General features: G+C 39.6%; 1 protein-coding gene across 2 annotated transcripts; it reads left to right on the top strand.

Annotated features, from left to right (window-relative positions):
- The first annotated feature begins 57,313 nt into the window (after positions 1-57,313).
- Positions 57,314-200,943, top strand: LOC149256831 (protein AE7-like). Of its 2 annotated transcripts, XM_089460897.1 has the most exons (7): positions 57,314-57,522; positions 57,890-57,968; positions 58,750-58,877; positions 178,088-178,191; positions 178,321-178,420; positions 200,073-200,118; positions 200,539-200,943. In XM_089460897.1, the coding sequence occupies exons 3-7, from the start codon at positions 58,752-58,754 to the stop codon at positions 200,637-200,639; spliced, it is 477 nt and encodes a 158-aa protein (XP_089317023.1). In that variant the 5' UTR covers positions 57,314-57,522; positions 57,890-57,968; positions 58,750-58,751; the 3' UTR covers positions 200,640-200,943. The 2 variants fall into 2 exon arrangements, with proteins under 2 accessions (XP_089317023.1, XP_089317022.1); XM_089460896.1 differs by lacking the exon at positions 57,890-57,968 and having other exon boundaries at positions 57,317-57,522.
- The last annotated feature ends 87,415 nt before the right edge of the window (positions 200,944-288,358 follow it).

The following is a 288,358-nucleotide window of genomic DNA, read 5'->3' as shown; positions in this document are numbered from 1 at the left end:
TAGTAGACATCCTTTATTAGCCATTATATTAGCTTCCTTGTTCAAAGTTCGTAGGACATGGTAGAATGAGAAGGAAGTGAAATTTTGTATCATCTTTCTTATTCTTTCAAGGGTCCTATTAAGAACTAAGCTATTGAGTTGGTAACTAGTCTTAAGGATTTTAATTAGGATTTCGGAATCCCTGAAGATTTGAAAGTTTTCCCCTCTATTCCTCTAAGCAAGCTGACACGCTTTTAGCAGTTTGAGAATCTCGGCCTGGTTGTTAGTGCTCTGTCCTAGGCCCCAACTGAAGCTGTCCTTTTTGTGCCAGTCTTAGGAGTAGATTGTTCCTCTTGCCCCTGATATCCTCGGGTTTCCTTTGGAGGCTCCGTCAAAGAATATCGAGACTTTTCCCTGATTTTTCCACAAGTTTTTAAAGTCCTCCTTAGAGATCCGAAGCTGCCACTCTGGATTGTGTCTACGCAGGGAGAGGTTCTTTTTTATGCTGACCCGTCTTACGGATTCACCTAGCCAGCTGAGCTCTTTAGGGAGTAGAGAATTGTTAGGCTTGTGAGGTCTATTTTCAAAAGTTTCTAGCAACAGAGCTTTGGTCTTGGTAGTCACTATATTAGTGGCTTGAAGTCTATTGTTGAAGATGCCTTCATTCCTTGCCAACTAGATTCCCCAGCAGATGTATTTTGGGATTGCATTCCAGATTTTAGCTGATGTTGATTTGCTTTTCAGAGTGTGAGGATAGTTTTTTTTCCCTGAGGCGAAGAGACTAACTACTAAAATCTTCTCATGGATTTGGGCGTTGAGCCCCATCATTTCTTGTAACCAGACTTCTTGAGAGAAGGGACAATCTATGAACAGGTGTTTGATTGTTTCCTGAGCCTTGTAGTAGAGAGGGCATCTATGGGGACCAGTGATTCCTCGTTTCTCTAAATTATCTCAAGTGAGGGTCCTTTTGTGCATGAAAATCCAACAAAAGAAATTGATTTTTGGGAGGCCAAATGGATCCCAAACATGCTGTCAGAGCTTTGTAGTGTGGATTTGATGTTTTTGTTCTTGAAGAGCTACAAAGCCCAACCATGTTGAGTAAGCTCCGGTCTTCCCCCAGCCCCACTTGTCCCTCGAATAGAGATGCACAGGATCTAGATCAAAGATCTTAGTAAGAAAGAGATGGAGTTGGGGGAGCATCTAGTCAGGGGGGCGATGGAGAGCCCAATTATTCTAGTTCCCTGCAGAATCCCAAGTGTATATGTCAGCAAGTTTGTGGATACCTTTTTGGATGAGCTAGTTATGCAAATCTGCAATTTCTGGTGCAAGATTTAAGGGTTGGAGGCCTATAATCTTGTCTTCCCACAGTCCAATTTTTTTCCCATTTCCTGGTATTCTGTAGAGTTGGTCTTTAAAGAACTCCCAACCTTGGTTGCACAACTTCCACAGTGTGGTTCCTTTATGGGAAGCTCCTTCTTCCATATTCTTTATTGAGAGTCTGTGCATATATTTTTTAATTAGAACTTGACTTACAGGATGTCTTTGATTTGAGAAGATTTTCTAGAGAATCTTACCTCCCAAAGCCAAATTGGCCAACCCGGGATCTCTTACATGTAGTCCACCTTCAGATATTGGCCTTTTCACTATGTCCCAACTTACAAGATGAAATTTTTTTGGTTCCCCTTTCCTCCTTTCCATAGAAAATTTTGAATCAACTTTGCTAGCTATTCGGTGATCATTTTTGGAGCTAAAAGGAACGAAGCTTGGTAGATAGGAAGGGATGAGAGAACTGACTTAACCAAAGTGAGCTTCCCGGCTGTTATCACTCAGGTTGTTCCCTTTGACTCCTAAGGGAATACGACTGAGGTAACCACAAACCAATCTTTGGATTGCAGGTCCTAGCCTACCTACAATCATAGAGGGCTCTCTCTTTATGATTTATCTTTGTTTAGGGGTGATTTTAGGCTAGTTATGATGTGCAAGGATTTTTTTTAAATTTGGTGGGATGGTTGATGTTTTCAGACAGAGTTGGTATGCAAAGGATGAGAAATTCAGACCATTGGGCATGGAGTCAATGAATGTGAACTGATAGGTGTGTTTTCTTTGGTAGAAGAGAGGAATACATAGCAGGATAGCTACACATGGCACAATGTTAAATGTTGGAATTAAGATGAAATGGAGGTCAGGGGATGAGAGGCGATTAAGGATCTCTCATCCAGCCAAAGAGGGAAAGTGGATGAAGGCTAAAGAGGAGCAATGAAGGATTCCTAGACAGCATTCAAAAATGAGAGAAATAGCTTAAACATGATCAATTAAGTATGCATATTCATCACTAATTCAGAGGAAAACATATAAAACCACAGAAATTGAGCACAGAGCATATAGAAAGAGTTCTGAGCTATTCTTTCTTTCTGCAGCTTAGATTGTGATATATAGATGATACAGACACATATAAACTGAAAAACAGAGGTAGGAAAGACTTATTGAACCATGAGGAAGCACGAGAATTCCATATTAAGCTCTTCAGCCATTAAAACCACAACCAGCCAGTTCAGAAGCAAATATTCCAGCAATCTTTGATTATAGAAACTCTCAGGCTTACAGCGCAAGTCTAGAATCAGGAAAACTACCAACCAACCAACCCTTAATACATTGCTCAGGGTGGTATATATAAGCAAAATATCTACAAAACAGATCTGAGGGAAGATCTGAGGAAATAACTGTGTTTAACCTAATTTCTACTGAAATAAATGTGACAAATATCTATCTAATACTGCGCTGGAGGCAGCAGCATCAAAAATGAGGCCTTGAGGTGTCCTTTGAGCTCTGCGTTGGCCATTTTGTCATAACTGTGCTTTGGAACCTGAAGCGCTGCTCTCATGTGGCTTTAATGCATTAAACTGATCTGGTGAGCCTTAATGGCTTTAAACTCCATCACTGATACTCTTTGACTTTGCTGGGGGCTCTTTATTGCTCATCTGCTTTGATATTAAAGTCTTCCACTGATACACTTTTCGCTGAATCGGGGCCTTTTCTCCACTTCTGATACACTTTGCCGCTACAAAATCGCCCTTGCTTGCCACTTTATGGCGATATTTGACTGTTGTTGTGCTTTCCGTGGCCTTTAGAACTGTATCGGCGCTTGGCACATCAAAACATTATCAAAATTAAAGATGGTGCGCGCGCGGGCGCTGAACAAAAATCATGAAGAAATAGCCTTTCTGCCTTTATAAGGCAAAAGACCATATTATACGTGAAATTCATGAAAAATAGAGGCGGGAGCGATACTGTAGCTCAAAATAGATTTGGGCTGTTGGATCACGCGAAGGCAGATCCAATGGCTGCGACGAAGTCGCAATATCGCTATCGGCGGGGCAGAGGGTTTTATATGTATGTGGATTGCGATGGAGAAATCGCTGATATCGCAATGGCGATCGGAAATCGGGGGAGGCTTAACCATATATGTGATGGGCAAGCGAAATGGGAATGGAGCGACATGATCTGGACCGTTGGATGAACGGGGGTGATCCGACGGTTGGCACGCAATCGGCGATATCGCATCGGTGGGGCGGAGGGTTTATATATATGCGATAACGAAATGGGAGCGATGCGATAAGATATGGGTCGTTGGATCAGCGGGGGTGATCTGATGGTTGGCGCACAATCGGCGATCGGTAATCGGATGCGATAGCGATATCGCATCGGAGGAAGGGAGTCGAGGCATGAATGGGGGAATACATATATTGCGACTGACGACTATGAAATCGTATCGGCGAAATGATATCGGGGAGCATATAAAAAAGGGGCCACTGCTGACTGCTTCCTCCAACAACGATATCATGTCGGGAGGGAGGGATTTAATCGGAGGAATGATTTATGAAGGGAAAAAGGGCTAATGTGATCGGAGGGGTTTTCAATGCATCGGAGATGGGTTTTATGAAATCGGAGGGGGGTTTATGTGCATTGGAAAGGTTTGTTAATCAATCGGAAGGGGTCCGATTGCATAGAAGAGGGTTTTTATTCTTTGGAAGGGGTCCAAAGCATCAGAAGATGGTTTAAAGAGGAAAATGAGGGTTCTTACTAAGTTTCAAGTAAACTTAGTAATTCCCAAGCAATATTTATGGTTATATTTCAACCAAAGGGAGGGGATATGTATATAAGGGGGATATTTAACATATTTTTAATAGGGGAAGGGGAAATAAGAAGGGATTTATATAATAGAGTTAGGAATTAATATGGATTTTGTGAAGAAAACGCTAAGTATAGAAATCTTAGGCTACAAACGGGAAATATGACTTATAGAAGAAATATGAGCACCTTTAAGCAAAGCAGATCTTTACTTAGGCAAATGTTATGGAATATGATGAATTTTAAAGATATTAAGCATATCTTAACATCTTTAGGGGAAGTTAGTGAATGATTTGGGAAAAGGAAGAAGGGGAAGTTAGTCATGCCTCGCTTGAGCTGCTCCAAGGGAAAATTGCCTTGCACTTGTGATCAGAAGTAGATTAACACTTTGAAACACAAAAATGGATCACAATTCATCATTCTGCCGCCTCAAAACTACCTACCCAGCCTACTTACCTAACATTTTTTCTTCTTTTTGGATGGGTGCACTTGGACTAGCAAGCCCATATTTTCATCTTTTCTTTTGGCTATCCTCCTATCTAAATCTACCCTTATTACTTCCAGGGGCTCAGATTAAGCTGTTGAGCACCCTAGCTTCTCTACCTATCTAACAATCTGCCAAGATTAAACAGTTTGGACAGATATTCATTCTCTATTTCTAAAACAAGAAATTTAAACCTAGGGAAGCCAAGATTAAGTTGTTTGGCCTTCCCTTAACTGTGAAATCCTTCAAAAATGGAACTTTTGCAGCATGGAAAAGATGAACATTTTTGGCACTTCCACTGTCAATCATGAAATATGAAACCTATTGGAATAGGAGGCTAACAGTGGCTCCACTTGGGGATGGCTTTTCCTTGTGAAAAGTCAAGAACAGCAGGTCAGATGGCCTTATATTCAATTTTTTGTTGTACTCTGAAAATTTCCCTTTGCTGGTTGCTTTATTTATATATATGACAGCAGACTTGAAGAGCTTAGGGCCTTCACTTCGGGCTTCAACTGCAGCAAGCTTGCTATCCAAACAGAAAACTGAAATCCTACCTACTTACTCTAATCAGCACTTTCTTTGCTGGTTAGGTGAAATGAAACAGCCAATGCAGCCACTTAAGCATTATAAACATCAATGACCTTTGCTGCTTGTGTTTGTTGGTGCTTGAAATGGAGATCTTGCAATCAGATATAGCTTTGTTAACTTTTGAGAAGAAAAGGGAATTGCTGATCTCCTTTGCTGAATCTAGAAATTGTACAAAAGGGTCCTGCAAAATATATACATAATTCTTGGGCTGATTTAAACAACTGTACAAATGCTTTGGATAGCTATCATGCTTTGGAATCAGGAAATTACCAACATCCTGATATTGAGCCTTGCAGCCTGTTAATGGAGAAGAATTGTGATTTCTTTCATTACTCAACCTGTCAGTTGATAGATTATACAGAACCTGGAATGATCCATGCAATTTATTACATACAGGCTGAGATGGAACCTGGCAGATTAGCTCATGTTGCTCCTCCTTTTCTTTAGATAACTCAGAAGATTCAAAACAAAGCAGCAGGGAATCATCTGGGGCTTCTTGGTGATATGTTGCTGCTTTCAAGTCTTCTTCTGAAATCTAACATTTAGTGGCATTTTGGGGCTGCAAAACTAGAGGTAATGCATTATGAGCAAGGATTTGACTCTCCTCTAGATGGTCAATATCAAAACTTGTTGACATTTGATTACAAACTGCATGATAATTCTCCCTAATAAACTGAAAAGATTCGAAACAAAAGGGCAAAGTTCCTTTGCTGAAAACAAAATTCTCTGCATTTTCCTCCTCCTCTTCATAGCTGAAATGAGCAAGCTGATCACTGGGTTCAGGCTGCTGAACCTGAACTCTGCCTTCTCCCAAAATAGCTTCTGACTCCTCTGCAAGGTTAATATGGATTTGAGGAGCATATTCATCATCATATAGACCATATTTTGGTAGACAACTGAAAGAAGAAAAGCTACTATATTCATGCAGTAGATTAGGAGACTGCTCCTCTACATATGGCTCTATGAATATGTCATCTGATTTGGAAAAAAATTGTTCGTGAATATCAATTTTTTGCTTCTACAAAACAGATGTGTCCTGGCGCTCTAAACATTCAACTTTCAGTGTGATCTTTTGTATCATTTCCTCTGATTCTTTTAACAAATAAAGAAGTTTTTCTTCTTGCTCTGCCTTGCGCTGTTCATCTCTAATCTTCAGATTTGCCTCCACGTCCACAGCCATGTCTTGCATCTGTTTCATAGTGGACGGGCTTCTTTCTCTCAAACGATATTCAATTTCTGCATCAAAAGCTCTTGGATAATGCAATAGAGCTAAATCAGGGGGAGGTCTTATATTCAAAGGCATAGAATGATAAATTTGATTGAATCTGTCGGAAAATTGCTGAACTGTTTCATCTGGAAGCCTTCTTAACTGATTATATTCTTGTATGAGCATGAGGAAATTGACTTTGATCATCCATCTATCAAGGAAGAGTTTGAGAAACTGCTCAAGATTAGAGATGCTAGCCTCAGGCAAGGTCTTGAACCAAGTCCTAACTTCACTTTGCAAAGAAAGGGCGAAAAGCCTAATACTAACATCCTCATCTTCTACTTCAAATATGTTAAGATAGTCTTCAAAAGCTTGGATATTCTTTTGGGCAGTAACATCATTCTTTCCATCAAATCTAGGGAGATACTCAGGATGATCTTTAGGCAAAGGATTGAGCGTGGGAGGCAAAATGAGAGGCTTATATCTATCAGGAACTTTACGAGGCACGGGAATATGTACAGGGATTGGAAGATTGGGCTCGATTTTTGGTTCCTCCTTGACTGTATGATGATCTTTAACAGCATTAGAAGACTGCTGCTCTAATGTGCAAGGAGGCTTTTCATCAACATTTTTCAAAGGAAAATTATAAAAATTATCTCTACAATACAATATACATAGCAAAATATTATGGATGAGAAAGAACATAATCTCTTGGATTATAGTCCAGGTCAAAAGCTTGATCTGCTCATACAGTTCTTTCGGGTTCATTTCTCCAGTGGAGTCTTTATTATGAAAATGATGTGGAGTCGCCAGGTGGATGATTTAACCTTTGGTGTGTCTGATCTCTGTCCACCGTCATAGATCAGATCTAAACGTGAAATAATTCTGAAGAAAAGGTTCACTTTCTCCAGAAAACAAAAATTTTGAGATTTTTTTGATTTTTTTGATTTTTTTTTTGGGGGATTTTTTCAAAACAGATTAAGGATTTTATTCAAGAGGCAAACTGATCAAATACTTGGATTTGCAGTGATAGAAAAAATGATTCAGGTCCCCAGTGGAGTCACCAATGATGTTATCACTCAGGTTGTTCCCTTTGACTCCTAAGGGAATACGGCCGACCTAACCACAAACCAATCTTTGGATTGTAGGTCCTAGCCTACCTGCAATCAGAGAGGGCTCTCTCTTTATGATTTATCTTTGTTTAGGGGTGATTTTAGGCTAGTTATGATGTGCAAGGATTTGTTTTAAATTTGGTGGGATGGTTGATGTTTTCAGACAGAGTTGGCATGCAAAGGATGAGAAATTCAGACCATTGGGCATGGAGTCAATGAATGTGAACTGATAGGTGTGTTTTCTTTGGTAGAAGAGAGGAATACAGAGCAGGATAGCTACACATGGCACAATGTTAAATGCTGGAATTAAGATGAAATGGAGATCGGGGGATGAGAGGCAATTAAGGATCTCTCATCCAGCCAAAGAGGGAAAGTGGATGAAGACTAAATAGGAGCAATGAAGGATTCCTAGACAGCATTCAAAAATGAGAGAAATAGCTTAAACATGATCAATTTAGTATGCATATTCATCACTAATTCAGAGGAAAACATATAAAACCACAGAAATTGAGCACAAAGCATATAGAAAGAGTTCTGAGCTATTCTTTCTTTTGCAGCTTAGATTGTGATATATAGATGATACAGACACATATAAACTGAAAAACAGAGGTAGGAAAGACTTATTGAAACATGAGGAAGCACGAGAATTCCATATTAAGCTCTTCAGCCATTAAAACCACAACCAGCCAGTTCAGAAGAAAATATTCCAGCAATCTTAGATTATAGAAACTCTCAGGCTTACAACGCAAGTCTAGAATCAGGAAAACTACCAACCAACCAACCCTTAATACATTGCTCAGGGTGGTATATATAAGCAAAATATCTACAAAACAGATATGAGGGAAGATCTGAGGAAATAATTGTGTTTAACCTTATTTCTACTGAAATAAATGCGACAAATATCTATCTAATGCTGCGCTGGAGGCAGCAGCATCAAAAATGAGGCCTTGAGGTGTCCTTTGAGCTCTGCGCTGGCCATTTTGTCATAATTGTGCTTTGGAAACGGAAGCGTTGCTCTCATGTGGCTTTAATGCATTAAACTGATCTGGTGAGCCTTAATGGCTTTAAACTCCATCACTGATACTCTTTGACTTTGTTGGGGGCTCTTTATTGCTCATCTGCTTTGATATTAAAGTCTTCCACTGATACACTTTTTGCTGAATCGGGGCCTTTTCTCCACTGCTGATACACTTTGCCACTACAAAATTGCCCTTGCCTGCCACTTTATGGCGAGATTTGACTGATGTTGTGCTTTTCGTGGCCTTTAGAACTGTATCGGTGCTTGGCCGATCAAAACATTATCAAAATTGAAGATTTACTACAACATAAAGGAGGATTGCATACTGAAGACCGTGTTGAGGTCGTGCTCGTTGTCCGGAGCAAATCTGGGCTGAAACGATCAAAAATGGCCGAGGAATGGCCATATTTCCCTTTGACGATGGAGCGCGTGCGGGCGCCGAACAAAAATCATGAAGATATAGCCTTTCTGCCTTTATAAGGCAAAAGACCATATTATACGTGAAATTCATGAAAAACAGAGGCGGGAGCGATACTGTAGCTCAAAATAGATCTGGGTCGTTGGATCGTGCGAAGGCAGATCCAACGGCTGCGACGAAGTCACAATATCGCTATCGGCGGGGCAGAGGGCTTTATATGTATGTGGATTGCGATGGAGCGATCGCCGATATCGCATCGGCGATCGGCAATCGGGGGAGGCTTAACCATATATGCGATGCGCGAGTGAAATGGGAATGGAGCGACATGATCTAGACCGTTGGATGAGCGGGGGTGATCCGACGGTTGGCGTGTAATCGGCGATATCGGCGGGGCGGAGGGTTTATATATATGCGATAGCGAAATGGGAGCGATGCGATAAGATATGGGCCGTTGGATCAGTGGGGGTGATCCGACGATTGGCGCGCAATCGGCGATCGGAAATCGGATGCGATAGCGATATTGCATTGGAGGAAGGGAGTGGAGGCATGAATGGGGGCATACATATATTGCGACTGCCGACTGCGAAATCGCATCGGCGAAATGATATCGGGGAGCATATATAAAAGGGGCCACTGCTGACTGCTTCCTCTGACAGCGATCTCGCGTCGGAGGGGGAGGGATTTAATCGAAGGAATGATTTATGAAGGGAAAAAGGGCTAATGTGATCGGAGGGGTTTTCAATGCATTGGAGATGGGTTTTATGAAATCGGAGGGGGGTTTATGTGCATTGGAAAGGTTTGTTAATGCATCGGAGATGGGTTTTATGAAATCAGAGGGGGGTTTATGTGCATTGGAAAGGTTTGTTAATCAATCGGAAGGGGTCTGATTGCATGGAAGAGGGTTTTTATGCTTTGGAAGGGGTCCAAAGCATCGGAAGATGGTTTAAAGAGGAAAATGAGGGTTCTTACTAAGTTTCAAGTAAACTTAGTAATTCCCAAGCAATATTTATGGTTATATTTCAACCAAAGGGAGGGGATATGTATATAAGGGGGATATTTAACATATTTTTAATAGGGGAAGGGAAATAAGAAGGGATTTATATAATAGCGTTAGGAATTAATATGGATTTTGTGAAGAAAACGCTAAGTATAGAAATCTTAGGCTACAAAGGGGAAATAGGACTTATAGAAGAAATATGAGCACCTTTAAGCAAAGCAGATCTTTACTTAGGCAAATGTTATGGAATATGATGAATTTTAAAGATATTAAGCAGATATTAACATCTTTAGGGGAAGTTAGTGAATGATTTGGGAAAAGGAAGAAGGGGAAGTTAGTCATGCCTCGCTTGAGCTGCTCCAAGGGAAAATTGCCTTGCACTTGTGATATGAAGTAGATTAACACTTTGAAACACAAAAATGGATCACAATTCATCATTCTGCCACCTCAAAACCACCTACCCAGCCTACTTACCTAACATTTTTTCTTCTTTTTGGATGGGCGCACTTGGACTAGCAAACCCAGATTTTCATCTTTTCTTTCGGCTATCCTCCTATCTAAATCTACCCTTATTACTTCCAGGGGCTCAGATTAAGTTGTTGAGCACCCTAGCTTCTCTACCTATCTAACAATCTGCCAAGATTAAACAGTTTGGACAGATATTCATTCTCTATGTCTAAAACAAGAAATTTAAACCTAGGGAAGCCAAGATTAAGTTGTTTGGCCTTCCCTTAACTGTGAAATCCTTCAAAAATGGAACTTTTACAGCACGGAAAAGATGAAATTTTTTGGCACTTCCATTGTCAATCATGAATTATGAAACCTATTGGAATAAGAGGCTAACACCGGCTGTTGTAAGCCACTGTCCGCCCCATGCAGTCATTTTTGCCTTGATTTTGCTAATAATTTCCATCCAATGAGGGGCCTTGTTGGTTCCCAAAGTTATAGGCAGGCCAAGATACTTGAATTTTTCCCAAGAGACATAGCCGTGAAGCCAAGGGCTTGGGCAATCCTGAGAATAGTTTGCTGGTCTACCACCCAGCCATACACTGCACTTTTCCTCTTTTGGCCCTAACTCCGGAGTCTTTGTAGAAGCTTTGGATTACTCCATTGAAGGCCCTTGCTATTTTAATGGAGGTCCTCCCATAAGGATAGAGTCATCGGTGAACATGGCATGATTGATTGGGATTGTTCTGGTTATCACCCTGATGCCAGGAAGTGTCCCCTTCAGCTTCTCAACTGAGAGATTTTGGCTTAGAGAGTCTGTCATCAAAATATACAGGAAGGGGGACATAGGGTAGCCTTGCTTGATTCTCCTCGAAGCTTTGAAGTATTTTGCTGGCCTGCCATTTACTAGAGGGGCTATCCAAGGTTCTCCAATGCATGCTTTAATCAATTTTACAAATTCAGAACTGAAACCAAATGCAAAAAGAACTTGGAGGAGGAAAGAGTGCCTTACTCTATCAAAGGCATTCACCATGTCCAGTTTGATGAGCATACCTTACTCTTTGCATTGATGGCTGGAATGGATGATTTCCTGCACCAGTATCACATTGTCCAGGATATGCCTGCCTTTGACAAACCCTCCCTTGTTGGATGAGATGAGTTTTCTAGCAGAGGCTTTATTCTATTTGCAAGTAACTTGGTGAGAATTTTGTAGGATGCATTACATAGAGAAATTGCCCTGGATCGGTCGAACGCCACCAGGTTTGCTTCTTTGGGAATTAGAGCTAGGAAAGTGGAGTTTGTGCTTCCTCCCACTTTGGTTTTTGGGAGGAAGTCTTTGATCATTCGGTACAAATCAACCTTGATGATGTCCCGACAAATTCTATAAAAGTGTATGGAGAACCCATCGGGTCCTGGAGCTTCATCTGGTTCCATCTTCCATATGACATTGCTAATTTCGTCCTCAGTGAAGGGCTTTAGAAGTGTTGCGTTATCCTCCTTGTTGACCATCCTTGGAACGTGCTTGAGCAAGTCATGAGCTTCCTCATCATCCTCCACACCTTCTTCTTTGAACAATTGTCGAAAATGAGAGGTTTCCGCCTATTTTATCAGAGTTGTGCCTTTGAGAACAACCCCATCTGGCGAGGTGATTTCAACAATGTGATTTCTAGAAAGACAGGTTCGAATTTGCTTGTGGAAGAAGGCTGAATTTTTGTCTCCAAACGCAAGCCAGAGATTGCGTGACTTGAGCCTCAAGGATTCTTCCTCCTCTCTAAATGACCAGAGCGTGTTGATTTGGAGTTCTTACTCGCTATGAATTTTTGAGCTAGTAATGTCTTGCATCTCCAAGCCCATTTGCAGATCCAGCAGCTACTTTGTGCTCTGTTTTCATTGGGTAGTGGGAGAGTCTGTGGGATTTTTTATCCATTGTTTCAAGGCTGATTTGGTGGCTTTTATATTTTTCTCCCAAACATAGTTGGGCGATCCAAGAACATGGGTGGACTAGGCCTTCTTGACTGTATCCATAAACCCTTCCCTGTTTACCCAGAGAGGACTGAACCGGAAGGATATTGGCCCCAAGTTTTCTTCTTCTTCCAACAGAAGGAGGATGGGTTTATGGTATGAAGTCCACTTTGGCAGAATTTTTGTGGAAACTATCTTCTTGTCAGAGAGGAAGGTACTCTGAAGAAGGAATCTGTCCAACCTAGCTGAAATATGCTCCACCCCTACTCTGTTATTTGTCCATGTGCAAATCCCTTTTTTTGGCTTGAAATCCAATAAATCCCATTGTTGAATCAGGTCTTCTACTAAGGGAAGAAAGCGGTCCCTGCTACTAGTTCCTCCTCTTTTTTCCTTTGGATCGAGGATTAGATTGAGGTCTCACACAATAATTATATTCTTGAGGGAGTAGGCTTCCAGGAAATTGGTCAGAGTTTTCCAACATTTTTCCTTTTCTGCATAAAGGACAGATACACAGTGATTAAAGAGAGCAAAGCTAATATTACTTGGGAGGTGTTGGATTTCGGTGTAAATCTAGTGTTGCATCTGAAAGGAGCTCTCAAGATGAAACTTGTCAACCTCCCATAGAGTGGCTATCCCGCTGCATGTACCTCTAACACTTACCACTTTTCCAGCTTTTGTTTTCCATTTTGCTTTGCTGAGTTCTAGAAGGGTTGTGCCTCATATTTTAGTTGCTTGGAGCATGAGGATCTTGGGGAGTTCTGGTTTCAATAGGTTCTTAACTGCTTCAACTTTTGAGGGATTACCCAATCCTCTACAATTCTAAGAGAATAATCGCATTATTTATTGGCGGACGGTGGGGCAACACCTCCCTTGGGAAGCCTGGTTCTAGTATTTCTGCCAATATGCATCTCAATAGTGGGCTAACTTCCTTGCATTTTTTGTTTCTCTGCCTCTTCTTCTCTGGCCTCTCTGTGAGATTTCCTCCTCACTGTTTTCAAGGTCCTGTCAGTTGTCTCATCTTTCGAGGATCCTGAAATCACTGGGATCTTCTCCCTTGTCATATCTGCATAGGTTGGGGGGCTAGAGACACCTTTTGGAGTTTCGATTTGGAAAGGGACTGTTTCCTCTTGCCTTTTGTTTTCTTCCATGATGTTGGCCTGTTATTTAGCCTCTTTATCTGCTGGATCTTGGAGTTTTTATGGTGTGATGAGTATTTCATAAGGATTTGTGGGTATGTCAGTGATCCAGGTGGATGTTGGTGGCCACCCACCTATCCTACTTGGACCCCCACAACTGTCTCTTTCAGTTTTTCAGTTTCCTTAATTGTAGCATAATTTACTATTTTTAGTAGTTTTTCGGGTCATGAACTTCCAGAGCCGTTTTGAGGCCCTAAACAACGATTTTTGGGAAATTTGGTAGCAAAATGGATCCATGGACTGATGTTGCTCTTCCCAAAGTTATAGTTCTCAGATAGATCTTTCTAACGAGCTATTGTACGCATCAAATGGAGATCGAGTGCCAAAATTACGACCCCGGGAAGTTGATGTACCAATTTACTCAAAACGGGGCCCACATTTTGGCGTTTCATCTTCTAGGGTTAGGCTTTTGGATGTTTAGGGTTTTCCATCGTTTCTCAACAATAAATATGCCTTCGAGCCTCATTGTAACATATTTTAGAGGGATGTAGCCGCCACATCTCTTCTCAGAGATAAGCTACCATCGCCCTACCTGGTTTATCTCCTATTTTGTTTGTAAGCATATTTCAGTATTTTACATTAATGAAATGAAGTATTATTTCCACTCTGTCTCTGTGTTTATGGTTATCTCTGTACTTTGTTGCATTCCTGTTTAAATCTGGATCAGTAGTATCAGAGTAGTCTGCTTTTTCTCTTTTTTCTTTGCATGTCCCCAATGAGGTCAGGATATAAGGAGTTAGGGCTTGAACTGGTCGAACCTTTGCAAGACCAGCCTCGCAAATCCTGATGGCCTTCCATGGCAGATGAAAAGAAAGACGAGGGGGCAGGAGATATTATCAAAATCTTGCTCGAAGGGGCCCTCGAGTGACAAAGGAACGCGATGATGGACTATTTTGCCCAGATCCTTCAGCGGCTACCTAGAAGCGACGCATCGGCTTCCAACATCTACTCTGGAAATGCCACACCATTTAAGGCACAAGTTACTTTTGAAATACCCATATTCAAGGGTCAAATAGACGCAGATGCCATAGATAAATGGCTAAATCTACTAGAGGGTTATTTTTCTGTTCATGATTTTTCTAGGCGGGAAAAGATTATTTTCGCTTTTCTCAAAGCAGCCCTCCATGTCAAGGACCGGTGGGAAACCTACTGCGAGCAGAAGGATGAAAGTACAGGCTCAGTATTTTCAGTCGCGCCACTTGGAATTCATTTCAGGATGCTATTAAGGAGCAGTATCACCCTGTCAAAATCTACGAGAATAAATACATAAAGTGGACCACACTGCGACAAGGAAGGGACCAAGATGTGTCAGAGTTCACAAACATTTTTCATACCCTTCGCACACAATTGGGTATCAAGGATTCTGAGCTACATTTGGTACTCAAATACCACGGCTGATTACACAGATACATCCAGAGAGAGATGGAGTTCGTGAACATCTCCTTGCTCAGAACGACGTACCGATACACTGTCAAAATCAAACAGAAGTTTAAACAAAAGAAGCGAGACTTTGGATCTGCAAATTCAAAGACCAAAGGACAAAGCCAAGGTGGGGTGACCCAAGACACCCCATCGAAGCCGTAAGAAAAGAACAACACCACGAAGTCGAAGAAGGACACATGAAAGTGGTGTGAGTTCCACAAGAGCCCCACTCACAACACAAGTGAGTGTCGGACGAAGCAGTCGCTGGTGGCTGAGTTGAAGGCTTCAAAATCAAATGAATGTTCTGACCCCGAGTCAGAACTTGACAAGGGGAATGGCAAAGGGAAGCAGATCATTGATGCAGATCCCAGCGTCACTGTTGCCACTACCAAGATCCAAAAGAAATAGCCCGAAGACCCAGAGGATGGGGAGCGCCTTTTCCACTCACAAATGTGGGTGAAGAGTTCACCGCTGCAATTCATTGTTGACAGTGGGAGCCAAAAGAACCTCATTTCAGCAAAGGTCGTGAAGCGGTTGGGCCTACCGACTACACCACACCCATAGTCGTACAATATTAGGTGGCTTCACTAAGGACGAGATCTCTGAGTTCTCCAGCAGTGCCGCTTATCCTACAGCATCAAACCCTTCACAAACGAGGTATTGTGTGATGTTACACTCTGGATGTTTGTGATGTATTATTAGGCCAGCCATACTTATGGAGGCAACATGCTATGTATGAGTCAAGGCCTCATGCTATCATTATTTCTTTGTGTAATTTATTATACAGGATACCAGAGGTAGCCCCACCTACTGCCACCTCTTTGATCACTGCTAAGAAAGGTAGCAAGCTCATCTCACAGACTAGGAAATTTATTTTATGTCTAGTTCGCTCGCAAAGTAAGGAGAAGATCATTGCCACATCCATGACCCCTGCGAAGGGTTCCTCCACACAGCAGCAGCAGCAAAGGGATTCGGTCATGACAGAACACATGAACAACTTCTCCTCTCCCACAGGGGTACCACATAAGTTTCAAGTGGGCAACAAAGTTTGGTTGCATCGACAGAAAGAACGCCTTACTAGAACCCATCAGAAGCTCAGACCATTCCGACATGGTCCTTACAGCATTTCCAAGGTTGTGGGAAACAATGCTTTGGAGCACAACATTCCTCCATTCCTTCACTTGCACCGAGTGTTCAATGTGGATCATCGTCGACCACGCTTCCCACAATTATTGGACACATCAGAGATTGCAGAACAGCTCACCAGGGACCAAGTTCAGCAGATGGAGGAACTCAACATAATGGGGACCATTTCTTCCTAAGGGGGGAGGAATGATCCAGGTGGATGTTGGTGGCCACCCACCTATCCCACGTGGACCCCCACAACTGTCTCTTTCAGTTTTTCAGTTTCCTTAATTATAGCACAATTTACTATTTTTAGTAGTTTTTCGGGTCCTGAACTTCTAGAGCCGTTTTGAGGCCCTAAATAAATATTTTTGGGAAATTTAGGAGAAACATGGGTCCATGGACTGATGATGCTCTTCCCAAAGTTATAGTACTCATATAGATCTTTCTAACGAGCTATTGTACGCATCAAATGGAGATCAGGTGCCAAAGTTACGACCCCGGGAAGTTGATGTACCAATTTACCCAAAATGAGGCCCACAGTGTGGCATTTCATCTTCTATGGTTAGGTTTTTGGATGTTTAGGGTTTTCCATTGTTTCTCAACAATAAATAGGCCTTCGAGCCTCATTGTAACATAGTACAGAGGCATGTAGCTGCCATATCTCTTCTCAGATAGAAGCTACCATCGCCCTAGCTGGTTTATCTCCTATTTTGTTTGTAAGCATATTTCAGTATTTTACATTAATGAAATGAGGTATTGTTTTCGTTGCATCTCTGTGTTTATGGTTATCTCTGTAATTCGTTGCATTCCTGTTTAAATCTGGATCAGTCGTCTCTTGGTGGGACTGAGCTTCCCTTTGCTTGGGCTTCGGGAGGAGCACCCCTCCCTATGAATAAGGCTTTCCCTTTGTTCTTGTTGCTTTGTTTAGTAGTTCCTGGTTTCTGAACCTAAGTCCATTGATCTCCTTTCTCATTCTCGGCTCCATCCTCTGATTTCTGTTACACGAAATATTGTCACCATGACTTTCTGTAATCAGTGTGAGTCTATCACCACTCATATTGTCCTCCTATGCAAGTCTTAAACCTCAGCTCTTCATGTCAAAGCCTTAAAAATGAGAGAAAGTCCTTGAAAATCTCTAAAACTCTGGTTCCACACTTTCTCTTAGCATTACCTGCGGTCCCGCACCCCTTGGTCATGTTCTCTGCAGACTTTCCCGCTCTGTCTCTAAAGGAAAGGGTGCGGACCCCTGTAAAAGTAAAAAAGGCGCAAGTTTATTATTAAAAACTCACTTTGGATTAATTATGGATGCTTCTAGAAGGAATCTCGAGGTGGCAAGTTCGCTCCTAGGTGGTTCATGCATCCCATAACTAAAGGAGCAAACCCCTTGATGAGAGGAGCTTATCCCTTCGAAGGTGGACCTAGTAACTTCCTTCCTCTGCACTATAAATTGAGGCATTGGGCTGGTTGCTAGGGAGGTTGAAAGTTGAATATCTTTTAGGGTAAATGTTGTTGGAATTTAGACTTCCTATTTGAGCTTGAGAGGAGAGATTACACACCTTTTGGCTTCTTTGGGAAGAGAGTGAAACTTGTCAAAATAGAGGAGATTCTTGCTAGACCCTGGGAGGAGCTTGTACAACATCAAGGCACCAAGGTTGTAAAGTTCTTCTTTGTTTAAATTTAATACAATCATATTCATTTTTCTCAATAAATTCTCTTCTATGATTTATTTCATGAATTCCTTTATCATCATGATAAATATGGTTTATTATATTGGCTATGCAAGTATTATTTGATGTGTGTCTGTTTACGTTTGCAGGTTCTTTAAAAGGGAGCTCATTTGGACAAACGGAGCTTGGCTTCCACAAACTAGCACTGGATTGAGATAGGGTCTAAAACATCTATTGGCCTTTATTTATAAATCGCAATATTTAGAGAAAGATAGAATTTGTTTGGTTTGCTTGTCGCTAGATATCCATAGATACTAGGGAGATCGGTCTTGTCCGCAAGAACGATTTATCTGGCCGAAAAAATGGCGACTCCACTAGGGACTTGAATTTTGGTTTTTGCCTTTTCTTTTACTTTGACTGGAGAAACTTTTTCTTTGTTTCTAGTTTTTGCTTTATGTGTGTGGGATTGGGTAGTTTCTTTAGATCTTGAATTGTTTTTGTTTTTCACGCTTTTGGAAGAGGACCGCACTTTCTAGTTGTAACACAGTGCAAACATCCCCGCGTTGTTGCTTTACTACACAGAGCGGTACCGCACCTAGTTATATTGGGAGCCTGCGGACCCTGTCAAAATTTTGAAAAACTTAAAATCTTTTCATTTAGTTAAGCTTAGGATTTGTTTATGTGTTTTATCCTCTGCCCGGATCTGCACGTGTCTTGTCAGAAACTTTTCGTAGGTTAATTCCATTGGCATTTAGGTTTTAGGTGAATTTCTAGAAGTTTTGTGTGCCTGGCTTGATTTTCATTTGGTCTTTGTAGTAACTCAGAGCTTAGAAGCCTTAGAAACCTCAGATTACCCTGGTTTTTGCTAGTCTTCTTATGAGTCTGACTGACTTGTAAAATCTGCCTTTGGTGAGGAATACATCTCATTTTCTCTTTGCGAAACTTCGAAAGAACTTGTTTTGAAAGTTTTGGATTTCATTTTTAAAAAAGAAAACATAAGCTGGTTGTTTTTTGATTAATTTATTATTCTGGACAAATTAGTCCTTAGTTTGCTCATAACTAAGTAAAACATCATCGAAAAGAAATTTTGTAAGCTTTTACTTCAATTAGATTTCTAGAATTTATAGATCTCAAGATTAGATTTTTAATAGTTTTGAGTGTGTTTTAGAGATTAAAAAAATATCTCTTTTGAAAAGGTTTGTTTTTGTAGTTTTTGAGTTGGAAAAAGAAAGGGATATTTTTTCGTGAGCATAATTAGTAGTCTCGTTTTTTGAGTTTATTGAAAAAGACAAAAAAGTTTTTCTTTTCATTTGTTTGTTAAGGAAAGATTTGTTTTTCAAGCAATTGCATTCTCAACTCTTTCTTTAGCTAGAAATTCATTGAAGAAAAAGGATTGTTTATCATCTTAGGTGCATTTTTAGTGTTTTGGATTCGAGTCTTCACACCATAAAGTTTCATCTCCACACCTTTTGACTTAAGAAAAATCCAATAAAAATAACACTTAAAGTAAAATTTATCTAGCAATATTTTTATTTCTAGGGCTCTTTATCATCAACATAGCTTAGGCTAGTATCATGGAGTAGGGAGTAATTAACTCTCCAAGATAGTAAAAACAAACAAGTAGTTGTATCTTGCGGTAGGAGATAAATTCCAATTGTTACATCTATGCTCTGGGAAGCTCCTCTTATAGGAGTCAAGCACGAGGTCATATCAGAACCAGTGGGGTAATCAATCCTTCCTCATTGGGAACGATAGTAGATATACATGTATTATTAACGATAAACCTCGGATTAACCATTGTCGAGGAGCATGGGTTCACTTGTTGGTAAACCTTGGATTATGTCAAGGAGCCTTCAAGGGGATTGAGCTTTGCTACTCTGCCCTTATGTGTGTATCGGATCACAGACTGTTCCCTCAGGTATATTTGTTTCTATTGGTAACCATAGTGACCATAATCTATAGGATTCTTTCCTAAGGTAACGGTGGAGGGAAGAACCCACTATACCTGGAGCAGACATCGACTAGACTCACTTGGATTTTCTGGGGGGTTCTCTTCACTCAAGACGGTTTAGTGGAGAAACTTATGCTAGTCTATTCATTAAGCAGGTTGTCGTGGTAACTATTCCAACCGCCATTTCTGTATTGAATTCTGCGACGTTGGATTTCATCACCAACTAGTGTTTTCGGTACGAAAAGTTACTTTTGTGTGGTTTGACCTCCTAGATTCTTTAGGCGTGTGCTTCAAATTGTTTGGTTCTTTAGAGACTTTAGGTGGTTTTCATTGAGATTTTTCTTTGTTTGTGTGTGAAGTAATTAAAATATTTAATCGTGGCTGAATTACCGAGACAATCCCGTAGACTTCGGGACCAACCTCCTGAGTTTTCACCAAGCCAGCTTGAAGGGCTATGAGCTCTTGTAATTCCTAGTGACAGTAGAGTTGGGTCACCAGAAGAAGGAGAATCTTCTTTGGTTGTACATCCTGATTATCAAGTTCAAGCACCAGAGTATATTATTGAACCTGTTTCATTTTCCGAAGTTACTGGTAGTTTTTCTTCTACTAGTGAATTAGCCGAGGAACCTGAAATTTCTGAACCTGAAACTGAACCTGCTGCTACTCCATCATCAGGATTTGCCTCTCCAACTTCCAGTGGTCCTGGTTCACCCAGGGTAGGAAGAATCATTACCCAAAATCTTCCTTCTGGACTTATTTCTATTGAAGAACTTGTCACTCCGGAAGAAGGTATATCTATCCCTGAAAATTAACCAACTATAGAACTTAGGGAGCGTGAATCGATCTTTTACAGTCCACCTAGGAGGGACGCCTGGTATCTTTCATTGACCAATTTTTTGGAAAACCCGGGATTAAGTTTTTCACCACCTTGCGTTCCTTTTCATCCAACACCTAGAAGTTATTATCCTCCTTTGAATATGTCAAGACAGTGATCCATGTTTTCTTAATCTCCAGAAACATTTTTATATGGCGGTCCTTCTGTTCCTTCTGGGTATCAGTCACTTACTGGTACTTTTTCAGGAGCATCTCCTCAACCTATAGAACAAGGGTTATTAACTGCTAATAACGGAACTAAGCCGTTGAATGTAGAAGATATTCTCATGATGTCAGATACCATTCCAAATCCGTAGCCTCAAGGTAGTCTGTTACCACCTAGGGGGCAACCTCAAGTTCCTCAATTATTGCCTGGGGGGCAACCTCAAGGTACCCAGTTACCGCCTGGGGGGCAACCTCAAGGACAGTACATTCCTCAAGGTCAACCCCAGACTCAGTACGTACCTCAAGGTCAACCCCAGTATCAATATGTGCCTTAAGGTCAACCCCAGTATCAGTACATGCCTCAAGGTTATCAATCTCAAGGTCAGTACCCAACCCAAGGTTTCAAACCACCTTCAGGTCAATCATTTGTCCAAGGAGCTGGAAATGTACCTTTGAATTATCAACCCTACCCTCAACCCGGTAATGGTCCTCAATATGCTCAACCTTCTATGGGTTCATACCCTAGAATGAACATAGTGTGGGATCCATCTTAATCTCAACATATCTTGCAACCGAATGTGCAATTTTCATCTCAATCTGGACAACCCTTAGTTTCTGGTTCAACCCAGCAACCTATCCAACCTACTATTCGAACTTCTGCACCTGGTGTAGTTTCTCAGCCTAGGCCTAGTTCGCCTCGAACTCCGCCTCAAACGACTGCTACAACATCTGTTCAATCTACCCCACCTACTTCTGGAGTATCGGCAGCTCCATTTTCTACTATTCCTGCATCAACTCCTCAAGCATATTTACCTCATTCTAGACCCACAATTCAGACTTCATTTCAGATGCCTGTAGGACAACCTGGTCCAAGTACGGTTGTCACAAGTCAACCTCAATTTACTTATCAACCGTACCAGGGACAGTACCAATTCGGTCCTGCTGTGCAGAACCCAGTCTATCAGTATCAACCGTACCTTGGATATACTTATCAGCAACCTCAACAACCCCAGTATGGTCCGGTTAATCCTGGTTTTCCGGGAGGATATAATATCCCAAATGCAATTCCAATTCCTAGTTATCCTGGATATCCTCCTCTTGGGGCTGGTCTCATGACCCAGGGTTTTCGAGACCCTAATCGTCAATTGTCGTTCATTGCAACTTTGGACTTGCCAGATTTGTCGTGCCTTACGAATGATCTGATTAATTATCTTCCATTTTGGGCGCCAATGCCGAATAAGTTGCCCAGTGATATCCCAAAATTTGAAGGTAAATCAGGAGAGGGTCTGTCAAACCATGTGATGACTTATCACCTCTGGTGTGCATCTAACTCCATTTCAGATGATTCAATTCATTTAAATCTTTTTCAACGCACTTTGATTGGTCTTGCGGCCAAGTGGTACATTGAGTTACCGCGAGCCACTTTTTATAACTTTATTCAGCTAGCCACTTCGTTCTTAACTCATTTTCAGTTGCTTGTCAGATATGACAATGGCACGGAATTATTAGCTTCATTAAAACAGTCAACGTCCGCTTATATTTCAAATCACATTCATGAATGGAGACGTCGACGGATGTAGCTAAGGCAGGAGTAGTTACTGAAGAGCAAGTAATTGCTCAAGCTTAGTACCTTGACCTCGTTTATACGCAGTCAGGTACTTTACATGAGAAAATCCCTGACCTTCCTAAACAAAATCAAATAAATGCATCTCCTTCAGGGTCTCATGCCACTGACGGTATGATTGGTTTAGTTAACACCAAAAGTAAGAAGAAATCTTCCAAGAATTCTTCTCCTATCATAACTTTACCAGATTCCCCGACAAGAGACTCTTCCGCGGAAATTTCTGCCGATATTCATGTCGTAGAGTCATCTATGGCCAAATCAAAATCCGACGGTAAGAAGAAGGGGAAGAAGAAAAATAAATCAGATAAAAATTTGAAAGAGAAACCAAAAAAAACGGAATCTACTGATGAGAAACGTAAACCTCATTATCCTTGTCTCATTTGTGACGAAGAGCATTTTACAAGAGACTGCCCTCATCGCGCTGAGGTTGCAAAAAATCATCAAAGGTTCTCAAACGCCCGCTGTCTTGAAGGATCCTTTTCCTAGTCAAGACAGTAAGCTGATACGTTCTTCCTCAAATGCCTCAGAAGAACCCATAATGATGATGTCCCATGTTAGGATTGTGACACGATCACAAGATTATGGAAGTAAAAGTCATGTTGGTGGTAAGGAAGCAGAAATTTTCTAATTCGAACCGATCAACTTCACCTCCTGGTTCCGATCCACTACAGATCGAGAAACCTAACCCAGACTTAGTAATCAAACCACCCGCCAAGGGTATACTTCGAAAGTCAGCTTTCAATCCACATGTGAGAGTTGCTCAGAACTATAACATTGTTGAAGATTTAGCCATTTCACCTTCAGCAATGTCGGCTTTGGAGGTGCTGCAATCATGTCCAGCACAACGTAAATTGCTATTGTCGGCTAAAGAAGCTGTTGATATTCAGGACTCGAACCTTATAATCTTCGATTTAGAAAATAGTACACCTCGATTACCTCATCAAATGGCTTTCCAGATTCCAGTGTTAGTCAAAAACAGACCTTGCTATAGGATTGTGATTGATGAGGGAGCTTCAACGTGTATTATGTCGATCCAGTGTTGGAGATCGCTTGGTTCTCCTACACTTAATCAATCCCCGACGATTCTAAAGGCTTTTGATGGTTGTGGGTTCCATCCTTTTGGCATTCTACAGGATTTACCTATAGGGGTTGAAGGCAAAACTGTTAATCTAGATGTGGAAGTGGTTGATGCCCCTCTAGATTACAACCTTCTCTTGGGTCGCAGTTGGTCATACGCTATGACTGTTGTTGTTTAATCGGTATTTCAGCTTATAAAGTTTCCTCATAATGGAAAGATCGTAACTATAGACTAGCTAACTTACTTTTCATCCGACCCAGCCTCTTCTGAAAGTATCCAGCATGTTGGCAAAACAACTATCCCTTATAAGGATGTTGGAGTAGGATTAGTTAAAGATTCTGGTTTACTAGGAACTTTTTCCTTTCCTCCTCCTAACATATCGCCTTCTACTACAACCATTCATATGATTTCATCAGAAACTATTGTTTATAATGATATTTGGATCGTATCTTCCGAATCTGAGATGGATTCATTTGGTGATGCTATGCCTTTGAGTCCCTATGAAATTGCGGATCAGGCCGTACAATCATTTTCTGACCCTTCTTCAACCGAAATTGACCTAATGAATGTGGTCCATGAAGAATCAATTTCAACATCATACTCAGATTCAACAACATTTTCCGAACTTGTTCATACTGAAGAGAAAATTCGTGAAATTTTGTCAGTTGATGATTTACCATGGGAATATCTTCGTTCTTACCTGAGATTGATCATTTTGAAAGTGATTTTTCATCTATTTTTACAACTGATTATGTCAAGGAATCACGGAATCCATTGCAAAATATTGATTCTGAGTTAAATTTGGGAAATATTTCTCGAACTGTTCCTATTGACATTTCAGTTAAACCTGGAATTGTTGAAAACGTTCATATAGGTGCCTCTTGTACGGAAGATGAATTTCAAACATATAAGGCCCTATTTCAAGAATTTCGCGACATGTTTGCCTGGTCATATGAGGAAATGCCAGGAATTGATCTAGCAATTGTTGTTCATGAAATCAAAACTTACCCGGATGCTAAACCCGTCCGGCAACGTTTGCATCAGATTCACCCGTGAAAAGCTATTGCAATTAAATCAGAAGTTGAAAAATTACTTAAAGCGGGTTTCATTTATCCAATTCCTTTAATGGATTGGGTATAGAATATTGTTCCTGTTAACAAAAAGCAAGGAACGATAAGAATATGTATCGATTATAGGGATATTAATCGAGCCTGTCCAAAAGACAATTATATGACTCCCTATATCGATCAAATCATTGATGATTGTGCCGGCAATGAAATATTTTCCTTTATGGATGGTTTTTCCAGTTACAACCAAATCAACATTCTACCCGTTGATCAACCAAAAACGGCTTTCATTTGTCCATGGGGGACTGTTACACAGTAATTTGTCACCATTTGTCACCATCCCTGTTACCCCTCACCCACACACTGGAGGACTCATTCCAGGACCTGTGAGAAGTGACATGACCTGAAACCACTTGCATCATATTCCTCTAAGTATGAGCTTCATTTGCCCTGAAGACATCTCCTGCAAAATCTCCATGAAAACAGCTCTTTTTGCATTAGCGCGGGTCCACAGTTCACTGCCCGCGCCAATGAGGGAAATCCTCTAAAAAGGGCGCGCCATTGGCGCTCTGTCCCAGAGTCGCACTCGCGCCAACCGAATTGAGTAAAGTTTTTAACCAACAAACTCCCGAAGGTTCTCTTCAACCCATTCACCAACTGAATCTATGTTGAGCTAGGATGGTTTGGCTTCGAATCTCCATAGAAGGGAAAGTGGTTTGCCACCTTTCATGGAAGTTTCCAAGTGATAAAGCCAATCCCATGAATAATGTGGTTGATCTTATCTTTTTCTTCTCTATCTATAAAAGCTTGCCTCTATGCCTTGAGCAAGCTAGTTACTAGTTACAATAGTTCCAGTTCTAGTATAGTGATAGAGAGTTTGAAGCTGCAAGAGCCTTCTTTGCACCCATAAAGCCAAATCTAAGTAAGGAAATTCTTGTCACCCAAAGAGAGAGAGGCTTGTTCCTCATCCCAACAAGCTTTGCAAGACTTGTGTAGCTGACTACCCAGCCAAAGGAGGATTTGGCGTCAGAACAATGGTTGTATTCTTCTTTGTTATTTATTATAATAGATGACTATCATTATGGTTCCACTCTCATTGTCCTATGTTTGATGTTGAGTTATATCTTTTCTGACTGATATATAATTGCATCTACTAGATTTCATGCTTGTTTTCGTGTTGTTCTTTGCATGTGCAGGTGTCCAATCACGGAGATCGTGGGGATCGTGACTGGCCAAGGCAAAGGAACGAGAGCGACATCTCTTCTACGAACACTAGCGTTGGAATCCAAGTAGGTTCTCACCATCTACTTTTTATTTGCAATTAGGAACTTGCGTGATAGCATTGTGTGATTGTTGCTAGACCCGATTCGGGCTAGTAGGGATCGTATCTGTCCGCAGAGAGGATTTACCTCCACAACAGGGACGTTTGCTTATTGCAAATTACCTTTTCGACTAAGAATGTCGGAGCAACTTTTCAAAGAGCTATGTCTTACGCGTTTCATGACATCAAGCACATTGTGCAACCTTATCTCGATGATTTACCCGCTCATTCATTACATAGAGCCGATCATCTCTCATTTACGAGCAATCTTTATGAGATGTAGGCATTATCGAATTAGGTTGAATCCACACAAATGTGTTTTCTGTATAGAAACAAGTCGTTTACTGGGATTTGTTGTTTCGAAAGCCGGAATTCGTGTCGATCCCTCGAAGGTTGAAGCTATTATCAAATTGCCTCCTCCTTCGACTCTTCGCCAACTCCAAAGTTTACAAGTCAAAGCAAACTTGTTACATCGATTCATTCCTAACTACACCGAGATAACAAAGGGTTTTACCAGGTTGTTGAAACAGAATACTCCATTCTTTTGGGATGAGATAGCTGACAAATATTTTGATGCACTTAAACATGCATTGACCCATGCACCGTTATTGCATCCTCCCAACTACAACCAAGACTACTTCTTGTATCTCGTTGCATCTCATTCCACCATCGGGATGGTGTTAGTTCAGGAAGATGAATTCGGTAGTGAACATGTGATTTATTACCTTAGTCGCACTTTGAATCCAACTGAGTTAAAATATTCGCATGTGGAGAAATTGGCTTTGGCAGCTGTTCAAGCTGTCCAACGATTTCGTCATTACATTTTACTACGCAAAACTACTGTCATTTTCGATTGCAACCCTATGATCTATATTTTGACCAAACAATTGCTAGGGGGCAAGTATTCCAAATGGATTGTTATCCTGCAGGAATTATACTTGGAGTTTGAAAAATCCAAGTCAAATAAATCTTTAGTTTTTGCGGAGTTGATGTGTGACTTCCCGCGTGTTGATACTGAAACTGTGGTGGAAGAGCCCATTGTGGACGAATCCTTGTTTCTTATCAGCACTCTTGATCCATGGAATGGAGATATCATAGTTTATCTCCAAACCCAATCCTTTCGGCCTGAAATTTCAAGATCTCAATGTCGGAAAATACGATTCCAATCCCAACAATACAAAATTATTGGAGATACACTTTATCATCGTGGGGCGGACTCTGTTTTCTGACGTTGTTTAATTCATGAGGAAGCTGAAAGGGTTCTAAATGACTGTCACTCTAGAGCATGTGTCGGTCATATGTCTGGGTTTGCCACAGCCCAAAAGATGTTGTGCGCTGGTTATTTCTGGCCGTCTTTGTTTAAATATTGTATTGACGCGGTCCGAAAATGCCACAACTGCCAATTTTTTTATTGAAAGATGCACGCTCCACCTGCTCCTCTCCACCCTATAATTGTCATCGGTCCTTTTGCGAAATGGGGTATCGATTTTATTACATGTAACCCTCACTCGGCTGGGGGGCATGCGTATATCATCCTTGCGGTAGATTATTTTACCAAGTGGGCCTAGGTGATGCCTACATTTTCGGCAGACGGAAAAACTGCTGCGATTTTCGTTTTCAATCATATAATTGCTAGGTTCGGTGTTCCACAAGCGATTATCACTGATCATGGGCGTCATTTTCGAAACATCATGATGACTGAACTAACAGATCAACTTGGCCTGCATCACGATAGTTCTACTCCATATTACCCACAGGCTAATGGTCTGGTTGAAGCCATCAACAAAGTTCTAGTCATTATGATCCGACGAATCATTGGGATTCATAGGTCGAATTGGCATAACATGTTATTTTCAGTGCTTTGGGCGTATTGAACCTCAGTAAAAACATCAACTGGTTTCACTCATTTCCAACTAGTTTACGGTTTGGAAGTTGTGTTACCCATTGAATGCAAAATCCCGTCATTGCAAATAGCCATAGAGTTACTCCCATCCACTTCCAAAGAGGAGAAACGTTTGTTGTACTCGGCTCAGCAAGATGAGAATCGATGTGATGCTGCACTAGCAATCGAAACTCATGCCAAACGTATTAAAGCTTAGTACAATCGAAATGTTACACCTCGTAATTTTTCGGAAGGAGACCTAGTCTTACTATATGATCAAGCAAACGATAAGCTAGGCGCTGGTAAATTCGTACCTATGTGGCATGGTCCTTATGTTGTTAAGCAGAAGTTGGCAAAAGGGGCCTATGAATTGGTAGATTTTTATGGTGTCTCTTTAGGTAAGCCCAGAAATGGTCTTTATCTGAAGAAATATTATGCTTAAATCTAGGTGTGGAGATTTTAGTTAGATTAGTTTTCTTTCTATATGGTGTGTTTTAGATTAGAAAAGTGTGCTTAGTTTAGAGAGTGTTTTTGTCATTATTCCTGCTTATCTTGATTTTACTCTTGATATTGCAGATGTCGATGTCTCTCCGAACATACATTGGTTTCGCTGATGGTGCTTGTCGTAATACACAGAATATTTCTTCCGCAGCTTGGGTTATGTATTCACCCTCTGATGAGTTGGTATCTATGCATGGGGTAAGCCTCGGTCAAACAACGAACAACATTGCAAAGTATAGTGCAGTGATTGAGTTATTATCTGAATCCATCTCATTTGGGATTCGGAGTTTGATTGTGAGGTTAGATTCTGAACTCGTTGTATTGCAGCTTAATAGAGTTTATGCCATTAGAAATCCGGTGTTATTAAGATTATTTTTGAGTTTTCATCTCTTGGAATGTGAGTTTGACTATATTGAGTATGAGCATATTCCGAGATATTTAAATACATTAGCAGATGCAATTGCTTCTCGAATGTTAAGTAGACATTTGCAATAATCAAACAATAAATTTAAAAACATTTCATAACATGTTTTACAAGATAGCCAGTAATAGTGATATAGCATAACATAGAAGTGTGTTAAATATACATCGTCTTAGATCATAAGTTGAAAAACACCTTATGATCGACAAAAATGATAGTACAAAAAGCAAAAATGTCATATGATTCTACAACAGGCGATCATCCTATCACTGGTGATGATCACGATAAGAAACCACTGTACGGGCCACCCTACAAAGGAACCACCTGAAAGGTCCTGGGACCCCAATCACATAGTGTTGTAGCCTAAGAGGAATGTCATCTATGCTGGTCTTTGGAATGTCTGTTGTCAAACGCTCTAGATGGTTTTCCAATTCGGCCAGGGTCTCTGTAGATTCGTCCCGTGGGGCTGGTGCTATTGCAGCTAGCTGTTTCCTCTCATAAGGCCGGAGAGTGGCTGGTCGTCGTGGACCTACATCAGCATTTGAAACTTTTTACTATCAATTTTGGGATGATTTAAACAAATAAATAAATAAAAATTAGAAAAATGTTGAAAATGATTTTACCTGAGTCATCCCATTGCTCTCCTGGTGGAAGAGCCATGTCTGGGTCACCACGATAATCCATCCCAGCATAAGGAAAATCCTGAATCGCAAAAACTTGGTTCTCCAACCAACGAAAATACTCAGGAGGAAATCGAACAACCTCTGAACCCTCCTCGGGATGACGGGCTATAACTGCAACCCAACGCATCAGCTTGGGCTCTCGGGGAAGTCCAACTTCAACGGAAAGATGCTGTGGGACCAACATTGGGACCCTCTCTAGACCAAAGCTCACAACTAAGAAACCATATCCAAAGTTTTTTAGTTGTTCGTTCTTTGCTCTAGTTATTTGGCCTTTACATTAGCCAACATAGCTTCGCACCAGTTGAAGACGGTGCCTCGAAAACAGTCTATTGCCATCCGCATTTGGGATCCAGTGGCTATATGTAGTGTTGCGCTTCCGCAGAGTTTGGTGACAATAAATGCAATCACTTTGAGTTCAGGACAGGAGATGGTTTGATATCAATCCCTTTTTCCTTGGTTTGGTTGTTACAAAACTCTAGCCAGAGGCTATTGACAGAGTGGCCACCTGGCCTAGTCCCGAATAGAGTCAATTGTTCACCTCTCTTGGGCAAACCAGTCAAAAGGTAAATGTCCTCTGGCTCCATTTCGAGCTGGTGGCCACCAATAATGAAGCACTGGTCCTGTATATTCCACCTGTCCACCAGCCACTGCAAAAAGTCCACCTGGGCCCTCATGCTAGGTATGGCCCAGAATTTAAATAAACCGCATGCCTTCAATGCATCTATCAAAGGTTGATGATTGATTGCGGTGAGATCTACATCTTCGTGCTCCCGTTCCCGCCAACTAAGCATGGTGTATACCATACATTGAAAGAAAAGGCGGATTAGAACATTTTAAATCAAAGTTTTTTTGGGTGAAATTTGAAGAATTTGGAATTTGAAACCCTATGCCGCGGGGACCGCACTCTCTAGTTAGAGACAATGCGTAGGTCTGCACTCTGCCAAAACAGCGGGTGCGGGCCCTTGACTTTTTCCTATGTTGGAAAAGGTCGGGGTCCGCAGGTTTTGCATGCTGCGCTGGCGGACCCCCGCGAGCGGACTTTTAAACAAAAATTCTTCCTAAAAATCAAAATAAAACCCTAAAAACAAAATTCAAATGGTTGAAATGCAAGAGTAAAGTGATGTGGATTACCTGGAGGCAACGGTTTTCGATTCCAACGGACGGATTTTCCGCAATCTTCATGGGAAGTTTCTTACCGAAAGCTCTCTTTTCTCACTCTGAAGTCGAACGGTAAAAATGAATTTACAAAACCCCTTTTTATAAGCTTTTTTGAATAAATGAATTTTTGATTTGTTTATTTTTCACTTTAAAGAGGTAACTTTTGAAGCATTTTTATTTATTTTTAAACAGGTATGAGTAATGTTTGAGTTTTTGTGCAGAATATCGGATTTTTCAGGAAAAATTGATCATTTTCGACAAAAAACATTAGAGTCATCTTTTAAGCTATTTTCTGACTCCTAAAATATGAAAAGATTGTCGGATTTTTGTCGTTTCAAATTCGATATTGGTTATAAAATGACGTGTCGTTGATCACTTTTTTACTTTTTTAGATCAGAGACACTAATTATGAAAAGTACTCCTTGATCGTAATGGTCAAGCGGTTCTCTCAAGTATTACTTTATACTTTTTCGGGCTTGGGAGACACAAATTTACGAAAAAGGACAACCATGGAGTTTTCCTAAGTTTTTTCTTCCGACTCCCTAAAATCAAAAACGTCAAGTTTCTCCTATACTGCACTCGTTAAAATTTAACAGTAAAGGACATGTTCAATTACAAATAGGAACGAACCACTCCTTCTTAGGGTTCGAATTTAAACTAAGTTGGACTCATCCGAAGGATGAGCTTATAATCAAGCAAATGTTATCCTCCTCAAGCTTGACAAAAATAAAGAGGTACTTGCTAGAAATGGTGGGGGAAAAGAGAGAAAAATGAACCTGTTTGTCATACTTTGTGTCTCAGAAAAACATTTAACCACTCTTGAACACGACACTTTTTGTTCACCAGGGTTGGGAAATCCTTTGCCTAACAGTTAATCATACCATATTGAAAGTCTTCAGCCGGTTTCTGGGTATTAGCTTTGGGTCAATTGCCACCAAACCATCTGCACTGTCGTTATGTGTTCAAGAGGTCAGTGCAAATAAACCATTCATCTGCAAAATATCTGTCATCCATCTTGACCATCCCTAAGTCAGTCCTTGCAACTATGTTTCTTCAAGCTTGATCTATGGTTTCGTGTTGTGGACTTGCCTACAACGGATCGCTTTCTATTGACTTCAGCTCATTATCTAGAAAGATGATCTAGAAATTGTCAGTACCTTGGAATCTACATGCCTCAATGGCAGGTTTCTTGCCTTCGACGACAGGTTGCATCATTGACCTTCGATCAAAGGATTCCATGACATGTTCGACATCAACACATCTATTCACATTTCATGGATTGTACTGAGTACTTTGAGAGCCATTGACATTACTGGTGGTTTCTCTCACACTTGTTAACAGTTTACATCATTGACTCGTAATCAAATGGTTTCTACCATGTTCAACTTCGACACATTCATTCACATGGATAGAATCGTACTATTTTGGGAAGTAGAAATCAAGACCCTGGATCTAGTTTCTACCATCCAGGCTGTGAGGAATTTTGTATTAATTATGCAGTGGACTATTCATAAATAGATAGCTGCAACCATATTGTTTCTACATGTGTCTATACTTGTGATGTATTACAAGATCATTCCTATATCAAACCAGTTTAGTTAGTTTTCTAGTCAGCTTTGATCTGAGTATGGGAATGCCTACCTCAGCAATGATATGATCTCATATATTTATTTTGTATTGAATGTTTTTACAAGTTCCAACCGGGCTCTCCACAAGATGATCCTCGAAATGATAAAGTACTTCACTCTTCTTAGATGACAAATATTATCTATTACAGACTTCGCACTTTAGGGGGCAATCTGTTACACGAAATATTGTCACCATGACTTTCTGTAATCATTGTGAGTCTATCACCACTCATATTGTCCTCCTATGCAAGTCTTAAACCTCAGCTCTTCATGTCAAAGCCTTAAAAATGAGAGAAAGTCCTTGAAAATCTCTAAAACTCTGGTTCTGTACTTTCTCTTAGCATTACCTGCAGTCCCGCACCCCTTGGTCATGTTCTCTGCGGACCTGCCAGCTCTGTCTCTAAAGGAAAGGGTGCGAACCCCTGTAAAAGTAAAAAAGGCGCAAGTTTATTATTAAAAACTCACTTTGGATTAATTCTGGACGCTTCTAGAAGGAACCTTGAGGTGGCAAGTTTGATCCTAGGTGGTTCATGCATCCCATAACTAAAGGAGCTAACCCCTTGATGAGAGGAGCTTATCCCTTTGAAGGAGGACTCTATCCCTTCAAAGGTGGACCTAGTAACTTCCTTCCTCTGCACTATAAATTGAGGCATTGGGCTGGTTGCTAGGGAGGTTGAAAGCTGAATATTTTTTAGGGTAAATGTTGTTGGAATTTAGACTTCCTATTTGACCTTGAGAGGAGAGATTACATACCTTTTGGCTTCTTTGGGAAGAGAGTGAAACTTGTCAAAGTAGAGGAGATTCTTGCTAGACCCTGGGAGGAGCTTGTACAACATCAAAGAACCAAGGTTGTAAAGTTCTTCTTTGTTTAAATTTAATACAATCAGATTCATTTTTCTCAATAAATTGTCTTCTATGATTTATTTCATGAATTCCTTGATCATCATGATAAATATGGTTTATTATATTGGCTATGCAGGTATTATTTGATGTGTGTCTGTTTGTATTTGCAGGTTCTTTAAAAGGGAGCTCATTTGGATGAACGGAGCTTGGCTTCCACAAACTAGCATTGGACTGAGGTAGGGTCTAAAAGATCTATTGGCATTTATTTATAAATCGCAATATTTAGAGAAATATAGAATTTGTTTGGTTTTCTTGTCGCTAGATATCCATAGGTAATCCACATCACTTTACTCTTGCATTTCAACCGTTTGAATTTTGTTTTTAGGGTTTTATTTTGATTTTTAGGAAGAATTTTTGTTTAAAAGTCCGCTCGTGGGGGTCCGTAGGTGCAACATGCGAAACTTGCAGACCCGACCTTTTCCAACACAGGAAAAAGTCAAGGGCCCACACCCGCTGTTTAGGCAGAGTGCGGACCTACGCACTGTATCTAACTAGAGAGTGCGGTCCCGCAACATAGGGTTTCAAATTCCAAATTCTTCAAATTTCACGCAAAAACTTTGATTTAAAATGTTCTAATCCATCTTTTCTTTCAATGTAGGGTATACACCATGCTTAGTTGGCGGGAACGGGAGCACGAAGATGTAGATCTTGTCGCAATCAATCATCAACCTTCAATAGATGCATTGAAGGCATGCAAGTTTTTGGATGTTTAGGGTTTTCCATTGTTTCTCAACAATAAATAGGCCTTCGAGCCTCATTGTAACATAGTTCAGAGGCATGTAGCTGCCACATCTCTTCTCAGATAGAAGCTACCATCACCTTAGCTGGTTTATCTCCTATTCTATTTGTAAGCATATTTCAGTATTTTACATTAATGAAATGAGGTATTATTTTCGCTGCATCTCTGTGTTTATGGTTATCTTTGTAATTTGTTGCATTCCTGTTTAAATCTGGATCAGTCGTCTCTTGGTGGGATTGGGCTTCCCTTTGCTTGGGCTTCGGGAGGGGCACCCCTCCCCATGAACAAGGCTTTCCCTTTGTTCTTGTTGCTCTGCTCAGTAGTTCCTGGTTTCTGAACCTGAGTCCATTGATCTCCTTTCTCATTCTCGGCTCCATCCTCTGATTTCTTTTTACAGTGCCTGGCAAAGTGCCCATAGTCATGGCAATGCCGACATTTAATGTCACAACCCAAAATAAACATGTAATTAATCAACTAATTAACATCAAGTTCAAACTATGAGTAGCACTTACCTATGGTTGAAGTCTGCTTATCGTAACAAGGTTTTTGGGGACGTCTCTCCACCCAACCATAGGCTCAATTGTGCAAGGACTTGCTACAACTGGCCACCCCCAAGCCCTTAATCAACGTACTATTGCCAGTGACTCCTCCGTCTTAGAACACTATTCTCCCAAGAGAATGAATGATAGAGTCTTGGAATGATGGAATCCCTCCCATCTTCCTCACCATCTAATAAATAGAGCAAACATTGGAAGGGGAACCACATGCACACACTCCATGTGTCAACATGCAACTTTCTGGTTTCTTGTTTTATTCTTTTGTTTTTACTTTTTGATAGTTTTACTGATTTTTATTATTTTTCTTCTTTTATTTCTTTTGTTTTTACTTTTTGATAGTTTTACTAATTTTTACTATTTTTCTTGTTTTATTTCTTTTATTTATATATAATTAGAGCGTGTAGTTAATTTATTGTTTCATTATTATTTATTTATTATTTTAGTTTTTTTTTTAATATTTATTATTTATTATTAAGGGACATTACATACTCTCCCACTTTAAGGAACTTCGTCCCGAAGTTAAGTTGTCGTTGTTGTTGTTTGTTTGTTTTTTTTTTTTTTTTTAAGGGACATTACATTTTTTTATTACTATTTATTATTAAGGGACATTACATTTATTTTATTATGTATTACTTCATGTAACAATCCCGACACCCTCTGCTGAACTAGTATTACCAGTAGGCATTGAAATTTTCACAACACCCGGGAAATCCCAAGGAATCTCTGTCCTTTTTCCCACTTTCGAAATCAGGCATAAGCCTCCTCGGTCTGTATCCTAGTCCATGGCTGGCCCAAAGGCTCGAGCCTAACTCATACCTCATCTGCCCCAAGGCAGACATCCGGTACAGTGCTCAATGTCACCAACATATCGCAAGGTTGGCCCACTCCCTCCACAACTCGCTAAGCCGCACAACCCCAGGAATCGAAGTCCTTACACCCCCACCAAACTTCGGCATCTCAATACAATACTAGGCACCAAGCTTAGAACATCAGGCACTTGGCCTCCTCAAGATGGTCCAATAGCACTTCGAGAGCTATCCATCAAGAGCTACACAAGACAAAGGAACCACTAGCATATGTAGTGTTGATTGAGTTTGTCCCCAACCCATATGGTGTTACATATTCTCTCTCGTGCGTATGGGCTTGCACGAGATCATCAACTAAACCAGCCCTCACAGCCCATTGTGGAGTCTTGTCAATCATCACACCTCAACATGCAACAATGCATTAGCTATACCGTCATAGTATCATAGAAAATAATCCACATGCCAAGTCTTGCATGTCATTATGAGAACATTCATCATTGTGAACTGCGTGCTCATGCATGTCATAAATTTGTATGCAACTATTACATGCTTCACCCCATGAAATATCATCATAGATTATAACATCAAAGATATATCATGACTTCACATAATAAATGAACCACATGTCAATAACCTCATATCATAGCATCATAATTCCTATGCGATGTATGCATATCATATCTATCATGAGTATTCAACATTAAATACTTATCATCACGTAGTAAATGAAATGTCAATATACCTTGACATAACGTCATAATAGCTATGCATATCATAAAGATACATCATCACTATAAGAACCACATGTACATCATTATCCTCCTACCACCATATCATGAAACATCGTCAATATGAGAAACATCTCAATACTTATCAAATATAGAATAACACTCTATAAGAATTCTTATCATGATTAATTAGAAAAATCAATTTCATTTACTTGTACAAACATTGAATACCAGATATGCAATAAGATTTTTCAACGTATCCCTAGGATCTAGGTTATCTTACCTATCTTATTAGTGTCATGTTTTCATCAAGGTGCCCATTAGTTTTTCAATAATCATTTCCACTTCTTTCAACTAGGAATTTGACCATTTACACCATAGGTATAATCATCCAAGTACATCGTTAAATTTCACATGAGCCTCATCATCTTGAGTCTTAATCTCTCGTCATATATTCTTCCGTCCTTAAGGAAATTCTAGTTATACAATCATTATTTAAATCATCTATCAAAATTAAAATCCCTTGGTTTTACATCCATTTACCCTTTGGCTTACCGATTCCAAAATCGCTATATGCAATTGCATATAAACACTAGGTCATCATGATTTAATTTTATATCGTGCTTAATTTACTTGCATGAGGGTTTGTTGATCCATGTTGACCTACATCACTTAACAATTATCATTTTCATCCACAAATATTTTCGTATCCCGTCAAATTCCTATCTCAATACCACTTGATTACTTTATCGTAAATTCACCCTTCACCAAGTTGGAGAAAGATTCTTTCTCATTAAATAGTATCATTATTTTAGATTTTCAAATAGTTGGAAACACTACTACGATCATTGTCCATGAAAAAATTAAATGTGTGGTGTTATGTGGAAACAATCTCTTTTAACGCTATGGGAACAAAACTTCTTCACATTTTTAAACTATGTAGATCATCACTATGACCATTACCAATCATGTTTCTCGGTCCACTCATCAATACCTTTAAAAAAACTTTCTTCTTGATAGAACATCCCTTCATTTCCTCCTACCAGATATTCATAGATATATATTTTTATTTTTCTCCTAATCTTAATTTCCTAATATTCCATGTCTACTAGCTTCAAAAATGGAAACTTCTTCACTTCATTCTATTTTATTGACTTTAATTTCTCACCTCCAGTGATTGTGGTTTCTTTTCCTCCTCTCTTAAAAGCATAGCACTAATATACTTTGGAAATATTGTTACTATTTCTCAACTTGGGTAATACCTGATAAATAAATTCATTAAGATGGTTACCAAATGTAATCCGCTTATCATTTCCTGTTTTAAGACATCAACATAATAAAATTGCTTGATCATACATCTTGTTATCCATAATTCATGTATATAGTTAGTCACCTATGGAAAACCTTACAATGTGGCTCTCCCATTAGAGGGAAAAAATATTATAGATGTTGTCATGCCCATAACTTATCTCCTCCAATTGATCAATTTTTCTTTGTTATTACGTCTTCTAGGTTCCTTCCTTCAGAATGACCTTCATTATTACCATGATTATTCAACTTCATTAGTTGCTTGCCAATATTTTCTTCTTTATGTGCACCATCCTTAGATAGACCTTATAGTGATACATTTAAAGTACCAAGTTATGATTATACCAAATTCTTCCATTATGTTCTAAAATAGGTTGCCTCTTCTTATTGATTTCCTACCCTTCTTGTGACACTTCCTCTCAACCACCTTAAGCATCTGATCCAAGTTGGCCATAATCACATGAGCTATCATTAGTTATCATCTTTAGAAAATTTGCAAGTTTCTCCTTTCCATTTCTCGTTAGACAACTTTATCCACTATATGCAATTAACCTTGAATCACGAAACCTCATGTGACATTATACTCAACATCGTAACAGTTAATTAAACTAAACTGAAATCCTAGTGTATGATTTAGATGTATCATAAAGTTTAAACAATACAACATGATTTAGATGCTTCATAAAAAGTATTTGTCTTAGCTAAGTAAGCACTCCTAATTATTTCACCACATCTTAATCATCAAGGATTTGTTGTCATCGTTAGAAGGTCCTATTCAGAGAGTTGTGTTCTTGCAATAATAGACCAGAGAAATGCCAAGAAAACAGCTATCGCTAAAGGACAATGAGAACAACAATCCAACCCAAATAATTATTGAATAATATGATCAACATTCAAGGAATGTTATCTCTGTGTTTTTAGATTAGATTGAAACCATAAAATAATGAACAGATGCAAGTGAACAACAATCATCTAAAGGTAATAAGATATCGGTGTTTATACCATTGTGAATTGAAACAGATTTCACTATTTTAGAGCACCTCAAATGGTGACGATATTACAAATGTCAACATCAATTATCCAAATACTTCAAGAACTATGTAAGCTATGTTGTAAAATGAACCGTTGGAGAGTAGTTAAAAAAATACATCAGTATTAAAGATTTGTTCTTCCACAGAACATGCCAGTATCAATAGTGCTCAAAAATTTTAGGGAAAATGCAATCTAATGTGGATCGAATCATGTCAGTTGATGTATTGTTCAATCACAAGAAATGAATGTTTAGGATGTGAAATTCAGTGGTTTATATGTTTAACATCATAGCATGGTATCACATGATTGCCAAGGCAAAATTCATGTGAAAATACGCTGATAGAAAGGTGTCATCACTATACGGAGGAAGTACTAATTAAAAATTGCAGAAGAAGAAATTTGTCTCAACATAAAATCAAAATTCGAAGGAATAAAGCTTAAGAATATTAGTGGCATTATTGTTTTAAGAAGGTACTTGAATTCTGAAAGAAAAATTATTCACCATGACCTTTGACCTTTATGACCAATATTAAGTCCATGACCTTTATATGCTAGATAAATTGAAATTATGTGTTGTAGAGTGAAATATTTTGAGTATTTGTTTAAGCAATCATAACTTATGTTAGAAGAAAGATGTTATAAAAATTTAAATGGACTGCCTTTAACAAATTAAATCGTTAAACAAATTTATTGAATGTACTATGACCATTAAATGATTACTCTAATGGCTTTAAGAAATCAAACAACCAAGGAGATATTCCAACAAAAACACACCATAAACAAGAAGAGACACCGCCACCTGACCCAAAACCGGATCGAATGGCTGGGAAGGTTATCCCTCCCTAAAACATAAAATAAAATCATTTTATTAATAAGATGGCCCGCCTACAAATGCACCCGCGAAGGCAACACCATATCAACCCTTAACAAAGCTTTAATAGCTACCGCGTTTTACATTCATTAATTACAACATAAAGATTGAAACAATACCAGGAAACTCTGAAAAAACCTATTCGCTGCAATACATTTAGCTATAATGATTTTAGCGCTTTGAATTCTTGCCGAGAGAAGGAGCTTCTTTTGGTGCTTGGGCTTGAACAGATATGCACTTCATTTGAGGTAACCTTGTGGATCATTTTTTTCTACAAATGGCTGTAACCTGGATGCTACACAAAGAGATTACAGAAACCTAAATTCCAAATCTTTTTCCACCAAAGAGTCGTATTGACTTCTTGTTAATTTGGAATTTATTAATAATATAAGCAATGAAAGAGTGTGATCTGCAAAAGCTAACGAATTGTCAGCAGATCATTTTACCATTAAGTTGTTAAAAGAGTCTGATTTGCAATAAAATAATCATAATGACAGAGTAAAGAGATCAACATGCATTTAAATTCTAGATTTTTTGTGAAAGGTGGACAAAATTTAGCACATGCAAATAAGTCCCTGGATCAAATTCGGTGAAAAACTTTTGAAATTTTTTTTTTTGTTAAAAGAAGGAAAATTGACAAAAGGGTAGGGATGATCATTAATTTGGAAAAGAGATTCATGAATTCCACGGAAAGTCCAGTGTATACAAGTCGATTTTCCACGAAAATCTCTCAAATTGGGATTTTCAAAACATATCGCAATAGATGAAAGGCAATGGCTCAGATTCTTTAAATTTAAAAAAGAATTAGAAGCGGTGATCTCATACTTTTTGGCTGCAATTTTGTATGTTATTTTATTAGAATTGAGTAGAAATAATCCATCCATATCACATCCAACAATCCCTAAATGAATCCAAGCATAACCAAGAATATAGAACCTAGTTCCACACCTACCGAATGAATGTTACATCTTTCTATCGAAGTCAATCGAAGATCTCCTCTGCTTCAATGAAGGTATCTATCTCTATGCGATAAAAGTGGTGATTTCCATGCGAGTAATTACCATGCTTTTCTATAAGAATAATTACCAAAGATGATGAAGTTCCAATCTATAGAGTCGTGTGCATATATTCAGTTCCGCTCCAGCAACCATCTTTGTTGTTTCCATTAAATTAATATTTACTATATCATAAGTCAATTATTTCCCTCAAGATTTTAAAATAGCGCACCCTGTTCCCTTAGTAAATCATGTTGATCGAATCAGTCCCTAACAAAAAAAAAATTGTTCAAGATCTGATAGCTTTGAACATCGTCATGAATTGTCACTATGAAATTGGTAGAATTAATTGTGCATACAAAGTGTTTGAAGAAATGGAACCGCATGGATATGTTCCAAATGTGGTAACCTTCACTATCCTTATCAAGGGGCTTTGCAGGAAAGGCAAAATGACGGACGCTGTCAAACTTTTCCACATGCCTTTGACGTTGACCTTATGAGGCTATATGTTATGTTTCAAATAGGCATCAATGGATGGAGTTACCAACTTAAGTACGCTAAAAAAAAAAAGAGAACAATTTTACATAGAATATGATTTAATTTCCTTCGGCACAATTTGGGTTATAATCCATAGCTGATAGAAACCAAATTATAAAATTTAACCGAAACTGTGATTCTGAGTTAAAGAGTACCCACTTCATTAGATGTTGAGGCTACGAGTATTGAGGTAAAAACAAGAAAAAAAAAACAAATGATTTTTTTGTTTCCTCTCTATTATTGTGTTATATAATTGGATTCTAGTTGAGACATCATTCAGATGAAATTATGCATGCTAAATAAATTTAGCAAAACGCTATGACTAGAACATTATTCCTGATATGAAATATATTATAGTAAGAAGAAGAAAAAATTAAAATATTTTCTTTTACCTCAAAGAGAATTACAGGAAAAAATACATTATTCCTATGAGAGTGTTAAAAATTAGAATACACTACAACTACAACCAGTGAACGAAACTAGGTAGTTAAAATCAATGGTATACCAAATATTACAAGCAAACTAGTTGTTTAAACTACGTATTTATTAAATCAATCAGATAGAAGAGATTACTCGACAACTACAGGTATGGAGTATAGAATAAACAGAGAGGGCCTGAGTTGAAATCAATACAATCCTGACATACAAGCAAAATACCAAGCATAGTAGCTATTTTTCCATACGTGTGTGACAAATTCGGAGCGAAAGTTAATAAAATTAGCTCATAGACCCCAAAACATTACCACACAATGAAGAAATATGGTTCCTATTATGAAAAAAACCCTAAATACCATCTCAGGATTACAAATTTTATGCTTAAATCAAGCTAAGGGTTCCATCCCTACCGCGGCTCCTATTGTCCCAACCATTAAACTAACTTATATTTCCCTGCACTGGCATTTAATTAAAAACATTCCAGATGCATCTTACTGCTCTCTAAATCCTATGGATACAATTCCGGCAAATGAAAACAAAGATCTGCTCATAGGAATGACTTTAAAAATGAACACCATCAAAATATAACTATCCAAAAAAAAAAAATTAAATTAAAAAATTTTTAAAAATAAAAAAAATAAAAATTTACGTGTATAGCAAGGGTTTGCAAAAAAAAACATGCGGCCTCCTGGAAGTAACGATCTTGTAACTTTCAAAACAAGAATTACAAATCCCAACAAAAAAAATAATTTTTTTTTTGAAGATGCCCATAGGCCCTAAGGGTTGAGCCTAAGCTCTGATACCATATGTAACAACCCAAAATAAACATATAATTAATCAACTAATTAACATCAAGTTCAAACTATGAGTAGCACTTACCTGTGGTTGAAGTCTGCTTACCACAATAAGGTTTTTGGGGACAACTCTCCACCCAACCGTAGGCTCAATTGCGCAAGGACTTGCTACAACTGGCCACCCCCGAGCCCTCAATCAACGTACTACTGCCAGTGACTCCTCTGTCTTAGAACACTATTCTCCCAAGAGAATAAATGATAGAGTCTTGGAATGATGGAATGCCTCCCATCTTCCTCACCATCTAATAAATAGAGCAAACATTGGAAGGGGAACCACATGCACACACTCCATGTGTCAACATGCAACTTTTTGCATTCTTGTTTTATTTCTTTTGTTTTTACTTTTTGATAGTTTTACTGATTTTTACTATTTTTCTTGTTTTATTTCTTTTATTTATATTTATTTAGAGCATGTAATTAATTTATTGTTTTTATTATTTTATTTATTGTTTTTTATATTTATTATTTATTATTAAGGGACATTACATTTAAATGGGAGTTGCTTGTAGTCTAGCACTTGTATGTGTGTCCAGTCAGCCACCGTGAGTTTAATAGCTTCAGGGAGACCTTCCTCCAAGTCTACTTCTACGCAAATTCTTGCACAGGAGTACTAATCTCTTCTTTCTACTCGATCGATGTATTTACCAAGTTTATTGCCTATGGTTTCTAAGGATTTAGGGTTCCAACAATGCAAAGGTAAATGGGGCAAGCGCACCCAGACTGGGACAACTGAGGGCACATCCTATGTCGGATCAAAGTCTAGAGTCCATTGATTCAGATACAAACCTTGAGGCCCCAAGAAATACGGGCTGTTTCTGAATATGAGGTTCCTATCTTCTGTTGCTTCAAATATGAATAAAAAGAAGCCTTTGCCGACAAAATGACTTTTTATTCCTTCCTTGACCAAAGATCGACAATTCCTTTGCACCTAGGCATCTACAACTTTAGGCGAGGGCCATAGACCTGTGAACTATCCAATAAGCCCTCGTTTTGCTAGGTTTAATGCCACTTTGCAGGGTTCTTTAGTCGGTAGAGCAACTGTGGGGATGGATTCCATTCTTTTGACAAACTTCTGTTGGTTTTCAGTTGCTGGCTGTTTATTGCATGCCGCTACAAGATCCCATAATGAAACTAGCTCAGGTGGAAGGGGAGGATCCAGTTCGCGACCCCCTCCTGGGGCCATGGCTGAGCTGCACATAGTCTTACGGTTGGCTGTGGCTCCTCGTGCATGCCCCGGGCTCCCTCCTATCGACCTCGGAAGCAGCACAAGGCTCCCGCTGTTAGGTTCCTCGCGTGCAGAGCACTCAAAGGACAACTGAACCCAAAGGACAAATTCAATGAATATTTGAGGTTAAGAACACTTCACCGCTCACTGTTGAAAATTATTCTGGGATCTGAGAATAATTTTCAGCGTAAATCACATCATGATTCATTTGTCGACACGTTTTGAACCAACCAGTGTGGTTCATCGTCAGGACAAGTGGAAGAACCAAATCATGGCTGCAGTATAAACAGAGAGAGTGGGTTATCTAATGGTTATATTTGACCAGGAAATGACTATATTAGACAGGGTAACCGTACAGGACCAAGAGATATGCAAAAGGGACAAATAATAAGTCAATAAGTAATTAGTTAGTTTTAATTCAACTAGGAAATAGGGAATGGAACAGGAAATGGATTTTTTTTTTTAATTTAAATCTTAAATGAATCTTATTATTTGTCCCTTTCCATATCTCTTGGTCCTATATGGTTACCTTGTCTAATATAGTCGTTTCCTGGTCAAATATAACCATTCCTGATCAAATATAATCATTAGATAACCTGCTCTCTCTATTTATATTGCAGCCATGATTTGGTTCTTCAACTTGTCGTGACGATGAACCACACTGGTTGGTTCAAAACGCGTCGAAAAATGAATCATGATGTGATTTACGCTGAAAAGTATTCTAAAAAATATGTAAAATATTATAAATTTTTTGATATTCTAAGATTTATTTTATTTTATTTTTAATATTTAAATGAAAAATAACTAAAACTCCTTATTATCAATTCCAATAATCAATTAAAAAATACTTATTATGTGGCAGGCATGTATTAGCATTCAATTTTGCATTTGTCTTTGACCAAAAATTTGTGTCGCTTATTCATAATTTAACATTGGGAATCCAATTTTTGTTATTTTTTTATTATTTAAATTTTTTATATGCAAGGTGATTAGTTGAGGTCTTATTATGGACCGTTAGTAACTTCTATTTCTATTAGTTACTAAATTTTTTGTTTTTAATTTTATTTCATTTTTATTTAACTTTTTTATTTTGATTTTTTTACTTTTTTTTTCTATTATTTCCAAAATTCATAAATATTATTTTTCTTAAGAAATTTAATGACAAAAATTTATATATATATATATATATATATATATATAAAACACACACGCACACATCTATATTAAAAATAAACATATATATATTAAAATGTGTATATGTTAAATAATATTATTTAATCATATTTTTTTAATTTTTGGGTTTTTTGTTATTTTATTATTATTATTTATTAGAAAGGTGATTGGTTGAGGTCTTATTATGAGTTGTTTAGTAACTTTTATTTCTATTAGTTATTAAAGTATATGGAAACAGTAGGCCCAAAGGAAAAGTCATTGATGATTCTGCCTTCGATAGACCCACATCCACACTTCTCCCCTCGCCATCTGATCTCTATGTGAAAGAATTGTTAAGTGCAAAAAAGAGGTTGAAGGTTTTAGAAGCTAAAGAGCAAGAAATAGATCATACAATTCATGTAATAACAATTGAGAACAAGGCTTTAGCAGAAAGCAATAAAATTTTGAAGGAGCAAGTGGCATTGCTACAGGAAGCTCTCTTGATAGGGAAGACAAAATGGCAACACATGAAGGCGGATGTGCAAAACATGAAGAAATTTGTAGTGGAGAGTACAAAGGTGGTGAATGCGAAACCATCCCAGGATAAAGGGAAAGTGGTTGCCCAAATAGACAACCATGAAGAGACAACAAGAGAAGAAAGGAAATGAAGTTCCACAAAAGTTTCCAAAACTTGGGCTCAAGTTATTAGCAATTCTACTAATAGGGAAGGAGAAGCAAACATTCGGGTTGGCAACATGCAAGATAGAGAAAGCAAGGAAAGGCAAGATAGAGCAGCAAACATAATTATTAAAGGGGTGAAAGACTATGGGAAAAATGAATCTACTCTTGACCTTGCAAGGGACTTCTTGAAAGACAAGCTGTTATGGCAAGGAAAAATATGCTAAGCATGGAGGGTAGGATTGTTTAACAGTGAGAGAGCAAGGCCCATAAAAGTCATCATGCATAGCTTGGGTGATAAATATATCATTCTAAGCAAGAAGAATCTCTTGAGGAGTTCTCGCTTTTTTCTAGAAGAATAAGACAACAAGAGGAAAGGGGGGAGGAAATGTCAAAATTTAGGGCAACAAGAGATGAGGGCAAGAGAGCATAGATTTATAAGGGTAATATGTGATAGTGCGATTGGACCTCCTTCCAAAACAGGGCAGCAAGATGATAATAAAGAAGAGGCAACAAACTCTTTAGCAGGAAATTAGGAAGCAAGGTCAGTATGGGCAAGCAAGGACAAAGACTCAACTGTGAGTCTTGCATGTCAAAATAAATAGCAATCAAGTCATACCCATGTTTCCTTAAGATTACTTTGTTGGAAATGTAGAGCTTACTCATGGAGACAAGGAGTTGTGTTAGGGCCTATTGCGAAATATAGAGACATAATTTGCCTCATAGAAACACATAAGCATGAAGGGTGCAAAACACCTTTGTTTGAAGGGTACTGGAAGATGGGAGTGCGGAACAAGGAAGTAGGGAATGGCAAAGGATACAAGAGTATCATGGTATTAATAAGAGAAAAAGAAGGTTGTTTCATTCAACTAGAAAAATAAGACTCAAATAAACAATTTGTTTGGTTTAAAATGGAAATCACATCAGAATTGCAGCATGTTATTTTGTGCCGCAAGTTTCAAAAATCTACAAAAGTAGATGTCTTGACTACAAAGATCCCTTTGTAGCCTTAAAGGCAAATATTGCAACATATTCTCAGCTAGGTGAAGTCATTATAGTGGGTGATTTCAATGTTATTTCTACAAGTGGGCAAGCTAGCATTCTTTGTTGTAAAGAAGACTGTGACCCTATTTGGCTTACAAAAGAGAGTAATCATCAGTGGGAAAGAATTTAAGAGGACAAGGGATGCAATCTCTTTGGTGAACACTTGCTTATTGTGTGTGGGGCTTTAGATTTAGTCATTTGTAATGGTTTGACTAGATGGGAAAACTCTCGTAATTTCACTTGCAATACTTACATTGGAACAAGTGTAGTAGACTATGCAATTTGCTCACATATTTTGTGTGAGAATTTGGATGAAGTTTTGATTGGATATCAACTCTGGGACTTAAAATCAGATCATAAACCAATTTATTCAAGTTTATCTTGGACTGTAAAGAAGCAATTAGGGTCAAAAACTCAGTGTGTTCAACAAAATCTCCCAAAGGGCAAAATTCTTTTGACTATAAAAATTGTAATACCCTCAAAATAGTGTTAGAGAGACTCTTCAAGAAGGATAAAATCCCATTTCACGAGCTTCATAGTCACGAATTAACACATTTAATTCAAAGCGCACTTGTAGAGTGCAAAAGAGCAAAAATTAAGAAGTCTAAAACAAATTGCTTTCCAATTAATGCTTGGTTTGACGAGGAATGCAAAAAGGCAAGGAGAATGTGGAAAGAGTCAAACAAGGATAACATAAAGCTCAAAGATTACAAGCAGATATTAAGAAAGAAAAAGGTTGATTTCATGGTTTCGAGGAGAGAAGAACTAATCTTCCTTGGGAAAAATAACCCCAAATTATTTTGGAAGGAGCTCCAATCGAGAAAGGTGCAAACTGAAAACAATATTACAACTTCTAAATGGTTTGACTATGCAAGACAACTTTATGAGCACGATCCCAAGGTTGGCCCTCCTACCTTGGTCAACATTGATACACACCCTTCATGGTGCAAGAGATATATATGTCTATCATGTAGTTGGGTGTTGGAAAAACAAAAGACTTAGTTGAACTCCAAGCAGAGTATCTAAAGTGGGACTTAAAAATTCTTGCACCTCACGTTACAAAAATTTTCAACAACATCATACAACCCCACAGATTGGAAAACTAGTATGGCAGTACCTCTTTCAAGAGTGGTGATGTCAATAATTCCTCCTATTATAGGACCATAATGATAAACCCCTTGTTTGCAAGGTTATTTGGAAGCATGTTAGAAAACAAAATCAACAAATAGGCATAAGAAAGAGATAAATGTGCTAAAGGGCGAGCATGTTTTAGACCTAACATTCCATAGTTGATCATGGTATAACTTTAAGGCACATCATTGAAAAAATTTGGGAGAAAAAGGAAGAAGTCTTTTGTTGCTTTGTTGATTTCAGAAAAGTCTTTGACACGGTTGATAGGGATAAGCTTTGGCACAAAATGGAGGAACTTGGGGTTTCGAGACATTTGAGAGTAGTTGTGCATAGGTTGGATGAAGGGTCAAAATTAGAACTTCAGCAGGCATTTCTGAGAGTTTTAGAAGTGATATTGGGGTCAAACAAGGTTGCCCATTGTCTCATACCCTCTTTGGTTTATTTATTGATAGGATTGAAGAGTGGCTAAATTCACAAGGGGGTGGAAATATCCATTCGGGCAAGTTTGTTATAAGCATTATTTTGTACATAGATGACCTTATTCTGATTGCTAAATCTACTCTTGGTTTGCAAGAGCACTTATTTTCCCTAGAGCATTTTTGTAGAAGAGTGGGGCTGCAAGTCACTATTAGAAAAACAAAAGTAGTGGTTTTCTCTAACAAAAGGAAACATAACGAGCATAAGTTCTACTTTGAAGGCAACATTTTGGAAGAAGCTGCGGATTACAAATACCTCATAATTGACTTCAACATAAATCTAAGCTGGGATGGATGTAGAAAGAAAATAAATTTGGAGGGTTGGAAAGCATTTTATGCTTTTCAAAACAGGTGTAGAGAGGTAGAGTTATGGGACTGGAAAACCACTCTAACTCTTTTTGGGCTTTTAGTGATTCCAGTGATTCTCTACGGTTGTGAATTGTGGGCCAGTAGTACATTCGACATGTAGTGGAAACAAATTGAGAAAATTCAGAAGCATTTGATTACAAACAAATTCAAAATTAAAAGTGCAGTTCCTTATGCTATCTTGTTAAGTGAAATAAGGGCTGCTCCTATTGAAGCAATTGCTATGGTGTAGGTCATAAGGTATTTAAAAAAAATTGAGCAAATGGAAGAGGGAAGATGGCCTAAGGTTGTATTTAATGACATATTGTGCAAAAGAAAGAAGACTTGGATGCGACAAAATAACAAATGGTTTAGTAAATGAGGTATTTTCTTGAGCATGTGTCCCACAAACAGTAAAGAGTTAAAATATTTTGTTATGGATAAGTTCCACAAACGTACTTGGGAGAAGGAGATAGGGAGTAAGAAAAAATATTATATTGAAGAGTTTAATCCCACTAATTGTCAACAAAAAGCGTACATAGTGTTATCGGGAAATCTAGTGTCCACTCGGAGCTGCTAGTCCCACTAAGACTGGTAGTTATCTTAGAAACAAACAAACTAAACCTTAGTCTTGCGCTTGATTCCTTGCTTGGTTCCTCTCCCTTCTGACAGATCCTTGCCGCTTTTCTTTCGTCTACCCAGCTTCAAAGAGCACCTATGGGATCAAAGCAGCATAATACTATCGAAGAATAGAGATCTACAATCATAAATAATATAGGACCAGATATATATTGACCACACAAATGCATATATCATCAAACATACAAGAATGTGGAGGAAAACTTGAATAGCTTTATTAATATCAAGAATAATAAAGAGGATTACAACCAATTGTTATGACCCAACGTCATCCTCTCAGCATGAAAGCCCTTCTTCACCTCATGAAAAGCTTAGATCACCCAACACTATGATATTCCACTAAGAAACCAACAACACTTCCTTACAAGATACAAAATTCCAGCCTCTGGATCTCTGGGATGAGGGATCCATATATAGATGATTGCAGGGGGGTGAGGCAGCTTCTAGGATTTTAACTAGTGTCCTCTCTCCGATAGTTCTTGATTCCACTTGGAGATTGATGGTCTCTTACTCATCCCTAGGCAAATTCAGAGAGGCAAGTGTCACAGGAGAAGTTTCTGGAAGATTCCATGATGATCCACCTTGCAAACTGTCTCTACCATTTGTCTACTCTCGCCCATCACACCCTGCAGAAGGGCTTTCCAGTATGCATCGCACCTTTTACACTGAGCAGGTGGGTTGCATCACACCCTCTGCACTGGGTAGTCTGTATGGTCCTGCTTTGACCAGTTATGAGCAGTTTCCTATGGAGAACTTCTGGGAGATGATGTAATCAGCTGACATTGTTCCTTTAGGGTGTGAAGCAACACTTTTAGGGACTTAGGAGCCCTTGGTTTATGGACATGTATGATTGGGGTTGCAGTGCCCAAAAATGTCTATAACAATTGCCCCCTAAAGCATGAGGTCGTTAATCTTTTGACGTCGAGTGAAATGCTTTATCATGAGGATCCGAAATTTTTTCGACCTGGAAGGCGACCTGTAATAAGATACAATGCAATACATTATCTTCATAATATTTTTCATGATCTAGTTGAGGCGGGCATTCCCATGCTCAGCTTTATAAATTCATTTTTATGTACATAAGACAGACAACCGTCTGTGTGGTAGACTGATGATTCTGATAGAAACATCATCCTTTGATTCGGATGATCATCTGTGTAGCAATAATGTACATTTGATGTCTTTATTTTCCTGAATATATCGCAGCCGGGATGGATGGAACTACATCCGGGGTCTTCAAACTCGTCCAATCTTCACTCGGAGTACAAGTCGATCCATGTGAAAGATGTTCTGGAGTTGAACATGGAAAGACATCGCCTGATTACCAGCCAATGATGCAAGTTGTTAACAAGTGCAAGAGGAATCATCGATAATGATGATGACCATCAAGGTACTACAGTACAATTTGCGTGGTGTGAAAAGGGACTTGGCGTCGAACACCATGCAAAATCTTTCGGTCGAAGGCCATTGATGTAAACATGTCGCCGGAAGTGAGAAACTCGCCATTGAGGCATGCAAGCTTCAAAGTAATGAAAGGGTTGTTCCTAAGTCGACTTCTTGGATAATGAGCTGATGTCGACAAGAAGCGACCCGTCGTAGGAGGGCCTTAATGAATCCCACATCTATGACATGGAACAGAGTAAATGATTTCGGAGATGAAAACGATCTGATGATATAGGGTTCAGGGTGGCGGTCATGAAAGAATGAAGCGTGAATGTATTGTAGCGGATGAGACACATGTGAATTCTCTGAGCGACTTCTCTTGAATATACCGGCGACACTGACATGGATTGGTAGCGTTAACCCCAAATATGGATGGTGCGATGGACCAATGGTGATATGACCGGTGAACGGAATAACCCAACCCGACACAGACGTGGAGTGAAAGTGTCATGTTCAAGAGCGATTTTCTACCAATAAAGTTTCTTCAAGTTTTCTTCCCAATTTTTCCCCAGTCATTGCTGACCAATACCTCTTTATTTTTATCAAGCTCGAGGAGGATAACATATGCTTGTTCTATAATTTGCCCTTCGGGCAAACCTGTCACTATGTTTTAACGAGCCTAGCGATAGTGAAACTCGTTCTTGTCTGTATGGACAAGTTTGTCGCTATTCGGTTTTAACGAGTTTAACGACAAAGATAACCCGGTCCTTTTCAATTTTAGAGAGTCTGAAAGGGGTGTAAAGGAGACTCCAATAATCCTTTTTCGTCATATAATCCCTTAAGTCCGAAAAAGTATAAAATAATACGAAAGGGATGAATTTTCGGTAACTTTAACGAGCCGAACAAAACAAGCGCTCGATCTTTTTGTGTAGTAATCCCTCAGGTCCAAAAAGATTAAAATCTAGAGGAGGGATAACACTTCCAGTCGCTTTAACGAGCTGGAGAGACCAATTGCTCGGCAATCTTTTCATATTTTACGAGTCAGGTGAAAAGAGCTTAAAGGAGACTCGTCTTTTGAGGAACGAGTGATAATTTCAGGTAGCAGCTAATTCTAGGTAAGGTTTGGAATTTTCCAATCACGGCAATGTCACAAGGATGGCTAACAGGATCACTCTTCGCAGCTGTTCCTCAAAAGGGGTAAACAATCAAATGGAGGTGAATGATCGGCTAAAACAGAGTGGAGGTGATGGTAAGAACATGACTAGAGCTCAAAAGCTGATGATAATGCATTCACAATGGCTATTTACCGAGGATTGGTTCATTTTTTAATGAGCTTAAACTCTGGGGGAACATTTTCTCATTTCCAAGGTTTAATTTTTAACGAGCTTGAACTTCGCATAAAAACTACTCGTGCCAGTCGTATAATAAGGATGTCTCATCGATAGGTTCAATTTTTAAGGAGCTTGCACCATTCGAAACTTTGCTCCGGATCCTTTCATTATGCAAGCTAGGAACGACCAATCCTACAAGTTTAAAGGGTTGAGAAACTACAAACTAAGAAAATAAATGGTTGCTCTTTACTTTTAGGCAAAAAGGTTTGCATGCCCCTAGGTATAGTGAAGTAAAGTTCCCAGGTTACCATTTAGAAGTTCTCGCATTTGCAAGATAGTTTCCATCCGCACAGCAGACAAAAACACTTCCTCGGCTTAGTCCATCTGGACAAAGGCTCCAATCATCTAACCTTGACGAAAGGATACTCACAGAAGCCCCTTCATCTATGATGGTACCGACCATGATCATTTTGTGTGCTTGTACAATGATTCAGAATGGTGCATTAGCTGGTACACGGGGTCTGCCTAGTAGATTCCAATCAAAGGAAACGACTAGGTTGCTTGGAGGTGGGACCGAATAGACGGCCGGATATGACTCTAATGAACTTCCTTCCTGCGGTAAAGGAACGGGTAGATTGCCCCCATGTTCATCGGAGTCTGTGTTTACGAAAAGAATTTGAACGGTGTCGTTCTCATTCTCTTCGGTGATTGTGTCATCTGAAGATGGACCTTCCGAAGACAAGACCGAGTCGACTGCCGCCTCAACCTTTTGACTTTCGTCTGGTATGGATTCAACGGGTTTATCTTCAATGGCAGATGCTTCGACCGACCACAATGGCGTGTCGGTCGAATTTTCAACTAGTGACTGACTCACCAAGAGTTTCTTATATCTAGGAGGAAGCCGTAGCGGTGAATCCGGACGGTTATCCAAAACTCTTTTAGCTTCGTCTAGGAAGGGACAACGGTGGACGACGTGATCTCCTTCACACAGTTTACAAGGAAATTTACATTTCCTTTTTTGTCCAAATGCTTCGCTTTCACTAGTTGATGGTGTACTTTCAACATGATCTTCAAAGGTTGATGACACCGGATTGTGCAAACGAGGAGACCAGTCCCTTAAGATCCGAGGGATGAAAGGACAATCTCGATGATAGTGGTCTCCTTTGCAAATGACACATGGAGATTTAGGCTTGGACGGTGCAGTGTGCGGATTTTCACTAGACAATGCCCGATTACCCCTTTTCGCCTTTCGCTCCTTCTTCTTCTTCTCTTTCTTCTCCTTCCCCTTCTTCTCCTTCTTAGTTACTTGATTTTTGGCTTTACCAACTTTATCAAGCGAAGAGGAAGGAGGAGAGGGAGAATCAGACGAAGTAGAAGGTTGGGGGGTAACTTTAGTATCATCCAGTTGCTGACTTGATTATTCAGGAATCACAGTGTTCTGAACGACGGAGGTCGAGAAGAGCCATATTGGCAGGCCAATCGTCAATCCTGGAAGTGACAATGTGGCCATATGAGGTGCACCAACATCTCCCCAAGAGGAGAAAGGACTAGGATTTCCTCCAAGGGGAAATCCTTGGTTGGTGGACTCCATTTTTCTCAACCTAAGACCAATGCAGGAATGGTGATATTATTCCGATTAAAATAAATTTCAGACACTTTGACAAAACTTGTTTTTTCAATTTTTAAGAGTTGAGAAAAAACAAAATATGACTCTAGTCGCCTTCAATTTTTAATGAGCCTGAAGTGACAAGTGCTCAGATGGACCTTTTCTTTTAAGGAGTCTGAAAAGGAACGAAAGAGACTACTCTGGAAATCTAGACAGAGGGATTACCAAACCAATCGCAAAACTGCAGAATACGTTTTATGGTACGACAGTCAATCTTCCCGAATGTTGTGTTCAGTGCATTGTGATCAATAGGGCGGCAGACACGGCTTCCTATGGATAAAGGATAGAGCCTATTGTGGTCTCCCAATATATACTCGACGGTACGTGGGAGCACAAATCCATACTGGCACTTGTCGTCTCAAAGAGGAGGAATCACCCAACCAACAATGAAAGCGACAGTTACCAGGCTTTACGACGCCGGAATACGTCTCTAGCCTAGACTTATAAATGTTGTGCGTTAGGTTCCAAAGAGTTTTTATGTTCATTAAATTTATTTTATAGTTGATCTTTCTTAAGAAATTTGCCTTTCAGGTTCACCGCGCGATGTAGATATACAATTCCTAAAATACAATCTAAGATGATAAACAATCGTTTAATCTTCTTTTTGCAATGAAAATCCTAGCTACTAAAGAAAGAGAGATGATATTCTTTCAACATAGAGTAGAGAGCACACACTAGATGCACTGTCCTAAATCAAACCAACAAGCAGTCTAAATGCAAATGCACATGCATGTATTTGTTTTCAGCTTTCTTAATGTGTGAATGACAAGAAGAATGCTAAGTACAAATCTGAATTATCTTTTCAAAGTGACAGTACTAACAAATTTCTCTTCAAAAACGAAAGGAAGACAATGACGACACTTTGCTAGTATTTTGAATCGAAAACTACTTTCGACACTTGAAAAACTACTAATTCAAATCAAATACAAGAGTAACTATATAATCGACCGTCAAGAAAAATAGAATTCTTTTCTTTGACTGAAAAACGACACTTTCAAATCAAAAGATGACAGTTTGATTATGCTACTTTTTTGTAAAAGAGAACTATAAATGGCGCACAATACATAAAAACATTCACAATTCTTTGTACTATGGAGGCAGAATCATGCAAAAGAAGGGAATTTCTATAGCGGTATACTGATCACAGATAACAAAACTCCCGAATAAAGCTGAAGGGAGTGAACACAGAAACCAAAATCTGAGAGCAGAAGAGGTCTTGTCTGACTAGTGCACCTGCAACACAGGGAAAGTGCAATGCAGCACACCTACTGCACACGAGAGGTGCGATGCATCCAGATTCCCAAGAGGAGAAAGTGCGATGGTCCAGGGACGAGACTTCAACTTGGTTCTGGGTCACAATTTGTAGCTTAGTTCAGGGATTTAGGCCGAGCTAATGGTAGTCAGTAAATAGAAATCACAGGGGATGATCTAATGAGGTTACTAGAGCCACCACTAGGGCAATTAGAAGGTTTGTAAATCGATTGTTCAATTTGTAAACAAAACCCGGAGATAGACTGAAGCAACATTGATCTACTTTGCACTTGCATAGCAAATGCAGTGCGAAGGCTAGCTGGCTTGACTTCAGGCTCCGTCTGTAAGTTTATAAAACAAACAAATATAAACAAGCAAACAATCTATTCACTCCCCAGCAGAGTCGCCATTTTGTTATCGGGAAATCTAGTATCCACTCGGAGCTGCTAGTCCCACTAAGACTGGTAGCTATCTTAGAAACAAACAAACTAAAACTACTTTCGCTTTCCTTTATGAGAAGTAGATAAGAGGGGAACAAAGGACACCAACCTCAGTCTTGCGCTTGATTCCTTGCTTGGTTCCTCTCCCTTCTGACAGATCCTTGCCGCTTTTCTTTCATCTACCCAGCTTCAAAGAGCACCAGTGGGATCAAAGCAACACAATACTATTGAAGAACAAAGATCTACAATCATAAACAATCTAGGACCAGATATATATTGACCACACAAATGCATATATAATCAAACATACAAGAATGTGGAGGAAAACTTGAATAACTTTATTAATATCAAGAATAGCAAAGAGGACTACAACCAATTGTTCTGACCCAGCGTCATCCTCTCAACATGAAAGCCCTTCTTCACCTCATGAAAAGCTTAGATCACCCAACACTATGATATTCCACCAAGAAACCAACAACACTTCCTTACAAGATACAAAATTCCAGCCTCTGGATCTCTGGGATGAGGGATCCATATATAGATGATTGCAGGGGGGTGAGTCAGCTTTTGAGATTTTGACTAGTGTCCTCTCTATGATAGTTCTTGATTCCACTTGGAGATTGATGATCTCTTACTCATCCCTGGGCGAATTTAGAGAGGCAAGTGTCACAGGAGAAGTTTCTGGAAGATTCGATGACGATCCACCTTGCAAACTGTCTCTGCCATTTGTCTACTCTCGCCCATCGCACCCTACAGAAGGGCTTTCCAATATGCATCGCACCTTTTACACTGAGCAAGTGGGATGCATCACACCCTCTGCACTGGGCAGTCTGTATGGTCCTGCTTTGACCAGTTCTGAGCAGTTTCCTGTGGAGAACTTCTGGGAGATGATGTAATCAGCTGACCTTGTTCCTTTAGGGTGTGAAGCAACACTTTTAGGGACTTAGGAGCCCTTGGTTTATGGACATGTATGATTGGGGTTGCAGTGCCCAAAAATGTCTATAACACATAGGGTCCAATATTTCTTGAAGAGCCAAAATTCTTATTGCTCAATTAAGGACTATTTCTCATAAACTCTGTTGTGAAACATGGCGCTGGAAAATGCCAAAAGAAGTGTGAGAGGAAAGAGTATGTATTTTTTGCTCTTCTGGAAAAGTGTAAACAAAAAATCATTTCATTTTAGAACGCGAGACCTTCAAAGACAATAAGGAAAGTTATGCATATATTTTGGCAGCTAGCTATTGGGATAATATATTCAGTGAAGGGTTTGTCAAGAAGCTCAGAGCATTTATTGTGAAACTTCACAAGAAAAGAGCTGAATAGCAAAGCCAAATAGAGAAGCAATCTATCCCATAGGCTATCTCTAGCCTCGTGGATGTTAAAATAACTTCTTCTTCTTCTTAATTTGATTTTTTTTACCTTTTTTTATTATTTTCATTTTCATAAATTATAGTTTTATTTATATATTTATTATTTATTTATTTATTTTTATTTTTCCATATTTTCAATTTAAGATGACTTATTATTATAAAAAATATAATATAATATATATATATATATATATATAAAACAATATTAGTTAATTATATTTCTTATTTTTTGTGATGACATTCAACTATATAATAATTGTTTTATTTTTGTGATTAAAATTTTTATTTTTATATTTTTTAGTTTAATTAAATTATAGTTATTTTATTTTTGTGATTAATTTTTTTTATTTTTTATTTTTTATTTTTAATTTAATTAAACTATATTTAAATTAAATTATTAACTACTATATAACCTATTAACTACTATATAACCTTTGTTTAAATCTACCTTTAACTTAAATTTACTACTCTACATATAATAATAATTTAAGATAAATCTTTATATCGCAAAAAAAAATCTACACCTGGATAAATCTAATGTCTATGAGAAAAGTTTTTCGGTGTAAATCAGTGTTTTTTAAGACTAATAAGGGATGTAAAATATAACTAATTGTAGTTTAATCCATACTTACGGATATTCCATAAATCTTTTAAATTTATTGGCTACACAAAGCGTTAATAATAAGATTATGATGATGATGATGATGGTTAACGTCCGCTGAGACCAAAATAATAACACTATAATAATAATAATATAATATTAAATATTATTTAGTGGAATATAAATATTAACTCAAACTTGGAATATAAATATTAACTCAAACTTGGTTAACTTTTCACTTAAATAACTTATGATAAGTAATGAAATATTAATTTAATATTATTACATAATTAGAAATTGAATAGTCCAAATCTAGCCGTTTTTGGTCATTCTTAGCCGTTTTGTTTTTTGTTTTTTGTTTTTTGTTTTTTGTTTTTCTTTTTGAATATAACCGTTTTTAGTCAATCTTAGCCGTTGGAGGATGTGCTTTCCCTATTTAAATATGCAACCATGATCTGGTTCTTCAACTTGTCCTAATGATCCACATTAATTGGTTCGAAAAGCATCAACAAATACTCTATCATATGATTTACGCCAAAAACCTTTTCTCATGAACTTATTATAAATCACATAACCCTAAATTCAACCAATCTAATGTCCTTACAAATAAAATAAATCTAAATATATATTTCAATATTATTAAATTTCTTTTTAATTCTTCTAAATCATTGAGAATGTCACGAACGTAATTTACCTGGTCAGCAATTTATGCGGTGAAGTATTCAATTTTCCTCCATCAGCCTACTTTGTAGGCGGTGAGCGGTGAAGTGTTCTTAACCTCAAGTATTCATTGAATTTGTCCTCTGGTTTCATTTATTCTTTAACAGCGCTCTGTGTTTTTCATCATTTTGCTTTAAATAAAAGCAAATTCGTGTGAATAAATAAACGACGTTAGTAGCTGAATATAAGAAGAAACATCGGTACGAATTCTCACTCTAATTTCTTCTCAGCACCTTATTTGTATTTGTTGTTGGATTGTATTTGTAATCATGCGGGTGCTAAAATTCTCCGGTGTTGAAGTTAGAATTCCATTTATGTGAACTGCCTTGAAATTTCTGCCATATGTTTTTCATCTATCATTGCCAGTATTGAGTTTCATTGCTGTAGAATTTTGAGCTTACGGAAAGTGGGGTTTTGAGATTCTATTTCACTCAACATGTAAGATGAAAGAATATTTTTTCTCTTGATGCCCGCGTGATGCGGATTGAAATTCTTATTGTGTTTCTTGGATTTTGTGTTCACAAAACTGCAGTAATGGGTGATTTCATCTTCCTTATTTTGCATTAGGTCAATGTTCATGTGCCCTTTCTCCATCCTTAGAGCGTGGAATTCCCTAAATTTCGATGCTGATGGCATTGCTGCGTTGGTATAAAGTTACTTGTCCCACTCCAAAGTTCAAACTTGCTTTACAGTATCTCAAATGCAGTTTGCTAGAACTAGCACAGAATGCATCTAAAACCGGGTCTCATATGTAATTTGAGGTTGCCTATTTTACTATGGTGGTATTTTGTGAATTCGATCTATGCATTCCTGAGTTTTGCAAACTCAATGTGCATATCAAACCTTGGTTCCGTGGTTTAAAAAGGTCTGTTTAAATACTTCTTATTAGACATTGGAATTATAGATATGCAACCTCGAGCTTCGCAATATCAAGGTTCAGTGCATATCAACCCTTGCTTTTAAATGGCTTTGTGCTAGTGCCCATATTCTATGCATTTTGTGCATCATTACACAAAGTGTTTGATGGATCCCCACCCCCAACCAGACCGTAGAGCAGCTTGCTTCTCTCAGTGCAGTGATTTATAATTCTGTTCGCACCTAGGATTAGGTGGTTCTCTTGTTTTGATTGGGCTAAACCTTGCAAATAGTTCTCGACATTTTATGGAAAGGGCACATGCATTATTCTTTCAGGAAAAATATTGTTTTGTCGTTTTCGTCAAGCATACATGTTTAGTAAACCAAAAATATGCTCGTATGTTTTTTAACTGAAACTACAAAGAAGGTTATGCCTACTTGCGTCTTTCGTGGGTTGTCACATTTTTTTTTGGGATCCCTCTGCATCGTTTGATAAATTGATATATGTTTAAAAGGCCTAGGAGTACCGGAACATTTGAACAATATACACTGACTGCCATTGGCAATAGCAGCAATGGTTGCAGGTCTGATTAATGCTAATCCAGTAGTCTATGAGAGGAAAGAGCGACCTTCAAGGAACGATGTAACCGACAGAGATGAATCGACTGTTGAGCCTATAGATGAACAAGAAGTTTTTGATATCCTTTTGACACGTGTATCACATTTTTTTCTTTACAATGCATTGAAAGAGTATATATTAGTGCTCAGAAATGGCCAGAAGTGCACAATGCAACAGATAAACAACCATCATGAACATCTGAGAGTTCTGGATTTATTTTATAACATGGTAAGGGCAGATGGAACTGAAGAGGGTTTTAAGAATCATGATGAATATTAACCTGCTGCTGTTAAACTTTGTTATCTGACTTTCGTTTGGTTGTTTTGTTCACATCTTTTATTAGTTTGACTGATTATTGTTCATTCTTATCAATGCTATCAGATCACTCATTTATGTTACAATTTTGCATGGTTTCTCTTGACATGTGTTGTTATTCTGACTAATTTCTTCTGATTTTTTACTTACACACTTTTGCATTCACTTGCAGTTCTAGTGCTTTTTCATCTTTCATATTAATTTATTTGATTGTTTCTAATTAAGGTGAATATTGGAAATTTAAATATTTTCTCTTTTCTAAATGAGAGAAATGAATTAAGGAGTTAGAGGAAATCCCAAGACTTTTAATATATCAATGCGCATTCAACTGTTCTCTCTAAGCCATCCACATTTGTCAAATTTAAGAGAATTTATATAGTATTTTAAAAACAGACCACTAAATCGGATTCTTGGCTGCAATTATATCTGTAACTCCCTTCCCCTCCTTTTCATTGTTATCTTATCAAAAATGTATTATCTAACATGTATTACTCATCAAATGTTACAGTTACTGTAATATTATTTTGTTGTTTTGCTTTTGGTGATGCAAAAAATGCTGGACAGTTATTCTGAAGTTCATACATCTAAACCTTTAAGAGATGAGAGTTACTAATGAGTCACGACATATAATATAAATTACAAGTCATTCAATTTGGGACTGGTTTCTCTCAATTCAACAGATGTCCCAAATAAATTTCTTTATTATCTCTGATCTCTAGGCCTTGTTGAGTGACTTTTTATAATTTTTGAAGGCTATACTTGTAATTAGTTTGTTGTAAGATGCACCTGGGCACCTTCTTCCTTCCAAGCAGGATTTGAACATGGTGATTAGAGATATTTACAAACAATACATCCCGGTCATTTGAATTGCCCCCTGCTGAGGGCCTCAGCCCTAAGATGGCTTTCTTTTTCTAGCTCTTCATGTATTTGAGAGACAATCTTATTGTCAGACCTGCATGTACTTAGAGAAATTGGACTCATAGCCTAATGATCCCTTTTGGCCAGTTCAGAGTTTTTTCTCATCAATTTTGGATTGAGATATAACATCACATTCCACAATTCGAGACAATTTGTTGGTTGTGACCACTGCAAGAGATTGAGTTGTGGGAGCACTTCATCTTCCATGTAATTTGAATTACCCGTCGCTGAGGGCCTTGGCCCTAAGATGGGTTTCTTTTTTGAGCTCTTCATGTAGTTGAGGGACAATCTTATTGTTGACCCGCATGTACTTGAAGACATTGGATGCGAAACTAACAATCCCTTTTAGCTAGTTCATAGTTTTTTCTCATCAATTTTGGATTGAGATATAACATCACATTCCACAATTCGAGCCAATTTGTTGGTTGTGACTCTTGCAAGAGATTGAGTTGCGGGAGCACCTCATCTTCATATATCTCAATTATTATGATATTAAATGAAGGCTCCACTCCATATAATGAGATTTGGGGGATTCCCTCACTAACCTCTTCTCCTGTCTAGACCAGATATGCCTAGTTCTTTTTATGAGGGAGTTGTCAGGACACTGAAATGATCCTTAATGTTCAAGATGATTGACAAAATAGATAATATCAAAATGCCCCTTTACTTCATTAAATTGTAGGAATTTACAGGGTAAGTTCTTTAGACGGAACACCAAAGGACACTGCTCACAAATAGATCACAAATCAATACACCAGTATTATTGACGTCGTTAAAACCCTTAAAGAGGGAAACAATCCACGGCCTGAGCCAATGCAGCTACTTTAGGCAATTTATTATTAAAAGAATGAAAATTTACATAAGCTTCTCTCATGAACGGTTACCCTACAAATGACCCTCGATGCTCTTTAAATAGAGATCATGGACCAATCGGGTGTTAAGCCACAGATCAAGTGTCGGTAATATCGAGGAGAGAATGAACTGTCGGATCACTACATATTGTGACCGTCGGATTGTAAGTTACAAAATTATATAGTAAAGAAACACACTTTACCTAATTCTACACTAGACCAAGTTATACTTAACTATTTCCCATGTGTTGGAATATCCTAACATCCCCCCTTAAGAACAACTTGGGATAGGATTGAAGGATGTACAAATATGACACAATAGGAGAAGGAAGGAGGCATTAGGAGCTTATCCCCCCTTAGGAGCCTATCCCCCCTTTGTGACAACTTCTTGAACTCCAACCATAAATCGAAGTTTAGTAAACTTCACCTTTGTGACACCCTTTGTAAAGATGTCTGCAACTTGATCACCTGTTGAACAATATTGCACTTCAAGAATATGGTCGTGAATGAGCTTTCTGATGAAGTGCATGTGCAGTTCAATGTGTTTGCTGTGTTGATGTTGGACTGGATCTTTGCATAGTTGAATGGCACTTTCATTATCACACCAAAGTGTAGTCAGATGTTGCTGCTGGAAGCCAAACTCTGACAGGATCTGACGAAGTCACATGGCTTCCTTACTAGCTTCTTCAACACCACAATACTCTGCTTCTGCTGAAGAAAAAGAAATGGCACTTTGTTTTTTGCAAGCCCATGTAATAGGTCTTGAACCAAGAGTGAACACATAACCTGCAGTAGACTTCTGATCATCAGGGTCACCAGCCCAATCAGAATCAGTGAAACCAACCAATAGAGGAGATGCTTTTGCACTGTAATGAATCCCAAACTGAACTGTACCTCAAACATAACGAAGTATTCTTTTAGCTGCTTTCCAATGACTTTCATGTGGCTTTTGCATAAACCAAGCAAAAAGGCCAACATCAAAGGAAAGGTCAGGACGAGTATGGGTCAGATACAAAAGTTTTCCTACAAGTTGATGGTATAAAGTAGCATCAACTTCAGGGGAAGTACAAGTGACTAAAAGTTTGGCTCCAGACTGAAAGGGAGAAGGGGCTGGCTTATAGTCTTCCATGTGAACATGGCATAGAAGATCACAGGCATACTTGGACTGGGAAAGGGAAATACCTTCCTTGGATTGCAAGACTTGAAGACCAAGAAAATAATGCAAGTGTCCTAAGTCGTCATTTCAAACTTCTTTTTAAGGCTGGACTTCACATGGTTTATAAGGTTGGGATCACTACTAGTAAGGATAAGATCATCAACATAAAGAACAAGAATGATAAGAGACTTGCCCACTTTCTTGGTGTAGACAGTATTGTGAGAATGACACCTAGAAAAGCCAGTTTCTAAAAGAAAGCTATCCATTTTGGCATACCAAGCCCGAGGAACTTGCTTGAGACCATAAAGGGATTTCATAAGTCGACATACAAGGTTGGAGTTTGTTTGTATAAAGCCAGTAGGTTGTTCCATGTAGATTTCTTCATGCAAGTCCCCATGCAAGAAGGCAGATTTAACATCCATTTGATGGACTTCCCATTTGAAAGAGGTAGCAAGGGAAAGAACAAGGCGGATAGAGTTCATTTTGGCAACAGGGGAGAAGGTTTCAGTATAGTCAATGCCTTCAACTTGTGAAAAACCCTTAGCAACAAAATGAGTTTTATGTTTATCAACTATTCCATCTGGTCCATACTTGGTTCTGTAAACCCATTTGCATCTAACAAGTTTTCGTCCCTTTGGTAGAGGAACAAGATCCCATTTATCATTTGCCAATAATGAACGATATTCTTCATTCATAGTTGCGTCCCAATCTGGATGGCCTGAAGCTTCTGCAAAGGCGTCAGGATCATAATTCGCTGAAGCTTGAGCTAGTAAAGAAGAGGCTCTATCGAATTGAGAACGTGTACGTTGCTGATCTATAGGATCACCAGCAAGAGCGCCTGCTGCATCCTGAGTAGCACAGACCCATTTTGGAAGCTGAGGAGCTGAAGAAGGATCATGAGAAGGCGGGGGAGGATTGTCATCCTCGCTTTCATCATCTGAAGAAGAAATATTTTCAAAAGTAGAAGAGATAGAGAGAGGTGGCACATCTGCCGAACTAGGCTCGTAGGCCGATATATTTTCAGCAAACTTTACATCTCTTCTAATGATAACATTTTTGGACTTAAGTGTAATAAGTCTATATCCTTTGACATCTTCAGAATATCCAACAAAAATACATTTTTCACTCTTAGGTTCTAAAGCTTTATGTTTCTCATCTGGAATATGGGCCCATGCTTCACTTCCAAAAACACGAAAGTGACTTACATCTGGTTTAATTGAGCTCCATGCTTCTTCTGGAGTGATATTCTTTAAAACCTTAGTAGGAGTGCGATTTATTATGTAATTTGCATAGTTAATTACTTCTGCCCAAAAATTAAGACTAAGTCCTTTAGATTGAAGCATACAATTAGCCATTCCCTTTAAGGTGCGATCCTTCCTTTTAGCTACACCATTTTGTTGTGGAGTATATGGAACAGTATGTTGCATTTGAATTCCATTCTCAGTGCAAAAGTTGATGAATTTGTTGTTAACATATTCTCTGCCATTATCAGATCTTAGCTTAAGAATTTGATGTCCAGATTGTTTTTGAACAAAGGCCTTAAAGGCCAAGAACATGTTAAATACTTCACTATTGAGTTTTAAGAAGTATACCCAAGTGCGTTTGGAGAAATCATCAATGAAAGTTAAGAAATACTTGTAGCCAGAGAATGAAACAACTGGAAGTGGACCACATAAATCACTATGCACAAGCTGTGAAGGGGCTGAGACGTGCTAAGAGGCACATTTTTCAAAACTATCCCGATGATGTTTTCCAAGTACACGTCCGGAACAAACACCATCTCTGCAAGATACCATTGGAAGACCTGTCACCATATTTTCTTTACATAGATTCTGAAGGGAGCGGTAGTTTAAGTGACCAAATCGCTCATGCCAAAGTTTGCTGACTTCATCATTATGAGCAACAAATACCGAGGGAAGATTTGATGACCCAAAGTTGTTAAACTTTTGCAACCTTGTAGAATCATCAACAATGCCAGTAGCTAAAATCTTTCTAGGATCTCTTAGGTCCTTAATTAAAACATCGTGAGGTGAAAATTCAACGATTTTACCTTCCCCTGAATGAGTTATCTGATATACAGATAGAAGGTTGCAGGATAAGGTTGGAACACATAATACATCATTAAATTGACCATTGTCTAAATGAATAGTTCCAGTCTCTACAACACTAAGAGATCTATCATCACCAACATATATATTTTTGGTGTTACAATCATTTAAAGAAGAAAACATGGCTTTGTTTTTGGCCATGTGATAAGAAGCTCCAGAATCAATGAGCCACTCATGAGAATTAGAAGAAGAAGATACATTTAGTGCATATCCAGACTGAGATGTTTGACAACCACATGCAGAAAGTGCTATTCCTGAAGATGAAGTTGAAGTTGAAGAGTGCTCCAAATGGATGTTATGCTTCTTCATTGCTGCTTCCAAGGCTTCCATCTTCTTAAAGCATTTGGATTCTAAGTGGCCATCTCGATTATAAAAGTGGCAATGTTTATCAGTCTTCTTCCCTTTGTTTTTATTTGCCTTATCATTTTGTTGAAATGATTTTTCATTTTGAGGCTGAAATTGCTTACGACCCTTGTTTGGTTTAGGACCATTCTTTTTAGGATACGACTTCTTAGGATTCTTTGAATTTGGTTGCTGCTGGGTGGCTGAGGCTTTCTTAGTAGAGTTTCCAAGATTACGAAGACCAAGGTGTAAGAGTTTTCTTGTTCTCTTATTAAAGAATCACAAAAGGAATCAAAGGAAGAGGACTTGTAGTCTTGTCCTTGAGAAATGAAGGCTTCTCTTGTAGAATGGAAGGTGGAAACAAACACAGAGTAGGCTGGTCCCAACTTAGTAAGAATGGAATAGATAAGGTTACCATCTTCTTTCTTAACCTTAACACCTTCCAAGAGAAGTCTAAGGGTCTTGAACTTGGACAGAAAATCTTCAATGGAAGAAAAATCATTGGGGTCAAATGTAAGCAACTCATTTTCGAGTTGATGGGCTCTAAATTCATTTTTAATTCCAAAAACTTTAGCGATCTGTTTCATTGCTTCATTAGGAGTATCAAGTTCTGTGATATGGAATCTAAGGTCTGGAGAAATAGACATCCCTATCAACCCACGTGCTTGATCTTGCCTATTTTCCCATTTGGCTGCCTTATCTTCATCTTTCGGTTTGGTTTCTTGGCCTGAGGCTATTCTGTAAAGACCTTTACTTCTAAGTAAATTTACAATGTAGGACCACCATTGGAAGTAGTTGGTGCTGTCAAGAATAACTTGGCATGGACTTTCCATTTTAATAGAAACTGAAGCTATAGATGCTGAAAGTAAGTGTTCCAATGGAAAAATCTCTAAAAAATAGGCTGATTAAAAAAAAAAATGGCTTTGAAAACGACTTCGAGATGAAGAAGTTATGGCTTTTTGAATAAAAGTTGTTGAAGGTGCTGAAGAAGTGCGGGAATGTGCGGAAATGAATGCTAATGTTATATTTAAAAAAAATCTGCCCCCTTTCCAAACTTAATCTAATTAGCTCAACAAAAAGAAAGACTTGAACTCAAGACCTCTATTCTCATAAAGTAGCTTTGAACCAAGTGAGCTAGATTAAGAGGTTAGTAATTTTTGGAAAAGAGGAAGGTTTTTTTTTTGTTAGCCACTGAAGTTTTGGGGTGCGTGCTTACTTGAGAAAGCTCTTTTTTGCCTACAAAATAAAAAACAAAAAACCCAACACGACCATACAAAAAAACAAACCTTACGGCTTGAGGTTAGCTTTAGCCGGAAACTAAATATTTTCCTCAATGTTTTTGATTTTCCGATATCACATTAAGGCGCGGTGGAAAAGAGCATACGCATGAGAAAAATCCTTCCTTTTTGTTTCTGATTTGCCCAGATCGCACAGAGTCGCGGGGTAAAGAGCATACGCAGAAATGAAGGTGTACATCCGGTAATAAAAAGACAAAGAGCTCAATAAACCGAAATCAACAGAGAGAAAATAACTAAAAACTGCAAATAAACACTGTATACCTCCAGATCTTAAAAATGACGTAGCTAGGGCTATCGGAAACCTTTTCGCGTGAAACAAAAGGGTTCCTCACTGGAACAAATGCTCTTTACACAATAGAGCAGTCCTCTCGGCTCAAAAGCAGTCAGAAACAGTAGATCTAGGAAACGACAATCAGATGCAGTTCTACTGGCTTCAGATTTGGATCACCAATGGATGCAGCCCTCAACTTTGCTCTGATACCATGTAGGAATTTACAGGGTAAGTTCCTCACAAATAGATCACAGATCAATACACCAGTATTGTTGACGTGGTTAAAACCCTCAAAGAGGGAAACAGTCCACGACCTGAGCCAATGCGGCCACTTCAGGCAATTTATTAATAAAAGAATGAAAATTTACATAAGCTTCTCTCATGAACGATTACCCTACAAATGACCTTCCATGCTTTTTAAATAGAGATCATGGACCAATCGGGTGTTAAGCCACAGATCAAGTGTCGGTAATACCGAGGAGAGAATGAACCGTTGGATCACTACATATCGTGACCGTCGGATTGTAAGTTACAAAAGTACATAGTAAAGAAACACACTTTACCTAACTCTACACTAGACCAAGTTATACTTAACTATTTCCTATGTGTCGGAATATCCTAACATAAATCATAAAACCCTCAAGGTAGGGCTACATGATACGATAATCCTTTTTATGGAATGATAAACTCTTGTTCACCAGTCTCTTCAATGAGGCAACTTCCCAATCAGCCAATGCTCATATAAAATCACAATAATTGACACCCATAAAGACTCCACATTATTTATAGTTATAACAAATTGTAACCTATCTTGATCATTAAGGAGGATCACGTTCACGCCCTTTAGTGAATGGACCATGTTACATTTATTGCATGATAACTACCTAGTGGGTGTTATTAATGATAACTAACATAGTGAACCTAGTCCATATAACATTAAATGGCCACCATACCTATGCTATTATTAACTCTAATGGGCCCTTTGCCTTCGATTAGATGACTAGGGAGGATGCCATTATACAAAAATCTTAGATCTTATGGGGACCTCCTCAGATGGAAGTTGTCAGGTTAATCACTATTTCCTTTCCTTCTATATTGTTTGTTGGTGGTAACTAGCAGGTAGAGACCTAGGAAACTTTTGACACTAGATTAAAGAGATCTGAGACCTCCTCTTTATCTTCAATGAATGGACTTGTACCATGAGGCTTTTGAGAAGTTCCACTCTCGGTCTTAGAACAAGTCTCATCTTAACTCTCAACATAGGCTAAGTTACTTGCTCCGCCTTGCCCCCCTTCATTTCATGAGACTTGTCTGGCATCACTAGTTTCTTTTGGTGTTCTTGAGTGGTAGGAATCTGGAAAGTCTCGGTGGATTGTTCTTGCGTCCCTCCCAAGGTTTCACAATTTGGCCCTTTTAGTGGTGTACTATTTTCCAATGACATCATCAGACGGTATATTGGATTTTTTGCCGTGGTTGATGGCACAAGAAGGACATCTTCATCTTCTTCTTTTGTGGATCTTCTTCATCTTGATGGCATAATCCTTTATGCATAATATACACATTTTTGCTGTGGTTGTAGACGTTTCCTCTTCTTCCTCTCATTTTTCTTATGATGCTGGGATTTTGACAAATATTCTTCTCTGAAACAACAGTTAAACTTAAAACAGTCATTATATGCTTCATTTGACAGAACTGATTTTTCAATGGTACAATGATTCAACAGAGAAATGTTATCATGCAAAGGTTCCAATTCTTCAATTAATGCAGTAAGAATAATAAAGCAATTCAGCAAGTCCACGGCAATATAGACACGTACACAGATATGCAATAGTGGACAGCGTAGGTTTAAATAAAGCAGTAATGCCCAGAGCCGAATTCAATTGATTTCCCCAACTGTAGAAATTATGCATTTTTGTTTGAATTATTCCAGAACTGCTTCAAATCTGTGATCAACCCTAGCATGAATCTTCACAACCAGATTCAGAACAGCTTTGACCTTTTGTTTGGTTACAGGAATCAACCTCAGTGGCTTCAGATCATGAAAGGAACCTCAGGGTCCTTTGCATTACTTGCAGGAGGGTTACAGGACCCTCAGTCTTCCCATGAATGAGGTCACAGGATGCCTAGACTGATCTCAGAGGATCTCGGCCTGCTTTAAGTAATTTGGACTGTTCCAGCGAACACAAAATGAAAAAACCCTCGACCTGTAGCAATGGAATAGGAGTTTGGGCTGGACTGAGCTTCGATTGGCCTCAGTAAGCTTGCTTGCCTCAGGAATAAGACCTCTGCTTGCCCAGATCAAGCTCTTGCTCTTGATTATCCACTTTGATTGGCTCAGAGATAGACCCCACTTGCTTCAGGTACAAACCTGCGTTGTTTGTTGGCCTTAACAGACTTCGTTTCCAGCCACAGAATCAACTTTTTCTTGATCTCAGGGCTTCCATTCACCTCAGGAACGATACTTCTGTTGTCACAGGGTAGTGCGTAGGGCTTCAATCTATGATTCCACTGTTGTTTAGACTCGTTGACCTTAAGAAGGAATCTGACCTTCATGCTTTAGATACTGCTTGGCAGAATTCATTTGACTTCAGACCATAATTTCTTTTTCCAATAATCCTGTGCCAAAACAGAGATTAAAAAATAGGAAAAGAAAAGAGAATAAATTTATCAACTAGGGTGAATCTTTCACCACTGAAATTGATAGGGAAAAGGGGTCTTAAAACACTCAAAGCCTCAGGCTCAAGAAAAACAGAGATAAAATGATCCAATCCAATGATGATCCAAATGAATTCTACCCTCTTGTATTTATAGATTTCCTTGAGGGGATTCTCTCCTTAGTTAATTGAGTAATACGACACTCTAAAAGCTGTTGGACCATCCACTACAAGGAGATTGTTATCCGCCCAGCTCAAGTCCTAGCCCATGCTATGTTGGAGATAGAGAAGGCCAAGATTGAGGCCCATAGGTGGGAAAAGATTGCAACAGAATAGGTAGTAGGGGAGGTGGCTAGTCTACGGAGTCAACTTCACCAACTTAGATAAGAGATGATGGTCCTTAGGATTCAAGAGGCCACCAAAAGGGAACACTTAGAGAAAGAAAACAAACAACTTAAATAGCCGTAAGAGCGAGAATAGCAGCTAGAGATAGTTAAATTTCAGATATGGAAGCTTCTTTAGGAGTCATGGCACACTTGTTTTTGGAATTTGCCAGCTGCAAACAACTAGCAAGAACATATGCATTTTTTCTAAAATAGCAATGATGTAGATTTTGGATTTCTCATTTGGTACAGTAGGGAAAGTTTCATGTCCAAACTCCTAGATATTTCATTAAGGTTTGTCAGAATTGAGGTATGGAAGAAAAAGCAGGTTATGTGAATTCTACTTTCACAACCTTGTATTGTCACAACCAGCATCATGGGTTCATAACACCTATGTAGGGGATGTACAACTCATGGCCTTGACCTCCTGGCTAAGGCATGAAGAAATGAGAGCAGATGAAGTGAAGAGAGAATTGGAGGAAGAATCAACTACTCCTCTATGGATCAGGGCAAGTGACCCTAACCTTGAAACCATCAGTGTAGCCCATAACATCTTGATAGAAGACCATCAGGTGGCACTTATCTGGAAGTAAAGGCAAGAGGAGGCCGTCCTACACTTTGAGGATATGCAAAGACCATTGGGTGATGGAACCACATAGGCCTGCCAAAGAAGATGGCAAGCCTTACCTTATGGTCTGCAAATTAGAGAGTTTCATTCACTTGCTAGACTACATAATGCTCTCTCTAGAACACTTCTTTACAAGAGGCTGCTGCAAAGGTTGGGAACTGTTACCCACCAATAAGTGGGTAACCCATAGGAGAAGAGTTTTCTCCTCCTTGGACAGTTGGTCGGCCAACAACCCTATATGATCAACACACAACATGATGATGAGGTCCTCCACTTCTTGCTCTAGTCAGATTTATCTCCCATTCGAAAACCCTTGTTAAAGTAAGGTGGTTCATCCATCAACATATATTTTAACCATTTCTGTAATCATGTGCTTTCACTTAATGTTATGGGCATAGTAATATGGATAAAGGGGAAAATTGGATAAGTGACTGATCATGATTGTATTCTCGTTCCCTTCACCTGGGAGGTCTTTGACTCTAGTTTAGTGGGACCTCCTTTAAGGCCTTAGGGTTTTAGGAAGGGCATTACTGGGGAAGCATTGATGGAAGTAATGTGTCCGAGATAATCCATACTTACCACTTTCCATCATTCCCCTTATTCATCTCCATTCTTCGGGCTGTTGGTCATTGGTCATTGGGATTGGCAACCTTCATCCTCATCCTTGAGTTTGGGCTTAGAAACTTAGCCTCAGAGGTTGATGCAGCGAAAAGAAACGTTAAAGCATGGAAAGCCACAATAAAAGAAAAATGTAAATGCAAAAGATGGTTGGGACTTTTATTTAGTGTGTGGGCAAGAGCCTAGCATGAAATCTATCCCCCTCTTTAGCCATCATCTGGTTCCTCAAGCATATAATGCTTCATCTAAAGAAAGGCACTCTTGTATGTCCCAATCTCAATGAACAAGGAATTGCTTCATCTTAAAGGGGTAATGAAAAATATCAAAAGCAAGTTTGGGGTCCTAAGCAATGCACCCAATGAATGAAAAATCATAAAAGTTGAAAGGGGTAGTAGAGGGGTGGAAAAAGTAGGTTGAGGAAAGGGGTAACTCATGCTACCACGATTGCTTCCTCCTTACATCTATGCACTAGGAATGTTGGACACCCATCAACTAATGACATGGTTGTGGCATCTACCCTGAAGTCTTTCCCACTCCACAACCATCATTATCATACACACCTATGGATTGATGGGCCAATCTAGGGCATGCCACTCCCCTGGGGGGTTGGGAATGTTGAAATATGTAACTAGGGTTGGTCTTCATAATGGCATATGTAATCATGATTTTATGTATTTGATGTAAAGAAGAAAAATAAATTTATTATTGTCATTCTTGATGCATGGGTGCCATGCCCAAGGTTATTTTATTTAGGTCAAGCACCCATTGAGTGCTTATAGCGCTTGTCATTAAGTCAACAAGTCAGTTGAGTCATTGTCATGTATGGAAGACCCTTTTGGGCATGTTGTATATTGTAAAGAAAATTTATATAAAGTCAAAAATGTCAAATAGACCCTCCAGGACCTTGTTAACATGCAAAGATCAAGTCGGCTTTCGTGAGAGGATAAGTTGGCCTCCAAGTAGCAATTCAACCTAGAAGAGAAGCCTATATATTAGAGACTTTGACCTCACTTGAAGAGCACTCACTCACTCACACGAGATTCAATCAAGCGAGAATAAGAGATCAAAAAGGTGCGAAAAAGTGGAGTACTAGAAGAGAAAGAAGAAAGCGAAATTTTGAAACTGTTTTTGGGCCATTTCCTCCACATGTGCGAGAAAACTAGGGCACCTATTGCAACAACTAAGATTGAATTGCAGAAGTTAAGTTAAGGCATCAATTGGCATACTTTGCACGCCGAGTTTCCAAGAAGAAGGGATAAATTCAAGTGAAGGATAAAAGAGGAAGAAATCACTATCTTTTCCGCATGTGCAAGAGCTAGCGTTTTTGTAGAAGACATTGTTGGAGGTCGAAGAATCTGTTTGGGATACGAAGTTGCAAAAGAAACTGTTGGGGTCGAAGTTGCTGGAAGGAAATCTCATCAAGGAGGAAGGATTGACTTGGTCTTGGAGGGGTCTTTGACAAGGGCCTTAGGTCTTGGGATTCATCATTTGAAGTTCTATAACAAGAGAAGAGTTCTTGTGGGTTTTCCTCTGAAGAGGAGAGGTTTTAGCCCTTTCTGACAACCTACAGTTTGTGTCTCCTTGTCTCATTGATCTTCATTGTTTGGTTGCTGTTTGATGATAGAAAACACTCATAATAAATAAGTGAAAGAAGAAGCAAATCAAGTTAAAATAAAAATGTATCACAAGTTGGCATTATGACACAGGTGTGGCGCTATGACACAGGTGTTGTCCTTGATGGCAACTCACTCAATTGACAGATCATAGTTCAGGCTCTCAGAATGAAAGAAAAAGAAATATACACAGGTTCCTCTTAACCAAGTTGCGCATACACGCGGGTTAGATGATCAAAAGGCGCGTATACTTATGCACGCACTTTCATACAAGGAAAAGTGCGTACATGTGGGAAAACTTATTTTTGGTCCATGGTATTTAGTCCTTGATATTTGGACCTATGGTATCTCATCTGAAGCGTTGAACCCAGGTATTGGGTCCATGGTATTGATTCTCTATGGTTTTGGATCATCGTATTAAGTAAGGCCGAAGACTATAAAAGGGGAAGGAGATCATTAGGCAAAGGAATTCACTCAAGTATTGAATATCTATGAAGAGCAAGATCTAGAATACTGGTGATTGGGTTGTCGTGCATAGCTGGATCTGAATCAAGGAGGAACCTGAGTGCTAGAAGATGGATAAGTTCTATTGACGGGTCAAGATCTCAAGGCTTGAAGAGAAGTATCTTTGTGTGATTTTGATTTGTTATATTTGGCGCATGACTTGATCTATAAGTTTGATAATCTGGGTATAACTGATGTTTGAATAATTGAAAAGCGTAAATTATCATTTATAGATCTGTACGCAGGTTCGGCATAGTAGAGGCGCGTATACATGCTGGTTTGGTAAATTGCGTATACGCTGGTTTGCCTTAATACAGAAGCGTATGCACGCAGGTTTCACATATTGAAGTAGCGTATGTCTCATGAAATATGTTTTAGCTACTTCTGTTTATTGCTGCAGTATTCTGGGTTCAGGATTGGTTCTGGTTAGTGTTACTGTATTCTGGTTACAACTTTCTGAGAAGTGATTGGTTGATTTAGTATTGGTTTATAAGAAGAAGATTGGTTGATGCAGATATACTTGATGTTTAATTGATGTTATTCATGGATCCAGTCTGAAAATTTATGAAACGTGGTCCCTGGAAGAAAAGAGAAGGTTGTAGCCTTCTGTAGGTTAGCACCTACGTACTAGTACCTCAACTAGTACAAAAGCTAAAGGGGTTGTAGCTCCCTTCCAGGAGAAGCTGGAGAACGAGAGAAGGTTGTAGCTTTCTGCAGGTGGCAGCCTGCGTACTGGTATAAGACTGCACCAGTACAAAGACATTGTAAAAGGAAGTTTCTAATTAAAAGAAGATAAAGACGAATTGTAGCAGGTGGTTTTCATCCACATTGGGTTTCCACCTTATATCTTGTGTTCCTATGTGTGACTGCTTGTTCTGTTTTACTATTCCTGGTTACTATTTATATGGTTTGATGCACAGATTAATGATCAACATGTGAAGAATAATTTAAATTACAAGTCTGTAGGTTATACGCTAGTTTCCTTAACTATAGTTGTGTACATATGCGGGTTTTACTAACTTAAGTAGCGTATACAAATCTGATTGTGAAATGAAAAATAATTGACCTTAAAATATTGATTCGCCCCCCCCTCAGTATTATTTCCAACGATTGGTATCAAAGCAGGTCCTTCAGAAGAAGCTTGATCGCTTGAAGGAAGATCTATCATCATGAGCAACTACGAAAAGGAGGCATCTATCAGGCCGCCAATCTTTGATGGAAGCAACTTCGTCCATTGGAAGGTAAGAATCACATCCTATCTTCAATCTCTTGGTACAGAAGTTTGGGATATCGTGGAAACAAGGTACACATTTCCATCAGCAACTCCTATAGATACGGCTGGTAAGAAGCAATATGAAACAAATGCAAAGGTTGTCAATACTCTATTAGGGAGTTTATCTCAATCAGAATTCGTCAAGGTTATGCAGCTCAAAACCGCAAAAGAAATATGGGACAAGATCGTTCTGAGCTATGAAGGAGATGATCAGGTAAAATGTGCAAAACTACAAACTCTTAGAATTCAATATGAAAATCTCAGAATGCACAATGATGAAAGTGTGGCTAACTATTTCTTACGTATAGATGAGATTGTTAATCGTATGAAAAACTTGGGTGAAGAGATAAAAGAAGTTACTTTGGTTGAAAAGGTTCTAAGATCTTTGTCTTCTAAGTTTGAATCAAAAGTTTCTGCCATAGAAGAAAAGCAGAATCTACAGAGCATTACCATGTCATAGCTGCACGAAATCCTAATTGTTTCGAAATGAGAAAAGGGGGATCATCAGACATGAGAGAATTTGCATTCAAAGCCTCAGGAAAAGGAGAATACAATGAGTTAGGACATATGTCAGAAGGAGAGGAAGAATCAAACTTTGTCAAGAACCTTCAACGGGGTTCTGGAAGATTCGGAGGTAAGCTACCTTTTAAATGCTTTGCTTGTGGAAGAGTCGGTCACTATGCAGCCAAGTGTCCTCATAAAGATAAGCTTGACAAAGGTAAGGAACCAGTTAGATGGAACATAAAACAAAATGCAAGTAAGAAGAGCTATTATACACATGAAGACAGTGATGGATTTTCAAATAGTGATGGAGATGAACAATGTAATGATTATAGACTTTTGATGGCTTTTGAAGATGATGATTTCTTGGATGCTATAGATGAAGAAGGTCTTCATGAAGAAATTTCTAAACTTAAAAATTGTTTAGAAGAAAAGAATATGATTATAGATACTCTGACATTCCAACTTGCTGAAAGGGAAACACACATTGAAAAGTTAGAATTTGAAATTGTGGGACTTAGAAAAGATATTGAGAAAACAAAAGCTCTTAATCTTAGATTTGCTAAAGGATCTAAAACTTTAGATGAGATTATCAAAATGCAACGTTCTCCTCTAATCAAGACAAGGCTTGGATATACTGAAGAAGCATCTCAAGCACAGAAGCCATCCACTTCCAAAAGTTATCTTGATGCAGCAAGGAGAAGTGAATAGGTTGACAATCGACATCAAAGGCATAATGCAGATCACCAGGTAAATCAAGGACAATTTACTTCAAGAATGAACATAGATCACTTAGTAAATCAAGGGCAATCTACTTCAAGGATGAACAGAAGCTAAAACCAACCGCAGGTAAATCATTCTCAATTTTCCTATGGATGTCAATGGAAACCACAATCATTTGGTTGGTAGGTTTGATAATCGTAGGAATTTCTTCAATGGCCAATGTTTCTCTTGTCATAACTTTGGACACAAAGCGGCTCAATGTGTTGCCTACAAGACCATCATGACTAGAGAAGCACAAAAACAAAAGAGTATGACTGGGATCATGAAAAGGACCTACAAAACTTTTATGCTCTTGAAAATGAAATAGAATGTTCTATTCGTAACAACTTCGGTCATGAAGATTCTAAATGCAGGAGTAGGTTTCAGCAAAAAACTCAGAAGGAGCAAGCTTCATTGAGTCCCAAAACATGGAGAAAGAAAGAACCACAACCAGAAAGATGTGGTATAGCCTTATATGCGGAAGGGCAGGAAAATCAGTGGTACATCGACAGTGGATGCTCGAAACATATGACAGGTGATAAAGAAAAACTTCAGTCATATAGTGCCTTAGAAAAGGAAAAGAAGGTCTCATTTGGAAATGACACCCCTGCACTCATAAAAGATAAAGGTTCTGTTCTTTTGAAAGAAAAGGTCAAAGTTGGAAATGTTATGTATGTTGATGGCTTAAAGCACAATCTATTGAGTGTCAGTCAAATGTGTGGTCAAGGAAATGAGGTAATATTTTGGTCAAGTGGATGTATTGTTCGTGAGCTTGATACAGGAGAAATAGTGATCAAAGCCATAAGAACTCCAAATAACTTATACATACTCAAGGGAGGACAACAACAATGCTATCTAAGCAGGAATGATGAACACTGGCTATGGCACAGAAGATTGGGGCATCTAAGCTTCTCTCAGATAAGGAAAGCATGCAAATATCAGGCGGTTCGTGATCTCCCTGACATCAAAATTCCAGACAATACAATATGCAAATCATGTCAGTTTGATAAGCAAACCAGAACTAATTTTCTTGAGAAGGAAGGATCAGCTAGTAGGCCACTTGAACTTGTCCATACTGATTTATGTGGTCCATTAAGGAAAAAGTCACCTCGTGGAGAGGAATACTTTATATTGTTCATTGACGACTTTTCCAAGATGTGTTGGATAGGACTTCTAAAGCATAAAGATGAAGCCTTCGAAAAGTTCAAAGCCTTGGTTGAAAATGAATCAGATAGCAGAATCAAATGCCTCAGGTTTGATCGAGGAGGGGAATTTACCTCGGATGAATTTTTCGATTTTTGTGAAGAACATGGAATAAGAAGAGAATTCTCTACTGCAAGGACTCCTCAGCAAAATGGAGTAGTGGAAAGGATGAACAAAACGGTTCAACAAATGGGTCATGCTATGCTTGATGAGTCTGGAACTCCCGCAACCTTCTGGGGTGAAGCTGCATTTGCTGCTGTTACATTCTCAACAAAACAAACGTCCGGGTGAACAACACTCAAACTCCTCATGAATTGTGGTATGGTAAGACTCCTACGGTTAAATACTTCAAAATCTTTGGAAGCAAATGTTACATCAAAAGGACTGATGAAAACCTTGGCAAGTTTGAACCTAGAGCAGATGAAGGCATTCTTCTTGGTTACTCTTCCCGAAGTAAAGGATATAAGTGTTACAATAAAAGACTTGGAAAAATTGTTGAAAGTATTGATGTAGTGGTTGATGAAGCAGGAAACAATCCAAGACAGGTAAAATCCGAAGATTTCGAAGATGATGAGGACTATCCTTCAACATCAAATCAGACTAATGATGAAGAAGAAACCTATGAGGCACCAGAAGAACAGATAAGGGTAGAAGAAAAGACTCCATCCAGGTATGTCTAGAAGAATCATCCAGAGACTCAAATTTTGGGGCAGAAAGAGGCAGGTGTACAAACAAGAAGAACTATTTCAGAAGCTTCAAGCTATCTAGCATTGCCCTCCTCCACTGAACTGCGAAATGTAAGTGAAGCATGCAAAGATGAATGCTGGGTCAAGGCCATGAAGGAAGAAATTGAGCAGATTGAAAAGAATAACACTTGGGAGTTGGTTCCTAGACCAAATGATAAAAATGTCATAGGAACCAAATGGATATTCAAAAGCAAACTAAACGAAAATGGAGACTTGTTTGTAAAGGGTATGCTCAACAAGAAGGTATAGACTTTGAGGAAACTTTTGCACCGGTTGCTAGACTTGAAGCCCTAAGAATGTTCCTTGCTCTTTTTAGCTTTCAGAAGTTCAAAGTATTTCAAATGGATGTGAAATCTGCCTTTTTGAATGGAGACTTAGAAGAAGTCGTCTATATTGAGCAACCAGATGGATTCATCCTTGGAAATGATCCAAAACTTGTATGCGGACTTAAGAAGACACTCTATGGTCTTAAACAGCCTCCAAGGTCTTGGTATTATTGTCTGGACAAATACCTCCATCAATAAGGTTTTTCAAAAGGATCAGCAGATAACAATCTATATATAAAAAATGATAATGATAAATTGCTAATACTTGTTGTGTATGTTGATGATATCATCTTTGGTAGCAATGAAGAAGCCATGAGTCAAAACTTTGCTTTGGTGATGCAGAAAGAATTTGAAATGTTCTTGCTTGGTGAGCTAACATATTTTCTTGGTTTACAAGTCCAACAAAACAAAGACGGTATCTTTTTGTCACAAACCAAGTACCTCAAGCAGATCTTGAAGAAATATGGCATGGAAGACTCGAAACCAGTATGTACCCCTATGGTAACAGGATGTAGCCTCAGCGCAAATGATGATTCAGCAACAGTACATCAACCAACCTATAGATCCAAGATTGGTAGTCTGCTCTATCTGACAGGTACTTGACCAGACATCATGCATGCAGTGGGAATAGTTGGAAGATTCCAGGCAAATCCAAAAGAAGCACACCTTCAGGCGGTTAAAAGGATTTTCAAATATCTTCAAGGAACACAAAACTACGGCTTATGGTATCCTAGAGATACAGATATCACACTTCATGCATATACAGATGCAGATTGGGCAGGAAGTGTGGATGACAGAAAAAGCACTAGTGGTGGTGCATTCTTTATGGGTTCCAGATTAGTATCTTGGTTCAGCAAGAAACAAAGTTCAGTTGCATTATCTACAATTGAAACAGAATATGTGGCTGCTGCATCTTGCTGCACACAACTCCTTTGGATGATGCAAACATTGCAAGACTTTCAAATCACTTGTACTCCACCTATCTCCATTTTATGTGATAATACAAGTGCAATTAGTATTTCAAAGAATCCTATCATGCATTCAAAGACCAAGCACATACCTATGAAATATCATTTTCTCCGGGAACAAGTGCTTGAACAAAAGGTCAAATTGGAGTATGTTCCTTCCAAGGAACAAGTCGCTGATATACTCACCAAACCACTGCCCAGAGAGACATTTGAATACCTCAGACAAAAGATGGGAGTAGTTGATGCATCATCTTGCTGTTGAAACTTATCTGTTTTAGAGAAAAGTGGTTGTACGCGAGTTTCATGAGGCGCATTCGCGTACGTACACCGGTTTCTGTGGATACAATCACGTATATGTTGGTTTGAAGACAAACAGTGGGCCAGGCTCAAGATGAAAAGAGTCTGATATGGGTCTGACAGAGACCATCTGGCACAGGTTCAGGGGGAGCATATATACTTCTAATAATGCATTGTTGGCATTATCATAGAAGATCTTGGTTCAAGTTCACAGTTGTTTTTGGTTTCAGGTGGAACAAGTGCAGAGGGAGAACATGGTTGTTGGTCTGAATGATGATTGACAGATGCTGCTGATGATAGTTGTTGATGACTATCATAGTCTTGTTGTAGATATTTCGTCTCTATGTCATATATTTCTTTCCTTATCAAGGTCATGTAACGGCCTACTTTGGTTTTCCCACTATGCCCGAGATGGATGATGTAATTTTTTTGTTTTATCATGTGTAAACTTTTGGTGTATCCTCACTTGGTTGGGTGGATGAATCAATATTGGTATATCCCCACTTGGTTGGGATATACCAATATATCCCAACCAAGTGATAGGAAGGTCATTTATGATGTATAAAGTCATGTTTCTTCTTGTAAAACATCTTCTTGCAGACCTTGCCTACAGTCAGGGGGAGCATGGACAACACAACAAAGCAGAGATTTCAGCATGTACTCAAGGGAAGCATAACCCTTTGCACTTTATGACAAAGGGGGAGAATGACTTTGAGTGACTTGGGGTTGCCATCAAATCCAAAGGGAGAGATTGTTGGCATTATGACACAGGTTTGGCGCTATGACACAGGTGTTGTCCTTGATGGCAACTCACTCAATTGACCTAGGATACTGGATTCGTCCAAAAGTCCTGTCGAATCGCGAATTCAGCGAATCCGACACGATTCTCTGCGGATTCGTGTCCAAACTACATGACACGTCGTGTCCCTTTATGACATGTCGTGTCCTATAACGTGTCCCGAATTTGCACTGCGTGTCGCGATTTTTGGGACGTGTTATGTTTCTGGGATTCGTTTCCAGGACTCGTTTCCAGTTGCTAGGTTAAAGGGGCGTGTTTGCTCGTTGACAGGCTCATTTTGCAAGTCATTTGGCAACTCATTGTGCTGTTGCAGCGAGGAGCGGACTCTCAGCAAGGAGAATCGACCACCAAACGTCCACAGTCCACCAGGTCTGAGGTAAGTAGTCCACCAGATAACGCAGTTTATAAATTATAACACAAGTGGACCGTGGTTATGGTGGATCATTGGATCAACGATCAAACTGGCAACGCATTGTAATCATTTTTATTGCTCTGAAATCAGACTTGAATGCTAATGTAACATTATTTTGGGGCCCTTGAATTGGTTAGAAAGACATCTCAGTAGTCTTACAGTTTATAACTTTATCGTTTTCCTGAGCATCAATCGTTTTTGGAGTTCTGAATACATTAGTTGTCTTTGAATATGCCACCGTTGCATAATTATTCCAGGCTACTTGAGCTTGAATGTACTTCGGATCTCTTAAAATATCGTACCAGTTATAGGCAACTGCCATCAACCATAATAATATTGATATTCAATGTTCATATAAGTTTATAAGTTTATAACAGTGCCATGCTTGTTTGGAGTGAGAAACAAGCTATATGCATAGCAATAGACATGTTATTTGTAGGTATTATGTGCCATAATTGTCAAAAATGTGTCCCGTTGAATTTCAGCCAGACGTAATGAACTTAAATGTCCATGTTATTCTCATAAAAAGCAGTTCCTATGCAGTGGAATTGCCCATATAAGTTCTTTAGACAACATTCTAACTAATTATAACCCTACCCTCAGCAATGTATTAGCCTTTGACCATTTAAGCACAGAAATTCAGTGAAGAAAGTATTCCGCTGCTGAAAAAGCCAAAGGCAGATAGACAAAGTTATAAGTTATTAGTGTTACCTTAAATTTATGCAGATAGACAAAGTTATAAGCATTCTTGTGGTACTGTGTATAAATTTAATATTTATAATACATTGAAATTTGAAATAAATACAAGAAGAGCACCTACAGCAGTGTGTTTATAAACTGTTTGATGAAATGTGCCACTGAAAACTCAGTTGCACATCATCTATGCAATAAATTGGTAATGGTAACAAATTACAATTCAAATTAGTGTTGATTCTTGTTCATTTTTTTTGCATTTTTAAATTTTTACAGCAGTTTGTTCATTTTTTTTACAGGTTGAGGTAACAGTGTTCATGGCTCAATCAAAGGCAGCAGTTAGGGGGCAAAGGAAGGGCAAGAATGTCATGGGTAGAGATGCCCTTCCTCCCCCAATATCATCAGAGTCTGCTGCAAGTAATGTTGAGGGAAGAGGACTTAAAGACAATGATAAATATCCATTGTGGAAATATGTCACAAGAGAGGATGGGCCAAACAACAAGGGAAAGGGAGGAGGCAATGTGCAATGGAAATGCAACTTTTGTAACATTTCTTTCAAAAGCACATATTACCGTGTGAAATCACATTTGTTGGCTATACCTGGTTGTGGGATTGGATCTTGTAGAGCTATTACTTCACAAAAGAGAAAAGAATTGGAAAAGGAGGCCAATGTTGGTATGGAACATGTGGCACTGGCTTCGAATGAAGACCCCCTTCCATTTTTGAGGAAAGCCACCACCAAATTTCCATTTGAGAGTTCTACTTCTACTAGGGGACAAGCATTAAAAAGAAGATCACTTGGTCCAATGGACAAGATTTTCCAAAAAGAGAGACGGGAAGAGCTTGATCTCACCATTGCCTTCTTCTTCTATCAAAACTTCATATCATTTAATGTTGCACGTTCACCTTTATTTGTTGAGATGTGCCGAGCTCTAACTCAAGGGGCTCCAGCAGGGTATGTGCCTCCTGGGTCAGAGAAGCTGAGAACCACATTGTTGGCGAAGGCAAAAAAAGAGGTGCAAAAAATGCTTGAGCCTATTATGGCATCATGGCCAACATTTGGGGTTAGCATTGTTTCTGATGGATGGACAGATCCAGCACGACACCCAATCATCAACTTCATGGTGTCTTCCTTGAATGGTCTAGTTTTCCTGAAAGCAGTGGATACACTTGGCGAATACAAGGATGCACAATTTATGGGTGAGTTATTTATTAAAGTTGTTGAAGATGTAGGTGTTGAATCTTGTGTGCAAATCATTACAGATAATGCACCTGTTTGCAAGGCGGCTGGCATGATTGTGGAAGCTAAATATCCACAAGTGTTTTGGACACCTTGCATTGTCCATTCATTGAACTTAGCACTGAAATCCATTGCTTCTGATGTGCTTTGGATTGGAAGCATTATTGAGGATGGAAGACATATCCGTAACTTTGTGCAAAATCATACAAATTCCCTCACTATCTACAAGGAGTACAACAATCTATCATTGTTGAAGATTGCTGATACACGGTTTGCATCTTCATTCATGATGTTGAAGAGGTTGAGGGAGGTCAAGACTGCTCTTGGGTCCATGGTTATTTCTGAGTTTTGGTCTTTTTGGAGAAAGGCAGATCAGGTAGCCTCTAAAAGAGTGAAGGACACGGTACTAGATGATGCTTGGTGGGAGAGGGTAGATCTAATTATTCGGATCATGGACCCTATCATCTCTTTGCTTCGAGTTGCAGATACAGACAAACCCATCCTAGGAGAGGTTTATGAGGGATGGGATTCCATGATTGAGTCTGTGAGGAGCATTATTCTACAGAGTGAGTGCCCCCAGTATGAGACATCACCAGAGGCCTTCTGCGATACCATACATGATATTCTTGTCCGCAGATGGGACAAGAATTGTACACCTTTACGTTGTTTGGCTCACTCATTGAACCCAAAATACTACAACCATGAGTGGCTGAATGGTGGACCTTCCCGCAGATTCCCTCACATGGATGGTGAAATCTCACAGGGGAGGAAAGAGGCATTGAGGCGGATTTATTAGGATAGTGCATTGCTTGCTGAGGTGGAGGATGCCTTTGCAGAGTTTTCCACTGGCACTGGTCGATTTGGAGGTTATGATGTGATTAGAGACAGGGGGGTTAAGAAGCCCTATTCTTGGTGGGCAAATCATGCGGCAACAAGCCCTCCTCTTTAGCAGTTAGCCATGAGGTTCCTCTCTCAGGTGACTTCATCCTCTTGTTGCGAGAGGAATTGGAGCACATATGGGAATTTGCATAATGTGAAGAAGAGCAGGCTTGAGCAGTCCAGGGCAGAGACAATGGTGTATGTGCACACCAACCTTCGTCTTATTTACAGGCAGAGGGAAGAGTGGTTGAGGGGAAAGACAAAGATGTGGGATGTCTTTCGTGATGATATGGGTCTGGACACCACTGTTGAGTTGGCATTGGCCAACATGGATCTCAGTGATCCAGTGCTTGAGCCTGTTAGATTTGATGACTTAGAGGGGTCAACCTCCATACCAGCAGATGCAGAGGCGACTATGGATACAGGGGAGGAGGAGGATGCAGAGGAGAGCAGTGGGGACCATGATGATGGGGACAGTTATGCTGATTCTGATGCTGATTGATGCCTTGAGGCTTGTATACCTGTAGGCTGTAGTTGTTTTATATTTTCTATTTCTATTTGCCATTGGCATTGCACCAACACTACCTATGTAACAGATTTTGATTTGATGACTTAATGAGAAAACTACAGTTGTCAGTGTGTTTATCTTACTATCTTGTAGTTGTAAGTTGTCTTTCAGTTATGAATTATGAATCATGATTTAAATTTTTAATAAATTTATCATTTATGTGACCAGTACCACTGACATTTATTTGAATTTTGTATGTACTATGCATGCTAATTAGTAATAGGCATAGCTATAGATGAAGAATCAAGATCTATGTTTGAAATCAATAAATTTGTATCATTAATTAAAATTTGTGTAAGAAATATGATAATATCTAATTTTTAATATATATATATTATATATATATATATTTTTAATAAAATAATATATAACGTGTCCTAACGTGTCCTGTTCTGGGGGGTTAGCGTGTCCCGAATCCGACACCATGAATCCCGAATCCTACGTGTCCCGAATCCCTGTGTCAGGTGACTTAGCAATTGATAGTTCACAGTTCAGGCTCTCGAAATGAAAGAAAAAGAAATATACGCAGGCTCCTCTTAACCAAGTCGCATATACACGCGGGTTAGACAATCAAAAGGCACGTATATGTATGCACACACTTTCATACAAGGAAAAGCGCGTTCATGTGGGAAAACTTATTTTTGGTCCATGGTATTTAGTCCTTGATATTTGGACCTACGGTTTTGGACCATGGTATCTCATCCGAAGTGTTGAACCCAGGTATTGGGTCCATGGTATTGATTCTCTATGGTTTTGGATCATGGTATTGAGTAAGGCCGAAGACTATAAAAGGGGAAGGAGATCATTAGGCAAAGGCATTCACTCAAGTATTGAATATCTATGAAGAGCAAGATCTAGAATACTGGTGATTGGGTTGTGGTGCATAACTGGATCTGAATCAAAGAGGAATCTGAGTGCTAGAAGATGGATAAGTTCTATTGACGGGTCAAGATCTCAAGGCTTGAAGAGAAGTATCTTTGTGTGATTTTGATTTGTTATATTTGACGCATGACTTGATCTATAAATCTGATAATCTGGGTATAACTGATGTATGAATAATTGAAAAGCGTGATTTGTCTTTTATAGATCTATATGCAGGGTCGGCATAGCAGAGGCGCATATACACGCTGGTTCAGTAAATAGTGTATACGTTGGTTTGCCTTAATACATAAGCGTATGCACGCAGGTTTCACATATTGAAGTAGCGTATATCTCATGAAATATGTTTTAGCTACTTCTGTTTATCGTTGTAGTATTCTGGGTTCAAGAATTGGTTCTAGTTACTGTTACTGTATTCTGGTTACAGCTTTCTGAGAAGTGATTGGTTGATTCAGTATTGGTTTATATGAAGAAGATTGGTTGATGCAGATATACTTGATGTTTGATTGATGTTATTCATGGATCCAGTCTGAAAATTTATGAAACGTGGTCCCTGGAAGAAAAGAGAAGGTTGTAACCTTCTGTAGGTTAGCACCTACATACTAGTACCTCAGCTAGGACAAGAGCTAAGGGGGTTGTAGCTCCCTTCCAGGAGAAGCTGGAGAACAAGAGAAGGTTGTAGCCTTCTGCAGGTAACAGCCTGCGTACTGGTATAAGACTGCACCAGTACAAAAACATTGTAAAAGGAAGTTTCTAATTAAAAGAAGATAGAGACGAATTGTAGCAGGTGGTTTTCACCCACATTGGGTTTCCACCTTATATCTTGTGTTCTTATGTGTGACTGCCTGTTCTGTTTTACTGTTCCTGGTTACCGTTTATATGGTTTGATGCACAGATTAATGATCAACATCTGAAGAATAATTTAAATTACAAATCTGCAGGTTATGCGCTAGTTTCCTTAACTATAGTTGCGTACATACACAGTTTTTACTAACTTAAGCAGCGTATACAAATCTGATTGTGGAATGAAAAATAATTGACTTGATAATACTGATTCACCCCCCTCTTAGTATTATTTCCAACATAGCTGCCCCTAGATTTCTCAACAGGGAACACCTAATAGGGTTGTTGACCTAACTATCCCTAATATAAGTAAGGTAACTTCTTTACATGTCCTAATCTAGTTAGACATTTGAAGGTGAGTTTTATGTGAAGTATTCTTGTGCCCCTAACATTAGGTATGGTCCATTGTGATGCGTTTATGGTTATTGTACCTAAGAATTGTTGATTTCACTTGATCTTGAGAGGGTTTTGTCAAGGGTTGTTATCACAGTCATAATGACCCTTAAGAGTTAATCCTCATCTCATTAAACAACACTCTAGAGGTCTTAGTACCCAGTCCAAAGAGCGTTTTTGACCTTGATAATGCAACGTTGCCCCTCGAGAGATGAGTGTTGGGCTATGAGATGGTTCAACACGACGATTGCCTCTTGTGAGTACCCTTGGATGTTGAAACGTTGAGCCGTTGAAGGCTTGGTGTTGATGTGCCCAAATGGACTTAGGACTCCCCTAGGGTAGCCTTGACACTGTTTAATGTGTGTTGCTTGTTTTGGAGTTGTTGAAACTTGACCATGTATATGTCAATAATCCAAGAAGCAAAGTACAAAGCAATGGACAAAATTTTTCAAGATCATTGTCATCATTCAACTTTAGTTTTATCATTGTAATCCCAATTTCTGCTTTTATATTGTAAAAGTGATTCTAGTATGACTATTAAGTCATGTAACAACACCTAGGTAAGCCTATGATTTTTGTCAAAAGGTTTCACTCTAGGGAGTTTTTTAACCTCCATAATTATCTTTGTTTGTAACCACAGATAATTGGCAAAGTTTTTCTCCCAGATATACCCCAAAGCTAGGTGAAATTCATTGATAAGGTTTTAGGTGAGTCCTAGTGTTTATCGAGTCTGTATTTTTCATACTATATCATGTGTCTTGTCGTAGAATTTGGTTGAGCCTTAAGAGTTTGTGTCTGTATTTCCCCTTCTAAGGGTTGAATTTGTAATGTACGATGTAAAGTGTGTTTAGAAATATTTTTGATGAATGGTTCCTCATAATTAGAACACCATTACCAAAATATTTTTTTTTTGATACACTTGAGGGTGGAAAAATAATTAATTCCGTCTTGAGTCTTTTTATTTTTAATTTCTGGCAAAAATAAAATTAATGTTAGCCAAAAATTATCCAAAAAAGAAAATGAAGGGAAAATTAATTACCCTCCAAGTAGGAAAATCATCAAAAAATTATTTGAGGCTATTTTCAAAAGAAAATAATTCAAGTCAAAAATTAAATGTCTCATTTCCAAGGCAGAAGGACCCAGGCTAGAAATTTGTTGGGCCTATAAGATTGTTTTCTCTAACAAATCAAATGAATGGGCCAAGCAGATGATTATTTTGCACTAGTAACAAAAATTCTATTTTTTGGAGGTCCTACATGGTCCAAAAGTCAAAGTTTGACCCCCTAGCACAATGAACAAGGAAGGTTGAAATTTTTGGAGATTTGTGCTAGCTAATCAAGGGATCAAAAATTTTCTTCCAGGATCAATCCATGGATCGATGCAACTAACCGTAATTTCCACTTGGAGGGGTTTTTCCCTCTCATTTTTTCTATATAAGGAAGCTTTCAAGCTTCTCGTGCAATTACAACTTCAAATGGGTTGAAAATCTTTTCTACTGAGCTAAGCTCTATTGGAATTTTTGCATTAATAAAAGTCTTTGGGTTTTCAATTCAAGGTGTTTCTTGCTTAATGATGCATGCTATGTACTGAATGGGTTTAGTGCTCTAATTTTGTGTTATTATTAAAGGTTATTGTTTCATAGCCAGTGGTTGGACTATCTACTAGCACAAGTATCTTGCTTTAGGTTTTGGGCTAGAGTAAATGTTAATTTTAGGTATGTTCTATGCTTATAGCAATTTATTTCAATTTTCACAGTTAGCTCAATATCTTTCTAGATTAGCAATCACATCAGCATTAAAGTAAACTGCAGATAGAACATAAACATAAATTGCAGAGTACACAAGGTGTGGCGCTAGCCATGGACAAACCCCAATGTGGGGAAACCCTTGATCAGTTCTTCTTATATGTTCTTCAATAGTTCAACAGAGAGAGAGAGAGATAGTATGTTTACAATAGAAGTCACCACTTTGACTTATTTAGATAAGAGCGTAGATCATCTCTAAGAAGATGATACATGAGATCAATTGAAAACATGTTGCTTCAACTGATTCTCCAAGGTGACTCCTTCACCTATCGTTGTGCTGCATTTTTCCATCATGCTGCACCTCACCGTGTTGCACCATGCTGCACCCATCATCACTTTGCTGCATCTCATCACGCTTCATTAATCATGATTGTACCCATTACTGTACTACATTATGTGCCATTGTTGCACCATGTTGCCATACTAACCTATGTGTTGGCTGCACCTTGCTTGCTTGTTGTCCCTAGCATGCTTGTTGTCCTTAGCATGCTTGCTGTTGCATGTTAGCTGTCCCTTGCATGCTAGCTGTAACATTGCATGCTTGGTGTATTTGCTGCTAAGTACCATACAACTGTACCAATGTTAGTTAGCTGTCTCTTGCATGCTGCTCTCCTTCGGAGACAAATGCTCTAGCTATTCCAGTAGTTCCCGACAGTTCCGGCAGTTCCGGTTGTTCTCGGATGTTCCCGACAGTTCCAGTGGTTCCCAGCAGTTACAGCAGTTCCCGGCAGTTCCGATAGTTCCCGGCAATGCCCAGCGGTTCCGTCTATTCTGGCAGCTCCGACAATTCTGGCTGTTCTCGACAGTTCCGACTTTTGCCCTCTGCGTCAGCTTTCCTGGCAATTCTGGCTGTTCCCGGCAGTTCTGACTTTTGCCCTCTGCGTCAGCTTTCCCGTCTCTTCAGGCAGTGCTCGACAATTTTGGTTGTTCCCGGCAGTTCTTGGCAGTTCCGGCTTCTGCCCTCTGTGTCAGCTTTCCCGGTTGTTTCGGCAGTTCCCGACAGTTCCGGCTATTCCTAGTTGTTGCGACAGTTTCAGCAGTTCTCGACAGTTCCGACTGTTCCCGATAGTTCCGGCTTCTGTCCTCTGCGTCAGCGTTCTCGGCAGTTCCGACAGTTCCCAACAGTTACAGTTTGTTAGGATATTCCGACACATAGGATATAGTTAAGTTCAACTTGGTCTAGTATAGAGTTAGGTATAGAGTTAGGTAAAGTGTCTTTCTTTACCGTTGTACATTTTGTAACTTACAATCCGACGGTCACAATATGTAGTGATCCGACGGTTCACTCTCACCTCGGTATTACCGACACTTGATCCGTGGCTTGACACCCGATTGGTCCATGAGTTCTATTTAAAGCGCATGGAGGGTCATTGTTCGGGTAATCCGTGCATGAGAGAAGCTTATGTAAATTTTCATTCTTTGATTAATAAATTGCCTGTAGTACCCACGTTGGGACAGGCCGTGGACTGTTTCCCTCCTTGCACTTTGAGGGTTTTAACCACGTCAAAAATACTGGTGTATTGATTTGAGATCTGGTTGTGAGCGGTGTCCTTTTGGTGTTCTTTCTGAGGAACTTACCCTGTAAATTCCTACATGGTATCAGAGCTATTTGAGGGCCGCGTCCGTTGGTGATCCAAATCTGAAGCCGGTAGAACTGCATGCGGCTGTCGTTTCCTAGATCTGCTGTTTCTGACTGCTTTCGGGCCGAGAGGACTGCTCTGTTGCGTTCGGAGCATCTGTTCCAGTGAGGAACCCCTTTCGTTTCACGCGAAAAGGTTTCCGGTAGCCCTAGCTGCGTCATTTTTCAGATCGGGAGGTATACGGTAGTTTACTGTTATTTTCTCTCTGCTTATTTCGGTTTCGGTTTATTTAGCCTTTTTTTTAACCGAATCTATACCTTTCATTTCTGCGTATGCTCTTTGCCCTGCGACTCTGTGCGATCTGGGCAAATCAGAAACAGAAAGGAAGGATTTTTCTCATGCGTATGCTCTTTTCCCTGCACCTTAGTGTGATCTCGGAAAATCAGAAACATTGAGAAAAATATTTAGTTTTTCGGCTAAAGCTAACTTTGAGATTTTTTTTTTAAAAAATATCTAGTTTTTTGGCTAAAGCTAACTTCGAGCCGCAAGGTTCGTTTTTCTTTGCATATTCGTGTTGGGTTTTGTGTTTTGTGTTTTGTAGGGAAAAAGAGCTTTCTCAAGGCAAGCACGCAAACCAAGGCCCCCCCCCTCTTTCTCTCTCTTCTCAAATTTTTTGTATAGATCAATTGGTTCAAAGCTATTTTAAGAGAGTAGAGGTCTTGGGTTCAAGTCTCCATTTTGTGGGGGCGGATTTTTTCATTCCCGCACATTCGCGCACTTTGCCGGCAACTTCAACAATTTTTTTTCAAAAAGCCATAACTTCTTCATCCGGAAGCCTTTTTTAGAGCCATTTTTTTAAAACCACCTATTTTTTCGAGATCTATCCATTGGAACACTTACTTTCAGCATCTTCAGCTTCAGTTTTTTTTTACAAAATAAAAATAAAAATGGAAAGTCCATGCCAAGTCATTCTTGACAGCACTAACTACTTCCAATGGGTAGCCTACATGGAAGATTTACTTAGAAGTAAAGGTCTCTTCAGAATAGCCACAGACCAAGAGAAGAAACCAAAAGATGAAGACAAGGCTGCAAAATGGGAAAATAGACAAGATCAAGCACGTGGTTTGATAGGGATGTCTATTTCTCCTGATCTTAGATTCCATATTGCAGAACTTGAGACTCCTCATGAAGCATTGGAAAAACTCGCTAAAGTTTTTGGGATTAAAAATGAAATTAGAGCCCATCAACTTGAAAATGAGTTGCTTACTTTGGATCCTAATAATTTTTCTTGCATTGAAGATTTCTTGTCCAAATTCAAGACCCTTAGATATCTCTTGGAAGGTGTTAAAGTTAAGAAAGAAGATGGTAACCTTATTTATTCCATCCTCACTAAGTTGGGACCAGCCTACTCTGTATTTGTTTCCACCTTCCATTCTACAAGGGAAGCTTTCATTTGTCAAGGACAAGACTACAAGGCCCCTTCCTTTGACTCTTTTTGTGATTCTTTAATAAGAGAACAAGAAAAACTCTTACACCTTGGTCTTCTTAATCTTGGAAACTCTTCCACGAAAGCGTTAGCCGCCCAGCAGCAACCAAATTCAAAGAATCCTAAGAAGTCATATCCTCAAAAGAATGGTCCTAAACCAACTCAGCCTCAAAATGAAAGATCATTTCAGCAAAATGATAAGACCAATAAAAACAAATGGAAGACTGATAGACATTGTAACTTTTGTAATCGAGATGGCCGCCTAGAATCTAAATGCTTTAAGAAGATGGAAGCCTTGGAAGCCGCAATGAAGAAACATAACATCCATGTGAGCATTCTTCTACTTCAACTTCAACTTCATCTTCAGGAATGGCACTTTCTGCATGTCGTTGTCAATCATCTCAGTCTGGTTATGCATTAAATGTATCTTCTTCTTCTCATTCTCATGAGTGGCTCATTGATTCTGGAGCCTCTTATCACATGGCCAAAAACAAAGCCATGTTTTCTTCTTTAAATGATTGTAACACCAAAAATATATATGTTGGTGATGATAGATCTCTTAATGTTGTAGGGACTGGAACTGTTCATCTAGACAATGGTCAGTTTAATGATGTATTATGTGTTCCAACCTTATCCTGCAACCTTCTATCTGTATATCAGATAACTCATTCAGGTGAAGGTAAAATTGTTGAATTTTCACCTCATGATGTTGTAATCAAGGATCTAAGAGATCCTAAACAGATTCTAGCTACTGGTATTGCTGATGATTCCACAAGGTTGTATAAGTTTCACAACTTTGGGTCATCAAATCTTCCCTCAGTATTTGTTGCTCATAATGATGAAGTGAGCAAACTTTGGCATGAGCGATTTGGTCACTTAAACTATCGCTCCCTTCAGCATCTATGTAAAGAAAATATGGTGACAGGTCTTCCTATGGTATCTTGCAGAGATGGTGTTTGTTCCGGATGTGTACTCGGAAAACATCATCGGGACAGTTTTGAAAAACGTGCCTCTTGGCACGCCTCAGCCCCTTTACAGCTTGTGCACAGTGATTTATGTGGTCCACTTCCTGTTGCTTCATTCTCTGGCTGCAAGTATTTCTTAACTTTCATTGATGATTTCTCCAGACGCACTTGGGTATACTTCTTAAAACTCAAGAGCGAAGTATTTAACACTTTTTTGGCCTTCAAAGCCTTTGTTGAAAAACAATCTGGACATCAAATTCTTAAGCTAAGAACTGATAATGGTGGAGAATATGTTAAAAACACATTCATCAACTTTTGCACCGAAAATGGAATTCAAATGCAACATACTGTTCCATACACTCCACAACAAAATGGTGTAGCTGAAAGGAAAAATCGCACCTTAAAGGAAATGGCTAATTGTATGCTGCAATCTAAAGGACTCAGTCTTAGTTTTTGGGCCGAAGCAATTAATTGTGCAAATTATATAATCAATCGCACTCCTACTAAGGTTCTAGAGAATATCACTCCAGAAGAAGCTTGGAGTTCCATTAAACCAGATGTAAGTCACTTTCGTGTTTTTGGAAGTGAAGCATGGGCCCATATTCCAGATGAAAAGCATAAAGCTTTAGAACCTAAGAGTGAGAAATGTACTTTTGTTGGATATTCTGAAGATGTAAAAGGTTATAGACTTATTCCATTTAAGTCCAAAAATGTTATCATTAGAAGAGATGTAAAATTTGATGAAAATAAATCGGCCTGCGAGCCTAGTCCGGCGGATGTGCCACCTCTTCCTATCTCTTCTACTTTTGAAAACATTTCTTCTTCAGATGATGAAAGTGAGGATGATAATCCTCCCCCACCTTCTCAGGATCCTCAACTTCCAAGATGGGTCCGTGCTACTCGGGATGCAGCAGGTGATCTTGCCGGTGATCCTACAGATCAGCGACGTACACGTTCTCAGTTTGAAAGAGCCTCTTCTTTACTGGCTCAAGCTCCAGTAAATCATGATCCTGACACTTTTGCAGAAGCTTCAGGCCATCCACATTGGGAAGCAGCTATGAATGAAGAATATCATTCATTGATGACAAATGATACATGGGATCTTGTTCCTCTACCAAAGGGACGCAAACTTGTTAGATGTAAATGGGTTTACAGAACCAAGTATGGACCAGATGGGAAAGTTGATAAACATAAAGCTCGTCTTGTTGCTAAGGGTTTTTCACAGGTTGAAGGCATTGACTACACTGAAACCTTCTCCCCTGTTGCCAAAATGAACTCTATCCGCCTTGTTCTTTCCCTTGCTGCCTCTTTAAAATGGGAAGTCCATCAGATGGATGTTAAATCTGCCTTCTTGCATGGGGACTTGCAGGAAGAAATCTATATGGAACAACCCATTGGCTTCATACAAACAGACTCCAGCCTTGTTTGTCGACTTAAGAAATCCCTTTATGGTCTCAAGCAAGCTCCTCGGGCTTGGTATGCCAAAATGGATAGCTTTCTTTTAGAATCTGGCTTTTCTAGGTGTTATTCTGACAATACTGTCTACACCAAGAAAGTGGGCAACTCTCTTATCATCCTTGTTCTTTATGTTGATGATCTTATTCTTACTGGTAGTGATCCCAACCTTATAAACCATGTGAAGTCCAGCCTTAAAAAGAAATTTGAAATGACAGACTTAGGACACTTACACTATTTTCTCGGTCTTCAAGTCTTGCAATCCAAGGAGGGTATTTTCCTTTCCCAGTCCAAGTATGCTTGTGATATTCTTCGTCATTTTCACATGGAAGACTGTAAGCCAGCCCCTTCTCCCTTTCAGTCTGGAGTCAAACTTTCAGTCTCTTGTACTTCTCCTGAAGTTGATGCTACCTTATACCGTCAACTTGTAGGAAAACTCTTGTATTTAACCCATACTCGTCCTGACCTTTCCTTTGCTGTTGGCCTTGTTGCTCGTTTTATGCAAAACCCCCGTGAAAGTCATTGGAAAGCAGCTAAAAGAATACTTCGTTATGTTCGAGGTACAGTACAGTTTGGGATTCATTACAGTGCCAAAGCAGCTCCTCTATTAGTTGGTTTCACTGATTCTGATTGGGCTGGTGACCCTGATGATCGGAAGTCTACTGCCGGTTATGTCTTCACTCTTGGTTCAGGACCTATTACATGGGCTTGTAAGAAACAGGCTGCCATTTCTCTTTCGTCAGCAGAAGCAGAGTATCGTGGTGCCGTGGAAGCTAGTAAGGAAGCCTTGTGGCTTCGTCAGATCCTATCAGAGTTTGGCTTTGAGCAGCAACATCCAACCACACTTTGGTGTGATAATCAAAGTGCCATTCAGCTATGCAAAGATCCAGTCCAGCATCAGCGCAACAAACACATTGAACTACACATGCACTTCATCAGAAAGCTCATTCATGACCATGTTCTTGAAGTGCAATATTGTTTAACAGATGATCAGGTTGCAGACATCTTCACAAAGGCTCTCACAGAGGCGAAGTTCACTAAACTTCGATATATGCTTGGAGTTCAGGAAGTTGTCACTAAGGGGGGATAGGCTCTAGTGCCTCCTTCCTTCTCCTATTGTGTCATATTTGTAAATCCTTCAATCCTATCCCAAGTTGTTCTTAAGGGGGGATGTTAGGATATTCCGACACATAGGATATAGTTAAGTTCAACTTGGTCTAGTATAGAGTTAGGTAAAGTGTCTTTCTTTACCGTTGTACATTTTGTAACTTACAATTTGACGGTCACAATATGCAGTGATTCGACGGTTCACTCTCACCTCGGTATTACCGACACTTGATCCGTGGCTTGACACCCGATTGGTCCATGAGTTCTATTTAAAGCGCATGGAGGGTCATTGTTCGGGTAATCCGTGCATGAGAGAAGGTTATGTAAATTTTCATTCTTTGATTAATAAATTGCCTGTAGTACCCACGTTGGGACAGGCCGTGGACTGTTTCCCTCCTTGCACTTTGAGGGTTTTAACCATGTCAAAAATACTGGTATATTGATTTGAGATCTGGTTGTGAGCGGTGTCCTTTTGGTGTTCTTTTTGAGGAACTTACCCTGTAAATTCCTACACAGTTTCTGCCCTCTAGATTAGGGCTATAATATCCCATTTAAGAGATATTCTCCAAAACCCCAGTAACTCCAACCAAATACGCACAAATGATATAATAACCGAGAAACTCAAAATGATGAAAATAACAGTGGTGCAACATATAATAATGTAAACATGAAATATAAGCAGATACTCGAGAAATGCAGAGAGAAATGCTATACTGAGTAAAGGAATGAGTACAGGAGGTGATCAGAAGGATGGCACCTCGACTTGCAACAGGCAAGTGAAGAAATACACTCAGAATAGCAAAGGAATGGCCTCTCTATGTATTGCGTGGATGTTGCTGGAAAAACTGCCGTGCTGCTGCTACTGCTGGAAATCAAATGCAGATTTGGGGGCTGTTCCCCTCCTCAGAAAATGCTGAAACTCTAGAATCAGCCTCTACTCAAAAAACCCAGAAAGCTTTTCTGAAATGGCCGACCCCCGAAAATCGCCCCCTTGGGGAATCATGCAATTCCTCAAGGCTCTGCGCTACAGCCTACCACTGAGTGGAATCCTCCAAAATACTGCCTGAAATTCTGCCAAACTCCTCTAATATACAAGAGCTGATCTCTTGCTCAGTATCCCAGCTCAACTCCTCCACAAATTCTCAATCCAGAACTGCCCCTAGAAAAACTGCGTCCCTCTCTCGCAAGATTGCGTAGTCCTCCAATGCTCAGCTCCACCCAAATGCCAAAGATCTAAACTACTGCCAAAAGACTGCTGAAAATACCTTGCCCGAGTAGGCACTCGAAGTCCCTCGGGGCTAAGGGTGAGATCTCGGAACAGAGACACTCAGTGCACTAAATAGTGCTGCAGACAGGCTAAACAGCCAGCATGCTCCAAGTCAAAGTGACTAGCTCAATCCCAAGGCTCGCCTCCTCCAACGTAATCTCCTCTTGCCACGTGTTCCCCTTTCCCATCTGCGCAGTCCCTCAAGTGTTTGCGTGGGCCCCATCTCTACGTGGTCCTTAGACCCCCCCCTTGGCCCCCCCTTAAGTCACAACGTTGTGCTACTAGGAAGTGACTTTTTATTCTAAAAGTGAGTCATGTCCCCTTTTCCTCACTTTTTATTTATAAATAACTATAGAAGGCAAAATTGAGCAAAATCGAATATTCCAATTAGCCATAGCTAATTAGGAATATTACAGTCTCCCCTGGCAAAATGTTGCTTGTCCTCAAGCAACTGAAGTGATGGATGCTGCAAAATTTTCTCACTCTCCCAAGTGGCATCCTCATCTGGCAAATTCTTCCACCTCACCAAGAATTCCCGGATTGCCCTATTTCGTAGCTGCCTCTCCCTGGTATCAATAATAGCCTCTGGTTGCAACACCAAATGCCCCTCATCATCCGTGGGTGGTAGCTCCTCTGTCACTGTCACATGCTGCCCCAATGCCTTCTTTAGGCATGATACATGAAAGATGTTATGAATCTTGCTGCCTTGGGGCAGCTCCAACTCATACGCAACTTGTCCAATCCTGCGTATCACCCTTTATGTCCCATAAAAGCGGGGCTTGGGCTTTTTAGCTCCCTTCTGCTTCAGTGACGACTGTCGGTATGGCTGTAATCGTAGGTAGACCAAGTCCCCTACCTCAAAATGTCTCTCCACCCGACCCCTGCCAGCATACAGCTTTTGTTGGTTCTGCGCTGTAGCCATATTATCCTTGAGAGCTCGGAGAATATCCTGACTCTCTTGGATCTAAATCTTGGCACTCGGAGCCTTGCTAGCACCAAACATCACGTCAGCAAAAGATAAAGGATGATATCCATATAAAGCATAGAATGGTGACATACCAATGGACATGTGATGTGTAGTGTTTTAGCAGTACTCCCCTAGATGTAGCCACTTTAGCCATGCTCTCGCTGCTGCCCATTGACATAGTTACGCTAGTAGCCCTCCAGCCACTTGTTAACTATCTCTGTTTGCCCGTCTGTCTGTGGGTGATAACTGGTACTTGGTGTCAACCCCGTCTCCACCAACCGAAAAAACTCCTTCCAAAATCTGCCCATGAAACAACTGTCGCTGTCACTGGTGATGGTCTTGGGAAGACCATGTAACCTGAAAATCTCTCTGAAGAACAGCTCGGCCACCTGCGCTGCTGTGTAGTGTGCGGATATGGCGAAAAAGTGTGAGTACTTTGTCAGCCGATCAACGACGACAAAGATGCAATCCTTGCCCTGTACCATGGGCAACCCTGTGATGAAGTCCATCGAAATACACTCCCATTTCCCCTCCGAAATGGGAAGAGGCTGCAATAGTCCTGCTGGATGGTTCATCTCCCCCTTGTTCCTCTGGCAAACATCGCACTCCCGGACATGCTGGAGTACGTCCTCCTTGAGGCCCTTCCATGAGAACCTCTCTCTAATGGCCCTGTAGGTTTTGGTAAACCCCTGATGACCTGCCAATGGTGAATCATGTGACACCTGAAGTATCTTCTTCTTGAGCTGAGATCCCTCAGTCAAGAAGATCCGGTCCCTGTAGTAGATGATCTCATCGACCACCCTGTACCTGTCATTTGCCACCTGCCCATCCAGAACCTCACATGCAAATCTATCCTTGGAGTACTCTACTAGGAGTCGAGCCCTCCAATCTGTGTGTAAGCTCATAAGAGACAACGTGGCTGGTCTACGTGAAAGGGCATCTGCTACCACGTTGTTCTCACCCTTGACATACTCAATGTCAAAGTCATACACTTGGATCTTATTGATCGACTTCTGTTGCCTCTCCTGTAGCTACTTCTGCTCCAAAGAAAACTTGAGGTTGTTGTGATCAGTCCTCACCCTGAACCTGTTACCCACCAAATACTGCCGGTACTTGGCCAATGTATTCATGATGGCCAACATCTCCTTGTCGTATATAGAATACAACCTCTTGTGCGGAAGGAGCTTCTGGCTCTCAAAGGCTATAGGGTGACCTCTCTGCATCAACACTGTGTCGATTCCCTCTCCCGACGCATCACACTCCAAAACAAACGGCTACGTAAAATCTGGCAATGCAAGCACTGGGCAGCTGCTCATAACCTCCTTGAGCCTGTCAAAGCCTCGCTGTGCTGTATCCGACCAACTGAATGCCCCCTTCCTCGTCAAATCTGTTAGGGGTGCAGCAAGCTGTGAGGAACCCTTGACGAACTTCCCGTAGTAAGTAAAAATGCCAATGAACCCTCGAAGTTCTGTTATGTTTCTTGGCTCCGGCCAATCTCTGATGGCCCTGATCTTCTCCTTATGGAGCCTCACTCTGTCCACCCCTATGATGTGTCCCAAGTATAACATCTCCGTTAACCCAAACTCACACTTGGAGAGCTTGGCATAGAACTTCTGCTCCTTCAAGATGCGTAATACTGTCTCAATGTGCTGGAGATGCTCCTCCCAAGTCTTGTTGTAAATGAGGATATCATTAAAGAATACCAACACAAACTTCCTTAAGTGGCTGCAGAAGATGTGATTCATGCAAGACTGGAATGTAGCTGGGGCATTGGTTAGCCCGAAGGGCATCACCAAAAACTCGAAGTGCCCATAGTGACCTCTGAAGGTGGTCTTCGGAATGTCTTGTTCCGTCACGCGAATCTGATGGTACCCAGATCTCAAGTCAGTCTTTGAGAAGAATCGTGCTCCTCTCAACTCATCCATCAACTCATCGATCCTGGGTATGGGGTACCTGTTCTTCAGTGTCTTCTTGTTCAAGACCCTGTAGTCAATGCACATCCTCAATGTGCCGTCCTTCTTCTTCACCAGCACCACGGAAGAAGAAAAAGGACTCGTGCTTGGTCGAATGTGCCCAAGGGCCAGCAACTCCTGAATGGCCCGCTCAATCTCATCCCGATAGGCCTTGGGATGCCTATAAGGGGTAGTAATCATTGCCTGTATGCCCTGCTCAAGCTCGATGGTGTGCTCAAACCCCCGGTCCAGTGGCTGTCTCAGCGGAATCTCGCCAAATACTGTGGCATATTGGTCAAGGATGGCTTGTATCTCCGGGTGCATTGTCTACCCTGTAGTCCTTGTCTCCAATGCACGCAGCTCCACTGCCCACTCTACGTCCCCCTTCCAGAAGATTGCCTCCATCCGATGAGCTGAAATAGTCTGAGGCGGGTATGTGTGTTGTTCCCGTATCTTCTCATGCCTCCCTGTCTTCTCATCATCCCACTCCATCTCTAGGGCCTTCCAATCTGTAGTGACCTTCCCTAGAGTGATGAGCCACTGAACACCCAGTACTATGTTGGTGTTCGGAATATTGACCATAAAGAAGTGGTCAGTCACTGTGTAGGTGCCCATTGTCACTGATAGCTTTGGAACATAACGAGCACACACCATGGTCTGATCTCCTGGGACCAAAACTGAAAATCCATCGAAGCTCTCTGTTGGTATACCTCTCTGCTCAACCATCTGTGCATCGATGAAGTTGTGTGGGTTGCCCCACTGCCAACTAAAACTGACACTCTCTGGCCACGTACTGTCCCCCGTATGCGTAGTGTCAAATACTTGGGAACTCCTCGCAATGCTGCAAGGGGTCCTCCGGTAGGTGCAAACGCTGCACCACCTGCTGTTGGTGGTGGAGGCGGCAAGGGACCCTGCATGGCATGACTATCTCTTGCCTCCACATCATCCTCGTCATCCTCTTCTCCGCTGCTCTCGGAGAAGACCTCAATAAAATGTGCTTTTCCAGCCGCACATCTATGTCCTGGTGCCCACGGCTCCTGACAGGTGAAGCACAACCGCTTCTTTTTCAACTCCCTCCTGGTATCATCGTCAATCTGTACTCATCCTGGATTCCCCTTCGGAGGCGGAATTGATCCAGGTGGATATTGGTGGCCACCTGCCAAGTCCACCTGGACCCCCACCATTGTTTCTCTCAGCATTTTCAGTTTCCTTAATTGTAGCACAACTTACTATTTTTAGCAGTTTTTCGGGTCCTGAACTTCTGGAGCCGTTTTGAGGCCCTAAACGACGTTTTTTGGGAAAACTGGGGCAACATGGGTCCATGGACCGATGTTGCCTCCCAAAGTGGTAGTGCTCGGATAGATCTTTCTAGCGAGCTATTGTACGCATCAAACGGAGATCGTATGCCAAAGTTACGACCCCGAGAAGTTGGTGTACCAATTTACCCAAACGGGGCCCACAGTTTGGCGTTTCATCTTCTAGGGTTAGGTTTTGGAATGGTAAGGGTTTTCCATTGTTTCTCAACAATAAATAGGCCTTCGAGCCTCATTGTAACACAGTTCAGAGGCATGTAGCCACCACATCTCTTCTCAGAGATAAGCTACCATCGCCCTAGCTAGTTTATTTCCATTATTGTTTGTAAGCATATTTCAGTATTTTACATTAATGAAATGAAGTATTATTTCCGCTGCATATCTGTGTTTATGGTTATCTCTGTAATTTGTTGCGTTCCTGTTTAAGTTCGGATTAGTGGTATCAGAGCGGTCTGCTTTTTCTCTGTTTTTCTTTGCATGTCCCCAACAAGGTCGGGATATAAGGAGTTAGGGCTTGAACTGGTCGAACCTTTACAAGACCAGCCTCGCAAATCCTGACGGCCTCCCATGGCGGATGAGAAGAAAGACGAGGGGGCAGGAGATCCTATCAAAATCTTGCTCGAAGAAGCCCTCGAGCGACAACGGAACGCGATGATGGACAACTTTGCCCAGATCCTTCAGCGGCTACCCAGAAGCGACGCATCGGCTTCTAGCAGCTATTTTGGAAACGCCACGCCCTTTAAGGTACAAGTTAATTTTGAAATCCCCATATTCGAGGGTCAGATAGACGCAGATGCCGTAGATAAATGGTTAAATCTGCTAGAGGGTTATTTTTCTGTTCATGAATTTTCGAGTTGGGAAAAGATTGTTTTCGCTCTTCTCAAAGCAGCCCCCCACGTCAAGGACTGGTGGGAAACCTACTGCGAGCAGAAGGATGAAAGTACTGGCTCACTATTTTCAGCCGCACCCACCTGGAATTCATTCTGGGATGCCATCAAGGAGCAGTACTACCCTGTCGGAAGCTATGAGGATGAATACATAAAGTGGACCACGTTGCGGCAGGGAAGGGACCAAGACGTGCCGGAGTTCACCAATCTTTTCCATACCCTTCGCACAAAGTTGGGTATCAAGGATTCAGAGCAGCATTTGATACTCAAATACCGTGGCTGCCTGCACAAGTACATCCAGGAAGAAATACAATTCCTGAGCATATCCTCGCTCGGCACAGCATACCGATATGCCGTCAAGGTCGAGCAGAAGTTTAAACAAAAGAAGCGGGACTTTGAATCTGCAAATCCAAAGCAGGGGAAAGGTGCCCCTAAACCACAGAACAAAGGACAAAGCCAAGTCGGGGCAGCCCAAGACAACCCGCCGAAGCTGCAAGCAAAGAACAGTGCCGCGAAGTCGAAAAAGGACACGGGAAAATGGTGTGAGTTCCATAAGAGCTCCACTCACAACACAAGTGAGTGTCGGGCCAAGCAGTCACTGGTGGCTGAGCTAAAGGTTTCAGAATCAGATGCATGTTCCGACTCTAAGTCAGAACCCGATAAGGGGAATGACAAAGGGAAGCAGATCATTGATGCGGATCCCAACGCCACTGTTACTACTGCCAAGATCCAGAAAAATGAACCTGAAGATCCAGAGGAGGAGGAGCGTCTCTTCCACTCCCAGATGTGGGTAAAGGTCTCCCCGATACAGTTCATTGTTGATAGCGGGAGCCAAAAGAACCTCATTTCGGGAGAAGTTGTGAAGCGGTTGGGCTTACCGACCACAGCACATCCACAATCGTACAGCATTGGGTGGCTTCACCAAGGACGAGATCTTCGCGTGAGCCAGCAGTGCCGCCTTCCATACAACATCAAGCCTTTCACGGATGAGGTATTGTGTGACATTGCTCCCCTTGAAGTTTGTGATGTATTATTAGGACAACCATACTTGTGGAAGTGACATGCTATGTATGAATCAAGGCCCTGTGCTGTTATTATTACATTGGGAAATAAGTTGTACAGGATACCAGAGGTAGCACCACCTACCGCCATCTCTTTGATTACTGCAAAACAATGCAGTAAGCTCATTTCCAAAACCAGGAAATTTGTTTTCCTGATGATACGCCCTCAAGGAAAGAAGAAGACGGTGGCCGCGGCCTCCAGACAGGGCCCCTCTGCACGACAACTACAGATGGACAAGGTCGTGGAGTACGAGGACATCTTCACCTCCCCCGCAGGGGTTCCTCTACACTGTCAGGTCAAGCACTCCATCGATTTGATCCCAGGCGCACCGCTACCCAATAGACCAATTTATCGGTGCTCCGTTCTGGAGAACGATGAAATCAAGAGGCAGATTCAGGAGCTCTTGCAGAAAGGTCACATCCGTCCAAGTTCATCGCCTTGTGGGAGCCCGATCGTGTTGGTACAGAAGAAGGACGGGATGTGGAGGCTTTGTATTGACTATCGGGTGCTGAACAAGATCATTGTCCGTAATAGGTACCCGATCCCGCGGATTGATGACCTCCTGGACCAACTAAAGGGGGCGAAATATTTCAGCAAGATCGATTTGAAGTCAGGATATCACCAGGTACCAATCGATCCCTTTGATGTGTGGAAGACTGCCTTCAAATCCAAGGAGGGCCTTTTCGAATGGTTGGTTATGCCTTTCGGATTGACGAATGCTCCTGCAACCTTCATGAGGCTAATGGATGACATCTTGCGGCCATTCACCAACTCATTTGTAGTAGTATACTTGGATGACATTCTGATCTTCAGCCAAAGTTGGGAAGAGCACCTCCACCACATCCGACAGGTTCTCCAAACACTGCGGCAACACAAGCTATGTGCCAATTTGGAGAAATGCACTTTTGGCATGACCCAGGTTCAGTATCTAGGATACATCATTGATGAACAGGGGGTGCATGTGGATCCAGCCAAGATCCAAGTCATTCGGGATTGGCCATCTCCAACCACTCTAACAGAGCTCCGCAGCTTTCTAGGTCTTGCCAACTTCTACCGCAGGTTCGTGTTGGGGTTTTCTCATATTACTTGGCCCTTGAGTCAAGTCACCAAGGGAGGGGCGAAAGCAAAATTCTTTTGGTCTGAATCTCAACAGAAGGCATTCATAGAGTTGAAGGATCGCCTCTGCACGACACCAGTGCTCGTGTTACCAGATTTACAACAACCATTTGAGGTCGAGACAGATGCCTCTGACTATGCTATTGGGGCAGTCCTTACTCAACATGGACATCCAGTGGCATATCACAGTGAAACACTTTCAGACACAGTCTGGAAGTACCCCACTTATGATAAAGAGATGTATTCCATTGTGCAGGCCTGCCGACAATGGAAGCATTACATTTTGGGGAAGGAAACGGTCATCCACACAGACCACCGACCCATGTAGTTCATACAGACCCAAGGGAAATTGCAAAATGATCGCCATCAGAAGTGGTCTACATACCTGCAACAGTTCCACTTGAATATCAAGTATAAGAAGGGAAGCACCAATAATGTTGCAGATTGCCTCAGTCGACCACCGATCATGGCGTTAACCACCGTGCTCAACTCTTGTGGGCACGAGACTTCTGATTGGCCACTTCTCTACAAAAGCGACCCAGAATTCGGCCACACATACCAGACACTCTTGGAGGGTCGGCATGTTCCAGATTTTCACCTCCAGGATGCCCTGTTATGCCACCTGGGTCACCTTTGTGTTCCTTCAAGCGAGCGTGCCAAGATGATTTGGGAAGCACACTACAGTCGGGCTGCTGGGCATTTCGGGGTCGAGAAAACAATGGCAGTTCTGCAAAATTATTTCTATTGGCCGAATCTTTGACAGGATGTTGGGAAGTACATCAGATCATGTACTGCCTGTGCCATTTCCAAACCGACCATCAAGAAGCAAGGCCTCTATGCCCCGTTGCCTACCCCCAGTTGACCTTGGGAATCCATCTCCATGGATTACATGTCAGGCCTTCCTTCCACTAAGCATGGAAATGACTGTGTTTTTGTGGTCGTCGACAGGTTCTCGAAGATGGCCATTATGGCGGCCTGCAAGAAGAATATCACAGCAGAAGCCACTGCTAAACTCTTCTTTGAACGAGTGTGGGTGCACTTTGGGATCCCACAGTTTATCATCTCAGATCGGGATAGTCGGTTCCTCAGTACATTTTGGTCCAGTCTCTCTGGTCAATGCTGGAAGCCTGGACACCAAACTCACTAAATCCACAACCTTCCATCCTCAAACTGATGGCCAGACAGAGGTCGTCAATAGGATGATTGTGCACATTCTGCACATGTATAACTCAAAGCATCCACGCACATGGGACGAGAGCCTCCCCTATGTTCAGCACAGCTACAATCGAGCTCTTCACAGCTCGACTGGCCACAACCCTTTTCAGGTGGGTTTGGGATACCGACCACTATGCCCCATTGATGTGGCCATGCCACTTGCAGCTACTCACATAAATTCAGCTCATGTCCAGTCTGAAACAGATAAGGCCACCAGCTTCATTGAGCGCATCCAACATATTCGCCAGCAGGTCCATGAAATTATGGAGAAATCAAATGCCAAGTACAAGCAGCGACATGATCAACATCGGGTGCCACACAAGTTTCAGGTGGGCGACAAAGTCTGGTTGCATTTGCAAAAGGAACGCCTTACTGGAGCCTATCGGAAACTGAGACCACTCCGATATGGTCCTTACACAATTACTAAGGCTGTGGGAGATAATGCATTTGAGCTCAGCATTCCCCCATTCCTTGGCTTGCACCCAATGTTCAATGTGGACTGCCTTCGGCCATACTTTCCACCATTACTAGACACATCTGACATTGCAGAACAGTTCACACCCACAGAACTAAATCCAGATTGCATGGAACAAGCTGCAGCTGATCGTATCATGGACACACAGATCAAGAACACTTGCCAACAGAATATCCAACTGTATCGAGTTGTCAAAGCAGGCCAACTGCTTCACCAGGGCAAGTGGTTCACCAGGGAACAAGTTCAGCAAAAGTTTCCTCATCTCATGGAGGAACTCAACGCAATGGGGACCATTGCTTCCTAAGGGGGGAGGAATGATCCAGATGGATATTGGTGGCCACTTGCCAAGTCCACCTGGACCCCCACCATTGTTTCTCTCAGCATTTCAGTTTCCTTAATTGTAGCACAACTTACTATTTTTAGCAGTTTTTTGGGTCCTGAACTTCCGGAGCCATTTTGAGGCCCTAAACGACGTTTTTTGGGAAAAATGGGGTAGTGCTCGAATAGATCTTTCTAACGAGCTATTGTACGCGTCAAACGGAGATCGTATGCCAAAGTTACGACCCCGGGAAGTTGGTGTACCAATTTACCCAAACGGGGCCCACAGTTTGGCGTTTCATCTTCTAGGGTTAGGTTTTGGAATGGTAAGGGTTTTCCATTGTTTCTCAACAATAAATAGGCCGTCGAGCCTCATTGTAACACAGTCCAGAGGCATGTAGCCACCACATCTCTTCTCAGAGATAAGCTACCATCGCCCTAGCTAGTTTATTTCCATTATTGTTTGTAAGCATATTTCAGTATTTTACATTAATGAAATGAAGTATATTTCCGTTGCATATCTGTGTTTATGGTTATCTCTGTAATTTGTTGCATTCCTGTTTAAGTCCGGATCAGGAATCCTCACATCCTTCCCCTTAGGTTGAAAAGCCTGTCGCTGGGGGTAATGTGTCCGGGTCCTGGGTAAGACATCCTGTAAGTCCTGGGTCCTGCTAATAGCATCCTGAAGTGTGGCTGGTCTAGCGGATTTGACTAGACCTCGAAGTGGCTTTGCTAACCCCTCAACATACATGTAGATCCTCTGTGCCGTGGATAGATCTGGCACCATCACTGAAACCTTAAAAAAGTCCGCAATGTAGGCCTCTGGGCTCCCTGTCTGTTTCAGCCTCGTCAGCTTAACAAAGTGCTGTTCCGGATCCCTCCGATCAAACCTCTCCATCAATCTCCTAGTGAACTCGGCATACGTCGTCACTGTGGAATGCCCGAGTGTAACCATCCGATGGAACCACCAATCCTGGGCCTCACCAGCCAAATGTAATGTCGCCACCTTAATGGCCTCTGCCTCCGACATCTGGTTGAGCTGGAAATAGATGTCCAGCTTCTCCACCCAAGTCCTTGCCGAACTGTTTGATGAACCATCAAACGTAGGCAAGTGGAATCTACTAGCTGTGTGGTGGGTGTCTCCATCGTGATAATGCCAGTGTCCTCTGTGACGGTCGCGAGGTCTACTATCCCACTGGAGCTGAACAAAATCTCTGAATGAAAGAGCATCCCTGAACTCCTGCCCATAGGCCTGGTACTTTGCAAAATAATCGCCCATATGACCGGGCTTTGCCTCCTGTTGGGCTCCGGTCCCCGTGTTCGCTCCTAGGAAAGTGGGCACGGTAGAGCGTGTAGGGGCATGTGAGGCCATTTGTGGAGTAATATCATGCTGAGTGGCACCCTGCTCTAGAAAATGGTGAGATGTACCCGATCCCTCACCAACGTGGAAAACCCGTGGGTTCTCACGCTGTCTAGCCTCCACTGCTGTGAATCTCTGCCCCATCACCTCAATCTGCCTTGACAGATCCTGCACTGATTTGAGGAGCATGTCCGCAAATCTCCTCCCATCCTCATCTGCCATCGGAACCTCCTGCTCTGCATCCACTACATGATCCTTCTGTTCTACATCCACCACAAGCTCCTCCTGTTCTGCATTGTTCTCCAACCTATGCCCAGTATCTCTGTATCTCCTACCTCTGTAACAAATGTAGGGTTTTTCCCCTGGTGTCATAGATTGCTAGCTCCACAGGCTGAGTGAGATCTATGCTCTGATACCACTGTAATATCCCTTTTCAGAGATATTCCCCAAAACCCCAGTAACTCCAACCAAATACGCACAAATGATATAATAACCGAGAAACTCAAAATGATGAAAATAACAGTGGTGCAACATATAATAATGTAAACATGAAATATAAGCAGATACTCGAGAAATGCAGAGAGAAATGCTATACTGAGTAATGGAATGAGTACAAGAGGTGATCAGAAGAATGACACCTCGACTTGCACTAGGCAAGTGAAGAAATACACTTAGAATAGCAAAGGAATGGCCTCTCTTTGTACTGCGTGGATGCTGCTGGAAAAACTGCCGTGCTACTGTTAATTGCTGGAAATAAAATGCAGATTTGGGGCTGTTCCCCTCAGAAAATGCTGAAACTTTAGAATCCGCCTCTACTTAGAAAACCCAGAAAAACCCAGAAAGCTATTCTGAAATGGCCGACCCCCGAAAATCGCCCCCTTAGGGAATCACGCAATTCCTCAAGGCTTTGCGCTGCCACTGAGTGGGATCCTCCAAAATACTGCCTAAAACTCTGCCAAACTCCTCCAATATACAAGAGCTGATCTCTTGCTCAGTATCCCAGTTCAACTCCTCCCCAAATCCTCAATCTAGAACTGCCCCCAGGAAAACTACGTCCCTCTCTTCGAAGACTACGCAGTCCTCCAATGCTCAGCTCCACCCAAATGCCAAAGATCAAAACTACTGCCAAAAGACTGCTGAAAATACCTTGCTCGAATAGGCACTCGAAGTCCCCCGGGGCTAAGGGTGAGATCTCCAAATGGAGACACACAGTGCACTAAAAAGTGCTGCAGACAGGCTAAACAGCGAGCGTGCTCCAAGTCGAAGTGACTAGCTCAAATTCTCATAATTGAATGCCAAAATGAGGAGGCTCCTCTCTCCTTCATAGCATTGGCCTCTCTCAATCCCAAGGATCACCTCCTCCAACGTAATCTCCTCTTGCCACGTGTTCCCTTTCCCATCTACGCAGTCCCTCCAAGTGTCTGCACGGTCTCCATCTCTGCATGGTCCTTTGCCCCCCCCCCTGGCTCCCCTTTAAGTCACAACGTTGTGCTACTAGGAAGTGAATTTTTATTCTAAAAGTGAGTCATGTCCCCTTTTCCTCACTTTTTATTTACAAATAACTATAGAAGGCAAAATTGAGCAAAATCGAATATTCCAATTAGCCATAGCTAATTAGCCAAGACCATGACAAAGATCCTCGACTCTAGTATCCTCCCAAGAACCTTGTCACTAACCTTGATGTTCTGTCTCTTCCCTTTCTCGACTTCCTTCTGGATCTCGAACTGCTCTCCTTGGCTTCGGTCTCTATATCCTTCACACTGCTTCTTCTCAGCTTTCTCTAGAGAATCTCGGTCTCTAGACTTCACACCACTCTTCTCGGCTATCTCTAGAGAATCTCGGTCTTTAGATCAGAAACCCTAGAATATGCCTCTTAGCTGGTCTCCTTGAGAGAGAGACCTTTCATGCTTCTCTTCGGCTTCCTTCTGTGAGATTCTATGCCAAAACAAGGTCACTTCAATGCAGCAATAAGTTCACCTTCGATCTTCTCTTGATGCCTTTGGTTCTTCTTCTTTTGCACCCAAAACGAGTACCCCAGAAGAATCCCTCCTTCGCTGACCCCAAAAGAAACCTTTCTTCGCTATACCCAAAAGAATCTCTTTCTTCGCTATCCCTAGAAGAAATCTTCCTTCGTTATATCTTCTTCGCACTTCTACTGTTGGGCGCTACTTCACACTTCTACTGCTGTGCTCTACTTCACACTTCTTCTTGATGGAATGCTTGTCGATTTTCTTGCTTCTAAGTGAGGCCAAGTGTGGCTACTTATACACCTCATCACATGTCCCTTAGGCCGACATGATCTCAAGTAGGTAGGCCGACTTCTAGCAAGTTTTTCCATCGTTGTAGGCCGTCTTGAAGAGGATAAGTGACAAGGTCTTGGAGGATACTTTCAATAGACAAGTTTGACCTTTTACAAAGTGTAACATGACTTCATTACATGACAATGACTCTATCATTTTTTAATTAGATGACAAATAATTCCCAAAGACTCTCAATGGGAGTCTTGACTCAAAAATAAAACATCTTGCTCATGAAACCCATGAAGCAAGCAATACAATAATTTTTATTTTTCTTCTTTACATCTCATTACATAAAATCATAATTACATGTCATTATGAAGACCAAACCTAGTTACTCTTTTCAACACGTCTAGCCTAAGGGAGCAAGTCGTTTAGCCAAGGATGGCTGATTTGGGGTCTAGGGCACCCAAGCTACAAGACCCAAGTCTCATTTTTGCAACCTCCAACCTCCTTGAGGAAGCCGCTAACCTTAGAGGTTTTTCTGGTGCTACAATTGGGGTTTTTCTTGAGCATTTCTATTCTAAAGTGGTTTTGTAGGTGGATCCTCAAGTTCAAACTCATTTTTGGGCATTTTCTCAACATTTTAAGGCTAGTTTGGCCTAGTAGCAGGGGTTTGAGGGCTAAAATCCCTAACTACAACCTCATTTTAGCCTCCACAAGAAGGTCGCAGGCCTAGTTAGGCCTTGGAGACTAGGACACAACCTTAGAAGGGCCTGTTACCCCTCAAAGTATCATGGGTCCTAGGAGGGGATCCTAAAAGGGAACCTACTAGGTCAAGGGCAACAATGGAGCGATAGCCCACTATCACCTCAGCTAAGGCTTCTTGCTCTTTACTAACTTTCACGATGGGAGGAGACCTGGTATAAAGGGAATCACTAGATGAATGAGTCAATAAAAGGGTAAAAGGTGATTCCTAAGGCCTATTCACAAGAGAGACTCAATTGCATGGTTTGCTTGCTTGGGGAGCAAGGTGTAAGGATCTCTAGGAAGGGCTAAGGGAATTTCAAGGGCAAGGGTCTATAGATAAGATTTGTAAAGGAGATACCTAGTCCTATAAATCCTTGTGAAAAAACTTGGTTTCAAAGTGGTCTTTGTGAAATTAGCTTCAATAAGTTGTGGGATCACATGGAACCAAGTGGACCCAAAATTAGGTCAAGGAGGTGGAGTTGATCAATCAGGGGGAGAAGGTGATCTCGGAGCTAGGGCTTGAAATATCTCAAGATTCCACAATCAGAATTGCTTCAAATTTGGAGGGCCTCTAAAAGACACAACAACGCAGTAGAGGGCAAGAGATCAAACTTTTGTATGGGTGAATTGTGAGAAATTCGATGCCCTAGGTCACCTATGGAGGCTAGCCCTTGAAAGAGAGGGGAAGGTGAGAGGAATTCTCTTTGAAAATGATCACCTTATGGAACGATCAATGGCTAATCCTTTGGGGAATATGGAGTAAAGATAAAATTTGTGTTTAAGAAGAACTTCACCCAATCAAGGAGCCTCTTAGACAACTTTGCATGGTAATAAAGGAATGAGAGCAACTGCTAGAAGAGGTTATAATTCAATGTGCAACAATTGATGAGTTATCAAGATATGTTCAATAAAAGCATTCTCTAGGAACATTCACCCCTTTACACATGATACATACGATGATGCAACACTATAAAGACTTAATTTCCATAATTTCACATAAGAAAAGCAATAAATTTCAGATCTAGTATAGCGAAAATCCCAGCAACATCCATGTCATAAAGTAAATAACAAGAATAAGCATGGAGGAGTACTTACATGTGCAAAAAGAGTATATCCAATCATCATATTATGCCAATAATGAAGCTCCAAGACAAGAGAGAGATATCCAAACATCAAAATTCATCCATTACATCCAAATTCGTCCTCCAAGAAGGATAGCGAAAATCTCACAAGAGAGAGAGACCCAATCCAAGTGATGATGATCCAAATGATTCATCTCACTTTTATTTATACACTCTCTAATGAATTTGATTTAGCTAAATTGGCCTAATTTAGCCCCAAAAATAAAATAATGTGCATAATAACAATACTTTTGGTGACAAGCCCACCAAATAGCTCAATAATACATGAATAAGCCTCTCAAGAGGGCCAAATGATCAATAAAGTGAGTCGTTGGGCCTTTGAGGAGGCCTAATGAAGTCCAAGGGGTGCCATGATGTAGAAATGGACTCCCAACATAGTGGACAAGGGGTTGGCCCCTTGTTTTCCAAGCAAGAACCTGTGGTGCTCCCAAGTGGGTGTGGGGGCACAAGGACATCCTCATGGGTCTTCAAGTGGATCGAAAATGCTTGTAGACCATCTGTAAGGGCTAGGATGGTGATGTAAGCCCTCCCTCTGCAGCAAGAGACATCCTCTAGTTCCAGCCAAGTGTATGGTGCAAATGTAGAGTCGATTGGGGATGGGGAACCAGGCGCATCATCCTCATCCAAAAAGGTTGAGCACAAGTAATCAATGATCAAAGTTGGGGATCCATAAAGTAATCTCTACTATGATGGAGGCCCATGGCTCTCAACGCTCACCCTACAAGTGCCAATATGGTTGTCTGGAGGGCTAGGACCCCATATAGGGAGACCAAGCCCCAAATGAAGACCCACTTGCAATCTTGCATAAGATCCAATGTGTCCCCTTGCCCTCCAATACAACAAGTCATTATAATAATCAAGTAATAAAGCTTACAAGTCATGGGATCAATGGGGCACTTCATGCTGGCATGCCTTTCCATAGTAGGCTTTGCCATGTACAAGTGTCTCCAAGCTCAATCGAGAGTTAACCAAGGACCCTATTAGGTGGTTTCAACCTCTAAAAGGAGTGACATGTCCATGGTATATACCTCAAGTGGTAGGTGGCAAATGATATAATAATGGAATGGAGTGGGGATTAGGGGAATCATCCAGACCACATGTCAAGGTACAAGGGTAGCTATAATAACGGAAGCCCACACCTAGGTATATGAGTGTAAAAGGGAGCCAATCGTGGTACATGAGTTACCCCGACCTTTGTTTTTCCACCCTTCTTCATATGCCTTTTGCCTTTTATTGATTTTTTTTCATTACTACTCGGGGCTCCAGGGGATGAGAGCATGATATGTAATATGTAGCAGTTGATACCCCCATAAGGTGGGGTAGTTCATCGCCCGCGAGGGGTTGGGACAATCATGGGTTCTTATTGATAGAGGGGGCTTATCTAGGGCCCATAAGAAGCAGGGTGATGGCCATGGATAAGGGGTAGAGCTCATGTTTGGCTTTTGCCCATGTGCTAAATTTGTATTGCTAAATTTGTATGTCCCAACCATCTTTTGCATTTTGTGGTACATTTCCTGTTGATAGTGGCCCAATTATTTTTTTTCTTTTCTTTTTAGTTGCATCAATCTCTGGGGCATCGTTTCAGGCCCAACCCAAGGTGTGGGCAAGGGGAGGGGGAGGCTAACCTTATGTGGACCCAATGGACACATGTGGACCTGGACATGAAAATAGATGAATGGGGCCAAAATGAGTGGAATGGGAGCAATGTAGGTGGTGTCGGGAAGCGGGACCACGCGACCAAAATAGAGATTTCCCATGCAATGCCAACCCAAAAACCAAATGGTTAGTAAAGGAGATCCCATGAGACTAGGATATAATGGTAACCATGAAATCGGGCAGTGGAGACAAGAATACAAGCCTAACCCGCTCTTTTCGCCGAATTCCCCCACCAATTCATGCCCAAAATTTAATGATGCTCATGACAAGTAAGGAAAATTACTTAAGTATACTAATGAAAGGTCATACCTTTGGGGTCGGGAGGCCCACCTTTAAACTTACATTCATAACAAATGGGCGAGGGACCACATGGCTGGCTCAGGTAGCGGAGAAAGTGGCACATTGAGCTATCTAGGGGCTGCTCGCTGAGGACCATCTATGAGAAAATATTTCTCCTATGCATACTACCCACAGGTGGTGGGTAACAGGGCCTAAATTCATTTTTGCAAGTGATTTTAAGGGCAGTTCATGATTTTATGAACTAATCTTGGTTTTGTAGGCTTATCATCCATTGAGGGAGGGTTTCAAGGGCCAAGGGTTCATTTGATACATCATTTCAGCCCTTGGAGGCCTAGCTGCTAGCTCAAAAAGGGATAAGAGCCCTAGCCGTGAGGCCTAGAGCCTCTTTCCACTTGGCCATAAGCCTTATTGGGCTTCCTAAGTCTAGCGGTAGCCTTTGGAGGGCTAGATCCATCACCAAAATTTGTCTTAAGGCTAATCCATTTGTGTTGCAGGTTTTCTTGAAGGGATACAAGATCAAAACCTTCAAAATTTTAAGCCCTAGTCTTGTTGTCTAGTGTTGTACAAGTCTGATCCATTATCTGCATAATTGTTTGGGCTAACAATTTGTGGTTGCAGTGGTCTCAAAGGTCTGATCCTTGTGTTTTCAAGCTAATTTTTGTGAGTGCAGGTGTTGGAAGAGGCATTTCTCTCTTATCTCCAAACTTGGCATAGGCCACTAGGCCTAAGGGTTTGCAATTTCTTACCCTCATCCTTCTCATCTCACTGTTAAAATTTATATCAGATCTGAAGTATTAACAGCAGTGGCATAAGTGACACATAATCATTAAGAAGTCCTAAAACTAATCTAATTAACCTCAAAGATCCTAAAGTATTTCACTAAATAACTTGAGATTAATTTTGTCACTGTTTTGTCTCATTTGCAATTGAAATATTGGACTGATATCATTGTTAAAGAAGTCTGATTTGATTTAAAATAAGCGTAAGAATCATCTCATAACTGTTTAAAGATTTATCATTGGAATAGTAACTGTTTTCAAGTGAATTTTGGGCTTGCTATTGTGTAATTTGTTGGCTGACCTGTAGCAGTGATTTATTGCAAGAGAACTCTCTAATATCTTAAGTTGCATTGGTGTCTTGATAGCAACCTTTCATTGCATCCATTGCATTCTTTGTTGCATCATTGCATTCTTGGAGTTGAAATCACTGTTAGCAATCTCATTTTATGCTCATCTCTATTAGTTCTTGTTATTATTATCTATTGTGCTTCATTGGCCTATAATCTAAGTGATAAATTGCTCAAATTTGTTCTTGTGGTCTTAAGAGAAATTAACTAACACACTAACAAGCTCTAATAATCTCTGAAAGTAAATTTGAATTGCTAATTGTGTTTCATTGAAATTATCTCAATTGCTTCATTGGGATAATTGATAATTGCTCTAAGTGTTTCATTTACTTGCTCTTGTTATCTTGTGTTGAATATCGTTATAAGCATTTGATCTCAAGTAATTTCCTTGTTAAGGCACTTAATTCATTTAATAATTTCATTAAAGCAATCTCTCACATCTTGCATACTCATTCTAGGGTAGAAGTGCATTTATAAAATATACCTCCAAGCATAAGCTTGGTTGTAAGAAGATAGGACCACCTTTTTCAAACTATTTGCAAGTCTAGACTCTCATCTGCAGTTAAGACGGTGACCTTGCAGTTCTCTTGTGGGAAATCCTTGTTTGAACGGAGAAATTCAGGTGGTTAGAACTCCATGGGAGGTATCGTTAATGAGGCCTAAGCCTCCTTCCCTTGGACTTCTCTCTATAACTTGCGTTCGGGACTAGCTTCAAAAGAATTGAGGAGAAGGGTTCATCTAAGGTAGGCATATAATTAAAAGTAACCAAGAGCTTGCATCTCACATAGATCTAGGTTTTGCACTTCATATAGGATATAGTTTGCATTCCGCAACAATTCTTCGTCCAGTAACTTGGAATTTAATCCATCTTGTGCAAGAAATCAATTTTAAAGGCATTGGTCTCTAAATTGTAATCTTAAGAAATCTAATCAAACCGTGCTTAATAATCATACTTGCCTTCTAATCTCAAACAAGTTGCTAGGCCATTTAGTTGTGTCTCCCCAACTTGTTGGTTTCCAACAAGTAGAAATCTAATCAAATCGTGCTTAATAGTCATACTTGCCTTTTAATCTCAACCAAGTTGCTAGGCCATTTAGTTGTGTTTCCCCAACTTGTTGGTTTCCAAAAAGTTGTTTATCATCTCATCCATAGGGACTACCCCCCTTAGCCTGTAGTTAGGAGACAACTTAAACGGAGAGGGCAAGGCTCAGAGTGACATCCCCTACCCTGAGCGTTGTTGCAATCCTGTGTACAATTTGAGTGACAACAGGAGCCATGATGATGGTGGTTATCTTTGAGTTGCCAAGGCAACACTTGCATATCATTGGTAAAGATCCCAACGCTTGAGCATGATGGTGCCACATCACCCCTTTTGCTTTTAAAGGGTGACATAGGGCACATTGGTGATGACATCATAGTCTTGGGGGCACTTTTGGAGGCATAATTATTGCACTTTGAACTTTTAGCATGGAGCACTCATGATCCATTTGTCACTTGTTTGTGGCATATTGAGCATTTATGGAGGATGAAGTCGTAGTGAAAGACATAATTTCCTCACACTTGTGGGATTTTTGGCATTTATTTTTATGTTTTTGAGCTATATTGAGGTTAGGTCTAGGGTTTTATGTGAAAAATTGCTAAAAAGTAAATTCATGTTTGATGTTTATCGTTATTAAAGTAGAAATTGCACATAATAACTATATAAAAGTAAAATCTAGCATTGTCGCATGTTAAAACTATTAATTTTTGAAAACTAGTGCTTATGTAAATAAATCAGTCTAGATTTACCCTACTGGAATTCTTTAACCAAATATAGCAACGAAAAAGCATTAGAAAAGCAAGAAAAAAGCAAATCTCGTGCATGCTCAATATTTGTGCTTTTCAACATTAGTTCATCATTCAAATAACTTCTAAACTTACAAGAGATCCCATACTGGGAAAATGATTTCGAGAAAAGAAATGTAAGTGAAACCTAGCAAACCTGAATTTCTAGCTCTTGGAAATCTGCCCTGGATCACCTCTATGTTGGACTGTATGATCTATATGGCCTGCAAATCAATGGTTGCCCTCTCCTTCGGCGCTGCTGCAATTCTTCTTGAGAAAATAATTGATGTGTCCTTTCATTTGGCTTCCTTTTATAATGTTGAGTTGGGTCAAATTCCTTATATCAATAGTCAAGATTAAATCTAATCTTGAGTTGAGATCAATGGTCCAATATTCAACTTAAGTCACTAGTACCTAAACTTAGGCACTTTATCAAATTAATCTCACTTTATAAAAAGACATTCACTTAATTAATTAATTAATCAATAAAGTGAACTACCAAGTCTAAGAGTCATTTAATGACGATTCTCGCAACTTGGACACTTAAACTATCTATCAAAGCTACAATCATCAACACTTCCTCTTAGTGAGGAAGGCATTCTCCACCACTCTAAGCTTATCTCGAAAAAAGACAAACTTTCCTTTCACCAAAGGTTCGATGGGTATGTTTACAACTTGCTCATCTGTCAGAATATTACTAGAGCTTGATTGCTCCCTTTAGGACCTCTTCTTTGATGAAATGGTATAGATCTCGATGTGCTTCAACCTGTCAAAAACACTGGATTCTTTGCGAGTTTTGTGCAACTTTAATTGTCACAATGAATCATCGTAAGCTCCAGCTCTTTATTAGACAATCCTTTAAGAAACTTGCAAAGCCAAACTGCTTCACGACTAGCCAAATTGGTTGCCAGATACTCAGCTTTTGCCGAATTGAGTGCTACTACAGTCGGCCTCTTGTTGAACCAGGAATTCACTACAAACACCAAACTAAAACAACACTCAGAGGTGCTCTTGTGATTTGTATTGCTCCTTGCCCAGTCTGAATCTGAATAGCCTTGCAACTTCACCCCATCTCCACCAAGGTACCTTAAGCCATACTCTGCTGTGCCCTGCAAGTATTTGAGCAAATGTTTGCTGTGATCTAATGCACATGGCTCGACTGCACCATATATCGACTCAATGTTAAGTCCCTATAATACTAGTGATTACCCCATTACTATTGTAGTTGTACCCTTATTAATATTGTTGTGCCCCTATTGTCCCCATATTGTTATTACTGTGCCCCATAGAATCCCTCTATTGTTATTTTTGCCTTTATATTATTATTGTTAGGTCGGCTGGGTTATATTATGACTCCTTAGACTCCTATATATAGAAAGGAGGTTTTGTCATTTGAATCATCAAAGAATCATTCATTTGTGTAATGTAAAGGAGGTTGCCCCCTTGAAGAGGCTGAATTCTAAGGCATTGATCTATCTTTTTGTGAGCTGGTTTCATAACATTTGGTATCAGAGCTTTGGATTCTAGGGTTTCGCTACTCCAAATAGGTCATCGTGGCATTTTCACTATAACTTTTTTTTTTGCATCGTTTCAGAAGCGAAAAAAAACCCATTTGAGATGAAATCGCACTGAACCTTAGGTCCGAATTTCAGAGCTTTTTGCACTATATTTGTGGAGATATGATCTGAGGAAGTTGATCTTTTTGCATATTTCTGAATTACATTCCAAACAGGTGACCTGGGGAAAATCGTCATAACTTTCTCTCTAAGCATCAGATTGAAGTTTTGTAAGAAGGTACAGAAAGAGGATGGAATTTAGTTTCTTGTATATATTTTTAGAGCCAAAAGTCGAAACAGGGACACGTGGCATGTCGTACAAGTTCGCTCTACTGAACTAGTCTATAATCAGGTCACTGTGGGAGATTTGACATAACTCTTCCTTGGAGAATTCAATTTGAATGAAACTGGTGGCGTTGGAAAGAGGACACATAGGGCTACTGTGGGTCGCAATTTTAGAACTGGATGATTCGAAATTACAGAGATACATCAGAGGCAATATCGAGCTCCTACAAAGTGAAAAAAGGTGTGTAGATTTTTTTAAATTTTTGCTTAAGCTTGGTTTGAAAAATTATTTTGAAGGAATTCAAAGGGCATAGTACAACATTATTATCGGTAACTGATGCCCCGAGGAAAGAAAATGCAAACACCTAGTAAGCAACTTGAAAGCTCTAACATGACTCATGAAGAAGAGGAAGAAATGCTACATGATATATCAAAATTACAAGACCAAGTGCAACAAATGTCACTCTCACAAAAGCTAACAAAAGCTAAGATAAATGGCGTGGAATCTATAAGATAAAGGGCGTGGAAGCTAAGATGGACGATTTGAAAATAGATTTGAAGACAGATTTGAAGAGAGACATGGCAGATTTGAACACAGATTTGAAGACAGACATGGCAGATTTGAACACAGATTTGACAAATTTTCTACAAGAAATACTTACTAATGGTGAAAGGGTAGTAAAGAAAACTCATGATGCGAACAAAAGAAATGTTAATCATGATTTCATAGACTCTAATGTGGGATCGAAGACCCACCATATTCCAAAAATCGATATGAGGAAGTTTGATGGCAAGGATCTCGCAACATGGATATTACAGATGGAGCAATTTTTCGATCTCAATAATGTGCAAAAAACACAAAAGGTACGTATTGCAATTTTATATTTGGAACCAAATCAATTTCTATGGTATCAATGACTTTGCTCTCGTAAACACATTATCACTTGGGCAATTTTTATGGAAGAATTGACAACACATTATGAGGATACAAAAAACAACACTTTTTTTAGCCAATTGATAAGTCTCAAACAAAAGGGTTCAATAATGGAGCACATTGAGGAGTTCCAAAAATTGAACATAAGGGTAAAAAATATTCCAGAGGAGCATAGGATTAATGTGTTCATAGGGACTTTAAAGGATAATATCCAACATGATGTTCGCCTTTGGGAACCTGATTCATTAGAGAAGGCATTCAGGTTAGCAAGAAAAATGGAAAGCAAAATTATGGCAACTAGGAAGCATACCACTCACAACTATAAAGATGGAAGTGTTGTTGCCCCTAGTCTTCCACAACCTATAAGGTTGACACCACAAAAATTGGAAGAAAAAGAGCAAAAGGGCTTTATTACAGTTGTAATAACAAATACGCTAAAGGTCATAAGTGTGCTGAGAAGAAATTATTCTACATAGATTGTGAATAGGAAGAAGAAAAGGAGCAAGAAAGGTCAAAAGAAGAGGATATACTCGAGGAACAAAGCCTAGATAAAGAAGAAATAAATCCGACCATATCTTTTAATGCATTGGCGAGAATTACCACTCCTCAAACCATCAAGATAAAAAGACAAATCAAGAAGAAAAAGGTAATAGTGTTGATTGATTCAGGAAGTACCCACAATTTTATTCATTTTAAGGTAGCAAAAGAATTGAATTGCTTCCTATATCCAGCACCAGAGTGTCAAGTGATGGTTGCAAATGGAGGAACAATAAATTGCTCTGGAAAGTGCCATAATACAAAGCTATCCATGGGAGAATATGTATTGACTAGCCCAATGCTTTCCATTCCAATGTGAGGTGCTGATGTTGTACTAGGAGTCCAATGGCTACAATCTTTGGGTACAATAGTTTTTAATTTTCAAGAACTTTTCATGAAATTTTCTGTGGAAGGAAAGGAAGTTGAATTAAGGGGTATTGCAGGGAAACCGGGAAAGATAATCAGCTCTAACGGTATGACAAAGCTTCTAAAGAAGGAACAAAGAGGTGTAATTGCGCAATTATGTTCACTAGATGTTTCCACGTCGAAATCATCCATTTCTTCAGATCTCCAAAAAGTATTGGACAATCATTCCAAGGTATTTGAGACTCCCAAAAGTCTCCCACCTATTTGTGATCATGATCATGTTATTCATCTGATTCTATGAAGTGATCCTCCAAACATCAGGCCGTACAAATATCCCTATGCCCAAAAGAGTGAAATTGAATGTATGGTTGCAGGAATGCTAGAGGCTGGTATAATTCAACTTAGTCAAAGTTCTTTCTATGCTCCAGTAGTATTGGTGCACAAGAAGGATGGATCATGGTGCATGTGTCTGGATTATAGGGAGCTCAACAAGCTCACTATTAAAGATAAGTTTCCCATTCCTGTCATTGATGAATTACTGGATGAATTATGGATCAATTTACTTCACCAAATTGGATCTTCGTTCAGGATATCATCAAATCAGAATGAAGACTGAAGACATTCCAAAGCCAACATTTAGAACTCATGAGGGTCATTATGAATTTTTGGTCATGCCTTTTGGCCTTACCAATGCACCTTCTATATTTCAAGGTTTGATGAATTCCATTTTCAAACCCTTCCTTAGAAAATTTGTGTTAGTATTTTTTGATGATACACTAATCTACAACAAGTCTTGGAAGGATCATGTTGAACACGTTGACAGGGTGCTACAACTATTGGAGGAAAAACAATTATATGCAAAAATATCCAAATGTTTCTTTGGAGTACAAGAGGTGGAATATCTGGGTCATATTGTATCTCATGAAGGAGTTAAGGTAGACCCTAGCAAAATTAAAGCCATTAAGGAATCGAAAATCCCCACATCCATAAAGCATATGCGAGGATTTCTCGAGTTGACAGGGTATTATCGCAAGTTTGTTAAGAATTATGGGAGAACAGCAGCACCTCTAACAACATTATTGAAGAAAGATGCATTTTCATGGACTCCAGAAGCAACAAAGGCCTTCGAACATCTTAAAGAGGCAATGTGCCAAGCACCGGTCTTAACTACACCAGACTTCACAAAAACCTTTATTGTGGAATGTGATGCTTCAGGAAATGGAATTGGTGTTGTTTTAATGCAAGATGAAAGACCCTTTGCTTTTGAAAGTCGACCAATCAAGGGAAAGTTTTTACACAAAGCTATTTATGAGAAGGAAATGTTGGCAATACTACATGCACTTAAGAAATGGTGACCCTACTTAATGAGAAAACACTTCAAGGTAAAAACAGATCATGATAGCCTTAAATACTTTTTAGAACAAATATTATCCTCTGAAGAGCAACAAAAGTGGGTCACAAAGATGTTGGGTTATGACTTTGAAATCATCTACAAAAAAGGGAAGCAAAATGTGGTGGCAGATGCACTCTCAAGAAAGGATGAGGACGTGGAAGCATTGTTGTGCGCTATTTCTATTATCCAACCAGATTGGATAAACGAAGCAAGGGAGGAATGGAAGAAATATGAATAAGTGTGGGCACTTATTCAAAAGTTACAATAAGATTCCAGTACATCTGATACATTTAGCTGGCAAAATGATTCGTTATGGTACAAAGATCGCTTATACCTCTGTAAGAATTCCCAACTCAAACAAAAGATTCTTATGGAATTGCACGCTTCTCCTTTAGGAGGGCACTCAAGATTTTTAAAAACTTACCACAGGGTTAAGAAGGAATTTTTTGGGATGGCTTTAAATCGGATATTCAAAAGTTTGTGGCAGAATGTTTGGTTTGCCAACAAAATAAAGTTGAAACAATTAAGACCCCGAGTCTATTACAACCTTTATCTATTCCAAGCCAATGTTGGGAGGAGGTTTCAATGGATTTTATCACAGGTTTACCCAAATCTGAGGGAAAGAGTGTCATCATGGTGGTAGTTGACAGACTTACCAAGTATGCACACTTTTATGCATTATCACATCCATTTAAAGCCAGTACAGTTTCTACTACATTTATGGAAACAATTCAAAAGCTACATGGAAATCCAAAGATATTGTAAGTGACAGAGATCCCATTTTCATTGGAAATTTTTGGACAAAATTATTTTCTTGTCTCGGTACTCAGTTAGCTCATAGCTCATCTTATCATCCTCAATCTAATGGGCAAACTGAGATAGTAAACAAATGTTTGGAAGGATATATCCGTTGCTTTGTATCTGATAAACGGACACAATGGGTCAAATGGTTGCCTCTGGCTAAATGGTGGTATAACACTTCCTTCCATACAGCAACAAAAATGACCCCATTTATGGCACTTTATGGATATCAACCACCATCCATCACATCATATTTAAGAGAAAATTTTAAGATTCAAGCAGTGGAACATCACATCGAGCATCAACAACAAGTCCTCCAACTCTTAAAGGATAACCTCGTGTTGGCGTAGAATAGAATGAAACGATAGGCAGATCAACATTGCAAGGAAAGAAGTTTTGATGTAGGTGATTGGGTATTCGTACGGCTACAACCATATAAACAAATGTCCCTCAAGCAAGCTAAGAAGGATAATAACTTATCACCAAAGTATTATGGTCCGTACAAGGTGTTGCAAAAGATTGGTATTATGGCATACAAATTGGTGCTTCCTGCAGCTTCTCGAGTGCACCCAATTTTCCATTTTTCATGTTTACAGAAGGTTATAGGCGACAAGCTCCCAGTTCAAACAATATTGCTAGAACTTGACAAGGAAGGAAAAATTATATTGGAACCGGAAGTAGTCACAGAAACAAGAACTCGACAGCCTACGAAATTGATCAATTTCGGAGTATCTCATCAAGTGGAAGAACTTATCCGCTGAAGATTCCACATGGGAGGATGAGAATTTTATACAGAAGCATCTAGAACTACTCAAGCGTTGAGGACAACACTTTTTTGAAGGAGAGGGGCATGTTAAGTCCCTATAATACTAGTGATTACCCCATTACTATTGTAGTTGTATCCCTTATAATATTTTTGTGCCCCTATTGTCCCCATATTGTTATTACTGTGCCCCATAGAATCCCTCTATTGTTATTTTTGCCTTTATATTATTATTGTTAGGTCGGCTGGGTTATATTGTGACTCCTTAGAATCTTATATATAGAAAGGAGGTTTTGTCATTTGAATCATTCATTTGTGTAATGTAAAGGAGGTTGCCCCCTCGAAGAGGCTGAATTCTAAGGTGTTGATCTATCTTTTCTATTTTTTTGTGAGTTGGTTTCATAACACTCAAGGTGTTCACAACATAACAAATGTTTGGTCGAGTGTTGACTAGATACATTAGTGAGCCAATAACTGCTTGTACTATTTGGAATCTGCTAACTCTGGCTCTGAAGAATCCGCCTTCTTCAAGTTGGTCACCATTGGGGTAGCCATAGATCTAATGTCCTCCATCCTGAATCTCTTCATGATCTCCATTGTATACTTCCCCTGTTTAAGGAAGATCTCTCTTTATCTTTGCCAATGTCTTTCATCTCAAATTCTGTTGCCAAGTATGACTTGCACTCAACAATCAACTTTTATGCCCCAGTAAGAATTTAATCATCCACATAGAGCACCAAAATGAGGGGCTTAGATCCAACTAGTATGAAGTATAGGTTGGAATATACCTCTCTCTTGGTGAAGCCCATGCTTTGGAAATAATTGTCTACCTTGGAGTACCATGCCCTCAACGGCTGTATAAGTTGCCTTCCCTTATTCCAATCCTCACAATTGTGTATGGACTAGCTATCTTTGGTTGGATGAACACCTGCCCTTTCTGGAAGGTAACTGCATAAAGCTTTGTCCTCTATGAACAAGATGGACAACAAGGTCTTCTTTATACCAAACACATAAAACACCTCCTCTGAGCATCAAGAATCCTCCTGATTCAAGTTGGAACTACACCGTCCAATGTTCCCTTGTTGCATACTTGGCATCATTGCCAAGCTCCACATTGATCCTTGAGTCATCTTTTGAAAGTTGATTGGACAACTCTCGTGCTTCAATCATGTGGGGTGGAGGCACCATTGCCTAGGTACTAAGCACTCCTAACAATAGTGCTAGTAGAAAGGCAAGAAATAAGGGAAAAATCATTCTCGAACTATATTGCAAATTCACTTAGCTGGGTCTCTGCTGCTGCTGTGACGAGTTGTGTCTTCTCTTTGCCTTTGTTCTTCTTTGGACACCAAGAAGCATAGTGATCTTGCTTATTGTAAACAAAAGCACTTGATCTTACCCATGTCTTTCTATCCAGGTTAATGTCCTTCTCTGTCATTGCTACCTTTCTTAGTGAAAAATTTCTTTTTGCCCTTCTTTCTGTTGTTGATGGAGCCAAGTTTTCATCACAAATTCCTTGCTTGTTGGCTCTGGACTCCTCTCGAGTCTCCTCCTAATTGCAGTCCCATAGTCTCTGCCAATTTAGAATGTTCTCTCGATCACTGATTCCCTTCACAAATGGTTCCCAAGGCTTGGTGAACCCATTTAGAGCTACATTCACTACTTTCCATCCACTATCTTTCCTCAAATTATTGCAAGTAGATCACAGATCTGTGTGATCTTCATAAAGTAATTGATAACATTGTCGGATCTGGTCATCCAAAACTCTCGAAGCTTGTTCTTTAGAACCATCTTGTGGTTCAGATTGTCACTTTGGAAGAGACCAACAGTGGCATCAAAACTGTTCTTAGCTATGGGCTACTTTGCCAAACGTTGGATCAAGTAGTCTTTCACAACATCTAATATCACCCTCTGTGCTTTGACATCCTTCTTGTCCCCATGTTGGCTGATCTGCAAGATCTGCTTGCGTTGGAAGGACCTTCTCCACATTTGCCTACCTTGCTCTCTTAAGAGCAATGTGACTCTTGCCTTCCAAGGTAAGAAATTTGAAACCCCATCTAGTCTATCCTTGAACCCAAGACTGCTTCCTCCCATGGTTGTCTTGTGCTTAATCCTTCAAGCATTTTGTAGATTTGATGTTAAGACCTTCGAATTTGATAGATTTGTACTCAACAATTTTGAATATGCTTTTCTCTTCATTGCCAAAGCTTTGATACCATGTTAATTTCTAAAAACTAGTGCCTAGATAAATAGATTAGATCTAGATTTACACTATTGGAATTTTTTAACCAAATAAAGCAACAAAAAATCTTAGAAAAGTAGGAAAAAAGCAAATCTTGTTCATGCACAATTCTCCGGCTCTTACATCAATTAGTCATTCAAATAACTTTCGAACTTACAAGAGGTTCCATACTGGGAAAATGGATTTGAGAAAAAAATACAAATGAAACCCAACAAACCTTGAATTTCTAGCTTTTGGAAATCTGCCTTGGATCACCTCTATGTTCGAGCATATGGTTTGTACAACCTGCAAATTAATGGCTACCCTCTCCTTCGCTGTTGTTGCAATTCTTCTCCTTGCTCAGAAAATCAAAAGGTCCTTTTGATTTCTCTCTCTTTCTCAAAATCCTTCTTGAGAAAATAATTGATGTGTCCTCTCTTTCACTTGGCTTCCTTTTATAATTTTGAGTTGGGCCAAATCCCTAATCTCAACGTTAAGATTAAATCTAATCTTGAGTTGAGATCAATGGTACAAAATTCAACTTAAATCACTAGTACCCAAACTTAGGCACTTTATTAAATTAAACTCACTTTATAAAAAGACATTCACTTTATTAATTAGTTAATAAATTAAACTCCCAAGTCTAAGAGTCATTTAATGATGGTTACTGTAACTTGGACACTTTGCTTTTGTGGAAATACAAAAAATGCATAATGGCCTTTCAACATGAAAAAAAAAAAATAAAATAAAAAAATTATACTCCCCACCCAAGGGGTGGGGTGGGGTGCGGTGGGGTTGAGGGGTTGATGGGCTAGAGCTACAATCATCAACAAATCCCTCCTAGGCTGATGCCATCCTTTATTTGTTGTTTATGCATGTTTTCAACCATAAAACTTCATTAAAATTGTAAAACCTTGGTTATATGTGAAGGCGTTGACTCCCTTGTTGATTATTCATAAAAAGGCCATTTCCCTTGGTTGTTATATGACATTGTGTACCCTGTGTTGAAAACTGCCAAAACCCTAACTTATAACAACAGTCAAGTTGATCTAGGAATAAAGCACTTGACTCTTGGCATAGAACATCTAGGCCTTCTAGGCTTTGCTAGTATGTTATCAGACCATATATACCTCATATATATCACCTCGAGTCATAATAGTTGAATATACTTTAGGTGATTTAGGGAAGCCTCACTTGTGGTCAAATACCACTAAAGAGCAGGAGAAAGGTTTTTGAGGTGGCAATGACAACTCTTTTTCTTGTTGCCATAAGGCTTGGTTCTGCCTATTGGAGCTTTGCACTAGGCTTGTTAGATTTTATGGCAACATGAATGCAATGGATTGGCTTAAGATTTGACCCCCCACTATTGCTAAGGTTGCTAGAGGAAACGAGCCAGGATCAAGAAGCCATAGAGTAGAAGGAAATAGAGAATTCAATTGATTTTACTAGAAGAGGGAGCTGTCGAAATATATTGCATGGAATGCAAGACATATTGTAAAAGAACAACATGATAGGGATCATGAACAATAAGAGAGAGGATGGTCTCCCAAGAATGTGCAACATTCTATGCTGGGTGGTTATGATGGGGCCATGCATTGGATACTTTGTGAGATCCATCTATCATGATCTTTCACCCACATCACATATTTTTTAACCTTGTATTAGCAAGTATTTTGACATTTGCATGATTATTATGAGTATCTAGGGCTGCTAGAATTACTAGTCAAAATTTGGATGCTTTTGACCTCTTTTTGTGCAACTATAGAGAACATTTGATAATAGCAAGAAAAAATTATAGGGATTCTATCCCCTCTTATGACAATTCAATTTCCAGCCACCATTGTGCATATAATGCAACTTGAAGAGCTTGTGTGTTAAATTGAGGGACAGTGACCTTAATTTCAGGATTTGGGGAGGGGGGGGAGTCAACCCTCCCTTGAAGGGAGTTGTTCCCCTATGCTTATGTGAAAGACTTGATGCTAGGCCTCAAGAAGGGGGAGAAGATTATTGCTATTTTTATCTTGTATTGCAACTTTTAAGACATGTATTTTTAATTTATCAAGTTAATGGAGAAGAACTTTATTTGCAAGTTAGATAGTGTTGAAGTTTTGCAAATCTCTGAGCCCCTGTGGGAGGGCCCACCGACAGGAGCTCTAGAGACCATTATGTATCACTTTCTTTATCATTTCCATGCTTTTGTTTAGCCTATTCATATTTTTTTAATTTTTTTTTTTGTAGTGGATTAGCGAATGGAGTGCTTTATATGTTCCTATAGAAAGTTGGTTAATTAGCATTTGTGCTTTTCTAAGTGATTTTTATAATATATACATGCAAGATCTAGGTTGCCTCCAAACATCAAGTTATTTGTTTAAATTCAAATGTGGAATTCTTTTGCAGAGTTTCCTTTAGAACTGCAAGGTTTCTTGTAGAACTGTCTTGAGCCCTTCTTCTTTTGATATTTTTCTCCATGTTGGTTACTATTTCATCTTTCATTGCACAAATGGCCCTTGGCAAGATGGTTTAATGTACAAGGAATGAAAGAAGTAAACAATTCTCTTTTGAAGTTGCTCTCTTTCTTGCATTTATGAAATTTGTGACTTAGATGATCCTGTTTTATGTAGCTAGTGATAGTGCTTTATTTCTTCAAATTTGGTGCTAGAATATACAGTTTTTCAAGTTAATGATAGTGCTTTATATTTTTGCAAGTAGAAGTATCATTTTCCATTTCTTGCAAGTTGTTTTTACAACACAGTGATAGTGCTTTAACTTGCAAATAGAGTTAGTAGGAATATGCCTTAATTGAGTGACCAACCATGGACTGATTCCCCCTTCACCTCGACCATTGAGGTGGCATTAACTTTCATTAGTCAAGTCTATAGTTGCATTAAGGAGTGTAGAAAAGTATGGCATGCACATATTGTGCAAGGAGCCTCTCCAGTTTATACAAACATTTTGTTGACATTTAAAGTTGAGAACTACAAGAATGCAACATTGTTGCTGTATCATGTAATTTTGGAGTCCACCACAAGCATCATCTTCAAATGTCTTCCTAGCTTAGGGTTTGTAAACAAGTTACCATGTTTAGATATGGGAGGGTTATTGTCATGCCCTCAGAGCGTTCCCACGAGTCAAGGTGCGCTATGACCTCTAAGCATGCGACACCAACGTAATTCTTCAACATTTGCACAACCAACTTGTGAGTACTACACTTGGATTATGTCTCCACAATTATACTTCGGTCTGTGTAATGCGAAATAAGAACACATAGCCATTCACAAGTACAATTGCACATTTGCTTCATCAACATATGCATAATTAATTTATATTCACTTCGTGAAATTACAAATACACATATAAGCATGCAACGATACATAGATATCTGGTGGAGGGCCATAACCTCTAGAACTCTTTATTACCACCCAATATTCAAGTATACAAATGTTACATCCATAAAGAGCATGTATGGGTGTTGTCCTACTTGTCCTCTCCATAATTCAAGACAAAACCAAACTCACAGTAGTACCCTTAGTTGTCCTTGGGTCGGTTCGAGTCCCTTGGGGCCGACTTGAACCTACCCCTCCCCTTGCGGTTTGTAGTACCCCACACTTGGCTTGGACTTGCAACTATATTGTGACCTTAGTTGCACCTTTAGATTGGCTCCATGACTTCAACTGTTTGCAATCCCTATCTGCCTCTATACCTGATAGGGTGGATATCCCATGTGATCTCAGTTTAAGTCGTGCGAATCCCATAACCCTATGACTTTGGTTCTTGTCTTGTCCTTTGCTCATTCCACTTAGTTTATTTCACTTGAATTCGCTTGTTCGTTTGTTCGTTCTCTCTCACCAAGTCATGATTCAATTTACACCTTCCTTGCGTGCAATTAGATTAGGGGTTGCAACCCCTTGTCTACTTAGGCCGACCTACAAGCTATTGCAACACGCATATCGAACATGTTGTGCGGTCTCTCGGTTAAATGTGCTTGATCCATCTTGGCTTGACTGACACACTTGACACCCATACTTTAGTTATGTGCGACACCATGAGTTCCTCTTGTGCCATCTTGTGTGTTGTGGGTACATCCCCTTAGGTGCACTTATTCGTCTTGTGCTAGTCGCTCGGTTTGTCAGTGCTCATGTCGCCCGACCCTTATCTTGGCTCTCCTCTCACACGATGGGCGAGTTGCCTCGACTTTGGGCGAAAACCCCAAACTTCACATTCTTCGTCATATTTCTTGTGATGGGCATTCCACTATCCTCGCCATCTAAATGTTGTCTGAGGTGAGCATGGTGCTGTGCTTTGAGGGTCTGATATCCTCCCCCATTAATAAAATGTTGTCGTCCTCGACAACGAACCTACTCTCTGGCAATTTGACCGTCACCAAAGATACAACTGCACTATGAGGAAGGGTGCTTATCTTTGGCACCAAATCTCATCAATCGTGAAAACGCCGATATGTTTTCATGTGTTGGATCCCCTTATGTCTCTGGCTACTCAAGTAGCTAATTTGATCATTGCACCAAATCCACAAGAATGCATATAGTCCCATATAAGTGCAAACACCCTCATGTCACATCGTCATCCAGACATCCTCTTCATCAACACTGCTCATGAAGAAAGTACCTTAAGGAACTCTCACATCTAGGACTCACTCACCTTAGCAACTAACAATGAGCCCATCTCCCAATGGCTGATTGTGAGGATGAAGTTGGTTAGCCTTGAGGACTACCTCTCCCAACTCCATGCTCAACTCCTCTTGTATGTGTTCCTTGTGCAAACAAGTAAGCCTTGTTTGATCCTAGAAAAGGTCCTCTCATCCTTGGGACTACTCCTCTATATCTCTTGTGATTTATCTCAACAAAGGATGGTAGGAGCCAATCCTACTTTCACTCTCTTGAAGAAGATGCTTTAACTTTGGATGTTAAAGCCATCCATCCAACTCTAATGTCTCTCTAGAATAATCAATCTCCCTATTGACACACCTATACAAAGGCTCACCCCCCTGGCCACCATCTTAGACCGCAGATGCAATCCTCACGTCCCCATCATCATCATGAAAATCGTCCTCTGTCTCATCATCATCATCATTGACATTGGCTAATGAGGCCTCATTACTACCATCCTCATTTGTTGCATGAGATCTTGATGATAAGCCTTAATTTTATCTGTTAAAGTCTCCATATCTTTGCATATTGCAATAGAATAGACTCCATATGTTCGAATCTCCTATGTGACTTAATGCTCATCTATATATCCTCCACACAAATAGATGTCATCCTCGATTTTGCATCCATGTCAACTCTCAATGTTCACACCACCACTGGATCCTATCCTAAGAGAATGAACAATCTCTCCATATGGGGAATTGGTATAACTCTCTCCCCTATTAAGAACTCCTGTCTCAATATAGCATCATAGTCATCCAACTATACAATAATGAAGTCAAGCTTCTCTTACCAATCTCCTATCTAATTGGGTACATCCCTAATTGTTCCGAGTACTATCCTATACTCGGAGTTAACTAATTTGTAGAGCATGTGAGTTGGTACAATTTGCGATTCCATCTTCCTTGTCAAACCCTCCCTCATAAAGTTGTGAGTCACTCCACTATCTACCATGGCAATCCACTAACTCCTGACAATATCAACACTCACAAAGCTCAACTAGTTCTGGCTCCAATCATGCTTTGGAGAATGGCCTTCTTAGTTGAACTTACTCCAATTATTTTTGGACCAATGTCCCCGGAAAAACCCAACCTAGGAAAACCAGTGCAACAATGAGGGTTTATTTTATTATGCAGCAGTGAAATCTGAGTACATCTATGGATGCCCAATTGGCAATCCAAACAAAAAGAAAATCCGAGTAAAATACTGAAGGGAATTACCCTTCTCCCACAGGCAATCTGTGGTTGGACTTTCCCTATCACAAACTTGGCCTCCTGGAGCATTGCGTTAGCCTGCATTGCTCTGTGTAGCTGGCTGGACGACTTGCTTCGTACTGGGCTCAGATGAAGTCGTTCTACCTCTGGATGCTGGGAAAATCATCTTTCCGGCCCTATGGGACTCCTTCCCTACCTCTAGAATTGAGAACAAATTTCCTTCTCTCCAAATCGATCTCCCTGACTGAAGCACTGCATAGTTTCTCAGCGCTGCCTCTCTGGGATAATTCGACTCACTTGCTGTTGCCTTCCCGAATCTGGAAAATCTTTCCTTCAGATCACTGTCTCTACCCCTCACTCACAGCTTCGATCTCACTGGCTCTCTCTCCGGCAACTAACTGTTGCTACTTTGGAAATCAATCTGCTCATGAAATCGAATTGCTCGAGTGTCTTCTCCAAGTGCCCATCGACGACTTCTTATAATCCTCTGTTGAGACTTCAACGACCAAGATTAGATCTTAATCGATGGTTAGGATTAACTTGAAGTCGATTCGTGTGAGTTTCTAGAACATTCACACCTTGAATTAGACTTAGGAAATATTTAAAAACCAACTAATAATCTAATTAAGTCATTTCTAGGCGGAATTTTTAGAAATGACTTTTGGGTATTGGAGATCTTATGTATTCTAGCCTCTCCACAAAATTTCAAGGCTAGAACACATTCGATGCTACAGAAACTAACAACAAGTACTATACCTGGACTATGCTTGTACAATTATACTTTTGTTTGTGTGATTAGTTAACAATGTAATGCATAATAAGAACACATAACCATTCACATGTACAATTGCACATTTACTTCATCAACACATGCTTAATTCATTTATCTTCATTTCATAAAATTAGACTTGCACATATAAGCATGCGACACTACACAAATATAGGGTGGAGGGTTGTAACCTCCAAAACTCTTTATTACAACCCAATATTTAGGTATAAAAAATGTTACATCAATAATGAGAAATGCTGGGTGCTCTCCTACCCATCCTCTCCACAATACAAGACAAAATCAACTCACAATAGTACCCTCGATTGGCCTTGGGTCACTTTGGGTCCTTCATGTCTAACTTGAACCTACTTGTCTCACCTGTCGGGTTGCAGTCTCCCACACTTGGCTCTGACTTGCAACTATATCTCGACCTTGGCTGCACGTTCGGACCGGCTTCAATACTTCAACCATTCACAATCCCCATTTGCCCTTAGGTCTAATCAGGTGGACTATCCCATGTGACCTTAATTATGGTTGTGCGAATCCCATAAGCTTGCAGCTTCGACTCTTGTCTTGTCCTTTGCTTGTTTGGTTGAGTTTTGTTCACCCAAATTCGCTTCTCCTTCATTTGTTCTCTCCTACCAAGTCTTGGTTCAACATATACCTTCCTTGCTTGTAGGTGGATGAGGGTTTGCGACTCCTTGGTTACATGGGCTGACCCACGGGATGTTGCAATACCCCCATTCAACATGTTGTGCGGTATTTTGGTTAAATGGGTTCATTCCCTCTCGACTTGGTTGACACACCTCGACGCCCATACTTTGGTTATGTGTGACATCATGCTGTCCCTCTCGTGCCATTTCATGTGGTGTGGGCACATCCCTTTGGGCACACTTGTTTGTCTCGTGCCACTTGCTCTGTCCATCATGGTGCTCCCAGTTTGTCAGTGTCCATGTTGCCCGACCCTTGTCTCAATGCTTCTCTCACACAATGGGCTAGTCACCCCCAATTTTGGGTGGAAACCCTAAACTTCACATTCTTTGTCATATTTCTTGCTATCGATGTTCCATTGTGCTCGCCTTCTTGGTGTCATTCAAGGTGCACATCATAGCTCACCTCTGAGGGTTAGATAGTTATCGAGAGGCCCTATTAGGTGCTTCAACCATGAAGAGGAGGAACATTTCCTAGGTTGACTCATCAATCAACAGGGGCAATTGATCAATGGCATGGTAGGCGTTTACTTCATGGAGGATGCCATAGTTGTTGTATCAATTATGAAATTCCATCATTTTTAAGCATTAAAATTTGAAGGGGGACCAATAGTGGGGACCTAAGTTATCACTTTTCTCGACCTATTTTTTCCACCCCTCTTGTGTGCCTTTTTCTTCATAGATTTTCTTTTTCTTGCATAACTTGGGTTATAAGTTTTCATTTATGTATCATTACTCCTTAAAGATGAAGCAGTTTATTGCTCATCGTAGTTGGGATATTCAAAGTTTCTTTCATTTTGATTACTCATCCTTTAGCCAGGAACTAGCTGAGGGCTAATGATGGGGTTAGAGCTTAGGCTAGGCTTTTGTCCATGCACTTTAGTATATGCTAGCCAATATTTTACATTTTTTCATAATGGCTCATGTTCTTTCTTTTCTTTTTGCTACATTAACCTCTTAAGGCAAAGTTTTCGCCCCCCTACTCGTGGATGCGGAAAACAGGGAACCAATATTGGTGATAGAAAGCAATCAACCTGAAGATGGGATATGGATACAAGGAAAATATGGATAGTGTTAAGTATGGATTATCATAAACATGCAATATCAATTAGTGCCTCCTATTTTTGCTCCTCTTGGATAGTGTAAGGAAAGGCCTCAAAGAACGTTGGACTAAGGGCAAAGGATAACCACTAAGGTGAAGTATGTGAATAGGAATACAACCAAAAGTGGTCTTTCATCCAATTCAACCTGTGATCCATATTAGAATGCCCTTAAACATTAAATGAAAACACTTGATTACAAAAATGGTTAATGTACTTTATAATACATGACCCACCTTTATATGATGAGTAATATGGATGTCACAAAGCACTGATTGGAGCATGGATGGAGGGCCTTTGAAGCTAGCTATCTTTCGATCATCATGGGGCTGTTAGTCGGAAAGCTAAACAAAATAGGAGAAGTTTTTTCTCCTAGGGTTTATCCACTTGGGTGGTAAGGGTGCCCATGCGTGCAATGAGTAAATATATATATATTAGTCATTACTGAGGACATGGGCATATGATTTGGTTATATGAATGTATTGGGGTTATTTGGAGGGGTTCTCCTAATATATAAGGAGTTAATGAGAAATTAGTCTCTCTTATCTATTTAGGACTTGCATTTCATGTTGACATCTTGTGCATGTTCTATAGTAAATTTGCTAAGAGTGTTAGGATACAAAGATATTGGAATGTGAAGGACCACAAACATAAGTCTATAAATTGAAAATTCCTCTTTTGAAAGGTAGAGAGGTTTCAAAATTCAAATTATTGTTTCTTCAAATGAGTTTTGTCGTGTTTTTTTGAATGAGTTCTTCAAAGTAAGATAGAGATAGAGCCAAAGCCAAAGAGGGCATTAGCTAGTTTGCAGTTTGATAGTTATTCATTTTCTCAATAGAAAACTGAAGAAAGAGACAAAGGAAGAAAGAAGATTGTTGTAGCAGTTGGAGGCTTGTCCACAGTGAAATCTACTCATAGAGTCCTTTTTAATCTATAAATTCTCTTATTTTGAAAGAATCAATAAATCACAACCAAAGCCATTTCATTGTTGGAGTTCTCTCGAGGTGGGTTTCTCCAGGGTATAATTTGCATATGAAATTTTGATGGTTATATGTGTTCTTTGAATTTTTGTTATCATTGCAATCAAATAGTAGTCGACACATCAATAAGTTTAGTAAAAAATACTAAAAACATTTAAAGATCCATTGTGATGGACACAAAAACATTCAGATATCCATTGTGATGCACTATCTCGGCAGATATCTAATGTAGTTTATGGATCGTAAAGAGCAACAAATTTGCATCAACAAAGATAGAAGATCATGTTTATTATCATTCAAATCTTTGTCTTGTCTCTTGATTGAAGGATGTTTATAGATATGAGCATTCAAGTGCGGGGGATGCGAATTCACCAGGTGGGGACTATCACCACAAAGTCTAGCAATTTAGTGCAAAGCTTCACTAAGCAATTTAGATTCAGAGCAATAATAGGATTAAACCATTATCACCTTATTAACTACTCCCCTGTGTTCCATGGTTGGATGCAATCCCCTCAAGGGAGGCCTGCCCATTCTTAGAGATTAAGTGATCCAATTGGTTTTAGGCTAAATAACCCCTAAGGGTTGTACTATAAGATTCACTCGAGGATAATTGTGCAATGTTAGGATTTTGGGTGATTCTCAGGTGTAATTTCAATAAAGTGAGTTCAAAGGTTGCTATTGCTAAATCTAAAGGGCTTAGTTAGACCTAAAGAGGCACAATTAGGCACCCAAACACATGCAATCAGGAAAATATACCTTGTCATTATATACTATGGTTTTAATCAACAATTTATAGTATGCAATTTTTTATAACAAGAAGAAAACAACCCCATAATCTATGATGAACAAGTGTAAAATTAGGGCTAATCAATGAGTAAATAAGAGCAGAAATTAGAATAATTTTCAGTGGCTGAAAATGCATATAGCAACAATAGAAACCCTAGATGTCATTGCTAATTTATGGTTGAAAATTAGATGTAAAATGATATTTTTATTTTTCCAAATGAATGCATGCAAAGTCTAACCCCAGGACAATAAAGTCCAAGGTAAATAATGCTGAAAAATGCTGATTTTGGTGTAACCTAAGCCTAATTTACCCTAAAACATTAAAAGAAGAATTTAGGGTTTTACTTTTGTATTTTATGGATTGGCACAAGAGATAAGACTAGTGCCTTTCTCAATCAAGGGGCTATTAGAGTATTAGGGCTATGAATCTGTGGAAGATGATCGATGGAAACAATTTCAAGGAAAGAGAGGAAGACAAATTTGTGTTCCTCAATTCCTTGAACCCTAGTATCTTTCTATCCTTTTTGGAGATTGAAAGGGAGGAAGGTACACTTAGGTTCCTCAAGATAAACTTGATGAAAATATTGTTCAAGGGGATTTTGGAGCTATAAAACATCAACAACGCTTTGGTGAGAATTTTATTAAACCCTAATTCTTTAACAAGTACAAGATGGGAGAAAATACTTACAATAAATTAACACGTATCATCAAAGAATCACTAATAATCATCCAAGAGAGAGAATTATTTAATCAAAATATCCTCTCGAAGACAAGTTCGCTCAACCAGTGTCCATAGCAACCAAGAGAGAAGACTATCTTGCATGATCTCCAAGTGCGCGTGCCATGATCTAAGAGAAATTGACCTCCCTCTATTTATACGGGGGCAACCAAGGTGATTTTCTACTAGTTTAGAGTAAAAGCCCTAAAAAATAATATTAAATGTGATTCCAAGTTAAATAGGTCATAAGCTAATCCCCAAAGATGGCTGACTCAATGAACAAACATAAAAGCAAGCTTCATTTAATTCAAACTTGTGAGCTAAAATCCCTTCAATGGTGATGTCATCCTCCAAAAGTTGTGTCTCATTCAAAAGGTGCAATGCATGGCTCAAAAGGGTGCATCTCATGCCAAAGGTCACATTTCTTCATCAAATGGAGTCCAATCATCAAGGAAGGTCCCCTTAACAAGATGTCATCATCGATCCAAGCCCACATCACCAGTCCAAGCCTCATGAGGTTGATGTCATGGTGGTAGGGCATGACATAATCATCTACAATAGTGTACCATCCCCCTTAACAAGATGCCATCATCGATCCAAGCCCACATCACCAGTCCAAGCCCACATCACCAGTCCAAGCCTCATGAGGTTGATGTCATGGTGGTAGGGCATGACATAATCATATACAGTAGTGTACCATCCCCTCCAAAGGGGACCCAAGTCATCATCATCATCATATCTTCTCAAAAACAGGCAATGTCCATAAGGCAGGTGCAATGCCAGCATGTGGGCATCTTGTTAACTCTGGTGTACATTAGCTCTTTAAGCAATGTCTCGGCTATGGAGGGCAACACTTTAGGTCCTGGAGGGAGAGGTGTTTATTGAATTGAGGCCTTTGTGATCCGTAACAAGTTTATGAGAAATGTTTCCGGCGATAATCACATCAAAATTCATTTGTCGACGTGTTTCGAACCAGCAAGTGTGGTTCATCTTGTCCTGACGATGAACCACACTTGCTGGTTTGAAACGTGTTGACAAACGATTTTTGATATTATTATTGCCGAAAACATTTCTCATAAAGGGAGAGGTGTGTCATTAGTTTTGTTGAAGGCATCCTAAGGTCAATGCTTTCTAATATTGGTCATCATTCTAGGTCAAAGTGCCCAATGGAGTCTTCATTTGGTGCAACGCATCCACTTTAAAGTGTTGGAGAAGCTTCAAGCAATCCCTCAAGGGATGGTAGCTGTACTTGGGAGCAAGATCTTACAACACACTCATAGAATCAAGTGACGTCAACATAATAGGTGCATAAAACACAAGAGTAAAACGGGGCCATATTTAATGTTGAAGGCATCAAAGTACTTTACACAAGCATAAACTTTAAATGCCTTTCTAGCTTATGACTTGTAAACAAGTTACCTTGCTTTGGTATGGGAGGGTCGTCACAAGGCCGTATTAGGTGCTTCCAACCCTAAGGGGAGGAACAATTCCTAGGTTGACTCATCAATCAACAGGGGCACATGTTTAAAGATATGGTATGGGGTTTGCTTCATGGATGATTCTGTTGACTTGTACCAAGGAATTCCAACATCGTTGAGTGTTATGGTGTGAAGAGGGAGCTATTGTGGGAGAAGAGGGAGCTATTGTGGGACTTGAGTTATCTCTTTCCTCGACCTATTTTTACCACCACTCTTTTTGCTTTTTTCATCATTATACATATATAGCTTGGATTTCAAGCTTTCATTGATTCATCATGGACCCCTTTGTTGGATGGTGTTGTCATTGATGTCAACCTTGGAGTTTGTTTGGGTTTGAATTTGACTAAAACACCATTCATTGATGTCAAATTGATAATGAACGTTTCTTATAATTGTTTGGATTACATCAAGTTGGTAGCTCCACTGTTGGATGGTTGAAAACCCAAGTCCTAGGGCTTCATTTCCTTGGATTGAGGATGTACCCCGAATTTGTCGAGGGTTTTTGAAGGGTCAAATCACTGAGTTTAGTTTGGAGATCCATATCATTTGATTCTCCTCGGAAAGATGTTTCTCGTGGTATGTGGTAGGCCACATGGTTCTTCCTGGTTTGAGAGATATTCCCATTTAAAGTTGGTGACCCCAGTTGATGGGCTAAAACGCCTTAGGAGTGTGACTTGGCATAATTTTATTAATTATGGGCATCCTTGTCCTAGTTTGTGAAAGAAAAGGTATCACACATATTTCACACCCATAGGACTTAGGTAAGGACTAATTACTCGTTATAAAGTGTTATGTAAAAAATAGTTAATTTTAGGTTTATTAATTAATTTAGGTTTAGTTAGGCGAAAGGGCACGATCATAAGATCATGCCCTTTCCCAAAGGGTGCCCATGGCGGTATATAAGCCAGGCAACCCAGTGTAAATCATCATCATCTGTTTATTCATTTTATCAATAAAGTATTTTTATATATCTATTTCTGTTATCTGGAAGTTTTCCACTTCATCTGGTATTCGAGCCACCACTGCGCTACGTCCATCCGCTGCTCAAACTCTTGCACCATTCTGTCTCGTTGTTCCCTGGCCGTATCCGTTGAATTTTTATGCACGACTCGCCACTGTTTAAGCCGCCACAAATCAACGCCTCGTTTCCAGCTAACGTCGCTACTTTTCCCAACCATAGCAGCCACCATCGTTATCTTAAAAAAAAAGGGGTGCGGCTCTTCCTTATAATAAGTGTAACTTACCGGTAAAAATTAAAACCTGAACGAAATTAAAACCTGAACTACGTTGAATATCTGGATTACTAGTTAAACAGTCAAGGGTTCCGTCAAGATCTGCGTGGTGAGAACTGCGTTATTTTTTTTTTTTTAAAAAACAGTCGGGGTTCCCTTCTACCGTCCACTGTCCGGCGTGTATGCGATCCATCCTATTGCTGTAGACTGTCCAGACGTTTACGATAGTGTTTTCAGAACTGTATTACACACGCCATTCCCTGCACACCGTCCGCATCTACCCTCGTTCCTCCGCATCTACCCGCTGTCACGATTACACTCCTGTTCTGCCAAACGATATAATTTTTAAAAAAATCAAAACGGTTTATCAACGTGCTGCCAGCCTGCCGGTTAGGTAATATTCGATTTTTTTTTTGAACGGGTAGTCGTGACGTTCTGTAATATATATATATATATATATTATAATTTACAATATAAATATAAATATATATATATATATATATATATATATATATATATATATATATATTATAATATATATATATATATATATATAAGTTATATAACAATACTTTTAACTTTATCGTAAATTATATATATATATATATATATTATATAAATTATATAAAGTTATATATATATATATAACGGTTAATTTATATATATATATATATTATATAATATAAATATATATAAGTTATATAATATATATATTATAAATTTTATAACATATAACTTTAATTTTAATTTAATTATAAGTTTTATATATATAAAGTTAATTTAATTAATTAAAATTATTTTAATTAATTAAAAAGTTATATATATATAAGTTAATTTAATTATTAAAAGTTATATGTATAAAATTTATATTAGATAAAAAAAAAAAAAAAAAAAAGAGGGAAAACCCTTAAACTGGCAGATAAATACACGCCCCCGCAAACCCGCTCAATGTCGACAATGACAATGGCGGACTTCCAGAAAAGGTTGTTGGATGCAGAGCAAAAGATAAATAACAACCAGTGTTTTACAACTCGGACTCGGACTCGGACTCGGCCGAGGATCGACTCCGACTCGGACTCGGACTCGGTAATGACTCGGCCGGCTCGATTTCAATGACTCGGTCGTTGTAAAAAATACATTAAATATTTATTTTTTTTATAAAAAAACATAATTTTAAATATTTTAAAGATTTTCATTCAAGTTTCCAAACACACAACATTATAATATACATGGAAGACAACCATTCAATTCCATAATAACATACCCTGCATGGAGACTGAGTTATTGTGGGTGTTTGTGAGATACTGAGCTGTGACCTGGGCTGAGTTTGGTGCCTGTTCGCGGAACTGATATATTCAGTAAAAAGGGGCTAGATTTATCAGTTTTGGAGGTCCAGCTACAGCCAACCTTTGAGAGGACGTGTTGCTGATTAGAAGACTGTATAAACAGCCTGTTTATTGGCATGTATCTCGGTGGAAGAAGGGCTGAGTTCACAACCATCTAGGAGCCATTATAATTTATACCTGAAGATGACAATCCTAAAACCACTCAACAAGTGACTGAGAAACTAAAGTTTGTATCACTGGAGCTACCCCAGGTTCCTCTTATACTGTGCACTGTAATTCTTCAAGAACTGTCCCCTAAATAAAGTTGTATGGTGAAGGGTCTTCTGAATCCATATTAAGAGGTGAGTCACATAAATGAACATTTCACACGGTTATATCCAGTAGATAGAAGGTTCAAAAATCAAATGCTGAATCAGGTTTCCCTAAAGCTGCCTGAATTAGTTTGCTGAAAGACTTTAAAGTTTAAAGAGCCATGCACTTGAGTATTTTTTTTATCAAATATCAGCAAAAACATGAATTTTTTTACCAAATATCAGCAAAAACATGAATTTTTTTTATTAAAATTGCTGCCCAGCCGTCCTTTCCATGACTCGGCCGAGTCAATACAAACCCGGCCGGGTTGACCGAGTCAGCAATGACTCGGCCGAGTCATTGGATGACTCGGCCGAGTCATTGCTGACTCGGTCAGCCGAGCCGGGTCAACCTGTGGGCTAATGAAACGGTCAGAAACGGCCGTTTCCGTTTCAACCCGCCCGTTTTGTAAAACAGTGATAACAACCACGACGAGGTCAGTAAGAGATTAAATGACGTCGAGAACAAGCTTGGGGAGCAAACAGACAAAATCAAAAATCTTGAAAATACGACAAATCGAATAGAGATAAAAATGGAAAGTCAACATGTCCAAACAGGAGTAAGCTTGAGAGAAGTTTTAACAATGCTGAAAAGTCTGTGTAAAAAGTCGAATTGTACACCCGAAGAGCTATTGAAAGAAGGTGAAGAGAATCAAGAACACATCTCGCCAGAGTCAACTAAGTCCACAGATTCTCATGACAAGGATGAATCCCCAAAAAAATCAATGACACACCACCAAGAAGCAAGTAACACTGCCTTCACAAACAAGCAACTTTGGGATACCCTTACTAGTCAACACCCTCTTTTTGCTCAACCATTAGCCACATACCAGAAGAGGGTAAAGATTGAGATGCCTAAATTCGATGGGAACAAAAAAAACAATGTGGCATGGATAAATAAAGTAGAAGAATACTTTGAGATATATGACATCACTGACGATGACGAAAAGCTCAGACATGCATCCATGAAAATGGAGGGAGAAGCATATAACTGGTACATGTGGTGGAAAAAGACAACACACGTCATTAGCTGGAGGAGATTTAAAGATGCATTCTTCAAAAGATTCCAAGGTGTGAGGGAAGAAGAGTTCTTTTCAAAACTCATTAAATTACGACAAAAAGGGAGTGTGGATGAATACACTCAAGAATGGGAGACTTTAGTAACACGAGTACCAGGGTTATCAGAATCTCGTCTAATTCAGTCATACATCTCGGGACTCAAAACCCATTTACAAGCAGAACTTGAGATGCATGATATTACATCTATAGAAGAAGCAAGACGAAAAGCAAAAACAGCCGAAAAGAAATCCGAACCAATATTTTGGTCAACAGCGGAAAAAGCTTATGCAAGACGAAGGATACCCCAGTATGTGGACTCAAATAATACAAGATATGTTCCACCACATCGTCGTGAAGATGAAAAATCTAATGTGGAAATGCAAAGGATAAAAGAGGGTAAATGTAAACGCTGTGGTGAGAAGTGGGACCCCAAACATAGATGTGTTAAAGGAAAAGAACCAAAGAACCTATATAAGTGTGAAGCAACCATTGATTCGAATAGTGAAGATTATGACATAGAAGACACAGAAGACGCCGCAGAATTCTCACCAGAATTAGATGACGGAAGTATTCCGCAAGTGTCATTATCAGCCATGACAGGTATATCACAACCTCAGACCTTAAAGTTAAAAGGACACATAAAGAAGAACAACGTAGTGGTTCTCGTCGACTCTGGAAGCACACACAATTTTTTAGATGCAACCATGGCAAAAAGACTCAATATATTTTCATTTCCCTTACCAAACATGAAAGTGATGATAGCTAACGGTAAAAAGATTGAAAAGGTGGGAAAATGCCATAAGGTTAAATTACAAATTCAAGACTTCAGTTTAGAATCGTCATTTTTCACAGTACCATTAGGAGGAGTAGATGTAGTTTTAGGTGTCCAATGGTTGCGAACCTTAGGTACTTATGCCGCTAACCATCAAATACAATTTATAAAATTCAAATGGGGAGGTCAGAAGTACAAGCTACACGGATTCCAAGCACCAGAAAATCATGTTGTATCATCATCTCAGATGATGAAGTTGAGTCGAAGAAGAGCACCTGCTTATGCAATACAATGTCACCAATTAGAAATGTTATCTGCAAATATGACCAGAGAAGAATCACCAGAGATTCAAGACCTACCTATGAAGATGCCGCCTAATACAGAAATTGAGCGTAGAACAGAAGTTAAAACAGAGTCAAACCCCATCAACATCAAGCCATACCGATATCCACATCTCCAAAAAGCGGGAATTGAGAGATTAATCCAAGATCTTTTAAAGTGTGTGACTTTGATCATCTTGGAGTATCTGATCAAGTGGAAGGACTTACCCGAAGAAGACGCTTTCTGGGAGAATGAATCATTCTTCAACAACATCCGTCGTTACATATGCTTTGAGGACAAAGCATTCTTTCGAGAGGAAGGCAATGTTATGTAAAAAATAGTTAATTTTAGGTTTATTAATTAATTTAGGTTTAGTTAGGCGAAAGGGCACGATCATAAGATCATGCCCTTTCCCAAAGGGTGCCCATGGCGGTATATAAGCCAGGCAACCCAGTGTAAATCATCATCATCTGTTTATTCATTTTATCAATAAAGTATTTTTATATATCTATTTCTGTTATCTGGAAGTTTTCCACTTCATAAAGGCTAACCGGGTTTCACTTAAGGTTTAAGGTAACATTTAAAAATCCCAATTAGGAAAAGGTTAATAATTAACAATGCTTAAAATTTAAAAAAGCCCTCCAATGTCTAATTAGAAGCCCACACATTAACCTAACCAAAAACCATAAAAGAGACCTAAAGCCTCCCTCAAATGAGATTAACTCTCAAACAAACATAGCTCTGAGTTACTTGTGAGTTTCGACCTATTTTGAGGATTTCAGAGGCAATATGTTAATTTTAGGTATGTTTTATGCTAGAGCAATTTATTTCAATTTTCACAATTAGCGCAATATCTTTTCCAGATTAACAATCACATCAGCGTTAAAGTATACTGCAGATAGAACATAAATATAAATCGCAGAAGACAAGCCAAGACGAGGACACAAGATGTGGCGCTAGCCAGGGACAAACCCCAATGTGGGGAAACCCTTGATCAATTCTTCTTTTATGTTCTTCAATAGTTCAGCAGAGAAAGATAGAGAGATAGTACATTTACAACAGAAGTCAACATTTTGACTTTATATATCCACATGAGATCAGTTGAAGACATGTTGCTTCAACTGATTCTCCAAGGTGAGTCCTTCACCTATCATAGTGCTGCATCTTGTCCACTTGCTGCACCTCTACATACTGCACCATGCTGCACTAATCATCACCATGCTATGCACTTCATGTTGCTGCTTCTGTCACTGAGCTGCTCCAATCATTGAGCTATTCTTTATCACGGATCTGTACCCAGTGTTGTACTCATGCTGATTTGCACTCAATGTCTGCTATGCTGCATTTCATTATAGTTGCACTTGTCACTTGTTGTTACATCATGCAGCAATAAGTATATCAGCCTTAGCTGCTTGCTATGGCTTGCAGCCTAGCAAAGCAGCTAGGCTATAGTCCCACCTTCCAGTAGATCTAAATTAAACTCTATTGTCATGCTGTCACCTACAGCAATCTGAATTTGTACGCTGTCCTTTTTGACCTTCTTTGTTGTCCTTCAAGCTTCCCTTGCTCAAGATTATCCACTTGCCTAGTGAATCTCCTCAACGCTGTCTTGAGACAATGAGATCTGCTTCTAGGAATGGGCTGCCCAGAATTCTTAGATGCAAACTTGAAGATGATACTTTTCTTCCATGTGTGAATGACCATTTTGCTCTTCAAGGCCTTCCTCTTCCTCGCTGTGCTGGGAGCGATCCAATGACTGAGTTCTTTAGGCCTAGAACCAACCTTTATCATCAAGAGATCTTAGGACTGTAATTCAGCCCTAATGCAAATCTGCACCTTCATACGTGAGAGGGCTTTAGGGCTCTTCTAGCCCTCCGAAACCCTCATTTCAATGGTCAACCTTCTTCGCATGAATCTGCCTTTTAACTGGATTCAAGACAGGGCATTTTCTTTGATATTGAGGACAGACAAAGTGATGCCCTAACCTTGTATGTGAGACAATCCTTCCTGCGGTTATGGACAGACTTTTGCGGCTATGGATAGACTTCTCTGCGGCTACCTTTGTCTCCTTTTCTTTGCCCCCAAGCACAGTCTCCTTTGCATCAATTGTAGACCGAATGATGAGCCTTCTTCTTGTTGCGTATAGACTTCTCCATGACAGCTTCAAGGGCTTCTTTCATAGCTGCGTTTAGATCTAGGGCATCATTCTTACATAGGCCAGTGTATACTCTTAGTGTCTCTCCTTCACAAAAAACCCAAAGACGTGGAGAGGAGGAGATCACATGAAGAGTATGTGAGTGTGTCAAATGACTGCAAGTCCTCTTCTATTTATACTAAAACGTAGAGGTTGAATAGATGTGACTGTTGGGCTTCTGAGCCTACATAAGTTGCTGACTTGACAATTTGTCCATAATAAAAATAAATTCATATCTTCATAAATACTTATCGGAATCGGATGATATTTAGATCAATCCTACACCTCTCAATGAGAGGGATCCAAGAAAAATATCAGCGGCCATAGATAAGGTGACCCACATGGAGTTTGGCCCTAGTTGCCAGTTTTAATAAAATAGAAGGGTTCAGACTTCCTGAGGAGGCAATGAAGATCTCTGAGGTAAGGACTTGTGGTTTATCCCGAATTTCGAGCATTCTCTTGGTTTCGGTCCAGTCATTTCAGGGCTTGGACCTGTGGAAAATTAAATAGAACAAGGACTGAGGTTCGGTGGTCTTCTAAATTGTTTGTGGCTTACTTTAGGTCTGCTTTAGAGTTTGTCTTAGGTCTGTTCAATGTCTCATTAGAACTATGTATTCCGTCCAGTTTTGTGCATAGGTTTAGGTTATTTTACATGGTGTTTTAAAGCATTCAGACATGTGCAAACTTCTCTAAGTTTCAAATCTAGTTAGGGCTAGAGCTTAAGTTTTTTTCGGTCTGTTTTTGAGGTTGTCTTAGATATCGATTAGAGCTAACCTTTTAGGTCTCTTTAGGACTGTGTTAAGATAATTCTTGAAGAGAATTGGTAGGTCTGTCTTAGGTTTTGACAGGTCTGGTTAGGGCATCAGTATTGTGATTTGTAACTTTGCAAAACAAGTTGATGACCTTGATCACCTACGATTGTCAATATATGACACCAATTCTCACCGTAACCTCATTGTGTATTAGTGACTATCTTCAAAAAAAATGCACTAAGCCAATCATTGACTTCACAACCTTGGTAGGATCAAATGCACTATGCCAGCCATTGACCTCAAATTTTAGTGAAATTGAAAATACATTGTATAAACTCTTGATATATATATATATATATATAAAACCTTGACATGACTTGACCTTTTGACACATGAACTTGAGTTCTTTTACGTAGTGACATACTTTATGTGACCTTGTCATTATGTTGCAAAACAGTGAGACTGTAATGATGTAGTGACCTCTTGTTGTCTGTTCTAGGAAAACCGGTGACATAACCTTAAAGAACTGACATGACCCTTGTATCAACAATATTGATGATCTTAGTAGTAAATTGACGATGAACTAATGTTTGATGTAAGAGTGATGTGCGTAACCTTTGACAAGTGAACTTTGGAGACAATAGTATTATGTGACATAAATTTGACATTTATCATGACACAAGGCTGTAGTGCAATTGTGAGATTGTGAAACAATATTAATAACTTAACAGTGACAAGGATAGTAACATGTACATTCATTGTGTGTATGACAACTTGACATATTGACATTGACTTGACACAATGACTTGATGTATAAAAAGTTGTGACAATAGTTGAATCTACATAGTGACCTTGTAAGACAAGTGCAACAATGAAGTAAAGCAGTTCCTTGAGTGTAGATGTGCACATACTTGTTATCATCCCTCCGGATCTCCAAGGCTGAGGAAGAGTCTAGCTGAGGTAACCACAGACCAATCTTTTGACTTGGTAGCTAGCCCTACCAAGCCGGAGAGGGCTCTCTCCAAAGGATCACAACCAAGAGGGTTGGATGGATTAGGGTCTTAGGCTAGATATAGTAGCTCAGGGTTTTGATTTGATTTGATTGGGGTAATCATTGGATGAGTGAATTAGGTCAGAGAGTGAAATAGGTCTAGGCAAAAGGAAATCAGAATTGCAGATATCTGATGGGGCAAGGTAGGCAAGTACTTTAACACTTCGTAGTATCTTGATGGAATGGTTTAGACTGATGAGGTGCTAAAAAGAGCATGAAAATCATGAATTCTTTTTAAACTGAAGAAATGAAACAAATTATGATGATTTTCCCAAAACAGAGCATAGGAGATGAATTCTGCTTATCATACTTGAAAATCAAACATATTTAGAAGTGAAATGGATCATGGAAAATACAAAACATTCACACACATGTAACTGAAGAAGAAACAATGTCAAAATACCATGCCACAGGAATCCCACCAAAATAGCTGCAACTCATCCAATATATTCCATGCCAAAGTTTGAATACAAGAATGTCTCTGATCACTAATACAACATCCAACTGAGTCCAACCTCTAGAATGACTGAAAAAGTACATGATATAGGCCTCAAACAAACTCCTCCCAGCCTCAGGGGTCGAATCCATGAGAGGAGCAGTTCCACCAAAACCTGAACTGATAGCTAGAGTGTAGGGTGGTCAAAATGATTCATTCCTAACTTAAGTGAACTGATTCATTACACCTCATTGAGTCCATTTACCTAATGTATTTACCCTAGGTAACAATAAAAACATGATAATTACATTTACTTCATCAATTACATAAGTGAAAATTGATTTCCAAAGGTGAAAATCAAGACTGGAACAAAGCAATGAAAAAATCAGGGAATTTTTCCCTATGCGCAATGCCTTAAGCCTGTGCGGAACGCCAACTTCAAGTTGATTTTTGAAGAGGTGGTTGATGTCCAAATTGAGCTTAGGATAGCTCATTGGAAAGCTTATCCTGTCTACTTTCTAGAAATGCCCTTGGTTTCAAAAAATGATAAGATTTGACCCTCCAAAAGGTCAATCTCCCAAGGCTGCTTCTGTGCGCAGCGCCTAGCTGAAAAAGAGGGCAGAAAGGTGAATTTTGAGGTGTTTTTGGCCATTTCTCCGTGTCTAATGTTCCAAATTTGGTGTGTCAATAGTCAAAAGTGTATATTCTTGGCCTTCTGAATCCAATGGTAGTCTTGGTTTTCCATTTGGAGGCCTCAAGAAGATGCGCAACTCCTAGGGCGTTGTGCATAGGATAGTTCACCTGTGCCAAAACTATCCAATGTTGCACAAAAAACCCAAAAATGTCAAAAGTGCCCAAAATCTTGTCAAAATTCGTGTATAAGCTGTTGATGAAGTGTTCTAGGCATGGAAAGAGGCCTCAGCAAGGATATCCAACTTTCCTTTCTCCTCTTGCACCTTTAGGGTTTCAAGCTTTGACTTCATTTTCTTGAGCTTGGACCTTGCTATTTGGCTTCTTTGGCAATAGTACTTTGCCATCCTCCTCTGTATGTCATTGTCCCTTTTAGCCTTGTCTAGGAGCTTTTCAAGATGGTTGTTCACCCTCTCAAGCCAATGCTCCCTGTTTTCATTGATCATTATGGCAAATTGTTCATTAAGAGTAAGCTCATTGGCTAGTTCAACTTTTTTTTTCTGTTTTTCTAGTTCCAATGCTCTTTTTAGGCCTCTGGTCCTTGGCCTTTTTCTTGGCACTTGTTCTTCCAGCTCATCATCATATTCTCCATATGCTTCATCAAGTAAGGCCTTAGCCTTTTCTACCTCTCTTTGTGCTTTTATGAATTTCACTTCATCAATGAAGTGCTTTGTCTTCAGCTGCTTATTCTCCTACTTGTAGAAGTTAATGACAAATCTGGCCTTGTCAAGATTAGTTTGGAGTTCTCTAATCTTGGCATCCTTCCCCTTGAGGACTATGCTAATGTCCTCATAGTCATCCTGCTCACTTAGATCAACAAGCTCAAAATCCTATTCTGTCTCATGGAGGTCCTCCTCTTGCTGCTAGATTTCTACCTCTGTCATCTTTTCTTTACCTTTGTGTACCTGCTTTGTTGATGAAGAAGGCATAGCCCCTCCCACAATCTGTGGGGCAAAGTTGCAAACACTTGCCTATGGGTTCTCTGATAAGTATGTGCCAATGTGCTCAAATATGCCCTCTTAGGCTTGATGACCTCAACTCTGCTAGGTAACCCTGCATGATCATGAAATGGTGATGATGGTGGTGAAATAGGCTGAGATGATGGAGGGATAGATGTAGTGGGCTGAGATGGAGGGGGTATGTCTTCATCATGATGATCAGTGGGATGAGATGAAGATGGCATATCTTGAGCATGTGGAGGTTTTGGAGCAGTGAAAATATGATTGGCAATGAAAGTGTCCCATGCAATGTTCAGCTGGTTAAGGTGATGGAGGACAATGATCTTGATCAGAGAGTGATGGAAAAGACTGTTCATTTGCTGCTCATACCTTTTTCCCTGAACTGTGTATGCCATTTTCTCAATGCTCCTGAACAAATAATAAGGGATATTGAGCATTCTGACTCTTGTGAAGTGCATGAGCAATCTGATATGGTATGAATAAAGTCTGGAAAATCTGCCTTCACAAGTGAAGTACTTCATGATGATTTTCATCATGGGAGCATATGTACCAAGAAGGTGGCTGAAAGGGAAGAATCTCTTTCTCTCATTTCTATACCGAGGCTTCAAATATGGCTCATAATATTGATGATCTAGGTTTTGAGCTTTAAACCACCTTTCACCCACATTAGGTATTCCAGTAGCAGCAGCAATAATGTCTGAGGATATGGTGAAGGTTACCCCAGCAAGGGTCACTTGATTGTCTTCAAGATTTGAAATGAACACTCTAGTCAAAACAGGATGGCTTTGGACTCTTTGTACCATCACACAAAAATCAAAACATCCCAAATGCTTGAAGGAAGTGACTGTCATAGGTGAGGCCATTAACTCTTTGGTGTTGGTAGGTTCAAACCTCAAGATTCTTCCTCCTTTGTGTGGTTTTCTTTCTTCTTGGTCTTCTTCCTCTGAAAAATCTCTGTTTTCTTCCTCCATTATGTGTTTTCTTTCCTCTTGCTTGAAACCCTAGGGATTAGGAAATAGGAGTGGGAATGGGGTAGGAAAAATTTAGGGAGTGGAGGAAGGGATTAGGGAATTTAGGGAAGTGACAGGGGAGTGAAATGTGTATGGGATTTAGGATTTGATATTTAATTACAAGTATGTAGTATGGCTGCCTAGGGATTTTGTTGCCTAGGACTTAGGGTTTAAGGGAGAATGCACTTGGGATATGGATTTAGCAACTCAGGGGTAGGGATGGAGTTTATTGTGATGTGGGAAGGGGAGTAGGATCTTAAGAATAGTTTTTAGGGGTGTAGGAAACAACTAGGGTTTGCAAGGCTTTAGAATTCCCAATTTTAGGCAATAAACTTCATAGCATGAATGATGACTTTGAGAGGTGTAAGGAGGGATGAACAAGGCTGTACTTGATAATAGGCTTAGAAATCATGTACTGAAGGTTAGGAACCTTTGTTTGCAGTTTGAGAGCTTGTGGGCAAAATTTGACCGGTGCGTAGCGCTTTCAGCCCGTGTACAACGCCTTAATCCCGTGCGCAGTGCCTTAAGCCCGTGCGCAGCGCCTGCAGCCCGTGCGTAGCGCCTGCCTCTGTTTTGCTAATTTCGCCCAAAATCGTGAGGAATGGTGCTTTGGGGTTTGCTCAAGCAATGATAGGAGGCAAATGGAGTTGGGTTAGATGCTAGGAAGGCCTTTATACATGAGTGAAATTGATCATTAGCTTTAAAAACCCACTTTCTAATGTTTCTCTTCTCCTTTTTGAAATGGTTGCTAATTTCCTTTTTGACTTTCTTCTTTGCAGGTGGATGATGCTAGAGTGTTGGCACTCTTCACATTTGATTTTTGCTTTGGATGGAGTTGGCACATATTTTTCTTAGTTGACAGCTCAGGAATAGTAACTTATTACATATAATGAACATAAAATTACATAAATTGGAAAAAATATTACATCTCTGTTTTTTGAAATAAAATTACAATCTGAAATAGAACTGATACTTGAAATAAAAATTAGAACTTGGGCAAGCATAGCCACATGTTTGCAAATCCTCTTTAAATGAAAAAGGGATATTATTTTGTTCACTCTCATACTTTTTGCTGGCCTTATGCAGTGAAATGGTGTTTTATTGGACTTTGGAGAATGAAACCTAGTGACCTGATGGGACCTTGAATGACCAGACTCCATGTGGACTTGACTGACACAAAACATGATGAAATGAGCTTTTATGATAAGTGTATACTCAGTGAGACACAAGAAGGTGGGCCAACAAATATTGATTTTTGAGGGAGAGTGGGTGTTGGAATTTCCATGTCTAACCCGTTAGAAACCCTTCATGTACTTCACTGATTTATTCCTACCTCCTTTTTCTGTTAATTAACAAGTTATTTACCATGTAAATATTGGAAATAAATACAAGTAAATGCTCAACAATTTACGGATTATCAACTGAAGGAAATAGAAACAAGCACACAAGTGACACCGTTGTTTTTGGAGTAATGTTCCCGAAAAAACCCAATGCGGGAAAACTGGTGCAACTATCTGAGGGTTTGATTTATTAAGCAGTTTCAGAATACAATCTGGATGCCAAATCTGGCTCACCCAACAGAGAAAAATCTCGGCAGTAGTACCTCTCTACTTGGAAGCAAATATTTTGGCTGAAACCCCGGATAAACACTTTGGTAGCTCCACAACTCCAATTTGCCACATGAAACCCCAGCGTCAGCCTCTAGGGACTGCGTCATCTCTCTCTGGCCCAACGTTAGCCCAACGTCACTTTGGCTTGGCCTGCATCATCCTTTGGAGGCACTGCGTCAGTCCTCTGGCCCTCTGCGTCACTCACGTTGGCCCTCTGAGGCACTGGCAGCTCCTGGTTGCCTTTGCATGAGACCTAGCTGGCTCTGCATGAACCCTTGGTTGGTTCTACGTCCCTCTCTCCGGCTACTGTGCTGATCCTCTCGGTGCTCTCTCTGCCTCTCTGCTTCTGTTTTCACTACTCCTCATTTGCAACTCTTATCACTCTCTCAACTTTCTCGGCAAACCCAGCGCTAGAGAGTCGAAATCTTGATCTCTTGGTGTGTTCTCCAAGTGACCCTCAAGCCTCCTCTTATACTTTTCTCGTTGACAAATCAACGGCCGAGATTAAGTCCCTAATCAACGGCTAAGATTAGATCTGGCTTGATCCATGACTTTTGGACCATTCTAACACAGTTTTATATTAATTCACATTAATGTTTTATTTTCCCTAAGTTTAGACTTAGGGACTCCATTAAAAATAATAATTATTTTAATATCTCCCAAACTATTTAAAATCTGCCCAAACCGTTTCTGGGTATTAGAGATCTCATGCACCTTAACCTCTCCACCAATTTTCGTGGCTAGAGCACATCCGATGCTACCCCAAATCAACACTCCTTCTTAGCGAGCACTGTGCTCTAGTAATACTCCTCATTGAGTATCACCTTGATCATCCAGCATCGGTCCCTGTGCTAATGCTAGGTCTGCTACCCATTATCCGCACTGTTGCATCCTGTACTGCTACCCATGGGCCTGCCACTACCACCGCTGCATCCGTACTGCAACTCCCTCTGCATCCGTGCTGCTGCCCATGGCCCTGCCACTACCATTGCTGCATCTGCACTGCAACCCCTCTCATCATGTTGCATCATGCTGCCCATAGCACTACCACTGCTAACTGCTGCACTGCAACTCAGTTACTGAGAAGTAAGTAACTGATCTCCCAACTCTGACATCTCTGTCATGCTAGAAACACTCAGGATGCCAAAGCTCCCTCTGTCACTGAAAAGTGCTCCCTCTTTGACCCCTGCGTTGCTGCAACAACTCCATGCATCTCGCACCGTTTCACACCTTTGTGTGCCATCCTGCGCTGGTGCAACACTCCCGTGCCTCTCGCACTGTTGTAGCTTGCTAAGCTCGCGCTATCCTGGGAATCCTGCATTGTAGCTCGTTCTCTCACTCCATCCACATCCGTCTCTATCGACATTCGCCAATCTTGCTACTCGTCTTCGGGGCTCCCGTAGCAAGGTCTAATCCGAGAGGCTAGGTACCTCGAGGATTCTACCCATCGCTTGTAGTTCGCCTGACTACAACTCGATGTCTCCCAAATTCCACTCAAGTGGCGTGTGTGCACTCATGGCATAGTCATTGTCTGTCTCCACTTCCTTCTCTACCCTTGCTGGCGCTGCCTTGGTCTCGGAGGCCTCTCCCTTACTGTTCTTCCTTGGACACTGGGTCGCATAATGACCGAGCTCCCCACAGTGGAAGCATTTGACCTTGGAGAGGTCCTTCTTCTTTTGTTTCTCCTGCTTTCCCTCAGATGCTAGGGCAACATCCTCCTCCTCCTCCTCCTTGATTTTGATCCCCTTGTCACTGCTTCTTGCCTTGCTCAGCCTTCTGATCTCTTCTTGGTGAAGAGGTACCCACATTTCCTCCCAATCTGGAAGGGTCGCCCTGCCCAGTATGCTCTGGACAAACACCTCCCAGTCTTTCGACACCGCGTTCAGGGCTGTTCTCACCATCAATTTTGGATCGGGCGTTGCCCCTATGGAAGTCAGATGATCTCGAATCTCCTTCAACCGATCGAGGAATGGGTCGATTTGTTTTCCCTTCTGCATCTAGTATGGTCACAATTGATTTTCTAGTAGCATCTTCCTCTGCATGGAAGTATGCTGATATAACATGGTCAGGACCTCCTACATCTCCTATGTCGTGTTCTTCTCGGCAATATGTGATACTATATGATCCTTGACCCCACCAAGGATGATACTCTTTAGCCCTCGCGATTGCATCCTTGTACCTGTTGTTATCAATCGAGTCAACTGGAACTGCTATCGTCTTCAAGGCGAAGTGCTTGAAACGATTTCTGTCAAGTACGGATAAGATTCTGGCCTTCTAGACTACGAAGTTTGAGGCTCTGTCCAGTCTGTCTTGGTCTCTTACTCCGTGTAGTGCCATTTTGGTGCTCCTCTACTTCCCTCCTGGAAGTTCTCGGTGTGACTCCCTCTGAGCCTCGATTTCCTTCGTGGAAACCCTTTTGTGAATGTCGAGATGCCCCCACTCTGATCGTTTGTGCAACTGCACCACTGATCTGGATTTCTCGGTTAGAAACCCTCGGTGGCAGATCCCTCCTCCTTGGCCTTAACCTGTTAGGTAATGTTCTGACTACAGTACCCCACCAACTCCACTTTGCAACTTACCCACAGCCTCCTAAACCCCAACAAAACTGAAGGTTAGAGCTCCTAGGCTCTGTGCAATCTCGACACCAGCAAATCAACTTCCTCAGCGAACTGCATTAGCCCTCCTGGTCTCTGCATGGCTCTGCGTGAGCCTGTCTTTGCCTCCCTTAGCCTCTGCACAACCTCTTCTTGGCTCAATTTTGATGACGCAGGCACTGTGTTACCCCTTCCTTGTTGCTACTCTGTTAGGAACAACTTCTGTCACTCATGACAACTGTTTTCAGCTGTTGTTGCTCTACTCGGCTGATGTCCTCAGTTCTTCTGTGATCTGCAACCATGCTCTGATACCATGTTGGAATTTCTAAGTCTGACTCGTTAGAAACCCTTCATGTACTTGACTGATTTATTCCTACCTACTTGTTCTGTTAATTAACAAGTTATTTACCATGTAAATATTGGAAATAAATACAAGTATATGCTCAACACATTACAGATCATCAACTGAAGGAAATAGAAATAAGCACACAAGTGGCACCGTTGTTTTTGGACTAATGTCCCAAGAAAAACCCAATGCGGGAAAACCGGTGCAGCTATCTGAGGGTTTGATTTATTAAATACAATCTGGGTGCCAAATCCGGGTCACCCAACAGAGAAAAATCTCGGCAGTAGTACCTCTTTACTCGGAAGCAGATATTCCGGCTGAAACCTCGGATAAACACTCCGGCAGCTCCAATTTGCCCCACAAAACCCCAACGTTAGGCTCTCTCTAGCCCAACGTTAGCCCAACATCACTCTGGCTTGGCCTGCGTTAGCCTTTGGAGGCACTACGTTAGTCCTCTAGCCCTCTGTTAGGCTCTCTCTAGCCCAACGTTAGCCCAACATCACTCTGGCTTGGCCTGCGTTAGCCTTTGGAGGCACTACGTTAGTCCTCTAGCCCTCTGTGTCACTCACGCTGGCCCTCTAAGGCACTGCGCAGCTCTTGGCTGGCTCTGCGTGAGTCGTGGCTGGCTCTGCGTAAACCCTTGGCTGGTTCTGCATCCCTCTCTCCGGCTACTGTGCTGATCCTCTTGGTGCTATCTCTACCTCTCTGCTTTTGTATTCACTGCCCCTTAGTGGCAACTCTGATCACTCTTTCAAATTTCTCAGCAAACCCAGCCCCAGAAAGTCGAATCTTGATCTCTTGGTGTGTTCTCCAAGTGACCCTCAAGCCTCCTCTTATACTTTTCTCATTGACAAATCAACGGCCGAGATTAAGTCCCTAATCAACGGCTAAGATTAGATCTGGCTTGATCTATGACCTTTGGACAATTCTAACACAGTTTTATATTAATTCAGATTAATATTTTATTTTCCCTAAGCTTAGACTTAGGGACTCCATTAAAAATATTAATTATTTTAATATCTCCCAAACTGTTTAGAATCTGCCCAAACCCTTTCTGGGTATTGGAGATCTCATGTGCCTTAGCCTCTCCACCAACTTTCATGGCTAGAGCACATCCGATGCTACCCCAAATCAACAGTGGGACTTTTTGTAGGAATTTACAGGGTAAGTTCCTCAGAAAGAATACCAAAAGGACACCGCTCACAACCAGATCTCAAATCAATACACCAGTATTTTTGACGTGGTTAAAACCCTCAGAGTGCAAGGAGGGAAACAGTCCACGGCCTGTCCCAACGTGGGTACAGACAATTTATTAATCAAAGAATGAAAATTTACATAAGCTTCTCTCATGCACGGATTACCCGAACAATGACCCTCCATGCGCTTTAAATAGAACTCATGGACCAATCGGGTGTCAAGCCACGGATCAAGTGTCGGTAATACCGAGGTGAGAGTGAACCGTCGGATCACTACATATCGTGACCGTCGGATTGTAAGTTACAAAATGTACAACGGTAAAGAAACACACTTTACCTAACTCTAACCTAACTCTATGCTAGACCAAGTTGAACTTAACTATATCCTATGTGTCGGAATATCCTAACATCCCCCCTTAAGAACAACTTGGGATAGGATTGAAGGATTTACAAATATGACACAATAGGAGAAGGAAGGAGGCACTAGAGCCTATCCCCCCTTAGTGACAACTTCCTGAACTCCAAGCATATATCGAAGTTTAGTGAACTTCGCCTCTGTGAGAGCCTTTGTGAAGATGTCTGCAACCTGATCATCCGTTGGACAATATTGCACTTCAAGAACATGGTCATGAATGAGCTTTCTGATGAAGTGCATGTGTAGTTCAATGTGTTTGCTGCGCTGATGCTGGACTGGATCTTTGCATAGCTGAATGGCACTTTGATTATCACACCAAAGTGTGGTTGGATGCTGCTGCTCAAAGCCAAATTCTGATAGGATCTGACGAAGCCACAAGGCTTCCTTACTAGCTTCCACGGCACCACGATACTCTGCTTCTGCTGACGAAAGAGAAATGGCAGCCTGTTTCTTACAAGCCCATGTAATAGGTCCTGAACCAAGAGTGAAGACATAACCGGCAGTAGACTTCCGATCATCAAGGTCACCAGCCCAATCAGAATCAGTGAAACCAACTAACAGAGGAGCTGCTTTGGCACTGTAATGAATCCCAAACTGTACTGTACCTCGAACATAACGAAGTATTCTTTTAGCTGCTTTCCAATGACTTTCACGGGGGTTTTGCATAAAACGAGCAACAAGGCCAACAGCAAAGGAAAGATCAGGACGAGTATGGGTTAAATACAAGAGTTTTCCGACAAGTTGACGGTATAAGGTAGCATCAACTTCAGGAGAAGTACAAGAGACTGAAAGTTTGACTCCAGACTGAAAGGGAGAAGGGGCTGGCTTACAGTCTTCCATGTGAAAATGACGAAGAATATCACAAGCATACTTGGACTGGGAAAGGAAAATACCTTCTTGGGATTGCAAGACTTGAAGACCGAGAAAATAGTGTAAGTGTCCTAAGTCTGTCATTTCAAATTTCTTTTTAAGGCTGGACTTCACATGGTTTATAAGGTTGGGATCACTACCAGTAAGAATAAGATCATCAACATAAAGAACAAGGATGATAAGAGAGTTGCCCACTTTCTTGGTGTAGACAGTATTGTCAGAATGACACCTAGAAAAGCCAGATTCTAAAAGAAAGCTATCCATTTTGGCATACCAAGCCCGAGGAGCTTGCTTGAGGCCATAAAGGGATTTCTTAAGTCGACAAACGAGGCTGGAGTCTGTTTGTATGAAGCCAATGGGTTGTTCCATATAGATTTCTTCCTGCAAGTCCCCATGCAAGAAGGCAGATTTAACATCCATTTGATGGACTTCCCATTTTAAAGAGGCAGCAAGGGAAAGAACAAGGCGGATAGAGTTCATTTTGGCAACTGGAGAGAAGGTTTCAGTGTAGTCAATGCCTTCAACCTGTGAAAAGCCCTTAGCAACTAGACGAGCTTTATGTTTATCAACTTTCCCATCTGGTCCATACTTGGTTCTGTAAACCCATTTGCATCTAACAAGTTTGCGTCCCTTTGGTAGAGGAACAAGATCCCATGTATCATTTGTCATCAATGAATGATATTCTTCATTCATAGCTGCTTCCCAATGTGGATGGCCTGAAGCTTCTGCAAAAGTGTCAGGATCATGATTTACTGGAGCTTGAGCCAGTAAAGAAGAGGCTCTTTCAAACTGAGAACGTGTACGTCGCTGATCTGTAGGATCACCGGCAAGATCACCTGCTGCATCCCGAGTAGCACGGACCCATCTTGGAAGTTGAGGATCCTGAGAAGGTGGGGGAGGATTATCATCCTCGCTTTCATCATCAGAAGAAGAAATGTTTTCAAAGATAGAAGAGATAGGAAGAGGTGGCACATCCGCCGGACTAGGCTCGCAGGCCGATTTATTTTCATCAAATTTTACATCTCTTCTAATGATAACATTTTTGGACTTAAATGGAATAAGTCTATAACCTTTTACATCTTCAGAATATCCAACAAAAGTACATTTCTCACTCTTAGGTTCTAAAGCTTTATGCTTTTCATCTGGAATATGGGCCCATGCTTCACTTCCAAACACACGAAAGTGACTTACATCTGGTTTAATGGAACTCCAAGCTTCTTCTGGAGTGATATTCTCTAGAACCTTAGTAGGAGTGCGATTGATTATATAATTTGCACAATTAATTGCTTCGGCCCAAAAACTAAGACTGAGTCCTTTAGATTGCAGCATACAATTAGCCATTTCCTTTAAGGTGCGATTTTTCCTTTCAGCTACACCATTTTGTTGTGGAGTGTATGGAACAGTATGTTGCATTTGAATTCCATTTTCGGTGCAAAAGTTGATGAATGCGTTTTTAACATATTCTCCACCATTATCAGTTCTTAGCTTAAGAATTTGATGTCCAGATTGTTTTTCAACAAATGCTTTGAAGGCCAAAAAAGTGTTAAATACTTCGCTCTTGAGTTTTAAGAAGTATACCCAAGTGCGTCTAGAGAAATCATCAATGAAAGTTAAGAAGTACTTGCAGCCAGAGAATGAAGCAACAGGAAGAGGACCACATAAATCACTGTGCACAAGCTGTAAAGGGGCTGAGGCGTGCCAAGAGGCACGTTTGTCAAAACTGTCCCGATGATGTTTTCCGAGTACACATCGGAACTAACACCATCTTTGCAAGATACCATAGGAAGACCTGTCACCATATTTTCTTTACATAGATGCTGAAGGGAGCGATAGTTTAAGTGACCAAACCGCTCATGCCAAAGTTTGCTCACTTCATCATTATGAGCAACAAATACTGAGGGAAGATGGGATGACCCAAAGTTGTGAAACTTATACAACCTTTTGGAATCATCAGCAAGACCAGTAGCTAGAATCTGTTTAGGATCTTTTAGATCCTTGATTACAACATCATGAGGTGAAAATTCAACAATTTTACCTTCACCTGAATGAGTTATCTGATAGACAGATAGAAGGTTGCAGGATAAGTTTGGAACACATAATACATCATTGAACTGACCATTGTCTAGATGAACAGTTCCAGTCCCTACAACATTAAGAGATCTATCATCACCAACATATATATTTTTGGTGTTACAATCATTTAAAGAAGAAAACATGGCTTGGTTTTTGGCCATGTGACAAGAGGCTCCAGAATCAATGAGCCACTCATGAGAATGAGAAGAAGAAGAAGATACATTTAATGCATAACCAGACTGAGATGATTGACGATGACATGCAGAAAGTGCCGTTCCGGAAGTTGAAGTTGAAGTAGGCTCCAGATGGATGTTATGTTTCTTCATTGCGGCTTCCAAGGCTTCCATCTTCTTAAAGCATTTAGATTCTAAGTGGCCATCTCGATTACAAAAGTTACAATGTCTGTCAGTCTTCTTCCATTTGTTTTTATTGGTCTTGTCATTTTGCTGAAATGATCTTTCATCTTGAGGCTGAGTTGGTTTAGGACCATTCCTTTGAGGATAAGACTTCTTAGGATTCTTTGAATTTGGTTGCTGCTGGGCGGCTAACGCTTTCGAGGAAGAGTTTCCAAGATTAAGAAGACCAAGGTGTAAGAGTTTTTCTTGTTCTCTTATTAAGGAATCACAAAAGGAGTCAAAGGAAGGGGGTTTGTAGTCTTTGCCTTGACAAATGAAAGCTTCCCTTGTAGAATGGAAAGTGGAAACAAATACAGAGTAGGCTGGTCCCAACTTAGTAAGGATGGAATAAATAAGGTTACCATCTTCTTTCTTAACTTTAACACCTTCCAAGAGATATCTAAGGGTCTTGAATTTGGACAAGAAATCTTCAATGCAAGAAAAATTATTAGGATCCAAAGTAAGCAACTCATTCTCAAGTTGATGGGCTCTAATTTCATTTTTAATCCCAAAAACTTTAGCAAGTTTTTCTAATGCTTCATGAGGAGTTTCAATTTCTGCAATGTGGAATCTAAGATCAGGAGAAACAGACATTCCTATCAAACCACGTGCTTGATCTTGTCTATTTTCCCATTTTTCGGCCTTGTCTTCATCTTTGGGTTTCTTCTCTTGGTCTGTGGCTATTCTGAAGAGACCTTTACTTCTAAGTAAATCTCCCATGTAGGCTACCCATTGGAAGTAGTTAGTGCTGTCAAGAATGACTTGGCATGGACTTTCCATTTTTTGAAAAAAAACTGAAGCTGAAGATGCTGAAAGTAAGTGGTCCAATGGATAGATCTCGAAAAAATAGGCGGTTTTAAAAAAAACGGCTCTGAAAAAGGCTTCCGGATGAAGAAGTTATGGCTTTTTGAAAAAAAATTGTTGACGTTGCCGGCAAAGTGCGCGAATGTAAAAATCCGCCCCCACAAAATGGAGACTTGAACCCAAGACCTCTACTCTCTTAAAAAGTCTTTGAACCAATTGATCTATACAAAATATTTGAGAGAGAGAGAGAGAGAGAGAGAGAGAGAGAGGGGGGGGGGCCTCGATTTGCGTGCTTGCCTTGGGAAGGCTCTTTTCCCTACAAAACACAAAACACAAAACCCAACACGAATATGCAAAGAAAAACGAACCTTACGGCTCAAAGTTAGCTTTAGCCAAAAAACTAGAATTTTTAAAAAAAAATCTCAAAGTTAGCTTTTAACCGAAAAACTAAATATTTTTCTCAATGTTTCTGATTTTCCAAGATCACACTAAGGTGCAGGGAAAAGAGCATACGCATGAGAAAAATCCTTTCTTTCTGTTTCTGATTTGCCCAGATCGCACAGAGTCGCAGGGCAAAGAGCATACGCAGAAATGAAAGGTATAGATCCGGGAAAAAAAAGGCTAAATAAACCGAAACCGAAATAAGCAGAGAGAAAATGACAGTAAACTGCAAAAAAAACACTGTATACCTCCCGATCTGAAAAATGACGCAGCTAGGGCTACCGGAAACCTTTTCGCGTGAAACGAAAGGGGTTCCTCACTGAAACAGATGCTCCGAACGCAACAGAGCAGTCCTCTCGGCCCGAAAGCAGTCAGAAACAGCAGATCTAGGAAACGACAGCCGCATGCAGTTCTACCGGCTTCAGATTTGGATCACCAACGGACGCGGCCCTCAAATGGCTCTGATACCATGTAGGAATTTACAGGGTAAGTTCCTCAGAAAGAATACCAAAAGGACACCGCTCACAACCAGATCTCAAATCAATACACCAGTATTTTTGACGTGGTTAAAACCCTCAGAGTGCAAGGAGGGAAACAGTCCACGGCCTGTCCCAACGTGGGTACAGACAATTTATTAATCAAAGAATGAAAATTTACATAAGCTTCTCTCATGCACGGATTACCCGAACAATGACCCTCCATGCGCTTTAAATAGAACTCATGGACCAATCGGGTGTCAAGCCACGGATCAAGTGTTGGTAATACCGAGGTGAGAGTGAACCGTCGGATCACTACATATCGTGACCGTCGGATTGTAAGTTACAAAATGTACAACGGTAAAGAAACACACTTTACCTAACTCTAACCTAACTCTATGCTAGACCAAGTTGAACTTAAATATATCCTATGTGTCGGAATATCCTAACACTTTTTTGACTAGGGCTACCATCAATGAGTAAAATTTTGCACGAGGACCTAGGTGGAATGACAAAAATTCCAGAATGGGACCCTAATATGATATAAAAGAGGAGTTTTGATCACTGATGGCAGTATGAAAATACTGACTCTAACATAACCTATGACCTCATGTTAGCTACAATTTTGAATCATTGATGTAGACAGTTTTTGAACATTTAAGCAGTAGAACTATGCCTATGGCAATCATTGTATATCGAATGAATTGATAGTGACCTGAGATACAATGTTTGTTGATTTGGGGTAGCATCGGATGTGCTCTAGACCTCAAATTTTGCAGGGAGGCTTGGGCACATGCATTCCAAAGAACCCAGCAACTGTTTTGGGAAATTCCACCCAGAGACGATTATATTAAAATAATTAATATTTTTAATGGAGTTCCTAAGTCTAAACTTAGGAAAATTAAAATATTAATGGGTACTAATCTAATTGTGGGGAATCTTCTAGATAAAGACAAAGATCAAGTCAAAACGATCTGAGCCTTTGATTAGGAGTTAATCTAGGCCGTTGGTTGTCCAACAGAAAGATATAAGAAGGGGCTTGAGGGTCATTTGGAAAATACACCAAGAGAAATCAAGAAATCGATTTTCTGAAGTGAAGTTTTCAGGAGGAAAATTTGATTAAGGAGATCTTTTGCAGCAGAGGGGAAGTGAAAATCCAGAAGAAGGAATTTCTGGAGAGTAGAAGGCAGAGGGAGGACAAAAAGACGTCTAGAGAGAGGTTGACACATGTCCACGCAGATTCAACGCAGTCCTTGAGGCGAAGTCGAGTTTCCTGCTAAGGGAAGTCGAGTTTCAGTTGCCGGGAGCCGGGGTGTGAGTCCGGGAGGCAGAAGATCAATTTCCTCAGCCAACAGAGGATTTGGAAGAGGGGCAACGTAATACCCAGCAAGGGTGACATAGAAATTGTTGGGAGTGACGCAGTTCTGCACAGAGGCCATGCAGAGGGTGACGTAGAGCCTCCAGTTCAGCAAGATCAATCATTGATTCTCCCAGTGACAGGGTGAGGTCATTTCACCAATATTTTGTCCAATATTTTCTTTGTATCGGATTGCTATTTGAGCATCCAAGAATTGTACTCAGATTTTCTCCTGCATAATAATAAAACCCTCAGAGCTGCTACACTGATTTTCCCGCGTTGGGTTTTTACGGGGACATTTGTCCAAAAAGAACGGTGTCCTATGTGTTTGTATTTCCTTGCTCAGTTTCTATGTTTCAGAATCATATTTAATTTGGCGTAGGCTGCTTCAGTAATTTACTTCAATGTTTCAAGAAGAAATCTAAAATAAGTTTGTAACGTAATTTACGATCTAGGTGAAGTAGATTTAGTTGGTTGCAGTAAGATTCCTGACATTGTTAGATCTAGGAATTTTCACATGGTATTAGTGTTGTTGATGTGAAACAGGAAGAGCAGATATAGCATTGAAGCAAGGGCCAACTTGCTGCAACAAGTAGCAGTTCGAATCCCCTGAGGGATTGCGTAGTTCTAGCCAGGAGGGCTATATTTTCGTGGGTGTCTCTATCTGAGTGAGCCGATAGAGAGGTAAGGCTGTTGGATCGAGAATTTGCCAAGGCAGAGGGAACCACGCAGAGCATAGGCGCAGAGTTAGAGGGATGCAGTTTTCTGCAAGTCGAGTGTTAGGCAGAAAAGCCATTGGAAGAAGGAAGCAAATCGCATAGTGAGGGAGTACTTCCTCAGTGATTTCCTATTGAGGAAATCAATATTTCTCATTTGCTAGACAACAGAGGAGCAACAGACTTACCAACTCCATTAGGGAGTGCGTAAGCCAGCCTAGGAGCTACGCAGTAGGGAGATAGAGGGAGCTGTTAGGATATTCCGACACATAGGATATAGTTAAGTTCAACTTGGTCTAGTATAGAGTTAGGTTAGAGTTAGGTAAAGTGTGTTTCTTTACCGTTGTACTTTTTGTAACTTACAATCCGACGGTCACGATATGTAGTGATCCGACGGTTCACTCTCACCTCGGTATTACCGACACTTGATCCGTGGCTTGACACCCGATTGGTCCATGAGTTCTATTTAAAGCGCATGGAGGGTCATTGTTCGGGTAATCCGTGCATGAGAGAAGCTTATGTAAATTTTCATTCTTTGATTAATAAATTGTCTGTACCCACGTTGGGACAGGCCGTGGACTGTTTCCCTCCTTGCACTCTGAGGGTTTTAACCACGTCAAAAATACTGGTGTATTGATTTGAGATCTGGTTGTGAGCGGTGTCCTTTTGGTATTCTTCTGTGGAACTTACCCTGTAAATTCCTACATGGTATCAGAGCTATTTGAGGGCCGCGTCCGTTGGTGATCCAAATCTGAAGCCGGTAGAACTGCATGCGGCTGTCGTTTCCTAGATCTGCTGTTTCTGACTGCTTTCGGGCCGAGAGGACTGCTCTGTTGCATTCGGAGCATCTGTTTCAGTGAGGAACCCCTTTCGTTTCACGCGAAAAGGTTTCCGGTAGCCCTAGCTGCGTCATTTTTCAGATCGGGAGGTATACAGTGTTTTTTTTGCAGTTTACTGTCATTTTCTCTCTGCTTATTTCGGTTTCGGTTTATTTAGCCTTTTTTTTCCCGGATCTATACCTTTCATTTCTGCGTATGCTCTTTGCCCTGCGACTCTGTGCGATCTGGGCAAATCAGAAACAGAAAGAAAGGATTTTTCTCATGCGTATGCTCTTTTCCCTGCACCTTAGTGTGATCTCGGAAAATCAGAAACATTGAGGAAAATATTTAGTTTTTCGGCTAAAAGCTAACTTTGAGATTTTTTTTAAATTTCTAGTTTTTTGGCTAAAGCTAACTTCGAGCCGTAAGGTTCGTTTTTCTTTGGATATTCGTGTTGGGTTTTGTGTTTTGTGTTTTGTAGGGGAAAAGAGTCTTCCCAAGGCAAGCACGCAAATCGAGGCCCCCCCCCTCTCTCTCTCTCTCTCTCTCTCTCTCTCTCTCTCTCTCAAATCTTTTGTATAGATCAATTGGTTCAAAGACCTTTTAAGAGAGTAGAGGTCTTGGGTTCAAGTCTCCATTTTGTGGGGGCGGATTTTTTCATTCCCGCACATTCGCGCACTTTGCCGGCAACGTCAACAATTTTTTTTCAAAAAGCCATAACTTCTTCATCCGGAAGCCTTTTTCAGAGCCGTTTTTTTTAAAACCGCCTATTTTTTCGAGATCTATCCATTGGACCACTTACTTTCAGCATCTTCAGCTTCAGTTGTTTTTCAAAAATGGAAAGTCCATGCCAAGTCATTCTTGACAGCACTAACTACTTCCAATGGGTAGCCTACATGGGAGATTTACTTAGAAGTAAAGGTCTCTTCAGAATAGCCACAGACCAAGAGAAGAAACCCAAAGATGAAGACAAGGCCGAAAAATGGGAAAATCGACAAGATCAAGCACGTGGCTTGATAGGAATGTCTGTTTCTCCTGATCTTAGATTCCACATTGCAGAAATTGAAACTCCTCATGAAGCATTAGAAAAACTTGCTAAAGTTTTTGGGATTAAAAATGAAATTAGATCCCATCAACTTGAAAATGAGCTGCTTACTTTGGATCCTAATAATTTTTCTTGCATTGAAGATTTCTTGTCAAAATTCAAGAACCTTAGATATCTCTTGGAAGGTGTTAAAGTTAAGAAAGATGATGGTAACCTTATTTATTCCATCCTTACTAAGTTAGGGCCAGCCTACTCTGTATTTGTTTCCACTTTCCATTCTACCAGGGAAGCTTTCATTTGTCAAGGCAAAGACTACAAGCCCCCTTCCTTTGACTCCTTTTGTGATTCCTTAATAAGAGAACAAGAAAAACTCTTACACCTTGGTCTTCTTAATCTTGGAAACTCTTCCACAAAAGCGTTAGCCGCCCAGCAGCAACCAAATTCAAAGAATCCTAAGAAGTCTTATCCTCAAAGGAATGGTCCTAAACCAACTCAGCCTCAAGATGAAAGATCATTTCAGCAATATGATAAGACCAATAAAAACAAATGGAAGAAGACTGAAAGACATTGTAACTTTTGTAATCGAGATGGCCACTTAGAATCTAAATGCTTTAAGAAGATGGAAGCCTTGGAAGCCGCAATGAAGAAACATAACATCCATCTGGAGCCTACTTCAACTTCAACTTCCGGAACGGCATTTTCTGCATGTCATCGTCAATCATCTCAGTCTGGTTATGCATTAAATGTATCTTCTTCTTCTTCTCATTCTCATGAGTGGCTCATTGATTCTGGAGCCTCTTGTCACATGGCCAAAAACCAAGCCATGTTTTCTTCTTTAAATGATTGTAACACCAAAAATATATATGTTGGTGATGATAGATCTCTTAATGTTGTAGGGACTGGAACTGTTCATCTAGACAATGGTCAGTTCAATGATGTATTATGTGTTCCAAACTTATCCTGCAACCTTCTATCTGTCTATCAGATAACTCATTCAGGTGAAGGTAAAATTGTTGAATTTTCACCTCATGATGTTGTAATCAAGGATCTAAAAGATCCTAAACAGATTCTAGCTACTGGTCTTGCTGATGATTCCAAAAGGTTGTATAAGTTTCACAACTTTGGGTCATCCCATCTTCCCTCAGTATTTGTTGCTCATAATGATGAAGTGAGCAAACTTTGGCATGAGCGGTTTGGTCACTTAAACTATCGCTCCCTTCAGCATCTATGTAAAGAAAACATGGTGACAGGTCTTCCTATGGTATCTTGCAAAGATGGTGTTTGTTCCGGATGTGTACTCGGAAAACATCATCGGGACAGTTTTGACAAACGTGCCTCTTGGCACGCCTCAGCCCCTTTACAGCTTGTGCACAGTGATTTATGTGGTCCTCTTCCTGTTGCTTCATTCTCTGGCTGCAAGTACTTCTTAACTTTCATTGATGATTTCTCTAGACGCACTTGGGTATACTTCTTAAAACTCAAGAGCGAAGTATTTACCACCTTTTTGGCCTTCAAAGCATTCGTTGAAAAACAATCTGGACATCAAATTCTTAAGCTAAGAACTGATAATGGTGGAGAATATGTTAAAAATGCATTCATCAACTTTTGCACCGAAAATGGAATTCAAATGCAACATACTGTTCCATACACTCCACAACAAAATGGTGTAGCTGAAAGGAAAAATCGCACCTTAAAGGAAATGGCTAATTGTATGCTGCAATCTAAAGGACTCAGTCTTAGTTTTTGGGCCGAAGCAATTAATTGTGCAAATTATATAATCAATCGCACTCCTACTAAGGTTCTAGAGAATATCACTCCAGAAGAAGCTTGGAGTTCCATTAAACCAGATGTAAGTCACTTTCGTGTGTTTGGAAGTGAAGCATGGGCCCATATTCCAGATGAAAAGCATAAAGCCTTAGAACCTAAGAGTGAGAAATGTACTTTTGTTGGATATTCTGAAGATGTAAAAGGCTATAGACTTATTCCATTTAAGTCCAAAAATGTTATCATTAGAAGAGATGTAAAATTTGATGAAAATAAATCGGCCTGCGAGCCTAGTCCGGCGGATGTGCCACCTCTTCCCATCTCTTCTATCTTTGAAAACATTTCTTCTTCTGATGATGAAAGCGAGGATGATAATCCTTCCCCACCTTCTCAGGATCCTCAACTTCCAAGATGGGTCCGTGCTACTCGGGATGCAGCAGGTGATCTTGCCGGTGATCCTACAGATCAGCGACGTACACGTTCTCAGTTTGAAAGAGCCTCTTCTTTACTGGCTCAAGCTCCAGTAAATCATGATCCTGACACTTTTGCAGAAGCTTCAGGCCATCCACATTGGGAAACAGCTATGAATGAAGAATATCATTCATTGATGACAAATGATACATGGGATCTTGTTCCTCTACCAAAGGGACGCAAACTTGTTAGATGCAAATGGGTTTACAGAACCAAGTATGGACCAGATGGGAAAGTTGATAAACATAAAGCTCGTCTAGTTGCTAAGGGCTTTTCACAGGTTGAAGGCATTGACTACACTGAAACCTTCTCTCCAGTTGCCAAAATGAACTCTATCCGCCTTGTTCTTTCCCTTGCTGCCTCTTTAAAATGGGAAGTCCATCAAATGGATGTTAAATCTGCCTTCTTGCATGGGGACTTGCAGGAAGAAATCTATATGGAACAACCCATTGGCTTCATACAAACAGACTCCAGCCTCGTTTGTCGACTTAAGAAATCCCTTTATGGCCTCAAGCAAGCTCCTCGAGCTTGGTATGCCAAAATGGATAGCTTTCTTTTAGAATCTGGCTTTTCTAGGTGTCATTCTGACAATACTGTCTACACCAAGAAAGTGGGCAACTCTCTCATCATCCTTGTTCTTTATGTTGATGATCTTATTCTTACTGGTAGTGATCCCAACCTTATAAACCATGTGAAGTCCAGCCTTAAAAAGAAATTTGAAATGACAGACTTAGGACACTTACACTATTTTCTCGGTCTTCAAGTCTTGCAATCCCAAGAGGGTATTTTCCTTTCCCAGTCCAAGTATGCTTGTGATATTCTTCGTCATTTTCACATGGAAGACTGTAAGCCAGCCCCTTCTCCCTTTCAGTCTGGAGTCAAACTTTCAGTCTCTTGTACTTCTCCTGAAGTTGATGCTACCTTATACCGTCAACTTGTCGGAAAACTCTTGTATTTAACCCATACTCGTCCTGATCTTTCCTTTGTTGTTGGCCTTGTTGCTCGTTTTATGCAAAACCCCCGTGAAAGTCATTGGAAAGCAGCTAAAAGAATACTTCGTTATGTTCGAGGTACAATACAGTTTGGGATTCATTACAGTGCCAAAGCAGCTCCTCTGTTAGTTGGTTTCACTGATTCTGATTGGGCTGGTGACCTTGATGATCGGAAGTCTACTGCCGGTTATGTCTTCACTCTTGGTTCAGGACCTATTACATGGGCTTGTAAGAAACAGGCTGCCATTTCTCTTTCGTCAGCAGAAGCAGAGTATCGTGGTGCCGTGGAAGCTAGTAAGGAAGCCTTGTGGCTTCGTCAGATCCTATCAGAGTTTGGCTTTGAGCAGCAGCATCCAACCACACTTTGGTGTGATAATCAAAGTGCCATTCAGCTATGCAAAGATCCAGTCCAGCATCAGCGCAGCAAACACATTGAACTACACATGCACTTCATCAGAAAGCTCATTCTTGACCATGTTCTTGAAGTGCAATATTGTCCAACGGATGATCAGGTTGCAGACATCTTCACAAAGGCTCTCACAGAGGCGAAGTTCACTAAACTTCGATATATGCTTGGAGTTCAGGAAGTTGTCACTAAGGGGGGATAGGCTCTAGTGCCTCCTTCCTTCTCCTATTGTGTCATATTTGTAAATCCTTCAATCCTATCCCAAGTTGTTCTTAAGGGGGGATGTTAGGATATTCCGACACATAGGATATAGTTAAGTTCAACTTGGTCTAGTATAGAGTTAGGTTAGAGTTAGGTAAAGTGTGTTTCTTTACCGTTGTACATTTTGTAACTTACAATCCGACGGTCACGATATGTAGTGATCCGACGGTTCACTCTCACCTCGGTATTACCGACACTTGATCCGTGGCTTGACACCCGATTGGTCCATGAGTTCTATTTAAAGCGCATGGAGGGTCATTGTTCGGGTAATCCGTGCATGAGAGAAGCTTATGTAAATTTTCATTCTTTGATTAATAAATTGTCTGTACCCACGTTGGGACAGGCCGTGGACTGTTTCCCTCCTTGCACTCTGAGGGTTTTAACCACGTCAAAAATACTGGTGTATTGATTTGAGATCTGGTTGTGAGCGGTGTCCTTTTGGTATTCTTCTGTGGAACTTACCCTGTAAATTCCTACAGGAGCTGTTTGACATTTTTCAGAGGATATGACAACTAGTGGTTTGAGGGATCAGGACAGGTTGGACAAAGCTTCCAACTACGTACGTCATTTGGAAGGCTAGAATGTCTTTCCTTCTAGATGAGCATGCCCTTAAGGCATATGTTGATATTGTGGTAGCTGTTCCTGTGGATGCAGATCCGCTGAAAAAGTACAGATTTGAGATGACAAAGGGCAAGAGGATGATCCTAGATGGAGTCAAGGATCACGTGGTGTGCCACGTTGCTAGCAAAGCAACTGCTAAGGAGATGTGGGATGCTTTGGCCACATTGTATCAGGGATCTTTCGAGCAGTGGAAGATGTACTTGGAATAGAAGTTGAGATCTGCGCAAATGCAGAAGGGAGAACTTGTGGATCCCTTTTATTACGAAGCTGAAAGAGACACGTGATGAGTTGTCAGCTGCGGGGCATACACCTCAGGATTCAGAGTTATTAGTGAGATTGGCTCTAAATTCTGTCTCGGACGAATGGCAAGTCTTTGTCCAGAGTATCCTGGGCAAAGCAACAATTGCCTAATTGGGATGAGATGTGGGCAACTTTAAAACAAGAAAAGCTGAGGAGAGTCCTGGTCAAGGTCAAACTTGACAGAAGTAGCAACAGCAGTGGGTCGAAGCCCAAAGTAGAGGAGGAGGATAATGCAACCCTTGCATCAAAGGGGCAGCAGGGGCAACAAAGACGAAAGAGAGACATCTCCAAGGTGAAGTGCTTCAGATGTGGCGAGATGGGCAACTATGCATCCGAGTGTCCTTTGAAGAAAAAGGACAAGGATGAGAAGCACAATTTTAACATTGTAGCCGCAAAGATCGAACAGGAGGAGGAGTTTGCCATGACAACCAAGATACCTCCAGGAGGGAGGTGGGCTGATATAGAACTATAGTTCGATGGAGCTACAGATGGGCAGGATTCTTGAGGAGCCCACCTCTTGGATCATCACCTTGCTATGAGAGTCCATGATCAATAGTAGTGGGATGGAGGAGCTTTCAGTTGGTGCCATGGAGTGTTGATTCGATAGATGCAGTAGTTAGTAGCGCCAGAACATGAGTAGCGCAGAGCAGAGAGGAAGCAATTCATGGAGGTACAATGCAGAGCTTTAGGAGCGTAGTGGCTTCAGAAGACAACGTGGGACTAGCAACAATCAATCTTTCAACACTGAGGTGTATTCACTGTATACTTGTCCAGTTTTGGGTGTTTGCAGCTGCTTCTCTCAGCAACTGAGTTGCAGTACGGATGCAGTGTTAGTAGTAGCAGTGCTAGCAACATAGCAGATGCAGCATTTGAGAGGGAGCTATAGTACAGATGTAGCATTGGCAGTGGCAGCGTCAAAGGCAACAGTACAGTTGCAACAACAACGCAGTAGTTGGTGGACAGCATGTCAGACATCAACAACGCAGAGGACGACGCTTCCGAGTCAAAGAAGTATGCAACAACAATATATTGCTAGAGCACATTCCTCGCTAAGAGGGAGTGTTGATCTTGGGTAGCATTGGATGTGCTCTAGGCCTCAAATTTTGCAGGGAGGCTTGGGCGCATGCATTCCAAAGAACCCAAAAACCGTTTTGGGAAATTCCACCCAGAGACGGTTATATTAAAATAATTAATATTTTCAATGGAGTTCCTAAGTCTAAACTTAAGAAAATTAAAATGTTAATGGGTATTAATCTAATTGTGGGTGAATCTTCTAGATAAAGACGAAGATCAAGTCAAAACGATCTGAGCCTTTGATTGGGAGTTAATCTAGGCCGTTGGTTGTCCAACAGAAAGATATAAGAAGGGGCTTGAGGGTCATTTAGAAAATACACCAAGAGAGATCAAGAAATCGATTTTCTGAAGTGATAAGTTCTCAGGAGGAAAATTCGATTGAGATCTTTTGTAGTAGAGAGGCAGTGAGAATCCAGAAGAAGGAATTTCCGGAGAGTATGAGGCAGAGGGAGAACAAAAAGACGTCTAGGGAGAGGTTGACGCTGGCCCACACAGTGCTGACACAACGCAATCCTTGAGGGGAAGTCGAGTTTCCCGCTAAGAGAAGTCAAGTTTCAGTTGCTGGGAGCTTGAGGGTCATTTAGAAAATACACCAAGAGAGATCAAGAAATTGATTTTCTGAAGTGATAAGTTCTCAGGAGGAAAATTCGATTGAGATCTTTTGTAGTAGAGAGGCAGTGAGAATCCAGAAGAAGGAATTTCCGAAGAGTATGAGGCAGAGGGAGAACAGAAAGACGTCTAGGGAGAGGTTGACGCTGGCCCACACAGTGCTGACACAACGCAATTCTTGAGGGGAAGTCGAGTTTCCCGCTAAGAGAAGTCGAGTTTCAGTTGCCGGGAGCCGGGGTGTGAGTTCGGGAGGCAGAAGATTGATTTCCTCAGCCACCAAAGGATCCGGAAGAGGGGCAGTGTAATACCCAGCAAGGGTGACACAAAAACTGCTGGGAGTGACGTAGTTCTGCATAGAGGCCACGCAGAGGGTGACACAGAGCCTCCAGTTCAACAGGATCAGTCACTGATTCTCCTAGTGATAGGGTGAGGTCATTTCACCAATCTTTTGTCCAGTATTCTCTCTGTATTGGATTGCTAGTTGAGCATCCTAGAATTGTACTCAGATTTTCTCCTGCATAATAATAAAACCCTCAAGTTGCTGCACCGATTTTCCCGCATTGGGTTTTTTTGGGGACATTTGTCCAAAAATAACGGTGTCCCATGTGTTTGTATTTCCTTGCTCAGTTTCTATGTTTCAGAATCATATTTAACTTGGTGTAGGTTGCTTCAGTAATTTACTCCAATGTTTCAAGAAGAAGTCTGAAATAAGTTTGTAATGTAATTTACGATCTAGGTGAAGTAGATTCAGTTGGTTGCAGTAGGATTCCTGAGATTGTTAGATCTAGGATTTTTCACAACGTTAACAATTGATGTGACTATATCTCTTGGTGTTAGTCACATGTGATGGGATAGCAAGTGACACATTGACATTGATATAATATCTTGACTTTGACTTGACATATTAGTGAGACAATTACATGACTTTGACATGACCTATTGACCCGACTCATATATTGGAACAACGACTTTACACTTAGAGTTGATAATTGTTTTGACTTTGACTTAACACATCGAGTTGACAATTAGTCTTGACCTTGACTTAGTAAACTGGTAGTATTGGGTCTAGTCAAACATGTTGTAGCATGCCTAGTTGATGTGATGCATTGATTTGACAACATTTATGTAACTACATTACAGTGGGTTTGTGGCAGCATTCTTGGACAATGATTATACATGACTGCATTGGGTGATGTTACATTAATGGTTCCAGAGCATTGACTATCCAAGCAGTAGCAATAAAACATATGCTACTAACCCTCCTTAGGCCAAGCTTGAGATCTTTGAAGGTAGGTCATAGGGATGACCCAAGGCACCTGAGTTTTTGCCATTATTTGATAGCAGTGCAGCAGTGCTAGATGTTTGCAACATTATGAGAAGTTTGGTACAGTGCAACAACGTGATGTGTTGAGTGCTTCATGCGCATATGATGCTTATCCTTACATGAGCAGTATGATACAATGACTATTACAGGTTGATTGGTTTGGTACAACTTGGGCAATGATCAGTGAAACAACATTGTGCAGTGATCAGTGGTTGGACAGTGCAGTGGTCAGATTGAGCAAGGTTGTGCAGTTTGAGCAGGATTGTGCAATGTGATTAGTATTGTGCATTGATCAAGAATGCAACTGCAGGACTTGATTGGATATTCATCTTCAATAGAGCAAATTCTCTTATCTACTATCTTCTTATAATTGAATCAGAGCACATGGGGATCCAGTATGAAAATTATGAAACGTGGTCCGCCGACTCTTCAGGGTGATTGGAGACACCTTTAGGTTGTGGCCTAAGAACTCTTCAAGGTGGCACGGTGGTGCGAGGTAGGTGATTGGAGTCACCTTCGGGTTGTGGTCTAACTCACAGGGCGTAGGGGTGTCCTTATGGTTGCAGCAAGATATTAGGGTGTAGTAGCGTCCTATAGGTTGTAGCCTGTAAATGAGGGGGTTGTGGCTGAGACCTTGATGTAATTAATTTTTCTTTTAAAAGAGAAAGAGAAGACAATTACTAAGAAGCGTTTGTTGGTTTTTGACACGGATGAGGTTTTCCACCTAAAAATCTTGTGTGTATTGTTAAATCTTTCTGCATTGTTGTATGATGTTGTCTACTGCATTTTATATCTAATAAATAATAATAATAATAATAATGCTGAAGAACAACTAATGCTCTGAAAAAGATTAATAAAGTGCTAGTTGCTAAGAAATATTGATTCACCCTCTCAATATTTCCAACACCCTTAAAGATGAAACGTTTCCTTGCTCATGAGGGGGGTAAATCTTAGACTAAGATTTTGTCCATTTAGTTTCATTTATCCTTGCAATATTTTGCATTTTAATATTATGGCTCATGCTTTTCTTTTCTTTCTTCTACATCTACCTCTTAGGGCAAAGTTTCCAAACCCCTACTTAAGGATGAGGAAAACAGGGAACCAATACCAGCGACAAATAACAATCAACCTAAAGATGGGATGTGGATACAAGGGGAAGATGGAAGGTGTTAAGTATGGATTACAATTAACATGCAATGTAAGTCAAAGCCTATTATTTGTGCCCCTGCTAGACAATGAAAGAAAGGCCTCAAGGAGGCTTGGTTACATTGGACTAAGGGCAAGTGATAACCACTAAGGTCAAGAATGGGAACAAGTTTCCAACCAAAAGTGGTCTCTCATCCGACTTGACCTGTGATCCATACTAGAATGTCCTTAAAAATTAAATGAATGCACTTGAATACAAAAATGGTCAATGTACCTCATATTTGATGACCCACCTTCGTCGGATGAACAAGCTAGATAAAGAAAGGATTCACTGGAGAATGGATGAGAGGCATTTGAGGGTAGCTATCTGTGGATCATGATAGGGATGCTAGTTGGAAAGTTGACATATTAGGAGAATTTTTTCTCTTAGGGGTTACACACATGGGTGGGTAATAAGGAGACTTGGATACTTCTAAATTCTTGATAACTAACCTATCATTGGGTTGTTCTTCCTGTTGCACTGGATTTGTCAAAGTTCCAAGGAAGCAAAAGTGCCAAATTTTTTCAACAAGATCAGATCATTTGTCAGTGGTCTATATGTCATTGTAAATCCATTCTGCAAGCTATCTAATGTAAATTATCCTAGTAAGACCTTGAATATATGTAACAACTTAGGTAAGCCTATGATTTTGATGACGAATTTCTTCCTAGGAGGTTTTTTAACCTCACCGATTACCTGTGTTTCTAAACACGACTAATCATAAGAGTTTTTTCCCTCCATCTTAAACCCCAAAGCTAGGGTGAATTTGATTGTCAAAATCTTAGGTGAGTCCTAGTGTTTTTAGTCGAGTTTGATGTAAAGTGATTTGGGAATAATTTAAGCTAGTTGGCTTAATTTTTTTTACAAATCACTTGGTTTAGTAGATCATATTGTGTCCTAGAAGGGTTATGTGTTTTGAGGGTCTAAGCCAAATGTGTATTCCTCTTTGAGGGTTGTAAATGTAAATTCTTATGTATTAGAGGGTGGAAAAATAATTAAATCCCCTCGTGTAAATTAATTAATTTTTCTGGCAAAATAAAATTAAATTCTAAGCCAAAAAAAATTAATTAGAGCCAAAATTAAATTGTCTTAAGAAAAATAATTCTCTTAGTCGAAAAATTAGTGGGTCCTAACTGAATCAATTTTGAAATGTCCTCTACTAAGGGAATCTTATATATTTCAAGAAAATTTGGGCCCTTGGACCTTGGTGGTTAAGTCAAAGTCAAATTTGTGTGGAAATTAGCTCAAAATAATTAATTTTGAGCTAATAAAAATGGAATTAAATGATAAATTTGAAAATTTCTCAAAAATAAAAATCAAGGGCCAAGATTAAAAGAGACTGAAGTGTTTATCACCGACTAAGATTATTTTGACAAGGAACGAAGAAACTAGTCGTTATTTTTCCACTTGGAGGATAAATCTATAAATTAGAGTCATTTGAGTCTCTAACATCTTGATCTCTGGCTAGAAAATTGTTGTTGAAGCATCTTTGTAACTATTGTCCCGCTGGGAACTATTTTTTCTATCATAATAAAGACTTTGGGGTGAAATTCAAGGTATTTTTGCTTATTGATTTGTGGTATGTGCTGACTACGGACATCTCTATGTTGTGCTGAATATTGGTAAGATTTGTTTTTCATTAGATGGAGATAGAACCATACTATTGATAGTTTTGGGCTAATCTTAGGTGGTTTGATTCCCCATGTGATCTAACAAATTATTTTGAGATAAATTCATAGTGCTTGCAGGTACTTCGGTATTGGTAAGATTTGTTTTTCATTAGATGGAGATAGAACCATACTATTGATAGTTTTGGGCTAATCTTAGGTGGTTTGATTCCCCATGTGATCTAACAAATTATTTTGAGATAAATTCATAGTGCTTGCAGGTACTTCAGTCCTTGGCCTCCAAGTTCACAAACTTGGGCAAGAATCACTGTTGTTTGGATTCCAAATATTTATATGGTGGATTAAATCTTCGCTAAGGCTATAGTATACATTGGGGTTTCTAAAGTATTTTTAGCCATTCTTCAAAGGAAAAAAATCCATAAAAATATTTTTCTCAAAAATTTAGATTTTTATAAAACCTTTGTATATTTTTAGATCTAACTCGTAAATTATTTTTTTCTAACTTGGGTTTTCGGGATTTTTAGTATTTTTGTCTATATTTGGGGTTTTAAAATTTAAATTTTTTATAACGACTATTTGAGTTTATATTCTAAATTTGTTTAAGGATTGAGGAAGAAATTGGCATTGAAGACCTCAGAAACCCTAGACGTCTAGGGTTTTCAAGCTATTTTTGCAGGTTGCTTATTTTCAAATCAGGGAAAAAACCATTTTCTGAAGGCCCTAGCCCTTACCCAACCTAAAAGGCTAGTGTTTGGGATCTATTTTGCAAGCATTAAGAAGGCCATAAGCCCTACAAGGGCTAGATCTCATTGCAAACAAGGGTTTCTTCAAAGGATTGACATTTTATCTCTAACAATTTGTTTTGCAACAATTTTGGCTCAAATCTTGTGTTTTCAGGTGCCAAGTACATTGGAGAAATTTTGGCAAATTTGGGCAAGTAATCATCAAGGCCTTGGGCCTAGGGTTTGACCTCTAAACCCTAGTTTTATCTCTGATTTATTACAACAGTCAAATCAATAACAATTAAGCCCTAAAATCACATGCTACATGGTCAAAATTGTTTAAAATTGCAAAATCTTCATTTTCATAAATTTTGGCCACTTGGGCATCCTAGATCTAGCCTAGATCTAACTTTTATGCTTGCTGGAATTTACTGCATAACTGAAGTTTTCAGATCTGAAATTTTTGAAGCATACACTTAATAAGGGTCTAAAACTTGAAATTTTCAGTTTTCGGTAAATTTTTCTATTTCTAGGCAATTTTGGCATTGATTGTAACTGCATTAGCTTGCTGATTTGTCAATTATTCACTGCTGTAGTAAATAGATCAGATCTGAAATTTTCTGAATCACAGTCTCTAAAAACCCTAAAAGTTGTTTTTTTCTTCAAGTTGGTTGAATTTTACTATTTTTGGGTATATTGGGCATTGTTTTTGACATCTCTAGCTTGCTGATCTGTGGGTCCGCTGTAATAACTTATTACAGGTCTGGAATTTACTGAATACATCTTCATAAAGTGAGCTAGACACATAAATTTACTCATGCTGGTCATTGGAAAGCCTTGTACATAATATGCCGGGCAAATTTTATAATTTAGAGTGATTTTTCTACTTCTTTCATAACATTAATAAGCACTGAAATTTTTTGAAGCATTACAGTTGAGATCTAACACTTGCGTGGTTTACTCTAAGTTTGTAAAATTTTCGGAATTTGGCACCTAAAGCACTCCTACATTTAAGCTCTAGATCTGATCTTGTGATAATTGGAATCTAATTGGCATCTTTGTCTTTGGTAATCACTCTAAATCTTGGCATCTAAGTTTTCATTTGACTATCTTGAATGGTGATTAGTTTATCTTAAAGTGGTATCGAACATTGTTGAAAAATTGACATTTTACATCTTGTGAGAATTTGTTGAAGTTTTGCACTAGTGTTTCTAAAGCAATTTATCTTGTTCAAGATTGTCATCTCATCATTGTTAAGTACTCTCACTATAAGCTAATTCACACTAAGTACTTAAGTAACATAAACAATCTTAATTCAAGATAATCTCACTCATAATCTCTTGCATAAGCATCCTAGATCTAGCTTGCATTAAAACTTACCTCCTAACATAAGCTAGGTTGATAGAAATCTAGGGCAACTCTTCTCACCTAGCTTGAGGGGCTTGGCAACTCTTTGGTGGTTAACACGACGACCTTGCAGTCGTTAGAGCCATAGTCTCTGCAGCGCTGGAGGCATCGGGTGATAGGAGCACAACAGAAGGTATCGTTAATCAGGCCCTAGCTTGCTTCCTGATGGCCTCCTTCCCACAACCTATCTTGGAGGCCAACTTCAAAATAGTTAAGGGAAGGCCATACTTAGACTAGGCATATAATTAAACAAACCAAGATCACTGCATCTCACGTAGATCTTAGGACTTGCACATCATATAGGATAATCAATCATTCAAGCATTGGGTGTCCATCTAGTCACTTGGTTTCAAATTACCATAAACAAGAATTGTGACTCCATTAAGGCACTGATTTCATACTTAAAATCTAATCAAATTGAAGCGAACAAAGTTCCTTCTACAGATTAATTACTCCAAAAGACTTGGAATATGAAATTATCCATGAAGGATATAAATATTATATTAAATATGTGAATAAGAATAAGAAAGAGAATGAATGATTTACAAATGAGAACGAGAGGCTTGCTTATATACCAAGCAAGTGTCTCTTCATGAAGATTCATGTCTCATTTAGACATGCCTCTTCAACCTAATTACTAATTAACTAATATTATTTATATTATTTATATATTTTATTCGTTACACAAATCATTAATCTTGTTAAATTTAACCAAGTAACTAGAACACTCATCGATGTCTCCCAAACAAGTTGGTTTCCAACTTGTTTTCCTTCACCTCATTCCATAAGGACTACCCCCCATAGCTTGTTGATGGGAGACAATTAGAATAGAGTGGGCGGGGCTTAGAGTGATAGGCCCCGCCCTGAGCGGTTGTTGCGGTGCCTGTACAATCTGAGCGACAACACTTCCAATGATTCATTTTGTGGCAGGTATTTTTTTGGCCATGATGCTTCTAATTATTGGTGGGGGGTTGATTAGATGACATTCCATTGGAGGATTTAGAGGGTGGAGTTTATGATGATGATGATGCCAAGGATTGGTATATTTTGCAGCTTTATAGATAGGCTCAAGTTTTGTAGGCCTTTTGACATATTAATATAGTATTTGCTCTCCAAACTTATGATGTAATTTTGACATTCAAAAATATTATATTCCCATATATTAGTATAAGGCATGAATCGTGAATGTTTATGTGAATAATGAATGTTTATAATTGGTTTATGGCTTTATGTGACATGTCATATGATTATATTGGCATCTAAATGTTTATAATGTAGAATTCTAAATTTTTTGATTTTTTTCGAAATTTACTTTGTTGCTTTTGGGTTTGCATTTTAGCAATTTCTTGTATGCACAAATGAAAAAAATGATGTAATGACATCGCTATTTCTGTTCACCTGTTCTACTTTGTGCAAAGTTGCTTTTAGTTAGTATTCTTATCAATTTTGACTAACTGATAGGCTTCCACCTGAATGTCATGTGAATGCACCACTGTGTTGTTCCCCTGCTGTACTTATTGCAAGATTGGTAATTTGGTAGTGTCAGTAATTTGTACTAACTGATAGATATTTTCTTTTAAGTTTTTGGTTGGCAATTCATATAAATGGTTAGGACTCAAGAGTATGCTTTTCAAAACGAATCCATATTCAAAACATTATTGAACTATTTCCAGCAATAACTCTGCTGATTCAAGGATTATAACGGTTTGCTAATGCCATAGGGTTGTTAGTTCTTTCGAGCAGTAAATCCAAGCTCATTGACAATTTGCTGCTTAGCTTTATGCTGCTTGTGGAGCACAGTTACATTTATTTACAAAGTGACAAATTGCTGCTTAGCTTGCAGAGTTATATTTATTTTCCAAACTTTGACCATTCTAAAGGATATGAATCTTGTCTGATGTTCAGATTTTATCTGCAGTACACTATATGAGCTAAACTCACACTGACAGTCTACTTTTGGAGTTTTCACTGTGTTTTACGTGTTTGCTCGTCTTTGGGCCAGCTTTCTGTTTAACAGTTAGTTGTCGTATTAATTGCTAAGATGTTTGTCAAGTAAAAATTGTGTTAAAAGTCCATTTTCACACACTAGGACTTGTTTCCCTTAACTTTTATGATATACATCATCTAAGAGACATCAAAGATCCAGAGCATCCTTATTCGTTAGAGCAATTAAAAGTAATTTCTGAAGATGCAATTGAGGTTGATGATGAACACAGTCTTATCAGGTAAGGTTTATTTTTCTTCATTTACCTTTTGTTATGTGAGGTTCTTTAAATTGAACCATTTTCTTGTTTCAGTTTTTGTTGTATCCAATTTTCAACAAATGTGAATGGTCTTATATTTGTTCATTTTAGGGTTACATTTACTCCTACAGTTGAACACTGTAGCATGGCAACAGTTATTGGGCTTTGTGTGCGAGTGAAACTCATGCGCTGCCTGCCTTCTCGATTCAAGGTATGTGATTTATCTGCTACAATTAAAAAAGTAATTAAAAGAAAGAAATTACATTAATGTCCACCAGCTTGAATCAGCAATATTACTGGATAGTTTTATGTTATCTATAGTGATAGAAGCAGCCTAAGTATCTTCCATTAAAAGGCTGAATAATAGAGTTAATATGTGAATAATGTCGCTGAGATTGAATTAACTGAGGAATGAATTAATTCTCTTGTCGAGATATGTTCTGGGATTGCAAGTGGGCATGGTTACAGTATTATTTGAATTTGTTTAACTGTTAATTATCTTTCTGAACCTTCGAAATTGATTTAATATTATATGATTTGTGGGTCTCACCTTTTTCAAACCTTGAATACAGAGAGCTAAGTAACATGCATAAGACTACCTTCCAGATCACTTACAGAATATGCTTCTGATGCGATTTTTGCACATCTGCCTAGCACTCTGTTCATTGGATGCCCTTGCCTTGGATTTCTACACATGCTGTTCATGGGGTTGGTTTTCAGAGGCATCTCAGCTTCTCCAATTGATCATCATATCACTCTAGAGCCTTCCCCCTTTAAGTACTCTCTAGATGCACTTGATCACCTCTTGCTGACTAGACAGGAACTGAATTGGGCCATCAGGGATGCTGTCTACAGACGATACTCCCAAGTAACTTGGACCTGATATTTGGATAGCCTGGGTTTAGATGTCTTTCTTGTTGAGAAATGCAGCTTGAGCAGGAACTGCTTGCATAAGTACATTGTGAATGTGTGGCAAGTGGTTTGAGGCATTTTATTAGTGACCATTTGGGAAAATGGAACAACCATGCTCAGTAATGAACAGAAATATATATATATATATATTTGTATTAATAACTTGAATGATGATTGTTTACAATGAGGGTCCTTGGCTTATATACCGCCATGGGTACCTTTTCGGGAAAGGGCATGATCTTATGATCGTGCCCTTTTGTCTAATCAACCTAAATTACACTAAATAATTTTTACATAACATTGCCTCCCTCTTGAAAAGATGCTTTGTCCTCAAAGCATATGTAACAACGGGTGTTTTTGGCGAAATGCTTCTATCTCCCAAGAGGCCTCTTCTTCTTGTAGATTCTTCCATTTGATAAGTTATTCTTTAATTGCTCATGAACATAACGTCTTCTCCCTGGTAGTGATGATTCCCTCTGGTTCTAGAATGAGCTTGCCTTCATCATCTAACATTGGCAGGGTAGTTTGTGCTGATTGGTGTTTGCCCAATGCCTTTTTAAGACAAGATACATGAAAAACGTTGTGAACTCGACTATTATCAGGAAGGCTTAAGCTGTATGCTACTTGGATGATCTTTTTGTTGATTTGGTATGGTCCATAGAATTTTGGTGCCAGCGTGTTTTTACCCTTCTGCTTTAGCGATACTCGTTTGTAAGGTTGCAACTTAACAAGTACCCACTCTCCAACTTCAAGTTCTCTTTCCGATCTATGGTGGTTGGCTTGTTGTTTCATGCGATTCCTTGCAATACTTGATTTTCTTTCAATGTTTGAAGGATTTTCTGGGTGTCTTCTAACTGGTCTTTAATTGCCAGAACTGTAGTTTTGGTGAAGGCCAAGTCCTTCCATTTAGGAGGTTCGTAGCCATACAAAGCTTGACATGTGGTCATTTTTGCGAAAGTGTGATATTTTGAATTGTACCACCACTCAGCAAGGTGTAACCACTGAGCCCACTTATTTTGCTTATCTGTTGCATAACAACGAAGGTAAGATTCTAAGAATTTATTGATGGTCTCGATTTGTCGGTCTGTTTGAGGATAATATGCTAAACTCATGTTGAGGCATGTCCCAACATGTTTGAAGAGTTCCTTCTAGAAATTTCCTTTACATTTGGCATCTCTATCACTAACAATGACTTTGGGAAAACAATGTAATTTGTAGACAATTTTACAAAATATCTTAGCGATCTCTTTTGCTGAATCTGATTCCTTCATCCCTATGAAGTGTGCATATTTTATGAGTTGATTGACTACTACGAGAATTTTGTCCTTTCCATATGACATGGGTAATCCTTGAATAAAATCCATTGATACTTCTTTCTACTTTTGATTAGGAATATTCAAGGGATGGAGGAGGCGAGGGGTCTTAACGCTTTCACTTTTATTCCTTTGGCATTGATCACCAAGGTTGCAGGGGAGCAGTCCCCCCCCCTCGAACCCGCTCCCAGAGCGCGCTCCTTTAGGGGCGAAGGGAGCGTGCTCCCTTTGGGAGCGCGCTCTCGAAACCGCTTCCGCAAAAGGCAAGTTTCGAGAGCGATCGTAGGAGCAACATTTTCGCTCCCTAACCTTTTTTTCAATTATTTTTTGCAGTAACATTCCAAATGCAAATTTTTTTTCAAAGAAACAAATAATTTTTGAGTGGGGTAGCCTAATGATCAAGCCTATGGCCCTAGTATTGATATGTGATTCATGGTAATGTTAAATTATTAAAGTAAAATGATGAAATGACTCAAGATGTTTGAGAGTGGTTCTGACCTCATTGGATTTCATATTGAGAAAGTAGAATTTTAATTCTCATTCAAAATCCAGTAGACTTATCAGTTTTTCAAGATTTCAGGATTTGGGGGATTGCATTGTTTCCATTGGGTTTTGTCATGTATTAGGGTATGGAACTCGTATTTAATCAAGAGCACCAATCCCTCTATGTAACTTGATGTTAGTGACATTGGTTGTCTAACTCCTCTATCATGACCCTACTAAAAATGTAGCCATCACTCAAACAAAATCTTGACTTGACATGCTATGTTTTTTTAATCTTATGTTAATGCTTAGAGGGTGGTATTAATGACAAGGATCCTTATACAGTTTCAAAGGTAATGACAAAGATATCTCTGGATATTAATGCTTAGAGGATGATATTAATGACAAAGATCTCTATTTTCCAACAAGACGAAAAACTTATACGTTCCTCGTAGCGGCAAGGGGCCCAAGCATTAGCAATAGATAATATAATTACTTGTCCTTTCCAGTTTCTAGTAGTTTTTATAACTGTTGACTCTTTCATATTTGTTATGATATTTTTTGTAAACAATATATTACAATTTAAGTTTGAAGTTTGATTATGAATATGATGCTTCGTGAAATTTGAAATTTGTTTCATAATTGAGTCTATAAAGAGCAGGGAGCCTTAGGTGAGGTGATAGTGGGCTATCGTCCCATTGTTGCCCCTTGACCTAGTAGTTGATCTATAGGATCCGTTCCTGGGACCCCTGCTAGTTTGAGCAATAACAAGATCAATGAGGCTCTAACACTAATGCAGTGATGAGGCTCTAACACAAAAGGAGCGTTGAGGCTTTAACATAGAGGGAGCAGTGAAGCTCTGACAATGATTTGTTGTGGAATTGAAGCAACGAGGCTTCAACTGTTGAGAAGGTTGCTGACATTCTCACCAAGACTTTGTTAGAAGGAAAGTTCTTGGTCTTCAAAGAGTAGCATGGAATTGTGCAGAAAGTATCCTTTCTGGGAAGAGATACTGGCTGATAATGAACACTGAGCTCTGGGAGCTTCTAGGGGCGTGAGGTACTCCTTGGGGATATAGGGCTTGGAGGATTCTTATTATTTTAATAAGGTGATCTCCCCTAGTAAAGTCTGGGACTTGATGGTGTACATACCCTAGCATGCATCCTGTTAGGTTCCTATAATAATAGGGATCATAATTTTGAATTGACTATGTTAAGTCTTGTAATATTGTACATACCTTTGCTTTTCTGCAAATGTTTTTCATATTAAAACATTAAAAAATGTAAAGAGGGTATGTTCTAAAAGAATAACCAAAGGACAAAAAGAATAAGAAAAGATCAAAAAAGTAAAATAATATGAACCTCAAACAAAAACAGATCATGAAAGTGTGCCAGCCTAAGTGCCACTACTTTTTACTTTACTGTGCAAAATAATGGTTGTGTGCATCTTGTCATAAATGCCACAGCCCATGACAGTCAAACTGTTTAATCTTGACTACTTCATGCTTTAAATTTCATGTTTATAGATAGAGAATAAAGATCTAGCCAAATTGTTTAATCTTGGCAGATCAATGGTTAGGTAGAGAAATAAAAATGTGCTCATAAGCTTAATCTGAGCCATTGGAAGATATAAGGTTAGAATTAGATAGTTTACTTTTCAAAAGAAAAAGGAGAGAAAGGTTCTACTAGTTTAAATACATCCAATAAAGTGAAGAAAAAATGTTAGGGTAAGTAGAAGAAAAGTTGCAGAAGTACAAAGTTGGTTGAAGCATAAGCACATTTATCATACTTATTAATTCCCCATTATCCCATAATTTCCTAAGAAAATACCCTTTTCCCTTCATTTTGACGGTTTCACACATTTCCCTAGCAAATTACCCTCCAAAAGTCATTTCCCAACCCAAAACCGCTTTTCCCTAGTGTGAAACCCATTCTCCTTTGAAAAAATCATTTTCCCCTTATTAATTTCCCTATTTCATACAAAAAATCCATAAAACTCCTTTATCTTAAGTTTAAATTCCCCCTGCATTACTTTATTAACTCCGCCATACTCCTAAAAAACCCATGAAAACCCATAAAAACCCATAAAACCCCATATATCCTAAGTTTTGTTTCACCCCGCTTTATAAAGAGAACTCCGCAAAATCACATTTTCCTGATACAAAACCCATTTAACCCACCCCCTTGGTGTGGTTAAATAAACCCCGCCGCAGTTAACCTTGGTCCCACTCCATAAACCCGTGCATTATACTTTTAACCCGCACCACTTATTCATTAAATAATTACAAATTAAGTGTAATTATCCCTCGGGCCTCGCTAATCTCCGCCTGACTGCCCTTCGTGCATCTTGACCACGCGATAGCCGTTAGATCTATCACCCCCAGATCTAACGACGCACATCCATATCGCGTTCATTTCTTTTCCGAGCTTTAAAGGCCCGAGAGCACGCAAGATCCATGGTTTTGTTTGGGTCCCTTTTGGCTACGTGGCAGCTCCACGCTAGCTCGCGTGCTCTCATGAAAATACCGCCTGATGGGCAAAAGCAGTGGCGATGAGCCTTAATATCGCCTCCCCGCTAACGCTGAAACCATCACCGTTCATATTATAAAATTTCGCGCCAATTCTAGCCGTTACCTGTTAAAATGCTGAGCACGCTCATTTTCGCTCTTTTCACTTGTTTTTCACTAAAAACTTTCCTTAGCCATTTACGCCACCCTGAGCCTTTGCAACTGGATTTCACCATGGATTACCTCCTGAACACCTTTCGGACTCCATCCACAGTTATTCCCAATTCAAATACAGCCTTCGGTCACCTCCTCTCAAACCTGGATTTTATTAATGAATTGTTGTATTTTGCAGGTAATTAGAAGAACAGGGACTTGGATAAACATTTTTGATACTAGTTCCAAAACTTGTTTACACCAAGATTCGCAAGGAAAATGTACTCAGAAGCCTTTATCTAGAAGAAAAGGACAATTATCATAGTATAAAAGAAATCATTTACACACAAGCAGTACTGGTTAAAACACAGATGAAATCATTTTCACCAGCATAGCAAAACATTCTTACAAGCTACTCTCCGAGAAGCATTTTGTATTCTACATAGTAAAAATCAGTTTTTACTAAAAACGCAGAAGCATGAAAGAGTGAGTAAGATTTACAGTGAAAAGTAAAAGTAGAAGCAGGTGACAGAGCATACAGTTAAAAGACTAAACCGAGGAAACATACAGTTGAAAGCAGGCAGATGAAAGTGTATAAGATGAAAGGTCATAAGTAAATATGATATCCAACGTGAAGACCAAACAGCCAAGCAGCTTAAAGGGCAAAAGATCAGAGACTAAAAGATAGCAGAACCTAAATAACGGGAACAACAAACAACAATTCAATAGTTGTCTCTATCTTCTTGCATAAAGATATTTCTTTTTCCTAGATTAGTTCTCAATACAGTTTGAGATATTTTGTAAAGTTCTTTTGTATAAGTACTTCATAATTCGAAGTATTCAGGGTGGATTGCTATACATTTGTAGAGTTATTTTGATCTTAAACCTAAGGGTGATTGTACCAATTCTCAAGTCAATAGACTGGAGCAAGTAATAAAAAGATTGCACTAGAGGATTCATGAGATGAGCTATTACAGTGAAGTATCTTTTTTGTCTGATTTTGTTACCTTCTTATGTGTTTCATAAACTTAATTGCTATCTAAATTTGAATGAATTAACTGGAAATTTAATTCAGAATTTGTTTAAGTACACTATGTTTTGCACAATTAGCCATTTATATGTTTTCCTCTGATACCCAGATTTGAGATCCCTTAATTTCTCTCCCGTCCCGGTTGACCTCTTTCACTTCTCTTCATGATACGGTCTAGGGAACCGTTAATTGCTCCTTGAATCCGATTGGAAAACATTTCACCTTCAAGCCTTTGAGATCTGTAGTAACTCCTGTATCTTGCCCTCTAGACACTGTTTTTAGAACTTAATCCAGTCTTGTTTGTCTGACATTTGACCCCATAGCCCAATGGTAAAAGACAACCCTTTTCATATAAGTAAGTCATCCCACCACCCAAATCCAAATCAAAATTATCTAAAACAAAGTTAAATCATAAAGAGAGACCTTTCTCTGAGATTAGGAAGGCTAAGTCCTGATCTCCAAAAGTGGTTTGTGGTTACCTCGGTGATTTTTTTCTTTAACTTTGAGAAATCACTGAGTGATAACATAGTGGCGACCATATTGGGGAAGAGAACCTTTTCTTCAGAAAGATCATACAAAGACCAGATCTGATCTATGATGGTGGATAGTGATCAGACACACAAAGGTTAAAATCATCCACCTGGCGACTCCAGCTCCAAATCGATTTCACAATCAAGACTCCATTGGAGGAATGAACCTAGAACAATATGGGAAGATTAGGCTTCTAACTTGGATTGCAATCCGAGACATTATGTTCTTTCTCATCAAGAAGGTTTTTCAATGTATATTGTATTTTATAGAAGATTTTAAATTAATTTTTGATTATTTTCCTTTGAAGATTGTAAATATAAGTTCTCCTTATCCATTTGAGCAACATATTTTTGAATCTTATGATGATCATTTTCCGATTGAGAAGCCTCAAACAATCAAGACTAATCTTACAATCCCTGTACATATTCCTATACCTTGTAAGGTTCCTGATAGATATAAGCCCTTCATGTTACCTCCTATACGCTATGATTTACTGATAACTATTACAAATATCTCCCGAGTTTTGATGGAGAGAATGGTATCACTGTCCAAAAACATATTTAAGGTTTTGAGAATTATCTGGACTTATTTGAGATTGATGAAGATGATGTTAGAATCAGACTTTTTGCTCTTTCTTTGCAAAGTAGAGTAAAGAGTTTGTTCAAGAATCTACCTATTGCAAGCATCTCAAATTTCCAGCAATTTGTCATATTTTTCCTTGATAGATGGATAATCAAAGTCAATCTTTTTGTGATCATAGAAGAATATAATCAGTTGAAAAGACAACCAAATGAAACAATACAACAATTTTATGATAGATTTAATCAAATCTATTATTCAATGCCATCAAATATAAGACCTCTTCCTGATTTAGCTCACGTGCATTATCCAAAAGCATTTGATCCAGAAATAGCATTTCAACGAAGAGAAAGAAACCCAACAACTCTTGAACAGATGCAGAACATTGCAGTAGATGTAGAAGTTAATCTGCAAATTAGAAGAGAAAAGTTGAAAGAAGTAGAGAAGAACAACATTGCAGAGGAAAAACTCAACATTTTGGTAAGAAAAATAGAGGAAAGGATACAGAAGATCACCATGAAAGATAAAATTTTTGCTCAAAATCACCATGACCTATTTATTTCACAAAAAGAAGAGTTTGATAGCCATGAACAAATTCCTGCTAATTCCAAGTACCATAGGTCAGAAAATGGATTTATAGATCAATATGTGGAAGAGGAATCTATAGACTTGGTGTGTATGTTTGATGACATTCCTTCTTTTAATGATTTGCCTAAGTATGATCAGTATGATGATAATTATGTTCTTCGAATTCAAGCTAGCTCTATAGAGCATTCAGAAACTAGTTGGGAGGATGAGGAAATTCAGTTTTAGCAAATTAAATATAGTGATTAGTGTATACATATCAGATATAAGGATGAGAAAGGAAGTGCATAAAAGTTGGAAATAAGTAAAGTTTCTTTGCCTCTTTGTTTAGCTTCATTTCAGTTCATTAGAGAAAACTTTATATCTATCAAATATCAGCAGTCTTTAGGTATTGATATTGACAACAAAGAAAACAATGAAAGTCTTAATTAGGATTCTTCGGTTTCACAATTAAAATTATCAAATTTCATTGAAACACCTGATAAAATGACACAGGGAAGTTCTATACCACTATGTTTTGAATCATTTCAGTTTTTAAAGGAAATGTGGTATAAAATCTCTAAAGAAAAGGATAAGCAGCTTGTAGAAATCTATGAATTTCCATTCAGACCTATATGCAATAAGTTGTAGCAATCCTTCCAAGTTTTTTATGATCCAATTGTTGATATGTTGGATAATGAATGCACTTAGAATTTTTATTCATTAACTAACTATGAGATTCAGGATAAAGATGATAAAGGTTTCATCAATGAAACATTTCAGTCAGTAGAAATATCATCACAAAGCTTGTCTGAAAATCTGCAAGGGGATAAAGTTAAAAATGACATTTTAGTTTCATGGCATGGAAGTCATCTAGAACAATAGTGTATATATTTTGGAAGATCCTTTTGTACAGTTTTTAGAGTCAACAAAGGAAATAAAGTATTTCCTTATCTTCTCATTTGTTGACAAGATTATATTGGCTTGTAGAACTTCAGTTTTAATCACAAACAAGCACAAGCAGCAAAATCCACCAATGTATATAATGTTTGAATGGTTGCATTGGTTGTTTCATTTTACCTAACCAGCAGTTGGACAACTGATTAGAGTAAGTAGGTAGGATTTCAGTTTGAATAAATTCAGTTTTCAGCAGCAAGTATTGAAATAATTCATTAAGATTTAAGACCAAGAAGAAGGCCCTTAAGTGTAGGATTTCAGTTTGAATAAATTCAGTTTTCAGCAGCAAGTATTGAAATAATTCATTAAGATTTAAGACCAAGAAGAAGGCCCTTAGGTCTTGATGATCTAGTAGTTTGGTTTGAGGTTAGCAGTACCTTTTTTCAGTTTCATATCAGATTTCAGTTTGCAGAAAAGGTTGTGATTTTAGTTCAAGATTTTTAGTCACAAAGATTGTATAACAAAGCAGGTGCAGGCTTGGGATTGGCCCAATGGATCAGGCCACTAGTCAACGGTGTTCTTGACATTTCACAAGGAGATGCCATCCCCAAGTGGAGCCACTGTTAGGTTCCTATAATAATAGGGATCATAATTTTGAATTGACTATGTTAAGTCTTGTAATATTGTACATATCTTTGTTTTTTTGCAAATGTTTTCCATATTAAAAAATTAAAAAATGTAAAGAGGGTATGTCCTAAAAGAATAATCAAAGGACAAAAATAATAAGAAAAGATCAAAAATTAAAAAAATATGAACCCCAAACAAAAACAGAGCATGAAAGTGTGCAAGTCTAAGTGCCACTACTTTTTACTTTACTGTGCAAAATAATGGTTGTGTGCAGCTTGTCATAAATGCCATGTTATGAAACTAGCTCAAGGGGGCAACCTTCTTTACATTACATAAATGAACAATTCTTTGATGATACAAATGACAAAACCTCATTTCTATATATAGGAGTCTAAGGAGTCACAATATAATCCAGCCGACCTAACAATAATAATATAAAGCCACAAAAATAACAATAGAGGTATTCTATGGGGCACAAAAATAACACTATGGGGGTAATAGGGGCACAACAATATAAATAAGGGGTATAACTACAATAGTAATGGGGTAATCACTAGTATTATAGGCCCAACATGCCCCTCCTTCAAAAAAGTGTTGTCCTCAACGCTTGAGTAGTTCTGGATACTTCTGCATAAAATTCTCATCCTCCCATGTGGAATCTTCAGCGGATAAGTTCTTCCACTTGATAAGATACTTTGAAATTGATTGATTTCGTAGCTGTCGAGTTCTTGTTTCTGTGACTGCTTCCGGTTCCAATATAATTTTTCCTTCCATATTGTTTGAACTGGGAGCTTGTCGCCTATAACCTTCTTTAAACATGAAACATGGAAAACTGGGTGCAGTCGACAAGCTGCAGGAAGCTCCAATTTGTATGCCATAGTACCAATCTTTTGCAACACCTTGTACGAACCATAATACTTTGGTGATAATTTATTATCCTTCTTAGCTTGCTTTAGGGACATTTGCTTATATGGTTGTAGCCGTAGGAATACCCAATCACCTACATCAAAACTTCTTTCATTGCGATGGTGATCTGCCTGTTGTTTCATTCTATTTTGTGCCAACACGAGGTTATCCTTTAAGAGTTGGAGGACTTGTTGTTGATGTTCGATGTGATGTTCCACTGCCTGAACCTTAGAATTTTCTCTTAAATATGATGTTGTGATGGATGGTGGTTGATACCCATAAAGTGCCATAAATGGGGTCATTTTTGTTGTTGTATGGAAGGAAGTGTTATACCACCATTCAACCAGAGGCAACCATTTGACCCATTGTGTCTGTTTATCATATACAAAGCAACGAAAATATCCTTCCAAACATTTGTTTACTATCTCAGTTTGCCCATCAGATTGAGGATGATAAGATGAGCTATGAGCTAACTGAGTACCAAGACAAGAAAATAATTCAGTCCAAAAATTTCCAGTGAAAATGGGATCTCTGTCACTTACAATAATTTTTGGGTTTCCATGTAGCTTTTGAACTGTTTCCATAAATGCAGTAGAAACTGTACTGGCTTTAAATGGATGTGATAATGCACAAAAATGTGCATACTTGGTAAGTCTGTCAACTACCACCATGATGACACTCTTTCCCTCAGACTTGGGTAAACCTGTGATAAAATCCATTGAAACCTCCTCCCAACGTTGGCTTGGAATGGATAAAGGTTGTAATAGACCCGGTGTCTTAATTGTTTCAACTTTATTTTGTTGGCAAACCAAACATTCCACCACAAACTTTTGAATATCTGATTTAAGGCCATCCCAAAAAAATTCCTTCTTAACCCTGTGGTAAGTTTTTAAAAATCCTGAGTGCCCTCTTAAGAGTGCCCTCTTAAGGGAGAAGTGTGCAATTCCATAAGAATCTTTTGTTTTAGCTGGGAATTCTTACAGAGGTATAAGCGATCTTTGTACCATAACGAATCATTTTGCCAGCTAAATGTATCAGAAGTACTGGAATCTTGTTGTAGCTTTCGAATAAGTGCCCACACTTCTTTGTCATTCTTCCATTCCTCCCCTGCTTCATTTATCCAATCTGGTTGGATAATAGAAATGGCACACAACAATGCTTCCACATCCTCATCCTTTCTTGAGAGTGCATTTGCCACCACATTTTGCTTACCTTTTTTTGTAGATGATTTTAAAGTCATAACCCAACATTTTTGTGACCCACTTTTGTTGCTCTTCAGAGGATAATCTTTGTTCTAAAAAGTATTTAAAGGTATCATGATCCGTTTTTACCTTGAAGTGTCTTCCCATTAGGTAGGGTCGCCATTTCTTAAGTGCATGGAGTATTGCCAACATTTCCTTCTCATAAATAGCTTTGCTTAAAAACTTTCCCTTGATTGGACGACTTTCAAAAGCAATGGGTCTTTCATCTTGCATTAGAACAACACCAATTCCATTTCCTGAAGCATCACATTCCACAATAAAGGTTTTTGTGAAGTCCGGTGTAGCTAAGACCGGTGCTTGGCACATTTCCTCTTTAAGATTTTCAAAGGCCTTTGTTGCTTCCGGAGTCCATGAAAATGAATCTTTCTTCAATAATGTTGTTAGAGGTGCTGCTATTCTCCCATAATTCTTAACGAACTTGCGATAATACCCTGTCAACCCAAGAAATCCTCACAGATGCTTTATGGATGTGGGGATTTTCCTACAATACCCCTTAATTCAACTTCCTTTCCTTCCACAGAAAATTTCATGAAAAGTTCTTGAAAATTAAAAGCTATTGTACCCAAGGATTGTAGCCATTGGACTCCTAGTACAACATCAACACCTCCCATTGGAATGGAAAGCATTGGGCTAGTCAATACATATTCTCCCATGGATAGCTTGATATTATGGCACTTTCCAGAGCAATTTATTGTTCCTCCATTTGCAATCACTTGACACTCTGATGCTGGATATAGGAAGCAATTCAATTCTTTTGCTACCCTACAATGAATAAAATTGTGGGTGCTTCCTGAATCAATCAACACTATTACCTTTTTCTTCTTGATTTGTCCTTCTATCTTGATGGTTTGAGGAGTGGTAATTCCCGCCAATGCATTACAAGATATGGTCAAATTTATTTGTTCTTCATCTAGGCTTTGTTCCTGGAGTATATCCTCTTCTTTTGACCTTTTGTGTATTTGCTATCACAATTGTAACAAAAGCCCTTTTGCTCTTTTTTCTTCCAATTGTTGTGGTGTCAATCTTGTAGGTTGTGGAAGACTATGGGAAACAACACTTCCGTATTTATAGTTGTGAATGGTATGCTTCCTAGTTGCCATAATTTTGCTTTCCATTTTTCTTGCTACCCTGAATGCTTTCTCTAATGAATCAGGTTCCCAAAGGCGAACATCATGTTGGATATTATCCATTAAAGACCCTATGAACACATCAATCCTATGCTCCTCTGGAATATCTTTTACCCTTATGTTCAATTTTTGGAACTCCTCAATGTGCTCCATTACTGAACCCTTTTGTTTGAGACTTATCAATTGGCTAAAAAAAGTGTTGCTTTTTGTATCTTCATAATGTGCTATCAATTCTTCCGCAAAAATTGCCCAAGTGATAAATTTTTTACGAGAGCAAAGCCATTGATACCTTACAAACTGATTTGGTTCCAAATATACAGTTGCCATACATACCTTTTGTGTGTTTTGCACATTATTGAGATCGAAGAACTGCTCCATCTGTAATATCCATGTGGCGGGATGCTTGCCATCAAACTTCCTCATATCGATTTTTGGAATATGGTGGGTCTTCGATCCAACATTAGCGTCTATGGAATCATGATTAACATTACTTTTGTTCACATCATGAGTTTCCTTTACAACCTTTTCACCATTAGTAAGTATTTCTTGTAGAAAATTTGTCAAATCGGTCTTCAAATCTGCCATGTCTGTCTTCAAATCTGCCATGTCTCTCTTCAAATCTGTTTTCGAATCATCCATCTTAGCTTCCATGCCCTTTATCTTAGCTTCCACGCCACTTATCTTAGCTTCTGTTAGCTTTTGTGAGCGTGACATTTGTTGCACTTGTTCTTGTAATTTTGATATATCATGTAGCATTTTTTCCTCTTCTTCATGAGTCATGCTAGAGCTTTCAGGTTCCTTACTAGGTGTTTGCATTTTCTTTCCTCGGGCCATCAGTTACCGATAATAATGCTTTACTATGCCCTTTGAATTCCGTTAAACCAAAGCTTACACAAAAGTTTAAAAAAAACTACACACCTTTTTTCACTTTATAGAAGCCTGATATTGAATTTGATGTATCTCTGTAATTTATGATCATCCAGTTCTGAAATTGCAACCTGTAGTAGCCTTCTGCGTCCTCTTTCCAATGCCACAAGTCTGACCCAAATTGGATTCTCCAAGGAAGAGTTATGTGAAATCTCCCACAGTGACCTGCTTTTAGACTAGTTCAGTAGAGTAAACTTGTACGACGTGCCACGAGTCACTGTTTCAACCTTTGAATCTGAAACACACATACAGGAAACTACAGTCCGTCATTTTTCTGTACCTTCTTACGAAATTTCAATCCGATCCCCAGAGAGAAAGTTATGACGATTTTCCCCAGGTCACCTATTTTGAATGTAATTCAGGAGTCTGCAAAAAGACCAACTTCCTCAGATCATATCTCCGCAAATACCGCGCCAAAAGCTCTGAAATTCAGACCCAAGGTTCAACGCGATTTCTTCTCAAATGGATTTTTTTGCGACTTCTGAAACGTCACAGAAAAAAGTTATAGCGAAAATGCCACGATGACTTGTTTGGAGCAGCGAAACCCTAGAATCCAAAGCTCTGATACCAAATTTTATGAAACCAGCTAAAGAAAAGATAGAAAAGATAGATCAACGCCTTAGAATTTAGCCTCTTCGAGGGGGCAACCTCCTTTACATTACATAAATGAACAATTCTTTGATGATACAAATGACAAAACCTCCTTTCTATATATAGGAGTCTAAGGAGTCACAATATAATCGAGCCGACCTAACAATAATAATATAAAGCCACAAAAATAACAATAGAGGGATTCTATGGGGCACAAAAATAACAATATGGGGGTAATAGGGGCACAACAATATAAATAAGGGGTATAACTACAATAGTAATGGGGTAATCACTAGTATTATAGGGACCCAACATGCCACAACCCATGATAATCAAATTGTTTAATCTTGACTACTTCATGCTTTAAATTTCATGTTTATAGATAGAGAATAAAGATCTAGCCAAACTGTTTAATCTTGGCAGATCAGTAGTTAGGTAGAGAAATAAAAATGTGCTCATAAGCTTAATCTGAGCCATTGGAAGATATAAGGTTAGAATTAGATAGTTTACTTTTCAAAAGAAAAAGGAGAGAAAGGGTTTGCTAGTTTAAATGCACCCAATAAAGTGAAGAAAAAATGTTAGGGTAAGTAAAGGGTAAGTAGAAGAAAGGTTGCAAAAGTACAAAGTTGATTGAAGCATAAGCACATTTATCATGCTTAATCCTATGTTTCAGTGTGCAGGAGTAGTTATGAAAGTGAAAGGATGTTCACAAGTTGATTTGGCTAACTTCCCCTCATTTCATTTCACCCCCCACTACATACTTACTAATTTCCCCATTATCCCATCATTTCCTAAGAAAATACCCCTTTCCCTTCATTTTGACCCTTACCCTTTTTCCCTAGTGTGAAACCTATTCCCCTTTGAGAAAATCATTTTCCCCTTATTAATTTGCTTATTTCACACAAAAAACCCATAAAACCCCTTTATCCTAAGTTTAAATTCGCCCCCCCGCATTACTTTATTAACTCCACCATACTCCTAAAAAACCCATAAAACCCCATATATCCTAAGTTTTGTTTCACCCCACTTTATAAAGATAACTCCGCAAAATCACGTTTTCCCGATACAAAACCCGTTTAACCCACCCCCTTGGTGTGGTTAAATAAATCCTGCCGCAGTTAACCTTGGTTCCACTCCATAAACCCATGCATTATACTTTTAACCCACACCACTTATTCATTAAATAATTACAAATTAAGTGTAATTATCCCTCGGGCTCTGCTAATCTCCACCTGACTACCCTTCGTGCATCTTGACCGCGCGATAGCAGTTAGATCTATCATCCCCAGATCTAACGATGCACGCGAGATTCGTGGTTTTGCTCGGCCCCCTTTTGGCTATGTGGCAGCTCCACGCTAACTCGTGTGCTCTCATGAAAATACTGCCCGATGGCCAAAAGCAGTGCGATGAGCCTTAATACTGCCTCCCCGCTAAAGCCGAAACCATCACTGTTCATATTATAAAATTTCGCGCCAATTCTAGCTGTTACTCGTTAAAACGCTGAGCACGCTCATTTTCGCTCTTTTTGCTTGTTTTTCACTAAAAACCTGCCTTAGCCATTTACGCCACCCTGAGCCTCTGCAACTGGATTTCACCATGGATTACCTCCCGAACACCTTCCGGACTCCGTCCATAGTTATTCCCAATTCAAATACAGCCTTCGGTCACCTCCTCTCAGACCTGGATTTTATTAACAAATTGTTGTATTTTGCAGGTAATTAGAAGAACAAGAACTTGGATAAACAATTTTGATACTAGTTCCAAAACTTGTTTACTCCAAGATTCGCAAGGAAAATGTATTTAGAAGCTTTTATCCAGAAGAAAAGGACAATTATCACAGTACAAAAGAAATCATTTACACAGAGGCAGTGATGGTTAAAACACAAATGAAATCATTTTCACCAGCACAACAAAACATTCTTACAAACTACTCTCCAAGAAACATTTTGTATTTTACATAGTAAAAATCATTTTTTACTAAAAACACAGAAGCATGAAAGAGTGAGTAAGATTTACAGTGAAAAGTAAAAGTAAAAGTAAAAGCAGGTGACAGAGCATACAGTTAAAAGACTAAACAGAGGAAACATAAAGTTGAAAAACAGGCAGATGAAAGTGTATAAGATGAAGGGTCATAAGTAAATATGACATCCAGCGTGAAGACCAAACAACCAAGCAGCTTAAAGGGCAAAAGATCAGAGACTAAAAGACAACAGAACCTAAATAACAGGGACAACAAACAATAGTTCAATAGCTGTCTCTATCTTCTTGCATGAAGATATTTCCTTTTCCTAGATTAGTTCTCAATACAATTTGAGATATTTTGTAAAGTTCTTTTGTATAAATACTTCATAATTCGTAGTATTCAGGGTGGATTGCTATACATTTGTAGAGTTATTTTGATCTTATACCTAAGGGTGATTGTACCAATTTTCAAGTCAACAGACTGGAGCAAGCAATAAAAAAATTGCACTAGAGGATTCATGAGATGAGCTATTGCGGTGAAGTATCTTCTTTCTCTGATTTTGTTACCTTCTTATGTGTTTCATAAACTTAATTGTTATCTAAATTTGAATGAATTAACTGGAAATTTAACTTAGAATTTGTTTAAGTACACTCTGTTTTGCACAATTAGTCATTTATATGTTTTCCTCTGATACTCGAATTTGAGAACCCTTAATTGCTCTCCCATCCCGGTTGACCTCTTTCACTTATCTTCATGATCCGGCCTAGGGAACCCTTAATTGCTCCCTAGATCCGATTGGAAACCATTTCACCTTCAAGCCTTTGAGATCTATAGTAACTCCTCTATCTTGCCCTCTAGACACTGTTTTTAGAACTTAATCCAGTCTTGTTTGTCTGACATTTGACCCCATAGCCTAGTGATAAAAGACAACTCTTTTCATCTAAGTGATCCCACCACCCAAATCCAAATAAAAAACCCAAGCACAATCATAACTAGCCTAAAATTAATTAACTAAAACAAAGTTAAATCATAAAGAGAGAGCCCTCTCTGAGATTAGGAAGGCTAGGTCCTGATCTCCAAAAGTGGTTTGTGGTTACCTCAGTGATTTCTTTCTTTAACCTTGAGAAATTACTGAGTGATAACACATCCTACCCATAAGACGAGCTTGTTGGGATTGCCACTCATTTGGCCAATGAGCGAGGAGACTTAGGTATATGGAGGATCTTTACCTATGGCAGACACATCTAGTAAATTGATCCTCCCAAAGTCGGGGATGCATGGTGTTCAACCACTTGATAACTGGGGATCATGTTGGATACGACATTGGGTATTGAGGATCTTTACCACTTGTGGTAAATCGATCTCCCTTATGGTCGATGAGGATTAGTTGGTAGTTATAGGGTTTGGAGGATCTTTACCTTGGTGGTAAATTGATCTCCCCTATGATGATTCTTCTTCGTTAGATCAGGGCATCATTGTTTAGTTGAGATATGATGCAACAATGATGATATATGGACACCTGAGATGAGACTTATGATGCAGTTGGAAATTCCTCCCAAGCTGAGAGGGAGTGTTGAAATTTGGGTAGCTATGGGATGAATTTCCCATGAAAAACCCAAATCCAGCTTATAGATTTATCAAAATGTGCTCATAAATTGATCCAATTCTGTTCTCAAAACAAGATTAAAAAAATAAAAAATCTCAAGTTTGAAATACTACAAGGAAGCTATAGTTTGAGGAGCTATAGCTGAGCCACTGTCTGAGGATGTACAGTCTGAGCCATGTCTGAGGGTTGCAGGAGGTTGAGGTCTACTGATGTAGGCCGAGTTCTGCTCCATTGTAGGCTGAGGTCTGCTCAAACAACGTGGGCCGAGATTTATCCACAAGAAGACTAAAATTTTAACAATAGACTTCCTCAAAAAATGCTGACCAAAAGAACTTCCAACAAAGCTTGATCACTAGACTTCAAGAACAGATCAGAATGTCACCAAAACCACATCCCATGACCCTTATAATCTAGAAACCATAAACCGAGATATATCTTCTTCAATTTGCTGCAAGGTTCATGTGATATGAACTTGTAATTCTTCTTGCTATAGACTGAACTCATTGTCTTGTGCTTGGACGAGTTGGAGGTTGAGTGGAGAAGAGTTGTATATTTCTATTGATTCGATCATACATGAACAGACACATCTGTTTTGGAGGGGGACGACTTGACAAAGATAAAAAATAGGTATTTTCCAACTTGTAAATGCTAATTCTCTTCAACGAGGAGTTAGGAGGCAAGTGAATACTTTTTGGAAAGAGCTTAAAGTCCTCTTTAAGCTTCTGTGATTTTTATCTTAATTTGAAAAACCTTTGACATCAATAACAATTAATTTCTACAACATACAAAGATTTAGATTAGGAAGAGAGTGCTAAAGACAGGAAGAGCACATTAGGATGATGATTTAGTTTTTGTTCTGCTTGGGTCGAAAGTAGACATCTGTCGCACTCAGGACTGTAGAGGGCAAGTATATTGCAACTAGTTTAGCGAGTTATGAAACAATATGGCTTTGGAAGCTGCTTGCTGTATTGTTTGATCAGGTGCAACAAACGATCAAGATGACAGGTCGAAACACATCAAGATCATGGTACCAGAACATCTGAGACATGATACAAAAGGGAGCAATGGGGGTCCAATACATTTCTACAAATGAGTAGGATGCTGGCATTCTTACAAAGCCTTTGTCCTAGGGTGAAGTTTGTATACTCGGGGACAAGCTTAGATTAGTTGAGAATGCTTCCCTTAGTCAAAGGGAGTGTTGATGTTGTAGCATCAAGGCACAAACATTCTTCCTAGGTCAGGATATAGAGAGGTCAAAGTATTGACCAGGGGCCACAAAATATGGCTAGGGAAAATGGCCCAGAGGGCATCAAGGCCGAGAGTGCTCCCTAGGTGGAGTGCCTTCGGCATCGAGCAAGAGAGTTACCATTCAATTAGCATGCAGGAATGGTAATAGCGCAGGGTTTCACCATAGGTCATAGTTGTTGACCAGGTTACAAGTGATGATTTGTTGAGCATGATGTTGATGCAAGATACTTTCCATAGGTAGTGGATTGACACATCAACATGGCTAGCTCATTCAACCTTTTCCTCAGGGAAATCATTCTTTTTGGGTCCAGTATGTTGACCAAAATTAGGAAGAATGGTCCTAGAAGCCCAAAATTACTCAACCATAGAGTTGAGTGGGTGCTTTTAAGCATCAGGTTCAAGATTACTCTCCAAAGAGGTTGAGGGAGCACATTTAGCAGCAAACCATAATGCCTTTGGATTTGGGATGAGGATTACTCAAATGAATTGAGTGTGCCCCTAGGTTTTAACCATGGGTCAAAGAGATTGACCAGGAAGATGGTGAACCAAGACTAGTTTGTATACCATGGGTTAGAGGTGTCGACAAGAATCATGGTGGCTAGTTGATGCTAATGATGTACAATGGGTTACATATGCTAATTAGAATTATGGTACCTAGTTGATGTTGTAGATTTTACCATGGGTCAAAGTTGTTGACCAGGATTATGGTAATCAGATGATGCTGATGTTGTTTTAATTTTTTTTTGAGAGATATTCGTCAACAAGAGAACATCTAGATAGTCATTATGAATACTGCCTTAGCTAAGAGGGAGTGTTGATTTTTGTAGCTATGGTCGGTCTTCATAATTAATAATGCTAACCTTCCAAATATATGTAATAATAAATATAAAACATGCTCTTCATGTCGGCTTCAAAAGAGAAATTTTGATTTTTGAATTTTGAATTTTGGTTCCAAGAAAATCAGGTTGGCCCTCCAAGTCGGCCTGCCCCTTGTCACATCTATTCAGCCTCCTAGGATTACTATATAAAGGCTTTCGACTTCCTTTCCCTAACACAATTTGGATCACACCTAAGAAGAGGTCTGTCTCTATTCATGCAAGCGAAGAAGACAAAGAAGAAGAACGCCAAAGTTATCAACTAGTTGACTGAGCTCTCTCTTTCTTGTTTGACCTTGCACATGTTGCATTTTCTCTCTCCTGTTAACTTCACTCGTGTGATAGAAAGGTCGAATTTCTGGGTATCTGTGGGCAGCAGGCACGGATTTTTCAGGTGCAGAAGTGGGCCAAAATTCAGCCCTGGCAGATCAGACCAGACTGAGTTTAGTGGGTAAAATATTGACTTGACAAGAGGGTAGGTTGATCAGGTTTGACCAAGACTTTCTTGCTGGTCAGTTTGACATTCATTTTGACTAGTAGGTTTAGATGTATCTCTTGAAGAATTTTTCTGAGGAAAAGGTTGCTAGGTTTTTTTCCTCCAAGTGGGTTTTCCTAGGGTAAAATACTTGTGTCTCTTGTTTGGCTGTCTCTTTATGATCCTACTGGCATTTTTGTTTCTATTGTTGAGATCTTCTGTGTAATTACTTTATGATGAATGTGAATACAAGAAAGATTAATATAAGAAATCATAAGAAGTAATTATCAGATTAGAAGACCTTGAAAAATCAACAAGATCTAATCTCCACCATTGATGTAAATGGGTTAGGATTTTATCCCAGCTCTCTATCACTTTGGATATTAGGGATTTCACTCAATGAGAAATTATATAGGGAGCCTAAGGGGAGGAGGAAGGTACAACATAATGATTGAGAGAGATTTTTTCAAGCACTGAGAGGCTTGAGTGACTTAAGAGAAGGGGAAAAGTGTGAAGTAGGATTTTCCGGAGAGGAAATTTGGGGAGGCTGAGAATTCCAGTGTAGCTGTGTAGGAAAGAAGAGGCCGAGACTTATATAGATCGAGTTTTGCCAAGTGCCAAGTTATTCTTCAGGCAGCCAATTCCTCTAGGTCAAATTTCCAGTGGGACATTTCCAGGTTCAAACAATTGCTGTAATTTATGTGTATTTCTTTGTGAGTCAAGGTGCTAAATTTTCCAGATTAATAAAAGTGAAGAGAGGTTTGATTGGGAAGATTTATGTGCTGTTTGTGACTGATTTTTTCCGATTACTTTCCACTACAAATTTATTGTGAAAAATTAAAAATACCAGTGTTTATTTTCAGCAGTTCAAAAATTAATTTGTTAAATAAATTTCCGGGTATAAACTATTTGCTGTGAAATAGATCAGATCTGGTATTTAGAAGTTAATGCATTATTCCTGGCCAAAAATAGGCCAACCCAAAATTGGTCTGTCCCCTGTAAAAGTGTCACTAACTTCTAAGTTTAGCCCGACTAAAATTTTGTAGAGTAGTCCAACAGAGATTGGGCATTTCATCTTTAACACGTTTCGCCCCTACTAAACTTTGGTAGAGTACTAGTAGCCCAACTGAGAATGCGCTGTTCATGTTTAATACGTCAATGGTCAAACCTTGATGAATGTTTGTATTTGTCTTCATGTTTTTTGCTTTTAAGATCAATATCAATATATATATATATATATATATATATATTTTTTTGGTATGCCTTCTCATTTGATTCTGCCGTGTAGGTGGATATAAGAGTGGCACCGGGAACTCATCAAACAGAGGCTGCAGGTTATTCCCTTTATCATTACCTTCATAGGTTTTTTTACCATCTTTATACATTTATGTTTTTCCATATTTGTGTTCATCATAAGTTAGTACTAGTCTGAAAGTGTGTTTTTTTCGATAGAAGGATAGTCTCCTTTACATTTATTGTGTCATTGATTGTGCTTAATTCCACTCCCATTATATTAGCTTGGTGTATTGTCATTTGTTTGTGAAGGATAGTCTGAAGATATAAATTATAAAATATAAAAGACAAACCTTTTGTTAATATATCTGTATGTACAACAATATGCAATGTCTGTAGAGTAATAATGGAATGCAGAAATTAGTCTAGTAAAGGAGCAGGAGATTCATAAGAATGCTCATGGGACACATACATGAAATATCTAAGAAATTTGAAAATAATGCTTTTTCTTCATGCTGCAGTAAACAAGCAACTCAATGACAAGGAACGTGTGGCAGCTGCTTTAGAGAATCCAAATCTTTTGGAGATGGTAGATGATTGTCTTGCTCCTACGAACAATTGATTGCAAGGGTTTAAACTTTATACCTGTAATAGTACACATATGTAAACTTATAATTGGGCTGAAAGCATCACAGAATGCTTGAACTCCATTGGGGATGAATCATTACCAGAGGATATTCTCTTCTAGGAGAATGTATTAAGGTTGTATCATGTGCATGTCTACATAACTTGTTATCCTTGTTATTTTGAGGTTAATCCCTTTGGTTGCCTCCCCTTGTCGGTTTTCCTAATTTGAAGCTAACCATGTCCAACATATGTAAACTGACATTATATCAATAATTGATTGGAATAGCAATTAAGTACTATTGTTTTTTTCTTGCTCTGAAATTTGTCAGAATTACAGTGTAGCTTAGATTTAATGGGGCACTATTTGCTGTTCAATATGTCTATTATACCACACTAGCAAACTGTTAATAAAAGGCAATGCCACAGAATTGGAAGAGACTGAAATTTTGTTAATATGTCCAAAGAATGCTTATACATTGGAGAAAGGGAAATGCTAGAATAATGGTGACTTATTATATAGTGGGTAATAAACTGATTGAATATCCCATCGATCTCTTTTGTGTGTGTGTAAAACAGTCATGTTACAGAATTACAGAAAAAATATCAATGACTGTATAAGGCTTTGCTTCCTCTTCCTACAATGCTATAAGTGCTAACATATCTAACGTATGTTCAAGGACAAAATGTTTAGCAGTTATTTGGGTTGCAAGCTCGTCCATTAGCCTATTTAACACAACACTCCCGAATGATTCAAAGGTATGTTTCCAACATTTATTCCAAATGATTTAGGACAGTGGTATGTTTAAGCAATCAGTAAAAGGAGCAATAAAAATTTGCATAGAGAACTGAGTCTCCAAGGACTGCTCTTCAGTGTAAACGGTGGTGAAACAAGGCACAGAGGTGTGATGAAATATCCTTCTGAAGAGATCTGGCAAAGCCACATTCTCCGAGAATATGCTTCTAATCTTCCTTTCTTCCACACTGAACATGAGATCTGTGCATATGACCTGATTTGGGTAACCTATGTTTTCTTGGCAATGCTTGTAGAGGAGATCCAATGTATGGCCCAGATTAAAAGCACAAGGAGACTTACAAAAGAGTCAATCCTTTTTATTTAATTTCCATCTATAGTTTGGATTATCTACAACTGATATTCTCTTCTTGATCAATCCATACATTACTCGTATATCATATTTAAAATGGGCTTTCTATTTGGCCCACTTAAGGCCGCCTCAAACTTGTCTCTTGGGTTAATAACCAATATGATGTTCTTGGTATTTTTTTTAATTTTTTTTGTGAAATATGCGATTTTGAGCTGTGTTTCTACAAACAGCTGAATTAAACTTGGAGTCGGCTGACTGAGCTGGTTCAGTGCCTCCAGGGGTGATTTGGCCTTTGGATTGTTTGATGCTGGTTTGGTACGGAACCAGTAAATTGAACCAATTCTGTTCTGTTCAACCCCCAGAAACCTAAAAGAATGTTACACAACAACCCTTTCCTTTGTTTGCCCTCTTATTGAACATTTGTGAGGAGTTTGTGGAGCTGAGTTGAAGATGTTCCTGAGGAGTTTGCCAAGTCCAAGGTAGAGGATGATCATCTATTTCATGATAAAGATCACATTCCCAGCAGTGGCGATGAGTTTGATAATATTAATCATTGATATGTGGTAGCTTATAGCATGATGATTTTTTAATGAGTTCGATAGTGTTGATCATTGATATGTGGTAGCTTGTAGCACACTGTTTTTTGGACTCTACAGACCATTTAGAGTCTATTTATTGTTAATCATTGATATGTGGTAGCTTATAGCATGCTGATTTTTTAATGAGTGATAATGTTGATCATTGATATGTGGTAGCTTGTAGCATGCTGTTTTTTGGACTCTACAGACCATTTAGAGTCTATTTATTTATTTTGTTTTGGATATATAGATGCCATTTTTCTATATTCACCATGATGTGGTATATAGACAAGCATGCTTTGCAGATATAGTTCTAATGGTTATATATATATGGTTCATAAACTGATTTGCTAGCTAATTTTGATTCGAGTCTGATCCTCGGCCAGTTGCTATTTAATTCCAACTTTTAAAACATTGCTTTTGAACACGATCCTTCCAAGAGAGCCAATCTCTTCTGACCCTGTCCCAAATATCTCATCAATTGAGAGTACTTTTTCTGGGAAGGTAAATTAGACTGGAGCAACCCCACCGTTGATCTAAAACACCATATGTTGCTAGAATCCAAATATTTATCACAGCTTAGCCCAAGAGTCTTGTTAGAACAAAATCTTGCATTTTAGTGCAAAGCCTCACAAGGTGAACATGGGAGAGTTACCACTGCAACTTCAACTACTATTTCTCTGATTTTAGTGATGGATGCGATAAAACACGAGAGGCTTTAGGGATCAAATGTCCTAATTAAACCAAGTCAAGGGTCTCCGGAAACTTCTTCTATAATGACTACCCAAGAGGGTTAATAATTAGGGTTTATGGTGAAGTAATTTTCAAATTTGAGTTCAAAGGGTTTTATGGTGTTGAGTGTGTTGGAAGTTTGTGTTGATTTTTATAACTTGGGAGGTATTCCAAGCCCTAGGGTTCAGGGTTTGGAGGGTAAAGTGCCACAAGGGTCACTTGTGGGCTTGGAACCCAAGTATGGGGTTTTGCACAATGTTGTGAACATCGGCATTGGGATAAAATTGGCAAGGGTCCAGAAAACCAAAAATCGTAAAAATCGGGAAAATATCCGTAAAAATCGCCAAACATCAGCAAAATTTGAGTTCAAAGGGTTTTATGGTGTTGTGTGTGTTGGCAGTTTGTGTTGATTTTTGTAGCTTGGGAGGTACTCCAAGCCCTAGGGCTTAGGGTTTGGAGGGCAAAGCACCACAAGGGTCACTTGTGGGCTTGGAACCTAAATATGGGGTTTTGCACAATGTTGCAAACATCGACATCGGGATAAAATCGGCAAGGGTCTAGAAAACCAAAAAATCGGGAAAATATCGGTAAAAATCGGCAAACATCGGCAAATTTAAGATACCATAAAAATATCTTTAAAAATCGGCAAACATCGGCTAATTTAAGATACCATAAAAATATCTTTAAAAATCGGCAAACATCGGTTAGGCCAAAAAATTGTAATTTTGAGATAAAATCGGGATGTTATTGAAATGTTCGCAACACCAGTTTTGAACCAAAATGTTTTTTGGGCATTTCTGGAAGCATATTTCTACATTTGATGGCATGAAACAATAGAGGGGGGAAAGGAGAATTGATCGCTTCAAGAATCATCGAATTTCGAGTTGTAGAAGTGGTGATATGATTTTTTGAAGTTGTCATTAATATTTGGGCAAGGACAAGTCATGTAGGCTTGAGGAATTCATCCAAGAGACATGACTCATCAAACTCGTGGAGCCCTTCATTTGTGTATAAATAGAGGGTGAAGGCAAGGCTAATTCTCATCCATTTGTGCAACAAAACACGAGAGAAGCTTGTTGGAGAGGAAGGATATTTTTGTTTTAGGGCCACAAGGAGGCAAACTAGTGTGGGATTTAGGGATTGTTTGAAGGGTATTTTAAGGGGTTCGAAGTGCTGGAGAAGGGGCTGACTTCCCTTGCTATGACACCACAACCTCTAGGACTGTTTTGAGGGCAGGAAAACGGTGGACATACCCTAAACTAGCACACTGCAAGCTTGGGGGAGCTAGCTGTAGCATGCCGCAGTCATTTGAAGGTAGGCTGAAGGTTGGTTGAGGGTTGGCACAACCCAGATTTGGAGCAGACCTCCTCGACCTCTCAAGAAAGGGCAACCACATCACTTTGGTGCAATTTTGGGCAGAAAACAAGGCTAGAGAAGGCACTGAGTTATGCCCTAATTAGGCCAAGTTGCAGCGTTTATAGCGGACCTCAAAGCAATGAGCTAGTACATGCTTATTGGAGCAACTTTTGGTGCTTGTTGGGTCAAGTGACCAATTTGGATCAGATTATATTGCAACCTATAAGTGGCATGTATTGAGGTCAACTTGGGAAGTTGGAGACCTCAATTAGGAGTAGAAATTATAGTGAAGGATTGGGCATCATTGGTTTGGTGGAGGGCAGCGTGTTGATAGCCCAAAGTTGCCCTAGACAAGCTATCTTAAAGTGACGAAGAGGAGTTGAAGATTGGGTGAAGGTTGGTGCCAAAGTGCCGCACCTTGATGGACAAAGGTGATTGCTAGCCTGGCAGTTTGGAGCTCAGGAATTGGCCAGCCCAAAGAGCAGATTGGATCATCCCGTGTACATGCTACATAAGTGACGTGCAATAGTGTTAGGTGTCAACCCTCCTGGAGTCTCGATGTGTTGTGGCCTTGATGGACTAAGGCACAACTAGTGAGCAATACAGGTGCGAAGGACCGGTAGGATGAGATACGACATTGAAGCTGCAACGAAGTTTGTCATAGTATCTTGTATACCATAGACTCTTGTATTATTCATATTTGGTTTAATATAACGAAGATTGCTGATTTTACAATATTGTACAATTTTGTTAAAAGTTGTGTATATTTGTGCATGTGTGATTCATTGGTTTATATTTTTGCCATGCAAAGTAGTTTATGGTTGAGATTATTGGTTTGGTAGCGTCAGTGATTCTAAGACTCTAACCTAGTCCTAAGGTCGTGGAAATTCAACAGTTTGTTGTCATTGATGTCAAGTTTAGGGGGAGCTTGTTAAGTATCCATTGTCATTGATGTCATTGTTGTATACATGAAATTGACTTTGGTCCTTAGTGTTGGAAGTCTAGCTTGTTGAGTGTTGGACGAGGAGCTTGACTAGTCTATTTTTGTAGACATTTTGCCTTCGAATACCTTGTTCAAAAGAGTGTGAAAAGTGTTTGGTTTGATAGCTCTCCTAGAGAGATTTCCTATGGTATATCACTTAGTCTAACTCCCTAGCAATGAAGAAAAACTTGAGTTTGAAGTGATGGAATCCAGAAAGACTTGGTCAGGTTTTGATGGGTCATGGTTCCATGAGACAATGCATATCCGACCATCTGGGGTTGAGTTTGGTGGATTCATATTTGGATCCAAACCCTTTTGGGATGCACCAAGGCATTTGAGCATCTAGGCTCCAGGAGATCAATAGGGCAACTGCTTAAGAAAGCCGTCAGACCCAAATTACCTTACGCCAAATAGAAGGTGGACCCCAATATGACAGGGCAACACACATGGAGATAGGTGTCAGTGACTGTGGTTGATGGAAAATAGGTGGCACCTTGTGGTGAGGACATGTGGTAGTGGATTCAATTCTTTTGGGTGGTCAAAGTAACACATGGCATTACAGGTAGCATTCATATGGTATTACATGTGGTAATGATGTGGCACAAATGATGTTGTGGTACTCTGTGGTCATGACACATGGCAGGTGGATTTGGCATTTTTGGGTGGCCAAATGACACTTTTTCGAGTGACACATAGTGGTGTTGTGGCATGAGAATTGACAAAGAGACGACGTGGTAGATGTGGTAGTGATATCATAGATAATGTGGCATACCTTGAGATTTATGCTAGGACATCGTTTTGTAAGGCTTCACAGTGTTAAGGAATTTCAATGTTTTTTCCATGTTTAAGAGTATGGAGGCAAAGGCCATTTGAGAATCAGGTGGTTTAAAGGTGCACACAATATGCACCATTACCAAACAATTGAATGCCAGATACAACCCTTAGCACAGGTCTTAGGATCAAACATCCGAGCATCTGGGGTTTGAGTTGTGCAAGTGGATTGATAGTTGAAGAATGAATCGAATATCAGATCCCCAAATCCAAGACTTAATATATACCTCAAGGTAAGGTGGACTCCATGTCAAGGTTAAGGAGTTCTTTGGATTGTGAGACATCCTATGGCAAGGCATCTAGTGTGAAGGGAAGTGAGGACCGAATATCAGATCCCCCAATTCATCCAGATGTGAGGGTGTTAGAGCCAAAACGTAATCTGATGGAAAGTCTTAGAAGTGTTGCCCAACCATTCGACCACACAATGGTGCAACTTCACTGCGAAGGCAGTGGGCATTGGATCCTAGATCCTAAGATTTATCCAGGTGTGAGGACTTCTGGACCTAAACCAAATTTGGGAGCACACTACCAAGCAAAGGGTGAAGAAGGGTTGGATGACGGATCGTTTGAAATTTCATTATAACGTTAAAGTGCTAATGTGCATAGGTCTACGGCTAAGCGCCTATTGGGATCCGTTTTGGTTCTTGGCCATATGGTTCAAGGAGCTTAAAAATCAAGGGCTAAGATGGGAATTTTGGTGGCTTTTTGGGCATCAAATTTAATAAAATGAGGTCGGAAATTTGGTGTTTTACGGATACCAAAAATGGAAAAAACATCCAAAATATGAGAATCAATAGAAATCAAACAACATGAGAAGTCAAGTGTCTCGTATTCTCATGGCTGTGAAGGTGAAAATATTGTCGTAGACAAGTGGTCTTGTGGTAGTTCATGAGGAGCAACGGTGCTGTAGAAATTTATATAGTTGAGTTCCTGATTGGGCATAAAAAATAGAGTGACAAACAATGTATATGAGAGTACTTGGTAGAGGTTGAAAATGCAAAATGTTAGAAATATTAAGTAGATAAGAGAAAAAGTGTGTAAAGGAGAGCTAAAAAAAGGTTGAATGTGGAGATTAACTTGAGATCTATTGTGTACAAGAAAATTTCTAGTGTGGAGTGCTGAAGATTCATTTGTTGAAAAAGAGGCGTGTCCATGTGCAAAAGTATAAAGGACTTGCACTGATTTGATTTAAATCCATTGGAATTAGAGAATCAAAGAAATAGAGGGTGTTGCAAAGAAAATATCAGAGAAGCTAGGTCAAACTAATATTAAAGTTGACTATCATGGAAATAAATCTTCTTTCAGGTAGGAGTCTATAAATATTGAGGGATTGGTTCCTGCAAATAGTGCGATTTAGTACTTTTGGCAAGTGGGTGCTTGCAAAGAATAGGGGGTTGGAACCTCTTGTAGGTTGTTGTCTACATACTCTGATGTAAATTGAATTTCGTGCTTGAATTTACATTAAAATTAAAAGAAGATTTGTGGTTTTCGCTCGTACGAGTTTACATGTAAACATCCTGTGTCCAATTATTTATGTGATTGATGCACTGTCGTATTGTTTGTTGAAAGTTGTAATTGATGTCAAAGCCTATCGAAATGAAAGAGAATGTTACATATTCAAATAAAACATTTCGAAATATTATTTTTGGATTTTTGATGCCCCATTTGGGTACCTTATATTTGAATGCATTTTTACTTCATTTATTTAGCTCAAATGGAATCATAAATGGTTGGAAATATTATTCTGAGACCTTTCCAAAGGTATATGGCACTCTCTAACTCACATTTGAGGAGAAACGTTTTTTGGGTTTTCTATGCCCCATTTTAATACCCTATATTTGATTGCATTTTTACTCCATTCACCTATCCCAAATGGAATCATATCATATATGGTTGGAAAACTTATTCCGAGACCTTTCCAATGATATGACACTCCATCTAACTCCTCACAATGGAGGAGAAATGATTTGTTGAATATTCTGTTGTTTTTCTATGACACTGAAGAATCTAGGTTAGGGTCTTAGAATCTCTGACACTACTAACTCAAATTCCACAACAAACTAATTTTCACAACGAAATAGAAACAATAGTAAATCAACCCCTGCACAAATAGACAACTTTTTACAAATTTTTGACAACCCAACTGTTACCATCAAGTTTGCACCTTCAGTTCAAGGCAATGTTATCAGTTCATTTTTTTTACAAAGTCATCATTATGTAAAGGGGGTATATATTTTTGTAAAACTTGCTATCTAAGCCTAGGAATATGTACCATCAATTTTTTTTACCTAACCCTAATCTTATCCTAAGTTTTTCGCATCTTTAACCTATTGCCAAATTTTCGTAGTGACCACCATTTTTTTTTTAAAGTTGGTTTCGAGCCACTAGTGCCATTCTTTTGAGTGCCCAAGTGTTTGTTCATAAAATATTAGCAGTCTTTCTCCATGATTTGACAGTTAGCAACGTTTTCATGCCCATTAGAGCAGTTGAAAATTAAATCCTAATCTGCCATGTTTTCCCTAAAACAACGTTTTCCAACAAACCCATATTTGTAGTTTTAGTGCGCAGGAAGCTTTCTGAGCGTCTTACAACCTTTGACAAAGTGTTTCAAAGTTAGTAAAGGTGTTTGCAGCATTAGAATCTTTGCAAGATGGGTCGATTTAGTCATTGTTAGCTCTGCTACATATTTGGGCACTTTGAGGGTCAAATACAAGTCTGGCCGTGCGACTTGTGCTTAAGGAAGGTTCACATCAGTCATTTTTCATATTCTCCTTCACTCTGCTTATTTTCTCATAACCCTCGCTATCTCTGTTTTCCTCCAAAGTTCTGTATTAACTCATATTCCCTCAGGGCCCCGGGCGCGAAGTTTAAACCCATAAGACCGTGATCACATGATCGTGCGCTCTCACAAGCCCTTTCCCCATCACATCCGACAAAAACATGTGCAATTAAACCCCACCGTCCGATCACCTACCGCGCGATCCAATGGCATTCGCTCCTCCCGCACCCGCGAGCTGCCCACGCTTTAACTCGCGAACAAAGTGGTTTCCGCTGCCACACGTCGCATGATGATTGTGATCACGAGCCCTCGTACGTTTACCGCTTTCCCCCCAAAGGCGGTGCGATAAATACCGCTCACCGCCAAAACCATCCTCCCCGCCCGATAAACCCCGCGTATCTCTGACCCCCGATGACCGTTGGATCTGTCTGCCCGAGTTCCAACAGCTCACAATTGTCATCCAACTCACTTTCCCGATAGCCCTTGCTAAACCATATCCACCGTCCATCTGCGCGATCCAACGACCGATCTTCCCCCTCCGTTCGTCCATACTGTCCACGTTCATAGCCATTCCATACTCTCGAAAGGACGAAGGTGGCCAAAGTTCAGTACTCTGCGCAGTTATTCCTCAACCACCGTCTTCAACAAACAGCATGGTCGAGAACAAGAAGGACATGCCTCGAGCATTTAAAATACATTCAGTAGTTATGAAACTTCATCCATACAACACTTCACCTGTTCGAGGAGTACAACAGAGCATCCAAGAAGATCAATTTTGTTCATAAAAGCAGACAGATCACACCAAAAACTCTATCAGACAGTTAAGGCAGTTGGTGGTCAATTATGACCCCTCCACGCCTAGAATAACAGAACATTTTTTTAATCAAACTCTATATATATCCAAAAAACAGATGTAATCAGGGTTGATGGTTGTTGTTTTGATGTAAGGTTCAACTTCTGGAAACTGTAACTGCTTTGATACTTGCAGCGTCTCGTCTTCATTTTCAGCTAATACAAGCTTTTTTTGCTGTTAATTGCTCACTTTCCATCTTTTTCTGCTCTAGGCTGTGCTTGATATGCATTTTTCTGAACTCTTGATGTGTAGCATTAGAGGAGCTGTCATCCTACCTTTGTGTTATAATCTTGTATGTATCAGTGGATGTATTGATTAGGTTTCTTTTCACTTAGTGAGAGAGAGCTGTCATCCTGTCTGTTCACTAGGGAATTAGATTTGCAGACCTCTTTACTGGTTGCAACCGGCCATCACAGGGTCCTGTGCATCTGCTGGTGTGGTCAGTATTCTCCATATTCACCCAATCCTAAAACTATGAGTAATTGGTGGTCTAAAGCCTTGTAGTCTGGGGGTGTTCACGCATGTCTGGAGTCAAGCAAAGTAGGAGTGGTTATCTTGCTTGAATATGCATCATTCCTTCGATTCATCCATTTCCAACATTAAGTTGAGTTTGTGATGTCCCAAGCATCTTTGAGCTACAACCTAAGAGAGTTTCTTGGGGTGATAACATCGATTGGCGCCGTTGCCGGGGAGAGGAGATTGAAGCTCAGTGTCCCTGAGAGAACGACACAGTTCCATGCTTTGATGATAGACAAAGTCTGGACACATTTATGATTGTAATCATCTATCTGATGACTCTACTGGAGAACCTACCTGGTGGCGACTCCACGTTTTAGTTCTGGCTCAGTTTGTGAGGCATACCCGGAGAAATCCTCAGAAATCACCAGCTGACCCAGTGCCTGACCCTAAGAAGATTGCTAAGCAGAAGAAAACATCACAGAAAGGAGCATTAGGATCAGGTAAGCCCAAGAAATCTTATGTATCTTTGAAGGAGAAGGTTATAGCTGAGGATATACAGTTTGAAAATTTAGAGCCTAGCACTATTAGTAAATAAATACCTTCAGAGATTCATACAACTCCTTGTTCAGTCAGTTCCCCTTTGGATCTCAGTCCAAAGAAAGCCCCCATACAGTCCATCATATTCCTTCATTTCTGTCGTCCATTTCATTACTTCCTACCATTCAATCTGCCAGTATCCTTCCACATATCCCAGTCATGGCAGGCCAGCAAGCTCCCACGAAGATGGAAAGAATCATAGCTGCTAGGTATGGACCCCTGGTCTTGCCTGTTCCTTTGAATGCCATGCTTGCAGGAGAGTATCAGAAATATATGCCCAAGTTCACTGGTACAGAGGGAGTAACAGCTGAAGAACACCTTGAATCTTTCTATAGTTATGCTGATAACTTAGATATCAGTGAAGATGATGTGTGGATGAGAGTGTTTGTCCAGAGCCTTGATGGTGAGGCTAGAAAGTGGTTCAGAGAATTGCCCCATAGGTCTATAGCAGACATTGAGGCCTTAGATGATGTGTTCCTAAAGCATTGGGGGGATAAGAAGGATCTGCTCTATTATCACACTGAATTTGGGAACTTGCAGAGGGATGAGCTCTCATCATCCTCAGATCCTAAGATCGACAAAATGGCCAGGATGATTGAGTCATTAGCCTCTGAAGTTTCCAAATTAAGAGTTGAGCAACATTCTAGGAAAGTAGGAGCTCCTAATTCCTTTGCTCTTCCAAATCAAAATCCATACAGAGGAGCACAGGAGCAGTTGCAGAGTTGGCAGAGAAGCAAAGAGGCAAACGAAGACCAAAGGGTGAAGACCCTTTTCCAGAGTATAGTCATGGAAGAAGAGAAATTGAAGAAGAGGATGAAGTCCATGGTAGGGAAGACAAGGGCAGTGCCCCCTTCTTAACCAGAGCTGCCTATGAAAAGTCATTATCCAAAGGCCCTGCTCATAATTTTGTTGTACTTGCAAAACAACAAGCTTATAAGCAGAAGCGACCAACAGCAGGTCCCACCATCCTTGAAGAGCCTGAGCCTAAAGCTTTCCCAGCTTCTGATGACTATGCATCTCTGCAAATTGACCAACCTGCTGTTATCCTCAGCCCAGTGATAAAAAAGGGTGAAGAAAGCTCCCCATCATCTTGTGCTTCTCTGTCTGTTCAAGATAAAACCACTCATAATTTCCTCCTAGGCTCTGAGGCCAGCTATAACTCAATGCTCAAGGCTGATATTGATAATCTCAGTCTTGATATCATGAAGCCTGCCCAGATGGACTCAACACAGCTTGAAAGGGCAGTTTGCCAGATCACAGAGGAAGAGGATGCACAGTTTTGGGACACCTCCTTGGATGTGGACTGTTCTAAGAAAGATGCAGGAGCAGGTGAAATCTTTGTGTCCCCCACACAAGAATACATTGGTTCACCATTTATATTAATTGTGCAGGCCACAAATGACACAGTCAAGTACACAACAACCATTGTTATTCAACAGATGTACAAAAGCTCCTATGAAGAACATTCAAGGATGAGAGCATACAGAGAGGGGGTGAGATACAAACCATCTCTTCCTGATAAGGTCAAATGCCCTAAACTTTTTGAGGAGATGATCAAATAAATCCGATTTTACAAATCTTTGATGAACCTGCTGACCAAGAGAAGGGGAAACAAATTTTGGTGGCCCAACAAATGGGCAGCGTTATCACCCCAAGAAACTCTCCTAGGTTGTATATCAGAGATGCTCGGGAACATTACAAACTCGACAAAAAGTTGGATAAATGGTGGATGAATGAAATAAGTGCTGCATATTCAAGCCAGATAACCACTTCTACTATGCTCAACCCCAGACATGGGTGAACACCCCTAGACTACAAGGCTTTAGACCACCAATTACTCACATTTTTAAAGAAAAGGTGATGATGGAGAATACTGATCATACCAGCAGATGCACATGACCCTGTGATGGCTAGCTGCAACCAGTAAAAAGCTCTGAAAATTCTATTTCCTAATGCACAGACAAGATGACAGCTCTCTGGCATTAAAACAATAGAAACCTGCATACAAATTCAATAAAACTAACTAGATTTTAACACAGAGGTGGGATGACAGCCCCTCTAATGTTAAACATCAGCAGCAGACAACCCCTCTAATGTTAAACATCAGCAGCACATGAACAAATGCATAACAGGCACAACCTCGAACAAAGAAGAAGAAGTGGACAGTGAGTAATTAACAACAAAAGAAGCTTGCATTAGATGAAAATGAAGACCAGACGCTGCAAGTGTCACAACAGTGACAATCTCCAGAAGTTGAACCTTACAGCAAAATAACACTCATCAAACTCATTACATCTTGTTTTTTTAGTATATATGGAGTTTTTCACAAAATTGCTCTACTGCCCTAAGCGTGGAGGGGTCATAACTGACCACCAACCGCATTTACAAACTATTATGGGCCTCTCATATATTCTGACTGTTTTAATTAACAACTTTGACATTCTCTGGTACTTTGTTGTACTCCTTGAACGGGTGGAATGTTTCATGAATAAATGTCCATAACTGCTGAAGGTGTTGAACTGCTCGAGGATCGTCCTTTCTTCCTCGGCCGTGCTGTTCTTTGAATGTGCTAGCTGAGGATTTAATGCACAGATTGTTGGATCACGGTCTCCTTCCTCCTTCGGGCGCACAGGACAGGCCCAAAACACGTAAAATGCATGAACAATGAACTAGGAGCTGAGAATGAACGCCAGCCATTGGATTGCTCAGACAGATGACCGAGATATGATGGCTGGAGGCGATGGGAAGGCACAAAGGCGAGATGGATTATAGGCTGTCGGATCTGGTAAATCAGACGACGGAGATTAGATCTGAGAGGGCTATCGGGCGTAAACAAGGATATGCGAACGATGACCGTTGGATCACGGTGGGAATGATTCAACGACTGACGGGAGTCGGAGATGATCGATGGTTAATGAGTGGGGGACAAGCGGTTTCGTGGGCGAGTGGTATTCCCCGCACCGCTTTCGGGCTGAGGGTGGTTTCCGTATATGGAGGAGCAATGCAATGAAACAACGACACGTCGTTGACAGGATAGCGGAGAAAACCACTCTCCTGTAGGTTAATGGACATGCAGTTTCATAGAGTGGGGAAAGCGAACACCGTCAGATGATAAGGCGGGATTATTGGATGGCAGAGAGAAAAGGCACGGTTAACGCACATGTTTGGTTGATATGACAAGTGATGGGACAGGTAAGGGGCAGGCCCGGGCTTTGTTAAAGCTTAGGGTTATGAATTTTATGATATGTGCGGGTTATAAAGGTTATCAGAGTTTATCAAGGGTTATGGGGGTTTATAATATTAAAACAAGAAAAACGCCCAAAAATCCTTTAAACAAGGTTTATGCGGTTTAATAGCATTATAAACAAAAAGCGCCCGGGAGGTTAGAGGAACATGGGTTTAGGCAGGCTTTTATAGTGTTAAAACAACATATGCCCGGGAGGAGGTAAAAAGGGTTTAAAGGGGTTTTGAAGGAAAAAACGGAGAAAAACAAGGTGGAAGGAGTTATAAGGATATAAAACAAATGAAGGGGGGAAAGATTAAATGAACTTCTGCTAGCCCCTCCTTGCAGAAAACACCATGGCCGAGCTGTCCTTGACCCTAAAAAATGCTCAAACATGTAGTAGAGCTAACATTTGGCTCCTTCTGCAAATGAGATCCTCCCTTCGAGGTCTCAAGAACCTGCAGATCAATGCCTTCCTGATGAAAACCAATTAGCAAAATTCCTAGTGTTCCATTGGGCATGGAGTCTAGCTGAACCTACACTAAAACTGATAAAATCAAATATTTACAACTTTTAAGGCCAAAGACCTTAAATCATATAAATTTTCAGAAAACACCCATTAACTGGGCCATCAAAAACTGCTTCTCCTCCCATACTTTTCAGTATGAAGGTGTTGTTCCCTTGAACCTGAGAAATGATGAAAGGCCCTGTCCAGAAAGCATCAAATTTCCCATGATTGCCTTTCTTTTTCTTTAGTGCATCCCATTTCAGAACCAAGTCTCCAATCTGAAAATTATCTGCTTTTGTCCCTTTGTCAAAAGCTTCCTTGATCTTTCTCTGATGTGCTGCAGCCTTTTCCACTAGCTGTTCTCTAATTTGATGTAACTCTGTGAAATCAATGATCCTTCTTGCCATGTCTTCTTCCTCATTCGACTCTTCTTGAAGGAATTTTGCCACAGGGAGAGTTAAATGGATTGGGAATACAACCTCAGTGCCATACACTAGCTTGAATGGAGAATTCCTGTGGATTTCTTAATAGTCACTCTGTCAGCCCACAGTGCATACTTGAGCTTAGAATCCCAATTCTTTTTATTGTCCTCCAACAACGTTTTAATTATCCTTATCAGAATTTTGTTAGAGGATTCTGTTAGACCGTTTCCTTGAGGATAATATGAGGTGGAATGAATCAATTTGATACCCATTGAATCACACATTTCCACTAGCTCTTTTTCCATGAAACCTGCTGCATTATCTGTGATTAGTTTATGCAGACAAATAAATCTACTGAAGATATTCTCTGTCAAAAACTTCATGACCACATTATGATCAGCTTTCCTTGTAGGGACTGCTTCAATCCACTTTGTGAAATAATCAGTGGCTACTCATATCCACCTATGCTATCTACTGGAATGTGGATTAATTTTTCCAATGAAATCCAAACCCCACTGTTGAAAAGGTCCTTTTGCAATTATTGGTTTTAGGGGCAGGGACTTCAACTGCTGTTTTCCTTCAAATCTTTGGCACTTGTCACAAGATTTAACAAAAGAAAATACATCAGAAAATAAAGTGGGTCAATAGTACCCAACTCTGAGAATTTTGTGGGCTGTAGTTTTCCAATAATGGTGCCCTCCACACATGTTGTTATGAAACTGTTGCATAACTTCTTTTGATTGTTCCTTGTCCAGACACCTTAAAAATATTCCAGATGAATCCCTCCAGTAGAGCAGATTTTCATTGATACAATATTTTGCTGCCCTAAGCTTTAAAGTTCTAGCTTGACTTTGAGTAAATCCTGAAGGGATTTCTAGCTTCAACAAGAAATTAATTATTTCAGCATACCAATTACATGAAGCTAGATTCTCGGCCACTGACTGCTTTCGGTCTGGTTTAACTGCTTTCTCTTCTTCATCTTTTTGACCAATTTCTGCAATTGTGCACAGGAACTCAATATCTAATGATCTGCAATTTTCTTCAGCCAATAACTGGGCAAGATCCCGACCTCTGACCAACGTGGTGGGCTTCAGCTCTATGTTAAATTCTATCATCTTTGCAATCCATTTTGCCATTCTTCCATCAACATCAGGTTGTGTCAAGACATCTTTTATTGCAGTAGAAGACACATATGCAATTATTTTTGAATGCAAGATATAAAATCTGAAAGCCTTTAAGGATTTAATAATATCATATGCATGTTTTTCAATAATATCATACCTCAGTTCAACATCCCTTAAGTTCTTGTTGAAAAATGCTATTGGATGTTATGAACCTTCTTCATCTTGCTGTAATAAAACTGTTGCAATGGTGTCTTCAGAGGCAAAAGAAAAAACATGGAACTCCTTGCTGTAGTCTGGGCTTATTAATGTGGGAGCCTCCGTAATAGCCTTTTTAATAGACTCAAATGATTCTCTTGCTGCATTAGTCCATCTTACCTCTGATCCTTTCTTCAACATGGAGATCACATGCTTAACCAATTCTGCAAAATTTGGAATAAACCTCTTGAAAAAATTTATTTTGCCCAAAAAAGACTGAATATCCTTCTTCGATCTAGGGATAGATAAACACTGAATTGATTTGACTCTTTCTGGGTCAATTTAAACACCTGCAGCAGACACAATATGTCCTAACAACTTGCCTTCATTTAAAGCAAATTGAGATTTTTTGGGATTGACTGATATTCCAAACCTTCTGCACTTCAAAAACACTCTTTTTAAATGCTACAAATGATTTTGATGACTGCTGGAGTAAATTGTTATATCATCAAGGTAGATAAGCACAAATTTGTCCTTCTCTCCCACAAATGCTATATCCATAGCCCTTTGAAAGGTGGCTCCAACATTCATCAATCCAAAAGGCATTTTGGCATACATAAAAGTGCCCCAGGGAGTGGTAAATTCAGTCTTTTCTTGATCATCTAAGTGCATAACAATCTGATTAAAGCCTGAAAATCCATCCAAGAAAGACATTACTTTGGCTCCTGAGACTTTTTGCAGTAGATGCTCCATCTTGAGTAGTGGATAGTTGTCTTTCTTGGAGCATTTGTTTAAATTTCGGAAATCAACACAGAGTCCGATTTCTCCACTCTTCTTTCTCACCACCACCAAATTGGCTACCCATTTCGAATACCTGAGAGGAACAATGATCTTGGCAGCCAACAATTTTTTAATTTCTTTTTCAATCAGTGGAAGAAGCATATGATTTATTGGTCTCAGCCTCTGTTTGAAAGGAATAGTGTCTTTCTCCAGAGGGATTTTGTGCTTAATTATATTCTTGTCATATGTTTTCAGATCACTATACTCCCAGGCAAACACATCAGCAAATTGCCTCATTTTAAATTACAGTATTCAACACTTTGATCAGCAGACAAATGAGTGGACAAATATATAAATTTAGGCTGACCTGGACTTCCTATATCATGCTTACAGACTGCAGATTGGTCTTCTTTTTGGGCAACTTTGTAAGGCACATCATTTTGGTCAAACAGTCTTTCGAGAGGAATTAGACCCTTGGAATATGATTACTAGGAAGCTGGACAATGCTGTCTTTACCAATTTTATTTCTAAGCTGGGAATGGGGGCTTTCTAACAAGGCTTCATTCTCTTGGTCAATTTGCATTTATGAAAATTCATCAATGACTTGAAGAAACCTATTTATCTCATCATCATCTTCAAAAAATTTCCAATGGTAGACATTGTCAGGCAAGGATAGTCTGTACTTCATTTGCACTTCATAAACTAGTTTGGGAGGCATGGGAGGAATAAATAGACTAGCAGACACATCAAGGGAATTAGCAAGCTGATTTTGGGCTCTAGGAATGTATGAAATACAGAAAAAATCAAAAGAATCTCTAATTCTACGTACCTCATCTCTATATGCTTTTTACCTTGGGTGCTTTGCTTGAAATGTTTTATTTACTTGCTGTATAATCAAATCAACATCTCCAAACACCTTCAAATTCTTGATTTTTCTGTCTTTTGCTGCATTAAGGCCCAACACCAAAGCTTCATATTCTGCTATGTTATTTGTGACTTGAAAAACCAGCTTAAAAGACAGCTGAATGCTTTCTTTCTCTGGAGACACTAGCACCACCCCTGCTCCTGCAGTGTCCCTGGAACATGCTCCATCAAAGAACATTTCCCAAATCTGACTTCCTTACTCTTCTTTGGCCCGAACTGTTGGTTTCCTGAGATGCATTACGACCTTCTGGGATTCTTCCATTTGGAGAATACATGCTCCAAAATCAGTGTCCACTGCATAAATGGGATGATTTGTAGGATTATTCTCATCACTGACGATGTATGCCAACTACGCTTCTCTATATAACCTCCTGCTTTCTCCTCCAAAAATTGGGACAATGGCATAAGAGAGATCATTCTGTAATGTCCCACTTAGTCTCTTAATCCACCCTCTAGATAGCAACATGCCAAACTTAGGAGGGACATCTGCTACGCCAATATCCATCATCATACTCTTCATGGGCAGCTGAGTTAAAGTAATGGCCAGATCCTTAATCAATCCAAGACATTTCACCTTCCTTGAATCAAAAGATAATAAATCATGATAGGGTCTAGTGATATCAAGGCCTAACTCTTCCATGACAACATTAGGCATTAAATTGTGGTTGGCTCCTGTATCTAGCAGGCAATTATGGAGGATTTTGTCATGAATGGTCAAGGAAACATAGAAAGATGGAGAATTATTATCAGCAGGCTCAATCATAGGGCTGAGTACAATGGTAGGCTTGTCATCTTGCAAATTAACAGAGTCAGTGGAGGTTTGTTTGGTTTCTAGCTCAAGGGCTTCAATGATAGGCTTTCTAAATACTTCACTCTTCACCAACTCAACCAGAGGCACAAATATTTTCAATTTATGAACTTCTAACTCAAAGCTGAAAGAAGAAGATGACTTATCAGAACTTTTTACTTCTTGAACTGGAGCTTTGAGAATGACTGGATCAGCTGCTGGTCTTCTTTGCCTAGTATTCTGTGACTCTGCTTGGACAACAACTCTTTGGGCAGGATTGTCTTTGACATTTTTTACATTAGACCTCAGATTATATCTCTGCTGCTGTTCAGTTTGAAGAACAACTTCTCTATCCCATTCCTGACTATCTTGTTCCTACAGCAATGATTGTTCATATTCAACCAATGTCAAAAATGCAGCGCTGCCTTTATCTTCCATGCAGTGAATTTCATCCTTATCTTCTTCAAATTGTTCCTCCTCCATGACTACATTCTGGAAGGGAGCTTTTACTTTTTGTTCTTCCTTTGTTTCTTCACCCCTCTGCATTATTTGCAACTTCTCATTTGCTCTTCTGAATGGATTCTGATTTCTTGGAGCAAATGTGTTCTGCTGCCTTATTTTCCCTGAATTCTGTTCAACTTTCAGCTTAGAAATTTCAGCAGCCAATGACTCTATCATCTTGGTCATTTTATCTAATTTAGGCTCTGAAGATGATGTAGAAGAAGTATATGCCTGATTTCTTTGTCTTCTCCTGTCAGCTTGATTTTTAAGCTTTTCTGCAGCCATAATATTGGATTCCACCTCCAGTGCTGCATCCTGCATATCAGCTAGAGTGGCACATCTTCTTTCTCTCAATAACAGGCAGAAATCGGAGTCAAAATCATTGGCATAAGTGAGTTTGGCAGAGGTGGGGGTAGGTTTTACCTCAGCTGGTATCTTACTATACATACGATTGAATCTTTTATTAAAATTAGGTATTGATTCCCCATTTTCCCTCTTCAAGTTACCAAACTCAGTATGGTAATACAATAGGTCTTTTTTATCTCCCCATTGCTTCAAGAACGCATCATCTAATGCTTCAATATCTGTTATAAATCTCTGGGGTAATTCTCTAAACCACTTCCTAGTCTCTCCATCAAGGCTCTGGACAAAAACTCTCATCCACACATCATTTTCACTTATATCTAAATTATCAGCATAACTGTAAAAAGCTTCAAGGTGTTCTTCTGTTGTTACTCCATCTGTACCAGTGAATTTAGGCATATATTTTTGATATTCTCCCATAGGCATAGGATTTAAAGGCACAGGCAATACTAATGGTCCATATCTGGTAGCTACAATTCTTTCTATTCTCGTAGGTGCTTGCTGTCCTGCCATGATTGGAATATGTGGAAGGATACTAGCAGTTTGAATGGTAGGAAGTAATGTGATGGATTGCAGAGATAAATGGATGTTTTGGACTGAATGGGAAGCTTTCTTTGGACTGAGATTCAAAGGGGAACTAACTGCACAAGTGGCTGAACTAATCTCTGAAGGCTTTTCCTTATTAACCGGGCTGTGCTCTAAATCTTCAAACTGTACATCTTCAGCAACAACTTTATTTTTCAGAGATGAATAAGATTTCTTAGGCTTACTGACCTTGATGCCCCTTTCTGTGAAGCTTTCTTTGATTTAACAGTCCTCTCAGGTTCAGGCACTGGTTCAGCTGGTAGTTTCTGAGGATTTCTTCGAGTATGTCTCACAAACTGAGCCAGAAATTCAATGTGGAGTCACCTAATGATGGTATTTCTCCAATGGAGTCGTTAGATATATGATTACAACAAAAAACTGTGTTCAAACCTTGTCTATCATCAAAGCTTGAAGCTGTGTCGTTCTCCCAAGGAAGCTGAGCTTCGATTCTCCTTTCCCCGACAACGGCGCCAATTAATGTTATCACCCCAAGAAACTCTCATAGGTTGTATATCAGAGATGCTCGGAAATATTACAAACTCAACAAAAAGTTGGATAAATGGTGGATGAATGAAAGAAATGCTACATATTCAAGCCAGATAACCACTTCTACTATGCTCAACCCCAGACATGGGTGAACACCCCCAGACTACAAGGCTTTAGACCACTATCAGTTTTAAAAAAATAGTGATGATGGAGAATACTGATCACACCGACAGATGCACAGGACCCTGTGATGGCCAGCTGCAACCAGTAAAAAGGTCTGCAAATTCTATTCCCTAATGCACAAACAAGATCACAGCTCTCTGGCATTAAAACAACAGAAACCTGCATACAAATTCAATGAAACTAACTAGATTCTAACACAGAGGTGGGATGACAGCCCCTCTAATGCTAAACATCAGCAGCACATGAACAAATGCATAACAGGCACAACCTGGAACAAAGAAGAAGAAGTGGACAGTGAACAATTAACAACAAAAGAAGCTTACATTAGCTGAAAATGAAGACCAGGCGCTGCAGGTGTCACAACAATTACAATTTCCAGAAGTTGAACCTTACAGCAAAATAACACTCATCAAACTCATTACGTCTTGTTTTTCAGTATATATGGAGTTTTTCACAAAATTGCTCTGCTGCCCTAAGTGTGGAGGGGTCATAACTAACCACCAACTGCATTTACAAACTATTATGGGCCTCTGATACATTCTGACTATTTTAATTAACAAATTTGACATTCTCTAGTACTTTGTTGTACTCCTTGAACAGGTGGAATGTTTCATGAATAAATGTCCATAACTGCTGAAGGTGTTGAACTGCTCGAGGATCGTCCTTTCTTCCTTGGCCGTGCTGTTCTTTGAATGTGGTAGCTGAGGATTTAATGCACAAATTGCTGGATTGCGGTCTCCTTCCTCCTTCGGGCGCACAGGATAGGCCCAAAACACGTAAAATGCATGAACAATGAACTAGGAGCTAAGAACGAACGCCAGCCGTTGGATTGCTCAGACGGACGGCCGAGATTTGATGGTTGGAGGTGATGGGAAGGCACAGAGGCGAGATTGATTATAGGCCGTCGGATCTGGTAAATCAGACGGCGAAGATTAGATCTAAGAGGGCTATCGGGCGTAAACAACGATAGGCGAACGATGGCCGTTGGATCACAACGGGAATGATCCAACGACTGACAGGAGGCGGAGATGATCGATGGTTAATGAGCGGGGGACAAGTGGTTTCGCGGGCCAATGGTATTCCCTGCACCGCTTTCGGGCTGAGGGCAATTTCCGTATATGGAGGAGCGATGCAATGAAACAACGACACGTGGCTGACAGGACGGCGGAGAAAACCACTTTCCCACGGGTTAACGGACATGCGGTTTCGTAGAGTGGGGAAAGCGAACACCGTCAGATGATAAGGTGGGATGATCGAACGGTAGAGAGAAAAGGCACGGTTAATGCACATGTTTGTTTGATATGACAGGTGATGGGACCGGTAAGGGGCGGGCTCGGGCTTTGTTAAAGCTTAGGGTTATGAATTTTATGATATGCGTGGGCTATAAAGGTTATCGAATTTTATCAAGGGTTATGGGGGTTTATAATATTAAAACAAGAAACGCCCAAAAAGCCTTTAAACAAGGTTTATGCGGTTTAATAAAATTATAAACAAAAAGCGCCCGGGAGGTTAGAGGAACATGGGTTTAGGCGGGCTTTTATAGTGTTAAAACAACATATGCCCGTGAGGAGATAAAAAGGGTTTTGGAGGCAAAATAGAGAAAAACAAGGTGGCGGGAGTTATAAAGATATAAAACAAATGAAGGGGGAAAAGATTAAATGAACTGCTGCTAGCCCCTCCTTGCAGAAAACACCACGGCTGAGCTGTCCTTGACCCTAAAAAATGCTCAAACATGTAGCAGAGCTAACAGGCAGTTTTTTGAAGATTTTGGTCGTTTGAGGTTTCAAGCCTTAATGTTGTAAATGTGTTCTTTTTAGTGTAAACTTAATTAGACTCCATGCCCAATGGAATACTAGGCAATGTTTTTAGTCTTGTTCTGATGTATAAGGCAGTGGTCTACGGTTCTTGAGACCTCACAGGGAGGATCTCATCCCCAGAAGGAGCCAGTGTTAACTCTGCTACATATTTGGGCACTTTGAGGGTCAAATACAGGTCTGGCCGTGTGGATTTTGCTTAAGGAAGGTTTGCACCAGTCATCTTTCATATTCTCCTGCACTCTCCTTATTCTCTCATAACCCCCGCTATCTTTGTTTTTCTCCAAAGCTTTGTATAAACCCATATTCCCTCAGGTCCCTGGGCGTGAAGTTTAAACCCATAAGACTGTGATCACATGACCGCACGCTCTCACAAGTCCTTTCCCCGTCACATCCGACAAAAACATGTGCAATTAAACCCCGCCGTTCGATCACCTACCGCGCGATCCAACGACATTTTCTCCTCCCGCACCCGCGAGCTGCCCGTGCTTTAACTCGTGATCAAAGTGGTTTCCGCTGCCACGTGTTGCGGGATGATTGTGAACGCGAGCCCTCGTACGTTTACCGCTTTCCCCCCAAAGGCGGTGCGATAAATACCGCTCACCGCCAAAACCATCCTCCCCGCCCGATAAACCCCGCGTATCTCTGACCCCCGATGACCGTTGGATCTGTCTGCCCGAGATCCAATGGCTCATGATCGTCCTCCACCTCACTTTCCCGATAGCCCCTGCTAAGCTGTATCCACCATCCATCTGCGCGATCCAACGGCTGATCTTGCCCCTCTGTTCGCCTATACTGTCCACATTCATAGTCATTCCATACTCCCGAAAGGACGAAGGTGGCCAGCATCCAGTACTCTATGCAGTTACTCCTCAACCACCATCTTCAACAAACAGCATGGTTGAGAACAAGAAGGACATGCCTCAAGCAGTTAAAATACATTCAACAGTTATGAAACTTCATCCATACGACACTTCACCTGCTCGAGGAGTACAACAGAGCATCCAAGAAGATCAATTTTATTCATAAAAGCAGACAGATCACACCAAAAACTTTATCAGACAGTTAAAGTGGTTGGTGGTCAATTATGACCCCTCCACGCCTAGAATAACGGAACATTTTTGTAATCAAACTCTATATATATCCAAAAAACAGATGTAATCAGGGTTGATGGCTGTTGTTTTGATGTAAGGTTCAACTTCTAGAGACTGTAACTGCTTTGATACTTGCTGCGTCTCGTCTTCATTTTTAGCTAATACAAGCTTCTTTAGCTGTTAATTTCTCACTTTCCATTTTTTTCTGCTCTAGGCTGTGCTTGATATGCATTTTTCCTAAACTCTTGATGTGTAGCATTAGAGGAGTTGTCATCCTACCTTTGTGTTATAATCTTGTATGTATCAGTGGATGTATTGATCATGTTTCTTTTCACTTAGTGAGAGAGAGCTGTCATCCTGTCTGTTCACTAGGGAATTAGATTTGCAGACCTATTTACTAGTTGCAGCCGGCCATCACAGGGTCCTGTGCATCTGCTGGTGTGGTCAGTATTCTCCATATTCACTTAATCCTAAAACTTAATTGGTAGTCTAAAGCCTTGTAGTCTGGGGGTGTTCACGCATGTCTGGAGTCAAGCAAAGTAAGAGTGGTTATCTGGCTTGAATATGCATCATTCCTTCCATTCATCCATTTCCAACATTAAGTTGAGTTTGTGATGTCCCGAGCATCTCCGAGCTACAACCTAGGATAGTTTTTTGGGGTGATAACAGTCATGTAAAGAGATTTGAACCCGATTGCATGTATTTCGATGTTTACCACGAAATGTTGGAACTTTTCAGAAATGCAGGATGGGAGCCAATGTTCCAGCATTTCAATGGGCATAATCTCAGTTGTTGCCATGATTTCATCTTTTCCTTCATTGAAAACACCACAAGAATTAGGACCGTGCAGTTCCTTGTTACAAAGGAATCATTGTTGAAGCAATATGTTTTCCAAATGAGGGTGAAATGTGGTTTGAAAAACAGAGGTTGCAAAATGTAGATTTGAATTTTTTCCTCAAGGAGGATTGTCAGAATCAAGATTAGAATGTAGGGGTCCTCCAAAGTATGCTAAAGCTTGAATGGTTTGCTTCCCTTAGAATTGTTCAACTCTTCTTCACATGTGAAGGCAAGTATTTGAAAGCTTACTTGTATCATATGAGGTTTCTTTACATTTGGCAGGTTTTAGCAAGCTGAATTGACCATATTTCCTCCATCAAAGTTTTCTAATGATGTGCACTAAAGAAAGAACAATACCTGATCTACAAGCCCAAGATATTTGTCATCACGACCTAATGAAAATATTATACACTCATGAGTTGAATACGCAAGAGCAACATTTGAGGAAAATGAGACAAAGAAACCCAAGACCACTTGTACCTACAAGACCAAGGAGAGGCCACACCAGAGTTTCTGTCCAAACCGTAGTTTAGGAAACTAAGGGAGAATCTAGTCACCTTCATGTTGAAAAACATGATAAAGCCTCTATGAAAGCACCATAGATTAAAGTTTATGTAAGTAAGACTAGAAGCCAACAAAGAATTGTAGTAGAAGAGGAAGAAACAAAATAGAGAGCATCACAAAGCAAAAAGGGAAAGTAGAAAATAGAAACAAAGGATGAAGACACTGAGACTGAGCTTAGGGTTTCTGGAAAAAAAACTCACACTCACCCTACGAATAAAATGAGACTAAATTTCAAAGCTAGAATGAACCCTAAGCTGAAAGAAACAATGATTATTGATGCAGAAGAGAAGACGGTGCAAACCTCAAAGAGCAGAAAGAGACAGAGGAAAACGTAACTTGTTGAAAAGAAGGAAAAAACCCTAGAAGCTAACAAAGCTTCACAAAAACCTGCTAGAATGGTGACAAGGAGTCAAAACAAGCTAGACATCCTTGCTTAGGCTGCAAAAGGCAGAGAGAAACGATCAGTTTACTTCATAGGTTAGAGTATTACACAAACCCTAGTTTTGTTGAACAAAACCTAATGGTCCCTCAACAATTTGACCTACTCAGTTTAATCTTTAAGATTTTTTTTTTTTTGATATACTGTGGTCATATATCAGAGGTTTTTGTGGCTAAGGGAGTGCGTGGCAATATGAGAAAGGAAAGCCTTGACTGAAGTAGACAATGATACAATTTTGACATTATTTCTAGGTTCATGTATCAACTGACTACAAGGAAGGAATACGAGTTTTGGCTCAAGATATCAAGTCTGTAAACAAGTAAATAGTTCCAAATCCTATTTTGCAGCAGTGACTTCACTATTGTTCCAAGATACCAGCTGGAGATATACACTTCAGTCTTATACTCTGTTTTGACCTTATATGTGCCAGATTAGAGATTCGAGTCGCTAAGATGATAGGGTTATTATGAATTATTGCTACCATACTTTAAGAAGATTATCTCTATTGCATTTTTCCTATATATTACATGAGAAAAATGAAGAAATTTCAACCTCCACTCCGGTTATCAATTTTCATTATCACTCAATGAATTTAGTTTTAAATCCAAGCATGATAAAAATTCTAAAATCTGGAAATGATAATATTTTTCTGAAAACACAAATTTAGAGATTTCACAACTGCTGAAATTGCAGAAATAAAACACAAAAAAATTATGATAGCCACACAGAAAATAACATAGTGATTTTTGGTCAATGTGACCCTAGAAAAACCCCTACAAATCTTGGGGAAAACCAGTTTGAGAGCTCTTCTTTATTTTTGAAAATGATTTTACAGAGAAACTGAAATACAAAGTAAAAATTCCAACAACCATAAATTACAACTTATCTCGATTTATGTGCTTGAACTCCACCTCAAAAATCATGCCAATCAGAAAATAGCCAAAACATGAATTTTTACAGCAATAAAACAACATTAAATGTTGTACGGCCAACCTCGGAAAACGTGCCCAGAATTTGCTGTCCCTCTTCCTCGATTTATATGCCTTTCTCCTATTGTACGATTTTCCTTGGGATGTGTGCCAATAAAGGTTACTGCCTAGATTTGCTGAAATGTCTTCTTGCTGCTCTCCTTCACTTCCTCATTGCTCAAAAATTTTCTCCTTGCTCTCTCTTCTCTTTCTTTCAAATGCTCATGAAAGAATGAATTGATCTTTTCCTCTTCTTTTCTCCTTTTATTCTCTAAATGACCTTTTGAGTTACCCTAAAATCTAATGGCTAAGATTAATTTAGATCTAGGGATGAGAATAAATGTGCATTTAATTCTCACTTTCTATTTTTTAGCTCACTCACTTGAATAAAGACCCACTTAGCATTTTATTTCCATAGTCACTTTTTTACTTTTTAATTCTTCATTCACTTTAATAAAGTCACCTTTATAGTAGAATGTAACTTTACCATTTATAAATTCACTTTTAAATTAGAATGTAACTTTACCACTTATAAAGTCACTTTTAAATTAAATTGACTTTACCACTTATAAAGTCACTTTAGGAGAAAAGTAAAAAATAAATTTGGACACTTTTCCCTAGGCCAAAGATGAAATCCTTAGGGAACCACTTGTCCTATGGTACCCAAATTTTAACACTCCCTCTTACCGAGGAAAGTGTTCCTCACCACTCCCATCTTGTCTCTGAAGTATACATGCTTGCCCCATGGTAAGGCTTTGGTGAAAATGTCCGCTATCTGCTCATTTGTAGAAATGTATTCAAGCTTGACAACTCCCTTTGGACATAGTCTCTAATGAAGTGATACTTGATCTCAATATGCTTTGATCTGTCATGAAAAACTGGATTCTCTGTGAGTTTTATGCAACTTTGATTATCATAGTAAATTACTGAAGTTCTCAATGCCTGACCAAATAGACCAAACAACATCTTGCGAAGCCATATGACCTCACAACTAGCCAAACTAGCATCCATATACTCTGCCTCAGCTGAACTCAATGCAACTAACTGTTGTTTCCGGCTGATCCACGACACAACTGCCGAACCCAACCCAAAACAACACCTGGAAGTACTCTTCCTATCTGAAGCACAACTTGCCCAATCTGAATCCGTGTACCTTGCGAGTCTCACTCCATCACCCTGTCTATAATCCAGACCAAAATCCACTATCCCCTGCAAGTAACAAAGAATGTGTTTTGCAGCTACCTAGTGCACTCTCCTAGGCTCACACATGAACTGACTCATAGTGTTAACTACAAAATATATATCTGGTCGAGTGTTGACCAAATACATCAAACAACCAATTAACTGTTTGTATAGAGTAGGATCCACCAACTCGAAATGATTGGCGTGAAGCTTCTCCCAGTTAGTGATCATAGGTGTAGACATGGGCTTGCAGTCCTCCATGTGAAATCTACTAATAATATCCACAATGCACTTCCCTTATCCCAAGAAGAAATGCCCCTCCTCCTGCCACACCTCTAATCCCATAAAATAATGCATCAAGCTGATATCCTTCATCTCAAAATCTAAAGCAAGATCTCTCTTGCAACCCTCAATGAGTCTCTTTGCACCAGTGATGATCAAGTCATCAACATACAACACCAGAATGAGAGGCTCCTCACCCACCACAATGAAGTATAGGTTCGGATCAACCTCACTCTTTGTGAAACCCAACTGCTGCAAGTATGTATCAATCCTCAAGTACCAAGCTCTAGGGTCTTGCTTTGGGCCATAGAGTGCCTTTTTCAATCTGCATACATGGGACTCCTTCCCGTGCACCTCAAGGCCCTGCAACTACTCAATATAAACCTCCTCCTGAATGAAGCCATTGAGGAATGCAGTCTTCACATCCATCTGGTGGATCTTCCAACCCATCTCTGCTGCAATCGATGTAATGGAGCGAATAGATGTATACCGAGCTACGGGAGCAAAGGTATCCTCATAGTCAACTCCCTCTACCTGTGAGAACCCTCTCACCACAAATTGCGCCTTGAGCTTCTCGATGCTACCATCTGCAGCATGCTTTATCTTGTAGAGCCATATGGAAGTAAAAACTGATTTACCTTCAGGCCTCGACACTACCTCCCAAACATCATTCTTCATAATAGAAGAATACTCCTCCATCATGGCCTCTCTCTAGACTTGCTGGCTGGATGCCTCCGCGTAACTAGAAGTCTCAAAGTAAAAAATGTTTATTACCAATGCCATGTAACTATAGAACCGCTCAGGTCGTTTGCTCTCTCTAACCTGTCTCTTTGGCCCAAAAACTGAAGTGGCCTCGTGCAAGGTATCTTGAAGCCACTTGGTCTTCCTCTTCCCTGAGCATACTTCTCCCACCGGAGTGAAAGAATCCTCATCATCATCAGAAGCCTGAACTCCTGAAGGCCTGCCAAATGACCTCATGCTTGAATCTGTGCCTGTAGATTCTGAAGTGCCGTGCGAACTGTCCATTAGTGGACTACCCTGTGAACTGCTTTGTGGACTGCCCTGCATGCTACCCAAAGAACCACCCACCTAACTCTGAGAGCCACTACTCGCTGATGGACCTGACACTGTAATCGATGTACCTCCTGATCCTTGATCACTGGATCCCTGTGACTGACTCAACTGCTCCTGAGGGTCAGGTGACTCTGGATACCCTAACTCCCATGACCTCCTGAAAGCTCTCTCCTCCTCGAACTTCACATCCCGCCTGACAACCACTTTCCTCTGCGCAGGAATATAAATCCGATAAGCTTTTGAGGTCTCGCTATAACCCATAAAGATTCCCTTGTCTGCAATGGGCTCTAGCTTGGTCCTGTTCTCCTTGGGGACATACGAATATGTAAGGCACCCAAAGATACGAAAGTGTCCAACGTCTGGCTTCTTCCCAGAAAAAGCCTCCTCCGGAGTCACATTCCCCAAGGCACGATGTGGACTCCTGTTCTGCAAGTACACAGAAGTGTTGCGAGCCTCTGCCCACAAAAATAAAGGTAACCCCTGATCATGAAGCATGGCTTTGGCAGCCTCTGCAATGGATTTGTTCTTCCTCTCTGCAACCCCATTCTGTTGGGGGTAGTAAGGAACTGTGAAATCCATCCTAATGCCTGCCTCAACACAAAAATTGACAAACTCACCAAGGGTATACTCCCCTCCATTGTCTAACCTGAGTAACTTGATCTTCCTACATGTCTGGGTCTCCACAAGAGCTTTGAACTCTTGAAACCGCTTGAAGAGCTCACTCTTGGTCTTCAAGAAATAAATCCAAGTTTTCTTGGAGTGGTCATCAATGAATAAAACATAATACTCATAGCCATTCAAGGATACATGAGAAATTCGGCCACTCACAATGGTATGAATCAAGTCAAGGATCCCGGTTGCTCTACTCTCACTGCTAGGAAAAGGGGATCTGACAAACTTCCCCATAGCACATCCTCTGCATACATCAAGGTGATCAGAACTGAAATCTGGCACACTAGTGGTGATCTCTCGCAATGTACTCAAGGCCCCATGATACTTATGCCCCATCCTGCGGTTCCAAATCTCACACAACTCTGAAATGCTAGATCTGTTGTCGGTCTTGTCTTGGGTGCTGCTACTCAATGCCATCAGGGTCTGGAATGAGAACTTGTACACCTTGGCATGGCGCACACCAATCTCTCTAGCTGAAGAAGCTGGAGTTCCCCTAGGATATATAAGCACCTGCCCTCTCATGAACAACACATCATACCCTCTATCCTCAAGTGCTGAGATGGATATCGGGTTCTTCATTCCAGACACATATAGAACATCTGACACTTTCAAGGGAGGTTTGGGTCCCCTATCAAATGTCAATGTCCCCACACCGACTTTTCTAATAATGCTATCATCACCAAGTACTACCTCCATATCAGTATCCCCCTCTGAAAGCTCTAAGAAGTACTCTCTGACCCCTGTCATGTGGCGGGAAGCGCCACTGTCAACATACCAAATGCTAGAAGATGCTATTCTAGTAGCGGGGAAGGCACACTCCCTATGAACCTGTATGGCAGGTGATCTTGCACTAGTGGCCTTACAAGTTATGAACCCAAACTCATTATCAAATCTCTCTAAGAAGCTCTCTATCTCTGCAGAAGCTGCCATGGGTTTGTCTTTCCCTTTCTTGTTCTTCTTCTTCGGACACACAACAACATAGTGTCCCAACTTTTGACAATTCTAACATTTGACTTTGGAATAATCCTTCTCCTTGTTCTGCTGCTTTGTTGGAAATAATACTGAGAGGGGGGGTGAATCAGTATTATCAGATTAATCAAACTTTTCAAATGCTCAAAAACATATACGCTACTTCAGTTAAGTGAACCAGCGTGTACACGCTACTGTGACGAAGTAAAACAGCGTATAAGCAGAAAACTCACAATTTAGTTGGCTTATTCTTCAATTAAGTGCATCAGGACATTATTCATCATATTAACAGTAAACATGTGCAGTATAACAGAACAGATAAAAAGCCACACACATGAACACCAAGATATAAGGTGGAAACCCAATGTGGGTGAAAACCACCTGCTGCAAGTTGTCTCTATCTTTCTTAATGTGAAACTTCAGTTTACAATCTTTTGTACTGGTGCAGCCTTATACCAGTACGCAGGCTACAACCTGCAGAAGGCTTCAACCTTCTCTCGTTCTCCAAACTTCCTTGGAAGGGAGCTCCAACCCCCTTTTGCTTTTGTACTAGCCAAGATACTAGTACGTAGGTGCTGACCTACAATCTTCCTTCTTCCAGGTATCACTTTTCATACATTTTCAGACTTGGATATTCCTGAAGCACAACATTACAATCTGAAGACCACAATTCATTCAATTTCCACAACAGATCATTGAAGCATAAAACAACCCAACTTTGAATCACTGAACCACTGAACCCTGTCAATCATCAGTTACCAGAACACAGAGCAGACTATAGAATTCTGTAATAACAGTCAGACCCCACTGTACACCCAAATCAATCTTCAAAAGATATACGCTACTTTAATGAACAGAAACCGCGTATACACGCGTTTTTACCGAAGCCAACCTGCGTACAGATCTAAAAATAAACTTTCTCACCTTGCAGCTGTACCAGATATTAGTTAGACTCAGAACGTAACATTGCGACAATATGCAGATCTAGAAATGCGCATAATCAACCATATCATGATAGTGCATTTCAAACCATTTGATCCCGATCTCTCCTTAGATCTAGTTCTCCATCAACCGATGAGATCTCTCCTTAGCTCAGATCAACCAACTCAGAACCTGCATATCAGATCTCTTTCTCTCTTAGATATTCATGCCTTGTCGAAAGATGATCTTTGCCTAGTGATCTTCTTCTCCTTATATAGCCTTAGGCCTTTCTCAATACCAAGAGCCAAAACCATAGTAACACAATACCATCAACTTTAAAACTAGGGATCGACACGCCCGTCGAGACATAATGGTCCGAAAACATAGGCACAACTTCCAAGGTCTAACCACCATGAACCAAAGGAACCTTTCCACATACACGCGCTTTTTCTGAATCGAACTTGCGTGTACACGCGACTTGGGCTTAACGAAACAGCGTGTATGAGCTTCCTTGGCATGCTGTACTGAGATCTGTCTTCTGATTAAGTTGTCACTGTCTTCTGATTAAGTTGTCAACACCTGTACTAACTTCTGAGCACCTGTACCATCCACTGAGTGAGTTGCCATCAAGGACAACACTTGAACCATAATGCCAACAATCTCCCCCTTTGGACTTGATGGCAACCACCACACCAAGTCACTCTCCCCCTTTGTCATCAAGGGCAAAGGGTGGACCAAAATATTCTCTGCCTTGGTATTCCTTCTGCTGACCATACTGCTGTCCATACTCCCCCTGAGTACATGCTGAAATCTCCAAGTGTGCTCCCCTTTTGTGTATGCCAAAGTGTACCAATCTATCCATCCTGCTCACCAAGTGCTGTTCATGCTCCCCTTGACTGTAGGCAAGATCTGTAAAAGATGACTCTATACATCATAAACGACCTTCCTATCACCAAAGACTCATACATACATCCATTTCTCAACTAAGTGAGGATATGCAAAAAAAATGACTCATCCACCCAACCAAGTGGGGATACATCAATATTGACTCATCCACCTAACCATGATAATACATGAACATTTCATCATTCATCCCAGGCATAGTGGGGAAACCAACAAAGGCCGTTACATGACCTTGACACCATAAAAGAGACAAGAGAGATACATGACATAGAGACAACAGATCTAGACCAAGACTTAGAAAAGACACCAGCAGCATCTGATAAACATCTTTTTAGATCAGCAACTTCTTTCTGAGCTCCTTCTTAAACCAATCAACCAAAACATCTGAATGCCAACAATGCTTTATGAGACTTTGGAGCTGCTCCCCCTGAACCTGTGCCTGTTGCACTCCCTGAAACTGTGCCTGAAAACTTCTGACATTCCTATTGCTGTTCAGAACTTCAGAGTTTTCCTTTGCTGTTCAGTTTTTCATATACGCGTTTTATCCTGTATAAAACAGCGTATGTACGCGGATATTCTTTCTGCAACAAGCGTCCAGCATACACGCGACTTACTCAGCATAAATCCGCGTGTATACGCTCATATCCCTTCCGTAACCTGCGTATACCAACTTTTCTGTAGAACAAACAAATTTCAACAACAGGATGAAGCATCAACTACTCCCAGCTTTTGTCTGAGATATTCAAAAGTTTCCCTGGGCAGTGGTTTTGTGAGAATATCAACAACTTGCTCCTTAGAAGGAACATACTCCAATTTGACCTTCTGCTCAAGCACTTGTTCCCGAAGAAAATGGTACTTGATTGGTATGTGCTTGGTCTTTGAGTGCATGACTGGATTCTTTGAAATGCTGATTGCACTTGTATTATCACATAAGATAGAGACAGGTGGAGTGCAAGTGATTTGAAAGTCCTGCAAGGTCTGCATCATCCAAAGAAGTTGTGTGCAACAAGATGCTGCAGCCACATATTCTGCTTCAGCTGTAGATAAGGCAATCGAACTTTGCTTTTTGCTGAACCAAGACACTAATCTGGAACCCATGAAGAAAGCACCTCCACTTGTGCTTTTCCTATCATCCACACTTCCAGCCCAATCTGCATCTGTGTAAGCATGAAGAGTGAGATCTGTATTTCTAGGATACCATAAGCCATAGTTTTGGGTCCCTTGAAGATATTTGAAGATTCTTTTGACTGCCTGAAGATGAGTTTCCTTTGGGTTGGCTTGAAATCTTCCAACCATCCCTACTGCATGAGTAATATCTGGTCGAGTACCTGCCAAATAAAGCAAACTCCCAATCATGGATCTATAAGTGGGTTGGTGAACTGCTGCTGATTCATCATTTGCACTGAGGCTGCATCCTGTAACCATGGGTGTACATACTGGTTTTGACTCTTCCATGCCATACTTCTTCAAGATCTGCTTGAGGTATTTGGTTTGAGACAAGAAGATACCTCCTTCATTTTGTTGGATTTGCAATCCAAGAAAATATGTCAATTCTCCAAGAAGTGACATTTCGAACTCTTTCTGCATAACCAAGGCAAAGTTTTGACTCATAGTTTCTTCATTGCTGCCAAAAATAATATCATCTACATAAACAACAAGAATTAGCAATTTGTTATTTTCAACTTTTATATAGAGATTGCTATCTGCTGATCCTTTTGAAAAACCTTGTTGGTGAAGATATTTGTCCAACCGATAGTACCAAGCCCTTGGGGCTTGTTTGAGCCCATAGAGAGCCTTTTTCAATCTGCATACAAGGTTTGGATCATTCCCAAGAATGAACCCATCTGGCTGCTCAATATATACTTCTTCTTCTAAGTCTCCATTCAGGAAGGCTGATTTCACGTCCATTTGAAATACCTTGAAGTTTTGAAAGCTTGAGAGAGCAAGGAACATTCGGATGGCCTCTAGTCTTGCCACAGGAGCAAAGGTCTCTTCAAAATCTATTCCTTCTTGCTGTGCATACCCTTTACAAACAAGTCTGGCCTTGTTTCTAATTACTTCTCCATTTTCATTTAACTTATTCTTGAAGACCCATTTTGTTCCTATTACATTCTTATCTTTTGGTCTAGGAACTAATTCCCAAGTGTTGTTCCTTTCGATTTGCTCAAGTTCTTCATCCATTGCTTTGACCCAAAATTCATCTTTGCATGCTTCTTTCACATTTTGTGGTTCAATGGAGGAGAGTAGAGCCAAGTAGCTTGAAGCTTCTGCAAGTGTCCTTCTTGTTTGTACTCCTGCTTCTTTCTGCCCCACAATCTGAGTTTCTGGATGATTCTTTTGGACATATCTGGATGGAGTCTTCTCTTCTATTCTTGTCTGCTCCTCTGGTTCTTCTTGAGATTCTTCTTCTTCTTGAGGTTCTTCTTCTTCATCATTTCGCCTTTGAGAGTAACCTTCATCTTCTTCATGATGAACTTGCCTAGGAATATATCCCTTCTCATCAACCACTATATCAATACTGTCAACAATTCTGCCAAGTCTTTTATTGTAGCACTTGTATGCTTTGCTATGTGGAGAATAACCAAGAAGGATGCCCTCATCTGCTCTAGGTTCAAGTTTGCCAAGTTGCTCATCAGTGTTCTTAATATAACATTTGCTCCCAAAGATTTTGAAATGCTTCACGGAAGGAGTTTTACCACTCCAAAGCTCATGAGGTGTTTGAGTGCTGTTTACTCGGACATTTGTTTTGTTAAGAATGATAACAGCAGCATGTGCGGCTTCTCCCCAGAAGGTTGCAGGAGTACCTGATTCATCGAGCATAGCACGAGCCATTTGTTGGATAGTTCTGTTCATTCTTTCCACAACCCCATTTTGCTGAGGAGTTCTAGCTGTAGAGAATTCTCTTCTTATCCCATGTTCATCGCAGAAATCAAAAAATTCATTTGATGTGAACTCCCCACCTCTGTCAGATCTGAGGCACTTGATTTTGTGTCCTGATTCATTTTCGGCCAATGCTTTGAAGGATTTGAATTTTTCGAATGCTTCATCTTTGTGCTTCATAAGCCCTAACCAAACAAACCTTGAGAAATCATCAATGAATAATATCAGATATTCTTCCCCTCGAGGTGACCTTTTCCTAAATGGACCACATACATCTGTATGGACTAGCTCAAGAGGCAAGCTAGCTGATCCTTCCTTCTCTGGAAAGTTAGTTCTGGTCTGCTTTCCAAACTGACAAGATTTGCATATGGTGTTGTCTGGAATTTTGATATCTGGAAGATCGCGAACTGCCTGATATTTGCATGATTTCCTTATTTGTGAGAAGCTTAGATGTCCCAACCTTCGATGCCATAACCAGTGCTCTTCATCCTTGCTAAGATAGCATTGTTGTTGTTGTTCTTCAAATATGTACAGATTATTTGGAGTTCTTTTGCCTTTGAGAACTGTTTCACCTGTATCAAGATCACGAACAAGACATCCATTCGATCTGAAAATAACCTCTGTTTTTTGATCACACATCTGGCTGACACTTAGAAGATTATGTTTTAATCCATCAACATACAGAACATTTCCAGCCTTGACCTTTTCTTTTAAAGGAGCAATACCTTTTCCTTTTATAGTTGCAGGAGTATCATTTCCAAAAGAGACTTTCTTTCCCTTTTCTAAAGTAGAATAAGATTCAAGTTTTTCTTTATCACCTGTCATATGTTTCGAACATCCACTGTCAATGTACCATAGATTTTCCTGTCCTTCTGCATAAAATGCTATCCCACATCTTTCTGTTTGAGGTTCCTTTATTCTCCATGTTTTGGTGCTTGTGGCTTGTTCCTTTTTCTCCTGAAACCTGCTCCTGCATTCAGAATCTTTATGACCAAAATTATTGCAAATAGAACATTCAACTTCATTTTCAAGCACCGAAAAGTTGTTATAGGTCCTTTTTGTAATCCCTGTCATACTTCTTTGTTTTTGAGCTTCCCTAGTCATGATTGTTTTATATGCAACACATTGAGCTGCTCTGTGACCAAAGTTGTGGCAAGAAAAGCATTGTCCATTGAAGAAGCTTCTGCGGTTATTGAATCTACCAGCCAACTGATTGTAATTTCTATTTTCATCTATTCTTGAGCCAAACTGAGAAGATTTTACCTGTGGTTGGTTGTAGCTTTTGTTCATCCTTAAGGAGGATTGTCCCTGATAGTTTCTGTTTGTAACTCGTCCCTGCTTTACCTGATTATCTTCATTGTTCTTCCGCTCATTTCCTCTTGCTGCATCAAGATAACTTTTTGAGGTGGATGCTTGAGAGGTTTCTCCATTATAGCCCAAACCTGTTTTGTTTAGAGGAGACCGCTGCACACTAATAATCTCATCCAAGGTTTCAGATCCTTTGACAAATTTAAGATTAATAGTTTTTGTTTTCTCAATTTCTTTTCTGAGACCAACAATTTCACCTTCTAGTTTTTCAAGATGTTTTTCCTTTTCATCAATCTGAAATTGCAAAGTATCAATAATCACATTCCTTTCTTCTATGCTTCTCTTGAGTCTAGTGATTTCATTATAGAGATTATCCACATCTATAGCATCCTCATAATCATCATTTTCAAATGCCATTAACAGTTTATATTTATTGCCTTGTTCATCTTCATCACTGTTTGATAAGTCATCACTATCTTCATGTGTGTAGTAGCTTTTCCTATTTGCACTTTGTTTCTTGTTCCATCTAGCAGGTTCTTTTCCTTTATCCTTATAAGGACATTTTGCAGCATAATGACCTACTTTCCCACAAGCAAAACATTTGAAAGGTAGCTTACCTCTGAACCTTCCAGAACCCCTTTGAAGATTTCTGACAAAATTTGATTCTTCTTCCTCTTCTTCTGGAACTTGTCTTGCTTCATAGTAATCTTCTTTTCCTGATGCCTTGAAAGCAGCTTCCCTTCTGTCAGATGGACCTCCCTTTCTCATTTCATAAGCGGTTAGAATTCCATGTAGCTGAGACATAGTGAGAACACGGAGATTTTCCTTTTCTTCTACTGCAGATACTTTAGATTCAAACTTGGGAGATAAAGATCTTAGAACCTTTTGAACAACTATAGTTTCTCTTACTTCTTCACCCAAATTTTTCATACAATTAACAATCTCATCTACCCGGAGAAAATAATTAGCCACACTTTCATCATTATACATCCTGAGAGTCTCATATTGAATCCTGAGTGTTTGAAGTTTAGCTTCCTTTACCTGTTCATCTCCTTCATAGCTAGTGATCATTTTGTCCCATATTTCTTTTGCTGATTTGAAGTGCATGACCTTCATGAATTCTGTTTGAGATATACTTCCTAATAGGGTAGCGACTGCTTTTGCATTTGTTTCATATGCCCTTTTCTCATCTGGATCTGTAGGAGTAGCTGAAGGAAAAGCATAGCCTTTTTCTACAATGTCCCAAACTTCTGTACCAAGAGATTGAAGATATGCAGTAACCCTTACCTTCCAATAATTGAAATTTGTTCCATCAAAAACCGGTGGCCTGATTGATGCTTCTTTCTCGTAGTTGCTCATGATGAATGATCTTCCTTCAAGCGATCAAGCTTCTCTGAAGGACCCGCTCTGATACCAATTGTTGGAAATAATACTGAGAGGGGGGGTGAATCAGTATTATCAGATTAATCAAACTTTTCAAATGCTCAAAAACATATACGCTACTTCAGTTAAGTGAACCAGCGTGTACACGCTACTGTGACGAAGTAAAACAGCGTATAAGCAGAAAACTCACAATTTAGTTGGCTTATTCTTCAATTAAGTGCATCAGGACATTATTCATCATATTAACAGTAAACATGTGCAGTATAACAGAACAGATAAAAAGCCACACACATGAACACCAAGATATAAGGTGGAAACCCAATGTGGGTGAAAACCACCTGCTGCAAGTTGTCTCTATCTTTCTTAATGTGAAACTTCAGTTTACAATCTTTTGTACTGGTGCAGCCTTATACCAGTACGCAGGCTACAACCTGCAGAAGGCTTCAACCTTCTCTCGTTCTCCAAACTTCCTTGGAAGGGAGCTCCAACCCCCTTTTGCTTTTGTACTAGCCAAGATACTAGTACGTAGGTGCTGACCTACAATCTTCCTTCTTCCAGGTATCACTTTTCATACATTTTCAGACTTGGATATTCCTGAAGCACAACATTACAATCTGAAGACCACAATTCATTCAATTTCCACAACAGATCATTGAAGCATAAAACAACCCAACTTTGAATCACTGAACCACTGAACCCTGTCAATCATCAGTTACCAGAACACAAAGCAGACTATAGAATTATGTAATAACAGTCAGACCCCACTGTACACCCAAATCAATCTTCAAAAGATATACGCTACTTTAATGAACAGAAACCGCGTATACACGCGTTTTTACCGAAGCCAACCTGCGTACAGATCTAAAAATAAACTTTCTCACCTTGCAGCTGTACCAGATATTAGTTAGACTCAGAACGTAACATTGCGACAATATGCAGATCTAGAAATGCGCATAATCAACCATATCATGATAGTGCATTTCAAACCATTTGATCCCGATCTCTCCTTAGATCTAGTTCTCCATCAACCGATGAGATCTCTCCTTAGCTCAGATCAACCAACTCAGAACCTGCATATCAGATCTCTTTCTCTCTTAGATATTCATGCCTTGTCGAAAGATGATCTTTGCCTAGTGATCTTCTTCTCCTTATATAGCCTTAGGCCTTTCTCAATACCAAGAGCCAAAACCATAGTAACACAATACCATCAACTTTAAAACTAGGGATCGACACGCCCGTCGAGACATAATGGTCCGAAAACATAGGCACAACTTCCAAGGTCTAACCACCATGAACCAAAGGAACCTTTCCACATACACGCGCTTTTTCTGAATCGAACTTGCGTGTACACGCGACTTGGGCTTAACGAAACAGCGTGTATGAGCTTCCTTGGCATGCTGTACTGAGATCTGTCTTCTGATTAAGTTGTCACTGTCTTCTGATTAAGTTGTCAACACCTGTACTAACTTCTGAGCACCTGTACCATCCACTGAGTGAGTTGCCATCAAGGACAACACTTGAACCATAATGCCAACATGCTTGCCTTTACCTTCGCTTTTGCCTCCACTGTTGGAAGCTTTCTTCTTTGCTCCGCCCTTCTTGCATTTTGCTAACACTGCCACATTGTCATCCTCTACTTGTTTTTCTACCCCAAGATGGTTCTTTCTTATCTCATTTTGAATGCAATCCTCCCACAACTTCTCCCAATCAGGAAGGTTTTCCCATGCAACAATGCCATCCACAAAATTCTCCCAAGTCTTGGGAATACCATTCAAAGAAATTCTCAACAACTCAGTGGGTGCAATGATCTCACCTACGACTGCCAACTCATCTCTCATTGAAGTGATCTTTGTGAGGTATGATGTAGCACTGTAAGTCTTAGCCATTTTAATGGCCTTCAATTTCTCTTTTAGAACCATTTCCCGTTTTCATTTGATCTCTGGTAAAGACTGGTCAAGGTTGTCCACATCTCATGTGCATAAGTCTTTCCTCTCACATGAGGAATGACATGGTCTTTGATTCCTTCCAAAATCAATCTTTTTTCCTTAGCATTCTTTTTGTTAAATTCTTCCAACTGTACAGGGTCAGCAGGTATTTCTACTAGGTTCTATGTGGTATTGACCATAATGCCCCAAACTTTTGCTTCCTCAAAGATTATTTGAATCCTCTCCTTCCATGCACAGTAGTTGTTCTGCCCATTCAACCTGTCTTCAAATCTCAAACCCAAAGACATGTTTCACTGTCCTATCAAACTGAAATTTTCAAATCTGTGGTAAAGGTTTTTGTTTTCTGTGTAAAAATCAGCTTGCTGTAATTTTCACTTTGCTATCCCAAATTGCACTTTTAAGCCAACCAAGCTGTGATACCATGAAAAAGTTTCACCCTCCATTCCAGTTACCAGTTTTCCTTATCACTCCATGCATTTAATTTTAAATCCAAGCATGATGAAAATTCTAAAATCTGGAAATGATACTATTTTTTTGAAAACACAAATTTAGAGGTTTCATAATTGTTGAAATTGCGGAAATAAAACATAGCAGAATTATGATAGCCACACACAGAAAATAACAGAGTGATTTTTCGTCAATGTGACCCTAGAAAAACCCCCTACAACTCTTGGGGAAACCTAGTTTGAGAACTTTTCTTTATTTCTTAAAATTATTTTATAGAGAAACTAAAATACAAAGTAAAAATTCCAACCACCACAAATTACAACTTATCTCAATTTTCGTGCTTGAACTCCACCTCAAAAATCGTGCCAATAAGAAAATATCCAAAACAAAAATTTTGTAGCAATAAAACAACATTAAATGTTGTATGGCTAGCCTCGAAAAATGTGCTTGGAACTTGCTGTCCCTCTTCCTCGATTTCTGTGCATCTCCTACTGTATGGTTTTTCCTTGAGATGCGTGCCAATATATGCTATTGCCCAGATTTGCTAAAATGTCTTCTTGTTGCTCTCCTTCACTTCCTCATTGCTAAGAAATTTTCTCCTTGCTCTCCTTCACTTCCTCATTGCTAAGAAATTTTCTCCTTGCTCTCTCTTATCTTTCTTTCAAATGCTCATGAAAAAATGAATTGATCTTTTCCTCTTCTCTTTTCCTTTTATTCTCTAAATGAACTTTTGGGTTACGCTAAGATTTAATGGTTGAGATTCATTTAGATCTAGGGATGAGAATAAATGTGCATTTAATTCTCACTTTCTATTTTTTAACTCACTCACTTAACTAAAGATCCACTTAGCCTTTTATTTCCATCGTCACTTTTTTACTTTATAATTCTTCATTCACTTTATTAAAGTCACCTTTAAAGTAGAATGTAACTTTACCACTTATAAAGTCACTTCTAAATTAGAATGTAACTTTACCACTTATAAAGTTACTTTTAAATTAAATTGACTTTACCACTTATAAAGTCACTTTAAGAGAAAAGTAAAAAATAAATTTGGACACTTTTCCCTAGGCCAAAGATCAAAGCCTTAGGGAACCACTTGTCCTCTGGTACCCAAATTTTAACAAAATATGGAAAAATGGTTGGTTTTTGAAGAAGGAATAGTCATTGTCTTCGTGTTTGGAAGGCTTATTCATTTCAGTTTGCCAAGATCAGTAGATTATGAACAATGATATAAAGATCCCGCGATAGGAAGTCTTAGTATGTATTCTCTGTATGTTTCAATGTTTCTTCTTTTATAATATCATGCAAATGTGTCTTCTGGGTATTTGAATAAGAATAATTAATTAAGAATTCATCTATGGTTTGATGCTCTGAGTTGAGATTTTAAAATATTCTCATTTTGATCTTCTAAATCTACTCTAGGATTCATTGTGTATGCGCTGTTGTAGTGGACTATTCTCCTACTTTCTCCCTCCATCTATAGCAATGCCAAAGGTCTAGGATCTGCTATCCACCTTACCTTTATCAATCCTGATCAGACAACCAATTATCTTGGGAAATTAATCTAAACCCATTTTCTTGACTCCATCAACCAATGAACTATTTCCCTCAGGCCCAACCAAAGGCTACATTACACAACATATCTAAAGATCTAGCCATTGTATAAATCACAACCAGTTGTTGATTTCAGTAATTAGCCTATAACAGAGAGAGCCCTCTCTAGATTGAAGGGGCTAGCCTTAAATCTATAATCTGGAGTGCAAAGGTTACCTTGGAAACTTATCTCCTAGAGCCAAGAGGACATTTGTGAGTGATAACATCTTGGCAACCATACTAGAGAACACGGAAGCATATCTTCCCCAGAATTGTTTTAATGATCAAAACTACTTTCTGAGGGAAAACAAAAGGTTAGAAAACAACATTGGCTGCTATTTTTGCTTTGGTGACTCCACAGTGTAAAGTTTGAGATTATTTCATTGAAAATTATTGCCTATAGAAGGAATCATACAAGGAGCCATCCAAATCCAAATCCACCAGAAGTCTTTACAAACCCAGAAAAACTCTCCAGAAAAAGAAGTCTGTAAAAAAAACAGGTACTGTTCTTTTAGAAAAGTCTTTTTCTCTACCTAAAGAGATAAAATATGTTGAAGACATTCAATTTGATTTAAAATTTGAGCATATTCTATTTAGATAAAAATCAGAGTCCAGTTTGTCAGACACAACATTTGATGAAACAAAACTAAAACCTTATATTCCTAGTACTGTTCAATGAATAAGTGCTTCAGAAGAGGATAAAGATATTTAGTTACAATTTTATAAATTAGAACATATGGTTCATCAACTTCAAACAACGTTTTTTAAATCTCCCACATTCCAGTTTCCTGCGCCATCATTTTCTGCTCCAATTGTTTCACTCCCATTCGCCTTTCCACAATGTTATGTTCCAACTATTCCCGTTGGATCCATTACATCCATTCCATCAATTATTGTAACAACATTTTCTCTTCCTCTTTCGTCTTCATTCCATGTTCCCAGTGCTGGTTTAACCTCATCTCACATAACTCTAGCTGATAGATATGCTCCTCTCAATCTTCAGGCTCCACTACATGACCTTCCCTTAAATTATGGACAATGTTTACTTCAGTTTGTTGGTACATGACTTCTTACAACACAACAACATGTGGACAAACTGAATGATTTCATTGATCTATAGGAAGTAGATCATGAAGATGTTAAGTTAAGAATTTTTTCACAAATTCTCTTAAGGGAGGTCGAGAAATGGTTAAGAAATTTTCGAGTAGCAAGCATTGCCAATTTTCAACAGTTTGAACAACTCTTCCTTGATAGGTGGGAAGTGAAGAAAAACCCTTTGTAAATATTGGCCGAATATAAGAATCTGAAGAGAAATCTAGGGGAGATAGTTCAAGAATTTAGAACTAGGTTCAATAGGATTTATAATTCAATCCATGCTAATATCAAGCACCCTCCTAGTTTAGCCCTACTTCACTATCCCGATGGCTTTGATGTTGAGTTAGCCTATCAACTCAGAGAAAGAAATGTTGCTACATTAGAAGATATGAAAAACAATGCTATAGGGGTGGAAGCAAACCTGTTGGCTAAGAAAGCTAAGATGAGGGCTAAGAGAAGAGTAGGATTTAAGGAAGGACCAATTTCTTCATCAGACACAAAATTTGATGTGATGCTAAAGACCATGGAGAAACTAGTTGATAAGTTGACCCCTCCCAGAAGTGAGCCTCAACCTTAAGTGAGAAATCCTAATTTTAAAAGACCACATGGACCTCAGCCTCACCCGAAGAATCCAGATGATCAACCAACAATCAAAGCTCCATTTCCTGAAAACTTTATTGATGAGGAAGATAATGAAGAAACTGAACAACAACAAATAAATTGTTTCAATGATGAAGAAACACATGTATTTTTAACAAAGGAAGAGCATGACAGGTTTTCTAAATGTTCAGGAGAAAGTGATAGTAATTAGCTAATGTTTGATTCAAAAATATATCAATAGGGGTATAATAACATTGTTGCTGACTTCTAGAGGCAATGTAATCTACGAGGCAAAAATGTCGCTGTTTCTAAACCTCCTTTAGGGAAAGTAACCATGGACCAAAAACAAACCAAGCCCAAGAAAACATAATAGCTTTAGAAAACAATGGAATTGAAGAAAGATGCCTCAAAGAAAGGTGAGGAAATCAGAAAAGAAGGAAATGCCAAAGATTTAGAAAAGCTTTAGTCTTCTTTCAGTCTGGAAAATGAAATAGGAAAAGTTAAGATATCCATTCCTTTTGTTGATTTTTTGAAGAATATGCATTAAAAAGAACCGATTATCAAAATGCTAAAAAGCTAACAAGTTGATCAAACATTGAACATCAACAATCAAGATTCTATGAATATCCAAGATGATTCACCCACATTCTTATTTGGTCCACATGCTACTGAAATAAATGAAGATGTGCCCCCCTTTTATGTAAGCTTTAATATCAATGATATGGTTCTGCATAATGTAATGCTTGATTCGGGGGCTTTACACAATTTGATGCCTAAGATTGTTATGGATTATCTAGGACTGAACATCACTAGACCTTACAAGGATTTGTTTTCATTTGATTCTATAAAAGTACAATGTCTTGGGCTGACCAAAGACTTTGTTGTTCCATTGCTCTGTAATATATAATTTTCTAACAACTGGTATCAGAGACGAAGGTTTATTTGGATGATAAACTCGTAGGAGAGAAGGATTCCTAGTTCGAGTGGGAGCAATGGTGGAAGATGGTAGGTTTAGGGTCGAAAACTTTAATGGCCAAAACTACCAGCCGTGGAAGATGTAGATGGAAGATTATCTGTATCAGAGAGATCTATACCTACCATTGAGTGGAAAGACAAAGAAGCCAATGAGTATGAAAAACATAGAATGAAATATTCTCAACAAAAAGGCACTTGGAACAATACGGTTGTGCCTAGCAACGTCAGTAGCATTTAATATTTCAAAGGAAATGACAATAGAGGGTTTAATGTCGACATTGGCCAAACTATATGAAAAACCCTCGGCCTCAAATAAGGTATTTCTTATGAAGCGTTTATTTAATATGAATATGTCAGAAGGTGGATCTGTTGCTGATCATTTAAATGATTTTAATACAGTTACAAGTCAGTTAAGTTCTCTAGGGGTAAATTTTGATGATGAAGTTAGGGCTCTGTTATTTCTGTGCTCATTGCCAGAAAGTTGGAATGGTTTAGTTATGGCCATTAGTAACTTTGTCTCTGGATCTAGTACTTTAAAGTTTGATGATGTTGTCAGTGCAATCCTTAGCGAGGAAATGCGATGGAAAAGTTTTGGTGAGACATCAGGTAATGCTTTGACTGCAGAGACTAGGGGAAGAAAAATGGAAAGAGGAAAGAGCCCAGGATATCGTAGTAAGTCAAGAAAAGGTAGATCCAAGTCCAGGTCAGGGACAGTGAGCTAGAAATGTGGGAAGAAAGGACACCTGAAGAAAGACTACAAGTTTCGGAAGGGAAAAGGAGACACACAACAAGAAACTAATCATGAAGCGATAGTAATAGGTGATGTGTTGCAAGATGCTTTGATTCTTTCATTAGAAAATATTATTGATGCCTGGGTGGTAGATTCAGGGTCCTCATTCCATGCCACACCTGATAAGAAACATTTTTATGATTATGTTCAAGGAGATTTTAGACATGTTCGATTGGGTGATGATAAACCCTGTAAAATCATTGGAATGGGTATAGTTTTCATAAAACATAAAAATGGAAATCAATAGCTATTGAAGGAGGTAAGACATGTTCCAGATCTGAAGAAAAATTTGATTTCAACAGGGTAGTTGGGAGGTGAAGGTTGCGTAACTACTTTCACAGATAAAACCTGAAAGGTCACTAAAGGATCCCTGGTAATAGCAAAAGGAGAAAAGGTTGGTACATTGTATTTATGCAATGGTATTTCTAACTCTGTTAATGCTTTAACCTCTACAAGAGAAGATACGACATTGTGGCATCATAGGCTCGGGCACATGAGTGAGAAGGGGATGTAGATTATTCACTCAAGAAATTTGTTGCCAGGTTTGAAGCATGTTGATTTAAAATTCTGTGAGAATTGTGTTTATGGAAAACAGAAGAGAGTCAGATTCCTTAGAGTTGGGAAAGAAAAGAAGAGTGAAAAAGTAGAGCTTGTGCATACAGATGTATGGGGACTTGCTCAGGTATCATCTCTTGGTGGCTCTTGTTATTACGTTACTTTTATTGATGATGCAATCAGGAAAACCTAGATTTATTGTATTCGAAATAAATCTGATGTATTTGATATTTTCAAGAAATGGAAAGCTTTGGTTGAAAATGAGATAGGAAAAAGGTTGAAGTGTTTCAGATCAGACAATGGTGGTGAATATTGCAACAAAGAGTTTGATAGGTACTGTTCAGAGAATGGAATTCGTAGAGAGAAGACAGTTCTAGGAACACCATAAGGAAATGGTGTGTCGGAAAGGATGAACAGGACAATCATGGAGTGTGCAAGGTGCATGAGATTGCATGCATGATTGCCTTTACAATTCTGGGCAGACGCTGTAGATACTGCTATTTATCTAATAAACAGAGGGCCTTCAACTTCCTTGGATGGTGGTATTCCAGAGGAGGAATGGACAGGTAAAAAGGTAAACTACTCTTTTTTAAAGACTTTTGGGTGTGAAGCCTTTGTCCATATTAATAAAGAAAATAGAACAAAGCTTGAGGAAAATTCAAAGAAATGTACCTTTATTGGATATGATGTTAATGATTTTGGTTATCGCTTTTATGATTATGAAAAACAAAAAATCATTAGGAGTAGAGATATCATATTCAATAAAAAGGTTTTGTATAAGGATTAGTTGCAGGAAAAGAAACAGGAAAAAGAAAACAGAGAATACACAGTGCTTGATCATATCACAGGAAAAGTGATGGTGCATGAAAATCATAATGATCAATAGCCAAAACAACAACCACAATAACAAAAAGCACTTCAAACACCTGAAAGTGGTGTTAGAAGATCTACCAAGATAAGTAGACCCCCTGAATGATACTCTCCTTCATAATATTATGTATTGTTGGCTGATTCTGGTGAACCAGAACGTTATGAAAAAGCAGTGCAGGTAGAAACCAGGAAGAAGTGGGAGCAAGCTATGAAAGAAGAGATGGACTCCTTAGCACATAACTAGACTTGGGACTTAGTCAGGTTTCCTGCAGGTAAAACAACATTGCAGAATAAATGGGTTTACAAGTTGAAGGAAGAAGATGGAGGTAGAAAAAGGCATAAAACTAGACTTGTGGTGAAAGGGTTTGCACATAAAAATGGTATAGACTTTGATGAGATATTTTCTCCTGTTGTGAAAATGACTTAAATCAGAACTATTCTAAGTCTAGTAGCAGCTGAAGGTTTGCATCTTGAGTAGTTAGATGTAAAGACAACCTTTCTCCATGGCGATTGGGAGGAAAAGATATATATGCAGCAACCACAAGGATATGAGGTAAAAGGGAAGGAGAAACTAGTGTGCAGGTTGAAGAAGAGCTTGTATGGCTTAAAACAGGCTCCAAGGCAGTGGTATCTAAAATTTGACAGGTTTATGTCTAAACAAGGTTATACTAGATGTCACTCTGATCATTGTGTTTATCTCAAAAGGAAAAATGATGGCAGCTATATTATATTGTTATTGTATGTAGATGACATGCTTGTTGCAGGTTCTAACATGCAGGAAATAAATGTGCTCAAAAGAAAATTGGCAAACTCATTTGTAATGAAGGATTTGGGTGCTGCAAAACAAATCCTTGGTATGAGAATAACTAGAGACAGGAAGAATCGCAAATTAATATTGTCTCAAAGTGAGTACATAGAAAAGGTCCTGAAAAGGTTTAATATGCAGAATGCAAAACCAGTTATTATACCTTTGGCTAGCCATTTCAAATAAAGTAAGGACGCATGTCCCAAGACTCAGGAAGAAATGGCTCATATGTCTAAAGTACCATATGCATCAGTAGTTGGAAGCTTAATGTATGCAATGGTCTGCACAAGGCTTGATATTGCACATGCAGTGGGAGTTGTAAGCAGGTACATGAACAATCCAGGAAAAGAACATTGGATGGCGGTGAAGTGGATTCTCAGGTATTTGAGAGGTACCACAAATCAACCATTATGATTTTGTGGTTCAAACATTGCTCTACAGGGATATGTGGATGCAGATATCGCAGGTGACAAAGATAACAGGAGGAGCATTACAAGATATGTATTTACTATAGGTGGAACAACTGTTAGTTGGGTTTCAAAAATCTAAAGTGTTGTTGCACTTTCAAAAATAGAAGCAGAGTATGTTGCTGCTACAGAGGCTAGTAAAGAAATGATTTGGTTACAAAGGTTTCTGGATGAATTGGGTAAGAAGCAAGAGTTGGGGAGGTTATACATTGACAGCCATAGTGCCATACATCTTGCAAAGAACTCTGCCTTTCATTCCAAGAATAAACATATACAACTCAAGTACCATTTCATACGGTCAGCATTGGAAGATGGAAAATATACACACTAGCCAGAATCCTGCAGATATGTTAACAAAAGTTGTAACCAGGGAGAAACTGAGAATCTTCTCAGTTCAATTGGTCTTCAAGTATGATGAAGAAGATGAGAAACAACTAGGTCCAAAGCGGAGCCATTTTCTAGAAAATGAAGCAGCGGTGGAGTTGCTATAATCAGTCTCCAAGTCGGAGATTGTTCGATGTGGAGCCTAATTATCTTCTATATTCAAAGGTATCACCGCATTGGACCCCAGTTCGAATCGTAAAATATTCGCTGCAGGGGGGGTCCAGGGGCGGCTTGTAAAATGTTGTAATTTCGTAGTCAATCTAGGCCGTTCATTAGGTGGAGATCTGACGGTTGAAGTTTTGTTTAATTTAGGGTTTTTTTCCCTAGAAGGCAACCCCCCACTATATATGAGGGAAATGTATTGCGTCTATGTAGATCAATATTCTGAGTGAGGAAGAGAGAGGAGATTAAGAGCAAAGAAGGAGTTATATCTCTTTAGTTTGCTGGATAATATAAAAAGAAGGCTGGTTGTTTCTCCGTAGACGTAGCCCAAATTGGACGAACCACGTATATCTGTGTCTCTCTTGTTTTATGCGTTTTCTGTGTTTATTTTTATACAATGTTTTATGTGTCCCATTGCTCTGTAATATATAATTTTCTAACACTTTTTTGATATACATCCAGACTTGATCACCAACTTGGAAGTTATGCTCAATCTGATGCTTATCATGCCTTGCCTTGTATTTGGCTTGGCTCTTTTCCAGTGGGTCTTGTACTGCCTGGTGAATTTCTTATATTTGTTCAATAAACTTGGTTGCCTTGTGCACATCACTGTGTCCATCAACTGCTATGTCTTTACCAAAGACAAAAGCCAAGGGAGACCTTGGTGTGAAACCAAAACAGGTCTCAAAAGGAGATCTTTGTGTAGAAGAATGTTTAGCCTGGTTGTAAGCATGCTGCACATAACATAAATGTTCATCCCAAAGCTTGGGATGCTTGTTGCAATAGCCTCTGAGAAACTAGATCACTGTCCTGTTGACCACCTCTGTTTGGCCATCTGTTCGTGGATGAAAAGCTATGCTCTTCTTCAGTTTGGTGTCCATCAATTCCCACAGACTCGACCAAAATTTCCCAACAAATTGGGAATCTCGATAAGATATAATGGAAGTGGGTAATAAAAAATGAACCCATACATGTTGAAAGAACAACTTTATTGTTTGTTCAGCTGTTATATATTTGCTGCAAGGTATTAAAATACACATTTTACTGAACCTATCCACAATAACATATAAATAGTCATGACCTTTCTTAGATTTAGGTAGTCCCCCAACAAAGTCCATGGAAACACTTTCCCAAGGATGGGAAGGAACTGGTAGTGGAGTGTACAAGCCTAGTTTTCTGTTGCTGGGCTTGCTTCTAGAACACATGGTACACCCTCTTACATATCTAGAAACTGTTTCATTCATTCTTGGCCAATAACAGAATCTTTGCAGCTGTGAAACTATTTTACTTACACCAAAGTGACTTGATATCAGGGAAGTGTGTGCCTCCCTAATTATCTTTACTCTTTCAGTTTTCGGAATGCATAATTTTCCAAAATTATACAAGAGTTGGTCCTTAACATGATAATCCAATTCTTCTACTTGTTTGCCACGACTTAAAGTTGCATATACATATTTAAAATCTGTATCTTGAGCATATTGTTCAATGTATCTTTCATGCAATACTGAGTTATGCTTAAGTATAGTAGATGCATTTATGATTGGTCTGGACAACATATCTACAACTTTATTGTGCATGCCTTTTTTATATTTGAATACAAGATGAAACTGTTGTAGAAAACCCATCCATCTATAGTGTCTTGATTGCTGCAACTTAGTTTGTGAGTGTAAATATTGAAGTGGTTGATGATCAGTATGTATAACTATCTCTTTTCCCATCAGATAATGTTTCCACTTTTTCACACTCTGTAATAATGCATACAATTCTTTATCATATGTGGGATAATTAACTACTGCAAAATTAAATGTCTCAGAATGATAACGTATGGGTTTACCGTGCTGCATCAACACTGCTCCCGTGGAATAGTCACTGGCATCCGTTTCAATCTCAAAGGGTCTTTGAAGATCGAGCAATGTTAGTACTAGTTCTGTACTAATCTTTTCTTTTAAGGTGTCGAAGGCTTTCTTCTATTTTCCTCCCCATTGAAACACCTTGTTCAATCTTGTTAAAGGATGTAAGGGAGTTGCAATCAAGGAAAAGTTAGCAATAAACTTTCTCCAATATTGTGCTGCTCCTAGGAAGCTTCGAACTTCTGTAGCAGATTTGGGTTTAGGCCAGTTTACAATGACTGCAACATTAGAGGGATCTATCTTCAATTCACCACCCCCTACAATATGACCCAAATATTTCAAAGATGTTTTTCCAAATTCACATTTTGATAACTTAACATAAAGATTTTCTCTTTTCAAAACATCTAGAGTCTGCTTTACATGCTTCAAATGTTCTTCCCATGTTTTACTAAATATAAGAATGTCATCTAAATATACAATGACAAAATCATCAATAAAAGGTCTGAGTACATCATTCATTATTCTCATGAAAGTAGCATGAGCATTAGTCAAGCCAAAAGACATAACTAACCACTCATACAATCCCTGCTTAGTTTTGAAAGCAGTCTTCCATGCATCTTGCTCTACAACTCTGACCTGATGGTAGCCACTATGCAAGTCCAACTTGGAAAAGTAAACGACTTCTTTCAACTGATCTAATAGATCATCTATGCGAGGAAGGGGATAATGATTTTTGATCGTTATCTTATTCAATGCTCGGTAATCAATGCACATTCTCCATGAGCCATATTTCTTTCTCTCCAAGACAATTGGAGACCAACATGGTGATGTGCTAGGTCTTATGAACCCTTTCTCGAGCAGCTCCTGTGCCCGCTTCTTGATCTCTGCATTCTCTAAAGCGGACAACCTATGCATTCCGATGTTAGGCAATGGAGCATCTTGTTGCAAATTAATATCATGTATTATTTCCTTTTTGGGTGGCAGACCTTTAGGTTCTTGAAATAGTATATCATATTTTGAAACAACTTTTTCTAAATCAGATTGCTGTTTAGTATTACAACCCTCAAATACATTGGTTTTATCAGGTTTATTTTTCTTTACAACTATCAGTAAAAATTGTTTGCATGAATTTACAATTCTTTTCATCTGCCCTGAGTTTATGAGAGTATAAGTATTCTTGAGTTTATGAGAGTATAAGTATTCTTGAGTTTATGAGTTCTTACAATATATTCAATTCCATCTTTAACGAGTTGATACTTGTTTTCTGCTCTATAGAAAATGGATATTTTATCGTACAAGTAAGGACTTCCTAAAACAATTCAACATATATCCATGGGAACTATATCTAACTCAACCTCATCTAAAAATTCTGACCCAAAAGAAAACCTAAGTTTACATCGTCTATTCACTTGTAGCTTTGCTTTATCACATACCCAACCCAATGGATATGGCTTCTTGTGAGGTGTGGTCAGTAATCCCAGCTTCTTTACAATTGCTTCAGAAATTAAGTTTACTTGTGAGCCACTATCAAACAAAGTATCAATCTTTTGATTCTTGGAAATAACTCTAATATGAAAAAGCTCATTTCTTTTCCTCTCATTTTCTTCATTATCAGTAGATCGTGCAGAATTACTAGTAGATGCTTCAGAATTTTTACTTTTTATGCATGTGGCTGTGATTGCTGTTTCATCCCTTGAGTCTAACCCCAAATCCTTCTTAATAGCTACAACAATCTTCTTCTTTTTGCCATCGTACTTCTTGGGCTTCAGCTCCGGATGCAGAATCCAATAGTGTTCATCATTATGCCCATCCTTATTGCTGTGAGTGCACGAATATTTGGTCTTTTGTACAGTGTTTGTCTTCCTCTCTTTCCATTTCTGTTTTCTCTTTTCCTTGCTTTTGCTTGTTGCGGGTTTTGATGATCCCCCAACTTCTAGGTACACATTCTTGCCTCTAGCCTCTAGATGTGTAGCCTAAACAAATACCTCATCTATGCTAGTAGGGTTAAACATGAGAATGGTGTGCTTTAAATAGATGTGTAGACCACCTATATACTTCAGCGGAGTTTCAGGCGAGTCTAAAGAAATTTCTATAATCAAAGTTCTTTTTCTAAATTCTTGGGTGTAACTTTGTACACTTTGCCCTTTCAATTGGCGAAGAGTTTGCCAACTCATCATAGCTTGCTGTATATAAGCTATTGGATAGAATTGCTTTTTAATTGTAGAAACAAATTCACTCTAGACAGAAAGAATTTTACCATGTTTCTTCATGTCAGCTTGTGTTCTACCTTCCCACCATACCAAGACAATTCCTCTAAGGCATAGGCTGCCCAGCGGAATCTTACTTTTGTCTGAGTCAATGCTCTGCACCCTGCAATATACATCAATCTGTCTAATCCAATTATCCAGCTTCTCTGCATTCAACTCTCCATCATATATTGGCAAATAAATTTTAACATTTAATTTAATTAAATATGCTTTCTTCTTTTTATTTTCAGGGCTCTCAGGAGGTGTGTGAAGTTTTTCTTCTTTCCCTTTGTCTTTAGAATGGTCATGGAGCAGATATTCTTCTACTCCTTTATCTTGTTTGGAGTTTGATGAATCTCCATCTCTACCTTTCTTAAATTCTCTATATATTTCTTCTACCATGGCCCTCATGGTCAATGAACTATCCATGAACTGGGAGTCTGCTTCCAAGGGACTTTCTTCTGCCATTTTTATCTTAGGATAGATTCTTCCAATTTCTAGGTTAGCTTCAACCAATTCTCCTTCTCCTAATTTGAGCTTTGTCCTAGTTATCATTCAACAACAAAATCTAGCACAAGCTTGTCTAACCTTAGTAACCTAGAGCTCTGATACCACTTGATCTGGAATTGATCTAAGACAAACAATAAGGTATTACAGACTTGTGCATGGATGTGCCTATGTTACTTTGTGCAATGGATCGATAAGATTGCGAAGTACACATGCAATGAAGCAGTTAAAGAAAACATAACAGGCACACATATAAACACAACAAGTTTAATAAGGAGTTCACCCAATACTCCTGGGCTACGTCTCCCGGTCCAGCCTTCATTGGTGGCCTATCTATTATGTTTCCAAAGCATAGTTTTACAACAGTGAGCTCAATTTGAGTCTCACACAACGGATACAAATCAGTAAGACTATACTTGGATCCCCCAAGTCTCTGGAGTACACAGACTCTATTTACTGACTTTGGACCTCTATTGGTTATAGTGGTATGAGCCCAAACTGAGACTCATACATGACATGCATATACAGAGGAGTTCACTTGAACCTCTCAAGTCGACTATGGAGTACACAGACTCTCTAAATCTCTCTGGCTCTGTTCTATCTTTGGCTCGATGCTGCCTTTGCTTCTGCCGGTCAGCTTGGCTTCTTCTCTCTACTTTTTGCTTGTCCTTACTTACTTACTTCTTTTTCTGCCAGTTCATGGCTTTAAGGCCAATCTGCTTTTTGATTGTTCATTTCCGCTTCCTGGCTTTCTGATTCCCCTGCCTCTGTCCGTCTAAATCCCTCTGTTCTGTGTAATCATCACTGTATAATGCCTCAAAGGGAGGTGGCAACCTATTCTGTAACGGATGAGTGTGTCAGGTTCACTGAAAATGTTTAAATGACTGTTTTGTCCATTAACTCCAAGAATGCCCGTGAAAAACAAATCTCTACCAATGCATTGGACTTCAAATCCTTTTACAACTCTGCCTATTGACCCCGTCAAATCCGGTCATCCATCAGAATACACCTCCGCCGTTGATCTGGGGGCCCTAGATCCTACGGTCATTACTCATATCGGGTGGCTAAGTAGCACGATGGTTACCCATCCGATGTGAACAATTTTCTCTCTCTTTCATTGGACGCATGGCACTCACTATATGGCATCAAACAGAGCTCAATTGAAATTGCTTACCACTCGAAGCCCTTCTGATATCCTACCGGTTTGGTGGAATCCTGCTCTATCGGAACCGAACCATTATTTTCTGCGTTTTATAATTATTTCGGGTTCGAGTGCTCGGGGATTTATCAGAAACTACCCCCGTTTCTCGAAATGGCCTATGGTTCACTAATTTGCAACAGTGCATGTTACGATGGGCCGACGATTTGCACGCTTGACCGACGATCCTCGTTGCTCTGCGCTGGTCACAAATTGCAACTGTTATGAGGATATCTCCGATAAGCTTGATCTGTATAAGACTTTTAATCCTTGGCATGGTTTTTAAAGAGTTCATGAAAACTTAGATAGTGTTCTAGGATCCAATTTAGATCAGTTCTAGACAAGAAAATTGCATTGCTGATTCACTGGACAATGTAGCAAGTATGTTTAAAATTCCTATTTACCCAAATTAGAAATATCAGGTAGAGATGAGATACAAACCTTCAATTCCAAACAACATAAAGCACTGGCAGGTCTTCGAATATGATCAACAAATAAAGAAATTTTTGGAAATAACTGGTGAGTTTTCCAATAGTCTTATTAATGAAGAAAGAGATTCAGAAAATCAGGCTAAAGAAGATGACTTTGTAAATGTCATAGGAGATCATAAAACAATCCAACTAAGTAATACTTTTTTGCCTAGTGGGTTAATGCCTCCAGAGAAGTTATTTGTCAACAATGATGTAGCTGTCAAACCAAATATGAATCTTGACAGTAAATAATTACATGACTGCAATTTAGGTACAAAAAAGGAGCCAAAGATTGTTAAAATTTCAAATTCCTTAAATGAAAAACAAAAGGAAATATATGCTACTTTATTGAGAGAATTTTATGATGTCGTTGCATGGAAGTATGAATATTAAAGGGTCTATGATAGAAGCATAATTCAACATACAATACCCTTCAAGGAGAATGAAAAACCTTTCAAGTAGAAACTAAGGAGAATAAATCCTAAACTATTTCCATTAATAGAGAAAAAGATGAAAATGTTGTTATATGTTAAGATTATAATTTCTCTGATATTTTCAATGTGGGTTTCTAATCTAGTACTAGTAGGGAAAATAATGGGGAAATTCGATTGTGTGTAGATTTCATAAATCTAAACAAAGTGCCATTGAAATATATTTACCCATTGCCGAAGATGGAGCACATTTTGCAAAGTGTTTTTGGATTTGACAAGATTTCAATGCTTGATGGTTTCTCAGGGTACAATCAGATATTGGTGCATCCTGAAGACCAAGAAAAGACAACCTTCACTACACCATGGGGAACATTCATGTATTCCAAAATGCCTTTTGGATTAATGAATGTAGGAGCTACATTTCAGAGGGCAATGGACATAGCCTTTGTAGGAGAAAATAAAAAATGCGTGGTGTTCTAGTTAGATGACATCACAGTATATTCAATATTTGATTCAGAGCATTTAAAACATCTCAAACAAGTATTTTTGAAATGCAAAAAATTTGGTATTTCATTGAACCCCAAAAAATCACATTTTGCTATGAAAGAGGGTAAGTTTTTGGGACATATAGTATCTAAGGATGGAATTCAAATTGATCCAAAAAGAGTTGAAGCAATACAGAAGCTTGAGTTACCCAAAAGCAAGAAGGAAATCCAATCATTCTTGGGTAGAGTAAATTTTCTGCGGAGGTTTATTCCAAACTTTGTTGAAATCTTAAGGGTAATTAACAACATGTTGAAGAAGGACAATGAAGTCAAGTGGACACCTATATCCAATTGATCTTTTGAAGAAATCAAGTCAGCAATAACTAAAGCTCCTGTTATTATTAGCCCAGACTTTTCAAAGGGTTTCCTAGTCTTTTCATTTGCTTAAGAACATACTATCTATGGAGTCTTATTGTAGAAAAATCAGCAAAACCGGTAGCAACCCATCTCATTTTTTAGCAAAAAATTGAGAGATGCTGAGATAAAATACAATATTATGGAAAATCAGCCTTTGCATTGGTGAAAGCACTAAAATATTTCAGAGTTTATGTTCTCCACTCTCATGTAACTGCATTTGTTCCTAATGTTGTTGTAAAAGACATCCTGAGCCAACCTGGCAGTGATGGTCGAAGAGGTAAGTGAATTGCAATACTATTGGAGTATGACCTAGAGATTAAACCAAAAAAATTAATCAAAGGTCAAGGTATAGCTAAACTGGAGACTGAAACACATTGTGACACTTTGGGCATAATGTTTTTCTCAAAATTTTCTAATGATTCAAAAGAACGACTAACTTTTAAAGTAGTTGACTGTTGGGACTCAGAATTGACCTATTTTTGACCTTATCTTTTGCCGTATTATTATCCTTTTGCAGTCATAGGTTGAAAGCTTTTATTTTATAATGACATAATGACCCCAAGGTACGAAGTAACCTCTCGCATATCTATGTTTAATTGTTCATTGCATATTCGTGAATATCTTTATATTTATCCTTTGAAACGCTGACTAAACTGTCAAGTAATTGTCTTAAGCTTGCAGGAATTATAATGTATAGCTGCTGTAACACCAGAAACAACAACTACGCAGTTGCTGTAACACCAGAAACAACAACTACGCAGTTGCTACAACACCAGAAGCAGCAACTCCGTAGTTGCTACAGTCAGCAACAACAATCACCTAAAGCAAGCTATTTTATAACAGCCGCGAATAACAGATGGAAACTATTTAAAGAACCCTGACGTGGCATAATCAAGCAGAGGTCTAAAGCAAGAAGAACACAGTCAGCATGGCCTAAATCAGGAACAGCATGGGGAAATGGCAAAGGAATGTGAAGATCCCGAGAAGACGGTCGAAGTCAGTTACCAGCTGTGTAACAGCCAGAGCTCAAGAAAGAACATATTATCATACTGTTGTAACAGCGTTCTGAAATGATTATTTTTGATAAGATGGGTTAACTGAATGGGCTGTAATACTTTATTGTAATAGATGTCTCCACTATAAAGAGGAGACATCTACATGAAAAAGGGATTAGTCGGTGTCTATGGTCAGTGTGTAAGAAGAGATCTTAAGAACATCAGCAAGTCTGAACTCTATTGTATTCAAATCTTTTTGGCAGATGAATATAAAACTGTTTTGAGCACTTAATCCAGTCTTCGTTTTCCTAGGGAATCTTGTGAGAGGGACTGGGCCCACCTTCCTCACAAGATTCACCCATTTACTTTCCTGTCAAGTGTGTAAGTGTGCAATAGTTTCTTTCTGGTACTCTGCTTGGATTTTATAGCATTACCTCTGGTATTTTCTGTTTTTTCTAGTACTTTGTTTCATTAATCACTTGAGTTTGTTTCTCACCGGTGAATGAGAGTGCAGTGTGCATTAGTAATCTGATTACAGGGGCAAGTGCTGAACGTCCCCACCTGGAGGATAGGGTCCTGATCCTCTGCCAACAGAGCATCCATCATTTCGCTTTCCAGATTTGTAGTTTTAATTAATTGCTTTTATTTTAACAAGTACTGTGATGACATAGCATAAGAATCACGTATACTACAACTTTTCAATGCTTTTAGATTTTAAGTACATACAGTACGCAGTAGCCTTTGGAATAAAAAGACTTTCCCTGGTTGACAATTAATGTGGTACTTGAATGTTTAATTCATAAACAATTCAACTAGCCAACATTTTGGCGCCGTTGCCGGGGAAGGCAACTAAAGAATTCTAAAAGCATTAATGGTTTCTTTGTGAAAATAACAGGTGTATGAGAGGACGCAAGAAACCTAATTTTACAGGCGGCAAAGGAGGAAGGAAGACTTACATCGACGAAATCATCTCTAAGGCCGAAACATCACAGAGGACGAGTTCCCGGAGACCTCAGATCCAATACTCCTTACAAACAGACCAACAGACGGAGGAAGTAATAGGACCTGAAAGGAAGCTGGAAGCACCAGAGTACACTGAGGAACCGGTAGAAGAACCTGAAGAAACAGAAGACGCAGAAGATAAAGCGAGTGATTCAGGGAAAAGACCAATGGAGGATAACAGAACAGAAGGGAGAGGGGAAAACTCGCTCCCTACCCTGGAATTCCCTATTGGGGAGCTCCCGAGAGGAACAACCCCCATGAAAAACATCCCACTCTCGGCATTACCCAATTTTCACGGGTTATCCTCCGAAGACCCGGACGAGTTCCTCTTTGAATTCGACATATTGTGTAGAAGCTATGATTACATAAGTCTTAATCAGAAGCTACAATTGTTTCCAGCAACACTAAAAGGGAATGCGTTGAGGTGGTTTATGAGCTTAGGAGCTCAGGCAATCACCACCTGGGACCAGATGAAAGAGGGATTTCTGGCCAAGTATCAAGACTACTGCCGGACAAGAGAAAGAAATGAAGAATTGTTTAAAATGGTCCAGAAAGAGGACGAGAATTTGGAAGATTTCGTGGAAAGATTATAGTATAATCTGCAACGGTCTGATCATCCTAATATGAGTAAAGATATTTTGAAGACCATACTGTTGAAAGGGGTAAGAGATGATTGCCTGGACATGTTGAACATGCTTGGGAAAGGGGACATTTCCAAAGAACCCTTTGATGAAATTATTAAGCTCTGCATGAGGTGTTCAAGGGGAGCGGCAGGTAGATCAAAAAGCAGAGATAATGTGTATTCAAGGGTCCAGAAGTCAGCCAGTGGAGGAGCAACAAGAGCTGAGATAGGTAACTTATTAGAAGAATTTAAAACTGAAATGCTAAGTTCCTTTGCTTCACAAATTGATGCTCTGCAGGTTAAGAAGAAACAGGCAGAAGCAGAAGCTGCTCTGGCAATTTTCTGTTCAAAATGCAGAGAAAAACATCCACTCAGAGAATGCCCACTGGATAAGATACCTATATGCACAATCTGCGAGAAGGACCATGAAACACAGCAATGCCCCTCTCTGCCTGGAATCAAAGCAGCACTGCAGACAACTGAAGAAGAGGCTGAAGCAGTGTACCTGATGACACAGAGGAGTTAATGGCCACAAAGACAAGGTATGAGCTCTAATACAACATTCAATCGTTGGAATAATAATTCTCCTTTTTACCCACCCATGAATCAAATGCAATACCCACCCTTCAATACAATGAACTTTCCACTTATGCAGCAACCAAATCTTCCTTTTCCTGACCCTACTATATGGAATCCTTGGGCTCCCCAGCAACCATACTTTAATCAATGGAATCCAAACTGGGCAGCCCAACAGATACCTTTTCCTCAACAACAACAATCTCTTTCCTTACCATCTAATAATCCTCCGAATAATCAGGAAATGAGACCACAGCTGCCTGTACAACCTAACCCCAATCCAAATAATAATAAATCCCTGCAAGTTATTGACATTCAAAATCAGCCTATCTCTCCCCTGCAATGTAATGATATTCACCTTCGCTCAGGGAGAATAGTCGAACCTATTATAGATGATATTATGGACTCTGACAAAGAAGAGGCTAGAAAAGAGAAACCAGCTAACCATAGTGCTGAAACAACAGAATCATCACCTAACAATAATGACCAAACAGTAGATCCGCCATTCCCTGAAAGGTTGACTCTCACTAAAACACCTGAACAACCTACCTTCAATCTTTTAGGAGAGCTACAGAACTTGTATGTCAAAATCCCATTATTGCAAACACTAAGGGATGTTCCTATATATGCTAGAACTATTAGAGACATTTGTATAAAAAAAACCTGGAAGGAAGGCTAAAGACCCCCTCACAGTTCATGTGATGGGGGAATTAACTGCCTTAATGACTGAAAAAGATTATCCCGTGAAGTATGGTGACCCTGGTCACCCTACAGTAACAGTCCAGGTCGGAAAAACCTTTATCTCTAAAGTCTTAGTAGACTTAGGAGCTGCAATAAATATCATGACACTCGAAACAGCTCAATTGCTCCAGCTAAAAAACTTTATCAGGGAAACTCCTACTATCTTAGAATTAGCTGACCGTTCTACGATTAAACCTGAGGGGGTCATTGAAGACCTTATAATCTCTGTAGAATCCTGGAACTACCCGGTTGACTTTGTGGTATTACAAACTAAAACAAAGTTGGGGGGTCATCCGTTGATTCTAGGGAGACCTTGGTTGGCTACAGCAGATGCTTTCATCAGCTGTAGATCTGGATCAATGACCATCTCCAATGGACAAGAAACTAAACAGCTGACCCTCTATCCTCATGCCACACCCATGATTAATAGTGACAATTCTGTATGGGTAGACTATGAGGATGAGGAAACCCAACCGATATTAACTATTGGACAAGCTTTGACTTTTAAAGACTCCACCGAAGATGAACTAATTAGCAGTTTTATTTCTGAACCCTCTTCGGTTAATCCAGAAACATTTAACCACTTCGCTGCAATCTTAGAACCTGAATCCCAACAGAATATGAAAGATGAAAACTTATGCCAGACAACATTAGGCAACCCTTCCAAGAGCACAACAATTGAAATTGAACCTGATAAAATGCTGAATATAAATCCTGATTTGACTGATGATGAAAAACATAAATTAATAAAGTTACTCCAAGCAAACAAAGAGGTATTTGCATGGGACTACACAGACATGAAAGGGATCTCCCCTGAATTATGTACTCACCGTATTTATATTAAGGAGGCATCTTGGCCAGTCTGTCAACCCCAGCGAAGAATGAACCCTAACCTTAGAGAAATTGTGAAGGAGGAACTCCAAAAACTTTTAAATGCAGGATTTATATATCCAATATCTGATAGTGAGTGGGTTTCCCCACTCGTAATTGTACCAAAGAAGAATGAGAAATGGCGAGTATGTGTAGACTATAGATCATTAAATAAAGCAACCCAGAAAGATCATTTCCCTTTACCTTTTATTGATCAAGTATTGGATAATTTAGCAGGTAAGAAATTATTCTCATTTTTGGATGGGTTTAGTGGATACAACCAAATTAGGATTGCACCCCAGGATCAGGACAAAACCACATTTACTAGCCCATGGGGAACCTTTGCTTATAGAGTACTTCCATTTGGGTTGTGTAACGCTCCAGCGACATTTCAAAGAGCGGTAATAGGAATCTTTTCTGATATGTTAAACGATTCATTAGAAATATTCATGGACGAATTTACTCCTTATGGAGTGACCTTTGAAGATGCTCTGCAAAACCTTGAAAAAGTACTTAAGCGGTGCATAGAAGCACACCTTGCTTTAAGCACTGAAAAGTGCCATATGATGATGAATCAGGGTATTGTATTAGGTCATTTCATTTCATTTTTAGGAATTCAAGTCGACCCAGCTAAGATTCAGGTGATTCAGAACCTTCCTATCCCCAAAACACAAACTGAGGTAAGAATTTTTTTAGGACATGCTGGATATTACAGAAGATTCATTAAGAATTTTTCTAAAATAGCTTCTCCTTTGTTTGTGTTATTAATGAAAAATGCTGAATTCAAGTGGACCGATGACTGTGAGAATGCATTCAATAAACTTAAGCATCAGTTGTCCGCAGCTCCTATTTTGAGAGGACCTGATTGGGCATTACCATTTCATATTTCCTCTGATGCCTCAGATACGGCAATTGGAGCTGTCCTGGGTCAGGAAGAAAACAATTTCCCCTATGCTATCTATTTCATCAGCAAAAACATGACACCAGCTGAGCTAAATTATACAGTAACTGAGAAAGAATTTTTAGCAGTTATTTATGCTATTAATAAATTTCGGCATTATATTACTGGCTATACTACCTTTGTGCATACTGACCACTCGGCCATCAAGTATTTAATGAATAAATCAATTACAAATGCTCGAGTCACCAGGTGGTTATTACTATTACAGGAATTTGATATCACAATTGTAGATAGGCCAGGAAAAGAAAATGTAGTTGCTGATTTTCTTTCTCATTTAAAAACCGATGAAAATGTTCCAGTAGATGATTCTTTTCCTGATGAGTATCTATTTGCAGTATCTGCTCACTCACCTTGGTATGCAGACATTGCCAATTATCTAGTTGCAGGAAAATTACCATCACACCTATCACACAGGGAAAGAAGGAAGATCATCCAGCAAAGTGCTAGGTACAGCTGGATAAGCGGGTGTCTGTTCCACACAGGAATAGATCAATAAATTAGGAGATGCGTTGGGGAAGACGAGATTTATGATATATTGAAAGCTTGTCAAGATGGTCCTTGTGGAGGACATTTTGCAGATAAAAGAACAGCTCACAAGGTACTTAGAATGGGTTATTACTGGCCATCACTTTTTAAAGATGCTAGAAAATATGTGAAGGCTTGTGACAGTTGTCAAAGAATGGGCCAACCCAACCATAGGGATGAAATGCCACTCAATCCCCAGGTAACTCTTGAACCCTTTGAGAAATGGGCATTAGATTTCGTAGGTCCCATTAATCCTCCATCTAATCAAAGAGTTTATATTTTAGTATGCACAGATTACATGACTAAATGGGTAGAGGCCAAAGCACTCATTAAATCTAATGAAGAAGCAGTACTAACATTCTTATTTGAGGAAATATTTGTTAGATTTGGACTACCCAGAGAATTAGTCACTGATGGAGGACCTCCTTTCAATTCTCATGGTTTCAAAGATACGCTCCAAAAATATCATATCAAGCATAAGATGACCACACCATACCACCCCCAAGCAAATGGGCAGGTGGAAAGCACCAACAAGGTCATAGAAGCTATCTTAACAAAAACGATAAAGGAGAATAGAAGGGACTGGTTTCAGCGCTTGCCCGAGGCTCTTTGGGCCTACAGAACCACTTGGAGAAACACAACAGGATTTTCACCCTATGAATTGGTTTTTGGAAAGAATGCTATTTTTCCTGTAGAGTTTGAGATTAAAACCTTAAGAACTGCCTTAGCTGTTAACCTTGATTTAACTGATGCACAGACATCCAGGTTGCAGCAGTTGCAGGAATTGGATGAGAAAAGACTGGATGTCGTCCATCAAACAACTATGATACAACAACAAAGGAGCAGATGGCATGACAGAACTATCAAGCAAAAGCAATTCCAAAAGGGTAACTGGGCCCTACTTTATGATTCACGTTTCGAGAATTTTCAAGGGAAGCTGAGAACAAGATGGTTAGGGCCGTACGAAGTGGATACTGTTTTCCCAAATGGAACGGTTAGACTTTTAACAATTGATGGAAGCAGAACACCACTGTTAGTGAATGGCTACCGACTTCGGTTATATCAGCGGCCGGTTTCCAAAGAGGACTTTAAAGCCACTTGCATGGCAATAAAACAGTATTCTTTTCCAGGGGAACTTGCTGTCCCTCAAAGCACTTGAATTTCTATTATTTATGTAATTTTTAGGATTAGACATTCTTTTTTTCTTAGAAACTAATAAATCCTGCCAAGGATTGCGATATTACATTTCAGTATTTTGCAGGTGTTAGCATTGGGAAATAGCTGAGAACAAAAGTCTCGAAAGGAATTACTGTGTGGACTCCGAATTCCTGTTGCTGCAACACCACTTCCCGTTGCTGCAACACCACTTCCTGTTGCTGCAACACCACTTCCCGTTGCTGCAACACCATCCCTGTTGCTGCAACACCATTCCCGTTGCTGCAACACCACTTTTTGTTGCTGCAACACCACTTCCCGTTGCTGCAACACCATCCCTGTTGCTGCAACACCATCCCTGTTGCTGCAACACCATTCCCGTTGTTGCAACATCACTTTTTGTTGCTGCAACACCACTTCCCATTGCTGCAACACCATTTCTCGTTGCCGCAACACTATCCTTGTTGCTGCAACACCATCCCTGTTGCTGCAACACCAGTTCCATTACTCCAGCACATTCCCCGTTTTCACAAACGCCTTTCCCCAATCCCTGTTGCCCCAATGGTAATTTTCTGTTGCTGCAACACCAGTCTCGGTGCCACGATATTGCTTCCCGATCACGAAATATCCTTCCCAGCAAAATTCCTTCAAGTACAAATCCTGATAAAATATACCACCTCTCGTGATGATTACAGCACCTTACTATCACTTCCCGTCATTATCATTACAAATCACCCATATTCCTGTGCTTTCAGATCCGCGGTAATTATTATAATTTGACAGAAGACAAGAAAAGACTTTTTGACGCAGCGATCAAAAAGGTAAAGTACGAAGGTACGCACGTTTATGAATGAGCATTAAATAATAGATAATGCGGAAAAAGGTTGATAGGTCCATCAAATGATTGCATCCCCAATCATATCATTTACACGTAGTAAGGGGGGGGGGATTACCAAAGTAATTCTCATAATGACAAACCACGCCAACCACTGCCACCCTTAATTCTCCCGGTCGTATGTAAAAGCTACGGCATGTCACCATTTGCGATGTATACTCTGAGTTGAAATCGGTAGCTCGGCTCTGAATTCTGAAGATTCACCGAGACAACAGCCATGGGTGGAACCCTCATTACTCATGAACCAGGCACGACAGCAGTCCTGGAACTCTTTCCAGAAATTTACCAAATTTTCTTGCAAGCTGGATGGATAGAGTATTTCAGGAGACTTCCGGACTTTGACGAGCAGCAAGTCCTGGAATTCACATGCAATTTGACAGAAGGATTCTCTGTCGTCCAAGGAATTCAAGTTCCAGTCACGGAAGAAATCATAGCTGAAGTCACCGGACTACCAGCCACTGGCACACGGTGGTTCAGCAGAAAGCACCTGATTCTGAATGCACAGCAAGACTTTCTCCGACCAGGCGAGGAAGTAGAAACCAAGGGCAGAGGTGTAGCACTGCGGTCGTTACCTCAACCATGGCCAAAATTCGCTGAATTCGTCAAGCAATATCTGACGTGCGAAGGTCGTTACCAGGTAATCTACCAGCACGACTTCGTCCTGTTAAATCACTTAAGAAATGGTCAATTATTGAACATGCCATATTATTTGCTGGGTTGTCTCAAAAATATGTCACGATATGCTATGAAAGCGAAGCATCCAGTTCTCTCCCTAAAACATCATAGCTTAGCCCAATTGCTGATTAACAGAGCTCTCGCTCTAAACATCCCTCCACCCCCATTAATCCCCATCTGGAGGAAGGAATTCCACAGCCTGAGCATGAAGATCCTCATCAAGAAGAGGAAACTCTTTGTAAAGCTGAGAACACACCTCAGCAAGACCAAGAGCTTCCTCAGCAAACGGACGACATGCCTGAACAAATCCCTTTGGAAAACCCTCAACAAACAGAGCATATTCCCGAACAACCCTAGCAAACACCCTTGCATGTTACTGAGAATGAACAAGCAGCAGCGGAATTAACCACATTTCCCAAAAGAACCAATCCTTCCGCTCCCATACTCAGTATTTCTATTGATGATTCCGACGATAATATCCCAATTACTTAGCTTAAACGAAAAATGCAGCAGGTAAAGAAAACCCGAGCAAAAAGAAGAAGAACTAGGGTTTCAACCAAAGCACCTACTACCCCGACTACTGTCCCTACCTTAAAAGCTAGCAGGAAGAGAAAAACGCCTCAATTCCCTGCTTCTCTACCAAAACGAAAATCGGTAGTAGTTGAATCCCCTAATTCCTCCAGTTCACCACCCATCGCTTTAAGAACCCGCACTCCCGCCACTCCTCGAAACTCCTCTCCCTCACCCACAGAGGCTGAGATGCAGAGCGTTCATAGCTTTGTGGCATCATATCTTAAGAGAGCTGATACACAAGAACCAGCTGCCGACACCCAGAGTGATAATGACCAAGTGGCTGCAACACAAGAAACAGCCACTACCCCAGGTGATACACAAGAACCACCTGTGGGGAATACTGATCAAATTGACGAAGCACAACCTCTGCCTCCACTGGAATCTACTGTCCCATAGAATCAGCCTACTGTAACCGCCCTACAAGAAGTAATTGAGTTTCTGAAATCTCAGATTCAGGACTATCAGGAAGAGATAATAAGGGTCAGGGAAGCATATCAGAAAGAATTTAGCCTGCATGTTTTAGCAAGAGTAGCGTCTGCAACAGAGAAAAGTAAAGATAATGAATATATGTGTACAAATTGTGGTGAAATATATACTCAGGCAGGATATAAGGTAGTACAAGAACCAATGAAGGAAGCCTCCGCTGCTGAAAATGAAACAAAGGAGTCTGCTGATGCAGAAATAGAAATCCCACAATCCTCTGCTGAGATAGAAAAACCTGTTGACACACAAGAACCAACAGGATCTTCAGAAGAAATGCAGGCAGAAAGACCTGTTGACACACAAGAACCAACAGGATCTTCAGAGGAAGTGCAGACAGACAGACCTGTTGTTACACAAGAACCAACAGGATCTTCACAAGAAGTGCAGACAGACAGACCTGTTGTTACACAAGAACCAACAGGATCTTCACAAGAAGTGCAGACAGACAGACCTGTTGTTACACAAGAACCAACAGGATCTTCACAAGAAGTGCAGACAGACAGACCTGTTGTTACACAAGAACCAACAGGATCTTCACAAGAAGTGCAGACAGACAGACCTGTTGCTACACAAGAACCAACAGGATCTTCAGAAGAAGTGCAGTCAGAGAGACCTGTTGCTACACAAGAACCAACAGGCCCTCCAGAGAACATGCAGGACCAAGATCAAGGACTTACTGACACACAAGAACCAGTAAGTTCACCTGAAACTGCACAAGATCAAGGACTTACTGACACACAAGAACCAGTAAGTTCATCTGAAACTGCACAAGACCAAGAGCTTACTGACACACAAGAACCAGTAAGTTCTTCAGAGACTGCACAGGAACAAACAGAGGAGCTTGCTGACACTATGCAGGAAGAAAAGAAAGAGGAGAACAAGGATTCACCCCGGCCTACCCAATCTGCTATGCAAGAAGAAGCTACACAAGAACCAGGAAATGAAGAAGGAAACACTGAAAGTGTTATGGAACAAGAAGAAGACAGAGAAGAAAATGAGGAAAAAGGTACAGACTCACCCCGGCTTACCCAGAGTATTATGGAGGAAGAAGAAAAAGATACAGACTCATCACGGCCTACCCAGATTATTATGGAAGAAGAAATAGTTTCAGGAGAAAATGAAGAAAAACTGGACTCACCTAGCCCTATTCAAGTTGCCAAGGAGCTAGAAGAAGAAGAAAAAGATACAGACTCATCACGGCCTACCCAGATTATTATGGAAGAAGAAATAGTTTCAGGAGAAAATGAAGAAAAATTGGACTCACCTAGCCCTATTCAAGTTGCCAAGGAGCTAGAAGAAGAAGAAGAAGATACAGACTCATCACGGCCTACCCAGATTATTATGGAGGAAGAACAAATAGTTTCAGAAGGGAATAAAGAAGAATTGAATTCGCCCAGCCTCAGTCAAACTGCCAAGGAGCAAGGAGAAGTCGAAGAAGAAGGGGCAGATTCACCCTGGCCCACCAAAATCACCTTGGAGCAAAATGGATTAGCACAACAGGAGGAAGAAACTCTAGTCAGAGATGAAAAGAAGGATGATCGATCATCCCAACCCACTTCAACAGAGCAGATGACCTTGGTTGATGCCTGTATACAAACAGAGCTCCCCACTGTTAGTGATGCAAGTATAGAAACAGAAAGTTTTCAGGAATTAAAAGGTAGGTGGTGGAGAGAATATCAGTAGTCTCAAGGCAAAGCATTCGAACAACAAAAGGGGACCTGGTTTGATCATGCTTATAAGAACTAGGAAGCATTGGAACAGTGTAGGGCCCAGTATAAAGAAATCAAGGAACTGAAAGACAGAATGTCCCAGATGTTTGAGTTATGTCAAAGAATGCTTGCCACAAGGAAACCCTCTTTTAACTATGCTACATTTTTGAGGGAAAGACTTGCATTTATACAGCTGAAGGCTGTCAAAGAGGGGAGGCCTCATCAAGTGGTCACAGCAGAGCAGTTTATGGAGACCTTTACAGAGGCATCCAAAAACGATCAAAACCTGCTATGTGAACTATACCTCCATAATGAGGCCGTGTCTGAAGAAAGGAACATGAACATGATACCTGTAGTTGGTGACATACAATTGAGAGCTTTCATCTCCTTCTTGGCTAATCAACTTACCTGGCAGAATGCCTTTGTCTCAGCCCAGCATAATGAACAGAATTGTCTTCTGTGGATTCAAGCTGAACCACAGAACGCTGCCACTTTCATTTCACAACACTTAAAAATGGTAAGCGACCCTGATATCAAGGATCATGTCATGAAACTACAAACAGAGGTCCTAACAGACTGTCAGCATTATGTAAAGACCAAAGCATCCTTGGTTGTCAAAGCAAATAAACTGTTTTGGGAAAACTGCCCCGCAGAGAGGCAGGAATATCACTCGTATAACCCATCAAATCTGCAGGTAGCACTTTCAATGGTACCTCAGTATGTTGAATGCATGCAGCGTTGTGCTGAAAATTGGATGGGTTATAAATTTAAATTCCCACTTTTATGGTTGTCTAGTGATTAGTATAAGGGCCAGTTTGGACTATCTAACAGAGAAGAGGCGGCAACATGGAAGCATATACAAACTGTTTGTGGTTTCAGAAAGAAGTTTGATGTTACTCCCTACAACTATTGTCTTAGTAATCTGCATTGTTCGTCCCAGTTCTCCGACTCAGACTCAGAGTAGCCATTGCATGGGGACATGCAATCTCTTCAGTGTGGGGGGATGTTGGGACTCAGAATTGACCTATTTTTGACCTTATCTTTTGCCGTATTATTATCCTTTTGCAGTCATAGGTTGAAAGCTTTTATTTTATAATGACATAATGACCCCAAGGTACGAAGTAACCTCCCGCATATCTATGTTTAATTTTTCATTGCATATTCGTGAATATCTTTATATTTATCCTTGGAAACACTGACTAAACTGTCAAGTAATTGTCTTAAGCTTGCAGGAATTATAATGTATAGTTGTTGTAACACCAGAAACAACAACTACGCAGTTGCTGTAACACCAGAAACAACAACTACGCAGTTGCTGCAACACCAGAAGCAGCAACTCCGTAGTTGCTACAGTCAGCAACAACAATCACCTAAAGCAAGCTATTTTGTAACAGCTGCGAATAACAGATGGCAACTATTTAAAGAACCCTGACGTGGCATAATCAAGCGGAGGTCTAAAGCAAGAAGAACACAGTCAGCATGGCCTAAATCAAGAACAGCATGGGGAAATGGCAAAGGAATGTGAAGATCCCGAGAAGACGGTCGAAGTTAGTTACCAGCTGTGTAACAGCCAGAGCTCAAGGAAGAACATATTATCATACTGTTGTAACAGCGTTCTGAAATGCTTATTTTTGATAAGATGGGTTAACTGAATGGGCTGTAATACTTTATTGTAATAGATGTCTCCTCTATAAAGAGGAGACATCTACATGAAAAAGGGATTAGTCGGTGTCTATGGTCAGTGTGTAAGAAGAGATCTTAAGAACATCAGCAAGTCTGAACTCTATTGTATTCAAATCTTTTTGGTAGATGAATATAAAACTGTTTTGAGCACTTAATCCAGTCTTCGTTTTCCTGGGGAATCTTGTGAGAGGGACTGGGCCCACCTTCCTCACAAGATTCACCCATTTACTTTCCTGTCAAGTGTGTAAGTGTGCAATAGTTTCTTTCTGGTACTCTGCTTGGATTTTATAGCATTACCTCTGGTATTTTCTGTTTTTGCTAGTACTCTGTTTCATTAATCACTTGAGTTTGTTTCTCACCAGTGAATGAGAGTGCAGTGTGCATTAGTAATCTGATTACAGGGGCAGGTGCTGAACGTCCCCACCTGGAGGATAGGGTCCTGATCCTCTGCCAACAGAGCATCCATCATTTCGCTTTCCAGATTTGTAGTTTTAATTAATTGCTTTTATTTTAACAAGTACTGTGATGACATAGCGTAAGAATCACGTATACTACAGATTTTCAATGCTTTTAGATTTTAAGTACATACAGTACGCAATAGCCTTTGGAATAAAAAGACTTTCCCTGGTTGACAATTAATGTGGTAGTTGAATGTTTAATTCATAAACAATTCAACTAGCCAACATTGACGAACTCAAAAATTCTCCCTGTTATAGTGACATAATCTATGTTTTACAAAATTTGGAAGCCCCACTAGGGATGGATAAAAATAGAGCACGATATTTGAAGCTAAAAAGTGCCAAGTTTTGTTGTATAGATGGTTACTTGTTTTGGAAATATCTAATAGGGATCCTTTTGAATTGTCTCATTGAAGCTGAAGCAAAATAGGTGGTAAAAGAATGCCACCAAGGAGTCTATGGAGGGAATCACTACTGTAAAGCCACTACTAATAAAATCCTTAGTTCAAGCTTGTATTGGCCAAATCTTTTCGCAGATGTACACATAGAAGTAGCAACCTCTTTTAAGTTCCAAATTGTTGAAGGAAAAACAAAATTACTATCATTACCTCTGAAACCAATCTCAGTTGAAACCCTCTTTCAGCAGTGGGGGTTGGACTTTATTGGAGAAATTCATCCATATTCTTCAAGACAACATAAATGGATATTCACTGCCACAGACTACTTTACCGCGTGGATTGAAGTTATTCCTATAAGACAGGTTACAGATAGTGTAGTGATTTGGTTTTTAGAGAGTATCTTTTCAAGGTTTGGTTGCCATAGAAAAATCATAACAGATAATGCTGAGTCTTTCAAATCTCGGAAAATGGTAAAATTATGTGAGAATTATCATGTTACTTTAGGTCATTCTACGACCTATTATACCCAAGGTAATGGACTCTCTGAATCATCCAACAAAAGTTTAGTCAGAATTATGAAAAAATTGTTAGAAGAGTGTTGGGAATCACGGTTCTCGTTAGAGAAAAACCCACAGGTGTTAGTCAATCATCACGTTTCCAGAGATAGGGATCCATGATAGGTAGTTAGTTCATGTCGCAAATACATAGGGAGCGCTGGTTTATTCAATGTCCAACAATCTGCCCCCCAACGCGAGTCAAGTGTGTATCGAACTCGTGACCTACACTCTGATACCACTTTTTGGGATTCATGATTGCTGTTAGACCAAAACCCGCATGGGTTAGTCAACGATCGCATCACTAGAGATAAGGATCCATGAGAGGTGGTTAGTTCATGTCGCGAAACACATGGGGAGCATTGGTTTATCCAATGTCCAACAATCTGGAATGTTGGTCAAAGTTTTCATTGATGTCAATATGACATTGTTGGAGATGGAAAATATTCTTGTAATACATGAATAACCCATGTTTCCATACTCATGCAAACCCTAGGGAGAAAACCCTAATCATGAAATGGTGCAAATTCCATAGATATGTATCCCTATCTATATGACGACAATTCCCTAATCTAATGATGCATGATATAATGATGAATGATGGAGCCTTTTCCATGAAACCCTCTTCTTGCATGTCTTAAACTTGAAGGCCTAAAAAATAAAATCCTAAAGCCCTAGCCGTAAATGTTATGAAACCGGCTCACACAAAGATATAAAAGATATATCATTGACTTAGAAATTAGCCTCTTCGAGGGGGAAACCTCCTTTACATTACACAAATGAACAATTCTTGGATGATACAAATGACAAGACCTCCCTTTTATATATAGGAGTCTAAGGGGTCCCAATATAATCATAGCCTACATAACAATACTATTGTAGGTGTACAACAATAACAATAGTGTGCTTCTATGGGGCATACTAATAACAACATGAGGACTATACATGCATAGTAATACAATAAGGGGGCTTCACTAATAACAATAAGGGGTTACACTAGTAGTATAGGGACCTAACATGCCCCTCTCCTTCAAAAAGTGTTATCCTCAACACTTGAGTAGTTTTGGATGATTCTGTATAAAATTCTCATCTTCCCATGTGGAATCTTTAGTAGGTAAGTTCTTCCACTTAATGATATACTCTAAAATTGATCGATTCCGTAGTTGTTGATTTCTTATTTTTGTGACTGCTTCTGTTTCCAATATGATTTTTCCTTCCTCATCAAGTTTTGGAAATATTGTTTGAACTAAGATCTTCTCACCTGGTGCATTCGAGAAGATGCAGGAAGCTCCAATTTGTATGCCATAGTACCAATCTTTTGTAACACCTTGTACAGACCATAATAATTTGGTGATAATTTATTATCCTTATTAGCTTGCTTGAGGTACATTTGTTTGTATGGTTGTAGTTGTAGAAATACCCGGTCACCTACATCAAAAATTCTTTCGCTGCAATGTTGATCTGCCTATTGTTTCATTCTATTTTGCGCCAAAGTGAGGTTATCCTTTAAGAGTTTGAGAACTTGTTGTTGATGCTCGATGTGATCTTCCACTGCTTGAACCTTAGAATTTTCTTTTAAAGATGATGTGATGGACGATGGATGATATCTGTAAAGTGCCATAAATGGGTCATTTTTGCTGCAGTATGGAAGGAAGTGTTATACCACCATTCAGCTAAAGGCAACCACTTGACCCATTATGTCTATTTATCAGATACAAAGCAACAAAGATATCTTTCCAAACATTTGTTCACTATCTCAGTTTTCCCATCAGATTGAGGATGATAAGATGAGCTATGAGCTAATTGAGTACCCAAATATTCCACCTCTTGTACTCCAAAGAAACATTTGGAGGTTTTTGCATATAATTGTTTCTCCTCCAATATTTTGAGCACCCTATCAGCATTTTGAACATGATCCTTCCAAGATTTGCTGTAGATTAGTATATCATCACAAAATACTAACACAAATTTTCTAAGGACGGGTTTGAAAACAAAATTACCAAACCTTGAAATGTAGAAGGTGCATTGGTAAGGCCAAAAGGCATGACCAAAAATTCATAATGACCGCCATGAGTTCTAAATGTTGTTTTTGGAATGTCTTCAGTCTTCATTATGATTCGATGATATCCTGAACGAGGATCCAAATTGGTGAAGTAAATTTCTCGATGCAATTCATCCAATAATTCATCAATGACAAGAATGGGAAATTTATCTTTACTAGTAAGCTTGTTGAGCTCCCTATAATCCAGACAAGTGCGTGATGATCCATCCTTCTTATGTACCAATACCAGTGGAGCAGAGAAAGAACTTTGACTAGGTTGAATTATACCAACCTATAGCATTTTTGCAACCATACTTTCAATTTCACTCTTTTGGGCATATGGATATCTGTAAGGCCTAATGTTGGGGGAACACTTCCTGGAATCAAATAAATAACATGATCACGAATAGGTGGGAGGCCTTTGTGAGTGTCAAATACCTTGGAATTATTGTCCAAAACGTTTTGGAGATATGGAGAAATAGATGATTTCGATGTGGGAACCTCTAGTGAACATAATTGTGTAATTACACCCCATTGTTATTTATTTAGAAGCATTGTCATGTTGTTAGAGCTGATTATATTTCCTGGTTTCCCTTCGACATCCCTTATTTCAACTTCCTTTCCTTCCCAAAAAAATTTCAAGAAAAGTTCTTGAAAATTAAAAGCTATTGTACCTAAATATTGTAGCCATTGGATTCCTAGTACAACATCTGCACCACCCATTGGAATGGAACTAATTGGACTATTCAAGACATATTCTCCCATGGATAGCTTGATATTATGGCACTTTCTAGAGAAATTTATGGTTCCTCCATTTGCAACCATTACTTGACACTCTTTTGCTGGATATAGGAAGCAATTCAATTCCTTGGCTATCTTACTATGAATAAAATTATGGGCACTACCTGATTTAATCAACACTATTAACTTCTTCTTTTTGATATGCCCTTCTATCTTGAGAGTTTGAGGAGTGGTAATTCCTGTCAATGCATTACAAGATATGGTCATATTCATTTCTCCTTTCTCTGGAATTAGTGCCTAGTGTATATCCTCTTTTTTTGACGTTTCTTGTTCCTTTCCCCATCTATGTAAATTAATTTCTTCTCAGCACACTTCTGAGATTTAGTGTATTCTCTATCACAATTGTAACAAAGCCCTTTTGCTCTTTTTTTTTTTCCAATTGTTGTGTTGTCAACCTTGTAGGTGGTGAAAGTTTAGGAGAAACAACACTTCCATTTCATGGATCTAATCCTGATGATGAACCACATAGGTTGGTTCGAAATTTCGATTCCAAAAAACATGAATGCAGTGACTCCGAAATATAACACCGCACAAAATATAGATCGCAGAAGCCTCAAATCAATAATCTTTATAGTTGTGAGTGGTAGGCTTCCTTGTTGCCATAATTTTTCTTTCCATTTTTATTGCCAACCTGAATGCCTTCTCCAATGAATCAAGTTCCCAAAGGCGAACCTCATGTCAGATGTTATCCTTTAAAGTCCCTATGAACACATCAATCCTATGCTACTCTGGAGTATGTTTTACCCTTATATTCAATTTTTGAAAGTCCTCAATGTGTTCCATCATTAAACCCTTTTGTTTGAGATTTATCAATTGGCTAAAAAAGGTGTTTATTTTTGTATCCTCATAATGTGCTATCATTTTTTCCATAAAAATTTCCCAAGTGGCAAATTGTTTACGTGAGCAAAGCCATCGATACCATACAAACTGATTTGGTTCCAAATATAAAGTTGCAATGCGTACCTTTTGTGTGTTTTTCACATTATGGAGATCGAAATATTATTCCATATGTAGTATCCATATTATGATATCCTTGCCATCAAGCTTCCTCATATCGATCATTGGAACATGGTGGGTCTTGAATTCAACGTTAGAGTCTATGAAATCATGATTAACATTTCTTTTGTTCTCATCATGAGTTTCATTTTCGCCATTAGTAAGCATTTCTTGTAGCAACTTTGTCAAATCCATCTTCAAATCTGTTAGCGCTTGAGATTTCACCCTAGGCTGAGGAAGGTAAACCTTCAAGGCAACATCAAACCATTTCACCTCGTAGCTAGCCCTACGGGGTATGAGAAGGCTCTCTCCGGTCAATCTCAGTAAAATATTCAATGGGGTGAGATGACCAACAAGTTAACACTGATATTAGGCTAGTAAACTGATTAGGAAGGTTGATCTAAAGTTTTTAGGGTTTTTGGTGGCAATTGGAGGGAGTGCAATTCAGGGTGTGGGGATTGAGCTCAGGTTTTGCAGGTGGGTCTTTGGGGCAAGGTAGGAGTTTGTGCTGATGCCTTTAGCTGAGATGGATGATCAAGGAAGAAAGAGAGGGAGCTAAATAGGGCAAACAATGACTTTGAATCCTCTTTAGACAGTGGAAAACATAAATATTAAACAAAATTGAAAGCTGAGCATGGCATGCATGAATTCAAACTTTATCACTTCTTTTGTTCAATTAGCAGCAATAGAATAAGAGATGGAACACATAAACACACTTACAATGACACGTAGGAAACACACCATCAACATAATAATCCATAAGAATCCACAATGATGTATGCAAAACCCTGGCCTTCCTTTTCCTCAAATTGCAGAGATACAAGTAAAATATACAATAGAGCTTCTCCCTCCAGAGTCCAACCATGAAAATGAGCAAGAGAAGGCATAATATAGATGATCTAACTCCTTTCCCCACCTCTAGGGGTCGAGCTCAGCTTCCTAGCAGCTGTTTCAACTAATTCTAAACTGAGCACTAGATAATAGGCAGTTAAAACAACTTGCCTCTAAAACTTAGGTAATCTATCCATGCATTAAATATTCACTATTTACATCAAATAAACTTCTAGAAGTGTCAAAGGAGAGTAAATGTATCCAAGTGCTATGAAAATTACACAAAAATACATCATTTACATGCCTCAAAAGTCAACCAAAGTAAAAACAGTGTTTTGCTGGCCGAACTGGTCAAAACAGTGAAATTCCCCTGAGTGGTCGCGCCCCTCACTTTGACTGGTCGCGCGCATTGACAGCTCTGTTTGAGGGCCTTCCCGGTGTCCAAATTAGGTGCACGATAGCTCATTGGAAAGGTCTGTGAGTATACTTTCCAACCCCACTAGAATTTCTAAATTTGGAGTTGATTTGACCCCTCAAACGTCATTTCTCCCAAGGAAGCTTTCTGCAACTCAAAAAAGGGGCAGAAAGTCAAAATTTGCATGTATTTTGAGCTTTTGGAAGCCCAAATCTTCATAAAATCTGAAACCCATCCATAGGCAAGTGTATTTTTGCATGAAAATTCCAAAAATGTAGAGTTTTCCCCGTTCTGAGCTTTCCCCATGACTGGTCGCGCGCGGGGTGAGACCACTCAAATGGCCAAAACCTGTAAAATTCCCAAAAATGCCAAAAATGTTTCAAAACTCTCAAAATTTCTTGGGTTTGCTGCTAGGAGGATGCTAATGAGTATCATGGTGGGTGAGAGAAGCCTCGGCCAAGATGCGGAGTGGGTTGGCCTTCTTCTTCCTCTTACGGGCCTCGGACAACCTCCTTTGGAACATCTTCATTTTCGCCTTGCAAACATGCATCCTCGCCAAATAGTGATTCTTCATGTTCCGTAGCAACCTCTTGTCCTCGTTTGCCTTCTCTAACAGCCTCTCGATCAATTTAGCAAGCAAGAGGGCGATTTGAGAAAGTTTGAAGTGGTTCTGTAGAAGACAGCTTGAGTGGTCGCGCCCCTGCTCTGAGTGGTCGCGCCCTGCCTGAGTGGTCGCGCCCTTTAGAAAAATACACTGTAGAGGGGTCGCTGAGTGGTCGCGCCCCACCCAACTAGTCGCGCACTGAGCCTGAGTGGTCGCGCCCCTGAGAATGACTCCAACTTTCTGCAAATCGCCTCTTTTGACCTCTCACTCGTTTTGGCAAGCTCTCAAATGCATAATGAGGCTGTTTAGAGGGAAATTTACTCTTTATAGGCCCAATTTGAAAAAATTAACTTACCAAACCCACTTTCTAATGTTTTTGTTTTGACATTCACTTTTAACACTGTTTTGAGTTCACTTTGTCCTGAATTTGATTTTTTGAGTGCTTTAACTCCGTTCTTTTTACAGGTTGACCATCTGATGGACTCTGGCGAGGAGACCAGGGTTATTGCCGGCATTTTGAAGAATTTTGAAAATTTTCCTTATTTTTTGCAAATTTCACATGACCTTGGGTTTAAAAACAGGGTTTTTAAATCCAAGGTATAAATGAGCTGTACCTGATGAAAAATATCAATGGAACATATTAACATACCTCCTTCCGGCTTGCTGGGGACTATTAGACCTCTGACTCATGACCTTGCAGTGATTTTTGACCAAAACCCTAGACCTAAGACTTGGGACTTCAAGACAAAAATAAAACAAGTGTAACACAAGCTCATTAAATGATATGACCTGATCCAGCAAAGCCAAGAAGGGAACAAGGACCAGCTCCTCCATCAGTTTTATGGCATGCCTAACGGGATGCAAAACTGATACTGATGAGACACCTACCTATGCACATGCAAAGAGCTTTTGATCACCGATGGAGGGCTCAAGACCGACACTAACAAAATCTCCCATATTTTTTCTAAGTTTTTCTTCTATACCATCCATATTAGATTCCATGCCCTTTGAATTACTTCAAACTAATTTTTCAACCAAACTTATGCAAAACTTAAAAAAAACTACACACCTTTTTTCACTTTGTAGGAGTTCGATATTGATTCTGTTGTATGTCTATAATTTTTGATCTCCAAGGTCTGAAATTGCATCCCGTGGTAGCCCTCTGAGTCTTATTTCCAACCCCACAAGTCTGATCAAGATTGGATTCTTCAAGGAAGAGTTATGCTAAATATCCCATGATGACCTGATTATAGACTAGTTCAATAGGGCGAACTTATACGAAGTTCCACATGTCATTGTTTCAACCTTAGGACCTGAAACCGATACACAGAAAACTACAGACTGTCCTCTTTCTGTAATTTTCTACGAAATTTCAATCTAATGCTCAGAGAAAAAGTTATGACGATTGACCCCAGGTCACATATTTGAGATGTAATTCTGGAGCCTGCAAACACCTTAAATGTTTTGGACCATATCTTCGAAAATATAGCGAAAGGAGATCTGAAATTCAGATCCAAGATTCATCGGTATTTCAGCTCAAATGGATTTTAATTTTAGAGTCTGAACCTTCGTAGAGAAAAAAATTATAGCGAAAATGGCATGATGACCTATTTGCGATGGAATTCTGGAGCTTGCAAAAACCCTAAATTCCTCAAATCATATCTTTGAAAGTATAGCGAGACAAGATCTGAAATTTAGACCTGAGGTTTAGAACGATTTCGGGTCAAATGCGTTTCTTGTTTAGCTTCGGAAACTTCGTAGAGAAAATTTATATTGAAAATTCCACAATGACCTGTCTGGAGCAGCGAAACTCTAGAATCCAAAGCTTTGATACCAAATGTTATGAAACCAACTCACAAAAATATAGATCAATGACTTAGAAATCATCTTCTTTGAGGGGGAAACCTCCTTTACATTACATAAATGAACAATTCTTGGTTGATACAAATGACAAGACCTCCTTTTTATATATAGGAGTCTAAGGGGTCCCAATACAATCAGAGCCTACATAACAATAATATTGTAGGGGCACAACAATAACAATAGTGGGCTTCTATGGGGAATAATAATAACAACATGGGGACTATATGGGCACAATAATACAATAAGTGGGTTGCACTAATAACAATAAGGGGTTACACTATAGTATAGGGACCTAACAATAAATGCTTGATTCATGATGCCCTAAGGAAGCCTTAATCCTAGAGGAAGCCCTAACATTATCCAAAACAAAAATATCTTAAAGACTACCATGAATAAAATTATGATGAAAATTCACAAAAATAATTTTATTGGTGGTAAAATGACCTCATTTAAGGATGCAAATGGCACCAACTTATAGAGGACATTTTCCCATTTCGAATGAGCTATTACTTGCCCTCTAACTCTTCTTAGATTGGGAGATTTTTTTTGAAGATAAAATAATATATTTTATCTTAGACGACCTAAGCCGACTTGTGTAGGCTTGTGTTCCTTGGCCAAGGGATGTGTCCTTTTGTTAGAAGAGAAAATTGTATAAATACAAGTTTGAAATCATCACTTTAACCTATCAGTTTCGGTGATCAATTCAAATAAGAGGAACAAAAGAAAGAAAGGAGGCTGAAAATGATAGAAGTTTATTGTTTGGGCTGTTTTCTATCATTCAAGATAACTATACAAAGCTCAAAATTGAGGACAAGGAAAAATTTGTCTAAGTTAAGACCTGAGGAGTAGGTTGAAGAGAATTATTTTTGTATTGTTTTCTATTTTGGGTTGAGGGTTTTGGTATTAAAAATTTTGGCTCTATATAAGACATGCAACTCGTATTTGTGACAAATATAAAAATCAGATATTTTTTGATATGTGAGCATATATTTGGAGGTCGGATCTGTGGCAAATGATTGTGAGATACATGAAATTTCAGACTCGAGTTTTACATATATTTTTGGTCCTGTGGCTTACACAAAAAATTTCAGATTTGTGACATCAAATTTAGACATGTAGCTTCTTAGATTTGTGACCCTTAGACTTGTGGCATATAAAGTTGAGCTCGAACATCAGGTGAGCAGAATTTTTAGGAACTCAAACCTGTGACTGAAGCTTGGATCTGTGGCAAAAAAAGAAGAAAAAAAAAGCTTTGGAGCCAAAATTTTATTGTAGCCTTGATGAAGCATAGGATCAGTCTTGTAAAGTGATTTAGGTCTCTTGTGAAGTAGTCTTCTGAGACTTATTGAAGACGCTTTGGGGCACTCCCTAAGTTACCTATAGAAGATCTCAGTTGAGCAACTATTTCAGAGCATATTTTTGGAGCATACCTGTGCTAGCTTTAAAATAGTTGTTGACCTTTGTACATAGCAAACTTATTGACACTTGTTGGAGCATAATATATCATATTAGAAGACCTTGGAGAGCAATTTTTGAACTGTACTGTTAAGCTTCCCTTGTGATCCTTGGTGAGTGTCTTAAGGCAGACTTTTTAAGACTTCTGTGCATACCTAAAGGAAGACTTCTTAACAGACCTGGAGCAGCTTGTTGGAGACCATTTTGAAGATAACGTTGAAGCAGGTTCTTGAAGATATTTTGAGGAAGCATTGAAGGTATCCAAGAGTAAGCAGGTGCTCTGTTAGTTGATGAAAATACAACCTTGGAGACACTTTGTGAAGACAAATCCTGAAGTAGACCTAAAGAGAATATTGAGGACATCTAGTTGGAGCTAGTGTTGTTGAACATAATTTTAATAGTTTCCTTGGAGACATTAGTTGAGATGTCATAATGCATTATTTAAGGCCCTCATGATGTGACCTTGAAGAAGCTTGTTTGGGTAACATGAAGAGCAGTGGTGACACCTTCTAAGAAGACAAAGTTTTCATTGATGAGCTAAGAGCTTTGGAGACCGATTGAGGGAAATGTTGAAGGTGAAGATATTGTCAGGGCTTATTGCAGAAGATATTGGGAGCCTTGAAGAATCTTTGAATCCATATTAAAGATATGAAGCAGTGGGTTGGAGCCCTAGAGTATGTGTGTCCTTAAGAAGACTAGGTTGGAGCCATAGTTAATAAATAAAGTGGTTAACCCAAGTTATGCAAGGGACCACTAGTAGTTATGCTTTTGGATGTCATTTAGCTATAAATAATCTTAATTAGTAAAGGAAAGATCATGGAGTCTTATTGTAATTGAGCTTTTCTCTGTTGGAGATTTCTCCCTCAAAGATGCAAGTGAACATTGAATCTGATTCTGAATATTAAAATACCTTGCAGTTTTTCTCATTTCATGTGATTATTCTGTGTTTTGGGCTATATTTCTTCGTATTTCTGGTATTCTGGATTTTTCACAGGTCAAGAGTATAACAATGAGATGATTCCAACACAACTTGAATCATGCCAATCGAAGTCCGTATGAAGAAGATATGGCAGTTTGAAGATTTTGACCAATGGGAAAAAAGTCAAAGGGTGATGTGGGATGTCCTAGAGTTGATAGGTGGCATGTTTTGGAATTGACACATGGCACAACGTGGAGTTGACATGTGGTTTTGAGTTGGCATGCTAATGTGGAAAATTGACATGATGTGTACCAATGGAAGACTGGCATGTGGCCTGTTAGAGTCGGTCTAGTAGCCCTCCATCAGCGATCAAAGCTCTTTCCATGTCTCATCAGTGTCATTCTTTGCATTCCGTTAGGCATGCCATAACCCTGATGGAAGAGCTGGTGACTTTGTCCCCCTCTGGGCACTGCTGGATCAGCTTGTTTCAATCATTAAACTTTGTCAAGGTTACTTGTCTATTGTCTTGAGATCAAATGTTTAGGTCTAGGGTTTTTGGTCAAGTTTTTCTTCAAGCTCATGTCTCTGAAGGTCAATAAGTACCCAGCAAGCCAGAGGGATGATTTTTAATGTATTTTTTCAAAAGATTCTATCTTGTACAGTTAATTTTTACCTTGTATTTAAAAACCCTGTTTTTAAAGCCAAAGTCATTTCTCAATTTTTTTTTGAAAATTGTAAAAAATTCAAAATGATTCAAAGGACAGCATATAACTCTGGCTCCCTTGCCAAGATCCCTCAGAACCTATCCCTGCAAAAATTATCAAAGAAAAGCATCAAATCAATCAGTTTCAGGACAAAAGGAAACCAAAAAGTCAAGTTTATAAAGTGTCATGGAAAAAACATTATAAAGTGGGTTATGATATGAAATTAATTCAAACAAGGCTATAAAAGCCCTAATCTCCCTCTATCAAACCTCATTATGCATCCAAGTGATAGAGTAACTGATTGCAAGAGTGTTTGAGTGAAGTTTGTGAGTTGGGAAGGCGCGCGACCCGTCGAACCAGGCGCGCGACCCGTCAGAGGCGCGCGACCCATCAGGCACCCTCCGCCAGTGTTAATTTACAACGCGCGCGACCCGTCAGAGGCATGCGACCCGTTGGGTGAGGCATGCGACCCATCAACGCTCTCTCTGCAAAACCGCCAGCAAATTTTCCAAGGAGCCACAAATTGCTAAATTGTGCAAGGTAGGCCCACCATCATAGAAAATTATTGCTTGTTACAGTTCAAGAAGGTCATGATTATATTTGTAAAGGTCTCCATTTGCAAGTAGAAGTCTCTATTATGCTTTGGCTTGAAGTTGTAAAAATTGCTAGGGTTTATTATGTTGTTTTGAGGTATCCCATTGTTCTCATTTTTTCCACCTCGCATTACATTTTCCTTATCATTTTATGTAAATTTCCCTTCCAAATTTGTTAAAGAGCCCTAAACCCTACCCTTCTTCCCAAGAAATCAAAAGAAAAATTAAACCCTAGCCCTTCCTCCCATATCATTATTGTAAATAAATTTGGAAAATAATGTATATGCAATAATCCTTTCCCTAAACTCCCTGTTTCATTATTATTGCCAGTTTCCCTTTAAAATATCCCTTCTCTAACATTTCCCTTGTGCTCCTTGTCCCCTTGAAACAGTATTTTAATCAGCAGTTTGCAAAGCAGAAACAACAGTACATTTTAGCCACTTTGCTCCTAAAACAATGTCAGAAACCGAAACCAATTATGAGCAAAGTGATGACCATGCATCAGCTTCAGAGTTTGAGGAACAGAGGAGGCCTCACAAGGGCGGAAAGGGCGGTCATCATAGGAGAGAGGAGCCCACCTCTTTGACCGATTTGCAGGCTTGTCCAATGGCAGTATCATGTTTCCGTTATATGTCTTGTTATGAGTTTTGTGAGAGGATCTCTCGGATTCAGCATCACAGGGAGTTAGCTCGCTTATTTTTTTTGCATTTGCATGATGGACATGTGAACCTTGCTGGGGTGGATTTTACATTGACACTCGAGATGATTGCTCAAACCATAGGGATACCGAATGTCGGAGAGGTGTGGAACAAGCGCAGGATGTTGGACAATGTTCAGTTTGAGCCTTTCATTAGACCTGCATTTATGAGACATTTGACGGGTGTATTTCCCTTCAGATTTTTGCGGAGTTTGCTCCCATGATGAGGCTTATCATGCTCTTTTTCACCTGTGAGGGCAGATTTTCAGAGATATATTCGTACCATATTCGCCTGATGATGCATTTCACACGGGTACGGATGATGAACATCCCTGTTTTCATGTGCCAGAAAATTGAGAGGATGGTGCCCTTGATGCAGAGGAAGAGCCCAGCACAGCAGTATAGGATCGTCTATCATTACGGTTTGATTCAGCTTGTGGTCAGACATCAGTTGGCTCAGCAGGGCATCACATGGGAAGAGTTCATCTCTCGTGAGTTCTTTACAACACCACCACCACATCCGGAGATTGTTCATGAGGAGGGAGGACCATCACAGTAGCATGATATCCCCGGGACTAGCCATGTCAGCTCTTCTCCATTGGTCACTTATCAGAGAGGCCACAGGGCCTTATTTGCAGCAGCTAGGCGAGTATTTTCTCCACATCAGGTGGAAGGGGTCTCGCCTTCTTCATCAGCACCACGAGTGTTATCTCCACACCAGGTGGAAGGGGCCTCGTCTCCGACAGCAGCACAGGTATCAGAGAGGGGCAAATAGCCCAGGATTGATGAGGGGCCATCAAGTGTTCCAGATATAGAGTTTGTTGATCTTGATGTCAGTTCTCCTAGCCTAGAGTCAAAGGAGATCATTCAACACCTTAGAGCTGAAAATGATGCATTGAAAAAAAGATTAGAAGGGGCACAATGGACAATCTCATATCTAGAACAGCGCAACAAGCAGTTGGAGGATGAGAAAACTCTTGATGAGTTGTGGAGGATTCGTAGTGACCGCAACTTGAATTGAAGAAGACCCGGTGATTTAGTGCCAGTTGAGCGAGAGGCTATGCTTATCCGGATCAATGCTCATTTAAAGAGGCTGTTGGCTAAGGCCAACCAAGATAATAAATTTATTAGAAACATGAAGAATCATTATTGGGCACAGATGCACGTGTGCAAGGCAAAGATGAAGGTGCTCCAAAGGCGGTTGGTCAAAGCACAAAAACGGAGAAAAAGGCCCGATCCCCTCCACATATTGGCCGAGGCTTCCTTGAAGGAGAATGGAACTAAATAGATCAGCCCCAACACAAATTCCAAGAAATTTTGAGCATTTTGGGTGATTTTTGGTTTTTTAAGGCAAAAAACAAGTTTTTCCGCTTGACGGGTTTCACCCCCCGCGCGACCCTTTCACTTGGCAACTCTATTTTCAGAAAACTCAGCATTTCTGGATTTGGCATGAAAATTTACACATGCTCACCCATTGCCAAGAGATTTTATGAAGTTTTGGGCCTCCTGAAAGTAAAAAAAAAAAGAAGCAAAAAATGACTTTCTGCCACATTTTTGGCACACAGAAAGCAGTCTTGGGATATTGCAATTTGGGAGGGGCAAATGACAACCAAATTCAAAAATTCCAATTGGGTTGGAAAGTAGACTCACATACCTTTCCAACAAGCCTACTCTTGCCTCATTTTGACACTTTAAAGTGCCCCGAAAGTGCTCTCAAAGGCGCGCGACCTGTCAGGATTTGGCGCGCGACCCGTCAGGCAAATTGCTCAGGATTTCAGCCTACAGCTTAGCAAAACGCAGTTTTGACTGTGTTTGACTTTTTAGAGTTAATTTTTATCCTTCTTGTTGTAAATGATGTAAATTTATGACACTTTTACAATTATGTATCTCTTCTGGAAGATTCATTCATGAGATAGGTGAAAATTAAATGAATGAATTGGTTTCCTAGTTTATAGAGGCAAGTTGTTTTGACTGCCTAGTTTTCAGTGCTTAGTTTAGAATTGGTTGAAACAGCTCCTAGGATAGTGAGCTCTACCCCTAGAGGTAGGGAAATATGTTATATGATCTATATTAGGTACTCTCTTGCTCATTTTCATGGTTGGACTCTTGAGGGAGAAGCTCTTATTGTATTACTCACTGTATCTCTGCAATTTTTGGCAAAGGAAGACCAGGGTTTTGCAGTCCTTTTTTGGATTCTTGTGGTCACATGTATTGATGGTGTGTTTCTCTTTGTAATTGTAAGTGTGTTATGTGAATAATTTCCTTACTTTTCCTTCTGCACATTAGGCAAATGAAGTGTTAAAGTAGAACTCATGACTGTCATGCTCTGCTTTTAAGTTTGTTTAATATCAATGTTTTCGACTGTTTAAAGGGAATTCAAGGTTATTGCTTGCTCTCTTTAACTCCTCACCAGTCATTCTCATCCATCCATCTCTATTAAAGGCATCGATACTGTTTCCTACCTCGCCCCAAAGAACCCCCTGCGAAAACTGTGTCCAATCCCCACACCTAAAATTGCCATTTCCCTAATTTTCCACCCAAAACCCTAAAAATCCCAAATCAACCCTTTTGATCCGTTTACTAGCCTAAAATCAGTGTTACCCTATTGGTTATCTCGCCCATTGAATATATTTATCGAGATAGACCGGAGAGAGCCCTCTCCTGCCCCGTAGGGCTTGCTACGAGGCTAAGTGGTTTGATGTTTCCTTGAGGTTTACCTTTCTCAGCCTGAGGTGAAATTTCAAGCGTTAACATATTGGCGACCATACTGGGGAGAACAACTTGTCTGTTGATTGATGTGTTTGCTTCATAAGTCTTAGACGGAGTCTGAAGTTACGCCAAGTAGCCTTCGAAACGCTTCTGCTTTGCATAAGCGGAAGTAGATAAATACTGCTTCAGTCAATCTCCGTGAGCTTGTGAATACAACACTTCAATTGCATTTTACCCCAGTATATTTGGAAATTCTAAACTTTGGATGATTAGTTAAGAGTTTTCACAGGCTGATTGGTTATTTGTTCCTTGATTTCCAAACCGGCTTCCAATTCTGGTCGTATATTCAAATCTCATTCATGTCCAGCTATTTTTGAGTATCTTGAAGACATTGATTTTGACGAGAGTTTCGAGTTGTCCTTGTTCAAAACTAAATCTGAAAGTGCACTTGATTCTTTAGTTCCTAACCCTGATTTCGCAGTTGCTCTTGAAATTGAAAGACACAATAAATTGGTTGACAACTTCATCCTAAGATCTCTTCAGTAAGATATTCACGCTATAAATCTTGTTGAGTTCGTTGAAACTATATCTGGTCATATTGGATCTACTATCACGGCGCATGAGCAGACGAGTCCTCCTTTTATTTCAATTTCTCCTATAATCACTTATCCCCCATCTACAGTTGGTTCGCCTTCTACATCCCATACCACTTCTCATCCCCATACTCCTCATACTACAACTACACCTACTCCACCTACTACTCCTAGACCCAATCTACCTAAAGCAATGGCTGCCCGGTTTGCTCCTCTTTCTCTTCCCCAAAATTTGCATGATATGCCAGCTGATTATCAAAGTAAAATTCCCATGTTTGATGGCACTCCACAAAGTATCCCTGTTCAGCAACATATTGACAAAATGACAACTTTCTTCGATCTATATGAGATAGATGAAGAAGATGTTACCATGCGATTGTTCGTGCAAACATTTGAAGGAGAAGTTAGAAAGTGGTCCAGAGGGTTGATAGCTAGAAGCATTCCCACCTTGGAAGCACTTCAGAACCAGTTTCTAGATCGATGGGAAATCAGAAAGGATCCGCTTCAGATTAATGCCGAATACAACAACCTCAAACGTAATCATGGTGAGTCGGTCCAAGACTACATTATCAGATTTAATACATTTTACAATGCTATTCCAGATGATTTGAGGCCATCAAGAAAGTCAGCTCTTCTTAAATTCCCGGATGGCTTTGATCCGGAGATGGCCTACTCATTGAGAGACAGAGATCCTCCTACCTTGGAGGATATGCAGAAAATTGCTGTCAGTGTTGAGGCAAACTTAAATGATAAAAGGGCAAGAATGAAGGCCGAAAAGCGAGTCACAATCAAAGAGGAAGCATCCACCTCAAATCAGCTTCTTCGTGATGTTGAACAGATAAAGAGGGCACTTGAAAATGTTCGTCTTGACAAGCCGGAACTGCAGATCCGTAATCCTAATTTCCGAGGTGCACAGCAGCAACAATATAGAATTAAGCAACGTGAAACAAAGGCACAAGAGGCAGCAGTTCAACAGCAAATGAAACCTCCTTTTCAGCAGAATTTTGTTAGCCAAGAATCAGAGGATGAAGGTGATAATGTTGGAGAAGAAAATCACTTCTTCACTCCTGATGATCTGCCCACTTATATTACAGAAGAGGAAGAGTTGGTGAGTAATTCCATCATTCCCCAAGATGAGAATTATATTTTGTCAAACGATGCAACACTTCAAGAAGAATCCGAAGAGTATCAAAGAGGGTATTTGCATGCTTTATTAGCTCAGCAAGGTCAGCAAAGGCAATTGAGAAACCGAATTGTTCCCATAAATCCCATCCAAAAGAGAACAGAGGATTCGACAAAGAATGGTTCTGCTGTCCCGCAGAAAAAAGGGAAAGAAATAAGCGATCCTCCAGCAGGCCAATCATTATCAGCAAGCAAAATAGACCAGCCATCAAACGCACCAAGAGATAGAGGTGAAAAAAGAGACAATCCGGCTAAAGAAGGTGAGAATATTTCAGCTTTCAGTTTGGAGAATGAGATTGCAAAGTTGAAGGTGTCTATTCCCTTGACGGAAATCATGAGGAACAACACTTACCGAGGCCAAATCTCCAAGATGCTGAATTTTGATCCAATGCTAGACACGGTGAATGTAGAAGATGATCAGCCTGAGCTGATTTTTGGGCCCGCTTTAAATGGTGAGTCTCCCGAGAGTGATGTCCCTCCGTTTTATATCAGTTTGCGATTA

This window comes from Pinus tabuliformis, chromosome 7 (genome assembly GCF_031772625.1).
Source record: "Pinus tabuliformis cultivar Carrire ecotype Pingquan chromosome 7, CPIR1, whole genome shotgun sequence".
Classification (NCBI taxonomy): Eukaryota; Viridiplantae; Streptophyta; class Pinopsida; order Pinales; family Pinaceae; genus Pinus; species Pinus tabuliformis.
This window is presented reverse-complemented; position numbering and strand designations above follow the sequence as displayed.

Bases quoted from the DNA above. Each gene is read 5' to 3' on its own strand.
- LOC149256831 (XM_089460897.1), top strand. From the start codon at position 58,752: ATGGTTGCAGGTCTGATTAATGCTAATCCAGTAGTCTATGAGAGGAAA. The intron at 178,192-178,320 runs GTAAGGTTTATT...TGTTCATTTTAG, and splicing joins GATGAACACAGTCTTATCAG to GGTTACATTTACTCCTACAG. The intron at 178,421-200,072 runs GTATGTGATTTA...TCTGCCGTGTAG, and splicing joins GCCTGCCTTCTCGATTCAAG to GTGGATATAAGAGTGGCACC.